This window comes from Carassius carassius, chromosome 13 (assembly GCF_963082965.1).
Source record: "Carassius carassius chromosome 13, fCarCar2.1, whole genome shotgun sequence".
NCBI classification, from domain to species: Eukaryota; Metazoa; Chordata; class Actinopteri; order Cypriniformes; family Cyprinidae; genus Carassius; species Carassius carassius.
Window position 1 is genome coordinate 9,198,029 of NC_081767.1, and position 227,327 is coordinate 9,425,355.

Consider the following 227,327-nt stretch of genomic DNA (forward strand, 5'->3'; position numbering starts at 1 on the left):
CTTGTCCATCTGAAAAGCATTTTCTAACATTAAAAACTGAAGTTGCCCCTTAAAAAGCACCCAGAAGTATGTCTGAATGAAAAAACCTCTTCAACATACAAAACATTCTGCACAGGCAAGAAATCAGCTCAGAGGGAGAGGCAGAGTTTTCCTTTTCTTAATGTTTTTGTAGGCATAACAATGTCGAGCTGAGGGGAGAAGGGGGAGGAGGGACACAGAAAGAGAGAGAGAGAGAGAGAGAGAGAGAGAGAGAGGGAGGGGAAGGAAGCAAACGAGAGGAGAAAGTGGAAGCAAGTGAGTGTCAGTGAAAAAAGGCAGTCTGACTGCACAGAAAAGGCGCTCTGCAAACAGTGTGCACTCATTGAGTCAGTTATATTCTAAACACGGAGAGCTGGTGCATTAAAGCTCAAGAAAACAGTTTTCAGTGCAGAGAGACAGCACAGAGACAGACAGAAACAGAGGAAGTAGTGAAAAGAGAAGAGGAGAAGAGTGGAGAGGTTTTTCGTGGAAAGATGGACTCAGATTCTGGGGAACAGAGTGAAGGAGAGATCTCTCCAGGTAACGGATCAGTCCTCTCATTCTCATTGTTTTTTTTGTTTTGTTTGTTTCTCAAACTCTATTCACAGCTGTCTGGCGGTGCAGGCGAGCACAGGCACGTGTGGCTACTTTTCTCATTAACACATTTAACATTCATCATCGTACTCATCTTCCTCGCCCGGCGTGACAGCCTGTGACCGGTTGCCCATCCGCCAAGTGCTTGTGGCATCTCTTCAGGGCTTTGTGTCTGAGGTTTTGCTCTCTGAGGAGAATCTGTGATATTTGAGCTGGCTGAATGCAAGGGCAGTGGAAACTGAACAGCCGCACTTTTTTTGGTTTATTGCTGGCAAGGTTCACAGACTTGAACTGCTTATGATACAAACTGGCTTACAAATCTGAAACAACCTTGTGGTCACGATAAATAATAAGTGTAATCTGAAGGAGCTGTAAAAAGACTTACAGGCAGATTCTCCTGCTGAGTATCTTCTAGAGTTTCAATAGAGACTGCAGCAACTGTGCTCAGAATTGCCAAGATAAAAACCCGATCCTTCCAACGCCAAATGATGTTAGTTATGCTATGTGTATATGTTCATGTAATAATGATAACAGCCTTTAAAGATACATAACTGAGAACTTTTAATCTTTACATTTGGCAGAACTATTCCTTTAACTGCAGGACTCCATTGCTGATGAAGCGTAAATGTGGTAGTGCAAGTTGTATGTGTAAGTCATTACATTGGTGGGGCGTCTGACAGACTGTCTCAGTTGTGTGGCCCTCTGAGGGAAAGCTTGAGTTCTTCAGCTACTGTGAGGTTTGGCCGAAGGTCTCCCTCAAAAGATTTCTGGAGTTGTGGACTGGAGAGGGAGATGCTCTTTCATGTTTCTGGTATTCCATTGACTGATCAAGTCTGCTGTTTATTTTCTCTCCATCTTGGCTGAATAATCCACCAGTTTCAGCCTCAGAAGACATGGCCACAGACCTCCCAAATCCACTTGCAAAAATGGCAAATTCTGATGGAAATTGACAGTTACATGCTGATTGGTTGGGCAACATAACTTGAGGGAACAAGGGCAAGCAGGTTTTTTCATATGCCTTCTTGGACTGGAAACCAGCAGCAGTAATTTATCAAATGATGGAGAAGACTGTTATAACCAAACACATATCCAGATGTCTAGTTGCAGTACAGTTAACTGCAATATTGGCATTTTAAATTGCAGTTTCATCTGTTCTGACGGCTATCTAATCACTGAGCTGTAAAGGTTAAACATGTTTTTATCCATTTGACAGACTGACCATCCATCTAAGGTGGGTTTTTTTTTGGTTGTGGCACGAGGTATTGAGATGGGCTCCTACATAGAAAAAGCAGTTTGGAGAATGGATGATTGGTTGAATGTGTTTAGATTTCTATCTGCACTGGAGGATACTCAGTTCAAGCTCTTATATCCCCCATATGGGACTACTAATGCATTGAGTTTATTATACAGGGCAAGACACTGTAGCGATGGAGTTGAGGAGGTGGAAAGATGCAGGAACAACTGACACTGTAATGTAAATGGCTGCTTGAATGCTCTGGTGGTTAATTAGAAGATTAGATGGGCCTACTCCTTGAATAAAAACTTAATTTAAGGTGCCTGGACTGCAGTGGTGGAGATATTCTTTACAGTCCCAGTAAAGTATTGCAGATAGCAGTACTCCGCTGCAGACTGGTTTGCCTTAGATTCATAAAGCATGAGGAGCAAGATTATCAGTGGAATAGCGGCCAGACATTTCCGTCCCACCCTACACACATATAGTACATTCTTTCTCACATGCACATGCTTTCCTCATGATCAGTAACTGCAGAGCTGATTAGAGAAACTACAATGCAAAGCCACATGTGACTCTGCAACATCTACAGCTCAGAGGGTATTTTATAAACCCTTAAAGGAGATCTCAGAATTGTAGAGCTGAACATGTTGTTTGAAAGAACAATGCTGGTCTGCTGCTTTACTTACACACTGCTTTTGTGTAAGGTGTGAAACAGGCATCAAAGAGATCTCAAATATGGTTTTCTTTTCTTTGGCTGGGCTATATACAGATGCATGTGATCTGTACTGCCTTACCTTGTGACTTGTAGTGTACTTCAAACATTTAAAGTATATTTTTAAAAGCTACTCGCAGATAATGTAATAATGAAATAAAAGGATACTTAAGTGTACTTAAAGAGATGTAGTTAAGTCATACTTAAGTGGGTCAGCAGTCTAAAGTACATGTAATAGTATGTAATTTAATTTTAAACTATAATGAATTTTAATTGATGTGAAATTAACACACAATAAGTAGCTGATGACATTACATGTAGTTTGCAGTTATGTATTTTTCAAGTATATTCTTTTTGTAATAATTACTCTTAAAAAAAAAAAGAGTTGATTAAAAACCCATGTCTGATTTTGGGCTTCAGGTACTCAGAAGAACAGATGTACTCAGGCTATTTGTGTTGAGTCTGCGTGTCAATAAATGTCAGTAGGTAATTAAAAACTGCAGACACTGTTTGGAATGTCTGTTTTTCCAAAACCCAGCAGTTTTCTGTGGATATTGCTGAAATGTTTTGCATTGGGTCAGGGTGTGTGTTTAAGTAATCAAAGGTCTTGATCTACTTCCTGGGACATGTGTCCACCCTTAGATTCTCTTTCTGGAGAAATGCAAAGGGTTAGCGTGGGTGTGGGTTTGTTGTGTCAGCAGGCTTTATTATTTATCTCTGAACCAATGCAGTCTGGCACATCGTCAACATCCACTTTCACAAATGAAACCTGTTAAATTGCAATACAAGTGGCTGAATGCCTTTTCCGGTGAACGTACCTCATTTGTCATTCACGCAAACAACTTTACAAAATATTTCAGTCATTCGCACTTTAACACTAAAATTCTGAGTATCACTGTGAATCATCTTTAAACGGGCTATAATTATAGTTACATAATAAAAATAAATTTTTTACAGTTGCCTGTTGACTAATTTCTTGCATCTGTTTAGTAACTTTCTATGAAGCCCACATTTATGAAACAGTATCCTTAAGGCATTATAATGAATGCATAGTGTATTATATAAAACCTGAATATGTTGTATCATCTCCTGGGTAATCATAACAACAATTTTAATGCATTATAATCAGTGTTGGGGGTAATGCATTACAAGTAACGTGAGTTACATAATTAGATTACTTTTTTTCAAGTAACTAGTAAAGTAACATATTACTCAAAAAAAGTATATTCAAAAAAGTAATGCCAGTTACTTTGTTTTCCCATTTATTGACTAAGAAGTCAACACAAATGTATCTAATCCAATTTTATTATCCAGTGTCTTTTTTAGGGCCTTTCGCACCACAGGAACCTTTTCATAGTATCAGAAATTATTGTGGAACTACCCACTTCTTGGCATTTTCGCACCGGAACTGGGTGCGATTTTAGTAACAGACTGCCCTTTAAAGCACCAAATTAACTCCTACTCTGGATTAGGGTCTGACCAGCACAACTAGTACTATCCATGACGTAAGTAGACATTGATTGGCCAGACCCATTAAAAAACGCCCTCACCTGCCATGATTTTAAATGCAGTGTAACATACAGATGCTTCTCAATAAATTAGAATGTCGAGGAAAAGTTCATTTATTTCAGTAATTCAACTCAAATTGTGAAACTAATGTATTAATTAAATTCAGTGCACACAGACTGAAGTAGTTTAAGTCTTTGGTACTATTAATTGTGATGATTTTGGCTCACATTTAACAAAAACCCACCAATTCTCAACAAATTAGAATACTTCATAAAACCAATAAAAAAAACATTTAGTGAATTGTTGGCCTTCTGGAAAGTATGTTAATTTACTGTACATGTACTCAAAACTTGGTAGGGGCTCCTTTTGCTTTAATTACTTTAATTACTTTTATTGCTTCAATTCGGTGTGGTATGGAGGTGATCAGTTTGTGGCACTGTTGAGGTGGTCTGGAAGCCCAGGTTTCTTTGACTGTGGCCTTCAGCTCATCTGCATTGTTTGGTCTCTTGTTTCTCATTTTCCTCTTGACAGTAGCCCATAGATTCCCTATGGGGTTCAGGTCTGGTGATTTTTTTGGCCAGTCAAGCACACCAACACCATGGTCATTTAACCAAGTTTTGGTGCTTTTGGCAGTGTGAGCAGGTGCCAAATCCTGCTGGAAAATGAAATCAGCATCTTCAAAAAGCTGGCAGAAGGAAGCATGAAGTGCTCCAAGATTTCTTGGTAAATGGTTGCAGTGATTTTGGTTTTCAAAAAGCTCAATGGACTAATACCGGCAGATGACATTGCACCCCAAATCATCACAGACTGTGGAAACTTAACACTGGACTTCAATCAACTTGGGCTATGAGCTTCTCCATCATTTCTACAGACTCAAGGACTTTGGTTTTCAAATGAAATACAAAACTTACTCTCATCTGAAAAAAGGAATTTGGACTAATGGCAACAGTCCAGTTCTTCTTCTCTTTAGCCCAGGTAAGATGCCTCTGAAGTTGTCTGTGGTACAGGAGTGCATTAACAAGAGGAATACGACAACTGTAGCCAAATTCCCATTCCTTGTGAAATTCTCTAAAATTCTTGAATCCAGTTTTGCTTGACAATCCTCATAAGGCTTCAGTTCTCTCGGTTGTTTGTGCATCTTTTTCTTCCACACTTTTTAGTTCCTCTTAGTTTTCTGTTAACATGCTTGGATACAGAACTCTGTGAACAGCCATCTTATTGGCAATTAATTTTTGTGACTTACTCTCCTTGTGAAGGATGTCAATGATTGTCTTCTGGACAACTGTCAGATCAGCAGTCTTCCCCATGATTGTGTAGCCTAGTGAACCAAACTGATAGACCATTTTGAAGACTCAGGAAACCTTTGTAGGTGTTTTGAGTTGATTAGCTGATTGGCATGTCACCATATTCTAATTTGTTGAGAATTGGTGGGGTTTTGTTTAATGTGAGCCAAAATCATCACAATTAAAAGAACCAAAGACTTAAATTCAATGCACACAGACTGAAGTAGTTTAATACATGAGTTTCACAATTTAAGTTGAATTACTGAAATGAACTTTTACTCTACATTCTAATTTATTGAGAAGCACCTGTACTGTAAACATTGTGTCAACTTATTTCGCAAGTATGATGAACAGAGATCGATGGATGGACACTGAAATGCAGGCACTTGTAGCAAATGTAGCACTGCCAGGTGTCGTTGGAGATTCTTAGTCCCCCTTTCCATTCTTTCAATCGCTTTATGTATACATCGACATTCCATGTCCATTATTGTAAAACCCGCGAGACAAAACAAAAACACAGCTCTGATCCTCCAATCTCCTGTTGTTAACGTTGTTTTACTTAGTTTTTTGTTGTTGAACGCCGCGCACAAATGACGTCGCTGTGAACCGGCTTACGTCAGTTCCTAGTACACACGGTCGGTGTGCAACCCTTTAAATGGTACTAGGAAATAGTTCGCGAAAATCATCCCAGTACTTTAGTACTGTACATTTAGATCTGGAACTAAAGCAGTGCGAAAGGCCCTTTTGCTGCTTTACCTTTGGTACCAGTACCTTTGATGATCCAGTTCAACCATACTAATAAGCAAAAATGACTTTAGATAAACTAACAATTGTGCTTCATTGTTTTGTTTTATTTTTTATTGCTGAAGAGTGTTGAACCTTCTTCTCCTGCGTTCTACTGTTCAGATGTGAATTTACTTTTCTTTCAGCCTGAGGTTTATTAATTTTACTTTTTGGTGTGAAAGGGCTTTTACATTTGCTATAAACAGAACTTCTTATATTAAAAACAGTCAAGCCCTGCTCATATTTATTCCCCAACACTGATTATAATATTTACTTATTTGTGGTTACAGCTTTTAAGATTTTGATGTTTATAAGTTAACACAATGCATCCTTTTAACTTACGATGGATTATATTTCCCATAGTTATAATGTATTCTATGTCTCATATCTCACTATTGTTAACTTATTACTTTACTTAAACCAGACAAAGACCACTTATAAATAATGACATCAACAATGATATCAACAATTATAATATTTTTTTTCTTTAACAGATGAATATCTAATATGGCACATTTGATTTTAACTATATTTATTGTAATATCAGTAATATAGGAAGATACTGTACAGATCTTAAATAAATAATAAATTATGACTTATAATCCATTAAGTGGATTTAACATGGTGTTTATTGTGTGTTATAAATAATCATACTCATAAAAGTAATGACCACAAATAAGTACGTTTTATAATGTATTATAATTGTTGTTATGATAATTTATTAGATTACTCTTATAATGTGTTATAAAAATGAGCTTCACAGAAAGTGTAACCCACAAGACTTGTTAGTTGTTAATTTATGTACAATATATATGCAGTATGATATCTAAAAGGTGTACTGTACATTAAGCTTGAACTGGAGGCAAAAGGAATATAATTTATTATTGAATTTACATATGGACCAGTGGGATTATTTTTTCAAATTATTACTCACACTAAATTAATGCTTTAAATCAACAGCCCAATTTATATAGTTCACTTTTAGCTGAGTTAAATCCAATTCAGAGGCATGTGATATCCAGCTGTTCTAAAATAACCATCTCAATCCACGAGACAGTATTTTTGATCTGTTTGTACTGATATCTGAACTATAGCACCACACAACCAACCAGCAGTTCATTATTACACAACCAACACACTGCATAGATAGACTGTGAAGCCACGTGTGGACCAAAACGAAGGCAAACCTCTTAGTGTCCTGCCAGAGGAAAAATCAGCCCCACCAAAGAGATAAAAGCAAACCAAGAGTGTGTGAGTGAATGTAAGATAGTTTTTTTCCTCCCTCAGCATGAAGAATGAGTGTGTAAATGAGAAAAATAACCATCTAAACACTATTCTAAGCTTTTCGGCAATTTTGAGAGAAACTGTGCTGAAATAGTGGAATATTTCTGATCCACATTTAACAAGAATCACATCAGTGAAATCAGACAAAAGTATGAGTGTCTATAATCGCTCCCTGAGGCATACCACAGCCATTTCTACTGCTCTCTACTATTAAACAGAGGAATGCACAGCAAAGCACTCTTAAATGAACTGCCTGGGGTCTGTGAGGGCTTTATTAGCCTCTGAATTTACAGTTTTGGCCAGCGTATTCTTATAATGACAATAATAACGAGATTAGTATTTCCAGAAGGAACAAGCTGTGCTCAAAAGGCAGCAAAAGAACAGTGCTAAAATTTGAGATAAGCTGAGGTGATCTGTGCATGCAAGTAGAATTCAGTATGCAAATATCTTCATAGACAGTGGTTATGTTTTGAATGCTGAACATGCTACCAGTGTAAGTCAATATGAGATTTGAATAAAAATTTCAATTTTATATTTCTTTGAAAACATACTATTCTTCATACTATTTATGTCTTCGTAGTATGCAGCATGTATACCAAAAACAAAATGGATACATAATGAAATACAACATATGCTCAAACATGCAAAAGTTTATTTTGGGGCTGTTTCTATGGTACTTGAAACTTCCAACAGCAGCTGCAGTGCAATTGGCTCTTTTACTTTGGAGGGACACTCACGCAAAAATTAAAATGTTCTTTTTAAGGAAAATAATCTGTGAGTAATGCAAGTGAACAGGACCTCAGAATATGACACTTCCAAAAACCACACAAAGTGAACATGACAGGAATATACATGATATTACAGTGGATGTATAATTTTTTTTTTTCCTGAAACAAAACGATAAGTGTGTGAGAAAAATTATAACATTTTAAACATATTTTAATGATGAACCATTGTTTCCAGCCAACTGTCATATGTGGGTTCATGAGTTCTCGCTTGGCATAAACATCAACACATGGTAAGGCATGAACTTAAGCATGTTCTGAAGCGACACGGATATTTTCAATGTACTGACATTAATAGTATAAAAAATAGTATGCGGTATATATTGCACCGCAGCCAGTATTCTGTTTCTTTGGGATCATATCCTCTTTTATTCTATGTGTGTTGGGGGGTCTATAATTTAAGGGTGTGTGTTGGTGTACATCTTTATGTCCTTTGGCTCCTGAGATGTTTTATGCATCCAAAATATTACAATCGAACACTCTGCCTCGATGTGACAGACAGAATTGTTCACGACAGCTCCATTTTCAAAATTAATTTTGCATAACTCATAGAATAAATGACTTTTATAATTATAAAAGCATCCATATGAAGAGATATGAGAGTGTGAGCCAAAAGTGAGACAGTAACCCTCACACAAACTCATCAGGGTTATGGGGAAGCTGGCAGGAGTGATTCAGACTGAGAGCTTTTCTGGACAGAAAGTCACCCACTGAGACTGAGGCTGAGACTGAGACTGTGGAGTGGGGTGGGCAGCTTCTATGCTAGTGACAAGAGTTGTCTCTGTATGTAGATGTGTGTTTTGTTTGCTTCTGACCCAGCTATACTTTTTTTTACATACACATATATATATATATATATATATATATATATATATATATATATATATATAGGTTTGGATTAGGGATTATCTGAAGTTACAAATTGATTGAAATTTTCTGGGAAATTAATGCTCAAGCCTTACATACTCTTTGTCTGTGGAACACAAAACAAGATATATTGAAGAATTCAAAGTGCATGAGATTTTGTCATCCTCTCCATCATTCACCAGTTGAAAGCTGCATAGTTTAAAGGCAGGGCCGTCAAACTTAATTCCTGGAGGGCCGGAGCCCTGCAGAGTTTAGATTCAACCCTAATTAAACACCTGATCCAGATAATCAAGTCCTTCGAGCTTATTTGAAAACTACACGGTACAGTATGTGTGTTGGAGCAGGGTTGGAACAAAACTCCGACTCCGGCCCTCCTGGAATTGAGTTTGACACCACTGGTTTAATGTATCGTTCATGTCACTGTCGTTCAAGTGCTGAATGAGTAACAAGCCAAAGTTTAATAGTTCATGCTTGGGGTTAGGGGTTTGTTCAGGGATGCAGACAGTAAACATTGGTATTGCTTGTGCGTCCACAAATTTATGGGCTTTAAGTATGTGGAATGTGCACAAAACACATGCGTTTGTTTTTTCGATCATGGTGGAGATGTTCCATTGACCTACAGTATTTTGTTTTTATACTGAGTTTGATCATTTAGAGAAGTGATTGTACACTTGTACGCTGCATGATTTCAGGTAGCATTAATATTCATAGCAAACAGGGTGCAGAATGAGATATACAGACATCCTTGTGAAAAGTAGTATAGCATACTTGCTATACTAGACAAATTAAAATGTATTATAAATTAAATTAATATTAAATGTAGTTAGCATGAGTGTTTTTTTTTCGACCCACTTAAGTATAACTTAAGCAATCTTTATATTATTGTATTATATGTCAATGTTACTTTTATTGTCATTTTAAATATAGTTTAAGTGTACTGGTGAATGTACCGACAATCATTTATGGTAAGCTGAAATATACTTTAATGTAATTTGTTTTGTAACTTGTATGTTATTTATTTAAATGTATGATGAGGTTGCAATTTCAAACATTTGAAATATATCAACTTTAAATATAATATTAAAGCTGCAGTCCATCTTTTTTTGGTTAAAAATTATCTGAAATCAATATTTGAGCAAGTACATAACCAGCCGGTGTTCAAAACTATCGCCTTACTTTAGCCCGATTTACAACGGTTAGCTTATAATAATGTTTTCTACTTGAGTGATTTGGGTAAGTTTTCGTGGGAAATTCGAGCATGGCACTGCATCTTTATGTCACATCTTTATGTCTGTAAACTTAAAGAAGTTGTCCCGGCTACAAGGCTATCACATGCAGATCCTGCAGGTGACGGATCATTTATAGCCTTTTCTCACAGCAGTTAGAATAATCATATCTATTATTTTGATGGTGGATTGTAATCCAGAAAAGATTATGTTTATGAAACACATCACAATAAGTGTAATTCTTTAAAGCATAACAAAAGTAAAATTCTATCGTAATTTAAAATGTCCATAAATCTTTTAATTTGACATTACTATATGCACTTTTCGAACTGTACTTATGTGTGTTAAGAAACATATCATGAATGTGTACTCTTAAGTGCTAAAACAGAACTGAAATAAAGCACAACTAAACTAAATATAAAATTTCCCTTTCAGTATAATATTTGTTGTTGACTCTACATTGTCAGTGCATCTTAACAGGGAAGTGTGATTTCTGACAGATCAGTTTATAACAAGCTTGCTTTACTTATCTAAGCATCATTTTCACTATAGATAATTTGGGTCCATCAGCACTGAAGCAGAAAGAGGAAAAACAATGGGTTGTGATAGCGAATTTGGGACACACAAATGTAAAGGTATCAAGCTTCATCTGGCATTTAAAAGATCTACTGGGAGTGACTTAAAAACTGTTACCTTCCATTTAAAAATCAACTGCCGGGTGCAAACCTCTTGCGGTTTCTGCTGAGTCTGGAAAATGCACATGTGTGCCAGACGAGAGGGAGAGTAACCCTGCCCTCAAAGGCTTCCTTTAATCCGCATAATCACCCCAGGCTGTTCTGGCTTCTCCTCTGGAGGAGGACACTTATATTTGACATTGGTTGGCCAGTCATCTTTCTTCTCGTGGTTTTCGTCCTTTGTTGTCCTTTTTTAGACTCACCAAAGTCTAAATAATCACAGAGCAGCTGCTCTCAGTGATATCACAAACAGCAGATGCACATTTAAATCTGTCATTATATCTGGAGCGCTGAGAATATTCAGAGCCATTATTAGATCTGATTTCATGCTAAGTGTCTGATTAGCTTCTCTCTGTCAGTCATTAGTTGAGCCCCTACCACTGGGCAAATAACATGGTCTTTTGAAACTGGCAATTATATGCAAGATATTAAAACCAGAATTACAATGATGAATGTAATTTTAAAAACTCACTGTGATTTCAGATATGACACTGAACACCCCCGCAGTGGGACATTTCTAGGGTCAGTTGATATTCTGGAATTAGTCCAGACATCTGTGGTGGTGTATGTTGCCATCCTTTGATGAATTATTGGAGTGTAATACACTGTAACACACATTAACAGTGAGGAGTCATTTTAAGCAGTCATTTTTTAACTCAATCTGAACTGTAATCGCTCTGATTCCTTCAACAAAAGTCAAGTTAGATTTTTCCATTGACTTCTGGACAATTGCAGAAAATAAACTCTGTGATCAAAAAAAGTTTATGAATCTTAAACATGTTGATCATCGTGAAAATCTTTATGAATTTCAAGGTGTGTGTGTGTGATTAACATTTTATGTAAAATATGTAGCATTGTTTCATGTGGACATAAACTTTCCACCGATTTCCAACTCGAACAATTTAGAGTTGGTATAGTTTGCAAGAGTGCAAGTATAAACACAATGACAACTCGTTAGTAGATGAGTTTTCCTGTTCATTATGTTTAATGATTAATATCCTCTACAATCTCTGTAGTCCCATTTAGTCACTTGTTAGTTTTTAAAGACACGTAAAAGGTTATAAACATCACAATGCATTTTTTTGTGGTAGAATAGAACCATAGTTTGAACTTGTGTTAAAGGATTAGTTCACTTTTAGAATAAAAATGTCCTTGACATGGGGGTGAGTAAATTATCAAGACATTTTCATTCTGGAAGTGAACTAATCCGCAGAGAACTTATTTCAGGAATTTGACTAAAACCCCATTCAAACACACACACACACACACACACACACACACACACACACACACACACACACACACACACACACACACACACTGACTTCTGGAAATTGGAAGCAGAAGTTTTTTACTTATTTCTGTGTTTTAGGACTTATTCCTGCAGCACACTATAGGGGGTTTGAAAAACATAATACATGGCACGACTCTCAGTCAACACTTTACCAGAAAATCATACCACAGGGCAACAGTCTATGTACAATTAAACACCGTGGACCAAATTAACAACCTCAGAGAGCAAAGGACAAAGGAACATCCATCTCTCTCAAACAAAACACATTTAACAAGCCTGACATCAAAGCTTTTAATAAACCAGTGTTATCACATGACCTACATTTAGTCAGTCAATCAGATGTATCTCTATTACCATGCAATAAATTCATTTAAAAAAAAAAACACTGTGGAGCAAAATCCAACATCTCACAGTGTTGACCTTTATTTTTTATCACACATTAAAAATACAAAGGCTAGTGCAAACCACACACACACTGAGAATAGTCCATATACCTTCTGCATTTTCAGACAAAGGGCAGTATGTGTCAGTCTGGACTGATATCAGATCAGATCACACTGAGATGTGTACTGATACTGACTCTGTTCTAAATTCTAATGAGCCGTCTCGCTGGCTACTGCCACTGGCTTTTTTCTTGCGGTCAAAAACAGCTCAAAAGGAGTGCATTGGAATGGAACAGAATGTAGGGTTAAGGATTTTTTATTTTTCTTTAAACAGCATTCATGTTGTTTTCATCTTGTTTGGATCAGTCTTTGCTTTAAAAGTGTGTTTGTGATGCCTGGACTCTAGGGTTTGGAACACAGCTAATGAGTTCAGGCTGCTAAATTTGAACTGTGTCGTCAGAGAAGAGCGTATTGATTCAGAATCAGTGTTTCCTGTTAGTGTGTATGTGTGGGCTGCAGATGATGAGAAACAATGAAAGCAGTTCATAGGTCGCACATAGAAAAACTTAACGATTTCTCTTGTTTCTAGCTCATTTTAGTGGATACACTGCCAGAGATCAGATGTTTTATACCCAGAGGAATGCTTTATTTCTTAGTCATTGGCATTGTGAAAAAGAAATACAATTTAAAAGTCCCTATTACAAGAACCTAGAACATATTAATTTCATGACTATAATTGATATGTAATTTCATCTATATAGTTAAATATATAAATAAAAGACATAAAGCTAAAGTGTACTGGCAGATGTACTGTACTAACAAGAATTTATGGCATACTACAATTATACTAAATATACTAAAATATACTAAATAATTGAATGTAATTTATATTTAAACTTGGGTGTCATGGATTAAATGTATTTGTAATTATAACATTGTTAATGATGGAGTTGCAATTAAGTACATAAGCAAAAAGCTCAAGACATTAAAATAAGTATACTGGACAACAAAAGATTAAAACAAGTACAATTGCAGTAAACTTATAATTTGATTTTTCTCCCAAAGTACAATTTTTTAAGCTGTCATGAAAGAGTACTTTATTTAAGTAAACTTAAGTGGCCTTTTATTTAACTTATATTATCTAAAACTGCTGTTTTTTAGACACTTTTAAGATCTGAAATGCACTACAAATGGCAATCAATCTGAGACATGGTTGGCTAAAACTAATCTCTTCTGAAGCTCTAAAAGAGGCAGATGTGAGATTTCTCAGGAGAAACTTCTAAGACGATATATAACAATATATTCATGATGATTATGATTGTAGCTTGTATTTTATTTGATCATTGAGGTTGTTTCATTGAACTAGTTTCACAATCCTTCCTTGTCTCATGACTAACATGATAGTGTCGAAACTATGAAGACTTCAGCAGCAAAAACGCTGTTGGAAAACATTATTTGTTAAATATAAATAGATTTTTTTTTATGCTTGGGTTAGACATTTTAAATCATATTTACTGTTTGTTTTGAATGATCTTCTTCTTTGAAAAAAAAAAATCACTCTTCTAAAAAATATTAGGATGAACTGTTTTAGCTGTATTGTCCATCCCTTCAGGAGATTCATTACTGTGTAAAACACTACTGAAACAAAAAGATCTTTGTTGTTTTTTTTATTTTCTTTCCTGCCTGATGTTCCCTCTTTTAATTTATGCATTTGTCTGTTGCGCTCTCCGTTTTTTCTTCAGAATTGTGCAAGAAGCTCTGACCTTTACATCAAATTGAAAACCTAAGCAGACTAGATCAGTCTTTCCAATGAATTTCACCTTCCATCATTGCTCACACTTTCCCTCTCCTCTCTTTTTCTTCTTCTTTTTTTGTTATTTTTTGTACATTTTACCCATTTTTGTTCCATGCGCGTTTCCTCTCTGTCTTTTTCCAGTATGGAAACAGTGAAGGCTCACAATGTTGTGCCAAGCATTCACTCGCAGTGAACCATCTCTGCTGTGCGTCTTTTGAAAGTTGACAGCTCCTCAAAGGAGTAAATGTCAAGGCAGAGTTGGTGCCGATCCCAGACGAGGAGGCCCACAGCTTTGCTGCCACCACACACTACTAATCACACCACACTTTATTACAGTGCTTGAAAGACCACAATATGTTGATATTCATCAAGCCTTCTGCTTAAGGTTTGTTCTTATGCCCTAAAAATTGATTATTAAACTTTTTAAGCCACTTAAACTCTATTCAAACTTCCTATTGTAGTTCATGCAATCTTAAAGGGGTAGTTCACCCAAAAATGGAAATTTGGTGTTAATACTTACCCTCAGGCCATTCAAGATGTAGGTGAGTTTTTTTCTTCAGTAAAACAGTATAGAAGATTTTCAGCATAATAAGAATAATAAAAAGTGTATCAATGGGGACTTGAAAATGTTATTTTGTACTTAAAAAGCTGTTACATAGACTAAAAGGGTTCAATTATTCTTCAAAATATCTTATTTTGTGTTCCAAAATAAGAATTTTTACTGCCACTTTTTAACAATTTAATACATCCTTGCTGAATATATATATATATACTGTATATAACCCACACAGTCCTTGCAAATGCAATCTGACTTCCAAATAATAACTCTTACATTCTACACGGGATTCCAGCTCCAGAAGTCAGATCATCACTTGCTGTATGTTTTTATCATTTATCGTTCATGTTGTGACGGCTGCTGGTTCAGAGTAGGAGAGATATAAGAGCGGAAGAAGCTGTTTTCATGTTGAATCTGTCCCTCGGGGACCTCACTGGAGAAGCTTTCAGAAATCAGAGTGTTCTCCTCAGAGGAAGACAGAAGAGGGAGAGATAAATAGAGACAAAGAGTGCAAAACGAGTGGGAAGGAGAGAGGTAGCCTATGGCAACATTAGTTTGAGATAGGAAAGTAAAGAGGAGTCTTGTCGTCCTCAGAAACAGGAATTCCCTCAGTGCAAATCTGTTTTCGGAAGGACAGAAAGATTTCATGTGTTCCTAACACATCTTTATTAGAGCTTATTTAATTATCAGTGTATGAGATTTATAAGGAGATGTTTTGCTGTCACTGAACACGTGGAGAAACATACTGTACTGTATAATCCGACTCAGAATTTAAATAAATGTTGGCCTGCTGTCAATCATCCAAACAATAATTTCAAGTGGTTAAACGAATGAGATGCATGTTTACTCCAGTACACTGAAGTCCAGCAGATGGGCAGCGTGTGAATAAACATCTCAAACATTCAGCTAGCTGCTTGTAACTCATGACCAGCAAGAAAAGTAAACCTGATTACTTTTTTATATCTGCATGAGTACACCAGGAAAAGACCTGAAGTAACTTACCGTAAAGCACTCCACTGTTTTTATGAGATAATGCATAACAAGAAGTTCCTCCTCCTAGAAAAACAATTCCACTTCAGAAAGAACAATTCATACTAACACAAAAAAAGATTTTAATGAAACTTCTGCTTTTATTTTAAACAGGAACGTTTAGTATGTTTGATCTAGTAATGTCCTGCCTTCAAAACAATTGTAATAAATGATACAAGAACAATACCTATTTCATTTTAAAAACATTAGCTGCCAGAAAAGAAAAGACAAATTCAGTGCTTTATAACATTACATGTTTTCAAAACTTTTTTGTTTTTATTTAGTTCCATAAGGTTTATGTATAATTAGGTATGATTTATAAAATGTGAAGAGCCCACTTTATGTATATTGTATTTTCCTAAGAAAATTAGTAGTTGTATAATATATTGTTCTTTACTCCCCAAATGTCAAGAAAGAAAGAAAGAAAGAAAGAAAGAAAGAAAGAAAGAAAGAGTAATGTGGGAGCCAATGAGACGTGCGGATCCATATGCGACCTTTTACTGGACAGAGACATGGTCATAACAGGTATGGGTCAAACACTGGTAAACAGGTATATAGGGGCAAGACACAAGAGTAATCCTAGGGCATGCTTGGGTCTTCGATGAGCTTACAATATCCAGAGGGATAAGCAAGAGGGGTAATCCAGTATCCAGAGCAAAAGGGTCAAAACACGAGTAACAATGCAAGGCAAGAAAAAGACTAAACTATAAAAACTAGAAACAGAGACAAGACTATGAAAACTAGAAATAGAGACAAGACTATGAAAACTAGAAACAATCATGGAAAGGCTTATGTATCGCAGCTATCGGCTAGGAGAAGGATATATGCAGAACAATACTCGGCAGTGTGTTAGGGAAAGTCCAATGCTTATAAAGCATGTCTGATGATTGTGCTGAGTGTGTGTGTGTGTGTGTGTGTGGGGGTGGGTGTGTGTGTGTGTGTGTGCGTGCGTGTGTGTGGATGTGTGTGATTGGTCTCAAGAGCATGGTGTAATTGTTATCAAGTGAATGTGATTGGTGCAATGGAGCATGGGAAATGTAGTCCAGGGTGTACTGTGTAGAGTGAAAGTTTGTGTGGTGAATTAACGGCAGTTCAAAGACTGGATCAGGACAGAAAGAAAGTTCAGACAGAAAAACACTTTGGCAAGGTTACTTGAGTTTATTGAACAATTTATCTTTGGTGGTATGGTTCCTTATGGGGGTTCTTGCTCCCAAAATAATTTACATTTATTCATTTAGCTGATGCTTTTATCCAAAGCGACTTACAATTGCTATATATGTCAGAGGTTGCACGCCTCTGGAGCAACTAGGGGTTAAGTGTCTTGCTCAGGGACACACTGGCGTTTCACAGTGGATTCGAACCCACAGTGGATTCGAACCTTGTAATTGAACATACAAGAGCTTTAAACATTAACCCCCCAGAACCATCAGCTTGGAAATACATGACAATTAAGACTCTTAATAATGTCTTTAAAGCAAACAGTGATAATCATGTAAATGTGGCAGCTGGACGTCTATCCTGTAGCCTGCTTATGAAGATGAGGGTCTCTCAGCAGTGAGGTCCATGCCCGCTAAGACTTGAAAGCCTTAGGGATGTCCCGTGTCTAATAGGAGAGTGGTAGTGATTGAAGCGATGACAGCTGACCGCATCAGCTGGTCGCAGCCTATTTCTCCATGGCCTCACTGAACTAACACTGCGCTCGATAAAGACAGACAGACAGATAGATAGATAGTCAAATTAAATCTCTAGCAAACACTCTAGTTTTATGGGTTTCTAAATCCCTAAATTCAGACATATATGAAATATTTAGCTTATATCTTTCCAAAATATTCTTAACTGCATAAATCCTAGTAGTATTTTGTAAGGCTCTTCTATATTTTTTTTACTGATACATTAGTTCCAATAGAATAAATAAAATAAAGGCCAAAAAAATGTTGCTGCAGGAAAATAGAGAAAACAAAGAGCATTTCTTATAACCTTATGGCTACATTGGTGTTTTCAAAATATCAACATATAAATATTTCCACAAAACTCATCAATGTTGATTTCCACTGAGCTAGAGTTTCTTAAAAGTAACATTACACTTTTTGGAACTGCGTTGAGAACAATAGCAAAGCCTCTTGGTTTAACTGGTAATAATTGGAATTTTTGAAGAAATTCAGTGTAGGGCAACAAATATCCAAATTCAAAGTCATCACTTGATTTTTCCTGGACTGACCTGAAATATAGTGAATATAGTAAAAAGAAAAACTATTTATTAATGTCAGATTTTACTGATTTTTTAAAATAAATAAACGTTACTGAATTAACACATTGACAAAAAGTTATTGAGATTTTGGTATTTCCCCATTAAATTACGAGTTATTGTACATTATTAATATATATATAAATATATATAAATATATCACTTTGACCCAGAATGCCAAGCAGTGGGTCTTATGGGACATATGTGTGTCCTCTTCATTTCTGACCACAGCAATCTACATTCATGTTTATAATAAATTAATGTCAAAACAAATCACCACCTGTACACACTCAACATTATCTGTTTATGTAAAATAGCAGATTTGTTTTTGTGTTATATGAAATAGTTGGGTTCTGGAGAAACGAGTGGAGGGGGTTTGAGAGGAGAGCAGGGGTCTGTGTTGTGTCTAGAGTCATGTGTTTTCAACACCTTTTTAATTAATTCTTTAGTGTTTGAAAAAAATCTCCGCTGACAGCTTCACATTCACACACACACACCCACACACAGAGGAGGGAAAAAATAGAGCTGAAGAAATCACACTTTAATATATTTGTACTGCATCTTATGCAACAGACAGCATATGAAAAACAGATACAGAGAGAGATGTATTGAGAGACAAAACCACTTACTGGCAATGATGGTTTTGTGAAAAAGTACACTTTAGCATACTTATAAAAAGTATTTATGATTTAAAGGAAAATACTGAAGTTCAAGCTGAATGTGATGTTTTCGAACACACTATTGCATGTTATTTACAATGAAATGAAAATGTATGATAGTTTAAATGTATATTAAATTGAACTTTCAAGTGCTTTTTTACAGTGACGCACTGCTGCCACACACATATTTTCTATCAGAAAATCTCTCTATTTCTTTTTTTTTTCCGTATTTCGATTTATTGTTAAATCAAACTTCAGTCATTCAAATAAAGAAATATAAAGCCGAGAGTTGATTATTCAAAAATAACTGATCTGATCGTAGCCTAAAGAAGTCATGGGTGCAGTTATTGGATAGCACTATATTGTAGATAGATTGGAGATTAATCCTAATAAACATACCACTACAATTAAAACCATTACATTAAAATACATTTAAAACAGTGTATTTAAATAATTTCAGCAGTGTGCAGATCCTCGTTTACGTCAGACTGTGGCAACAGCAGCACGGACAGTCGATTATCGCTCACATAATGTACCATCTATAATAATAGTTTTTATGACATAATATGTCATTATTACGAGAAAAAGATGTCATTTTAGCCAGAAAAAGATGTCGTTTTAACAACATAACTCGTTTTTATGAGAAAATATGTAATTTTAACAAGAAAATTTGTCGTCTTAACGAGAAAACATCTAATTTTTACGAGAAAATATGTTGTTTTAATGAGAAAATGTCGTCTTAACGAGAAACCATCTCGTTTTTACGAGAAAATATGTTGTTTTAACGAGAAAACATCTAGTTATTACGACATAATTGAATGGGGAAAAAAATATGTGTGTGGCAGCAATCCGTCACCGTACTTTTTGACCCACTTAAGTAAGACTTAAGTGATTTTTTTTCATAATTACTTCTATTGTTTTAAAATGTTTTTGTATTGTACAATTCTATAAGTATACTTTAATTTCATCCTGTAGATTTATAATATATTATAAACATTTAACACTACAGGTAAAATTATAATCAAATATGTCTTTAAAACATGAAATTTCTTATTAAAACATAATGATTTAAAATGTACTTTAAAGTAAAACTTAAATTGACAATTACAAAGTTTACGTTGGTTTTTATAATGCCATGTTGTGTAAAATGCTGCAAAACATGCGAGAGCAGTGGTCAGACATGTTCATCTAGTGCATGTTTACATAGAAAATCAAAAGCTCTCTGTATGGAGGACTGGATCCTGTGTAAAATCCAGAACAATACTGTCAGAGTGCACAAATAAAACAGATTCTGTTTTTAATTTTTCTTTAGAAATGTTCTGCTTGAAAGATTTGTTGCAATGGTGCAATGTGAGGGTTTGCAAAAGCATTGCTATGTGGTTGGTGTTTTATGAATGGTGGCTAATATACAGGTTACTAGGTAGTTGCTTAGTAGCTAAAGTTGAAGTGCCCCTATTATGCCTTTTTTTTCCCTCAAAATATGCATTTAATACCACCACATTTTCTAACGATTCTCAAATGATTTGTTTGAAGCATAGACCGTATAAAAACATGGACATAGTTTCCGTTATGTCAGCCGTAGGATTCTGAAGAGCATTGAAGCCCAAAGTGGGCAGAGACAGCCATTGATATCTTGGCAACACGTCACTCCCGGACAATCGAAAAAGGGGCAAAAAGGTGGGACGTGGGTGGAGCTGAGATGCCTGGTTGCTGAAACAACGCCTGCCTAGCTCGACAAGCAGGCAATCCACCTGTCACTCAAGTTCCCATGTCCTTAATTATGCAAAACTTTAAGGCTTAATATAATTTAAATGGATGAGGTATACAAAAAATTCACCCCCCACCCACTCCCATTGCCACAAAGGGCAAAATTAGCTATAGACCAGAACCACTTTTTGCACTAGGCTGTAAACACACACACACTTACATACATACATACATACATATATATATATATATATATATATATATATATATATATATATATATATATATATATATATATATATATATATATATATATATATATAATTTTTTTTTTCTGCTGTAAAGTTGGGCATTTTAATGTAGGGGTCTATGGGATTGACTTCTTTTGGAGCCAGTTTCTAGCTACCAGTAGATGAATTGCAGTTTAAGTCACTTCCATGTTGGTTTCAAGAGAGAGACCGGAAGGCTGCCGCTTGTTCGAAGCTGTTCTAAGATTCAGTCTTTCTAAACCCTTCCTTTCCATGAGCCTACTCTGCTCTTATTGGTCAGATGGCCCAGAAAAAAAAAAAAAATACTTTCACAGCATAGGACACAATATCTTCTAGAAATAAAGTTTAACCACACAAACAAGCTACACTATTTGAGAGCGGAGTCAAGTTGTTTGCGGCCACCAACATAGAACATAGGTGGACATTATGCAAATGTGTTATCCAATGACATGTAGCCTCTGACACAGAAGCGCTGTATTCAGAAATCTACTTTTTTTTATAGTTAACTACTTTAATGTCCAATTCTCACTATTAACTAGTTGCTTATTAGCATGTATATTACTAGCATTTGGCTGTTTATTAGTACTTATTAGGCACATATTAATGCCATTCTGCATGAGCATATTCTATATCCCTTAAAGGTGCCATCTTTCATATCTGGCAAAAAAATCAAGTCATACTCCACATTCCATACCAGATGGGGGCAGTATGCCTCAATAAAGTGAATTGGTCTACTCTAGAGTAACAAACGAGAAACGGCATAGTCTCTATGCTCCGCCCCTACCTTCACAACAACCCTAGAGCCATAGCTGAAGCCTATAAGAGATATAAGTTCTCAATTGCAGTCCTCGCGCCCCACTGCTCTGCACATTTTGAACGTTTCTCTTAGCGCTTCAGACATTTGTTCTATTCGAACATAAGTGCCCTGCGAAGTGGACATCACAGGATATTCAGCCATGATTCCAGTTCGAAGCGAACGTAGCTATATGTTCCAATCAAAGTGCATTGAAGTGTGCAAGACGTGAATTTAAATTGTATTGATTTACAGAGGTATATGATGTCACAGTTGTCCATGTTTAAAGACGCTGCACAGCACAAATCAGTGAATGAATGTTTCGATGTGAGGTAAACTTCAACAGATTTCCCCTGCTCAGGGAGTAGGGAGCAATGAACAATTGGAACACAGTTCATGCACGGAGTTCATTTCTAACGAGCTGATTATCTGAATCAGTTGTGTTAACAAAGAGAAACGTGCAAAATATGCAGAGCAGTGGGGCGCGAGGACTGGAATTGAGAACCGCTGAGGACGTTTTGCCTCCAGAGGAACGTTGGGTGATGTCAAGTGATTTTGAAACATGACATCTTCAAGCTACTCCCCTTCACCTTTACCAGTGAATATGTTCATAATTGTTTTGTTCATATTACATTGAGTTGTATATACACATTATTGGAATTAAATTAATTTGACAGCATTCTGTCAACATCATTGGTCAACATCAGACAGCTGATGTTGACCAAGCTAGCGCCAACCAATGTAACCAGAGCTGCCAACTCTCAAGCATTCACCGTGAGACACACACAATTGACTCTTTTCACATGCTTTCACGCCACACATCAATTTTCTCACGTACAGAAAAACCACGAAGCAAAGAGGACACGGAGACCAACAGACTAGACAAAGCAGGTTAGTTATGATATAAAAAAATGGGTGTTATAGCTAGCTAATTATCAAACGCAGCTACGGTTAGTCATCGCTAACATTAGCACGTTTATAGAACAGCCTTCAATACATTTCTATGTTATAACTTCCCGAAAAAAAATACACAAACATATAAAACAAACTTCTAGCGAAATACCAACAGCTTACTTACTAACTTACCAATCCAAAAGAAATGTTGCAAGTTCGGTGTCGAACCTCATTTCTTTCAGGTCCATCAGTTGTCTCCACCGATGGAAAGCAGTGCCGATGTTTACTCTGGTTCGACTCCTTTTCTTATCGGATTTGATTTGTGATTCCGAGCGCGGTTGTTTCCCTGTAGCAGGTGGTGGTCTCTTGCCAAGGGCTTTAGTCATCCTTCTGCTCTCTTCCCTGAACTGAAATGAAGTAGTGGGCTGTACTTTCCACATGATTGACATCAGGTTCAGGTACGCCCACAAGCCGTGCGAGTTATTCATGTATTGCAGGTTGGCTGGTGGTTATGTTGCCCGCATACCGCCTCCCATGGCCGAAACTGGTATTACGACACCTGTCGGGCCGGGGCTAGTAATGCTACTGCTAATTAAGGTTGATATCTCTGCAGCACTATAACTTGACATTTTTTTAATGACATCATCGCCCTTATTTCTTCTCATATTTTTGATGCGTGTAGGTCATTTTTTTTATATTTTTACCTCAATTTTTGCACATGGCACCATTAACCCGACCCAACACCTAAACTTAACAACTACCTCACTAACTATTAATAAGCAGCAAATTAGCAGTTTATTGATGGAAAATGTCTCAGGTTACACATGTAACCATTGTTCCTCGAGGTAACAAGACGCTGCATCGGAGGACGCTTTAGGAGCGCCCTTCAGTATGACTGGCTCTGAACCATGTGTGTAATCAGTCCAATGGATGGGCGAGACGTCATAGGCGGGTGATGTCAGAGACCAGGAAGCTTAAAAGCATGAGCTGCGAAGCCAGCATTTAGCCTACTGTCATTCAGCAAGCGCTCTTTTTGTGTGTCAGTTGCTATCCGTTTGCTATCCGTTAACAGTCCTCCCACTGATCAGAGTGGACCAGAATTAAACTCAGTGACACACCTCTGTCAGATCCCAGTGGATCTCTCTGATCACAGACCTATAGGGAGATTTAATTGTCCCAATAAAGTTGCATTCATTTAATAATATTTTTAAGTGTGATCATTTAAACACACTATGTTAATGCACACTGTTTTATAATGTACTACAGTACTGGAATATAAATATCTACCACCTAACTACAGTCGTGGCCAAAAGTTTTGAGAATTACATAAATATTGGAAATTGGAAAAGTTGCTGCTTAAGTTTTTATAATAGCAATTTGCATATACTCCAGAATGTTATGAAGAGTGATCAGATGAATTGCATAGTCCTTCTTTGCCATGAAAATTAACTTAATCCCAAAAAAACCTTTCCACTGCATTTCATTGCTGTCATTAAAGGACCTGCTGAGATCTTTTCAGTAATCGTCTTGTTAACTGAGAATGTTGACGAGCACAAGGCTTGAGATCATTATGTCAGGCTGATTGGGTTAGAATGGCAGACTTGACATGTTAAAAGGAGGGTGATGCTTGAAATCATTGTTCTTCCATTGTTAACCATGGTGACCTGCAAAGAAACGCGTGCAGCCATCATTGCGTTGCATAAAAATGGCTTCACAGGCAAGGATATTGTGGCTACTAAGATTGCACCTAAATCAACAATTTATAGGATCATCAAGAACTTCAAGGAAAGAGGTTCAATTCTTGTAAAGATGGCTTCAGGGCGTCCAAGAAAGTCCAGCAAGCGCCAGTATGGTCTCCTAAAGAGGATTCAGCTGCGGGATCGGAGTGCCACCAGTGCAGAGCTTGCTCAGGAATGGCAGCAGGCAGGTGTGAGCGCATCTGCACGCACAGTGAGGCCAAGACTTCTGGAAGATGGCCTGGTGTCAAGAAGGGCAGCAAAGAAGCCACTTCTCTCCAAAAAAAACATCAGGGACAGATTGATCTTCTGCAGAAAGTATAGTGAATGGACTGCTGAGGACTGGGGCAAAGTCATATTCTCTGATGAAGCCCCTTTCCGATTGTTTGGGGCATCTGGAAAAAGGCTTGTCCGGAGAAGAAAAGGTGAGCGCTACCATCAGTCCTGTGTCATGCCAACAGTAAAGCATCCTGACACCATTCATCTGTGGGGTTGCTTCTCATCCAAGGGAGTGGGCTCACTCACAATTCTGCCCAAAAACACAGCCATGAATAAAGAATGGTACCAAAACACCCTCCAACAGCAACTTCTTCCAACAATCCAACAACAGTTTGGTGAAGAACAATGCATTTTCCAGCACGATGGAGCACCGTGCCATAAGGCAAAAGTGATAACTAAGTGGCTCTGGGACCAGAATGTTGAAAAAATTTTGGGTCCATGGCCTGGAAACTCCCCAGATCTTAATCCCATTGAGAACTTTTGGTCAATCCTCAAGAGGCGGGTGGACAAACAAAAACCCACTAATTCTGACAAACTCCAAGAAGTGATTATGAAAGAATGGGTTGCTATCAGTCAGGATTTGGCCCAGAAGTTGATTGAGAGCATGCCCAGTCGAATTGCAGAGGTCCTGAAAAAGAAGGGCCAACACTGCAAATACTGACTCTTTGCATAAATGTCATGTAATTGTCGATAAAAGCCTTTGAAACGTATGAAGTGCTTGTAATTATATTTCAGTACATCACAGAAACAACTGAAACAAAGATCTAAAAGCAGTTTAGCAGCAAACTTTTTGAAAACTAATATTTATGTAATTCTCAAAACTTTTGGACACGACTGTACTATTTACATAATTATTATGAGTTCTGCTCAGCATGTAAAGTCCATTAATTAGTTGAGTTGAGTTCAATTGAGCAATATAGCATTGTTTACTAGTATGAATCATTAATTAACAATCCTTTGTAAAAAGAATGATTAGTACATTTTTTCTGAGGTAACAAACTCAGCAGCTGTGTTGAATTAATGTTTTGTCATGTGACAACACTTTAGCATACTACTCTGAAACATTTGTTGCTTATTGAATACTGTTTCACACACTATTCTTTAAAAAAATAGTAGGCAGTATACACTGTGTACTGGCCAGTAAGCAGTAAGCAAGTATGCCATTTCGAACACAGCTTATCATACTAAAGCATATGTAAAGTACTTGATTGTAATTTGAACTGTAGTGTGTTATTTGATATTGCATTTAACATTAATATATTTTTAAATGTACTAAAGTACAATTTCATCATTACAAATGTTTAATTGTTGCAAATTTTTGTCGCAGCAACAAGTTATCACATTCACATTTATCAACTGTCATTCTGACTGTTCAGGAGATATTCACCTCAAGAAATTACATGGATACGTTGAGTAAATGATGACAGTCATTTTTTGAGTTGAACCACTGTTTATTCCAATTTTAAGTATCAGCAGCTGTTAAACATCTTAAGTATATTTAAGTCCTTATTTATAAATTAATTGTGAATTTATAACTGAATTGTGGGTAGTGTGGGTGAGAATATAAACACTTACAAATGTAAACTGTAATAAAATCACTGGCAGAATATACTTTCCACACCAATATTAAATTAAACACAGCAAGATGTTTCATCTGATTAACATCCCCTCCCTCTGTGTGTTTACTGTACACACACACACACACATTTACTTAACTATCTATATGGGTACATTTTATAGACTTCTATTGCTTTTATAAATACTGTAACCTCACCCTAAAAAAAATGTAAAAAAATAAAATCCTTATGAATGCACTAAACACACACACTCATCCAAAGCTTGCATGTTGTCCAAAAAGGTTTAATTTAAACCAGCATTCTCTGACATTAGAGTATTTGGGTTTGGTGTCATGGGTAAACAAAAAGCAGGCTCGATGAATAGGGAAGTTCACTAATGATTAAATCCTGCTCCATGGTCAAGATAAACTTGGATCAATATTTGAATTATTATTATATTTTTTTACGTAATTTATTAAAATTTTTTTAAATTTATTTAATTTTTTACCAATCTCTACCTATTCCAAAAGTGCTACAGCTGTACAGACCTCAAAGATAAACAACACACACACAAATTTATCTAGCTGCAGACATACCATCAATATTATATATAGCCTATACTAACATACCTCTTCCTCTACCTCTTTTATATATATATATATTGTGACGAGCGTCCTAGGAGGAATCAGCGTCGCCCTGGCAACCAACGGCATACACCTGCACGTCCTCCTAGCGAGGCTCGGCCTCTCACCCGTCTGCACGGCCCAACAGTTCCACGAATGGGAATTCAAGCCCCATGTACCAGCCCGTGCCCAGGCAGCCGAGCTCAGTCGCATCGCTCAACACTGGCTGCTGGAAGGAAGCCCCACTGCAGCACAGGTAGTGGAGCGAGTGGTGGTCGATCGCCTCCTCTGCGTATTACCCCGCGCCCATCGGCGAGTGGTTGGAATGAGGAACCCTGCCAACACCCAGGAACTCGTGGAGGCGATCAGCTGGCGGATGCCGTCCATCACCGCGAGGCCGGGGACCGAGCGCCGCCGTTTCCCCGGAGGGTGGTCCAGGTGCGACGCCCGCTCGAAGGCGCACCCTGACTGGTCAGCAGGCCGACGGTTCCCCCACCGCGGGATGAGCCCATGCCCAGCGCTGAACCACCATCACCCCCGCGAGCATGGCTGGCAGGCTGCATCGTCCACCAGCACGTACCGTCGGGAGCCCCCGAAGCAGAGGTGACGGTGGAAGGGCCATGCTGGACTCAGGCAGTGCGGTCACCCTCATCCAGTCGTGGTTGTGCACCCCTCGAAGCGGCCAGAAAAGCTTCCTCCCAATTACCTGTGTACATGGAGACACTCGCCAAGTGCCAGCCCGAAGAATCACCATTTCGTCACCCCAAGGCGCCTGGCCGGTGGAGGTTGGCCTGGTGAAGGACCTGCCGGTGGCCGTACTGCTTAGGAGGGATTGGCCTGGCTTCGACAGACTGCTCACCGCCGCTACTCAGCCTGCCAGCCCCGAGGGGAACCGTCGAAGCTGGAGTCCGGCGCTGCTCGCCTCCGACAGTGGGAGAGAAGGTGAGTCCCCCTCCCAGTCTACTAACTTATTTTATGATGTGTACCAACAGGCTGCTGGAGGGGGCTTGTTCGCCAGGGAACAGCGGGAGGAAGACCGACTCAAGCACTGTTGGGCACAAGTGCGACTCGTGGATGGAAAGGACGTCCTCCCACGGCCCCACCCTCTCCCACATTTTGTCGTGGAGAAAGGCCTGCTGTTCTGTGTCGCCCAGCGGAGGGGGGAGGAGAAAAAGTTGCTAGTCGTGCCTCGAGCCAAGACCGAGACCATCCTGGAGCTGGCACATTCCCACCCCATGGCAGGTCACCTCGCGGCAGCCAACACCACCCAACCCATCCGCGACCGCTTCCACTGGCCGGGCCTGGAGGCCGAAGTAAAGCGGTTCTGCCAAGTCTGCCCGACTTGTCAGGCCACGTCGCCCAGGACCCCTCCCCCCAGCCCGCTCATCCCGCTGCCTATCATCGAGGTGCCCTTCGAGGGGATTGGAATGGACATAGTGGGGCCGTTGCTGAAGTCTGCCCGTGGGCATGAGCACATCCTGGTCATCATCGACTACGCAGCAACGTCACTACGACCGGGCAGCCCAACCACGTGAGTTCCAACCCGGAGACCGCGTCATGGTCCTGGTCCCCAGCTCCCCCTGCAAGTTCCTGGCCTCCTGGAAAGGGCCCTACTCGGTGGTGGAGAGGATTGGACCAGTCACATACCGGGTGAGACAGCCGGGATGGCAGCAGACGGAGCAACTCTATCACATAAACCTCCTGAAAAAGTGGGTGGGGTCCCGGGACAAAGTAGCTGCCCTGAGCCTCACTGAACCCGTGGTTTTGGATGTCAACCCCCATCTCTCGGCTGCCCAGCAGACAGAGCTGCAGCACCTGGTCAGTCAGTTCCAGGATGTGTTCTCCTCCCAGCCCGGGCAGACCAACGTGCTACAGCACGACATTAGGACACCCCCAGGAGTCGTCGTCAGGCAACGCCCCTACCGTGTCCCAGAAGCTCGTCGGCAGGCTATTGAGGAAGAGGTCCAACAAATGCTGAAGTTGGGGGTAATAGAGCCATCCCGGAGTCCGTGGTCCAGCCCCATTGTGATGGTCCCAAAGCCGGATGGCACCCTCCGCTTTTGTAATGACTTCCGCCGCCTGAACGAAGACTCGGAGTTCAACGGGTACCCCATGCCTCGGGTCGACGAACTGCTGGACCGCCTAGGAAGGGCCCGGTACATCAGTACCCTGGACCTCACCAAGGGCTATTGGCAGGTACTGCTCTCCGAGGCCGCCAAGCCGAAGACTGCCTTCTCAACCCCCAGTGGCCATTGGCAGTACCGGACCCTTCCCTTCGGTCTAAACCGGGGCCCCCGCGACGTTCCAGCGAATGATGGACATCCTCCTGCAGCCCCACCAGGTGTACGCGGCCGCCTACCTGGATGACGTCGTGATCCACTCCGAGGCATGGGAGGAACATCTGGATCATCTGCGGAAGGTGCTCTCGGAGCTCCGGCGGGCTGGACTCACCGCCAACCCCCGAAAATGCCACCTAGCCCTCTCTGAGGCCAAGTACGTGGGCTTCCAAGTTGGCCGAGGTCTCATCCGGCCACAGGAGAAAAAGATAAAGGCCATCCACTCCGCCCCGAGGCCCCGGACAAAGACCCAGGTACGAGCCTTCTTGGGGTTGGCGGGTTATTACCGATGTTTTATCCCCAACTTTTCCTCTTTAGCTGCCCCCCTGACAGACCTGACCAGGAAGGGGCAGCCGGAGAAAGTATGCTGGACACCATCGGCGGAAGAGGCCTTCGCCCAGGTCAAGACAGCGCTCACATCCGCACCTGTCCTTCGCGCTCCGGACTTCAGCTGCCCCTTCCTGTTGCAGACGGATGCCTCCCACACAGGACTGGGAGCAGTCCTATCCCAAATCCAGGAAGGCGAAGAGCATCCGGTCATCTACATCAGCAGGAAGCTGTCCCTGGCCGAGAGGAACAACGCCGTCATGGAGAAGGAGGCCCTGGCCATCAAGTGGGCAGTCCTGGAGCTGCGGTACTACCTCCTGCGACGCAAGTTCACCCTAGTAACCGACCACGCGCCCCTACAGTGGATGGCCCGCGCTAAGGACACCAATGCCAGGGTGACTCGCTGGTTCTTAGCGCTCCAGGACTTCCACTTTGAGGTGCGCCATCGGGCCGGGGCCGCAAATGCAGATGGCCTCTCACGAATCTGGACAGCCTATGCAGGTCTGTTGGGGGTCATTCCCCACCCTTCCCTAACTTCACCCCTACTTTCCACATTTTTTCGCAGGACCAGCACGACGCTTAGGGATGGGGGGGGGGGGATGGCGGGGTGACGAGTGTCCTAGGTGGAATCAGCGTCGCCCTGGCAACCAACGGCATACACCTGCTCGTCCTCACCCGCCGGCTGATCGGTCACAGCTGCATCTCATCAGATCACGCCTCTTAAGCAGCACATGCTGAGCAGACAAGACAGACACTTGTCTCGAGCCGAATGCACGCTGGACTAACCCTTTCTCTCATTTCTCTCCAGAAAGCAGCGAGTGACCGACAGCCCACCCATTTTGGAGCACTTTTGGACACCCACTTTCACTTGGATTGAGCACTGAAGAGCACCGTGACCACCAGCCTTCACGCACCGGCTTGCCATCCTGCACCTATCATTATTGTAAATAAAATCCACCCTCCGGGGCTTTTTATTGTTCACGAAGCCAAAACTTGTCGAGTGATTCTTCACCACATCACAATATATATATATATATATATATATATATATATATATATATATATATATATATATATATATATATATACAGTATATAGCGTTTAAGACATCCCAGAATGAAAATGACAGTTTTAGCAACAAATTTGCCTCCAAAGAATCAGTGCTGTACTATCAGTGCTATTGTTAACTATAAGGGTAAAACTATATTTTAAGAAATAAATAAATAAACAAATTAAACTAAATAAACTTGTTTCAGTTAAATGTCAAGTCAACATTTTTAAGTTGACATGCTAAAATTTGCTAAAATTAAAAGTATAAAATGAAAAAAAAATTAAAGCTAAAAAGGCTAATGAAAATAAAAACTAAAACGTTATTTAAATGCAATAGGAATACTAGTAAAATAACACTGCAAAGTATAGCTAAGTGGACACACACTTACTTTGGTATCACAGTATTAGTGGGGACAGTGTTAAATGAAATAAATGAAAATTCGGTTACACTTTATTTTAAGGTGCCCTTTAACACACTTTTACAGTTTAATTATACATTTAAGTACTGAGTAATATTAATTAACTACATGTTCTTACTATATGATTAGGGTTTGGCTTATGATTACATGCATGCAATTCTGAATAATTAATTGTTATTATAAAAGTAAATACATGTAACAAGAACACCTTAAATAAAGTTTTACAGAAAATGCTGTCATCCTTTACTCACTTTCATGTAATTCCAAACCTGTACAATACCTGTACCTGTACAATACAAGCTATATATATATATATATATATATATATATATATATATATATATACACACACACACAGTACAGACCAAAAGTTTGGACACACCTTCTCATTCAAAGAGTTTTCTTTATTTTCATGACTATGAAAATTGTAGAGTCACACTGAAGGCATCAAGGGCTATTTGACCAAGAAGGAGAGTGATGGGGTGCTGCGCCAGATGACCTGGCCTCCACAGTCACCGGACCTGAACCCAATCGAGATGGTTTAGGGGTGAGCTGGACCGCAGACAGAAGGTAAAAGGGCCCACAAGTGCTAAGCATCTCTCGGGGAACTCCTTCAAGACCGTTGGAAGACCATTTTCAGGTGACTACCTCTTGAAGCTCATCAAGAGAATGCCAAGAGTGTGCAAAGCAGTAATCAAAGCAAAAGGTGGCTACTTTGAAGAACCTAGAATGACATATTTTCAGTTGTTTCAAACTTTTTTGTTATGTATATAATTCAATATATAATTCCACATGTGTTAATTCATAGTTTTGATGCTTTCAGTGTGAATCTACAATTTTCATAGTCATGAAAATAAAAAAAACTCTTTGAATGAGAAGGTGTCCAAACTTTTGGTCTGTACTGTATATATATATATATATATATATAGTGGGTACGGAAAGTATTCAGACCCCCTTAAGTTAATTTTTTTCTTCATCAATGTACACAAAGCAGCCCATATTGGCAGAAAAACACAGAATTGTTGACATTTTTGCACATTTATTAAAAAAGAAAAACTGAAATATCACATGATCTGAAGTATTCAGACCCTTTGCTCAGTATTTAGTAGAAGCACCCTTTTTGTATTGGACAGGACTGTATTGGACAGGTGATGAGCAGTGCCTGGTTTTCTCCACACATACCGCTTAGAATTAAGGCCAAAAAGTTTTATCTTGGTCTCATCAGACCAGAGAATCCTTCAGGTGTTTTTTTAGCAAACTCCAGAGAGGCTTCCGTCGGGCCACTCTGCCATAAAGCCCCGACTGGTGGAGGGCTGCAGTGATGGTTGACATTCTACAACTTCTCCCACCTCCTGACTGCATCTCTGAAGCTCAGCCACAGTGATTTTTGGGTTCTTCTTTACCTCTCTCATCAAGGCTCTTCTCCCCCGATAGCTCAGTTTCGCCAGACGGCCAGCTCTTGGAAGGGTTCTGGTCATCCCAAACATCTTCCATTTAAGGATTATGGAGGCCACTGTGCTCTTAGGAACATTAAGTGCAGCAGAAATGTTTTTGTAACCTTGGCCAGATCTGTGCCTTGCCACATTTCTGTCTCTGAGCTCTTCAGGCAGTTCCTTTGACCTCATGATTATCATTTGCTCTGACATGCACTGTGAGCTGTAAGGTCTTATATAGACAGGTGTGTGGCTTTCCTAATCAAGTCCAATCAGTATAATCAAACAGCTGGACTCAAATGAAGGTGTAGAACCATCTAAAGGATGATCAGAATAAATGGACAGCACCAGAGTTAAATATATGAGTGTCACAGCAATGGGTCTGAATACTTAGTGATACTTAGTGACCATGTGATATTTCAGTTTTTCTTTTTTAATAAATCTGCAAAAATGTCAACCATTCTGTGTTTTTCTGTCAATATGGGGTGCTGTGCGTACATTAATGAGGAAAAAAAATCAACTTAAATGATTTTAGCAAATGGCTGAAATATTACAAAGAGTGAAACATTTAAGGGGGTCTGAATACTTTCCGTACCCACTGTATATACCACACTAAAATAAGTTTGTTTTCTAATAATACCAACTAAATTACATTTACAATATGATATTTTATGCTTTATTTTGCATGTTTCCTTCATCAGTCAATAAACTGACTACGCTGACAATGTTGATTAAATTTACATTGATTCTAGAGCAAGCCCTCCAGAGACACAAACACACTCACCATTCCCACCCCCTAAGAAACACACACACCAAAAATAACTCCAAATAATGTCTATTTGTGGTTCACACACACACTGTGACAAGCTTGTGTCAATCGCACACACAAACACACTCATTCCCCCCTGCAGCCATTTGTACCACTTCTCGAATCTGGAGCTGCGAGCTTGTCAGGTGATTTTAAGTGTGATGTTGTGACACCACAGTAGTCATTAGCAGTTCTCTTTCTGTGTCCCCATCATAAATGATTTGTATGACAGGAGGATTATGGGTAGTGGAATGCCCCAGGCTTATTGCTTGTCCACTGAGAAACACTGCAGTCTTTATTATCCAGATTATCAGTCTGAACTCATACCCACTGCAGATATGACACAAAAAAAATATCAAAATGTACCATGGTATTAGGGTTTCGACATGGTACCACAGTAGTGCAGTCTTTTTGGACTGGTATGGGATGATGTTTACATGGTAAAAAAAAAATAAGTACACTTTTAAAAAGAGTACTTATTATGCAATTAATATAATTTAAAATAACTGAATGTAATGTTTTTGGACAATTAATTGCATGTTAATAAATGAAAATGTTTTATAGTTTAAAATTAAATACAGTTAGCTGAACTTTAGAGTGCTTTTCTGATCCACTTAAGTATTATTAAAACAACTCAATTAAAGTACTTTAAAGTAAACTTTTAATTTGACATTAATTTGACAAAGTGCAATTAGTGTGTTAAGAAATTTTGGGCCTGTACACATACCTACACTTGCAATCTAAGTGCCCAAGACTGTCCCAAGTCTTGAAAACACAAAGCGCAGTGCCCTTTACGCACACTATAGCCACTAAATCCACCATCTCAAATACCGCTTCTAAGAGAGACTTTCTGTTGTCAAGTCAAGTCACTTTTATTTATGTAGAGCTTTATTCCATTGAAATGGTGTCAAAGAAGGTTTACAGTGTTAAACAGAAACATAGTGTCGATAATCAAAACAAAACTCAATTCTGCTGTAAAGCAGCTCTAAAAAGAGAACAATAGTAAACTGTCAGTTTCTCAGTTAAAGTCAGTTCATTGTTGATTCAATGATGTCATCAGTCAGTTCAGTTCAGTTCTCTTTCAATAGTGTCTGTGCAATTAAGTTGATAGAAATGCCAAAAATGAAGTGTCTTCAACTAAGCTGTCATGAGACTTTTTGCCAAGATCTTGTGGGTTGTCATAGAAACCTTTCTAGTGTAAGTTAATTAGAATAATAATTAGATATTACTTATAATTTGGTAGTGAAACATGAGGTGTTGCACAGTTTATTAATGCAAAGATGGTAAAAATGGAAAAGATGGCTGTGTATTTTGTACATTTACAACTGCCTTTTATCACTTTTATCTGCTTTTATTTAGAAGCACCATAACTTAAATTGTTATTAAATCGTGTCATAAGTTATAGGGAGTACTGAGCAGACATTTAGAAGTTTATTTTAAAGTACAAAATATTGAAAATCAAAATAGAGCTCTGTAAACACTTGCATTTTTACAACATATAATTGTGTCCTATCAGGTTATAAAAACTTCTACGCAGACTTGTGGTCTTCATGCTCAATTGAACACTTAAATACAGGAAATATATCATGTAAGCAGACAAATGGTCAAGTCCAAAGACTACAAGTGTGGGTATTTAAACAGGCCCTTTAAGTATCCTAAAATACACTTAAGTGGCCTTTATTTTATTAACAGTGTATTATCTGCAACTACTGTATTTTAAGAATATACATCTACGATTTGAAATACACTACAAGTGCACATTCAAAGCAATTAAGCACACTTCTTTTTCACAAGGGATTCCTTAAGTACCATGTAAATACCATATGAAATACCATGGTATATATCAAAGTGACATTGTATTACTATCTGATACCATAGTACTTTCATGATAAGCAGAGGCCACAAAAAATTCTATGCAAGTCTGGTAAAGAACTACCAAGCTACCAAATCAAAGTCTACAGTCAAAGAGTTGATACTTTAATGAAACAACTGAAATGTTCAGTAAGTTTCCTGACCTTTGAAAGCGCATCCTATGAGAAACAAAATCTCCCTCTAGGACCGGGATACCCTTCATGAAAGTATTTGACATGGCACAGAGCGGAAAATCTTGAAGGGAAAATAAAAATATTATGTTAATTATTTTTGTCTAAGAGTTTGTTTAATCGTTTGGCTCAAGTACTGTATATTTCAAAAAGTATTACATAAGCCATAAATCTCTTTGTGCAACATAAACATGTCTAGCATACAAAGAAAACTGTGTCCTGTATTTAAATCCAGTCCATCTCATTTTCCTACAGATGCTCATTTGAAGGTCAATATGCAAACACATGAACAAACAAAAGATTCATTGGCTGTCGCTTTTGCAAACATTTAATAAAAACAAATTTTTTGAAATGATAAAACTTGCTATAGTTCAAAACAAACAAAAACAAGACAAAACAGGTATTGGACAGGTATGATATTGAAAAAGAAGTGCACTTTTAAAAAGAGTACATATTATGGAAATAATGTAATCTAAAAGAATATACTTAAGTACATCTTCATTTGTCATTTCATAATTATTTATTATCTTGTCCTTTAAATATTGTTAAAGTGTACTGCTGAATGTACTGACCAGCATTTGTATGTTAAAATAATAATCAAGTACTTTACATATCAAAATCATACAGAATTATTAATTTTACTTCGTGTCAACCAGCATACACAGTGCAGCATCTGATCTCTGCACACCACAGCAACAGACTGAACACAGTAAACACAGTCTGGGGAGGACAGCAGAAAACAATGTGGCCAGAGGAGAATAAGACGGGAACACAGATAGTCAGAGGATTCGTTTGAATTGGTCGGATGTAAACAAATCAGTCTTAAGCAGGTTTTGCTTGGCGAGTATGTGGATGCCATGTAGGCTGCTGGAGCATTCCTTGTCCTCATTCTCCTCCTCCAGTTGTGTTCATGTGTTCCAAACAACAGATAGGGATAGCAGGAAACCAGTACCCTATTATGACAGCAAAATACACAGGCCACTTGTTAAGAGATAATATCTTTACTGCTATAATATCCAGTGTTGCTGGTGCCCGTGCTTTGGAAAAAAGTACATATAGAATTTGAACATCTGTCATATATTTAAGTTTTATATAGATATCTGCATCTTTTGGGTGTTCCCTTTTAAGGGGAAAATTCACTAAACACTTATCTCTGCATTTTATATCAAGGGTTCATTTCATAAAAGCATCGTTAGCCAATGCTAGTGTAGCAGGGTAAGGTATAGCCCAGGTATCATTGGTTGATTTCATGCCAGCCTGTGACCCTATCAGTGTTCCTACACCTTTGTCATTGGTTAAAATGGTTTAAATCCAATGAACCTATCAGTGTTGGAATTGATCCTATTAAAAAGGGAATGGTTTGATAACTCAAGATGCATCATCCTTGGTACTAGATCTTTGTGGAAAGTCATGGACAAAGGATAGGGTTTGTTGCATCTCCCTGTTGTGTTGTAGCAGGTAGGCCTTTTTCTGGTTAGTTTCCCAACTCTGACAAAGGATTTACTTTTTATAAAGGGGTTTTATAGTTGTCTTTTGGTCATTAGCACGCTAGCAGCCGTGGTCTTGTGTGGTAAGTGACCATGCGTTTTGCTACATTGTAATTCTCTCTCGGTATGTATGATGGGAGGTTGTCGTGTTTTATGAGTGTAATGTAGATCATCTTTGTGTTCTGTTTAGCAGGTGTAACTACACATCCAGGGGTTTCCAGTACCTTGGTTGAATATGAATGTACATCAGTATGACTGCACTGCTGCTTTGTTTTTAGTGTTTGTTGTGTAACTGTTTTACTCTTGTGATATGAATGTCTTAGTTTATACCAGTTAATTATGTGATTTATGAGTAGGAACTTTAAAAGTGGGGGTTTTATATTTTTAGTGTGTCCACTGTTTGGCCAATTGTATTGCTTTCACAATTATTGTGTGGTTTGGGGTATGGTGTGAGGTGATAATCCAATAGGCCCCCGCTGGTCATTTCTCTCTTTCTGGTCATTTTGTAACTGGTAGACTTGTGTATTAGGTTTGCTTTATATTGTATCCAAAACCCAATGTTTGAACCATTTCAATTGTATATAAATTGCAAATGTTTTATACGGTCTATGTCTCCATGCTCACCCTGGCTTTTGGCCACGAACCTGTGTGCACTTTTGTAGGGCTGTTATGTCCCGGTCTGTTCCGCGTGGCGTAGTAGACATGTAACTACTTTTGGCCAACCCCTTTTATTCACATAGCTTCCCTGTCAAACAAATATATGTATTGAAATATAGTATCTAAATATCAGGTCAGGAGTTCTGAAGCGCTCTCTCTCCCCCGATTGTTAAACCCGATTGTATTGCTTCCGCTAAAGAAAATAGTCCGCTCCGTCTCTACGGTTAGAATCCTGTGAGTCCATAGCAACGGCGCCCGGGGAGCAGTTGGGGGTTCGGTACCTTGCTCAAGGGCACCTAAGTCATGGTATTGAAGGTGGAGAGAGAACTGTACATGCACTCCCCCCACCCACAATTCCTGCCGGCCCGGGACTCGAACTCACAACCTTTCGATTGGGAGTCCAACTCTCTAACCATTAGGCCACGACTTCCCTATATATATATATATATACTTTTTTTGTTAAAAAAAAAAAAAAAAAACCTAATTATGAGAAGTGCCCTTTATTTCACTTGAGCCCCTGCCCCTCAAAACGTCTGTGCACGTCCCTGGTTAGAAGTATAGTTTCTTGTTACTATGACATGGGGACTTCAATTTATATATATTTTAGCTTGTCATTAGTGAAGTAGTCATCAGATGTCTTGGTCATTACAGCAGCAGTTTTACAGCAAATTATGTTGTGGAGAAAGCTGTTTACTATGGAAGCCTTTTTTCACCACTAGATAAAAAAAGATAATGGCGATTACCTTTATCTCACTATTGCAAGCTTACTACTTTCATTTCTGAATTTTTCACACTATTGCATAATATAAACTTACAATTGTGAATTATGAAGTCAGAATTGCAGTACAGTGTATATACACTCTAAATCCCAATTTTCATATGGTCAGGAGTGCATTTTCCCAAAGCATTGTAAATCAAATATAATCACAAGCAGGGGCGAATTATAGGGGGAAAGTTAGAACAATCCCCTAAAAATGTGTCTTTACTTTTTAATATATTTTAGTCTATATATTTTAGCGTATCATTGTTTCTGAATAGTGGGCATTGTGCATGAATGCATAAGAGAATCTCAGAATTGGGCATAAGAGGGAACCCCTGATGAATCAATTAACAAATAAAGCAAAATGACAAGGAAAACAAAACAAAATTGATTAATATTAAGTTATTACTCCACCACCTACATGTGACATCATTAACAACAAATTTATATTGTTGAACTACTGTGGTTCAAACGATGGAGTTTGTGACTAAGTTACTATGGTTTCAGGAAACAGACTAGTTGGTTAGTTCCTCCAATGTTGCATTGTAATAGTTAAGCAGCAAGCTACACTTACAGTGCACTCCTGGTCATGCTTCACTGAGGGTGTTTGGGTGCAGTTTCATGCTTACTTTTTCATACAAATAATAATTTGTAATTACAGTAAGCACATTTCCTCGCTTTTCACAAGTCAATATTTCATGGAGCAATTAATTTTGCATTGTCGATGGAAAGCAAATGATGAACATCAATAATTCAAGAGCGGTTTTTCATCAGATAATGAAGAAGACTGTCATATCCAATATCTTGATAGTCGACAGCATCCTCTCCAATTTAGCACTCAGAATTGGTCTGTGAAATGGAGAACTGTGACATGCTAACTATCTTCAGTGAACATTTATTTTGGAATTGTTTATGCCTTTACCTGTTTTGCATAATTGCTTCAGTAAATCTATGTTAAACCAACAGACAGTTAATGCACATAATTACTCTCAGTGACTGACCGAAAATTCATTATTACGTAGTGAACTCCTCTTGCACACCTCCAGAGTGCAGTTTTTTTTTTCTGTTTTCATCTGCATGACCCTTTAAAGCCCCTGATAACTTTATGGCCCAGAGAACAGAGAGAGCAGGAACCCCTGTGTAGTGGGTCAGTGTCTGGTTGGTCTGGCATTTGTTGATGCCACAGGTCGTGTCTGTCACTCACTGACTTTACATTATGACAGAGAGAGATGCCAAACAAAGCCTCGATTCACAACAACAAACATCAGCACTGACATAGATGCAGAAACAGTCAAATGCCTGTGTACTGCAAAACCAACTGCCAGGGGTGTCAGAGCCTGGCAGTTTAAAAATAGTTTAAGTTTACTAGTTTAAGAACTGGCTTTGGAAAACTCTGTGTTGGTTAATCTGCATATTCTGGCACCACAAAAAAAAAAGAAAGAAAGAAATACAATGGAAATTAAAGCTGCAAGCAGCGATAAACGGGCCCTCGCACCCGGGCTCACTGGCAGCGAGTGGCTTTAGTAAATAGGTGAACGGTGAGAAATATGCATTTAAACTCATAAATTTAAGTAGAATATATCAATGTTTATTCCATATATGTTCCAATCTTCCTGTTGCCAGCAGGTGGCGCTATCATTATAATGGAATATTGGTCTTCAGATGTGTTCAGGGCTGCACTCTTATCGAACATGTGAAGTTTGGGGAAGATCAAACATTTTATGCCTGAGTTACAACAACTTCTCTTGCTGTGGCGAGACATGAAATTTTGTCATTTTTGCCATGGACACGCTCTTTAACAAAAACTCAAGATTGCCACAATTTAACATTACACAGGCCTTTAGATTAGACTGACCACAAAAATACATTAATGTCAAAAAATCTCTAGGAGTAGTTTGTCTCAGCGTAAAATATGTCACTTCCTGTTGCCAGCAGGTGGCGCTATGACTATAATTGAATATGGGCATGTAGATCTGTTAAGGGCAGAAGTCTTATCTAACATGCGAAGTTTGGGGCAGATTGGACATTGTATGTCTGAGTTACAGCAACTTCATTTTTCATGGCGAAACATCAAAATTTGTCAGGCCGCCATGGAAACTCCCTTTAACGAAATCTCAAGATCTTCCCAATTTAACTTCGCAAAGGCCTTTAGATTTAACTGACCAAGTTTGATGTTGATTTGAATAAATCTCCAGGAGGAGTTCGTTAAAGTACAACCCCTGAAAATGCCAAAAACAACACCAATTTTGCAGAGAACATTCTAAATAACTGACTTCCTGTTTGGATTCGGATTTCGTACCAAGAGACTTTTTCGTAGATATTGGTGTGTTACATGTGTGTACCGATTTTTGTACATGTACGTGAAACATAGCTTGAGGCGCACTCCATTGAAAGTGTATATGCACTCAGTTGAAAGTGTATAGGTGGCGCTATCGAGCCATTTTGCCACACCCAATGGAATATTGGCCTTCAGATCTGTTCAGGCCAGGACCCTTATCACACATGTGAAGTTTGGGCAAGATCGGACATTTTATGCCTGAGTTATAACATCTTTTATTCCCATGGCGACACATCGAACTTCGTCACGGTGCCATGGACACGCCTTTTAACGCAAACTCAAGATCTTCACAACTAAACATCATACAGGTCTTTAGATTAGACTGACCACAAAAATAACATTGATGTCATAAAATTTCTAGGAGTAGTTTGTCGCAGTGTAAAATATTTCACTTCCTGTTACCAATAGGTGGCGCTATGACTATAACTGAATATTGGCATGTAGATCTGTTCAGGTCAAGAGTCTTATCCAACATGTGAAGTTTGGGGCAGATTGGACATTGTATGTCTGAGTTACAGCAACTTCCTTTTTCATGGCGAAACATCGAAATTTGTCAGGCCGCCATGGACACGCCCTTTAACGAAACCTCAAGTCCTTCGCAATTTAACATCACAAAGGGCTTTAGATTACACTGACCAAGTTTGGTGTTCATCTGAATAAATCTCTAGGAGGAGTTCGTTAAAGTACAACCCCTGAAAATGGCAAAAACAACACCAATTTTGCAGGGAAAATTCTAAATAATCGACTTCCTGTTGGGATTAGGATTTCGTACCAAGAGACTTTTTTGTAGGTATTGGTGTGTTACATGTGTGTACCAATTTTTGTACATGTACGTGAAACATAGATCGAGGCGCACTCCGTTGAAAGTGTATATGCACTCAGTTGAAAGTGTATAGGTGGCGCTATCGAGCCATTTTGCCACACCCGATGGAATATTGGCCTTCAGATCTGTTCAGGCCAGGACTTTTATCAAACATGTGAAGTTTGGGGAAGATCGGACATTTTATGCCTGAGTTATAACATCTTTTATTCCCATGGCGAGACTTTGAATTTTGTCACGGCGCCATGGACACGCCCCTTAACGAAAACTCAAGATCTTCACAATTTAACATTGCACAGGCCTTTAGATTAGACTGACCACAAAAAAGACATTGATGTCATAAAATTTCTAGGAGTAGTTAGTCGCAGTGTAAAATATGTCACTTCCTGTTGCCAATAGGTGGCGCTATGACTATAACTGAATATGGGCATGTCAATCTGTTCAGGTTCGGAGTCTCATCAAACATGTGAAGTTTGGGGCAGATTGGACATTGTATGTCTGAGTTATAGCAACTTCATTTTTCATGGCGAATCATCGAAATTCGCCAGGCCGCCACGGACACGCCCTTTAACGAAAACTCAAAATCTTCGCAATTTAACATCGCAAAGGCCTTTAGATTAGGCATACCAACTTTGGAGTTGATCTGAATTAATCTCTAGGAGGAGTTCGTTAAAATACAACGCATGGAAATGACAAAAATGACACAAAATTTGCTCATAAAATTAAAAATAACCGACTTCCTGTTGGGTTTCGGATTTTGCTCCAAGAGACTTTTTTGTAGGTATTGGAGAGATACATGTTTATACCAATTTTCATACATGTACGTGAAACGTAGCTCGAGGTGCACACCGTTGAACGTGTATAGGTGGAGCTGTGGAGCCATTTTGCCACACCCACTTCTGAAACCCATATCAGACGTAAATTTTCGCCAGCTCTGAGGTGTGTGCAAAGTTTCATGACTTTTCGAGCATGTTTAGGCTCTCAAAAATGCGATTCATCTTAGAGAAGAATAATAATAATAATAATAATAATAATAATTAAAGCTGCAAGCAGCGATGAACGGGCCCTCGCACCCGGGCTCACCGGCAGCGAGTGGCTTTAGTAAATAGGTGAACGGTGAGAAATATGCATTTAAACTCATAAATATAAGTGGAATATATCAAAGTTTATTCCATATATGTGCCAATCTTTCTGTTGCCAGCAGGTGGCGCTATCATTATAATGGAATATTGGCCTTCAGATGTGTTCAGGGCTGCACTCTTATCGAACATGTGAAGTTTGGGGAAGATCAAACATTTTATGCCTGAGTTACAACAACTTCTCTTGCTGTGGCGAGACATCAAATTTTGTCATTTTTGCCATGGACACGCTCTTTAACAAAAACTCAAGATTGCCACAATTTAACATTACACAGGCCTTTAGATTAGACTGACCACAAAAATACATTAATGTCAAAAAATCTCTAGGAGTAGTTTGTCTCAGCGTAAAATATGTCACTTCCTGTTGCCAGCAGGTGGCACTATGACTATTATTGAATATGGGCATGTAGATCTGTTAAGGGCAGAAGTCTTATCTAACATGCGAAGTTTGGGGCAGATTGGACATTGTATGTCTGAGTTACAGCAACTTCATTTTTCATGGCGAAACATCAAAATTTGTCAGGCCGCCATGGACACTCCCTTTAACGAAATCTCAAGATCTTCCCAATTTAACTTCGCAAAGGCCTTTAGATTTAACTGACCAAGTTTGATGTTGATTTGAATAAATCTCCAGGAGGAGTTCGTTAAAGTACAACCCCTGAAAATGCCAAAAACAACACCAATTTTGCAGAGAACATTCTAAATAACTGACTTCCTGTTTGGATTCGGATTTCGTACCAAGATACTTTTTCGTAGATATTGGTGTGTTACATGTGTGTACCGATTTTTGTACATGTACGTGAAACATAGCTTGAGGCGCACTCCGTTGAAAGTGTATATGCACTCAGTTGAAAGTGTATAGGTGGCGCTATCGAGCCATTTTGCCACACCTGATTGAATATTGGCCTTCAGATCTGTTCAGGCCAGGACTTTTATCAAACATGTGAAGTTTGGGGAAGATCGGACATTTTATGCCTGAGTTATAACATCTTTTATTCCCATGGCGAGACTTTGAATTTTGTCACGGCGCCATGGACACGCCCCTTAACGAAAACTCAAGATCTTCACAACTTAACATCGCACAGGCCTTTAGATAAGATTAGACTGACCACAAAAAAAGACATTGATGTCATAAAATTTCTATGAGTAGTTAGTCACAGTGTAAAATATGTCACTTCCTGTTGCCAATAGGTGGCGCTATGACTATAACTGAATATGGGCATGTCAATCTGTTCAGATTCGGAGTCTCATCAAACATGTAAAGTTTGGGGCAGATTGGACATTGTATGTCTGAGTTATAGCAACTTCATTTTTCATGGCGAATCATCGAAATTCGCCAGGCCGCCACGGACACGCCCTTTAATGAAAACTCAAAATCTTCGCAATTTAACATCGCAAAGGCCTTTAGATTAGGCATACCAACTTTGGTGTTGATCTGAATTAATCTCTAGGAGGAGTTCGTTAAAATACAACGCATGGAAATGACAAAAATGACACAAAATTTGCTCATAAAATTAAAAATAACCGACTTCCTGTTGGGTTTCGGATTTTGCTCCAGGAGACTTTTTTGTAGGTATTGGAGAGATACATGTGTATACCAATTTTCATACATGTACGTGAAACGTAGCTCGAGGCGCACACCGTTGAACGTGTATAGGTGGTGCTGTCGAGCCATTTTGCCACACCCATTTCTGAAACCCATATCAGACGTAAATTTTCGCCAGTTCTGAGGTGTGTGCAAAGTTTCATGACTTTTCGAGCATGTTTAGGCTCTCAAAAATGCGATTCATCTTAGAGAAGAATAATAATAATAATAATAATAATTAAAGCTGCAAGCAGCGATGAACGGGCCCTCGCACCCGGGCTCACCGGCAGCGAGTGGCTTTAGTAAATAGGTGAACGGTGAGAAATATGCATTTAAACTCATAAATATAAGTGGAATATATCAAAGTTTATTCCATATATGTGCCAATCTTTCTGTTGCCAGCAGGTGGCGTTATCATTATAATGGAATATTGGCCTTCAGATGTGTTCAGGGCTGCACTCTTATCGAACATGTGAAGTTTGGGGAAGATCAAACATTTTATGCCTGAGTTACAACAACTTCTCTTGCTGTGGCGAGACATCAAAGACATAGTCATTATGGACACGTTTTTTAACGAAAACTCAAGATCTTCACAACTAAACATCACACAGGTCTTTAGATTAGACTGACCACAAAAATAACATTGATGTCATAAAATTTCTAGGAGTAGTTAGTCGCAGTGTAAAATATTTCACTTCCTGTTGCCAATAGGTGGCGCTATGACTATAACTGAATATTGGCATGTAGATCTGTTCAGGTCAAGAGTCTTATCCAACATGTGAAGTTTGGGGCAGATTGGACATTGTATGTCTGAGTTACAGCAACTTCCTTTTTCATGGCGAAACATCGAAATTTGTCAGGCCGCCATGGACACGCCCTTTAACAAAAACTCAAGATCTTCACAATTTAACATTGCACAGGCCTTTAGATTATACTGACCATAAAAAAGACATTGATGTCAAAAAATTTCTAGGAGTAGTCTGTCGAAGTGTAAAATATGTCACTTCCTGTTGCCTATAGGTGGCGCTATGACTATAACTGAATATGGGCATGTAAATATGTTCAGGTCAGGAGTCTTATTAAACATGTGAAGTTTTGGGCACATTGGACATTGTATGTCTGAGTTATAGCAACTTCATTTCCATGACTTCACTAAGGGAAGTCGTGGCCTAATGGTTAGAGAGTCAGACTCCCAATCGAAAGGTTGTGGGTTCGAGTCCCGGGCCGGCAGGAATTGTGGGTGGGGGGAGTGCATGTACAGTTCTCTCTCCACCTTCAATACCACGACTTAGGTGCCCTTGAGCAAGGCATTGAACCCCCAACTGCTCCCCGGGCGCCGCAGCATAAATGGCTGCCCACTGCTCCGGGTGTGTGCTCACAGTGTGTGTGTGTGTGTGTGTGGTCACTGCTCTGTGTGTGTGCATTTCGGATGGGTTAAATGCAGAGCACAAATTCTGAGTATGGGTCACCATACTTGGCTGAATGTCACTTCACTTCACTTCACTTCACTTCACACTTCACTTTTTCATGGCGAATCATTGAAATTTGCCAAGCCGCCACGGACACGCCCTTTAACGAAAACTCAAAATCTTCGCAATTTAACATCGCAAAGGCCTTTAGATAAGGCATACCAAATTTGGTGTTGATCTGAATAAGTTTCTAGGAGGAGTTCGTTAAAATACAACTCATGGAATTGGCAAAAATGACACAAAATTTGCTTATAATATTAAAAATAATCGACTTCCTGTTGGGTTTAGAATTTTGCTCTAAGAGACTTTTTTGTAGGTATTGGAGAGTTACATGTGTATACCGATTTTCATACATGTACGTGAAACATAGCTCGAGGCGCACACCGTTGAACATGTATAGGTGGCGCTGTCGAGCCATTTTGCCACACCCACTTCTGAAACCCATATCAGATGTCCATTTTCGCCGGTTCTGAGGTGTGTGCAAAGTTTCATGACTTTTTGAGTATGTTTAGGCCCTCAAAAATCATTCTGGAGAATAATAATAATAATAATAATAATAATAATAAACGGAGCAATTCCAAGAGGGTCCTCACACCATCGGTGCTCGGGCCCTAATAATAATAATAATAAACGGAGCAATTCCAAGAGGGTCCTCACACCATCGGTGCTCGGGCCCTAATAATAAACGGAGCAATTCCAAGAGGGTCCTCACACCATCGGTGCTCGGGCCCTAATAATAATAATAATAATAATAAACGGAGCAATTCCAAGAGGGTCCTCACACCATCGGTGCTCGGGCCCTAATAATAATAATAATAATAAACAGAGAAATTCCAAGAGGGTCCTCACACCATCGGTGCTCGGGCCCTAAATATAGAAAGGCAAAACATGTTTTGTGCTGCCTGTTTGTACAGAACATCAAACACAGTGCCTTCAGTATAGTTTCAATTACAAACCAAAGATTTAAATGAGCAGGTTCTTTTAATTAATCATTTAAACAACTCACATATGAGTCACAGACAAAATCTGTATAAAATGGCTACTGAATTAACATTTGACTCAAACCACAGGCCATTACTTACAGTCATATGAGTGAAGTGATGTGTGGCCAAGTACAGTATGGCCCAGTGCATCATACCCATTTATTTCAAAAGGAACATATTTTATATAGCTATATAATATATACAGCTCATATGTCAGATACTCCTAAAAAAAAAGACCATTGTTTGGTTTTGATTATCATGTCCATCGCACTGAAATCATGCGTTTTAAAACCATATTAGTTTAAACTTCTGATATAGTTCTTTCTAAGCACACACACCCAAAGCACACACGCAGAAAGCATCTGTCACATGGCATGTGATTACTACATTAAATTATCTTCATGTCTTATTGCACTTAAACTGTCAAATACACAAAAGTTTGTTAAAAACAGATGAGTTACAAAAACAGTCTGTTATGTTTGTGAAGGTAAACAGCTGGGAAAGAAATCGCATGTTTAAATTAGATCTGTGTGGCAGCAGCGTAATATACAGTAAATAAATAAATCCACTGCTCTCTTGTCTCCTCTGAGACTGGGACTAATCTGTGCTCATCTGTGCAGCTAACATGAGAACAGTTAGCATGCTTTGCGTGAACTTTTGCCATGGAGCTAGAACTGGTACGCTGTTTTCACTTGCGAAAACAAGAATGGCGGTGCCGTGAGTGGAAACGTGCAGATTAAGAGGCAATAATATTATAATGAGATCCCTTTGTCACGCCACAAAGGGACCCACTGATTTATTTCAGATGCTTGCAGAAAAAGGCTTACCAAAACAAAGTTATAGCCCTTAAACCCAGAAAAATCTGATTTTCATTATATAAAACCTTAAAGTGATGCCAGCATTAGATGCCAACCAAGATCTCTTCACTAGAAACACAAATACGATCACTGCAATATGAATCTTTTGTTAATTTGCTACTTTTTATTCACAAAACAGCAATGCTTTTTATAGTCTGCATTTAAACAAAAGTCCATAGGTTATAATTATAATTACGTCATCAATCACATGGTGAAGCTGACTGGTTTCTTTTCATATCAGCAGCCAATGAGCTTGCTGCTCAACATTCAAATACTTGGCTCGCGTTTTATGTAGCAGTTGCAGAGCACTTCAGAACCCCTCCACCTTCCTCAACTCCACCTGTATAGATCTGCTACAGGGTAATTTGATGTATGTTTTATATGGGGTAATATCTTAAATGTTGAGCCTGTCCTCCAACAAAAAACGGCCATATAGGTTGTTTGTGCAAGCACCTTAATTACGAGCTATATTTAACTAATTTTACTAGGTGGCTTATTATCCGAATGACCAAAACTAACCCCACCCCTAAACCTACCCCTCACAGAAATCATGATAAATTATGATTTATAGAGCAAAAACATTTTATGAGCATGTGTGTTCTTTGGGATTGAACCAATGATCACATGATTACATATCATCATATAACGCAATACTCAAAACCCGAATTATAGCGTAAATAAAAGAGTACAAAACATTAATATGAAAACATCCTGTTGCCGATAGGGGCGCAAATGTAGTATACACTCTGTTGGGTCGTATTTCAGGGATTTGAACAAACGACCTATACGGACCATTGATCTATATATCACTGGATTGCTCATGGCAGTGAAGCCACCGGAAGTGTTAGATCTTACCAATCCCTACCGGAGTCACATGCAAACCACTGACCTAAAATCACCCAATTTGAAGCAAATCAGTCAAATGGGATTAGTTTTTATGTTATGTGTATGTAAATTCATTTTTACTTCAGATGTTATCTGTGCTGTTTATGGTCTTTTTGGGCAGGATAAATGATATATTTAAGTCGTTTAGGTGGGTATGTTTGCTGTGCACTGCTGACACAGATAACTGATCCAACACAAAATATAAGCTATTTCTTTATGTACGTAATTATTCAGGAATTATTAAACATGAACCTATTAATAGCAAGAAATTGATTTGAATATACAATGAATAAAACAATAGCCTCTGTTACTATATTGCTTTATACTGAACTGAAAAGCTTAACTTACCATCTTGAAACAAAGCTTTATGTCCATACTGTATGTAGTCAGTTATTTCTCTGAATAAATTATGATTATTGTCCTGATTGAGCAAAATCTATTTCAGACTCTCCAAGACTGCGCAAATATGTTTACTAGCCTTACTGTTTCCTTGTAGTTGTATGCTAAATTAATAATTTACTTAACCACCGTTTAAATCATTGCCTGCTTCAAAATGAATGCTGGTAACTAAATTGTTGTTGAAAAATTTGCAGTTAGCACCTACTGTATGAATAAAAACACAATAACAAAATTATATAAACAATGAATAATTGTACAAGGCATGTTTGAATTTGTTGTTCTGTAGCATATGCAGCAAAAATATCTAAGATAAATTGGTGGTTTATTCTTAAACCAATCAGTGAGCTCGAATAGTGGAAGCATAGTATCAGTTTAATATTTTTTTTTTGTTATTTAATTATATATATGAAATGGTGTTATTATGTTATGATTTAGACATTTTTACATATATGAACAATATTATTGTTTCTTTTAATAGTAATTGGCGGCCCACCTGCAATACCACGGCGGACCACAGGCCTAGGGTGTTTGCATTGTAGGAATGTACATACTGTAGATACTTCGGATTTTTAAAAAAGCTGACTTATTAGTTTATGTTTTCTCATTAAATTTGTACGATTTCCTATTAATTCAATGAAAAGTTTGGGAATACTACGGATTACCAATATGGTGGCGCGGCAGCTTCACTTTCATGACATCATGAGCAATCCAGTTGTCTATTATAGATCAGTGATATGGGTGTGTTGGTTGGAGGACAGGTTGTACATGTTATATGTGCAGCAGCAGTATTTCCTACTCAAGACCCTGACCCTTTAATCGATGATGCCAAAGTGCCCTTTTGGTCCGATCTAGGTGCCCTCGGACTGTTATTTCATACACTTCAATACACTTTTAAAATGTGCAGTTTGTAATAATGTAAAACTAAAAGTGTTTCCTTATAGTACTTTTTTTTTTAATCATTGTTTTAACAATCTTTTGCTCTTCTTTAAAGAAGTACATTTATTTTGATGTGTTAACCAACATACTAAAGCACGTCAAATACTTTATCATAATTTTAACTGCAGTGTGTTATTTGATATTACATTTAAAGATTGCATTTTAAATGTACTACATTTTTAATAAATGTGTGTAATTACAAACACAATTTCAATAGAAATGACATTAAACTATATTTTACTTTACAATAAATACTTGTCAATACATTCAACAGTACACTTTAACCATATTTCAAAAGCAATTATGAAATTATACATGGAGATGTACTTAATTTTGACACTCAAAATATCAACAAATTGTATTTAATATAACATTTATGAATTTAATACTAGCATTTATATAAATATAATATATAATAATATAAAATTAAACTATAATACATTTTCATTTAATTGTAAACTTAAAAGTATATTATTTCAGTACGATTTTTTATTTATTTATTTTTTTAAGTATGCTAGAGAATCAAGCCCGTGACCTCATTGTAGCTAGTGTCATGTACTACAAACTGAGCTACAGGAGCAGCAATTACATAAACCAGTTTGTCATTCAGAGTGAACATCATCATTCCTGTCAGAGACACTAGCTTAAGGTCATGCCTCCGAGATCAGATCGAGGTCACACTATCTCACCTGGCAGCTGGACGTGTGCACATAGAGCTCAACTTCTCTCTGGCTCTCTATACATGAAGTAAGAGAGACCGGAGCCCGGGTCGGGAGTTTGTGTGGCATTCAAGTGCCATTCTGTGGCATTCTCAAATTACGTATTTTCCAGACCGACCCGCTGACATATAACTGTGATTTGTGTGAGGCAGTAAACGAGAGCAACAGCTCGCTGCAGAGGAGTACAGGAAGAAATTTATTTGCTGGATTTGAATTTTTTTTATTTTTCTGTTAATCACGTCTGTAGTATGTAATTTGAACTAGGAGGTATCTAAATAAAATTTGCTCTCAGATTGCCCACGCCTCCTACAGATAAACATGACAAAATAATTCCCTCCTCCCTGTGCCATCTCACCAGCTCAGCCCAAGATAAACCCACATGCGCATCTCACAAAGCCCTGAGATATTGAACATCATGATGGACGTGATGGATGAACTCAAATGTAAAAGTCTATTATGGATGATGCAAAAATACAGCACAAAAGTACAAAAAGAGGAACATGGTTGGACGAAAAAACATTTCTGCAGCACACTATCATGAGTGCTCTTGAAAAAAACTTCTGCGAGGCATTTGAGTGTGTACTTCCTCAGAAATTAATGTGTTTAAAGTGTTTCCTGTACTGCTCTTCACCCCTGCTGGCTCTATATTGCAGGATTTTTAGCTTGTAGTCTGAACTGTATACAAATAAAATTAAACTGAATGGAAAAACACAACCTTAACAGTGTAGTCTGATTCACCAACAAATGACTTGTATGAGTTGGTTCTTTTAATAAAATGTTTGAATCAGTCAGAAAAAAATAATAATTCACTAAATTAACTGATTCTGTCAGAGTGGTTATTGTGTAAGCACAGTGAAATATTTTGTTTTTCAAAGTAAGCAAATGTTCTTAAAATTTTTTCACATTTAATAAATCATCAAGTTTCATATGGATTAAAATCCATATGGTGAAAGGGGGACAAAACTCTGTAGGAAACATTATTCATATTAGTTGTCAAGAAATCCAACATAAGGGTGCTTTCACATCTCTACCGAGGGCAAACAATTATACATTGTAGCATTTTTCAGCTTTTTTGGTTCCTTTTCACACCACACTGATTGCTTTGGTCCGAACCAGTTGAAACGAACCAAAATGCAGTCACATGACAACATCCACATCACTCATTGGCCATGACGTATTTCCTAAACTGCTTTTCGATTGGTCAGAATTTACGTGCGGGAAAATTCCAACATAAGAGGAAAAGCCAGCAAACAACACGGAGACAACACTGTCACTGTCTTGTATACACCACAATATGCAAACAAAACATTTCTATAATGAAGAGCGGATGCGGCTTGAAAACAACGTTCTATTGCCCTGCAAACGGCGAGCGGGCATCACTCGTAACTTCAAGCGGAGGTGTGCATTAATTCTTCTTAACTCTGACATGCTCATGGTCATCAGACCAAATTTCTATGAGGCTCCACACCTCCTCACTACTCCCAGTTTGTCCACGAGCTGCCATGCTAAAGTGCAAACTGTCAACAAACACTTCCTCATCCCATAATGCAAAGCGCAGCTGACTACAGCAGCTGGTTTAGTCCAAAAATGATCAGTACTTTTTGCAGTTGGGTCTGTTCGAGGTCGGATCATGTTCTCATCACAAATGAATCGCTCCAGAGTTCGTTTGAAAGCGTACCGAGACCACCTCTTCAAGCAGGTCACGGTACGCTTGTTTGGTACACCTTTGGTACGCACCTGAGTGCGATTGCTGCTTTCACACCTGCCCAAACGAACCGCACCAAAGGGGGAAACGAACTCTGGTACGATTCAACCAAACTAAACGAGGCAGGTGTGAAAGCACCCTTAGATTCATAAACTCTCCCAGAATGGAATCCATTTCTTTTCATTCTCCTGTTTTTTGCCCAAATCTTATTGAGTTACTGAATGTGCAGTTTCCACCGCTACAACACCAGATCAGAGAGACAGCAAACCTCAGCAGAATGAACACACTGAAAGCTCTTACACACCCAGAGGAACTCTGGGTACTGCCCACGGTGTGTCACACAGCATAGTCTCTCCAGTCTTACTATCAGCTTGTGCTAATAGTATCACTGTCCATTAGACACTGTATAAATCATTAGCAAATCAACAGCTTTGCTGCCATCTGTTTGTACACCATACAGTTATGGTGACACAATTACACTGGCTCAAAAAAATCCCTTTTTAAAAATGTAAATGTCATTGTATTACATAAAACCAGTTGCCTTGGTCAATGTGATACTAAACCTTTTCTAATTAGCTTTTATAACTGCACAACCTGATAAATAAATTATATTTCCAATAATTATACTTCCAATACCAACTTGCTAAGCCAGAAATTGTTTGCTTTTTTTTTTTATGTCACTAAGCACTGTAATTTTTCCATCTACTTTTCCATGCTTGTTTTGTAGTAAATCAAAAAAAAAAAAAAATCAATGCTACTATGTAAATCAATACTATGTTGCATCATTCAGATTTAAAATGAAAATAGTGAAGATGGACTGCAATACAGAACTCAACACTTTAAAGGAATGTATCAGTCTTTTAAAGGAGTCATACCCTCGTATTACCTTGGATACCTACTGCTGTATTATAGTCTTTCAGGCCCTTCTAAAAAAGAAAAGTGGAAAAAAAATAAACACAGAGCTCCTCAGACCCTTATTTCTGTAGGCATTATTGTCTCGCGAGATCTGATGCGATATTTTGGCTGTCGTGGACGGTCATTATAATAATGCAAATGAGGGGCGCGTTGATTGGTTGCAGGAAGGGGGGGGGGGGTTGACAACGCAGGTAACGCTTTAGCATATCATTACAAACTGACATCATGGTGCAAGTTGTGAATGAACGCGAACGGCCTCCCGGCCAGTGTATAAGTATGAGGCGCCGTTTAGGGCTTAAATCAAACTTCATTCACGCACACATATGAAACACGCTTGCATATATACTAAGTGGTCACACATACATGTATATGAACTCACGCACATAACGTTACTCATATGAGACACGAGCACAGCACACACACACAAATATAAGACGAGCACAGCACACACACACAAACTAGACGGCGCCTCATATATAAGCGTTAGGCAACAAATAAACAATAACCGAATTCATGATGATCTCAGTCATTTGTTTTTTGCAAAGTACGTTAGCAGCCATTCCCCATACCTCGAAGCTAATACTCCTGCCAGTGTTGTGCCTGAACGCGTTCATTGAACGATAATTCATGAACTCGTTCATATATTGGGCTAACATGAACTGAACGTACCGCATTACTGCCTGTTGAACGTTACTGTGAAGTCGTTCATTCTGGTGTCTGTGAACGCCACGCTCTCTCAGTTTAACCTCATTCAGTAGGATGCCAGATTTCTATAAAGCCTTCCAGGCGAAAACCCACCTAAAACCCACCGTAAACCGGCCTTAATATTTAGCGGAAAAACACCCAATCTGGCAACACCAGACTCTCTTGTTCAAACGCGTTCATCAAAATGAACAAATCTTTTTTCGAGTCATTTCGTTCACTTAAGGGGCTTTAAATGTTACTATTAACTGGCAAATTCCCCGAACACATCAACCTACGCAATCTGATCATATTCTGAATTAAGAAATCATTATAATGCAGTCAAAAGTCCGTTTTTGCAGTCAGTTTACAGGGAACATAAATAATTACTTCACCACGAGTCTTTCGTTTATTTGTCTAGTGACAGACAGGCAGTTAGATGCTGTTTGTTACACACAGTAGAGCAATAAAAACACAGTCTTACCGTTTCAATTGCAGGCAATTTTGTTGGAATGGCGCTTTTCCCGAGCTTCGATGCCAACTTCGCCTGATATTGCCCCAAATTTGTGAAGGATTTCGGCGTACAATGTTTAGCACAAACACGTAATGATAAGCCAGTGGGAAGGGTTGAAGGAACCGCGTCATTAAAAATGAATTTAATCCACTGGTCTCTGATAGGTAGGTCCGTTCTTGGTAGAGAAAACACATTTACATGTTGATTCTGGCAGTCAACCACAGAGCAACTCACGTGTGCACTAGTTCCAGCATCTTTCTCGACTGAATATGAGGGAGAGAGGGGAAGGGCGAGCTTCCTGCTGCGGTGTCCATATATGGTATATCCTGCCCCGTCTTGACGTCAAGACGGGGAAGAAATCAAAATCTCGTATTTGAGTGCGCGTGCACGTGGGCTATTTTACAAACCCTGAGGTAAACAAATGCTTCACTTTTAAATATCGGCTTCCCGGCCAGTGTATAATCGTTAGGCAATCATAACATACATTGATTCTCGTGGAAAAGTGCAAATTGTGGGTCATGACTCCTTTAAAAATGCTAGAACATTTCATTCAACAAGAACTGAATAGAGGTTATCACAAAAATACAGTTTCAGAAAAACATCCACAATACCTTAAGCAAAATATTTTGAAAGACAGATGGAATTTTTTATATTTGAAGCCTTTCAGCATGTTATCATATTGACAGAGATGTCTGTTGATACAAATGACCTGGTTACTCAAAACACTGCAGCCCATTTACAGAAAAATGTTCTATTGAAAATTGAACATTGCTGACATTCAAACTGACTTACGTGAGAGAGAGGAAAACAAATATTGGAGTGGCTAACTTTATGTTTTCTTTCTTTGTATAGGGCAAGAGAGCTTCAACTCCAAGAGTTTGGCCCTTCAGGCCCAAAAGAAGATCTTAAGTAAAATGGCCACCATGGCTGTGGCAAACCTTCTCACGGACGATACCAGCAGCGAGATTCTGGATGAACTCTACAAGGCCAGTCGTGAATACACCAAGAGCAAGAAAGAAGCCCACAAGATCATCAAAGACGTCATCAAGATCGCCCTGAAGATTGGCATTCTCTATCGAAACCACCAGTTCAGTCCTGATGAGATGGAGACCGTCGAGCGCTTCAAAAAGAAAATGAACCAGGCGGCCATGACAGTGGTGAGCTTTTACGAGGTGGAGTACACATTCGATCGTGGCATTCTTTCTGAGCTACTGATGGAATGTAGGGACCTTCTCCATGAGCTGGTGGAGCACCACTTGACCATGCGCTCCCACGCAAGGATCGACCACGTTTTCAACCATTTCGCAGATGTGGATTTCCTGACCCAGCTGTACGGCCAATCTGAAGAGTACAGACTTAACCTGAGGAAGATCTGCGATGGGGTAAACAAACTCCTTGATGAGGGCACACTTTAACATCCATTTCTCAGTTTGTTGGATGAGACTCCATCACGCTACTGGGATTTGAACTGCAGATTTTACGCAACTTGTGTTCTTTGTTTTTTGATTGAAATTTAAGCAGTCATGATAACTTGATGATGTGATTGTTACCCGACCTGTGGGGATCAGAGTATGTAGCGGCAACAATTTCAATTTTAAAGGCACAATACTAGAAGAATAGATTTAACTTTTCTTTTTTTTTAGACCCTACAATTAGATTATTCCAACTACAATTTAACTCACTTAAACGTCTGTGCAACGTCTTTCTACTCAGGCGAAGCTGAAGATTGTAGTTACTTCAGAAACAGAGAAAATATGCTGTAACTTTTCTGTTTTTAAGCTGATAAATCACGGGACAGCATTGACAATAATTCTCTGCACTCCTGAATGTTTATATGTGCTTACGATCTGTACGTTATGTGTGAGCTTGTGTGTTGTGTGTGCATGTTCAACTGTGTAGCAGCACATTAGTTTAGAGCGGAGATTAACTACCTGTACAATAAACAGTTTAAAACGTGAATTCAAACAATCAATATTGAGTATCCACATACTACAGACCAACAATGCCTGAGATATAACCTCCCGCACTCATCCATCGCCTTCATTATAACCTTCACCTTCCTTCTGATTTGAGTGATACATACATACAGGGACATCTATTTGACATCTGCAAGACATTTTTTTAAGAGCATTGGCTCATCTGCAATACATCTATACGACATTTCCTATCAGATGCCAAATTTACGTTTAGAAGATGTCTTTAAGATGTTTATGATTTAGAATGTATGTAAAACTGACATTTTAATGATGTCTAACAGATATTTGTACACAGCAGGTGCTTTCCAGATGACGCAATCTTTAACAGACATCTTTTAAACGTATGTGTGCTATCTGGGATATCTGTCAAGCTAGCTTATGATCTTTAAAGCATGAATTCTTCATAAAATGCAGTTATATTATGGCTTCTTGGCATTAAATGTGCTCTTGATGGATCAGTAGTTGAGCGCTATCATAGCGAGTGAAAACCACGATGCTCTGACTTTCATAAAATCCACTCCTTCAGTCAAAAATCCTGCTGCTCCACTCTTCACTCCGCTCACATACTCCGGTAGGGATGGTCAACCAAATGCAGATTAAAAATCGATATAAGTGGAGAACTCAGAATTGGTGTCCTGAAAACCTGTCCTTTGTGTGCAATTGCAGGAAAGTTTGAAATTACGAGCTCTACATGCACTGTATGAAAATTTATCTACCTATTCTTTGCAAATAGCCTAGCAATGCAACCCTAGCTTTCTTCTGTACATCCATAAGAAACAGTTAAGATGTCCATTTAATCTGTTTGAAAGTTAAAGGGACATAGTTCATCCCAAAATTAACATTCTGTCATCATTTACTCAATCTCATGATGTTCCAACCCTGCATGGCTTTATTTTTATTGTGGAACACCAATTAGATGTTTAGCATATTTTATCGAGGTGGTCTAACAAATTTGTAAACATAACAAAATTGGGTGCAAATATGAAAGATGCAAAAATCAATGTCATTTGGTTTTACTGATGGCAAACCAGACAGAATGTGTTCTCACAACACATCTGAATGTGAATCAGTGTGAATGTGAACTGCTTCAAATATCATTGTCTTTTTTAAAGCTTGACAGAGTCTGTCCCCATTCACATTTTTTGCACCACCTCTTGTATTCTTCTGAAGAATTAAAGTCATGCCGGTTTAGAATGAGATAAGGGCAAGTAAATGAAGATGAAAATGATATATTTTTGGATGAACTATCCCTAAAACATTGAGAGCTTAAAACAAATATTGTACAAACCTTTACTGAACAGAGCATACACCAAAAATTAAAACATAACTGAAGTGCAACAGAAAGATTGTAAATAAACTTTGGGGTTTTGGTCTTCTGTCTTTTTGCCTTTGTAATGACTGAGTGTTACAGCAGCTACCATGATCCTGTGCTAAGTTTTTCCAGATCCTGATGTTTCAGAATATGTACATGTATGTATACGTACATGCAGAAGAAAAATGTGACTATTCCATAAGCCTGTTCGGTAACCCTAGAGTGTAGCTCTATTATCTGTTATTAAACGATTCATATGAACTTCCTTGTGTCCTTTTGTCATTTCAGCTACTGTGATTGATCTGTGTTTGATTGGTCCACACTATTTAGCCAGTTAGGATCTCCAGCAAGTTAGAATAGTATGCTGTTTGTGTTCCATACAAAGCCAGATGTGGGATATTTCAACTAAAAAACATTCTGAATGCAAATAAAACATTCTGTTGCAATTTAGAAAGCAAATTTATTGTGATTTTCCAAGTGGGAAATTGGATGGGTGATTAAAATGGAATGCAACATTATTCTATTCAACATGTTTAATTAACTAGAATAACTTCACAGATATATCTCATGACCTTGGCTGTGTTCATATACCTGCTTTTGGGATTGACAACAGCATTTACTTGTAAGTGTGAGTATCAAAATATATTTGCATTAGAGGCTTGAACACTATGTATATGAATATGCTATTGTCTATTTGTGACTATCACCTGTAAACAAAGTGACAGGAACTAAGGTTGTATACTAAATTGTATCATCGACATTCAGAAGTACAACGTATTATGATCAATAACAATCTGCTTCTGCCATAATTCTTGACATAAGCCCTGTTTCCCGCTGATAATTATTACTTGTGCACTCAACTTGCAAATATGATCATTCTAACATGACGTGAATGCAGCTTTAGATGATGTGACTAATGGGAGTTCAGTTAAATCACTCTATTCAACCACAACTAAAGGCACATTTCATACAACACAAAGAAGTCTTTGAAAATATAAAGAAGATCCTTTTAAATTAGAGAAGAGGGCTCACCATTTACTTACCATGTCTGTCAGTTTTAAAACTTCCTTTTCTACTAACATAGAGTTTTAATTCCGCTTTTCTGAACACCAAAAGAAGAGAGCAGACTGTCATTTCAATGTATCTGAAAGATCATATTTAAAAAACATTAAGACGGAAATGAAATTCAAGACAAAGATGCTTTAATGGTATTACCTGCCATTCATCCACTTTTAAAAGTGACTTTTAAGCACTCACTGGTCAAAATTCCCTGTCATTGCTGTACGAGCCAAGGTCAAGGTTTGGCTTAGTTAACTTGATCCAGTTAGTCCCTGCTGGTAGATGTTGTAACTACATGATTAAAATACTGTATGTGGAGAAAAATCGTATTTTGATAGAATACTTCATGAAATACAGTCATATAGTCCTGGTTAACAGAGAAATTAGCTAAAAGCTTCGAGCTACACGACAATTAATACAACACTTTTACTTAAAAGTCACTAGCAATCACCATTGAGTTCTGACTGCAATCCAATGTAGATGTTGGTCAAATTATGAGATTTTAGCATCATTTTATGGGGAAGATACACAAGCCCATGAAGGAAAAGTTATGTAACTAGTAGTGTAACTAATTACTGTTTCCAAAAAGTAATAAGCAATAATATTACTTTTGAAAAGAGTAACTAGTAACAAGTAATAATTTAAATTGTTTGGATTAACGAGTCCAACACTGGGTGTAGCAATGTATGTTGGTAAAATATTGTTTAATGGTATAATCTAAATTGTTCTAAGAAATATCTCACTTTCACTAACTAGGAACCTAAATGTTATTTTGGTGTGGTTATAGTTTCAGTATTATAATTTTGTTCCATTTTGTTCTCCATCATAAAAATAAAAGAGCACTTTTTGAAACACTCACATCATTAGAAATATCAGCTCAAAAGAGCGATTCATTTGTGAATCATGACTTTGATCTTCTGACCGTTTGTCAAACTTGCTTTTGAAAAATGATTTTCTCTCCTGTCTAATCTATAGTTACTCTGAACATTCATAGTGTGGCTCTATATTTGACAATCTTTGAATAAAAGGAAAACTGCTCTATAATTACACCCATGACAGAAAGAGGGCCGGATGGAGAGTCGAACACTGGTTTTAATCTCTTTATAACACCCACCAACTAACGCTCACAGACCACCCACCTCTGCTCCATGACTCACTGAACATGCCAGCCACAGACTCAACCGCACATAAACTTACACACACACTTAGACAGACTCTCTTTGTTTACACAAAACATAACAGTGATTAAAATGTACAAACTGATTTTAGTATCCTAAAGGTGTTTTTGGAGAAAAGAATCACACTGTTAGATAAAATAACATAAGGGCCATCTTTAGAAATATCTTTATAAGGATTTATTTGTACATACAAAGCTGGTATTCACATACAAAGCAGTCAAAACACAACAAAAGTATCTGAACTTGAAAAAAAAAAGCAAATTAGTGGTGCAAAACTGTTCACCTGGAAAACAAATGTTGCTTAAAATATCCATACATCCAGCATAGAGTCAGAAACAGATGAACAGAAACAGAAGAAATGTTCTCTCTGCAGACATTATTTGATATAAGCAGACTTTAACATGACATAAACTTGTATGTTAAATAACTCATCTGAAATAAACAATCAGTGAAACTCCCGCTACAGATGGTTAACTTTACATTTTTTTCTTTTCTTTTTTTTTCTCCATTTTTCCTGCATTTATATTTTACTAACGATGTTGCGTGAGATTAGTTCTTTCATGATCTCATTGGTTCCTCCGAAGATGGGTTGAACTCTGGAGTCTGCAAAAGCCCTGAAAAACAGCACAAAAAGACATCATTCAGTCATTAAAATGTTTCTAATGCATTTTATTTATGAGTCAAGACTGAAAGTCTGGCTGGGTGAATCTCAAGAATGTTAAGGTCATATTTCACCTCAAAATTATATCACTGAAGCCTATTTTTAGGATCATTAAGATTTTTTACATACTGACATTTTTATGGCAAGCATATTTCCCCTCAGATTCTTATTATCATTAAGAAAAATATTCATTCTCATTACTGTAAAACATAAAAGGTACTTGGATTTTGGGGAGAAGATACGCTTCATTGTCATGAACGTAAAATACTTTTAATGGTCCAAAAAAACAGTTTGTTTAAATGAATGAATGAATGAATGAATGAATAAATGAATTAATTAATTAATTAATATATATATATATATATATATATATATATATATATATATATATATATATATATATATATATATATATATAAAATCTCATTTTGGGATGAGCTAACCTTTAAAGCTGTATTTATATTGCATTAAAACACCAGCAGATTTTTAAAGACTCTCATCATGTATGAATATTCCAGGAGGTTCTGAAAGAGGCATTTTACACCTACACAGGGTACATCTGCTGCCAACAAAATATACAAATGTATACCAACTAACAGACTGCCGTTATCAAGAGTGACTAATCAAATGACAATTCAAATGAACCCAGTTTTAGCTCCATTTAAAGAGTGTGAGAGATATTGTGGTGTTGCTGTGAAGAGCTGAGAGACACTCGCCCTCTTCTGGACAAAAGAATAACAGTCAAGGAAACAGAAGCAACATGTTCTCTTTACCAAATCGTCACATATTGGCCCTGTCTCACTTCGTGTGCACTTTCGATCATGAGCACTTCTGCTATGAAGCCGACTTCTACCCGACAGTCAAAACAGCATTACATCATGAAATTGTGGACTCAGAGAAAGACCATGAGGGTTCAGTATGCCATTTGGGACAGGGCCACTGACACTTGGTCAGGACCCCTTAGATACCCCTTTAGTGTCACTTACCAACATGCAGCGTACTCCGTTTGCGTCAAAAAAAAAAAAAAGTTTTAGCACTACAAACAAGTTGTGTTGCATTCCAAGTCTTCTGAAGCCATAAGATATCTTTATATGAGGAACAGAGTAAATCATAAGGTTTAAACCTGTTAGCCAGCACCCCCCACCAAACATAATTTTGGTGTCTTCGGAAAGAAGACCCTTTGGGCTTTACTTTTTATCAACCAGATTTGATAATGCTCGAAAATGTTAAAAGTTATAGACCCTGAAGTGCCTTGAACTTTTTTTTACCACACATACATTTTTTTATTAGATATAAAAATACATGAAATGAGTCCTGGAGCAATCTAGAAAAGTAATGGGTTGAAAGTCACATGTCTCATGATTTTCTATTTCAAATCTGAATAAGATATCATGAAAGATGAGACTCCTGTAAATATTTTTGAGACTATGTCTACACCCCCACCCCCCAAATATAAGAAAATATATTTCCCAATAGTATTGAAGGCTTCTACAAACTATTTAGTCAGTAAACATACCACTGCATAGTTTTTTCAATTAGAAAACACTAGACAGAAATTTTGACATCATATAAGTGATTTATTTGAGCATTAGAAAAATACAATAATAATAATTTGAGTAAGAACACTAAGAATAATAAGAAAAATAAAAGATTTAACTTTGTATGCCAATTACAGAAAATCCTGAGATTGCTAGAAATGCAGTATTTACAATGAATTACGATGCAAATAAGTGCTGATGTGCTGATGGCCACTTATACAGATGGTAATAACACAAATGTGCCATAGAGTAAATAATCCACTCTCTCTATTCATATAGACGCGTTCACTTTGATAGCCGTGATCATACAGTAATAGCGAGCTGATTTGGGCTGATTTGCACTCAAACAGATGGTAATCATGCAGATACATTCATATTCAACATAAAACACACTCTCACATATATAAAAACTGTTGAAAAATAAAACAAACAAAGAAAAAGGCGATCGCTATAAGTTCCGCCTCCATCAGCTGACAGGTGCGTCACAATCCGTCACGAGAGAGCGCCAGAATTCAAATAAACTATTTTCCGCTTTTCTCTCACTTTTTTCTTTGTGGATCGTCTCATTCTGTCTGAGACACTGTACGCTGCAAAACCATGCCGTTTTTTACGTTGAGGACGTCCGTGTTCTGGTGCAGGCTAACAGAAAAAGATCCCGCTCCCTTAAAGGGATAGTTCACCCAAAAATGAAAAATACCCCATGATTTACTCACCCTCAAGCCATTCTATATGTATAAGACTTTCTTTTTTTAAGAAGAATACAATTATTAGTTATATAAAAAAAATGTCCTGGCTCTTCCAAGATTTATAATAAATGGGAGTCAAGATTTTGTAGCCCAAAAAAGTGAATCCATCCATCATAAAAAAATACTCCACATGGCTCCGGGGGTTAATAAAGGCCTTCTGAAACAATATGGAATTACATTTGGTTCAATAAAAATGAACGTAACTTTATAAAACTGAATGTAACTTTTCCAGAAAATATAAAAAATATGCCATTACAAAAGAAGAAAAACATGAATGAAATGAAAAACATATGCTTCATTCTTTGTTAATGTTTTTCAAAGATTCGTTTTCGCTAATCGTGGATTCTGAATGTATTGCCACAGATTTCACTAACGTTTCGCAGTTTTTCGTTTGGTGTTTTGACAAACTTCTTGTGGGGGCGGGCTTAACAGTGATCTACTTTGATTGGATAGTGAGCTTTTGATGGACAGGTGCTCTCTGACTAGGAAATACCGACGTCACTCAGTGGCGCGCATCATGTCTCTTCGTTTTTGCAGACAAAGGCTGCAGACAGCACACTTTATTTGTTTTCTTTATTTAATAAATGCACAAAGTTTTGTTGTAATTATGTCTGTATACAAAAAAAGTAGACCGTTTACAGATTCGATTGATGTATTGCTCTCATCTGTACGATCAAAACTGAAAGTGTAATTTAAGTTCTTTTCAGGGTTATCAGGAGAAAATGACTCATAACGTGTATACGCGTTAATCGACTCGAAAGGGTTAACTGTTACTCACTTGGCTATCGGATACTCCCACATGTAGCCCCATCCACCATGAAGCTGCAGGCACTGAGTAGCAACTCTATTCTGTAAGTCTGTGGCCCTAAGGAAGGAAAAAGTCTGTCACACATAAATCTGGTATAACATTAATTGTGCAAAAATATGCAAGAAAAGTGGTACTTTCTATAGACTTCATTAGGCATGCAAAGCTTAACACGAAACTAATCCAAATGATAGCACTTTTTAAAATCTGTTATTCGCATTATGTCACAATCCGTCAGCATGAAATGGAAGTTGTGACTGAAATTACTTTTGTACTATAACGCATTTCTAAGTGAAACGACTTATTGAACAAAAATACATTATCAATTATGGTATCAATTAAACCACTTGCTTAGCAAAATTATGAATTATTTCAATAGTGTAAATGTAGTGTATAAAGTACATCTCACACAAAACTTCAAACTTTGTTTGTCACTTTCAAACAAAGCAGCTTTCTGTATCATCTGTGTTGGGAAATCTTTTGCCCTTAAGTGAAATTCCCAAACACAAAGATTCCTAATTAAATACTGGATTTTATGGGATTACATCTAGAAAGTGTGTTTTGCATGCACACAAACTGAGTTTTGTGAAGAAAATGTTTGTCTCACAAAGAAGAAAGTATTTAGAGGACACGAAAATCAATTTTGGGATTTGTGCAGACTTCTTTTAAGCATGCAACGTTTCACTAGCTTGATCACCTGAAGCCGCCCTCAGTGATCTCTAAACAGTAATGGCTCGCTTGCTCATGTACGTTACAATATGGCATAATTCCAGCCAATCAGAGACGAGGGATCTAAATTCTAATTGGCTGCCTTGACAACCAATCAAAAGATTCCTCGCATTACCACGACTGCAGAAGAGGAAAAATACAGTGCATGCAAATTATTACGCAAGTTAAAATTCTGATCATATTTTTTTTCCAAGCACATTTTACCAATTCCAAATGAAACGAAACTTAACTACTATTAATCTTGTATTTAATAATTTATAATTGATATATAATTATTCATGAAGACTGGAAGTGAAAAAGTCTTCTATTCAGGTGTGCATAATTATTAAACAGATTTTCTTTTACAGATAAAATGAGCCAAAAAAGATATTTAACTCAAGACTGAAAGTCAAAAAATATTAAATGCCCAGTACTAGAAATTGCAAAGTTAATCCATAACCATTGGACAGCAAAATGCTCAGTAGGTCAGCAGGGTCAGTCAAAACCTCATGAAGAAGAAATGATGCATGTTAAGTGCAAAAGAATTAGGAATTAAGGTGAAGATTAAGGTTTGAAATCACCAGGAACCATTTTAGTCTCCAGCTCCAAAATTTTCCAGAGCTGCAACCAACCTGAAGTCTTCAGAAGTAAATGGTGTTAGGTTCTCAGAAACTTAGGTTTAGGGATGCAACGATACCATTTTTTCAGAACCGATCCGATCCAATCAGATACCGAAAATTCTGAGAATGTGCCGATACCGATCCAGTCTGATACCAGCAAAGTTTTTTTTATTTTTTATTCAATATAGAACTTTTATACTTCTCTGTGTTGACCTGATCATCATTCTTTTGTGTTAATCACAATCTACTACATATACACAACTTCATTTTAATGAAAAATAACAAATGAAAAAATATATAATCATAAACGATTACAAAAATATTATTATAAACTACAACCCGAATTCCGGAAAAGTTGGGACGTTTTTTAAATTTTAATAAAATGAAAACTAAAGGAATTTCAAATCACATGAGCCAATATTTTATTCACAATAGAACATAGATAACGTAGCAAATGTTTAAACTGAGAAAGTTTACAATTTTATCCACTTAATTAGCTCATTTAAAATTTAATGCCTGCTACAGGTCTCAAAAAAGTTGGCACGGGGGCAACAAATGGCTAAAAAAGCAAGCAGTTTTGAAAAGATTCAGCTGGGAGAACATCTAGTGATTAATTAAGTTAATTGATATCAGGTCTGTAACATGATTAGCTATAAAAGCTTTGTCTTAGAGAAGCAGAGTCTCTCAGAAGTAAAGATGGGCAGAGGCTCTCCAATCTGTGAAAGACTGCGTAAAAAAATTGTGGAAAACTTTAAAAACAATGTTCCTCAACGTCAAATTGCAAAGGCTTTGCAAATCTTATCATCTACACTGCATAACATCTTCAAAAGATTCAGAGAAACTGGAGAAATCTCTGTGCGTAAGGGACAAGGCCGGAGACCTTTATTGGATGCCCGTGGTCTTCGGGCTCTCAGACGACACTGCATCACTCATCGGCATGATTGTTTCAATGACATTACTAAATGGGCCCAGGAATACTTTCAGAAACCACTGTCGGTAAACACAATCCGCCGTGCCATCAGCAGATGCCAACTAAAGCTCTATCATGCAAAAAGGAAGCCATATGTGAACATGGTCCAGAAGCGCCGTCGTGTCCTGTGGGCCAAGGCTCATTTAAAATGGACTATTTCAAAGTGGAATAGTGTTTTATGGTCAGACGAGTCCAAATTTGACATTCTTGTTGGAAATCACAGACGCCGTGTCCTCCGGGCTAAAGAGGAGGGAGACCTTCCAGCATGTTATCAGCGTTCAGTTCAAAAGCCAGCATCTCTGATGGTATGGGGGTGCATAAGTGCATACGGTATGGGCAGCTTGCATGTTTTGGAAGGCTCTGTGAATGCTGAAAGGTATATAAAGGTTTTAGAGCAACATATGCTTCCCTCCAAACAACGTCTATTTCAGGGAAGGCCTTGTTTATTTCAGCAGGACAATGCAAAACCACATACTGCAGCTATAACAACAGCATGGCTTCGTCGTAGAAGAGTCCGGGTGCTAACCTGGCCTGCCTGCAGTCCAGATCTTTCACCTATAGAGAACATTTGGCGCATCATTAAACGAAAAATACGTCAAAGACGACCACAAACTCTTCAGCAGCTGGAAATCTATATAAGGCAAGAATGGGACCAAATTCCAACAGCAAAACTCCAGCAACTCATAGCCTCAATGCCCAGACGTCTTCAAACTGTTTTGAAAAGAAAAGGAGATGCTACACCATGGTAAACATGCCCCGTCCCAACTATTTTGAGACCTGTAGCAGAAATCAAAATTGAAATGAGCTCATTTTGTGCATAAAATTGTAAACTTTCTCAGTTTAAACATTTGCTATGTTATCTATGTTCTATTGTGAATAAAATATTGGCTCATGTGATTTGAAAGTCTTTTAGTTTTCATTTTATTAAAATTTAAAAAACGTCCCAACTTTTCCGGAATTCGGGTTGTAGGTTGGTAGATAATTCAGCAGCAAAAGATACTCTAGATTCTAGAAAAATCACGGGAGCACAATAATTTTATCAAACCTATTAAAATATTTGATTTACAAATAAAAGTGAATAAGCCTAAAATCGGGTCAAATGTTACACATTGCTCTTTGTATTATTGTAAAATACATTATTGAAAAAAACAAGTATATACATTTATATAGAAATCTAAAATATGTTTCTTTTAAATCTATACCACAGTAATAAAGGCAGCAACATATCATAGATAGGACAGAAAAAGAAAGACTATTAATAATCTTTGATTTAGCAAAAAATATTATAATACTGAAGGCGCAAATATAGAGTGCCAGAGAGCGCATCCTGTGCGCAGAATGATGAGCTTGAAACAACACGGAGTCACAGTGCACAGACTGCACAGCCCTCCGAGTCCACATAGAAAGCTGCTTGGCTCGTGTACATCTTTAGTTCTGTCTTCACAGCAGTTCAGTCAGTGTACTTTTTAAGTAAATTAATTACTCCGTGATATTAGTTTATTTCGACTCAGTGGGAGTGTTGGCCATGTTAAAAAAGTAAATAAATTGTGGATTAATGCTTACTGGAGACGTGAACCGGTTCAAACGATTTAGTCCTAATCAAACTGGTCAAATCAAACGATTTGTTCGCGAACCAGACATCACTTGTACAAAGGGAAGAGATATTGATACTAGAGATGTTCCGATACCCTTTTTCTCTACCCGATACCGATTCCAATACCTTGGCTAGGGGTATCGGCAGATACCGAGTACTGATCCGATACCTGGGTGTATATACAGTACATCTGTATATACTACTAGCCCTGTGTAAATTGTAGAGCTGAAACAACTAATCGATTTAATCGATTAAAATCGATTATTAAAATAGTTGTCAACTAATTTAGTCATCGATTAGTTGCTAAATAACTTTTATTTGCCGTAAGCGGCTCATTTCGTGCATATTTCAAATCTGCGGTGACCAAAGTGTGGCAGTAATGAGCCACCGGAGGTTTTACTCAGCCAGTACAGCAGGAGAAGTAGCGAATAGCCAATAGCTGGCCTCGTTTTATGTCACGTGCTTCCCGAACAGCGTCTCTGCAGCATTCAGCTGGATGTGGGAGTATTTTACTTTAAGCATTCAAAAAAGAAGATTAACCTGTAAACTCTGCACTACTGAACTGTTTAAGGGGCCGTTCACGTATCGCGTCTTTTGCGCGCTCAAGTTCGTTATTTCCAATGTAGGTATGCGCGCTCATAATGGAAGCGACGCGCCCGTTTTTCCAGGCACGTCCGCACCGCATCGAGTTAAAAACATTTCAACTTTTCAGAGAGCCGCAAGCGCACCGCGGGTGCGATTTTTAGAGCTGCAAATCCATTTATCCTTTGCTGAAATTTCCGCGTTTTCAAGGAGAGAGCACGTCATGGTTGCTTAGCAAAGGCAGACGCTTCAGGGGCGCAAGAGCCCGATCGCTTTGGAAAGAAGGAGAAAGCGGTGCGCCTAGCGTTTTCCACGCGTTTCCCCTTTTCCCCTTTTTTAAGCGCGATTATGTGAACGGCCCCTAAGACTTTTATTTGTGCAGATTCTCCAGTACAATGTTGTTTGCAAATGTTTAGTCTTAAAAGCTAATAACTTTGCTCTTTAACAGTTAACATTTAAAGATTTACAAACATGTTCTGTGATCAGTTTGTCGTTTACCAGTTAATAATTCAGTCTTGCAGCCTAATTATGACTGAATGAGAGAGGTAAATGTTTAAAGATATTTGAAATGCATTTTTTTCTAAGTATTCACTGCTCTTTTTCACACAGCAGTTTTTTTGTGTGTCCAATTTTTTTTTTCTGATGGATTTTACTTTAAAATGTGAGTTCCATTCAGGTTTCATGCCATTGGCACTTTTTTCGAAGGATTGTTTACAATTTCACAGCAAAAGCTATAAAGCTGTTTCCCAGTAAATAATAAAATGCAATGTACTGCAATTTATTTCTGTTTTATCCTTCTTCTTCATGAAAATATGTTCTGAAAGATTCCTTAATAAGCTTTGTTCGGGATGTTAAACTACTTTAGGAGCTCTAAGGACTGCCATGGTGAAAACATTATTTGAAATCTCCTTGTGAAATTTGCTATGGGTCAGTGTTTTGATTGCAGAAGAGTTCGACAAAGTATTACTAGCACATAATAAAACAAAACTCCAGGTATATTTTTGATGAGGATATGACAATGCAAAATGGTTAAAATCTCTTAAAAATCTATGCTGAATGATAAAGACCCTTTATTAATAATTTACTTGGGGGGAAAAATGGGCAAAACTAAAATATAAGGACATAAACCGATTAATCGATTAATCGTAAAAATAATCGACAGATTAATCGATTATCAAAATAATCGTTAGTTGCAGCCCTAGTAAATTGCTAGAATTATTTTATGGTGTGCTTCAGACTTATCCCTTAATAAAACATAAACAAATACATGGTGAACTACTGTATTTATTACAGTATTTATATTATCTGACATGAATTTGACAGTAATATTATTTATTTTCTTAAGCGAAAAAGAACTTCAAATGCAGCCAAAAATCTAACACTGCAAACTAAAAAAGGTATTTTAGTTTTACAATATAACTGTATAAAAAACTGCAACAAATAAATCTAGGAATATAAAAAAATATATATTAATCAGATAATCTCTTTACAACAAAAGTCAAAAACAAGCAACCGTCTAGGCATAATTATTATTATAAATAGAGACGTATTATTATTACTACATAGAGACATAGCTAAATCTACTGTAGGCTACAACAGTAGCTTAATATATTGTCAATTTACTCACGTTAAACCGAACATTTATTTTGATGGGTTCCCATGAAGATCTTTGAGTGTCTGTGTTTATATGACAGTTTTCTCAAATGAAATGGTAAATTCTAATGAAGTGACGGTTTATGCGTTCGTGTCCTCATATAGTGACACACGGCAGAGACTACAAAACAGCGAGCTCCCGCGCATCTGTGCCCGTCATCCACAGAGATGTAAAATTTGCAGAAGTAATATTATAATACAATACAAGTAATATATAATACAAAACATGTAAAAACTTTTACATCCCGTGGCAAAACATAGAAACAAAATAGAGACATCATTAGCATAGCTGCTGATCCAACAAAGTAAAATTAGTTTAACCCAAGCTAATGAATAAGAATGCACATTTGATCAGATGCAACTACACTCACAATTTAAGAGATACATTATTCAAATGCTTGGCGAAAGAGATGCGTTTTTAATCTAGATTTAAACGGAGAGAGTGTGTCTGAACCCCAAACAGTATCAGGAAGGCTATTCCAGAGTTTGGGAGCCAAATGTGAGAAAGCTCTACCTCCTTTAGTGGACTTTTCTATCCTAGGAACTACCAAAAGTCCAGCGTTTTGTGACCTTAGGGAGCGTGATGGATTGTAACGTGGTAGAAGGCTAGTTAGGTACGCAGGAGCTAAACCATTTAGGGCCTTATAGGTAAGTAATGATAATTTGTAACTGATACGGAACTTAATAGGTAGCCAGTGCAGAGACTGTAAACTTGGGGTAATATGATCATATTTTCTTGACCTCGTAAGGACTCTAGCTGCTGCATTTTGGACTACCTGTAGCTTGTTTATTGAAGAAGCAGGACAACCACCTAGAAGTGCATTACAATAGTCCAGTCTAGAGGTCATAAATGCATGAACTAGCTTTTCTGCATCAGAAACAGATAACATGTTTTCGTAGCTTGGCAATGTTTCTAAGATGGAAGAATGCAGTTTTTTGTAACATGGGAAATATTGCTGTCTAATATAACACCCAGATTTCTGACTGTAGAGGAAGTAACAGTACATCCATCAAGTTGCAGATTGTAATCTACAAGATTCTGTGTAGTGTTTTTTGGTCCAATAATTAATATCTCTGTCTTATCAGAGTTTAATTGGAGAAAATGATTTGTCATCCAATCTTTTACATTTTTAACACACTGTTAGCAATTTAGAAGTTTCATCTGGTCTCGTTGAGATATATAGCTGAGTATCATCAGCATAACAGTGGAAGCTAATTCCGTATTTTCTAATAATATTACCAAGGGGCAACATGTATATTGAAAATAGAAGGGGACCTAGGACGGATCCTTCTGGCACTCCATATTTTACTGATGATAAATGAGATGACACCCCATTTAAGTAAACAAAATGGTAGCGATCGGACAGGTAGGATCTAAACCATCTTAGAGCCTGCCCTTGAATACCTGTATAGTTTTGTAATCTATCTATTAGTATGTCATGATCTACGGTGTCGAACGCAGCACTAAGATCAAGTAAGACTAGAAATGAGATGCAGCCTTGATCTGACGCAAGAAACAGGTCATTTGTAATTTTAACAAGTGCAGTTTCTGTGCTATGGTGGGGCCTGAAACCTGACTGAAATTCTTCATACAGATCATTTTTGTGCAGGAAGGTGCTCAATTGAGCAGACACAACTTTTTCTACAATTTTAGACATAAATGGAAGATTTGAAATAGGCCTATAATTTGCCAGTACACTAGGATCTAGTTTTGGTTTCTTAATAAGAGGCTTGATAACCGCCAGCTTGAATGGTTTTGGGACGTGACCTAAAGATAACGACGAGTTAATGATATTGAGAAGCGGTTCTTCGGCTACAGGTAACAACTCTTTCAGTAATTTAGTGGGTACAGGATCTAATAAACATGTTGTTGGTTTAGATACAGTGATAAGTTTATTTTATCTTCCAAAATCAGTAAGTTTTGGGAGTTCATTTTTAGTCCATCTCGAGATTTTACCTGTAGAAGAAAACCTGCTTAATAATTATGCATACCTGAATATAAGGCATTTTACACTTCCAGCCTTCATGAACAATTATGTATCAGTTGTAAGTGATTAAATACAAGATTAATAGTAGTTAATAAGATTGTTGTTTGGAATTGGTCAAATGTGCTTGGAAAAAAATATACCGTATTTTTCGGACTATAAGTCGCACATAAGTATAAGTCGCATCAGTCAAAAAATACATCATGACGAGGAAAAAAACATATATAAGTCGCACTGGACTATAAGTCGCATTTATTTAGAACCAAGAGAAAACATTACCGTCTACAGCCGCCAGAGGGCACTCTATGCTGCTCAGTGTAGGCTACAGTAGCACTTTGAGCGCCCTCTCGCGGCTGTAGACGGTAATGTTTTCTCTTGGTTCATTTCTCTCGGTTCATGTCTAATTAATTTTGATAAATAAGTCGCACCTGACTATAAGTAGCAGGACCAGCCAAACTATGATAAAAAAGTGCGACTTATAGTCCGGAAAATACAGTAATCAGAATATCAACCTGCATAATAATTATGCATGCACTGTATTTTGATCAGTAATGCAAGGAATGTTGTGATTGGTTGTCAAGGCACCCAATCAGAATTTAACAGCCTTGTCTCTGATTGGCTGGAATTATGGCATACTGTAACACTGGGTTGTGTTGAGCAAGCCAGCTGTCGGCCTTTAGAGAGCACTGAGGGTGGGCATCAAGGGAGCAAGCTAGTGAAACATTGCACGCACAAAAATAAGGTCTGCACACATCTGAAAAAGTATTTAAAATGCAAATTAGATTTTAGTGTGCTCAAAATACTTTTTTCTTTGCGAGACGAACATTTTCTCCACATAACTCAGATCGTGTGCATGCAAAATACACTTTTGTGTGCTCAAAATATGATCTTTCGAAAATAATTAATATCTAGCACATGAGCATAGAGAGAGTTGTGAGTGCACAGGATGCAGTTTTAGTGAGAGGAGACACATTTTAAGCGCGCACACTCTTCTCCGGATGAGAGCAGCGTGTATCTGAGCAAGCACGTCTGGTTTTGTGACAGAGCAAAGGAAATCTGCGTGGGAGCTAAGAGATTCGCGCTTGTGCATTACTTTAATGTGCTTTCGCGTTACAATAACTCGCTGCTGCTTCTGCACCACTTACAGATACTGTATACACACTGCAAACGGAGTATGTGTGAACCTCTATAATGTATAACAAATCTATTTCAACACCTGAGGCACCGCTAATGAGCTCTATGAACAATGCATGGCAAAAAAAAAGAAAAAACAGTCCCTGGACACGGGATTTATTCATTTATATTTTTTTGCCATAAGTCTATAAATTTTTTTACACCTTTACTATAGTGAATATTTTGACTTATGTCTTTTCTAGAGACGTTACAACTTTATGATAAAGCTCTAATTGGTTTTCTTTTGAAAATATGTTTCAAATTCATCCTGAATGCATTTAGAATATATGTGTGTGCCTAAACAGTTAACAATCTAGCTTCTGAGTACTAAATTATTAACTTAATAATAGTGGGGTCAGTAATTTTTTTGCAGTGGGCCACGCAAACATATGTGTTTGTTTGTGTGGGCCGTGAGTTGAAAAAGGTTGGGAACCACTGCTTTAGACTATGATTCCATCCAATCAGAGGATATCAAACGTCTAATATTTGAGCCGGTTTTAGAGCACATTTTGATTAATTTGTCATACAGTACGTCTCCTAACAACAAGGCGCATGTTTCTATGTGACTTTGTTGTGTTATGAACGACTTGAAAGTCTGGTAGCGTGTGATCCTCAGTCAGGATGACCAGTTTTTCTTTTGAAGTATTTACGAAGTCTACAAGTGTAGGATGCCTACTGATTTAAATATGGTTCAGATTTTGAAGAGTCTTGGATTCCGGCCTTTACTTGGATTCCAGCCTTTACTTGGGGAGTTTGATACATGCTCCAATCCACTGATTTGAAACTAAAGTTTTTGAAGCTTCATGAAGCAATGTTTTAAAAAGCACCCTTCACTAGTGTTCATTAGGTTTACTCATCAAGAGACTCACCAGTATTTGGCCATGGCCGCTGTGCTTAAGTCCAGATCTTTCTCATTGTGGAGCTGAAGGCAGCTGTCAATAAAAGCTCGACCTACACATATGTCTGTTTTCAACTCAGCCAGTTTGTGCTGCACCACCTGAAAGAGAGATGATCAGTTTTAGTTCTGATGTTAATGAGACTTTATTAGTGCAAACCTGATTTAGCCCTCACTAATTATACTCATCCATATGTATAAATTAACAGTGTAATGGAGCTTATTCAATTTATCTGAGCATTTGTCTCAAACTGCAGGAAGGATGGAGGGATACAATTACAAAGTGAGTGTGTGGCCGTGACCTTACGTGAGGTTAAAAGCACACTAAACAAATGAGGAAACTAATTGTGAGGATCTGGCAGAGAAACTTAATACAACTGAAAGGATTTTTTAAAGGGGTCATACCATGAAGAATCAAATTTTCTTTTCGTCTTTTATTTTTCATAAAAAAGGAAATAATGTTTCCATAGTTCTAAACCTTTTGCTCTGGCTGGTTGTGTGTAGAATCTGCAACTCTGCAGATCCCTCTGAAATGTATATATAAATATAGGATAATTTTTTTTTATTAATTTTTTTATTTAACATGACCCCTTTATATTTACCTGCAGGTCAGCGATGGTCCTGCCGAATGCCTTCCGCTGCATCACATAGTTCCTTGTCTCTTCAAACATAAACTCGCAGCTGGCAAGAGCCATGACTGCTATATAAAGGCGCTCCTGCAGAATGGCACAGAAAGAAAGAAACAAGCTGAAATCTCTCCCTATTCCTATTATAGTTGATTAGAATGTAGTTTGAGCCTATTTGTAGAGATTTTCAAATTCCCAGAATCTTAAACCCCTCATATTTTTATATCTTATACTGACAGTGCAATCCATGTACAAAAGATCTTCACAGACAGATGCAATATGGAGGGGGAATTGATTGGGTCCTATAGCAGGTTGTTAGAAAGACTGGGAGATTAACTCTATAATACAAATAATAATCATTTATGCTCAGTAAATTCTTCTAGAAAAGCAGCACTGTGCTTATAAACACTACTTTATCACTAATTACACTCTCATAACACGGAGGTAACTTCATGGATACATTCACACAACTACCACAAACAAACAAACCATTGTATCTGTTGCAATATTATCAAGAATACAAATAGGAATACTCAATAGAGAAAAGGAAAACTCTTATACCTGTGGCAGCTCAGTCATCATATAATAAAATCCTTTATTGACCTGACCCAACAAAGCTTCAGCGGGCAAACGCACATCCTCAAAAAACAGTTCAGCTGTATCCTGCACAGAAACAAAGAACTAAAACATTTCTAAACTAGACCTCTTTATTAATCTATAATAAACTTAAAAGTACATTTCATTCTTACATGTTTCAATAAATTTTAAGTGAACTCTTACACATATTGGCAACTGCATTTAAACCGAGGTTATGTATATGGAAAGCTTTAAGGGGAACCTGAGCTTTGAGTCCAAGCTTCTCCAGTTTGCGGCCTTTTTGGAAGCCCTTAGTGCCGCTGTCAACCAGGAACAGACTCATTCCATGAGCTGCTGTCTTTGCTTCACGGTTAGTCACAGCAACTACAATCACCATATCACTCATCCAGCCATTACTGATGAACACCTGAAAGAACGTGACAGAAGTACTGTAGAAGACAGTTATTTTTAAATTATGACAGTTTTTTTGTAAACACTGACTGAACATAAACATTATAACGACCTCAAGGAATATTATAAAATAAAAATTGCAGCTTATGACCCCTTTATATTTCAGTCTGTTTCTGATACGAAATGGAAGACTTGGAAAACAGTGTGGAATCGTGTGGACTAATTTATGATATTTATGGTGTTTTTTCTTGAAATGCAGCAGCATTTATTGCCATCTGTTTGGGTTATACAGAAAAGAAAAGCACAGAAATTCTGCTGAATATCAACTACATTACTGAACTTTAATTATGTAAAACAATTTGCTGGCTACTTTAAGGAGAAAAGAATGGATATTAGATCAAGTATCTGCAAGCAAAACAAGCACACTACATTTTTACCATTATGTTTGGAACATTTTAACTTGGTAGATGCAGATGCAGCCTCTCTTTTTAAAACTATTTTTTATTTTGTTTCCTGAAGACATCCTTGCTATAGTTCTCCACTCCCAACAGCTTGCTGTATTCTGCAGAACTTTTTAACACCGTAATTATAGACCAATTTCACTTTTTTTTTTTTTTTTTTTGAAAAACTTTTAATCAGCCAAGTACCTTATTAAATTCAAACGCTAAATTAGAGATACTTCAGTCAGGTCTTAGGTCACACCACAGCACAGAGGCACCCATTCTAAAATTAGTGATTGATAGCACAACAAATCATGATAGAAACAAACCTTCACTTCTGGTTCTACTTGATTTAATTTCTGCCTTTGGTTTACCACATTCTTTAAATGAACATATTGGAATTACCGGAATTGTTTTTTATCACTTTATCTCATATCTTTATGAAAGGGGTTTTGGTTTGTTTTTGTTTTTTTGTATCTATAAATGGCAACTCAGACACAAACTATGATGTGTCATGTGTTGTACCTCAAGGATAGCTTTTAAGACCATTACTTTTTAATTTGTATATGCTACTGATTGACTCACTTGCTAACTGTATTTTAGTATTCAGACAGACCATGGAATAATTGAAGAATATTGATAAAATTAGGCCATTTCTTTCTCTGAGCAGCACCGAGAGACTGATGCAAGTTTTTAAAACTAACTGGTTTGACTACTACTGTAATGCTCTCCTTTCTGGTCTACCAAAGAATACAATAAATCATCAACAATTAACTCAAAATTCTGCTGCATGAGGGCTAACTAAAACCAAAACGAGACCACACATTAGGTCTAAAAAACAAGATGGCCCCTCGGAACCTCTGGTTCCTCTCTTTTACTGTTCCACACAGTAGAATTAAAATCCTTTGTGATGTCCCATTCAGCCATTACGCTAAATGCAACTGTAACAACAAATGAAGACAGAGGTGCAGAAGATATTGAAATTTTTAAATGTAAATTAAAAATGATTTTAATTTGCATTAAAAGATATCAATATCTTCTGCATCTATCACTTTATATGTTGTTACAGTGGCATTAAGCAATTAAAAAATAATAATGTTTTAATTATATACACTTATTTAGTCTGGCTTTTATATTTATTACCATAATAAATTATTTCAGTTCTATCTAGCTTTATCAACATTTATAACATTTAAATTTTTTATTATAAACTATTTCTGTTATTTTCATTTCTTGTATTTTGTGTCACTCGATTGTTTGTGCTTGCAATGGATTTGTTTGAAAGGAGCTATATGAGTAGTTGCATCACAGAAGCCACTGTTCATACCTTGCTCCCATTAAGAATCCAGTCAGTGCCGTCTTTTTTTGCAAATGTCTTCACTCCTTGAAGGTCACTTCAGAGAGAATATTAAAGATGTGAACCAAGATGGCAAAGGGAACAAATGAATATATCACAATATGACTCTTAAAGCATTAAAATGTGATGCACCCTGGGAGTCAGTGTCTTTGTATCTTTAAAAGTATCATTTATTCTTTAAATGTCATGCCTGCACTGAAGCCCACCTGCCGGCTCCAGGTTCTGTCATAGCGATGGCCCCGATGCATTTCCCAGCAGTCATCTGTGGAATATAGTGCTCGATCTGAGCCTTAGAGCCATAGTGACTGATATAAGGCATTACAATCTCAGAATGGAGTGAAAACCCAGGACCACTGCAGTTACAGTACATTCTACAACACAAACAGAGCCAGAACACCGGCTACATTATACACACACAAACACACAAAGCCAAGGAAAACACCTAAAAGCATTCAAGGTTGTGCTCTATTCAAAACTGAAATGCATTTTAAATTCCAGTTCAATTCTAACACAAGATTCGAACCCAAAATTGGAATTCAAATTTGAAATTAAGGAAGTAGAATTACAACTGAATTTATAAAAAAAAACATATGCTGTAAGTTTACCATATTTTAATGTATTTCAAAGTGAAGTGCATTTTTAAAGGCACAATTTGCACAAAGTTTTTGCCATCAGTGGTAGCATTTTCAAAACAATAAGGAAGGCAAAGCTGAAAGACGTTATGAAGGAGAGTGGAATAATTTGAGATGTTGTTTTAACTATCCAGAGATGTCCGAATCATTTTCACGGATGGAATTATTTTTTTTATAACCTGTACCTTCCAGAGTTATTCAAGCAGCGAATAAATTATACAGAGAAAGTGAGCAAAGAACATTTACATTGACAAGGAACAGTAGATGACTCTCTTAAGCCTTGCGCAAGTTTAAGCACTTTAAAAAAAAAAACACTTATAATCAGTAAAGCTGTCTATACAACGTTTAATGGATGAATCTCCTACTTATGCGATTATGTGCATATTACATACATATGCACTTTGTTATTTATGAGAGAATTCGTGAGAGAGCTGAATTCTGAACAAGAAACTCCAGTGATTCAGCGATGATTCATCTGAGCACCTCTTTTTTCAAAAGACTCTTGTGTGATTGGTTAAAATGTGCAACACTGTAAAAACGTGGAAAAAGAATCATGATGCAACATTGAGCAGACAGCTAAATTTAATGCTGCAGCCGTAATGGATTTAGTTTAACTGTACAGCAGCATTTTTGTCCACGTGTGTTGCCATAGTTTCTACAAGCGGATATCATGTTATTGATAATATCAATATATCCAATATTAAAACTGGAATTTCTCTAGATTTACAAATCATTGTGAACTTTTGATATGACGCAAGTACACAACTGCATGAAATCACACTATGTAAGTGGTTTTATGGATATTTTATTGCGAAAATCTTACATATTGTGGTTTTAAATAATTGTTCAAAAACACATCAAACAGATGACGAGTTATTTCCAGAGACATCTGATGATATCAGTAATCAGTGATTAAAACATCACCTGTTAATTAATATAAATTTTTATTAATAATATTGAAATTATATTTATTTTTATATTTATTTGTATCTATTATTCATTGTTCTCTTTTATTATTACATTTAATATATTTTTATTTTACATTTTCAGAACAGAATATAGAGGACATTTTGTGGTGTTTGAGTTGTTTTGCGGTCGCAGAATTACAACTTGTTTTGATGACTGTGGTAATTATTTTGACAGGACTGAACATGAAACATGTCTAATCAGTCCAATCAATTTATTTTATATTGTTGTGTAACAATCCACAACAATATCCAATCCACTGTAGGGTCAGACAGGTAAGGGAGGAGGAACTGTGATAGACAGGTGACGGCAGGGCTACTCACTGCTCCTCCCACACTATAGCAGCAGAAAAAAGGTCCCCTCCGATTCCTCCATGCTCCTCGGGTGTATATATTCCTAGTAATCCATGTTCTCCAGCCTTTTCCCAAACCTCTCTGCTAACCTCTCCAGCCTTCTCCCACCTACAACCATACAGTATGTGCATAGACACATTTTCATTCAGTATCTATAATGTCATTCAGAATGAGAGAGCAATGAACCACACTGGTGACTTACTGAGCGTGATCTGGAACAACTTCCTCTTGAAAGAACCGGCGCACATTTTGACGGAACAGGTCATGCTCCTCTGAGAAGATCCGTCTGGTGCCGATGTCCATCAGAGTCTTGGCCATGGGTGTTTCAGGTCGAAAAGGTGCTGCTATTTCCACATGCTGGACCTGCCCATGCTGCATCCTAGGAATCAAAGTAACCCATTAAAATAGATTTGAGATTATTTTGTTCTTGATAATCGTAGAAAATGAACCGGAAAAAAATAATAGCATTGCTTATTTGGTCGATCTTATTAAGTTGCCTTACCATATGAAATAAAATGTTGCTTTATTTTAAAAGACAATAAAATGTTGCTTTATTTTAAAAGACAATATATAAAATGTCTCTAGAGGTACTTTTTTAGCTTTATTTTTACTCTAATGTATTAGTAACAACACCTAGCCTATCAGCCTTCTTATTAATTAACCTATAAATTGCTATTCATAGGTAAAAATGCATAATTTTTCCTTTATGAATGATTAATTAATGCATCAGAGAAATAAACTAATTAACTAAAACGGGAGCTACTAAAATGAACCATTTCTATGATGAAACAACTATGATAAAACATGGTAATGAAAACAATAAAGACAACACAAATGACACTCGCCTAGACACAGTGCCGCTGAACGCCTGTTTACTCCGCAAATAAACATTTTTTGTCGCAGGAGAAAAACTCCTTAGAGCCTTCAGTGCAAACATGCTGATGTGGACGTGATCAACTCAAACGCTGACAGGCGTCAACACATCAAAATAAGAGTTCGTTTTCTCTAACGTCGTCGATGTCAAGTTGACGTAAACGGAACCGACCTGACTGTGATGACGGACGTATCAACGGTCAGCATCGTAAATTAAAAAAAAAAATGTTTTTTATTTTGTATTATTCGTTTATGTATGTACATTTATAAGACTATACTTTTTATTATATTATCTTGGCATCAAAAATAAATAAATAAATAAATTTATAATATTTATTTATTTATTTAGAATTTTTAATAATGTCTATGGGAGTAACTGCCGTTCCCTTTCATAGGTCACTTCGATGCTGCGGTGACGTCACCACGTATGGGAACACCTTCGGTGTGACGAATGTCTGAAGCCCTATACCATCCCGCCAATCCTATTGGCCAAATAGCGCGTGGCACCGCCCATGCATGCGTACGCATATATATACCTGGTCCCGCGCGCCATTTACCTCAGATTGCATTCCTTCAGTACGAAGCGAATCTTCTGTGCCCTTTTGTCTCGCGTTCAATAGCGATCATCACGAGCAGTATTCTCCTCTCCGCGGACGCGATGAGTTTCAGGAAGTGCAAAGAGCCGTGTACCAGGTACATCATCAAGGGGGACACTCATGACAGGTGCGTAGTTTGCCTAGGCCTACACCACGCACAGACGGCGCTTAGTGGCCTTTCTTCATGCCCCCACTGCGATGGCCTGCGGCTCAGAGTGCTGCGCTCTAGGGTGGATGTGTTCTGCGATGTCGCTGTGTCTAACCCCCGCCACATCACTTCTGCGACTGCCGAGGCACCACACGAGGTGATAGCTTGGGGTGACACGTGTGACATGGATCTTGAGGACAGCTCAGCGCTGGAATTTTCTCCACATCGCTCGCTCTCCCCTACCCTAGTGCATAGAAAAACTCATGCCGAGCAAATTCAAGATGTTGACGGTAAAATCTATTTTGTCTCAGATTCAACCAAACGACTGGTTTGTCACGATCGATCTGAAGGATGCGTACTTTCATATTCAGATCATCAAGAGACACAGGAAGTTCCTCAGATTCGCTTTAGAGGGCAAAGCGTATCAGTACCGTGTTCTTCCCTTTGGCTTAGCGCTAGCTCCCCGTACTTTCTCAAAATGCATGGACGCAGCTCTGGCCCCGTTGCGGCTCCGGGGCGTCCGTGTGTTGAACTATTCGGACGATTGGCTGGTGTTAGCGCAATCGCAGACTCAAGCACACTCTCATCGGGACTTTGTGCTGAATCATTTACAGAGCCTGGGCTTACGCACGAATTTCCAGAAAAGTGTGTTAATCCCCTCTCAACGGATTACCTTTCTGGGAATAGAATTGGACTCTCACGCGATGACAGCAAAGCTTTCTCTCCCGCGCGCTTAGTCGATTGCATCATGCGTACAGCACTTCAGAGCGGGTCACACTAACAGTGAGATTGTGCCTCAGACTGTTAGGTCTAATGGCGGCGGCGCTTCCCGTAATTCATCTGGGTTTGCTTCACATGCGCCCGTTTCAGTGGTGGACGAAATGACGGAATATTTCACCCCGTTGTCTTCCGCATCGAACGATCTCGGTGACACGGAGGTGTGTGATGTTGTTAAAACGATGGATGTCAGCCGAATTTCTCCGCACCGGGCTTCGGCTGGGGATTTGTGCTTCCCGAGAGACTGTCACGACAGATGCGTCTTTGACCGGTTGGGGGGCTGTTTGTCAGGGGCGCCCAGCCCACGGAGTGTGGACAGCGGCACAACGCAGCTGGCACATAAACAAACTGGAATTACTGGCGGTCTTTCTGGCTCTCCGGTAATTTTCGAGTCTACTGATTGGCCGTCATGTGATTCTCAGAACGGACAACACAGCGGTCGTGTCTTATCTGAATCATCAGGGAGGATTGCGTTCTCGCCCCCTGTGCAGGCTGGCGAGACGTATTCTTCTCTGGTCTCAAAACCAATTTCTGTCGATCCGGGCTGTTCACATCCCCGGACGACTGAACTTCGGAGCGGATTTACTATCCAGACAGGCTTTGGAGCGGGGGGAATGGAGATTGCACCCTCAGACGGTGAATCACCTATGGCTGATTTTCAGGGAAGCGAAAGTGGATTTATTCGCGTCGAGCACGACTACGCATTGCCCGCTATGGTTCTCCCTATGCCCTCCATCACCCCTGGGTTTGGATGCGCTAGCTCACAGCTGGCCCAGGACCAGTTTGTATGCATTTCCCCCGGTTCGTCTGATCCCAGAAGTATTATTCAGAATACGGCGGGACAGAGTGGGACAGCTGCTGCTGGTGGCTCCGCGATGGCACACACAGCCGTGGTTTGCGGATCTGATCAATCTGTTAGTGGGCTCTCCGTGGGAGATTCCCCTCAGACAGGATTTGTTATCGCAAGCACAAGGACGGATTTGGCATGGCCTCTGAGCGGAGTGAGTTGATATGTCCTGGTCTTTCTGCTGAGACCACCGAGACTTTACTAAACTCTAGGGCAGCTTCTACGAGACGCCTATATGCTTTCAAGTGGAAACTGTTTATGACTTGGTGCAAAACTCATAATGTGGATCCAGTTTACTGCCCAGTGGCTTCAGTACTGGAGTTTCTTCAGGACCGTTTTTCGGATGGAGTGACACCAGCCACCCTGAAGGTTTATGTGGCAGCTATTTCAGCTTACCACGAGTATATAGGTGGTGTCTCAGTGGGTCGTCATCCACTGGTTTCTCGCTTCATACAGGGTGCGCGACGGCTGAGGCCTTTCCGCCCTGTGCGAGTTCCTGCATGGGATTTATCCATTGTGTTGCTTGGTTTGTCAGGGCATCCGTTTGAGCCCCTGGAAACTGTATCAGATAAAATCCTGACTCTGAAGACACTTCTTCTCATGGCTTTATCCTCCCTCAAAAGAGTTGGGGATTTGCAGGCTCTCTCTGTCTCACCCTCGTGCATGGAGTTTGCACCGGGCTCTGTGAAAGTGTTGTTGCGACCTAGGCCTAATTATGTTCCTAAGGTCGCATCTAATCCCTTTCGTTTTCAGCAGGTGGTCCTGGAGGCTTTTTCCCCTGCTGTGGCGGAGTCTGGGGATCTGAGTCTTTGCCCTGTGAGAGCATTAAAGACTTATGTGGATCGTACTGCCCCTTGGCGTAAGTCTGACCAGCTGTTTGTCTGTTTTGGACATAAGAATAAGGGCCATGCAGTCACAAAACAGCGCATGTCCCATTGGCTGGTGGAGGCTATTTTATTTGCCTATGAGGCGCGCGGGCTCGCTTCGCCCTAAGGAGTTAAAGGCCATTCCATGAGAGCAGTGGCTTCTTCTCAAGCCTTTTTCAGTGGATCCTCTATGGATGATATTTGTGCTACGGCAGGCTGGTCCTCACCGAGTACTTTTATCAGGACTTACAGCCTGGATGTGAGGATGGCTCCTGGCTACCGGGTTCTCTCCGCTTGAGCAGATGCTTCCTTGGATCCCAGCTATCAGGTACGTCAGGCGTTATGGTATAGCGTTCCCATACGTGGTGACCGCAGCATCGAAGTGACCTATGAAAGGGAACATCTTGGTTACGTATGTAACCTTGGTTCCCTGAATAGGGAACGAGATGCTGCGGTTCTGGCCGTGCCATACCTTGATAGCTTTCTTCTTCTCTTCACTCATGAAATCTGAGGTAAATGGCGCGCGGCACCAGGTATATATATGCGTACGCATGCATGGGCGGTGCCACGTGCTATTTGGCCAATAGGATTGGCGGGATGGTATAGGGCTTCAGACATTCGTCACACCTAAGGGGTTCCCATACGTGGTGACGTCACCGCAGCATCTCGTTCCCTATTCAGGGAACCAAGGTTACATACGTAACCGAGATGTTATCAGTTTCTCTCTCTCTCTCTCTCTTTCTTCTTCTTCTTCTTCTTCTTCTTTTTTTCTCTCTCAAAGTCATGAAAACACTATCATGGAGTCTTTCTTTTGCTATTTGTGCAATTGGGTTTACCAAACTATGACGACTTCTGCTGCTGAGAAACCCGGAAATGTGAAAAATGTCCATATGACTGTAATTAGCTAGAAATATTCTAAAATATTCTTAAAAATATAAAAAGTGAATTGGCCTTGATAGCAATTGTTTTTCATTAAAATCACTAAAATGCTTCTGTTACTAATGTAGCCTTGGTTCCCTGAGAGAATGAGTTTAGTGTCACTGAAGCTTTGGTCCTGTCCCAAATGGAACACTTCATGTGCACTTGAGGTCTTATGGACTTAAAATGGCTGTCACATGTGCATGTCCGTTAAGTCCAAAAGACCGTAGGGTGTCCCATTTGTCATTTTAGCGTTCAGAAGGGTGCTTGTGAGTGCCCCCTTGGCGGCCATTATGTGCGCTCAATCCGCACTTCTGCAGGGCCCGCACCAGGGAAATTTGCTTACTATGTTACTGAAGCCTGATTTGTTCACATTCATGTAGCTTTACGGATTACTGTTGCTTCAGTCTGCCAAAAGGGGAGGAGCCAACCTCAATATAATCAGCTCTGAGTCATTTCATCAGAATCTTTTGACTGAAGTGACAGTCATTGATTCGCGCACAGACTTATAGCACGGCAGCCTATACAAAGCCCATTCCCTTATCTCAGGGAACCGAGGTTACGTTATTAACCAAAGCATTCCCTTTCGAATGGTCTCTACCATTGTGTCACTGATGCTTTGCAGGGAATGGGCTTTGGTTAGAGAAATCCTATAGTGCCGAGCTATACGCTATGCAGAACGAAGCCACTCTGCGAGCCCAGCCCTGGAGCATCCATACTGAGGGCTTCTATAAGCAAGAGGCAATAATGAGACCCAAGCCATTCAGGCTGGGCACTACATAATAAGGATGTCCCAGGAATTTTTTTTTTTTTTTTTTGCCTCCGATCTGATCCAAGTCATTGAATATTGAGTATCTGCCAAAAAGAGTCCTGATCCGATACGTGTATATTCTAATAGGAATGTATGTTTGGTGCGCACTTCAAGTAAATAAATTTTATTAAAATTCAATTCAAAATTATTTCTATAGCGCTTTTCACGATACAAATCGTTGCAAAGTAACTTTAAAGAAAATTAAGTATCTACAATATATTTAGTAGTAACTTATCAGTGGTGACTATCAGTTCATGTACATATGGCACAAATGTATGGAAAAATCAAAGACATAATCAAACTCACGATAAACACTGTTAACAGCAATTATTATGTTACAATTAAGTTTATAGCAAAATTTGCACAAAAAAAAAATAAAAAAAGCACAATTGATTTGTTTAACTCAAGCTAAAGATTAATAATATTTATTTGATCAGATATAACTTTTGGTGTCTGTCATGGTTTACCCGGAGCAGTATTTTTTAGGACTTCTGCTAATATGACAGTTTACTTAAAGGAGCTATGTGGAGGTTTTACAAAAAAAAAATCTTTGAGATAGAGTTTTCATTTGTACATGTATGAGCCAACCATGATGTAAAAAAAAGAATGACACCTCGACTGTCCACCACGGTTGCCTCTATCAGCCTGTAGGCTCAATTGTGTGTGGAGGAGTCGGGCCCGAATTGGCGTGAAAATTCACAAAATGTGACGTCATGCGCGTTCTCGTCTACTTGGGCTTGCAACCATACCGCACGCCAGCCATTATAGTAAGCAGCATCAATAGTGTTTTCAAATGGACTCTGTGGATGGAAAGAAGCGACCAGCCTCCAGCACAATTCAGACAATTCAGAATTCAAGTGGTTCAAATGTCTGAGATCGAGAATAGGTCTGAGCCCGCCATCATTCTTGGTAATGAGGAAGTAGCAGCTGTAAAGCCTGACTAATTGTTTGCTAGAGCAATCATTTTCATGGCTCATGTTGCAAGCTATGTTTGCACTTCGGACCAGATAACATGAGCATTGTTGTCCCGTACCGAAGTTTGAAAAACACCTCTGAAACAAGGTGGACTGCAAGTGAACTGAAGTGAGTAGCCTCATTCTATGGTTTTTAGGATGGAGAGCAAACACAAGCTTTCTTTGATGGAGTTCTGGCCTCTGTGTGAACTGACACTCTCCTCTTCCTCTCTGCATATAGATCAAGACGGCTTCTGAGGCTCAGGGTCCAATGTCTCTCTGGGGCAGGGACCTTGACGCTTCAGAAATGTGTAGAGTTTCACTGTACGGGTGGTGCTGCTGAAGCAGAGGCTCGAACTAAAGCTGGGTCTGAGGCGGCACCGTCTCGGCAGGCTGCAGGGTGGATGGAGACTTCTGGCGATTTAAACTTGCTGCTGCACTGGATTGTTTTAGCAGGAAGTGACTCAATGGCTGTCATGACTTCTGTGCTACTGTAAACCACTCAGCAAACCCATTCACAGCAGGGGAAAACAGTGCAAACAGACTGGCAAGACGACCTTGTCAGTGTCACTGATCTCCACCAAATTGGTCATGGCCTTGCTGATCGCCTGTGCAGTGGCTTTAGTGGCATGCAGAGCCAGGTCAGTTGCTGTGCACACCTCTTCGAAGGCCTCAGAACCCTGGCTGGACTCGTCCATGGAGCAGAGAAGTTTCGCCTGGAAAACTTGAAGCACTGCCATCATATGAAGCGCTGAGGGGAGCCTGGCCAGTCACTGAATAAGCCCTGTTCGCAAGGGCTGAGATAGTCCTGCAGGGCTTAGATGGATAAGCTGCATGGGCCTTCTATCCCAGGGAGATGGAGAGCACAGATGCACAGCAACTGCCTCTTCCAGAGGGGGGAACTTGCCATAACCTCTTTCTTCAGTGCCATCAATAGTAGTGAGAGCGGAGGAAGTACAGGGATTAACACAGGACGCATAGGGGGCACGCCACGTCTTGGTGAGTTTCCACAGCCTTAGAAAAACACACTGCCCAAGCAGGCTGCCTCACTGCTGGGGCTCTTCTTTTTGCAGCGAGCAACAGGCTACTTCCTTCTTATTTCTTCAGCTCCTTGCAGAGTCAGCGAGGAAATGATCTTCATCGCTTAAGGAGAAAAATTCTGATGAAATGGTGCTCAGACTTATATAGAGGTCGACTCCTTCCCTTTTGGCAGGTTGAAGCGGCATTGCAAAGTTTCCCCAAAGTGTCAGTGACGAAACGGGAGAGACACTATTTTATATGTATTGGCACAAAAAAAAACATATTATATTATATGTTATATGTATATGTATTTTTTATATACCTTTTGCAGAATAGTGAATGATGAATTGTGTATTTATAGGGATACTCCACCCCAAAATGAAAATTTTGTCATTAAATACTTGCCCCCATGTTGTTCCAAACCCATAAAAACTTTGTTTGTCTTCGGGAACACAATTTAAGATATTTCGGATGAAAACCAGGAGGCTTGTGACTGTCCTATTGACTGCCAAGTAAATTGCACTATCAAGGTCCAGAAAAGCATTAAAGATATCGTCAGAATTCATCTGCCATGAGTGGTTCAATCTGAATTTTATGAAGTGACAAGAATACATTTTGTACATGAAGAAAACAAAAATAATGACTTTATTCAACGATTTCTCTCCTCTGTGTCTCTCCGCATCACTGTAGCACCATTTTGGAGAACATCCGCTGAACTCAAACTGATTACGCTCTTCTGTGTCAGCCGTGCTGCATGGATGCACTGTTTTCATTTAAATCAAACTGTAAATACACATAGTAAACGTATCCTTGTGTTGCGGCAGACACAGAATAGCGTACACCGTTTCAGTTCAGCGGATGTTGAAGTACAGTCTGTTCAATTTGTGGTCCTGTCTTCTAATCCTAGGACACATCTAATTTGTACAAGCTATGTTTTCCAGAGTTTCCTAACACCAAGATAATTGCCAAGATAAATTTCACATTAAGGTCACTTTTTTCTTTTCCCATCAGTTTGAAGCTTCCTCAAGAGCACTTCAGGTATTGCAACAAGGAATCATAGATGCAAAAATGTATGATGTGTCATAATCCCTGGGTTAGAACATCCACCTCTTTTTAATCACCCTCCATTCGCATAGAGAAATAAAACATTAGTGACCTCTATTGGACATAATAATAAACACATTAAAAATCCCTTATTTTTCTTTGTAACTACTTGTGAAATTTACTAGCAGTTTTATACACAAGATAATATATATATTTTTTGTATATTAGATTATACAAAAAAATATTGTGCTGGCATATTTGTGAATACCCTTGTGTTTTGTTTTATCAGTGATGCTTCTTTTCATTCTAAACTCACAGGCTTTAATGATTAGAAGCTGCATTACTTTAACAAAAAAAGCCTGGTCTTCCTAATGATGCAGAAACTGATGCATGCGTGTCACAGTCTGAGAGACTGATGCAGTGCACAACATGTGGAGCAGCGCTAATTAAGAATCTGAACAAAGAGCCTGTTGTGTTCAGACTCATAGAAGAACTGATTGACCTCTGTCCCACTTTCACACAGAGATAGACCTGTCTGCTCCAAACATACATGGAAAGAAGCATATCAGCATATACACTTAAAAGCTGATACCTTGATTAGCATAAATTAATATTATGAATGTATATGGAACATTGTATACTTTATAAAACCTTACTGCTCCAAGATCAATGAAAATCTGCTTTGACATGATTGTGGTGGGTGAAATTAATTAGAAACAGTACCCACAAACCCTGTCATTCCCTCAATGTACCAAGCAAACAGCTTTACTGGTCAAAGACAAATTTACCCTAAATGGTCAGATGACATAAAGCAAAAATTATTGGTTGAAAATAAAGGTTTTGAGGTCACATGTTACCTGACAGCCTGTATGCACTCACACAGGCAGCTGATGCATGTGACCTGCAGAGGCAATCATGAGCTGTTTAACACACTCCTCCTGCACAGAACACATTCACCACAAGCAACTCACAACCTCTCAAGATAATCTACATAAATCATGTCAAATAATAACAAAGACGGTAATATTAAATGATGCTTAACAGATATTTGGTCTATATATGTATAACATATTTAATATATCTTTATATTTTCACAATAAAGTCACATAAGCATGTACATCAACTTATGTAACGGAAATGTAATGGAAATGGAAAATGAAATTAATCATAAGATTTTTTTTTCTCTTTGTATTATTTCATCTAATTCATATTGCAATAGTATTTCTATTGTATTAACACGGGGACCTTGTCACAAGGTTTACAACTCTAGGTTTTTTATCAAAAGTCATCATCTAATCAAAAGTTTCCATCTAATCAAACAATTTTCTTTTTAATCTGTCTACTAGTGCTTTTATAAAATGCTCTCTAGTTTAAGACGTTCTTAAATTGGAATCATTTCAGTCAATTCTGTCCTTGAAACAAAAATTCTAATCATATTTTTCTAACAGTTTGTGGGTTAACAACTGAGTATACTGATCTGTAAACAGTTTTGTAGGAGGTTGGGGTGTTTTCGTCCATAAATGTCAAGTGAGGTTAGCATGTCACATTCTTATGGAGGTAAAGTTTTGTATTTTATTACAATACATTAAATACATTAAATACATTATCATGTATTTTACAAATAATTTATTGAATCTAAAATCTTGAATCTATCTATCTATCTATCTATCTATCTATCTATCTATCTATCTATCTATCTATCCATCTATCCATCCATCCCAACCGACGCATGTGTACCTCAAAGCATAATGGATTACCAAAACAAGTCAAACCTTTAATTTGCATTTCAGCCTGCAATGACAAAACTCGGTTCTCTTCAGAGTGTTGTCTTGTCTCTTATCTGCTCTTTATTGCGCTCATCGGTCGTTTACTGCCCCGCATCATGAATGAATGCGAGATGCGTGTGTGACGCAGGTGCTTCAGACTGACGCACATTGGCGGATATGACCGTGCCGTCCTCCTCCTCCTCCATCCATCCATGAGCTGCAGGAATCAGGGCCCGTTATACACAAGGAGCTCCCATCAGCTTATCCACTGTTAAATATAGCCAGCGACCTGGTTTCAGCACTGCAGGGACTCAACAGCTCCCGCAGAACTAAAGCCTCAGCGATTATAGAGGAGAGGCGCTGAGAGCACGCGGCATCCAGCCAACACCAGCGCGCTCCACGAAACCAACCCAACGGCGCCTTTATCTTCACAGAGGACAACAGAGAGAGAAAAAGAAAAAAAATCTCGAAAGTCCACGGCAGTTCGGACACCAGCTAAAGAATGGCGTCACAACGCGTAGGGTTTGTGGTTATCCTTGCTGTAATATCGCAGATCAGCGCGTTTCCCACACCTGCCGGACCCGACGGTGAGTTACTGAATAGCCAAAAAAGCCTGTAGTCCAATACATCGGTCCAATATATTCTAAAATATGGATTATTTGGTTTAGAAGATTAAGCTAATTGAATGGAGCAACAACAACAAAAAAGCACAACGTGAAAATTTGTTTTTAAATAAAGCTTCATATAGGCCTCGTAGATTATTATGTTGTTGTTGTTGATGATGTTTTCATCATTTATTGTATAGGAAGCTCTTGCCCCAGTTTTCAAAGGCCTGTAATCTTTTGTCCTGTAATCAGATTATTTGGTGGCAGCTTCTCTTGGACAGTTTGGACAGCAACTAAATGCATCAAAGATCTGAACAACCATAGACAGAGTGAAGAAAGTACATATTAATGACCTTGTGTAATGTACAGTGTCTTGGTTCCTTTAAAATTCTAGTAAAATTACTAATTATAATCATATACCGTGATGTGCATTATCCAAAATTGCATTTATGTTGTTACAATGTCTTTACATTATAGTTACAATGTAAAAACCCACCAATAGTAATCTGAGCCTGATACTGTACTGATACTTGTTTTTTTGTCATAGTGTTTTTGTCATCCGGTGTGAGTGTATTAAAGGGATAGTTCACCCAAAAATAAAAATTCTGTAATCATTTACTCAGTCTCATACTGTTCTAAATGGTATGACTTTCTTTCTTCTGTGGAACACAAAAATAAATTCTGTTTTTGGGTGAAGTGTCTCTTGAGGGACAGCAATTACTGATCTGCCATCAGTGATCTTTGCTTTTATTGAATGTGTGTATGTGTATGCGTGTTTCTTTCCTGGTCCAGATAAAAGCATGCATAACCGTGAGCTGACTGAGGAGAAGCCATTAGAACAGCAGGTGTGATTTCAGAAATATGAACTTCTTGTTAATCACTATGTTCTGTCAAAGACAGATTAATATACTTCATACCTCCATTTGTTTACTAGAAAACAAGACTACACGCTCAGAAAAAAAGGTACAAGAGCTGTAACTGGGGCAGTACCTTTTTAAAAGGTACAAATATGTACCATTAAGGTACTAATTTTAGTGTACATTTTGAAAGGATACCTCCCCAGTGACCACTTTTGTACCCTTGTTTCTGACTGTGTATAGACGATGTTTTATGTATTAAGTTCAAATAAATTTAAATTAAAAATCAAGCAAAAGTCAAGACTGTGTTTTTATTTTATTTTATTTTTTCCCCAACAGATTGCAGAAGCTGATAGCATCAGGAGGACAGGTGAGGTATAATCTTATGCTGACATAGCGCTACACAGTGATCAATAGCTCACAAATGTTTGCTGTTCATCCGTGCAGAACCCAAGCCAACGCCACCAGCTGAGGCAGAGTCAGACGCTGAGGATGATGATATCACTTTCCTTAAGTCTCTGGCTGAGAAGTCCAAAGAGTCAAACAATGAGACTCCTATCTCAGATTCTGTGGATGAGCGATACGGTACTGATGAGGCTGACAGTACCAAAAACAGAAGACTGGTTGATGACTATGACTCTACTAAGAATGGGATGGACTACAAATACCAAGGTAAAACCTACAATTAATATGCTAACAAAGACTTATTCAGAATAGCATACTGTAGTAGTATGTAGAATGTGCACCGGTGGCGAAGCTACTTGCCCTCCTGGGCCCACCTACCTTTGATACCTTCAAATGAAACCAGACCACCTGCCTTTGATGGATTTATAGATTGGAAACTTGTGAGCCAAGCGTGTTTAAAGCATCATTAGCACAGGTACAGTGTTTGATAGATGTGTCCTTTGTGGATAGATACTGTTCTTAACAACAATCTGCATATTTGCAGCCGCGCACATTTCTGTGGTCCTTAGTGTTATAATCAAGAAATACTTGATTATAAGATTATCTACGAAGCCCAGTTGTCTCAGACTGAGGTGATGCTTTATAATAAACTTCTTTTAGTTAACGTTAGTTAATATTAACAATTTGTTATAATATTTATTAATCTCTGTTTTATTAAACATTTGTTAATAAAAATACAACTGAATGTTGACAAATACAACTTTTAATTTTAATAATGTATTAGTAAATGTTGAAATTAATGTTAATCAGTGCTTTAGAAGCATTGTGTGTTGAACCTTTGTGCTGAATTTCTGTAGCCAATTTAATATGTAGTTTTCATATACGCTACACTTTGCCCACCCTGGTTTATTTAGGCGCACCCACCTAAACACCCTCCTCACCCCTGATGTGCGCTGTGTACACTATGTTGTTTGCACACAGATTTTCTTTGATTGTCAAAGAGCACACTCAGTGGAAAACAGTATCTCACAATGAAATGGTTCTTACACCTGGTTCATGCAGACTAACCAATTAACCAGTTAATATTCTATTTTGAGCATAGCTTTTGTCTTCTTGTCAAGAAAAAGTAAAACATCCATTTTTTTTGTTGTGACCTGTCAAAAGCCTAATTACCTTCCACTTTGAACATACTGATCCATCCATATATGACTCCATATATGTGATCCTAAATACAGGAACAGGTGGCAGACACCATAGGTTAATCAGAAGGATTTTGTAGAGCTAGAGAGAGAGAGAGAGAGAGAGAGAGAGAGAGAGAGAGAGAGAGAGAATCAGAGGATTATCCCTCGACAGGCGGCTATACTGGATGTTTTATAGCATTAAACCCCACAGTCTCCTACAACAGGGCAGTCAGACTAAACACCCACAATAAAAAACCCTATAACCTTATAATAGCACAATAGCAAAATGATCGATTAATTGATTGATTGATTAACTTTATGACCCTTACAATTAACCCTAACATTTGTTGTGCATTCTAAGCATATGTCCTATTTTATGATTAGATAACCAACAGTATTTGCATGTGAAATTACTATATTAACTAATAATGCATGCTGCATGGGTTAAATGTCGTTTTTTACATATATGTTGTTTTCCTTCAAACAACCTCCTTGCATTGCCACAATTGCACTGTGACTTATTGTGATTTGTGATTCATAAGAGAAATCACAAAACCATGAAAATCCTAAATTGAGCTGTGCAAATTAAGATCACGCTGCTCGTTTCTATCATTGGGATCCTTCCAAATGATCTGCAGAGTCATAGGTGCTACACGTGTTTCTGAACACAGAGGTGTTGCTGATGTGTACATGTGGGCAGTCATGTGTTTATTCATCTGTCCGGTGTCAGCTGTCCAAGGACAAGCAGTTTCTGCAGCTCAATTTAACTTGTGATTAAATAGTTACTTAATTGTGAACTTACAATATGACTACTTTAGGTCTTTTTTATGACAATGTCATGTCATAAAGGCACTCAGACTATCGAAGACCTCTCACTCTGTTTCTGTCAGAATAAGCGTCAGACATTTGATCAGTGTCACATTTCAGGCAGATGGTGAGTTTACTGGAAGCGATTAAGGCAGTGTAAGTCGATCTCTTGGGTAGATAATGGCAGATAACAGAGAGGGAGTTGTTTTTGTGTGCTTTCACTGGGTTACAGGAATTATAACAGACAGACAATAATTGCTGGCAGATTTCAGCGCCAACATTCAGATCTCTGTTTCACACATTCTCCTTCTACTCCTCTCGCTTTTTAAGAGCTTTGAGCTTGTAAATTTTCTGATAAAGTAATTTCAAGTACAACTCACTAGAAAATAAACTTATGGCAAAGAAAAAGACAACCTAAAGAGTGCTGGATGAGGTGGATATTTAGGCTACCTGCAATCCATAGAGTTTATCAACAATTAATTTTTGGGCTTCTTTAGTTTGGTCAGAACTGACCAGATTTTTGGCTCCATTGGAAAGGGATGGCACTTGATGAGGTTTGTCACATTAGCTATGTGAACACACACACACACACACACACACACACAAAAGTTAATAAAATCATGAACATGATTTGCATATGTTAAAGTGTCAAAAAATAAAAAAGTAACACTTGGTACCTTTGTGGTCAAAAATGACTGTGGAAAAAAAAAATAGCTCATAAAATTTTTATAAATGTTGCATAGTATCATAAAATCCCCTCAAAATTCTAAAAAAATATATATATATGTATATATATATATATGTATTACACTTATATTCCTGGCAAAAAAATAAATAAAATAAAAATAAAAATATAATTATTAATAATTATAATAACAAAAAGTTACATTTCAAGATCACAAAGGTTCCAAGTGTGGCCCAAAAAATAAATGAATATATATGATATGTTATGATATTATTTATATGATATTATTATTATTATTATAGTTGTGGTGTGGACATTCCTATTTTGATACAATTAGAACAATTATTAAAACTTTATACTTAATGTTATCGTCCTTGGTGTGAACTGCCCTTGATATTCAGTTTTGATATATTTGTTTAATTGGAGTGATGTGCGGTATTTTAATGTGTTCCTTTTCAGATGATCCTGAAAGTTTTCGGCAGCTGGATGGGACCCCGCTAACAGCTCATGACATCGTCCAGAAAATCGCCAACAAAATCTACGAAGAGGATGACCGGGGAGTGTTTGACAGAATTGTGTCTAAACTGCTCAAGTTGGGTCTAGTAAGAGATTCAAATTGTGGCGTGCGCAGTGATTCTGATATTGATGAGCCATGCAATACACATCATTCATAATGTATTCACTCCTCAAGGGAAATATATTCCAGTTTAACCAGCATAAATAGCATGGAGAATAGATAGTCATATAATAATCCCTTTGTGAATTGATTGTTCTAGCAGGCTTTCTCTTGTTTGTCCTTCAGATCACAGACAGTCAGGCAGAGACGCTGGAGTACGAGGTTGCTGAAGCCCTGCAGGATCTGATCACCAAAAATGCCAAAGATAACATAATTGGCGACCTCAGTATGGATTACCCTGGTAATGCAGAAAAGGATATACAGAACAGTATGGTAAGATTGTGTCACTGTGTGTTTGTTTGCTCCTACCAACTGCATATTTATCCACAGTTTCCAAAAAATTGGATTCTTCTCTTCAGGATGAGGAAGACAGGCCCAGTAGAGGATATGATGAGGATAAAGGTGATGACGATGAGGATGGTGGCAATGATAATAATGGTGATGAAGAGCAGGAGGAGGAGAGCAGAGATGATATAGTGAGGGCTGAAGACTCATGGGACGGCGTGAGCGATGGGAACGACAGAAACGAACTGAATCCAGAAGACGGACTGCAGGACCTTCAATTCTTCCCCAACTTTTACAGACTCCTTAAGAGTCTCGACTCAGGTAGACAACACACACAATATAACAAACAATACAACACAAAACATAACGCACTTATACAACATAATATAATCAAACACAAAGCATGATATAAATGCACAACATGCAGAGGATACTGTTCACCACAAACCACCCTTGTGAAAAATAAGTGAAATTAACTGGGTCAAATGTGCACTTGTAGTGTACTTAAAATCTAAAAAGTAAAATAACTTGCATAATAAACTCTAAACTTAATAAAAGGCCATTTAAGTGTACTTAAAGAGAGTAAACTTACATGACTGATTCTTAAAGGCCCACGTGTACTTCACACTTGATTATAATTTTAACTGTAGTGTGAAAATTTATATTACATTAGTAGTAAGTAAAAATGTTTTAAATGTAGTAAATCTTAATCATTATAAGTGCATAATAACAAATATATTTGAATACATGGTCACATTAGTTTAGGAACCAGTTCTCACTATAAACCAACTGTTATCTATGTCTTTTGTCTCAATAAACTCCTAATTTGATACTTGGGGTAGGATTAAGGGATCTATTACATTATAATATGCTTTATAAGTTATAATAAATAACCAAAATGCTAGGAAATTCCATGCTGATAAGCAACTTGTTAATAGTGAGAATTGCTCCTTTAAATGAAGTGTTACCAAATACATGATAGACAACTTTCAACAGAAAATAATATTTAATATTTAAAATCACCATAAATGCTTGCGAGTACATTTAGTAACACGATTTAAAAAATTTTCAAACAAAATAGAATAATTATTAAATTACAGATATTTTTGACCTGCTTAAATCGTAACATAAGTATAGTACAACACAACACAACACACACAGAAGCCACACAAACAATAATGTAACACACCTCATAGCACAACACAGCTCCTTCAGCTATAAGGTCTATAGAAACATCACCATCTGTTTAAACACATTTCCTGTGGTTTCTGCTGCCCTTATATTTGGCAAACACCACATTAATCCAGATTCAAATCTGGCCTCATTGCTTAATCTATCACATCCTTCTTCTCTGGCTTTACAGAGCGAGATAAAGAGGAGAGAGAAACACTGATCACCATCATGAAGACCTTGATTGACTTTGTGAAGATGATGGTCAAATATGAAAGCATCACACCTGAAGAAGGAGTGTCTTATCTGGGTAAGACCATTTTTCATTTGAATGTTCAAGGTTTCTGGTGTCAAAAACACACTAGTTTGTAGTGCAAATAGTTGCAATGTTTACTGTACTTATTATTCGAGTTATGCCTATGTGTGTTTACTGCACGTTATTCTTCTATTTATTTATCTGTGACGTGACGTGACATTCAGCCAAGTACGGTGTCCCATACTCAGAATTCATGCTCTGCATTTAACCCATCCGAAGTGCACACACACAGAGCAGTGAACACACACACCGTGAACACACACCCGGAGCAGTGGGCAGCCATTTATTCTGCGGCGCCCGGGGAGGAGTTTTTGGGGTTCGGTGCCTTGCTCAAGGACACTTCAGTCATGGTATAGCCGGCCCGAGACTCGAATCGACAGGTCAGGGTCAGGAGTCAAACTCTCTAACCACTAGGCCACGACTTCCCCTATGGCGGCTAATGAAACTGAAGTATTGCACATTCACAGGAAATAGCTTAAATCTATTTGTGTTAAACAGCAAATTTATTCTGATTGGTGGTTATTGTGTCACATTATAAAGATTATACTGATTGTTTCCTTTAAATAAAGGAGTCCAGCCTCCAATCATCTTGGTAATCTCTCTGAAAGAGACTGAACAGTTGAAGCAGAATTTTTCAGATGCAGTATCAGTGTCTGCACCATGTACATAACAGCATGGACATCACTTTATTTTAGAAAGTGCTGGGGACAGTGGTGGTAGAATCACTGTGTGTATTTGGCTGTTTATGACATGATGTAAAGGTGAAGGCTTTACTCATGAATATTAATTGCTACTGTTATTATTATTTTTATTTGGACCTATTCAAGAACTTTAGTACATCTTTACATGCAATTTCATAATTACTTCTGTTGTCTTTGAAATATGATTAAAATTTAAAAGTATTACACATTTGCACAAGGATTGCAGTATAGTACTTCAAATATAGTACATGAATTTTATATTGAGTAACACTACAGTTAAAATTATAATTAAGTACTTTACATATGCTTTAATATCTTAGACAACACATCAAAATAAGTCTACATTAAAGCATAACAAAAGATAACGAAAAACATGATGACTTCAAATGTATTTTAAAGTAAAGCATTTTAATTAGATGTTAACACAAAGTGGATTTTTTGGAAAATATAGCCATGAAACTGTACTTTCTTCAAGTACACTTAAGTGGACTTTTATTTAATTAATAATATATTATCTTAAGTTGTTGTTTTTTTACCATGCTTTTAAGATTTGAAGTTTAATGCTGAATTTTAATAATTGTTCAATATTATTTTTAGCACAAATAAGTTTTGTGAATAAAGCCTAAATGAACTGAAGAGAACTACAGCATAAAGTCCTACAGCAGTAAATAAGAGATCAAAGTAAAATCATTTTTGCATTCCCATGCTACAAAAGCAAAAGTGAATGCAAATGTCTGGTTAAACTTAGTTGCAGGTGCTTAGTGAATAAAGAAGGATTTTGCACAAAAATAATGTTCACAAAATTTTTGTTTATATTTCTTTAACTTTGCAATTATCAAAACCCTTTTAACTTTGTGTCACTAATCATCACTGATCAGTGCTATTTTACAGGGACATGAGCCATGTCCGTCTAATGCCCATATATGTTCAAGACATCTGCTCAAGCAAACAGCTTCCTGCTTCATTCATCCAGCGTTCTCTCCTTTGTTGCCTCTCTCTTTCATTCCGTGTAATTAATTCTGTCTGTTTCTCTAACGAGATGGTCACGGGCTTTATGATAGAACACAGATAACAATTTGGAATTCTCTACTGTGTAATAATGGGGTTACTCTGGAAACCTGTGCAACATGATGACAGAGCTGTAAAGATTAAATGGAATGGCAGGGTGTGTTGCCAGGAACAGCTGGTTATTTATCCGCTGTGGTTTAAACATGAGATGAAGCGCTTATCATTCTGCCCTAATATGTGCTTTTGTCATTGGCAAACAGCTCCAAGACACAAAAGTGTGTACACAACGGATAATGAGTACAGGGTGCATCCACATTTATATATGGGGTGCTGGAGAAAGCTTTATGTTGTCAAAGATAATTCTGATCAGTAAAAAAAAAGAAAGAAAGAAAGAAATACAAGAGTCATTGTAATGGGACACTTTGACCTCAGAAAGCGAAGATATTACTGTAGCCTTTCATTTTAAATAAATGAATAAAAATAAAAATTAGAATGTGGTCATGAAAAAAAATAATCCAAATTAGTGACATACTATATAGGCCTATATATATAATATATTACGTCTAATATTAAATTTATAACTTATAATTTATGGAGAAAGGGGAGTTTTTGAAAATGGAATATGTTGCTCTGTTTTCGCTGAATGATTTTCTTATTTTTGTCATTGGTTATTGCATTTTAAATAGCTTAAATATTGTAAATTAACATTATAAAGCTGATAATACTTTACAGTAAGGTTTCATTTGTTAACATTTGTTAGTATTAACTACAATTTAAATATTTTAAATGATTTGTTAATCTAATCTAATGTTAATATTAATTTCAACAATTACTAATATTAAAATCAAAACTTTCTTTAGTTAAAACTATTTTTTCTAATGATTGAATAGACCTGGGCTTCGTTTCTAGGTGACCATAGAGAACATTGGCAATCTGTCTAATACATCACTGAACTAATACTGAACAGCTGTGTCTTAAACTAACAATCAATAAATACTGTAGCAAATTTATACTAATGGGACCTTATTGTATAGTGTTAACAGAAAAATAGTCTCCCAAAGGCTTCTAATGCTTACATCATCATCAGTGTGTTTATAAATATTATGTTTTTCAAACAGAAAATCTGGATGCAATGATTGCCCAGCAGACCAAAAACAAGCTGGGCAAGTCTCTGGTTCCTCTCAGCATTACACCCCCTACAGGTAACCCAGACCCACCACACATTAACACTGCAGATTCTGCTCAGGAAGACTTTGGCATCACTATACTGTTTTTTCCTCATCATTGCTCCCTCGTTCCAGGAAAGGCATTGGAGGATGATGACAACACCAAAACAGAAGCTGCCAAAATGCAGAAGGAGCATGAGTCTCTGAAAGACTCGACCAAAGACATCCAGAGTGCTGCTGAAATCAGTGAGTAATACAAGGATCCTGAATCTTCTTCACGTTTATGGTTTCTGCTGGTGTAATTGAGCCGTTTAACTGAGTGTAGGTAGATACACTGATAAGCCTGTATCAAATACAGAAATCATCACTAATCTGAAACATGCAGTCAGACTGCAGTGTAGTGTAAGAGAGAGTCAGTCCCATAGAGAGCCTCTGCAGCAGCCGTAACACATCACACTCACCAAACAATGGAATAAATCAAATCACCAGGCCCTGTTCAGGGAGACTTTTATTGCTTCTTTGAAAAGCACTGAACATTACTGTTAAAAGCTGTTATAATCACTGTCGATTATTACCCAAGAAGTATTTAGAACACACCCATTATACATTAATGCTGCTTTCATGTTTGAATTGCCACAGTTATGAGATGACAATTCAGAACTTACGCACTTACGGAAATTATTTGTTACTATAGCAACGCTCATAACACCAGTTATGTACAGCTTGGTATTAATGGCTGAAAAAAAGAACACTTCCTAATCTAAAAAAAAATTATAATTCAACTTTTGCTAAATAGTGAGCATTGCATACAAGGTGTGTGTGTGTGTGTGTGTGTGTGTGTGTGTGTGTGTGTGTGTGTGTGTGTGTGTGTGTGTGTGTGTACTGTATATATAAACTATTATTAGTATTTTTTATTCAATAAGAAGAAGAAGAGAAAGAAAAGAAAATCCAACTATACATCCATCCATTCTCCAAACTGCTTGTCCTACTGTATATAAGGTTGTGCGGATGATGGAGCATAATAATAATAATAATATACAAAAAAAGAAGAAATACAAATAGATAGATTTAAACAAACAATCTATTTAAAAAAATCTATTAAAGTAGAAGACAAAGTAGAAAACAATTAAGAAGATGACGAAATATATATAGAAATGTGTTTAAACAAAAATATAGTATAATAATACTACTGTACATTCTCCAAACTAATTGTGCTATAGGGTCTTAGAGATGCTGGAGCCCAATAATAATACTACTAATAATAATATTATTGTCTGACAGGTCATCCTGGGAAGTCTGAGAGTTATCTGGAGGCAATCAGAAAGAACATTGAATGGCTGAAAAAACACAACAAGGAAAGCAACAAAGAAGGTAAATGTTCATCAAAAATAAAGCAGCACACCCGTTTCCTTTCAGTCGTGACTCTGTTATTTTACTGCTGGTGAACTGGAATGGATTATGAGCTCTAATCAGGATGAAGCCAGCAAGATGTGTGCTCTGCCTTTTATTATAGGTGGTTTTAATTAAACTGCATTAGCGCATCAATTTCTACATGGTGATTAGTGGTCACATTAGTGTTTACATAGGTCAGCATCATATGCATGACACAGTTTAAAGATGCTAAATTATATGTAGATCTATGCATGTTGCCACAATAAATGAACACCCATTTTACAGAATATGTGCTCCAAATGAATTGACAAGGTTGCTGCTAGATTTTGGAAATGACAGGTGACACAAGTATACCATCCTATACTGCTAGTAAACTCCAGCTGTCAAAGTGTTTATCCCTTACCCAAGGTTACACAGAGTTTCATGAAAACATGGAGAAGAACAGTCAAATTCAAGACTCTTAATTTCCTATTAAAGTAAGCGTGGGTGAGAGCGCTCATTAATAAGCTTCGGTTTGATGAGTTTGGCTGATACAGCAGTGCAAGTCTGCTGCGTTTCTGATAAAAGATCTGTGTGTTCCTCTCTGTACACCTGCCAGCATGAGACTGAGACTGTGTGTTCTTCAGGCATCATCTGCTCAGCTCAGAAAATGAGAGTGTGTTTTCAGATGAGAACTCTTGTTTTATTATTCATATTCAAAAGAGACTCATTAGAGGCAGCCTGTTATCGTCTAGATGAGTGAATCGTGTCCAGGTCATATTCATCACAAAGGATAGAAGAAAATATTTCGCATAAGCTTATTTTAGGACAATATTCAGTACTGTAATTGTTTTTGTTTTGATAAGAATAAATATAGCAAAATAAACAACTGTAAAAATGAATTTCCTCTTTGAGGACAAGCATCTATCTATCTATCTATCTATCTATCTATCTATCTATCTATCTATCTAGCTAACTATCTATCTATCTATCTATCTATCTATCTATCTATCTATCTATCTATCTATCGAATTCAATGATGTGTTAACAGTTTATTTATTAAGTTATTTTAAACATTATTTAATTTTATTTATTTATTGCATGGGATTCTGGAAAATAATTTGAAGATAGACATATGTGGGGGGGAAATGAGGAAGAATGTTTTGCTCACAAAAAAATCTGTGTCAGAGCATTTTGTTCAGTTCATTGAACTGATAAACTCAAACTATAAAGTGATAAGGAATTATAATGATTCATTTATAGTAGAGGTCAGCTAGGCAAAACATAACTTTACAGCTCTAAGCTTTGTTTAAGCTCTAATGTGTTATTTGAGCTGGAAATGTGTCTATATCATTCATTTTTAACCCAGAACCCAAATATATCTTACATTAAACAGAACAACTAAATTCAAAATATAGAAGCGCTAAGATTTGGTGCTGAAATTACATCAGCCATTACTCCAGTCTTCAGTGATCCTTCACAAATGATTTTAATATGCTGGTTTGCTGCTCAAGAAATATGATTATTATTATTGACAATGTTGAAAATAGTTGTGCCGCTTAATATTTTGGACTTACTGTCCAGTCTTATTCTGTTGTAATGGTCAATGTTCAGGAATAATCCACTGGTCTATACATTTTGCCAGAGCCCAAGCAAAAAAAAAAAAAAACATGCACCAACACATACTTTGCTGATAGCCAGCATTTTTTATTTCAACCCACAAAATGTACCCAAAACACTTTCACACACACACACACTCTGTGAGAAGCAGTCAATATGTATAATCTCTTTGTGAGAAGCAAGAAGATCATACACTAACGGGCATTTATGGGTGATCTTTGACATCCACTTATAATAAGAACATAATTTCTAGAAGGAAAACATAATCAGGCCATCATGTGGCTTGCCTCCCGCATTTCAGGCATTTGTTAAAATGATTCTAGGTTATAGCCTTCCATATAGCATGAAACACATTGTTTTAACCAGCATACTGATTTATATAACTCTTAACATTTAGGTTTTTAGACCTAAAGTGTTACCTGAACTAAAACTTACACCACACCACATTATTCTGTTAATATTTTTGTAGTTTAAACAAAGAACAATATTTTTATTTCCAAGACAAGAGTCCTGCAGAGTTGAACTTTTAAACTTGATAAGGCAAATATACATTTAAAGCACACATATAAAAAAAGATCAGGAAAAAATGTATATTTTTTTTGTGATGTCTCTCTGTTAAAAATGACATTTGAAAGATCAAACCATAATTTTTTAAGGGGGAAATACTGTAGCACAATTATTTATCTATTTATTTGTTCTATATTGTAGTTTTATATAAACTCCTTTATAGATTTATCAAATCTTTTTTTTTTTTTTGTAATTTTTATAGAATAATTTTAGTTATTTAAAACAACTAACACATTTCGTTTAAATAATTTCTCTCTGTTAAATTATTTTTATTTATTTTTTAAGCGTGATATAACTGTATATAACTGTAATATTACTTAAATAATTTCATTATTATAATACTTATTGCTACTTTTTATTTAATATCACTAGATAAAAGAAAAAAAAAGTGGTGTAAAATTGATTTAAATTCAGAAATTACTATTACATTTCAGTACTGATCAGTTCCTGTATCTTCTCTTGGTTTGTTAAGACTATGACCTCTCTAAGCTGAGGGACGTCATGGACCAGCAGGTGGACGCATACATCGACAAAGGCATCCTTGAGAAGGAGGACGGTGACGTCATCAAGAGAATCTACGGAAGCCTGTAGGAACCACACGTCCAGCTTCACATGTGACAGTTAGACTATCTACTAAATACTTGGACCGGGCATACTAACACAGATCCTAATGCTTTAGCTCTTCATAAATAAGATTTAGTCTGCAACTCAGACAGTATTTCTGCGGAATAATTCCCTCCAGAAGGCAATATCTTCTCTCAGTGCAGTCAGCAATAGAACACAATCTAGTTCTAGATAAGCCACAAATCACATGAGAAGTAAATGTTCTTACACATTAGAATAAAATAACACCACTGGCTACCTAGAAGAATGAAATTCAGTGGATTTTTTTTTGAGTATGACTAGAAAATCCAAAAGAAAATAGAAGCATTTGCACCTGTCTTTTGCAATAGACCTGTACAGCATCATATGGATATATCTGTATGTAACATTCATTTACATATGGTGTATATCATTTTGTCCTCGTTTTTGATGAAGCAGATAAAACTTTATTATTCTTTCTCAACCAACTAACCAAAAAAAATCAGTTTAACTGTCAGTGAATTGCTTTCCTCCTCTGTTGTTGTTTTGTCTCCCAGTCTGTAGGGGGCGGTAAATAATCTTTATATCTCTTTTCTCTCTTATATCTTAATTTTGGTTTTCTTGGTTTTGTTTCTCCACTATTTGACTCTGTATATTCCACATGCTATAGATTCGCAAAAATCTAATATTTTTAAATGTAAATATCGTGATTTTCCAAAAATCTATTAAACATTGCCTTTCTTTAATTACTTAACTTCTGTGGTTGTCATCTATTTTTTAGGTTTTGATCCTACTATAAACCAAATTAATGTTGAAAGAAAGAAAGAGTGATTTTGTATCTTTCAAAACTGATATCATTATGTGAATACACAAATATATAACAGGTCTTTTCAGATTAGTAGTTTCATTTATGGCTAATGATAAATCGTCACATTTATGATTTCTCAGGCCACTGCATTAGAAGCTAAAGCAATCAGGCTCTGAGAAATCAATATCAGTCACGAGGATTTGCTTCATTTTATATTTATTTTATATTCAACTTGCAGTTTGACATATTGTGCCTTGTCCCTGCAATCTGATATTGTTACTATCGGAGACCCAGGGAAACACAGGAGACAAGAGATCCAATCGCAGTGTGGGTTTTAATGGGAAATCCAAATCAGAAATCAACAAGCTGGGGTCAAAACCATAAATCCATCCAACAAATAAACAAACAGGGAAGGAACAGGAACTCGGAAGGCGAGGAAACTGGGTGACGGAAAGAAAGGACTCCATGAAGACAACAGAAAAAGACTGGTTAATATAGGCAGGGTAATGACTATCAAGTGAAGACACCTGAGTGCAATTAACAGGAGTGCAATTACTGTGATGAAGGGACAAGGCTTTGTGGGAATTGTAGTGCCTACGGTGATATGCCTATGGAGAAGTGAGACCACTAGTGGAGACTCGTGAAAGCGTGACAGATATATACTGTATAAAATAATGCAAATGTTGTGAAAATCACGTCAGTGCTAAAAAACATTAAGTCTTTTCAAAGTATGCACCATCAGTCACTATCAGAATTATTGTCAGGTGAGTGTTAACAGATATATATATATCTATATGTCCTCAAGTTTCATTAACTTTTGTTTATTTCTCAAAGGGCTGTTATAACAGATCTCTACTGCCTCGTTTTTTAGTTAAAGCTTCTGTGGTGAGATTCATCCTATAATAACCCCAGAACTTTGTTGCAGATCTTTAATCCACAAGACAAGAAGCTCTCAGTTTACAGAAGCATTTATTCTGCATAATCCAAATCAAACTGCACAGTAAAATATTTTTATTAAACCCAAACACACAAAAACACAACATTCACTCCAAAACAGCATAATTTATCCCTTTCAACCCCACAAAGCAAACAAAACAAAAAATGCAAAAAATTAAAATCAGAAGGCAGCCACACAGATTCTGTGATGTTTTATCTAATAAGTTGTGTCACTGGACAGACTGCAGAAACAGGGTTTCATATGAGCAGAGGTTACAATTTTCTGATGTACATGTGGACGGCTATTGCTCTTCCTAAAGAAGACAAACTCGGCTTTAGCTTCTTTACGGTTATGTGAAATGACTGTATGTGAAGGATCAATGATGCTAAAAATCAGAAATAAAATCTCTATAATACTGCTGAAGGCAGATGATGGACCTTCAGCACAAGAGTATGGCATGTGGTCCAGTGTTACAGTTTGAGTAACAGTAGTGTAAAAAGAAAAGGATGAAGATGATGATGGGTCGTTGTCAGCGCTGCAGGTGAACAGATGAAGAGTCCGTCAGATCTCCTGATATGATGAGGCTGGATTTGCTGGGTCATCTTCCTCTCTGAAATTAAACACACACGAATAATGTTTAAAAAAAAACTGCTGAATATATAGCAAATGTGACATTTTAATGAGGCTTCAATAAAATTAAATTAAATAAAAAAAACTAATTGATGTGTATTCTTTTTTTATACTTTTTTTATCTAATGAAATCAGATTTAAAAACACTGAACATTAGAAACAGCTCAATTTTCTTTGTATCTCGACTGCAATAAACATTGTGATTTGGGAAATAAAATGCAGGAATTGTTTTGTGCATTACTTGAAAAGCTCTTTCTGGAATTAAACACTGTAGAATTACTGAGGCCATTTTGTAGGTAAGTGAATCTGTACAGAATATCAAAATAGTAAATAAATTAAAAATTAAAAGGTTTCTTCTAAGCATTTTGTGTGTGTGTGTGTGTGTGTGTGAACCATCAATCTAGGACTGAAATACATAGGAAAACCTGGAAAATGTGGGTGTGGGTCATAGGTCACATTCCCACTATTTTTGAGCAGTTAGATATAATAATGATTTTGATTTCTTACATTTTAGAACAAGAAATATTACTTTTGTAATCCAACTTTCTCTACTGTACAATAGTATTTAATAAAATAATAATTGTATCTTATTTTTCATAACTATAAAATTACAATACATATATTTACAACTTAATTTATTCAATTTAATCTTAATTGCTTTCATTTTGAACCATTAAACCATTGCCCTTTTATTTTGTCTAAAAACCACAGAGAGACCTTCAAATCCCTTTGTTCGCAATAGATTTATAAATGACTCTCATACAAATGAAATGAGGGGCACACATTGTTCCCAAACACCTGTGGTAAAGAAGTAATAAGCATTTCACTCTGCCTGCACACATTTTTGACATTCAATAGCAGCCTCTCTGATTTCATAATCACACCATTACTTTCATTTTAACATTAATCATGCAGCTCTAGTTGTATTTTACATAGATTTCATTCTGTCCACTTTGCAGTCATGGGCTGTAACCCAGACCTCACTTAAGTGTGCAGTATGTATACTCTGAACCGTGTGCAAAAGTTCAGTTTTTGTATACATGGAGCACTTGTATGATTTGCTACGATTTGCCAAATAGAGCAGAATGCAGAAGAGTACACTCTTAGGAAAACGTCTCAAGGATGCCGGAAGTATATGGTACTGAGATGCAGTGTCTCATTGCCTTCGGGAAGCCATCGTTAAATGCGTAACCTGAGATGTTCCCCTTAAGGAACTTGAGCTGCGTCGAAGTGCTTTGGAAGCAAGAATGCCCACGCCGCCAGACTTGTGTGAAGGTCCGGGAAAATGGCAGGCTCCGGCATGGAGGTGGTGGCCTCGACTGCAGAAAGAGTTCATCTAGTTAACTTATCTTTGACTTTTTTTTTTCTATGCAATGGAAGTGAATGGGAACTGAAATTGTTTTCAGTTTCAGAATTGGTTACCAACATTCAAAACATCATCTTTTATGTTCCACTTAAGAAAGTCAGTCAAATAGGTTATAATATGGGGAAGTCGTGGCCTAGTGGTTAAAGAGTATGACTCCTAACCCTAGGGTTGTGGGTTCAAGTCCCGGGCCGGCAATATCACGACTTAGGTGCCCTTGAGCAAGGCACTGCTCCCTGGGCGTCGCAGCATAAAATGGCTGCCCACTGCTCCGTGTGTGTGTTCACTGCTGTGTGTGTGCACTTTGGATGGGTTAAATGCAGAGCACGAATTCTGAGTATGGGTCACCATACTTGGGTGAATGTCATGTCACTTTCGTCACTTTTTTTACTTTATGACATGAGGGTAAATAAATGGCTGAATTAAATTTTTTGGGTGGACTATCTGTTCAAAGAACCCTTGCAGGGTCAGTTGTCTCCTCCAAACAGGGAAACGTTCACTGATATTGCTGTGCAAACAAATGCATCAGGCTTTGATCTAGCCCTATTTGACTTCCTGTAATCCTCAAACAGGAAATTAGTTTAAATTGAAACCGGCATGTTCGCCAGTCAATAAATGTTTCCAAATTAAAGATTTTGGATTGACATTTCCTGGGAGTGTATGTGGAGAAAACAACAACTGCTGATCACCGCTGGCCATCGATCATTTCCATGACTCAGTCGCAGCATTGATATAACGAAAACATCACTTCTGTTTGCTCTGTGCATGTAAAGGATGCTGGCGTTTCAGTGTGAGCGTGTAGGTGAAGCATTATTAAGCGCATATGTACTGAGGGTTTGTCAGTTCCTTTCCAGAGCTTCATGATTTTTTACGCTGCTCGTATATCATACACAGACTGAGGGAACATTTCCATCAATCACTTTTCAATTATCAAACGAATGACGAGAGAACACATTACAGGAAATGAATTCCAGTAATGGTTCACCCAATTATCAAAATAATTGTCATAATTTAAATCATAACAGCAAAGGCAGCAAACCCAATTGGTGCCTGTGTGTCTCACGACAGAACGAGAAGCACTCAACACTAACTCAACTGCCAGGAATGCATGAGGAACCTCTAGAAGAAATAAACGCTGAAATTAAACAATGGTTTGGATACTGCAATTTTATTCTGCCCTTTTCAAAAGCTATTGTTCAAAAGATTTGGAATATAGTTCAAGACTCACATGGACGACTTATATGGTGCTTTTATGTCCTTTTTGACGATGATTTTGGGAAATGCAACCCTGACTGGTTTCACTCTGAGAAACATGTTAATTGTATGTTTGTCTAAGAATATATGACAAACAACTTTTGTTGCGCTAAAACTAGAGGGAGGACAACAAGGCCTCTCTCTAAACACTGCTGCTTTATCCACTAGATGTGCGCGCAAACAAACCTGGCTGACTGATTCATCTGAATCTAAAATTGCAGTATTTCAGATTGATGGATCTGATGGACAGATTTCTTTCTTACCACAGCAGTGGCTCCAAGATTCTGGCTGAAATGTGAATCCCGATTTTTCCCATGGGAATTGAGATCACGATTCTCTCACACGCTTCTAATTTTTTCAACCAAAATATTTATTGCACTCAAGTAAAAAAAAATAATTGACTTTCTGTTGTAGTAAAGTAATAAGTAATTGTAATACATTTTACACCCCTTAAAGTGAACAAATTAAAAGATGTAAGCTATTGAAAATAAAAAATTTAATGCTTACAATAAATAAAAATAACAATTACAAAAATCTGCATTATGATCGGCAGATACAGATCCTAATAATTAAAGTTTTATACAAGTGATATTCAAGCTCTCGGTTGACGATCACTGTTAACTTTTACAAATAAAATACCACGGATGTTGTCTTCGTTATATTTATCGACCAGCAACCTTAGTCATCACCTTAGTAACACTGAAGCTGATATCACTTGATAAAGATCTGCAGCACTGATTTAATGCATTGAACTGAATGCAGGCAAATACATGCATGTGAATCACCTTCATTTAGAAATGAGATTGCATTTATGTATGAATCGTTATTATTGTTATTTTTATTTTTCTTATCCTGCAGCCCTACACAGCAGGCCAGCAAACTTCATTTCTCAATCACCCTCTGCTCCAGTGAGCTTCCAAACTCGAGAGCATTTTCACAGGCGTACTGCTGACCAAAATGGTGCTCTGTATCATTTAAAAAATTAAAAAATCACATTATGATTCTATGTTTTGCCAATTTCTACGACAGCACTGCATGTAACCCTAACAGATCCCACAATGTATTGCGACAAACAAAATCATCTAAGATGTCCAACACATTTGGGAGGAATGCTAGAAATGTAATTAATTCATCACGTAAAGTAGGCTGACCATACTGCTCTTTTTCCCGGACATGTCCTGGCCAAGATTTATAAATTGCTTAAAATATTCAGGTTTTAGCTTTGTTAAAGCTGCACAGACCGATCGTTGATTGACATCAAAGTACCGTGAGCAGATGGCTCCTTATACTTTCAAATCACACGCGCTGTACTTTGATGTCATACACCGATCGGTCGAACACACCTGATGTGTGCACGCATTTGCATCGCTTTGACCATTCTCTGTAGATCCCACCTTCTCATGCACCACAATCGGACGATTATGTACAATGCCTGCTATTGTTATTGATCAAACTACTTTTCAATCATGAACATCAGCAAGTATGAAAACAGGAAAACAAAGCCAAAACCTGGATATTTAACTTTTCACCTCTATTTACTTTGTTAGCACACATTGCTAGCCAATTAATGTGAGCAAGATAATCCACTGTAAAAAACAAAAACAAAAAAAAACTTAGTTTAATCAAAATCTGAACATCTGATTTTTGTAAAATGTAAATATTTAATTACATAAATTACAACAGACTATTTTAACCAATATTTTCAAGTTGCATTTCTTTAGAATGATTATTGGGGTTTTAGAATTGATTATGTGGTACATGCTAACATCAAACTGAAATCTTTAGATGGGAAATTATCATTGGAGGTCCACTAGCATTCAAATGCTGATCCAAATCAGTTAACAAAAACCTCTGTTTTCTACTGTTTTCAATTTGAATATAATTTTAAATATGATTTACTCTTGTAATAGCAAAGCTGAATTTTCAGTAGCCATTACTCCATTCTTCGGTGACACATGATCAGATGACCTGAGCTTATCTGGTGCTCAAGAAACATTTCTTATTATTATGAATGCTGGAAAAAGTTGCGTTGCTTAACATTTTTCTGGTAACCAATGAATGATGATTATAATTGTCTTAACTTGGATTTTTTTGCAGTTTTCTAAGGTTTGGTACAGAGCTTCTGTTCATCGTTATTAAAGAGGTCAGTAGGATTATTAAAATAAAAGAGAAGATCATGCAGGTCAAAGGTTCATTTACCTCCCACAATCCTCTTTCAGTTTGCGGGCGGCTTGTTTGGACTGTTTGATTTGTAAGTCCAGCCGGTGTAAGTAGTCTTTAGCTGACAGCTCTTCTGCCTGCACGGGTCGGTTGTTGGGCTCCAGGGCGGCTGGTTCTGGCGGGGGTGATGGAGCATCCACGTCCTGACTCAAGCGCGGCGACTCCTGCGGCATGCTTCCCTCGCTGTCAGGCGACTCCAGAGACAGTCCGTTAAAGAGGGAACGTTTTTCTGACTTAACAGGAATATTAAGTGTGTTTCGCAGGAATATGCAGTCATTGCTGAACAGTTTATTGACTCTTTTAATTTGCTCCATCTGTGTAAATAAAGGACAAATATGAACATATGAAAACATCAAAAATTTACTTATTTTCAAGAAACATGAATATATCTAGTGTTTGCTTGATCTACATTACCAGTGTGTGTCTAATGTAACTAATCAAACTACATGAGCAAATATTTGTTTAGAGATCAAGAACTAGGTTATAATGAAATATTTGATTTCCTTAGATGACTCCAGACAATTCCATTTACAAATCCATTCGATCTCCAAATCTTTCTCAACACACTCAGTAATGGCTGGACGTTTGGTATTATGGATCAGGGAGTTAACATTTATCTTGAGTTTCATCATGTGTGCATCATAAGCAATCATATCTTATATTTGTACAAAGTCCCAAAATGGACATAATTGGTGTATTATAGTAAGTTGGCTAGACTGCTCAAAATGTGGATTATCAGTCACAGCATTTTTGGGCACCATATGTTTTTATCACATTAGCTTGTTCTGTATGTATTCAATCTGCCCTAAAATTCCTCTGATACCAAAAATCTCACTTGGTTTTGATCTGCACAGCCCATATTACAGCAATTCTTGCCATTATATGATATGGTCAATGATACTCACACTTCACACTTATGATGTTTAAAAAAGTTGATAACAGTTCTTAACTGATAACTGCCTTTTTTTTGTAGGGATGCACGATCATGATTTTTCACGGCCGATTCCGATACCGATTTTTTACAAGCAAACTGGCCGATACCGATATCGATTTTTTACAAGCAAACTGGCCGATTCCGATACCGATTTTTTACAAGCAAACTGGCCGATACCGATTTCCGATTTTTTTTATCTTTAAGCAACAAACAAGAAAAAAGGAAAGTGTGCATAAACAAGATGTTTATTTGGTTTTTAATAGGCCAAACTGGATTTGGCTATTGAAAACAATAACCGTAACCATCCGAAATTAACGTCAGTATCTGCACAGTAAGTAGCCTACAGTCGTGGCCAAAATTTTTACATAAATTACATAAATATTGGAAATGGGAAAAGTTGCTGCTTAAGTTTTTATAATAGCAATTTGCATATACTCCAGAATGTTATGAAGAGTGATCAGATAAATTGCATTGTCCTTCTTTGCCATGAAAATTAACTTAATCCCAAAAAAACCTTTCCATTGCATTTCATTGCTGTCATTAAAGGACCTGCTGAGATCATTTCAGTAATCGTCTTGTTAACTCAGGTGAGAATGTTGACGAGCACAAGGCTAGAGATCATTATGTCAGGCTGATTGGGTTAGAATGGCAGATTTGACATGTTAAAAGGAGGGTGATGCTTGAAATCATTGTTCTTCCATTGTTAACCATGGTCACCTGCAAATAAACGCGTGCAGCCATCACTGCGTTTCATAAAAATGGCTTCACAGGCAAGGATATTGTGGCTACTAAGATTGCACCTAAATCAACAATTTATAGGATCATCAAGAACTTCAAGGAAAGAGGTTCAATTCTTATAAGGCGTCCAATTCTTATAAGGCTCCAGGGCGTCCAAGAAAGTCCAGCAAGCGCCAGGATCGTCTCCTAAAGAGGATTCAGCTGCGGGATCGGAGTGCCACCAGTGCAGAGCTTGCTCAGGAATGGCAGCAGGCAGGTGTGAGCGCATCTGTACGCACAGTGAGGCGAAGACTTTTGGAAGATGGCCTGGTGTCAAGAAGGGCAGCAAAGAAGCCACTTCTCTCCAAAAAAAACATCAGGGACAGATTGATCATCTGCAGAAAGTATAGTAAATGGTCTGCTGAGAACTGGGGCAAAGTCATATTCTCTGATGAAGCCCCTTTCCGGTTGTTTGGGGCATCTGGAAAAAGGCTTGTCTGGAGAAGAAAAGGTGAGCGCTACCATCAGTCCTGTGTCATGCCAACAGTAAAGCATCCTGACACCATTCATGTGTGGGGTTGCTTCTCATCCAAGGGAGTGGGCTCACTCACAATTCTGCCCAAAAACACAGCCATGAATAAAGAATGGTACCAAAACACCCTCCAACAGCAACTTCTTCCAACAATCCAACAACAGTTTGGTGAAGAACAATGCATTTTCCAGCACGATGGAGCACCGTGCCATAAGGCAAAAGTAAATTGGTTAATTTGGTTTAAAATTTAAAAAAAGGTCTATACCAGTGAGACTAAATAAAAGTATGCTATATAAATACATTATTCCAAAAAGTTAAAATTGAATAATGTTTGTGCGAATAAAACAAAATGCTTAAAGTGTTTATTTCATCCAATTAAAAAAAATGATTCACATCTATATTTTTCTACTTGAGCCAATGGAAAATAAATAACTATGGTCTCAAGTTAAAAAATATAGATGTGAAAACACATTCAAATTCAGTCTATATAATTTTAAGGTAAAATAAAAATAATCATCCTATACAGAACTGACGTTAACTTCTGGCTTTTCAAACATGTATGCAAGTTCTACTTTACAAAAGACAAAAAAAAGTTTTGTCACAGTTTAGTCTGTTTCGTTTCTCATCCAACATGTGAGAAGTTGAGCTGAACATCCCTTCACTGTCTCCGCTTGTAGAGGGCGCGGACAGGTACAGATACGCTCGCGCAGCTTCAGTGAGCACTGATACACTTGAGCAATGAAGCACTTAAATCTTAAAAAATAAAAATAATCATCCTATACAGAACTGACGTTAACTTCTGGTTTTCAAACATGTAAGCAAGTTCTACTTTACTAAAGAAAAAAAAAAGTTTTGTCACAGTTTAGTCTGTTTCGTTTCTCATCCAACACGTGAGAAGTTGAGCTGAACATCCCTTCACTGTCTCCGCTTGTGGAGGGCGCGGACAGGTACAGATACGCTCGCGCAGCTTCAGTGAGCACGGTCTCTGGCGCTGGAAAGGGACTCTTATTTTGTGCAGTCGGCAGTTCGATTCCTGCTATCTGTGCCTCAGACGTGTAGCTCTGCTCTTCCAGTGCTGAACGGCTGCCGTGTCCTGCGCACAGGTTTCGAAATACTTCCACACAAATGACTACAATGTAGTCTGTGCACGCGGGCGCACTTCAGGGAAAATTGGCCAAAAAAAGACCAAAAACCGGTTCCGATTTATGGCCGGTCAACCGGTGCATCCCTACTTTTTTTTTATCTAAAAACTGTACAAAGTGCTTAGTAGGTTTTGGGACACAGCCTATGCAACAGATAATGATATTTTAATAATAATAATAAAAATAAAAAATGTTTCTTGACCAACAAATACCTTGATTTCTGAAGGAACACGTGACACTGAAAGCTGGAGTAATGGAGTTGTATGAGAGGAAAACACATTTTAAGTATATTCAAATAGAAAGCAATTCTTTCAAATTGTAGATTTACTGTTTTTAATGTATTTATTTTGAACAAATAAATCCAACCTTACTGACCAGAAGAGATTTATTTCAAAACCATTAAAACATCTTAAATGGTGATGTATATATTATAGGCTATACTTTATTTATAATACAGGTGCTGGTCATATAATTACAATATCATCAAAAAGATGATTTATTTCACTAATGCCATTCAAAAAGTTAAACTTGTATATTATATTTATTCATTACAAACAGACTGATATATTTCATATGTTTATCTCTTTTAATTTTGATGTTTATAACTGACAAAGGAAAATCCCAAATTCAGTATCTCAGAAAATTAGAATATTGTGAAAAGATTCGATATTGAAGACACCTGGTGCCACATTCTAATCAGTTAATTAACTCAAAACACCTGCAAAGCCTTTAAATGGTCTCTCAGTCTAGTTCTGTAGGCTACACAATCATGGGGAAGACTGCTGAATTGACAGTTGTCCAAAAGACGACCATTGACACCTTGCACAAGGAGGGCAAGACACAAAAGGTCATTGCAAAAGAGGCTGGCTGTTCACAGAGCTCTTTGTCCAAGCACATTAATATAGAGGCGAAGGGAAGGAAAAGATGTGGTAGAAAAAAGTGTACAAGCAATCGGAATAACCGCACCCTGGAGAGGATTGTGAAACAAAACCAATTCAAAAAATGTGGGGGAGATTCACAAAGAGTGGACTGCAGCTGGAGTCAGTGCTTCAAGAACCACTACACAAAGACATATGCAAGAAATGGGTTTCAGCTGTCGGATTCCTTGTGTCAAGCCACCCTTGAACAGCAGACAGCGTCAGAAGCATTTCGCTTCAAAAATGTAGCATTTCCTTTGGATATCAGGGTCCCAGAGTCTGGAGGAAGAGAGGAGAGGCACACAATCCACCTTTCTTGAGGTCCAATGTAAAGTTTCCACAGTCAGTGATGGTTTGGGGTGCCATGTCATCTGCTGGTGTTGGTCCACTGTGTTTTCTGAGTTCCAAGGTCAACACATATAAAAGGAAGTTTTAGAGCACTTAATGCTTCCTGCTGCTGACCAACTTTATGGAGATGCAGATTTCATATTCCAACAGGATTTGGCACCTGTACACAGTGCCAAAGCTTCCAGCACCTGGTTTAAGGACCATGGCATCCGTGTTCTTAATTGGCCAGCAAACTTGCCTGACCTTAACCCCATAGAAAATCTATGGGGTATTGGGAAGAGGAAGATGCGATATGCCAGACCCAACAACGACTCCATGTCACGCCGCATTGCTGCAGTAATTCAGGCAAAAGGAGCCCCAACTAAATATTGAGTGCTGTACATGCTCATACTTTTCATTGTTATACTTTTTAGTTGGACAAGATTTCTAAAAATCCTTTCTTTGTATTGTTTTTTTTGGGGGGGGGTTTATCCTTAGTTGTCAGTTAAAATTATCAAAATTAAAAGAAACAAATAATTGAAATATATCAGTCTGTGTGTAATGAATGAATATAATATACAAATGTAACTTTTTGAATTGAATTAATGAAATAAACTTTTTGATGATATTCTAATTATATGGCCAGCACCTGTATAAAGTTTAAAAGCATGTTTTAACCAATATATAACAGCTCACGTTAGCCCTTATTTAAAAAATGTTATTGAATGCCACATGACATTCATATGACATTTGATTGTGAAAGCCACGTTAATATAAATTAGGCTATATTTGAGTGTTGAATAAACTTGAATAAACAGAAATTAGCCATTAAAACCAACCGCAGCCACTCAGCAAACGAAAGGCATTCATATTCATTTTTTCTAGAAAAAGAAAAAGCATATCATGATTCATCGTGTCTAAATGCTTGTTTTCCTCGACAGCTGTGCTACAGAAAGCTGAGCGAACACTTATATAAAGAGTCGTTGCTATGGAAAACGATGCCAGTGTAGAGACGCTGGCCTGGGGATCTGATAGGATTTCTTTTAAGAGTTAACTAGGTTTTGAAACATGTCAAACAACGACAAAGGCCCCAAAAATGGGTGTTTATAATGTTGGGAAAAAAGATTGGCCAAATATGATGCCCAAAAGGCACGTGCAACAATGTTGAGCATGTGGAGAAATGACTAGGCCGTGGATTCTTGTATGCGTGTGTGATTATATTAATGTGTGGCTCATATTCTTACCGTAACACCATATTTGAGCGCTATACCCTGCAGTGTGTCCCCATCCGTTACACGGTGTTCTGTGTATTTCTCTCCTAACGGCGCAGTGACGCTCGCGGTGCTGCCGTACGAGCGCGTCTTTGTGCGGGCCAAACTCTGAAACAGTTCACTGTCCGACTCCGAAGCGCACCGGGATTTGGGGAATAGCGGCTGTCCGTACCGTCCGCCTCCTCCATCGTCCCGAAGCGGAGGCAGCACCGGAGAAAACTCCGCCATCTTCAATCCTTTATTATTAAAGCTGCCGTGACGCGCGCGCTTCACCACCAACACACTAATATTACTCACAGGGCATGTTTCCAGCGCGTTTTCAGCGGTAATATTTAAAGGAAGCGCGAAAGGTGAGTGATTTTTCCAGTCGCCATTGTCGTTACCGTGGGCCTGCCTGCGCGAGGAGCCGCGGTTCATTTAGTGAAACCTGACCTGCACGCGAGTGATCATGATGACGCTCCCATCTACAGTAGCTGCAAACTAGCGCGTCGCGTCTTTCAATGTTCCAAATGGAATGTGACGTCGCCAGACAGTCGACCAATCAAAGACTTTAAGCGAGCGTCGCGTCCCTCGCGGTGTAAATCCACAAACACAAGTCATACAGTGTCTCTTGTTCTAAATCTTTTAGAAAATATGTATTTATTTAATTTTTAATTTAAATAGTGTATATTTATAAACATCTATTATAAAAAGGAATACATTTAATAGGGATACTACTTGCCTAGGGAGACCTGCCTCCTCAAAACAGGAGTAAATCTAGCCGTCGAAAACGTTATAATTAAATATTTTACCAGTTTTAAAGCTGTTTCGTTTAGAATGTTGTGAGTTATTTGTTTAGAATCGCAGCTGTTCATTTGCGCAGACTGAAGAAATGTAACACTCTAATGTGACCAAACAAATTACACAACACTCTGAAATGCTTCCAGATATTGGATGAACTAAAGTATAAAAAATATATTTCTAGTTATTTAATTGAATGACAGTAGCCTACTGTACATACAGACAGTATTCCCTGAAATGATTCAATTAAGTTGGCTTCTATGTATCTAATCTTAAACATGGACATGAGGACACATCATATAATCCATTATTTGTATTTTATTTCGATTTTTTCACATGACCTGAATTTGAGAGAAAGTGAAAACAAGTTTCTACAAGTTTACTGGATTGTGGTTGCGCAGGTTCAGCTGTAGGCAAGAAAACAATCAGAAGGGAAACAGATTCAACCAACAGGGAGAAACCAAACCACTACATCATTTCACTTTTGACAGTGCTGTTATACATCTTTTCTGATTCCCATCAGTTTTCTATTGTTTTTGTCTGTAACATAGTTTGTGTGCATTAGGCACTTCTCACAATTGTGGCAATAGGCTTAATCCACTGCCCTGTTTTGTGCAATCTTTATGACTCCAGTTCAAATACATTTAAAAGTGTTAAACCTTCTGGTCAAAGTTTTAAGTCCACCTGTTTAACAAGAAGTGAAATACCACAAGTGACGTCAAGATTTGTATTTGGTAATACATAAGGAAAGTTCCTGTACCTCAACCGTCAGAGCATGCATTAAACAGGCAATTAAAAGTGATACTGATTCCTCAAGAAAACATTTGGGATCAGTATTTTTTTTATATATATATACTTTAATTCATCAAGGGTGCATTAGTTTAGAATAAGAGCATTAAAATCCTGAAGTAAATGATTTATGGATTCCATAAATATAAGCAGCACAACTATCTTCAACATTGCTAATAAGAAGAACTGTTTCTTGAGCACTGAATCATACGAGCATATAGACATTAGTCAGAGTAGCACCTATTTTACATTTTTAACAGGAATTGAGAAGAGGCTGTAACATTGAATTATTTTTGAAGGATCAAGGAAGCAGCCTTGGTGAGCATAAGTGAATTCTAACCAAATCTAATCAACTACAAACTTTTGAACAGTAGTGTAGGTGAAGAGATTCATTCCATTCAGACACAATATAGTATCAGTGAGGCCAGGTCTAGTTTTCTGTAGGCCAGACGAGTTCTTCGCTTTGGGCACAAAGGTATGGTTCAGAGGAGCACCCTCATCAAACTTCTGCAAGAAAGTCATTGTATGCCACATTATGTTCTCTCTGGAATTACTGGAATATCTAAACCTGTTAAGTTGAAGGGGGTGTTCACATATATTTGTCCAAATAGTGTACTGTTCACCTGTCCCCTACAGGAAAGAACAGGTACTACATACAAGTACAAGTGAACATGCATGGAAAAGTGTTCAGCAAGGATAAAAAAAAAAAAAAGGCATTCACCCCCCTAATAATACAATTCTGCATGTTTTTCACATTGCCTTTGTAACTAGTAATTTTCCCCGTTTGAATAAATGACATAATGTACTCTATATGACTTTAATGTCAATTCAGATTGCAGTCATTAGGAGCAGCAGGTGCTCTATGTTACCTAACACCCTCAGCAGACAGTAGACCTGCCGTTCTGCCTTACAGGCCTCCTGTAAATCTCATTACTGGATGACTGAATTCATCTGGATCATGTTTTGTTTATTTAAAGCCTAATGTTTCCATAATGTCATTAGTGGATACCACTTCATACACACATGCACTTATATCCTCTAATAGAATCGAGCTGAAGGGTGGCAGAGGGGTCACAGGGTCATGTATATTTTAACAGGGAAACCCAGGACATCATATGATATTCATTGAAACGGCTTGCAGTTGAGAAGAAATGGACAGATGCTCTAGTAAAGCAGGAACATGTCTTATAATAATGGTGGAGGACTTCTTAGGGAAAAAAAAGAATGCATTGCATGGATCTTTAGAGTGGCAAATTAACATTATTTAAGCTTTCACAATTCCAGATTATATAGCACAGTATTTATTATTAAAATTTAGGTTTATTTATTTATTTAGGTACATTAGGTACTCTAGATGTTCCAAATAACTAAGTATTTGGTTTATTAATCAGCTTTGCAGATGCTGTGTTCTGGGTGCTAGTGTGCAGACGCTAGTGTGTTGCTATGAGGTAGGGTGTTTACTCTGGTTAAACCAGTACTAACTGGATAGCAGCCTCAATCCATTTTCTCTTGATTATCATTTTATAGACAGAAAATAAAGTGGGACGCACAAAATTTATTTGACTTAAATCTGAAAGTGGCATTCAACAACAACAATAAAAAAAAAACGTGTTTAAGTTTCTACTGCATCGGTCTCTAAAATAATCAGCAGTGATTTATTTGATGTTTTTGATATTATCACACCTCATTAGCACACTACTCTCATTATAAATAGAAAATGTCTTCGCCCCCTTCGCTGACTTTGTCTCTAGATATGGCTTGGTTCCCTCCTTTCTATCGTTCGAAAGGAAAAACCATAAGTTCAACCAAAATAATAGCACACCTCTTCTCAACAAGCTGCACTGTTTGACAATTTTAATTCAGGTTTACTGGACGAGGACAAACTGTGTGAGAAACAGGTGATGAATACAAATGTCAAGGTCTGAGTGAACATAAGCAGACGGTGATGGAGGGGTCTGTTTTGGGTTCTGGATGTTCTTACGGCAGGCGTTCAAGGGCCCTGGAGGATTATTCACGGCATCTGTCCTTTCTCATGTGTTATAGCTAACGCAGATGCAACTTACACAAGCTCTATTCCATTTAGCATATAGTTAATCAAGTGTGAAAACATCATCTGTGTGCAATTAAACAAAGGAAAAAGGAGTGTGCTGTGTAGGCAGGGATTCATGTACAGGTCATCTCAAAATACACCGATGTAGACCATGGCCTTTAATCATTGGACAGTATAATGGAAATACTGAAGTTAGGCATGAGTCATGTCATTTTGTCTACTTTCATCCTCTCTTTTATTCCATTGATCATCTCTCCTATTTTTCTTGTCCCTCACATCAATTTTCATACAGTCATCTTCCACTTCAAACATCGAAGCTCCTGATCAAACACAGGAACGTTTCAGATAAAAAAAAAAAAAAGCTCTTTGTTTGCAATTATTTGTTAAAATCAGTGATCAAGAGACCCTGTATCAGTCAATACAATGTTTCAGTAAAGCTAAAACACATAATATTGTACCAGATATAACATAAAGCACCTGTTCATCCAAAGTATTAAACTGTTGTTTTTAGTTTTAGTTTTTATGTCATGTACAGTGATTCATTGTGGTTCATTGCTAGTCCACTAACTCAGAAAGTAAGTATGCACTAATGTGATTTATCTTGGAGCTGGTTTGGTTTGGTTCATAGCACAGAACTAATGGCACTGAACAAGGCACTGCTTTGTTAACTAGCACTTTTGTACCGATATTTAATCGGTACTTTTTTTTTTTTTTGCCATTTACAAAACAAACCCCATAATACTATCAGGTCTACGCTGACCTCTACTGGTCGCTGTCGTTACCACATGTAATTCATCTTTCTGTGTGTAGATGGCGCAAATGAACAGATAATGACCTTTTGTCTCGCTTCAGAGTGTGGGTTTTGACAACTATAAAAACACACTCACACATTGCAGGTTCGTTGTTTGTGCGCAACTATTTGTGTGGTTTCCATTTTCCATAAAACATAAAAACCCACTGTGTGTGTGTGTGTGTGTGTGTGTGTGTGTGTGTGTGTGTGTGTGTGTGTGTGTGTGTGTGCGTGCATGTGCGAGTGCATTTTGCACTCTTTGATATTTTATATTCTCACCCTTCATTTCTATGTGCAGGTTATATCTGCATCATTGTTGTCATCTGGATGTAAAATAGCAAATACTTTATAGATTTAAGCATTAAATCATTATTGCAGTGATTGATATGATTCTGGCATGTTGTAAGTTTGACAACAATCCTTTTAACCCTAAGTGATGCAGTGCATAACTTTTTATTTCTAAAAAAAATAATCATGTCAGATAACATACCTATGTACATATTCAAGAATGAAAATACTAAGCTGAAAATACTTTATTGTGGCTTTTTTTTCTCGACAATGTTATGCAAAGTCACAACATTTATTTCTATCAAGAGTTGCATTCATTTTTGGCCAAGATCTTGTATTGACAATGGAAGAGCCTAAACCACTCTGTCAAGTTGACTGCAGCCCGTCCCTAAGTCTTTCAATGAGGTTAAGGTCAGGACTCTGTGGTGGCCAATTCATACATCTAAATGATTCTTCATGTTCACTGAACCACTATTTCACAATTTGGACCCAATGAATCTTAGCATTGTCATCCTAAGATATGTACATGTTTACGAAATAAAAATATTTGCATTGCATTATCGGGTTAAAATAATTGTTGCAAAACATATAACACACCAGAAAGATACAGTATTAATCAATGCAATAACAATCCAATCCCAGACTCTTGTATTTGCTCATTTTAATAAAAATGGTAACTAATTTTATCTGTCAATGAATGGCATATTTGCCCTTTTTGGGAGACATTCTGACAGATCCTATTTTTGAGCACCCATGGGTTCTCTCTGTTGGGAAGGGGCTGCCACTGTGCTCCCTATGAAAACGGTCAGACACACATGCCCCTTGAAGAGAAGGGTTGGCCATATAGTTGATCCCTGTTGAAAATCAGTGGACATGGGTTATGATCCGGGGAACAATTGGGGACGAGTTTTCTTGGCATGGGTCAGCCACAGGTCCCATGGATGCTCTTTGTGGGGAATGATTGGGCACAGGTTCTCCTTGCAGAAAAAGGGCAGTCATAGGTGCTTCCTTTTGGCCAGAGGCACTAATTGTGTGAAACTGACATCCATGGGTTATTCCAGGCAACCCCAATTGGGTATAGCAGGCCGTGAAAACATCTGTTCCCTGTGGTGAATCTCTCCCTGAGGGAAACTGGTGACCACAAGTGATGCCTCTTAGTAAACGGCAACCATGGGAGAAGGTGATCCCTATGTGACACAGGTGTCTATGGATGATTCCTGTACAGAGGAACTGGTGCTCTCTGGGAAACTGGAGGCAATGGCCACTTTCTGTTTAAAAAGCATAAATGTATGGACACAGGTGTTCCTTTTGGGATGCTGGTGGGCACTGTTATATATATACAGTATATATATATTTATTTATTTAATTTGACTTGATTTCAGTTTTTCAGGAATTCTCCAGTCTGCGGGCCTCCAGGTCTTTCGATATGTGAACACACACACACACACACACACACACACAAACACACACACACACACACGTTTGTTTTTGTGAAAAATGGGGACATCCCATAGGCGTAATGGTTTTTATACGGTGCAAACTGTATATTCTATGGCCCTACACAAACCCTACACCTAACCCTAACCCTCACAGGGAACTTTGTGCATTTTTACTTTCTCAAAAAAAACTCATTCTGTATGATTTATAAGCGTTTTGAAAAATGGGGACATGGGTTATGTCCTCATAAGTCAACCTCTCCTTGTAATACCTGTGTCATACCCATGTCATTATACAGAGTTGTGTCCTGATATGTCACAAAATAAGCACACACACACACACTTTATCTCTGTTCAACTGGGTGACCTTTACCTCAGATCAGATCCTGATCTGCCACAGATCCATGTGCTAGATTTTCTTTCAGGATCCAGTAATGTTTTAAAAGTTCTGATTTAGTTGATAGATACTCACTGGTGCGGTCTGCTGAAGACTGTGGTTTCTCCTTGATTCCAAACCTTTATAGCCAAAATGAGCTCACAGGAAACCCCTCTGGTCATTTGGGACAAGTCTAATCAGAAGATGATGAATACATCTGGTGAAAATATATAAGCTCACTGACGTCAGCCCCTTTTCCATCCGTTTCTGACGCACACACACAATGAACTTCATGACTCATTTCCCATGTACTGTAGCAGCAGTGAGGTCTGTTGGGCTGGTGTTGGTTAAGGGTGAGATAAGCTCTGCTGGAGTTCAAGACAGCTGGAATGATGTAGTGTCAATTACATCACGCACCAGTCATTTCCAAAATAACCCCAGAAACTGGATCTGATTAAAATAAAAACTCACCTGCATATTTTTCTGCTTTTGTGTTTGAAAAAGGCTCTTAAATGTGGTTTCCCAGTCTAGAAGTGCCTGAATTGACCTTAATCTTCATTTTACAACTTTTATGAATCTATATTCATCTCTTTAGGCTGTACCAAAGTGTTGAAGTACATTCCTTAAAACTTCTGTTAGGCTTTAGTAAATATTACAGTACTGACTAGCATCTATGTTCACTAGTAAAATCAATTTTAGCATTATTTTTTATTCTTTATTTTTGACATTACAAATTATTAAATTGACAATAGTCATTGTTGAAATGATTACAATCATGGAATATTCATCGTTTCTAATAAATAGGCTAAATAGGCTAAGTACTAGTCTATGGCTGCTGTTTTTATTTTTCTTCTTTATTAAGTGCTTTATTTTGATTGTAGTTATTTTAAAATTATTCATTTTAGCTTTACATTTACAGACCCTTTAAGCATACTGCCAGTACTCTCAAAGGTCGCAGAGAAAATAGTTTTTGAACAGCTGACATCCCATCTTAACACCATTGAGTCTGGCTTACATTGTATGCAGTTTGGCTTTAGAGCAAATCACTCTACTGAAACAGCGACTTTACATTTATTAGAGCAAATAAAATCTAAAGTTGACAATGGAGGATTTGTTGGGGCTATATTCTTAGATCTACGTAAAGCCTTTGATACGCTCCTTTCCAAATTGTCTACATTTCAACTTTCATCTGAAACTTCAGAATGGATATCCTCATACTTGCATACATGTGTAAAAATCAAAGGAGTTATGTCTAGCAACTTGCATTATACAATGGGCGTACCCCAAGGATCAGTACTAGGTCCTTTACTATTTAGTTTATATATTAATGATCTCCCACAACAGTGTGAAGGGATTCAAGTACAAATGTATGCTGATGATACTGTGATTTTTACACATGTGAGAACAGCTGAATTAGCAGCTGAGAAGTTAAAATCTGCTACTGAAAGAGTTAGACAGTGGCTGGAACAATCATGTCTTAGCTTGAATATTAGCAAAACTAAAGGAATTTTTTTTCACAAAAACAAAAGTTAAATCTCCTGATGTTGACATATTTATTAATGGTGAAAAGATAGAAATAGTTAATGAATTAAATTATCTTGGTTTAATATTGGACTCTAATCTTAGTTTTAAAAAACATGTAAAGCAAATGGTGAGGAATATCAAATACAATATGGTAAACTTCAGACAAATTAGACATTGTCTTTCTTTTGATGTAGCTAAGGATCTGATGCATGCTACAATCTTCTCTCACGTCTTATTGTTTGACATGTTGGGGTCAAGCTGGTGAAACTGTTATTAAACCCTTGAAATCTCTAAATAAACAGAAGTTAAAAATCTTAGATAAAAAACCTAACCATTTTCATTCTTGTAGGATCATATAGACATATAATTTTTTAAACTTTGACAATTTTAGACTTTATTCAAGCATGTGTATGGTTCATAAAATTGTAAACGGTCTGGCTCCTTCTGTATTACGTGACTTTATTCATCTTCGCTGTGAAACTTTTGTGAGATCAACCAGACTATCGCATATGAGTAATTGTCTAGTTCCCTTTCGTCGTTCTGCATTTGGGCTTTCATCTTTTACAGTAAAAGCCACTAATCAGTGGAATGCCCTACCAGAGGACATGCATGAAATGTGCAATGCATGAAATGTGAATTTTATGTTAAAACTTGCGCATGGTCCCTTTATAAATAAATAAATAAATGAATGAATTTATGATTTGATAATTTTAGTTTTGATCAACCCCAGTTTGGAAAATCCTTAAATAGTGAATATTTCCATTTCACTCCATTAGTCCCCATTATATCAGCCATTTTGTGTTTACAAATATTGACTAACAAAATTAGTACTATAAAATTTTTCAGTGACTTCCAGTGTTATACTGTAGTTAATGTATGAGCATCTTATAAATACTATACTATTACTAAATACTATAACTAATTACGGTAGTGGCCATCTATTCCAGGTTCACAAGTCCTTATTGAATGTACAGTAGTATCTTTTAGGTTGTTAGTGACTACATCAGAGATATATTCAACAAAGTAGTGAAATTCACTCACTCACACACACACACACACACACACACACACAGTTGCAAAAATATAATTAACTTATATTAAACTGGTGAGCTTTATAATGCATATTTCTTGTTCAATTGTCAACTCTTTAGATCTCCCAGCAGGGTTAGAGAAAGAAGATGAACAGCCCAATCTGTAAAAACATACGTGTTATTGAGGACATCTGATACTTTACAGAGTTGTTTGTTATTAACAGTACATAATAAGCTTTCCTCTTCTGGAATCCAGACATGTAGTATCAACATACAAAACTGTGGCAACATAGGAGACATTTACAATACAAGATATTTATATGTATTTCTATATGTGAGTGGAATCTTCTGAAGAGGATTTGAGATGGATATTTCAAACAAACTCATGGTAATATTGCAGAGCATAACTTTCTTACAAGCACAAGCTTTTAGCAAAGCATGAACCTTTAACCCATAATCAAACAAAGGTGGAATGAAACATGAACCATAACCTGAAAAAAGAAAGGGGGGAAAATGGTTTTCATACAAACAATTCAGCATTTTTCACAAAGAAAAAAGAAAGACAAACATAAACTCAAATTCACTTGATACACAAGGCTCTTACAAAAAGGAACAAAACAATGAAACGCAATGTCAAGAAAAAGTTACACTTCAAAATTGGTCCAAGCTTTTGCATTTTATACAACATGTTCCCCTTTGAAATCCAGCTGTATAATCCATACCATCATGCTCAGACTGCTTAGTCCGAGATGCCATACTTTTGTGCAGAAGGTCCATTGGATAGCTTCACCACCTTCCTCAAAATCGTGCCAAAGCATATGTGCTCTACATTACATACCGCAATCAATGAACCTCGTAGGACATACAAGCTCACAGAAAATGGCAAGCGGTGTAAAGGTTAACTGGTTTAACAAAAGCATGTTATATCGCAAAAAGATACAGCTTTGCTTTACAATGCAAACATGCATGTGATCGCAAACATGCGTGTATGTTCGAGGCTCTGGCTGCACCAGGACTGTTAAATGCTTACAGAATTGGTTGCTGTTTAGGACAACATTTTTCTCATCCCTCTCGCTCTCATTCAACTAGTTCCCTAATTTCCTCTTTAGCACAGACCATGTGCTTCAAAAATGTTCTTCTAGATAAAGAGATCCTACATAAACTAAAGGAATAATCCACCACAACTTGAATGTTTTGTCATTTACTAACCCTCATGTTGTTCCAAACCCATATCTGATTAGTTTTTTTAAATGGGACAAAAAAGAAAAAGATAACTTTTGAAGAAACTTCATGCAGCTATTTTCCATATAAAATCTGTAGTAACTACATCTTGTCTAGGAATGACTAATATTATTGGACTGATAACGCAATCGGCGACAATGGCTTTAAATGTAAATATCAGCATTGGCCCGATATAAAAAATTATACAGATATGTCTTGTCTCAGGGTGTGCTAGTGATTAGATCACTTCAGCAGTGTGACTCATTCTTGAAGCAAATTTTTGCCTGGGGCAGCAGTGACTGCATCCCCCAGGTCCTAACGCCCTTTTGGTAAGGAGTTTTAATCTGTAGGGGGCACTATAGACATACTTCTAATTAAATTAAAAGTAAAATAGCCTACCCAAATAACATTTAGACTGTTTCGGATTAAATAAAGCAGTAATTAAGGTCATAAAATGAGTATGTTTTGATTTAAAGGTCAAAAGCTATAGCCTACATGAAAAAAAAAAAAAAATCAAACATGACACTTGCAAATTAATTTTATATATACTGATTTATTCATTAAAGTGTAATACGCTTTATTTTTTAAACAAATAATAAGCTTTAAAAGATTTTTTAAAGACCATCTATAAATGTTAAATCTTAAAATATTAGGGTTTAACACGGCATCTTTCTGGAAAAAAATGCAGCGATTGATATATAGTTTATTTAGGCTATAGTTATTTCCAAAGCTTCAATGTACTGTCAAAAAAACCTTCATTGTTGTTAAATTCTAACAAATACGTTTCTTTGAAAAATGAAAAATATTTCGTTTATAATTTGACCTGGTGTTCGTTCCAAACAAAAGGAAAAATATCGGTATCGGTCAAAATTAGTTGAAAAATATCGGCATATCGGATATTGGCAAATTCCAATATAGTTTTTTGTTTTTTCACGCCTTCAATGAGTGACTTAAATTTTGTTGTAACCCACATACAAAACGATCATAACTTCATAACACAAAACTAGGGGTTTGACAGCTGTGGTTACAATAAATTGTGTGAAAATACTTTTAAAAATTCACATTTTGTTTTATACACACATACACAAATAAATAAAAAATACCAGCATACACGTTTGGAAAACTTCAGGGCAAGTAATTAAGCAATTTGTTTTTAGGGTGAATTATTCCTTTAATAAACTCAAAAAAATAAATCCTAACCTGTCTTGTCTGACCTAATATTTAAGAGCATTAAATGTTAGTCTTTGGCATGGTATTAGAAATGTAATTTCAGATTTATCTACAGGAAAGAAACTAAATCTATAATTGAGAACTAAATTACATAAATGCTCACTTCCTGTGTTGAAAAAAAAGAAGAAAATATCCCTTAGTGCATTGCTCAGTGGAAATAAACCTTTACAGTTTTTAAGTCCTAAGTGAAAGTGGTCAACCTTTCACCATCATTTACACACCCAAGGTTGTAATTAGTGCTGATCTGACAACTGATGAAAATGGGGCACCGATCTTAAATTAGCACTGTAATTCCTCAGACACACAGTGTCAGGTGGTGTGTTTCGGAAATAGAGGTGAATTTTACAATACGAATAGTCACAATCAGCAGCAAAACCGACGAGAGAACATGTGATGAGGTGCAGTGTGGAAGCTGAGAGTTTTTGAGACGACCCAGCTGCCAAAAGACATCCACACACAACCCATGCCGATAGAACTACAGCCGCAGTGAACTAAAGCTAGTGAACTTTTTACAGTGAACTAAACCCATGCCGAAAGAACTAAAGCTAACAGTGAGAGTATAGATGTCTTTTATTAAGGAGTGTCTGTTACGATCAGCGCAACTTATTAACGCGGCTCTGTTCAAACCTGTGCTCCAAACCCAGACTCGACAAATCTAGATTTAGCTCACATTAAGCGGGGAACACAGCAGATCCAGTCCAGTTGAGTCTAGATTTGTTCAGAGTGAATGTGGGCAACAGGTTCTGATCCAGCCCATCCATGAAGAGATCACTATAGCTCTTGAGTGCATGTGTGTAACCGTTGCAACCTGTTTCGTTTCGTTTCAAAGAACTTGTTCAAAGAAAAGAGCAGAAAAGATTTTACACATGCAAAAAATGAACAAACAAAAAAACAGCTATAAAAACAACAACAACCAATAATAATAATAATACAGAGAAAGATTATTGAGTATTAACATTAGGGAGGCAAAGTATCCAGTTGTGTCCCTTCTTCAGGTGAAGTGGCTCCCTCAGAGGGTTTGGCACAAGAGTCCGATGAGCTTGAGAGAGAGAGAGAAGAGAAGAGAGAGAGAGAGAGAGGAGAATATGCTCTACACATCCTTCTCTACTCGCCTCCGCCGCACTGAAAGAGAAAACACAGATGTCTTAGTAATCGGATACATTGACAGCATTCATGTATTAAGCCACGAGAACCTTTAATGAGATCTGCTCATTTAAGATGCTTAATGAATTAGTGTGTTAGTCAATCCTTCATCCTGATACAAAGCTACACACAATTATTAAATTCAGTCAAAACTTGTTCTGTGTCACGAACAATCAGGTTACCCTGAACAAAAGGGTCTTCCCCCATTGTAACAGGTTTGCTATCAGTTTCCTGATTCTTTGACAGAATAAGCAGCAAAGTGGACCAGACTTTATGCCTTAAGTCAAAAGATAAGACTACTGCTCTGTGCTGAAGCATGTTAGTGTTTGTGTTCTAGTGTGTGATTTCCAGCAGTGGACTGTGCTTAGTTAATCAGTGTTGACTAGTTCACTTCTATATAAGGCCTTTAATTCACACCCTGTATAACCTGTCCAATGTACAGGTGAGGCAAACAAACAGTTCTAACAAAACTCACACGTCATCTTTCAAAATGTGCTGTTAGCAGTCATGCCAAGGGTTAAATGTCAAATCCATGCTCTCACACATAATACCTAAAGACACTGGAATAGAGCCTGACGCATGACCTCATCTCACACACGTGTAAAGCACACTGTGTGTGTGCTGTAACATAAGACTGGCGAACTGGAGACAGATCCAAACTTCATTGAAGAAACACAGAAAGGAAAAGAAAGTACCATGAATAAAATAACAGTATAAAAGACCTTATTCAACAGTTTTGTAGCAGTTTTCTTCTTTTTTCTGAAGTCCACTTATAATTTGAGTCAAGTGGACCAAGGTCATTATTTTTACCTTCCATCTGAACCTAATAATAAAATTGTTGTTTGCTACTATACCTTTATCAGGGTTCCTACACATTTTCCATTTCAAAATTCCATACTTTTCCAGACTCAAATTTCCAAACCTCTCTGTAGATTTTCAGATCATATTTAACATAAATAGTTCATAGAGCATTATTTTTAGTTTCAGTTATTTTTTCAGATTTTTTCTTCATACACTTTCTCAAAGTGACAACATACAGAGTCCCTTATTTAAAAATAAAAAATACAGACTTTAACATGCAAATAGGAAATTCTTTTTGTGTCTTCGAGAAACTATTCACACGAGCATGGGAATGTTTTGCATGCTTAATATGCATTACAATTTCTAGTTTTATATAACCTTAATTTCTTTGTGCACCACTGCCATCTTACTATGAATAAAACGAGAGCATGGATGCGCATGAATTAACAGAGATCCACCTGCTCAAAATTTTGCTTTTATTATGGTAGTACCACTAATATCAAGGCCTAATGTCCAATTTAACACATCCTCTGTGGTCGTGGACACGAAACTTTCACCAAGTTCAAGCGTCTATAAAAAAGACTGGTACCGTAAAAAAAAAAGTGTTTAAGATTTGGCTTTCATTGGGGCAGTATGTCATATTTCAAGGCCTTAGGTCTCTTTAATGCATATTCTGTGGCGACCAAGAAACCACACTGTGAAATGGGCTGAAGGCACAACAGGTGGCTCAGTGTGCATTGTTCTAATTGCTAAATTGATTTCTTGTGCCCTCATTAAAGTCTGTATATTTTTTTATTTTTGCAAATCCCCTCGAGTTATGTAATACGGTGCAAAGAATATAGTGAAAAAAAATATATATACCTCTAGGGATGGGCGATTTGGCAAAAAAAAACTTTATAACTTGATTTTTTTTCAGAACATTTGACTGAATTTCCAAATTTTGGACTAGTCACCTTGAAAATGTAACTACAACATGATTCAAGTAACTTTTTCTTTACCAACCCTCTAGTTAAAGAAAATTTTATTCCAAGCTCACCACACATTCAAGGAACAAAAACGAAGACCGGAAAGTAACAAAATTTCGACAGGAACAGAACCAGAAACATAAACGAAATAAAATTATATAGTTCGGAACAGAATCGAAAATTTGAAATGGCCATTAACCGGTTAATAAAGTTATTTTATCGTTTTATTTAATATTTTAAATTTGCTGTCAACAAATCACGAATTCCAGAAGTACGGCATATGTCCGCTCAGCTGTGAACTCATCATAGGTAAGTCGCAATGAACTGCCCTTAGAGTTTATCTGAGGATAGTGTGAGATGAATTCAACAGATCACACACCTGCAGCGCTTCTGTAAATGGAGAAAACAAAAAAACGAACCGCCTATAGGCTTACATAAAAAGGAATATAGGCATATACACTAAATATATTTCACTTAAATAATATTGACAGATTAACCAAACAAAAGAAAACATTTTCTAAATTATGGTTCATTGTGACACGTTCCAAAGTTTTCAGTAAGGAAAACGAAACAGCAGAGTAATTTTCTTTATTTTGCAAAAACTTTACAGTTTGAATTATTTTGCACGACTTGACAGATTTGAATAATGTCTTGTTTCTGTATAACCAACCAGCTTTGGTATGACCTTACACGCACACACAAAATTTTGCTATATTGAAGCCTGTTCATTATCAAAAGAAAATACAGTTAAACAAACAAATAAAAAGTTACACTGCTCTGTTGTACAAACTTTTTGTTGCATTTAGCGTGACCACTGTGCTGATAAAACCGATGTGAAGGATGAGGTTTTATGTCGATAAGAGTACAAACACTATATTAAAAATTAGATTTTAGCATCCAGATACGTCAGGAATATGGAAACATTTGGATTCATGCGAATGAGAGAGGTAGGCCTCACCTTAATTTGTTTTTGGATTGATGTTTTTATAGCCTAAACTTTAGAGGATTTGTTTTGGAGAGAAACTAATAACCGTTTTTATAATGTTTGTAAACATTTTGCTTTAGACTACAGGCATTTTAGCCTTCATTATTTCGGAAAGTAATAGGGCTAATAAAATGCGACGTGAGCCGCAACTTAAGTGTTTTTTTTTTTCACTCTCAAAACGCAATCTTATACAAGTGTTTTTTTTTAACAATGCAGCAAACATTTGAAAATATCTTTAAAATACTTTGATGTTTTTAAAATGTTGATCGATTTTTTTTTTTTTTTTTACTAGCTTACATTTGGCCAAAAAGATGATGCTGTATTGGCTGTGACTAAGCGCAGCAGCAACGTTAGATCACAAATTTTTCGTTTTCTTTATGAGTAAAGAAAACTCTGTACTTTATTATTATTAATATTAGGCAAATTATAGGCAAATATAAATATAAAAATATCGATTCTGCTCAGAGTGAACAACTGAATTTTTTTTCTGTTTTCAAGCCCTGCGTTAAACACGTTAAAAGATGCATGAACTACAACTGCATATTGTACAAACCTGTCTTATACATATTATGTGTTCAGAAATAATACGAGAAAAATCTCAAAAGTCAAGGTAATTCAAATTCAAAATGACTGAAGGTATAACTATAACTAACTATAAATAACTATACATTTTCTGTAAAAACAATGAACAGCAACTTTCAGCTTGATGTCACCATGATGCAAAAATGAAATATCAGACATACAGTAGTAGTTCAATTGCACTGCTTTTCCACAGTTTTTTCCATGTAAACATGGACATGTTTGACTGTTGCGCTCGTGTCTCTTGCAGCGTCTCATGGACGAAACAGCATTCTAAAAACACTGCACTCGAGTTAAAGGAAGTTTAACCCGCATCTTCTTGCGTTTTTTCCTATTCCACTGCCGTCAACACAAAAGCGTATTCTGTGTGAATGACGTTTAGTGCTATATTTATGGTCCTTCACAAAGTGCGTCGCACTTGAGCTGTTAATCACGTGTGCTGACATGCAATTGGATCATTCCTGTCTTTTTACTGTGAACACTAGCATATTGTCAAAGTGTCTAATTCTAACACTTGCTAATATTTCTATTCAAAATTCTAAAAAATACAATTGCGGCAAAACATTAAATTCAAATTAATCAATAAAATCGGGGAAATCGCCCAGCCCTACTTCTAACCTGAATTTTGCATAATGAAAAATTGCACCTTGAATTCATTCAGTCATATTTGGCGATCACAAAACCACTGCCATGCAACCTTACTTCTTGTAAGATATATTTATTTTTATTAAATTCTGAATTTATTATAAAAAAAATAATAATAGGGGCAAAAGTCTGGAAACACAAATAGTTTTCAATACCCTGCTTTCTTTTTTCTATACTATTTGTGAAAATGTACAGTTTGTACGTGACCAGTTTTTCATTCTAGGGCTACAGCAGATTCTGTGGGTGGAGTTCTAAGGAAGCAGCACAGCTTTACAGAATGGCAAATGTCCAAAAATGAATCTGTGCGAGCCTGTTTCTGTTAATCAGATCATATGTGCATTAGGTCGTGTTCTCACCCAGGTCGTTGTTTTTTGTGATCGCTGCAGCAGCACGGGATCTGGGACCCTGTTGGGTGAAGTGGTACCCAAACTTCACGATGCTTGTATTCTGCTCCAGCATCTTAGCAATCTCCATCTCTGTTGACGTACCGAGCTGCTGCCGCTGAGAGCAGAGAGGACACACATCAGAACCGTCTCTTTAACACATGCTTACATAAGCCCACACACACAGACATTTTACTATGAGTAACATTAGAATTCAGTTTGCATGGTGCTTATAAATACCAGGGTTTTAACAAATTTCAACGAATTTAGTATCCAGACCTGTGCTGAAATTTACAGATGAATCATAATTAATTATACCTACATTGATCAAATAACTGAATTAAGGCCCATTATGCAGTGGCCGACTAATCCATTAATCTTTCTGTATTATTTATTCTAATTGCAGTGTAAATGCATTCATGCTAGCTCTGAAAAGTCTGTAAATATACCTCAATGCCACTTCAGATGCAGCTTTTGAAAAAAAAAAACAATGTTATGACCATATTGTAGGCTAAAAGTTTGTGTAATAAATTATGTTGAATCAAAATATTTCTTTATTATTGTCATTTTATAATGTATTTTAACACGACATTGACTATCATTTTGGGGTAGTTTCTCAGGCCAAATTGATGTGCATTTAATTTGTGATTAATCAATCAGTACATTATGTAATAATTAGATTAAAATTGTAATCGCTTGAGAGCCCTAGTAATTACATGTTAAGGTGACGCTATATATTCATTCATTTTGCTGGAATTTAAATTCCCCTGCTCTAAACACTTTGTATATTGCTCTTATCGCTTCAGACGTTTCAGATGTTTTCGCTTTTCAGAACGATGAGCCTTGTAGAAAAAACGATGGGTTTCAGAAAGGCGGAGGAGAAGAAACACAATTTTTTTTAACCTTAAACACAGAAACACATTTCATTACACCAAATACACAAAATAATTTTCTTTTTAGCAGCATCATATGACCCCATTAAATGCTTTTAAAATTATTTTTGTTCGCTCATCAAGAATGCGTTTATTTGGTCGTATTTTCATATATTTTAAAATGTTATTTATTTTGGTGATGACCAAACTGAATTTTCAGCAGCCATTACACCAATCAGTCTTCAATGGAATATAATCCTTCAGAAATATACAGACATTTGGTGCTTAGGAAATAGTTATTATTATTATAAAAAACACATTTTTGTGGAAACCCTTTTTTGTGTGTGTGACTTTTTTTTAGGATTCGCATTGAAAAAAGGACAGCATTTGTTTGAAATAAGTATTTTGTAACAATATGTAAAGGTCACTTTTTTATTTATTTATCAATTTCATGCATTCCAGCTAAATAAAATTATTTACTTTTTTTTTTTTTTAAAGTCCAAGTTGACTGTATAAGCCACATTTCATGAAGCTGTTAAAAAAATGCACAAAAATGCACAGCGTCACATTTCTAAATTAATGTGGCAAGTTGATCTGCAACAACCTGCTGGTTTTAAAAGAACATGTGGTAGAAGTTGTGTGCTGTACCTGGTTGTCAATCTTGATCTCTGTGAGCGCATCATTGTCCCGCAGAGCTTCTACCAGAGCCTGAACTCCTGTGCCAGTGATAAAATTAGACTCCAGATTCAAACTTTTTAGCGTCTTATTCTCTCGTAGCATGTCTGAGAAGGCCTGCAGTGAACACAGAGAAACACACAAAGCTTTAACATAGTGTCAAAAGAGCCACATCTCTTCCATATGTATCTTAGCATTTGCGCTTCAAGCCAACTTTCATTTTAGTGAAGATGGACAACCTACTTGACACAGACAAATCACCAGTAACCTGTTACAAGTAAAGACACTATCATCTACTATTTAGAGTGGAATGCATTTAAAACTACATATATCTTCAGAGGTTTAACAAATGCTGCTTATCTGAAACCACCAGCAATGATAGAAAACCAGCAGACATTCGGTTTGGAAAGAACACTGAATGTTTTTTTTTTGACACGAAAAATTACAAATGCATCCCTTAAGGCAGCATTTGTTCAATCTGAACCCAGAACACATGGACATCTGAAATGAATCATGTCACTCACCACGGCAACAGGGTCATTGCTCCTGGTGGCAGCCAGACTGAACTTCTTCACATGAGTGTTTCTCTCCATGGCTTTTGCAAAGTCCTTTAGAGTCGGGATTGGAATGTTCTGGAAGAAAAGAGAAGGGAAACATTAAAATGAACATAAAAAATGTTGTTGGACAATTAAACAGCTTCTGTATGTCACTAAACTCATTGTCATGGCCTTCATTCTGAGATTTTATAACATTCTCTCCATTTTTTATGAATTTGGAGTCGACGAGTGTCATAGGTCATATGTACATTTACATATATTCATTTAGCAGACGCTTCTAGCCAAAGTGATATACAAATGAGGATATTGAAAGCAATCAAAATCAACAAGAGGGCTGGAACACAATATTCGATTATTCAAATATTTGTTTGGTAAATTTACATTCGATTATCAATTTTGAGATTCAAATTATTATTATTTTTTTTCTCAAACACCTAGCATCCCCCACGAAACGGTTCTCATTCGCCCTTGAATATGAATCGCCCATGAGTGAATGTCATGATTCAGTTCATCTAGAAGAGAAGACAAATATGCCGAAGACCTCAGCTTGTGTGGGAGCACTTTAGGTTGAGTAAGGACAAGACAAAGGCAGTGTGCCAAATATGCAACTTGAAACTGGCCTAGTTTGAAAAATCACCTGAGTTCTGGAAGTAGTAAGCCTGTAGTATATTGTTAATGTAAAAAAAAAAAAAAAAAAAAAACCTGCAGCTTTTATCCGCCATGTTACTCAGTAATTTTACACATAATCAAACCGTGAACTTAATTTGCTAGGAAAATACATGCAAATATGGCAGTCATAAAAAAACCATATTGTAGCCCAGCCTAATAGTAATTGGTCTATATTAAAAGTATGTGTGTTTTGTATCACTAGTGCAGTGTCCATTCTCAGAGCATATAAGCCCTGCCCGCATGAGGCATCCCTCTTCTGGCTCGCGCTTTTCTGTAGATTATTAAAAGTTTATTCATTCTAAATGTGTGGCAAGTCCATATTGCACCAAAATACACACTACACTCCCTTGAGTTCACAGCAACACTCTCCATGTGTGAAGTTGACTGGATGACTGGTTCTTGACATAATAAAAATGAAAACAGACAAGACACACAGAGATTCCTGCCTTTATTACACTGTGTACACCAGACGCAACTGTTGTCGTGACGCCCTGCGCCGCAAAAGCTAAAGTCTGTCTACACCGACACACGTCAAACCATTGAAATTCATTTGAAATTTGTCAGTACGTCATAAATTGAATGCAGCAACGGTTTACTGTCAGGAATTTGACAGCAGCATGCGCTGCATCCAGTGTAGACAACATAATAGGTTCGACTGTATTTTGTCTCGCCATGCAGCTCGTGTCCGATGTAGACACAGTGCTAGAGAGAAGAACGTTCAGCCCCCTTCCTCCAAAGCTTCGAATATTCGGTGTTGATTACTACCGAAGCTTCGAAGATCAAAAAATGGTATTCAGACCAGCCCTACAAGAGAGCAAAATCTCAGCTTAATGCAATACACATGGCAAGGTTTTTTTATTAAATGGAATTGAAATAGAATAGAGCAAGCTAGTGTTAGAGGCCTTTTCATTGTATAATAAATAAAAAGCAAACAAATAGATAGAACACAAAAAGATTAGAGAAGCTGTTTTTTTTTTTTTTTTTTTTTTTTTTTTAAATAATAGAATCATATGAATTTATATAATGAAATAACATAGATCCCAGCGAAAGCCAAAAACAGATTTCCGAAATAATCCATAATTTGAAAGTTAAAAAGTAAAACTGGTGGGTTAGGAGGTATCAGGATAAATATATTTATTGTAGTTCTAGTTTGTGTGTCTGTTTATGGAATAGTAATTTCATAACAAATATTTAAAAGATTTTTAGAATATTTTAGGCAGCTAAAATGTTTTTTTTTTTTTTAATGCCCATTATTCCTAGTTCGATTTCCAAAATTACGTAAAACATTCTGTCATTTAACATGTATTTTTAAATATTTAAAATAACGAAAGTGTCTGCGACCACTAGTGAAAACGTTTGCATGTTTCACAAAATCACCTTAATTTGAATGTTGTAATATTTGCTGTGTCCACCTTTCACTGAGCTGAACAAAACCCAATATTCATGTTCTACAACATAATTTGACAATGCTTCATAGAGCATCCTGTGCTTTAGTGCAACCAAGAAAATCAGGCCATCTGTACAAAGGAGCCACATGATCAATGTAACTAATATAATAAGTGAAACAGACATAATTTAAATATATATATATATATATATATATATATATATATATATATATATATATATATATATATATATAATTGAGTTTTTTTTTTCAAAATGTAAAAAAATAAAAAATATTGTGTATTTCCAGTCCTAAATTTTTTTTTTAATCCAGATTGTCAAATACCTCCAAATGCAGTTGTTTAGAATAACTGTATTTGGTAATATTTTGTTGGCAATATGAAATTAATAATCATCATAAATAAAGATTACTTAAGCTCAAGATCACTTTTTCTTTGACCATTTAACATAGGGTTTGAGTGTACTAAACTGAATCTCTTTACCTTTATGTTGTTGAGATTGATTTCAGTCAGCGAGGAATCATTGGACTTTATCCGCTGCAGAGTTTCCTCCACGTTTGTAGGGTTTGGTGGCTCATCGAAAACTGGCTTTACCTTTTCTCCTTTAATAACATCTATGTCAGACACAACATTCACAAAGAAATGAGCTTCCACTGTGTCATGAATGCATGAGAGGAAAACTCATTTACAGTATAAATTTATATTCTGAGACTATTTTAATAAGGAATTGAAAAGACAACACAAGTTACACAACTATAACATCTGCTGAAAGATGAAATCAACTCACCGTTATAACCATCTGTACAGGTGCCGTCATAACTCTGCGAGCTCATCACTAGTGTGGTCACTCCAAGAATAGCTGGACAACACAATACAGAACTGTTATAATATACACAATGATGTATTAAAAAGCACCCACGATTAGGGTGAAGACATCATAAGGTATAAAGTGCAATAATTCACAGTGCATTTTAAAAAAGTGCTGTTTAAAGCTTATGTGCAGCTTTTCACTATATAGTTATGGGGGTTATACATTCACATTCCTGTGTTTTGGCACAGCTGACCAAAAAACACATTCAGCACATGAAATGAATAAAGTGTATCAGGGTTATAATGAATCATGCAGTGATGGAAACCAGCCAGGGACAATCTCTTAAAGCAGCGTGCTGAAAGAGGCTGTTTAGAGAGAAACAGGACATGTTTGCTGTTTTATTCTGGAGCTGTGATGGATGCAGTGTGGGCGTTCAGACCCCCAGAGTCAAGAAGGGAAAAATTATAGCAGAGAGAGTAATAGAAAACACTAGAACAATAGATAGCACAGAACTGTTCATTCAGGCTTAGAACAATAAAAACGAATCCTAGTGATTTTGGCATTCTCTCTGTCTCTTGTTGATCTCCTATTACCACTCTGTTTGTGAGTTTCTCTAGCTGTTTTTACCTGCCAAGTCATGCAGTTCTGTGTCAGTAGCGCTAGAAAGTGCCTCTTCCAATTCCGGGTCAAGGGTCGTGGCTTGCTCCTGATGGATCTCCATTGGTTTCTGCTTGGGAATCCATGCCTTTCCTGTAGAACGAAAAGACAAAAAGACAGATGAAAAATCAAAAATCAGTAGCAAACGACATAGCTTGTTGCTTGGCTGAAATGATGGATCCTGATTAAATGACTCTGCATAAATGGTGAGTTAACAAATGGCAATAAACATTATTAAGGTATTTGTTTCTTTAAGGAAACATGTATGATTAGATTAAGGTTTTCATGACTTTAAAAATAACATTGTCTCTCAATTAATACAATTTAAAAAAAAATGCCATTTAAAAGATTTTCAGAAAGTTTTGCATCTTGTATATCAGGACGTAGTGAGGTATTTTGACACATTTTTTCAAACTGTTAGACTCTCTTTTGCCATCTTCAACACAAATATATTTAACCTACAAGATTTAACCTAGACTATTATTCAAAAGTTTCAGGTCAGTAAATTTTTTTTTTTAAATATGCTTTTGAAAAGTCTCTTATGCTCACCAAGGATGCATTTATTTGATGAAAAATACTGAAAAAAAGTCAATATAACTCATTCCAGTGACAGCAAACCTGAATTTTCAGCAACCATTACTCCAGTCTTCAGTGTAACATATTCCTTCAGAAATCATTCTAATATGCTGAACCGATGCTCAAGAAACACGTACTATTAGTATTAATATTGAAAACAGTTGTACTGCTTAATGTTTTTATGAGAACTGTGAAGTTCCTTGAATGAATAGAAAGTTCAATACAACAGAATTTATTAAAAAAAATAAAATGTATAATGTAAAATCCTTGATCAGTTTAATCTATCCTTGCTAAATAAAAATAATAAAAAACATGTAGAAGTGTCACTGCAAGAATGAATAAACCAAAATGTAACCAAAATAAAAGCCTGATTGTTCTTTTCTGCCCAGCCAAATTTTGAAAAGTGAATGGTCCTTCACTGTGAACGGTCAACAGACTACACTGCTGCTGAAGACCTCAGCATAGAGAGAGGGCTAGTGGTCAGACATGATGTCCAAACTGTATGAATGGCTGGTGTTTATGAACTTGACAAACAGATAATGTGCATAGCAGGCCCAACCGCTCATTGTTGACCTCTTCTAGACTTCAATGCTATCGGACTCTGTGACGCTGATAAAGAGGTTGGTAATATGATGCTGGTCTTATGACGAGCTCATTCTCTCTGGACAGTCAACAACACACTCTACAGCTTTATTCAGGACATGTGACTGCTGATCTCTCATACTGAGTTGGTCTGAAGGAACTCATGCTGGATATTGAGAGACATTTAAAGATGAACATTCTGTCATCACTCAGCCTCATGTTGTTCCAAACTAACTGATTTTGAATACTAACTTTAAAAGACAGGCCTATGAAGGTTGTTAATCAATCGTAAATGCTTTTGTTGAACCTGAAAGTGCACATTATTTTAAATTACTTTTTAACATAGAAATTCCTGGTGAAAACTACATTACCCGTGATTTTGTACAATCAGACAAATTGCAAGTAAACCTTGCCAAAATAACACTCTGGAATAAAAAACAACAACCTTTACGTACACAGTCTTGTACCTTTGTTTTGGTCAAATTTTTGTGATTAAATTTTGAAAGAAACGTCAGTTTAGAGACTCTCTCCGCTGATGTCACACACGATTAGTTTGTCTTTTCTTAATCCTGCTTTATTAAACAGGATTCAGTAACTGTGAAACACTCCCACTGTAATGAGTAAAAGAAAAGCAAAAGAGGCAGTGTGTTATGGCAATTTTACCACTTTTTGTTAGGCACAACTTAAGTTATTGTTTAGTTTATAACCTGCCACACTAGAGTTCCTCACTGAGGCTCAGGTTCTAAGACCTTTCTCACTGATCTGGACGCAAGAAGAGGCTTTGTGTTTGAGGTGTGGCTGAATTCCAAACACATGTTATCAGCACAAAAAATAAATGTGAACCAGGAAGAAAGAAAGAAAATACACACAAAAAACACTGTTGGCAGAAAACTATTTGCAGAGCCAAAACCACTTATGAGATAATTATAATTTAAATCCACAACACAATTGTTTTAAACTTCAATTTGGGGGTTGTTCTATTTCCACAATGACAGAAACTGAACAGAAATCGGATTCTGAAGGGCAGATATGACCAGAGTGTTTCTGTGCTGGATCTGAAGGGAGAGCTGAGACCTCACACTGAGAAAAGAGGGAACGCTTTATTTAAGCCCTTTATTTAGTGGATGTTTTCTGTTCTGTTCAAACCACTTTTGTACAGAGAAAAGCCTGCATCACAAAACCAGTCAGAACTAGAAGAGAGGAGCTTGGCCCATTACAGTGTGTCTCTTGGGCTTTCTTCTCAGGCTGTCATAGCCAGCCGCACTCTAAAGGCCCTCAGCAGCTGAGCAGCAAATAGAGGAAATCAAAGAGAAGACACATGGGCATCAACAAATCCATGGAGTCAAGTATTCCATCGCACTCACATTATAACAGTTCTGGCCACTGAGGTGTGTCAAATGCCTCAGCAACAAACTCTCATTGTGGCATGTGAACCCGCCCTGACTGTATTACTGTAGAAACAAAGTATAAATAAAGAGATATGCAGCACTTGACAGAGATGCATATCTCTCAAATTCTCTCTGTCACTAAGGGCCATTTAGACTTCATCCCAGAGGAATTCCAGCACTTCCTGTTTCCCGATTTGTTCTCAGAAGTTGAGAATAAACAAATGTTCTCAAAGCCTAGCCTTGCTAATCCTAAACCAGAAGTTGTGAAATCACTTGAGAGTCAGTAATTATTACATTTACGAAATGTTATGCATCTACAAAGAAAAACAAGAAAAAGCCATCCTCAAACAGGGCACACATTTTTTTATTAATAAACGGCGTTCAAAGGTTTAAGGTCTGTGTAAGATTTGCACCAAGGCTGCAATTTGTTGATGAAAAATACAGTAAAAATAATAATATTGTGAATATCATTTAAAATCTAATATTTTCTTGTGATGGCGAGGCTGAATTTTCAGCAGCCATTACTCTTCAGTGTCACACGATCCTTCTAAAATCTAAAATTCTAATATGCTAATTCATTGCTCAAGAACATTTCTATTAATTATCAATACTAAAAACAGTTGGGAAAGTCTTAACAGTCACTTTTGATTAATTTAATGCATCCTTTCTAAGCAAAATTAGCTCTAAACTACTGTTGTGTTTCTACTGTACACAGAGAGGCTTGAGTTATGATGAGACATTAGCATTCAGTGACCTAAAGAACATTACACAATGCAAATGAACCGCGACTAATAGAACAAGGGTGTGTGAGAAAGACAATTGTGTGCATGTCTGTGATTTTTACAAATCTGAGCTACAACTAAATGAATATAAATCCATTACTTATAAGCCACTTTTCCAGGGTATCTGCAAGATTTGTTAAATCTAATTTTAAAATCAAATTTAAAAAGACTTTAAGGCCTTTTTAAGACCTGCACAAATAAAATTAATACGATTTGAGTGGGGTAGGGCAATTTGGCTGTATAAAAATGCAATATGTGAGCACAGTTGCATTGCTGCCTATGCAGGGTGAGCTCTCAGATTTAAACAAAAATATCTTAATTTGTAAAGACAGAATAAAATTTTTTGGGTAAACTAGTCATTTAAATTAAGGGCCCGTGGAAACCCTGTTTTTTTTCCACCATCAGAAAACAAACCAATCTCTAATAGAGCTGAAAAATAACTTTTTGTAATCGTGACGTTCTGAACCAAGCTCAACCAAGTGGAAATATAACTGTAACCATTCCTTACCATTGTTAGAACTGGAAAAGAGGCTACTGTCATTACCTATGCAGACACTACTGTTCACACTAATGCTAAAACCGAGTTTATTAATCCATTACAAGCTAATGTATGCTGAGTGTGAGAAATCCTAATTCCGTTTGAGATAATGGACGAGACGAGAAGCTTACAACCAGGAGAGAAACTTTAGACATACTCTAAAGACACTCTTTAGATGTCTTTCTGTAGAGTTTCACTTTCCTAACAGTCCAAAAAATGCCTGGAAACATTCATAAAGCTACATTTTCTAAAATCAATAAGTGAGAATGACCGCATGCAACAAATAGCATCTATATGGAGTCTTTTATTTGGAAATGAGTGCTCACTTCAATCAATCAGCAAAAACATACCTATGCGAGTCATAGGTTACTACTGACCAGACAGGTACGATTTACTTGTTTACCAAGTTAAGTGGGTTTTTCTGCTGGAATACTTATTTTCTGTGGAAAATTTTTCCTATTTGTTGACAGAATCAGAAGGAATATCAATTCACAAACAAAATACACACAGCAACACCATTCAGAGGCCATTAACACAGGTGTTCTACATTTTTTTTAATAAACCTATTAACAATAACAAAGGTTAAACTAAATAGCCATATTAACATACATCTATGAGGAAACTGCCTAGAAGGATTAATAACACATAACTGTAACGTGACATACATTGTCATTTATTTGAATAATCCAAATATTGTACTCACTTAATTTGGTTATTATTAGTTCGCCATTACACTATTAAGCTTTTCATATTAATCACACCTCTCATGTGTCATTTATAACTGCTGAATTGAATTTATCTTACAAGTCGATGACGTCATCAGCCCACATCTCACCCCAGTCATACACAGCTACATCACGTAACGGCAACAAAAACATGAACAAACACTGAACGATTGTCTTTTTAGTCAGATTTAGCTAACTTTATGTTTAAATTTCAGTCCACAAACTACATCCAAATAAAGGCCTGTTCAGTGCTTGGCAGGAAAATTTGGTTTGATGCACACACACAGAGCTAAGCTTTCAGCATTACTGTCAGACAGTGTAGCCCCTTTCACACAGAGATTCCGGATAATACACTGATAATGTGTCCCGGCAATTCTTCCCGGATCGTTCGATTTTGGTTCAGTTACACTACCAGTTATTTCCTGGAATCTGTGCATGCGTTCACACACAACCTGTAAAGGTCTCGTAATGGCATGTGATATCAGGATGTGATGTGTAATATACAACTCATGCTAGGCACATTAACTTTCACTTAAACTGGCGAACGATCTCAGCTTCAGCACAGATAGTGAGGAACTCCCTGATCTTTGCTTCATTACAGTTTGCACATATTTTTTAATCGCAAACATTGATCTGCCTTCACGATAACGTGCGTCATCACTACAACAGCTTTACGTCGTTGGTTCTGGCTTTTGTTCACACAGAGCTCGTTCCGGGACTCAACCCGGCAATGTGACTAGGTCCCCAATCCGGGATCTATCCCGGAATCAATCCCGGGAAGTGTTTGCTTTCACACAGAAGGCAATTTGTCAATTTTCCGGCAAATTCCCGGGACCAATGTGCAGTGTGTAAGGGGCTTATCATTGTCCCCTCTCCACAAATAAGCTGGTGTGTGGTGGGCACACTATGGCTGGCGTCACATCATCCAGGTGGATGCTGCACACTGGGGGTGGTTGAGGAGATCCCCCTTCACAGTGTAAAGTGCTATATAAATGTAATTAATTATTTGTATTATTATTATCATTATTATTCATCAGACTCGCCAGAGTATTCACACTGGAAGTGTATGTACAGCGTCACAGTGGCGAGTCGCTGTGATCTTTGATCCAAAGTACAGCAAAAACAATAAAATTTTTAAATATTTTTTACTATTTAAAATAACTGCTTTCTATTTGAATATATTTTAAATGTAATTTATTCCTGTGATCAAAGCTGAATTTTCAGCATCATTACTCCAGTCTTCAGTGTCACATGATCATTTTAATATGGCAATTAGCTGATTATCAATTTTTAAAACGGTTGAGTTTTTTTTTTTTTCAGGATTCTTTGATGAATAGAAAGATCCAAAGATAAGCATTTATCTGAAAAAATATATAATAATAATAATAAACATTTTTTGTAACATTATACACTATTCCATTCAATAGCTTGGAGTCACTATTTCTTTCTTTGTTTTATTTTTTAAAGAGATTATAGAAATTAATACTGTCATTTAGCAAGGATGCTTTAAGTTGATCAAAAGTGATGAGAAGTCATTTATAAATGTTACAAAAGATTTCTATTTCAGATAAATACTGTTCTTCTGAACTCCCTATTCATCAAAGAAACCTGAAAAAATTCTACTCGGCTGTTTTCAACAATGTTTTTTCAGCAGCATAACAGAATATTCAAATGATTTCTGAAGGATCATGTGAATGGAGTAATGACGCTAAAAATATCTTTAAAATCACTCATTTTAGCTAATTGTTAAGTAAGAATATTATGTTTATTAGGTATGATGGTGTTAATTCAATTCAAATGTGTTTGTTTAGTGCATTTCACTGTAAATATACTTTCGAACCTAATTATTTGTTCGTGTAGGCTAGAGAAAAAAATTAAAAGGTGTGTTTCTAACCAAACCGTAGGTGAACACGCTGAGCATTCATAATATTTTCTCTAATTTCTGTATTTTCAGTTTCTGTAACTGAAGAACTGAAAATAAATAAAAGGCGTAAGTTTGCCACGTCAATCATAAGTGAACACGAGTGCAATACCTACAGAATACATTACTCAAAGAAGCGGTCAATGCGTTTTCTACAAATTTCTTATGTATATACTCCATTGTAACTTAAGATCCTGAGCAAGATTAATTGTTCATTAAGAGTTTGATCAAATGTTTTAAGTTATAATATGCTTATCTATGTAGACGTGTTTTCAGTGGCAGCGACATGATGGTTATGGGGACCCACCGACGGATAAAGAAATCAAACTGAATAATTAAAAACAAGTAGGTTTAAATGGGCAAATCTTCTATACATATTTTTGAATTTTCATTTTTTTCCCGACAAACTCCAATTCATGTTAAAAAACACTAGACATGCTTATTCTGTGCATTTTTAGCACTTTTTTGTGTGAAACAATTTATTTTGTCCATCGAAAGTGTGCTTTCACTTTAATTGAGCGTCAGCAGCGCAGCCAAAATAGACTCTGTGCCAAACCCCCCGCTACACTGCTGCTCATGCGACACTCCTGCTAGTGTGAATGCACTCATTGATTAACATACATGCCAAAAAAAATATGCGCTGCTCTCGCTTGCAGTGTGAAACAGACGTCACTCACACACACAGCAGGAGGATGTGAAAGGCTCACACCAACCCTGAGCAGTGAGTGACAATTATGAGAAAACTCTGAAAACTTCCGAAAACCAGAGATGGTCCTCACTGCAGAACAGAAGATCCAGGGGGCGAGGTTGGATCCAGATCCAACTCCTCCCACCTCACATATCCCTAAACCTACCCATCTCCACCCTCTGATCACTGAACCTACAAGTAGCATTTTACTATCTATCCCATGAGGCCATAGAAGACGAGTGGCAGTGAAGCAGTAGGTCACATGACAATAACAACATGACGTATGCAGTAAGTCCAGATTACCTTCATTCCATGTTGAACAAAGTTTGCAAAGTAGGTACTTATTCAAAACAAGAACCCTCAGAGAACATGCAACTTAGGATGCAGGCAATGTGTCTGCTGATAAAGGTTCACCCAAAAAATAAATAAGTGTCATTTATTTACTCAGCAAACCTGCATGACTTGTTCTTTTCCATATAAACGAAAAAGTACAGTGACGTATACGTTCAAGCTGCAAAAAGACGTAAAGAACCATAAATGTGTCTTAACAAGAGCCTCCAGGAAGGTTAGCAAAAATAAGTGTAAAGCTGTTCTACAACAGGAATGGATGTCAAAAGAGAAGAGGCTTCACGCTGTATAAATCACTTTTGTGAGGAAACAACTTATCACTTAATGAATCGACATGTCGGCTAATCTTCAAAATGTTTGCCATTAAACATTCATTTAGGATTTATCTCTTTTTGAAGTTAACAATGAACAAAATGTATTTTATAAGAGAAATCACTGACAATTTTGTGACGACTATGGCATGTCTCATTCATTTCTACGGTATCCATAAACAGTGATTGACTGGCATACAACTGCCGGCAATTCAATGATGTCAAGGCTATTATGTGATTGGTTATCAAGGCACATGTGATCCAAGCTGACCTTTGATCTTTCTCCAGTGGTAGAGCTGCAGAGGTTGGCATCTCCACAAAAAAAGAAGAACATGACCGTTTAAAATTAAGTCTGCTTCATTTTAAGGCAGCTCCTAGGCAATCCTTTCTTTATTTGTAAAAATAACAACCATCTACTGTACTATAACTATTAAACTTCCTGTGTGTTCCTGTAAGGAAATTAAGTCATAAGGGTCTGAAATAACACGGGGATGAGTAAGTGACATGTTTTTCCATATTTGTGTGAACAATAGTATTGCATTTACTGTACTTGAGCCTACTGTTTGACCTTTAATCAAATTGATTTTTCTAAACTGTACTGTACTACTCTACTTCTGTACTCTAAGAAACTCAACTGAAAGGTTAACGTAGCTAACTTCAATACCTGGACCTTTTAAGCCTCCTTCCATTCCATCCCATCAGAATGAGAGATGAGATTTGTTTAGTGCTGTTTCTGTTCATGTTTACTGCTGTGTCAAATATCAGAGAGTATATATATATATATAAAATATCATCCTTGTACCTTTCTTCTCTCCGGAGAAGGGGACGTAATCTTCTCTGTCTTTATAGTCCATAGCCTCCTTCTCCAGATACTGCAGCAGTTTTTCGCGGTTAAAAGGACCTGTGGCTGCTTTTGCGGTATGGTCCTTCTGCCTGAGGCCAGCTGGCAGCAAAGCATTCTGGAAAATGGATTCAGAACAGATGTGGTAGCAGTTATACTATGGAAATTTTATAACTCATATTTCATGCCAAGTTACACCCAATTCATTGCTTAAATTTTTAAGTAAATAATAACTATTATTTACATGTGCTTGGTAATGATGTGAACCTGATGACTAAATGTTAAAATTGTGTTGTTTTCTACATTTTTGCTTAATAAGAAAAGCAGATATTTTTGCTAAAGAGGAAGCTCTTGTGTTTGGGAGCAAACTTGAGCTCTGTTTACTCATAAACAAACCAACACAGAGTTGTTTATGAGAGGTAATAACAGAACCTCCTCAAGGCAGATTTGGAAATGGCCATTTTCAACAGTTCAGCAAAACAAGCGATTTTCCTTTACCAACACTCAAAATTACATATGACCACACCCATCATCACAATGACAACATTGTGAATTACATCATCACTTGGCTATCAGTGAATTACTGGAACGACATGGCGATTGTTTGCTTCTGGTTTTTGTAAGCCTTTTTCGCAATACAGGCAACTTATTATTAATTACATATTTTTCATTTTGAATCTTTAGGACTGATTTTCCACACATTTATTTTGCATGTGCTTAAAGGTATAATTCTTAGCCTTTCCACACAAAGTCAATAGCCACCACAACTGTTACCAGCATTCTTCAAAATATTTTCTTTTTTGTTCCACAGAAGAAAGTAAGTCATACAGATTTTTTTATTTTGGGGTAAACAAACTCTATATTATCTGATCCCTTCCTTCTAATGGTGTGATCAAGTGTGATCTGGTAAATCTCCATCATGCGAGTAAACTGTGAGTTTACAATTTCTCACCTCGGGGTCGATCTCTTCTAGAGCACTCTCCAGTTGCTTGAGCTCCTCCTCTGACAGCTTGTCCAGAATCTCATCCTCATCGATCTCCTTATACTTCTCTAGATCTTTCTTAAACGGAAGAGCCATGGTTCACACCGTCCGTCAGAGAGAGACTGCAGTCCAGTTTAAGTGCCTGTACATAGAAAAATTCATTCAGTGCCTTAGGTAAATGCGAAAGGGTAATTTTGGTCAAAAATATATACACGTGACGCATATACAACACTTGTCAGTAGCAAACTTCAGTACCTGTGTTACCTGCTACCTAAGTCTGCAGGACTGCGGTGTTGCAGTAAAGTGGAGTACAATATTTTTGTTTTTGTAAAAATGTTTCGTGCTCAAAGACTAGTGTGACCATAGCATGGGGCTAAACTTGGACGTGATCATGCATACAGTCCTGTTCTGTTAAGACCAATGAGTTAACAAAAAAATAAAATAAAAATGATAGGGCTAAATGAAAATGCAGATGTACTCTATATTTTCCAATAGCAAGTACAAACACTTACAGAATAACATTACATAACTAACTTGACAAACACAAGCTGATTTTTCCACTAATCAATGAGAGAGAGTCCTCTGTTTGATATCGGACAGATGTTCCCCCTTCATGATCTTTAACCTTAGACTGGAACTTGATTTTGCAACATCTCATTCCCATCTGGAAATACCCTGACCTTTGAACTTCACTCCCCTGCAGAACTGCACCAATCCCAAATTCCACAGCTAATTCATCAAGCTGCAGTGTTTCAGTAAATATATGATTCATAATCATCACTGTTATACTCCTGAGTGCAACACTTCACCCTCTCACTGTCGCTGCAGTAAGTGTACTGTATATCGCTTCTAATGATGTGCAAAACTACATATTTTCTAAATCCACTAGTTAGTGTGTTGTCTGAAGGACTAGCAAGCCTGTGTTTACTGTAATAACACTGGTTAGGGTCAGGTCAATCACACACAGATTAGACATTCACATACTCAAAAACAGCTAGACAGTCACAGAACACAAGAAGTCTTGATTTTTGGGTTGCGAATTGTGACTTTTGAGTTGGGGTTTTATACAGGGAAGCCTAAATCAAGCCCTTCCAGCTCAAGTCAGCCAACAGACCCATAAAACAAACCCAAAAATACTCAGGAAAAGCTGATGTCATTTATTTGCCAATTCATGAACAAACCATAACTAGGCAACCAAAAATAGTGCATATTAAAGACAAATTAAATTTGTCTTTATAGACAAATTAGATGTTGCCAAAGAATGTAATGACAATCCCTGGGAAATACCACAACACAAGATCATAGTTTATTCACAGCAGCACCTTCAATTAAAGCAATTCTTTGTTTTTCGATTATTGCTCATTTACTTGAGCCATTCTGACTGACTAATCACAGTAAACACAGCAGTCAATGTTTAGAGTTTATAGTAAATGTGAAGGCGAAGAAAAGCACTAAATTGGACTGTTGCATGAGAATAAAATACTGTATTATTGTTGGAGGGAGTTCTTTTTCATTGGTGCTTGTTCCAAGGCCCGAGAGAGAACTCAAGCTGCACACCGATTGATCAGCAAAATAGCAGTTTATTTCATGGAGAGTTTTAAATGCAGTGCTCTGAATATCGAGACAGACTTAATAACAAATCAAAGCGATGGCTAGGAAAATTAGACTTTCACTAAGACTAAGAAAAATCCATGGTAAATCCAGTAAAATGCCATTGGGCTTCTCAGCAGGATTGGTGTCAGCTTAACTCTCAGTCTTAAGGTGAGGTTTATAAGACCCTCATTGGGGTAAAGAACCATAATGTTCCCATTAACTTCCAATTTAACAAGCCAAAGCTGTATTTAGAAAGTTATGAACTAGCAGCAGATTTGATGGACTCCATACTCACAATGTTTGTTACTGTAGAAGACAAAGGAACAGTTAAACCAGTAGAAGACAGGGTTAAAGTGGCTTACGAGTTAAATGGTGCTAAAACTGGAACAAATTCAGTAGCTCTTCTGATTCTGGGCTGGCCCTTAGATCAAACTTGCAACCAGCCAAGATCCTTAACCACAAGACTCTTTCCTTTTCCTGAAAACGTCCCAATACAAAACAACTCAAAATTATGAGTTGCATGTTTCAAAGGATCCCAAAAATGACTCCCTTTTAAGAGATTTCCCACTTTAAATGGATGAAGCGTATTGTTCTATACAGGGAAGCTATAAAAACTAAGTAGTCCTTGCGAATGTACTCGTATATAATGTTGGGGATCTGAACAAAGTCCTAGCCCTAAATACTGCAGCAAAGTTTAGTAATCAATACCTGCTGGTGTCTTGTTTTTTTTCCCCTTGTGGACTATGATAAAACCATATATTTTTAGAGGTGCTGGGGAGGGATCATCGGACAATCTAAAAAAAACAACCACTACAAGGTAGCATCAAGGCTTTTGAACTATTTATGCTCTCTAGAATATGTAAAATAGTTATGTTAGTTATTCTTTGTAGCTGTCTGTCAGACAAACCTCATCAACACCTCTAAATCTGACAGACAGACAAAATACAGTAAAAGCCAGTACTTTAGTGTTGGGCGATATGGTCATTTTTCAAATCGTCATATCGTCAGCCCATGAGATCGACGATACACAATTTTATTGTATATGGGTGGAGCAAGAGAGAGACGCTTTGTTCTTGTCATAGCATAACTATTTGGTGTTTTAAACCACGCAGGTGTGCGAGAGAGAGCCTATGGAGTCACCAATAATCTAAAAATATATACTTTCAAACATACTGATAAACTAACGTTAAATATAAAATTACTCTATTTAAAACAGCTAGTTCATATATAGTCGGACGCAACTGTCATATCGACACACACCGCCACAGAAACAAGAATGAGATGCGTTCTAACATAACTGCGGCATTAAACTCAGTTAGTGAGGGGTCGTTTAAAATATTGCACATATATAGGCCGTTCAAGTGCAATTGTATATACTTGTATATATATACGTATACTTGTTAAAGTGCAATGAAATGCCTTATATCTGCAGACGAGGTACGTCTGTTTGTGGATGGAGACTTTGTAACAGCCAAAACTATGTATTTTGCATGCATCACATTATAGTGCAGTGTGCATGAAAATAATAACAAGGCGGAAGAGCGAACTTATCATCCATAGTGTTTCTCAAGTCCTTCTACGTCATCACCACATAGTGTGTTTTATAAGTTAAGTGATCTGTCTTTAAGAGAAGGACTACATGAGAACCACTATGGATCATAAGTTCGCTCTTCCGCCTTGTTATTATTTTGTCTTTATTTGTAATGGCAAGAAAGAGTTAATCTCTCATGTGTGTGTGTGTGTGTGTGTGTGTGTGTAATGCAGTGCTGAAGTGAAACAGCTGGACAGTTTGATAGCCGAATTATAATAGGCCGCCTAATAAAAATAATAATAGTTATTATTTATTATATAATAGGAGAATGAGCCTGATATCATCTTGACTATCGACAGAGACATCTGCTATCATCGATATCTCTTACTATCGTCAATTACACGATACTATCGGCACAACCCTACAGTACTTTTCAAACAGCTAGAATAGATTTTTAATTATAGCCTAACATGACATACACTACCGTTCAAATTTTTTTTTCAAACTGAAAAACTTTTGAAAAATGAATATTAAACACATTGTTATATATTCCTATAATGGCATAGCTGTATTTGGGTTTTTTTAACTCAAGTTTTCAGTGTCACTTTATATGATGGTCATTTCTTATTAGTACAAATGCTACATTTGTGTAATATTATGTATTAACTGTCACTTTTGACAATTTAATGCATCCCTGCTGATTTAAATTATACATTCAGCAAAGAATTATATATATATTGTTTATATATAAGTCTATACGTTATAGACTTACTGTTATCATTATTGGTAACTCAAATAAATTAAAAATATGAAATGTGAGGAGATCTACTTCATTAAACTAGAAAATAAAAAAGAGCTAAAATTAGCTGGTGTGACAACAATGAGAATCTTTTCTTCAGTTCTTTCTCATCCACCACTTCCTCTGAGAGACAGAGACCGTGGCTTATGGAACCCAGATGGAGGGTGGGTTTCAAATGTTTATTGAGTTAGAGGTACATCAAGCAACCATTACTGGAGACAAGTGCTCTTTAAAGTGACATTTCAGGAAGGGAAAAACTCATTTCACAAATCTCAAACCTTCAGGTGTTGTTTTTAGACAAACTAGGGAGAACACAGATCTTTCACACTGTTGCTGTGCTACATCTCATGTCTGATCTAATCTATTTTAAAATATGACCTCAGTTGTGCATTGTGAAAAGAGCTACAGAAATAAAACTGAATTGAGCCGAATTTATGTACCAGTCTGTGATAGATAGATAGATAGATAGATAGATAGATAGATAGATAGATAGATAGATAGATAGATAGATCTCTATACTGCGTTATACTATATTGTGCATTAAATCCCAAGAGTAAGTTATGTAAAGCCACGCAGAGTCACGCCCCGAGAGGAGACCACACCCGTTATAACAATAACTTACTCACAGCTACGGCCGATGTGCGCGAGACAGCATAATAATCATAACAGTTAGGATTATTATTACAACTGACTTTAAAAATACAACTGACCTGAGGTTTCTATTCGCATCAGCACCAGCGCGCATGCTCTAATAAAGGGTAACTTAGCGTCTGCAATGCTTCTAAATTGATCTCCATGAAGAATTTACATTCAACTAAATAGATGTATAAATGTAAAAAAGAAAATCATACACAATCATAACGATATGGCCAATAATACAAAACTTCATTTGCACACAGCGCATTTTTAACGATCAAAATGTCCAATCCAAGTCGTAAATAATGTATTAACACACACTGTGAGATTTAGTCCAACTATATTACTGTAATTCAGCTATGACTGAATCAAACGTCTGTGTAGTTTTGACAGTAACGCTGCATGAATGATTTAACGTTACTATGATGAACGTCCATATCACATCAGAATCAGAAAAGCAGGTGTTAATAAGTTTTAATCATGTTTCTGATTTAATGTATAAATGAATATATATAATAGACTAGGTGTGTCATAATTCTGAGATAATTTGATATTTTTGATAATTGTAATATCGTAAACTGTTGGCCCATCTGCTCACGCTCACACGGATATCAGCGCTCGAGCGCTTAGCCAGCTAACTTAACCCTGAACTACACAAACCTGTACATTTATGACCTCTTTCTTAATATTAACCTCACACTGACAGAGGACGAAATATATTTCTTACCTGAGTGAAATTCCTGCAAGCGCTTTACCCTTTATTGACCTATTCCTGGTCGGAAAGCAAAAAAAAAAAAAACCCACACCCGTCTTCACTGTCTCAGTCCAAGGGCGGTAACACAGGAAACCAAACACTAGAAATGCCCCGATGATTGACATCCAAAACAGCCAATCACAATAGAAGGACACGCCCCAATTCCCGCCTACTTGAAACATACAACCAATCAGAGAATGTGAAGTTTTAGGTACAAAGAAACATGGGATATGAAGTCCACAGGCGGAGTCTTTGTTTTTCGCGCTGTTGTGTAATTTTTTACATTTAATTATTTATTGATAATTGAGTATCTGATTGTCTTATATTCATCGGTTTATTTGAATTATTACATTTTCTTAATTGTTTTTGGTCAATAAGTAAATTATAAGGGAACAATTAGAAAGCATATTGTTATTAAATGAGAATTTCTCAGGTGTGCTCACTTTCAGATAGGCTATTCGTTTTGAGTATTTTAGTGAGTGGTAATTTCCCTTGAAACATCCTAATAATTCCTTAAGGATCAGAAAGCAACAGGATACTTGTGGAGACCTGCAGTGAAACTGGTCAGATCAGTGCACACACGGCTGAATGACGTGTTACCCACATCACATTCACCAGAAATAAAATACCCAGAGGGAGGGATGAGATGTTTCAAAGTATTTTTAAAGAGAAACCCTCTAATAGACTCAGCAAAGACCTTTGCTTCATTTAAAGAACTGCATTTATAAGAGAATATCAGTGGCATGTACTTTGAGTGTTTGAAGACATTATGTCAGAGAGATAAACAATACTCACCAAAGTCCCTTTAAGGTATTATATAGTCTTTGTACTCACTCACTAACTAACTAAACAAATAAATAAATAAATTACTCCATATCCAGCCCTTACCTTTTCACTCTCATTAGAAAACTAAGTTTCAATAACCAATGCATCTGTCTTCCACACAGTTACAGCCCTCCTCATATCTTTGCACCTCTGCTGTTGTCTATACACTGTTAACTATTTTCTTGTACTTTTACAGTCCAGTACTGGCAGCACGGTTGCCAGCAAGTTACTGTATTTTGATTTACAGTAATTATACTGTAATTCAATTTACAATACTCAAGGTATTTTACTGTATTTTTACAGCATTTTCTCATTTTAGTCTGCTTCTGCTTTAATTAATAATAAAGTATTGTACTGTAATATTTATATTGATTCATTACTGCTAAATATTATTATAATTTTCAAAATAATTACTAATAATGTTAATATAGTAGTAGCAGCAGTAGTACTGAATGTACATTGGCAATAGAAAAGAATCACCCCCTTTAGGATAATCATATTTCCATTATTAATCATTATTACATTATCATTATTTACAAGCTTATTTAGTGAAACTTATAACAATCAAGTGAAAGATAAAACACCAACATGTTAAAAAAAAAAAATAATCAATAAATGAATAAATAGAAAACCAGAAACACTGAGTTGGATCACCCCACTCCTAAAAGTGGCTTGTAAACTCAATCATTTGTAGCTAATCAACTTCTCAGTGGCACACAAAGCCATCTGACTTTCAACTGTGATCAGCTATAGTTATTTTAAAATACTTCAGCATAAAAATAGCTTTCCTGGAGCATTTTAGTTCATGGTAGTGCAATGAAGCAAACAATCAACTATGGGTGGCATTGTCAAAAGATATCTGGGATAAAGTTGTGGACAGGCACAAGTCAGAAAATGGACACAAATAATATATATATATATATATATATAAATTCAAAGGCGCTATCAATGCCTAAGCACAGTGAATTCTATTATTAAGAAGTGGAAGGTATTTGGTACAGCACAGACCCTCCCTGGATCAGAAGTCACTTTAATCTGGATGAAAGAGATGGGAGGAAACTGGTCATAGAGGCGACCAAGAGGTCCATACAGCAACTCTGAAGCAGTTGCAGGAATTCATGATGAAATGGTAATTGCAGTTTCAGGCTGAAAAGCAACAAAATGTGATTATTTTAAAATGATAATTCTGGTATCACTACTTTAGCTTGTTAACATTCTTCTAAACCTGAATGTCTTTCTTTCCTCTGTGGAACATAAAATAAACTTTTTAATAAAGACTTCACACTTTGGGATAATACTCTGTGCTCCAGCAAAAGGAAAATCATCACAAAACTGCACAAAATTGGTTAATCAGACGTGTACTGTATTATAAGTCTTCTAAAGCTTTATAATATTTTTGTTGTGATGAACAAGGCAAGATTAAAGTTGTAAATCACTGATAAACAGGTGTCAACTAAGTATAAATCAAAAATGGCATGTAGCCCTACCTCCTTTATCTTGTAGCCTCCCCAACATCATGACTATGACCATTAACCAGAGTTGATTTGGGTGTGTCATTCGATAATTTGGGAATGTTTTATTTCGGTCTGTTTGTCACACAAAGTGATTGTATGCCTTAAAAATAATAATAATTATTATATATATATATATATATATATATATATATATATATATATATATATATATATATATATATATATATATATATATATATATATATAAATTTGCATTATAGAAGAAAGTTAAATAGGTAAATACCATACAAAATGATGTTGAATTAATGAAAATCTTGAGGTGAGATGTTAACAGTTATATGCAGGAGAACAGGTACTATGTTTATTATTTATTGGAATGCTGTTATTTTTAGTTTTTGAACCATTTCATACTCCTGGTTTAAGGGAAAAAGTATAATGTTTGTCTTATTAAACTAAAATGGGTGGAAAACACGTCTTTGGCAGGAAAATAAATGACCTGTAGGTCTACTTTGGTTTCTTGTTCTTTTTAGTTATTTTCATATAAAACCAATGTATTTATTTCACTCCTCCTCTGACTGTAGCCGCCTGCTCTCGTCTGCTTTGGTATCTCAAACGAGCCTTCAGGCAAGAGGCTTTTGTCTTTCTGCAACATCTCCAGGGCTTTTACTTTATCATTATATCACCAGAAGGACTTTTGTTTTATAAAGTCTTACAGACGCTTTCAGTTTGTAAACCTTCACCCGGATGTTGATGTTTTTATTTATAGGCGTGGAGAATGGCTGACATGGAAGAGCTGTTCGGTAGTGATGGCGAAAGTGACAATGAGCAACGAGGTGCTTTAGATTTGCATTTTTGCATTAATGAATGAAAATGTGTTTCGTGTATGTGTTAACGGTATGTTTCTATGAGCTGAGCTCTCATTTAGCGATATGTGCAGTTGTGAGACGATCAGTCTTTGCGCTACACTCACCCCCCCCCCCCCCCCGTCACATTTTATTAATATGATCAGATTATGCTAATATATTACGCTATATTAATCACAATTACAATTATTTGATCTGTTTTATTCAAAATTGTAGATAGATTTATATAAAATATTTATAATACATGTTTTATTATAATTTATTTCTTTATAATAAATTATTTATTTTTTTATAATATTTTTTAAAATTTATTTTATATTTTATACATTTATTTTTAAATCCATACGTTTGAATTAGATTTTTTTTTTTTTTTGGACATCAGTAACGTCAGTTATACAACTGTGCAAGTTTTAACAAACCTGTAAAGTTTAATTAAAGATTAATAGTAGTCCAGAAATAATAAATAGTAAAAAATAGTATGGTTTATTGAACTTCTAGACAGAATATATATATTTAAAGAGTAACTAAACCCTAAACCAACTTTTTTTAGTTAATGATCTATAAGAATGGGGCTTTATTAGTGCTGTTCATTGATTCGAGTAACTTTTTTGACATTTGAGTATAAAGTGTTTTAATTCTACAATATATGGTGTAAAAACGTGTGAGTGCTGCCCTCTTCAGGTTGAACGGTGGCTACTGCAGTTGATTTTTCCTATTGGATGTTGCGGTGGCAAGTGACGTAAGCGTGGCAGGTGAAGTAAGCAGTTTCCAGCTCACCACGCCCCTTGGTACGAGCTACCACGCCCTTGGCAGTATAAAACCATCAAAATCACTGTAGTGAGTCAGGAGCTGGAATTGCGAGTATTGGTAACGACCAGAATAGACTATTATAGCATCTATTTAGCATAGCAATTATATAGTTATTTAGATCTTCAAGTTAGCATAGATTTATCTGTATTTAGTACAGGGGTCAGGATGGTACGGAGGTGTGTTGCTGGTTGTGACAGCACTGCTGGACTGCATAGTTTTCCAGCAGACTTTAAAATTAAGCGCCAGTGGTTGCATGCATTTGGCCTGGAAGACCACAAGTTCCCGCCTAGAGCTCGAGTGTGCAAACTGCGTTTTACACGGGATTGCTTCTCCAACGCAATGGAGGTGGAAATGGGCTTCTCCACACAGCTCGCGCTGAAAAGCGACGCGGTGCGGGAGGTAAGACTGCAGTTTGAGCCAGCGGCTCGAATTGATATGAACAGACACCTCGACACCCTCCACTTCAGGTAAAAGTGGGGGAGAAAAGTCCTCTACTTCAAATGATCGCTGTGTTGCAAAGCTACTTGCGTCATTACAGTCACTCTCCATTTTAGCGTCTCTGACAGCAGCTGTCAATCAATCCGTCACTGCGAGTCTCAGGATCACGCCGCACTCGCTCAGCCCCGCCCTAGGTTCGTCCCCTCTATCTCCGCTGTGATCTGCCCACTTTTCAGCATTTTTCAAATATTGTCAGTGGGTGGAGTCAGGCTCTGAGCAGGGGTTTAGTTACACTTAAAAAAAATTTTTTTTTTTGGTGTATCATATTTGATACATTTATTTTTTGTGGCACACATAGCATGATACAGGAAAATATGGAGCATACTTGAGGAGGGGAAAAAAGCAGGCCTAAATGATTCAGACGCACAAGCTGATCAAAAATAAATAGGGTATGATATGATAGTAGGCTTTATAGGGTTAATTCAAGGTAAAACACTATAACTAATTGTGTAATGTATATGATTAATTCCTCATCATGCAGCTCTGCTTTATTTGGCATTTGAAATGTTTCTGGACTGTTTTATGGTCTGTGTTTCATGTGTAATGAAGTTAAACTCAAGAATACTTTCAGTTTGGATAAAAGCATATGATAAAATAAGTTAGTAGATGAATGCATGTGTTGATGTGTTTATTCCAGATTCCGGCTCTGGTTCTGCCTCTGATTCGGAGCATGAGAGACCCAGATCTGCCAGCAACGCCTCTGGCAGCGAGAGTGACCGAGATCATGACGAAGATGAGGATGAAGATGGGGGAAAGCCAAGCAATAAAGAGCTGTTTGGAGACGACAGTGAAGACGAGCGCGGGAGCCACCACAGCGGCAGCCAGTCAGAACGATCCGGCAACCAATCAGAGCCGAGTATGCACTCGGACAACGAACACAGCGGTTCAGAGGGGCATCACAAGGAGGACGATGATGACGATGAGAGGGGCCACAGATCAGATGTGGAGAGTCCACTCTCAGGAGCAGGAAGCCACAGGTCTGACAGAGGAAGTGAAAGTCCAGGGTCAGACGTGGGCAGCCCACGCTCAGAAGCAGGAAGTGGGCATTCAGATCCCGGCACTCCTCATCCCAGCACACCTCATTCAGACGGAGACGGGTCAGGGAAAGAAGTCCATTCCGGAGATGAGAAGTGGGGTGGAAAAAGTTACCAGTCAGAGGACGAGGACAAACAGCAGAACTCCGATGAGGAGCGGGATCATTCTGACAATGAAGGGGGGAGACAAAAATCAGGTGAGGTGGATTGGAATGGTCTAATTTGCTGTTATTGACATCCGTCTGGGTTCGGTGTGTGTCTTTAACAACCCCCTTGTCCAAATACTCACACTTATGGACTTGACCACTTGGCTTAGTGTATCCCATCATGCATTTTTACAACAATATAAGTGTGTCCCAACTACAGGACCAAATACAGGAAATATATCATAAGTAGTCAGTGCAAAGATTGCAAGTGCGGGTATTTGGACAAGGGGCTTCTATGCAAGTTTCCATGCATACACACTAATTTGCACATGAAATCTGGGTATGAACATTTTTATGAACAAATCACTGTTCATCAGTAAGTTTAATTATAAAATTGGTTGTAAATTTATGAAAAATCGAATGCTTTGGGTGGCCTAATAAACATTTTTACTATTTAATCTTAAATAGAACAAAACTAAGAAGAAATTCATGCGTGTAATCATGCGTGGACATTTTTCAGTGAGAAGTTCTCTTGTGCGAAGAAATACGATTAATCTCCACAAACATTAGTGAATGAAACCCAGTGTGTTTGTGGCAAAAATAAAGAACACCTTCTCAGGTGACATCTGAAAAGTTGATATCAGATAAAAACAGATCTCTAACTTGTTTATTCTAACAAATCCTTGTGTTTGTGGTCATTTATTTCAGAGTCAATGAAGGGCAGTGACAGCGAGGAGGAATTCACTCGCAAGAAAAAGAAAAGGATAGCTTCAGACTCCGACTCCGATTCGGACCCTGAAACATCAGGTGAGTGACAGACGCTTGCAATGATGAAACACACTGTCAAACACACATCAGCTCTGTTAAACTCAGTTTGTGTGTGTAGGTAAGAAGCCTGCAGCAAATGATCTGTTCGGGGAAGCAGATGATATTTCATCAGACAGCGATGCAGAGAAGCCTCCTACACCTGGGCAACCAATGGTGAGACATTTGCACACACAACCTCAGAATTTAAATGTTCTCAATGCTGAGCCGAGCCATCTTTCTTTTTATTCTGTCTTGAAATATGATTAAACTCAGGTTTTCATTATTGCACCATGGGTTATGCTTGGTATTATTATTACCAATCTGGACGTGCCAGCAAAAGAGACTGCTATCTGAACAGGAAAAAAATCTGATCAGGCCACAGATGACTTGTCCATTAGGATAAGTAATATCTATTAGGTCATGATTATTTAACACAGTTAGAGGTGGGCTATATGATCAACAACATCTCATTTCATGATATGAATAAAGAACTAAAACGATATCAGTGACTTTTCACAAGTTTAAAAAGTCCTCAAACAATCACTTAAGACAATAATGTCAGGCAAACAGTAGCCTATACAACAGACATTAAAGAAGTAAAAAAGAACACTGCTTAGTCTTCACTGTATAAATTAAATAAAGATTCACCTTATTAAAGCTACAAAAGTTATTCAGTCTTTGTTTGATTAACTTTAAAGCCACAAACAGCAGCAGGTGTATATTAAACTGCTTTTATTTAACTAAATGCATGTATCCAATATGCTGATACACATCCAATTTAATGTTAACCGTTTATGTTCAGGAATATTTGCCAGGACGGGCATATTTTGTTTATATTTGGCTGTTTAGGCACGTGACCGTGTACTTGCTTGTTTGTGTTCCGCTCTATTTAGGAGTGTGCACAGAAAGCTGCCTGGGAAACGTGTCTCTTTCGTGACTTAATGCTTGTTTTAGTAGCTGTTTATTATCAAATGTCCTGCAGTTGACTGCATTTTACGAAGACACTCACAGATTTAGCTGATTTGGAGATTAAGTTTGGGCTTTCAGGGAGGAATGAAAGTGTGCCACTGTGAAGGAAAGGAAGGTGTGCGACACTCAATGCGGCACAATAATCGCTTTACCTCGTTTTTCTTATTTTCATAATTGTTGAAGGTCAAATTCAGAACCGAAAATAACATTTGATTAATCAAATAGTCCTAATATCCATCTTCTAATATTTGGTTTATCGAGTCTTTTGTGCTTAACATTTTGTGATAATTGTTTCAAATAATATTCTCTGTTGTTTTGCATTTTTAAACATAATTTACAATAAAGCATTCAAAAAAATAAATATTTCCAGCTCAAAAATGTATATTTTTATGTATATGCCATTACTGTGATACAAGATTACTTCTACCATTAAAAGATTTTTGTCATATTGCTCACTTCTGATGTTAAGACGCTCTCCATGATCGGTTGGCTTATAAAAGGGCGCTATAAAATTTAAGACATTATACACTACTTCCTCAGGGATGCAAACTTTTTGCTGTTTTTAGCTCAAAATAATATTCGAAATGATCTTAAAACTTGTGAGGAGTCATAGGTAATAATATGAGAATCAAATAAACAAAACGAAGCTTTCGCAGCTTCATTTACACACGAGCAGCTCATGATCCAGCATTTTCATTTTCTTGGTTTATAGTAAATGCTGCTCCACACAAACTTTATCTTTTCATTAGTTTGTGTCACTTACAATTGCCTTTGAGAATGCAACTAAGCAAAGAAACAATTACAGCCATGAATATTGTAATTTTACTGTTCTCCAAAATAAAATTATTATTGTTTTTTTATTTTACAGCATGATAGGATTATTACTTTAGTAAACTATTTTATATTTTTATTTATATGAAAAATTAAGTGATAATAATAATAATAATTACATTGTGATCATTGCCACCTTTTTTCACCCCTGGTGAGGTTGCTAGCCCCCCTGTTTCTGTCTCCCAAAACTGTCCTAATTTTGATTTCTAAGAATTAGAATGACAATTTGAACCCTTTCTAACACCTGACTGATCTGAACAAACAGGATGCTGAGGACGGTCTGGAGGGAGATCAGCCCGAAGAGGAGCCGGTTCCAGAGACGAGGATTGAGGTGGAGATTCCTAAAGTCAGCACAGATCTGGGCAGTGAGCTCTACTTCGTCAAATTACCCAACTTTCTCAGTGTGGAGCCCAGGTGTGTGAATGTGTCCTGGAGAACTGAAGGAGTTGTTTAATGCTCCATCTAAACTGTCTGTCTCCTTTCCTGCTGTCTCTTCACAGGCCGTTTGACCCTCAGTACTACGAGGATGAGTTTGAGGATGAGGAGATGTTGGATGAGGAAGGACGGACCCGTTTAAAGCTGAAGGTGGAAAACACCATCAGGTGGCGCACTCGGCGCGATGAGGAAGGCAGTGAAATCAAGGAGAGCAACGCTCGAATCGTTAAATGGTCAGATGGCAGGTGAGGATACGCATGCAGATTTAAGTGTTGAATAATTGCTCAGAAGAATTTCAGCAGGTGCTGCGTAATGTTCTTGTGGGATAATTATGCAAAGATCTGGAAATCAGCATTGCACTCATTCTGCAGCATGTCTCTGCATCTGGGGAATGAAGTGTTTGACGTGTATAAAGCTCCACTGCAGGGTGACCACAACCACCTGTTCATCCGCCAGGGCACAGGACTGCAGGGTCAGGCTGTGTTCAAGACCAAACTCACCTTCAGGTGTGTCTCTCTCACACACACACACACACACACACACACACACATTTTATTTAGTTATATAAACAGTGACATTGCATAGACTTCTATGGTTTTTATGTACAGCTAGTTATACATACCTAACCCTAACAGAAGAGAGTCTGCATTTAAATATATATATATATATATATATATTAGGGGTGTAACGGTTCACAAAATTCACGGTTCGGTTCGATACAATACACTGGTGTCACGGTTCGGTTCGGTACGGTTCGGTATGTTTTAAGATACAGCAAAAAGAAAAAATTGGCAGATAAATTTCCTTGATTTTTAAAAAATGTTTTATTTATTAAAACTAACAAAGTATGTTTTTTTTTACATTGAACAATGATGGAGCTATTCTTTACCCATCTTCTATGGTGTTTTCTTAGCAGCATACTGTATAAAACAAAAACAGCTCCTTATAAAAAAAATGAAAATGTTATATTAGTTATGAACAAATACAAAGATGTAACTTTTTATATGGAACTCTATAACTCTTTATATTGAGTGTGTTTTTACTCAACTGGTTCTCTATAGGGCTTATGTTTTTTGGAAAAAAGCAGGAATTACGGTCTGTCTGAAATGGGCTCGTGAAGGAATATTGTAACGGGGGTCAATTAGCCTACATTAAGCATGTTCTTAAAACCTAGGTGCTCGCTCACTCAGTAGCTACGCGCTGAAGGCTCGTTGCAAAATGGCAAATGCGTTTAACAGACCAGAAATAGAAGATCCTCCAATAACCAACAGGTCTGGTGTTTGGGTGCACTTTGGATTCCCTGTAAGCTATAATGGTGATGATAGAATGAATGGTAAATAGTAAGGTCTCATATCCACGGCTATAACGTAAATGTAAATGAGTTGACATGTTTCAAGTATTCCCGCTGGTGTTTTTTTTTTTTTTTTTTTTTGTATTCCCGCTGGTGTAGGCTACCCTAGATGCGACATATCGTTGTTTTTTTTATCCACCACTCTCTTGCCATCACCATTATAGCTTACAGGGAATCCAAAGTGCACCCAAACACCAGACCTGTTGGTTATTGGAGGATCTTCTATTTCTGGTCTGTTAAACGCATTGGCCATTTTACAACGAGCCTTCAGCGCGTACTGAGTGAGCAAGCACCTGACTGAGTAGCCTAACATAAACATATAAGTTGGTGTTTTTTTCTTCTTCGGGGGTGTCAGGGGCATTGCCTGTTACGTCGTTTGGGTTATTGGGCTACCTTGTTGAACGCATATCATTATATTTCACAATTTTTTTTATTTTCCAAATATAATTAATTAGTCCAACGAACCGTTCGGTCCATAACACGTACCGAACCGAAAGCCTCGTACCGAACGGTTCAATACGAATACGCGTATCGTTACACCCCTAATATATATATATATATATATATATATATATATATATATATATATATATATATATATATATATATATATATATATATATATAAATAATAATAATAAAAACAAAATGGATCTTTAACTCACTTAAACTCATTTCTGGCTGCAAATTTGTTTAAAAAACCATATGGTCACATAGGTGCACACACCAGCTCTGCATTAAAAAAAATAAATTAATAATAATGATTAAAAACTTTAACTCACTTCTGGCTGCAAATTTTTTTAAGCATTGAATAGTAGTGATATTTCACTGGTTGAACGCTAGGTGACACTAGGGGGCAAATTTAATAAGCAATTGCTTGCAAAAATAATGCAAGGCATCTTGATTCTGAATTTTTATATATATTGCACGACTACTGATTTCAGCTAATCGATTTCTTATTTAAAAAATACTTGAGTTACTCGACTACTCGTGGTTAATTCTACTGTAAATGAAAAGACATTAAATAGTTCTTATCAATAAACGCTTATTAATTCATAGCCAAATGCAGCAATTATGTAAATTGTCAAAACTTTATATTTATGACATTACATATTTCAATGTTCATGTAACAGCCAGTATTTGTATCTGTAACAACCACAAAATTATTTGTATCTGCAATCGGATAAAACCAGGTGGAACGTCGTATAGTTACTTGATAACACTGTTATGAGTACCCCCCCCCCCCCCAGTTATCACTGAACAAGTATGCCGTATTTAACTAAAATAATTGTTAATTTCTAAAATAATATATCTATCGTGCAAGCAGAGAGATGTCATGACAAACATTTAGTGATCATTTGAGCACGAATGAATTAATTCAATGTGCACATTTTCATTATGCAGAAATCTTTAAGCAAATCTCCTTTTTTTTTTTTTTTCACGACAAATGTGCATGTGCCATGCAAACGAGCAAAATATATAGATGCAAACATGTAAGCCAAGTAGAAAATGTATCCGTATCTGAGTTGATTAATAGCCTACACTTGAGAGAGAACTGGTTCAGCTTTTGAGAAACTGAGACACGCAACGTGGCTGAGCATCCATTCATTCATATCATATCGTATATACATATAAAAGAACGTGTATGATGTATTATTATAGGTGATATTAGTCTTGCCAAGTTCTGATTTCTGAGAGATGCACAGAGAGACAACAGCTGTGTTTGATTTGCGCTCTTTTCACTCATAAAGTTTACATTCATCCACTTCACACTCGTGACTTTAGAGGTCTGTGTATAATGTTGCGCTGATCAACTGACTCAACTGTTATCTAGCGAACACCAGAGTGTGCCAGCCTCAGCCGAATATTTAGGCAGAATTATTCCTTGTCCATTATTCGTTTTTGAAGCCATTATCTGTGCCATTCCAAATAAGGTATTCGGCCCCTTATTACACCCCTAATTATTACATTACATATTTACATTTTTACATGCAACATAGATAAAGGCATAGAAAGTAACAGCTACATGCAATATTGTAGTCCTAAAAATCACGTCGAACTTGCAAACTCTGTGCATGCATTATGGTTAATACTAGTGGTTGAAGTAATCGATCACCCGACTAGTCTATGCAAGTCCTAATTAGGGATGTTGATTAATTGACGATCGATTAATTGTCGATAAGAGATGTAATTGATTAAAGCTATCGATGGTCGATTAAACAATGTCATTTTGGGGTCCCAATATAAAAGTACATAAAAATAGATACAATAAAGAGTCCTTCAACATGGAAAGCAATGGAAATTTAGTAATGAAGTCATGTTTAATTATAACTCTCGTAAAGGATTGTTTCATATCGGGCACTGCGCTTTGACGGGGCTGTGGGACACGAGCAGGACAGAGCCCATCTCTTCTCATAAAGGGAACATATTAATAAGTCGTGGGGGCGAATTTTTAATTCGTGGCCATGAAATCTTTCCTTTCGCCCGCATGTCATGTCGGTCTTTTTTTGTTGTTGTTTTTTTTACACAAAAGTAAGAGATTCAAAGCCATGAATTAAAGTGAATGGCAAGAAAGTAAACCTTTGAAATTAGACGGTGAGACGTGAGGATTTGGGAAAAGAAACCACAAATATATTCCATTTCACTGACCACAAGACACACCCCCACCAGAATGAAATGCCAAACCTGACAAAATTAGAAATAAATAAATGTGTAAATGAATATACCAAAATGTAATTGTGCAAAAATAAATAAATGAATATACAAAGTAAAAAAAAAATAAAATAAAACGGAAATTAATAATTATTTAAACTTTTATTTCATGTATATATTGATACTTTTATTTATTTGCACATTTAGGTATTTATTTTATATTTATTTATTTCCACTTTTATTTCTACATTTTGACATTCCATACACGTGCCACAGTTACATTAGGGATCTTTTAATTTTAAATGACAATAATGTCAATTGCAAACATTGTGATCGAGTTTTCAAATACAACAACGAGCACCATGAAATCGTTTAAAAAGGCGTATTCATTGGTCTCCGTGACAGGATATGAAACAGCCATCAATGTAAAATCATCCCAAATGGTACTACGGTTTGCTCTCTTCATTTTATCAAATGATTGTAATCACATCTGTTCATTTTACAAACCTACTACAAGCCTTTTATTTAGACTAAAACCCTCTTCATCTCTTTCCATTAAAAGAGATCCATAATACCTCCATGTGGTGTATAGAAATTTATTATTTTAAAGAAATATTGTGGGTTCAAACAAGTTTATTATGATTATATTTAAATTGGTAAAGATTAGGCCATAAAGGCTTCCAAATTATGAAAATTTGAATGACACAAAGTCTACAAAAATCTTAATACCAAAAAAGTTTTATCATGTTTTATCATGACTGGAACACTGCATTGACCAATCGGCATCCAGATCCTCAATTTACATTTTGGTTTAGCTCTGGATTATTTTGTTAAATCAGCAGTTGATGTTGCACAGCCACTAATCCACCAGCAGGGGTCTCTCAGGATTGTTAAATAACATTGACATGACTGCTTTGACATGCTTTGAGTTTTTAGCAAGATTTTATGTTTAAATTTTAGGCCTTGTGTATGTATAAGGGAAAGTGCATTTCCAAGTTTTTAAATATTTGTAATCTTTTTTTTTGAAGCGTGACAGATTTTAAAAGGACACCTGTTCCATAATGTTTCTCTGTTAATGTGCATTTGCAATAATTCTAAAATGTTGTTCAATGTGGTTTTATATTATTATTATATGTGTGTGCCTTTGCAGACCTCACTCCACAGACAGCGCCACACACAGGAAGATGACCCTCTCTCTCGCTGACCGCTGCTCAAAGACACAGAAGATCCGAATTCTGCCCATGGCCGGCAGAGACCCAGAATCCCAGAGAAATGAGATGATAAAGGTAAAAAAATTTCACTCAGCAAAGAGATCTGAGTTTAGCCCAAGACTGAAGGAAAGTTCAGCAGGATTCAGATCAATGCAGAAATGCAGTGTGTTTTCAGAGGGAGGTTATATCATCACTTAAATCCTCTTATTCCTGAAAACCTGGAAACTAGGTCATAAAGCTGTCCTGCTAGGGAGTTAACCAAAATCTTTTGGAACTTAAAGGACAACATTACACATAGTGAATAAGCTTTTGCAATTTCATTTTACAATATCTCATCATATAAATCTGATAGCTTTGGGAAGCGGTTCCCAAACTGTTGTGCGCAGACTGACAGTCAGGGATGTGCGAGAGAATGATTTTGATGATCTGTGTGGAAACATGCAGGTCCATCCATCTCATTAAAAAAGGGTAGTAAGCAATATTAGTTTTTTATTTATTACTGAAATTATGATGATTTCTGATACAGTTGTAACAAATTAAAACTCCATAATCATCGGGGAAGAAGGAGGCGGGAACCGGCGGACAATCAAATAAAAACTTTAATAACAAAATAAACACAAAACAGCGCAACAGCCCCTGCGGACAACTGTCGTGCACAAATAAAAAGCAAACACAAACTAAAACCCAGGCCTGGTCCTCTCTCATCCTTCACTGTTGTCGCTCCAGTTTTATATCCTTCCATCTCCTCCGTGGGACTCGAGACCGGTGGGTCGAACAGGTGTCGTTCATCTCCAATCACTCCACCGGCCTCGCTCCTGTTCCCACGATCATACACCAATAGAGATTCAACATCCCAGGCAAAAAATAAAACAAACAGCAAAAACACACACAGCAATGACAGTGACAGACGGCAAGCCACACACAATGGAGCCATCTTGGAACTCAATTATATGAGTCAATAAGTCAGTGGTACATTCCTAAAGACAGTCACTTTGTTCATTCTTGAATAATTTGAATAATTTCTGAATAATTTGAATGACTCACTCATTAAGACACTTTCTGCAACCTATTGGTGGTTAACTTTCATATTTTAAAGTAGCTTATCTTTGCACTTTTTCTAATTTTTTTATATTTGCATATATATAAAAAACCTGGTTTAAAACACCAAACTCATAACATTATTTATGTTGTAATTTTGCAGTGTAAATGGACTCATGCTACAGTTTAGCTTGATTAAACTGTGAAAAAAGCATAACTTTAGCTGCTTCTGTTTCTTCTGCAGTGGAAAGATCGGTTTTGTTCATAGTGTTTCATTAGATTGGTAACAGCCCTATAGTGTCTTATTATATTAAAGGGGTAGTTCACCCAAAAATGAAAATGTTATGTTTATTTGCTTACCCCCAGGGAATCCAAGATGACTTTGTTTCTTCAGTAGAACACAAACTGAGATTTTTAACTCAAACCGTTGCAGTCTGTCAGTCATATGGAAGTGAATGGGAATCACGGCTTTGAGAGTCAAAAAAACATACACAAATAAAACCAAATTAAACCTTGCGACTCATTACGATACATTGATGTGTAAATACACAAAACGAACGGTCTGTGCAAGAAATATAACATTATTTATATACAACCCGAATTCCGGAAAAGTTGGGACGTTTTTTAAATTTTAATAAAATGAAAACTAAAAGACTTTCAAATCACATGAGCCAATATTTTATTCACAATAGAACATAGATAATGTAGCAAATGTTTAAACTGAGAAAGTTTACAATTTTATGCACAAAATGAGCTCATTTCAATTTTGATTTCTGCTACAGGTCTCAAAATAGTTGGGACGGGGCATGTTTACCATGGTGTAGCATCTCCTTTTCTTTTCAAAACAATTTGAAGACGTCTGGGCATTGAGGCTATGAGTTGCTGGAGTTTTGCTGTTGGAATTTGGTCCCATTCTTGTCTTATATAGATTTCCAGCTGCTGAAGAGTTCGTGGTCGTCTTTGACGTATTTTTCGTTTAATGATGCGCCAAATGTTCTCTATAGGTGAAAGATCTGGACTGCAGGCAGGCCAGGTTAGCACCCGGACTCTTCTACGATGAAGCCATGCTGTTGTTATAGCTGCAGTATGTGGTTTTGCATTGTCCTGCTGAAATAAACAAGGCCTTCCCTGAAATAGACGTTGTTTGGAGGGAAGCATATGTTGCTCTAAAACCTTTATATACCTTTCAGCATTCACAGAGCCTTCCAAAACATGCAAGCTGCCCATACCGTATGCACTTATGCACCCCCATACCATCAGAGATGCTGGCTTTTGAACTGAACGCTGAAAACATGCTGGAAGGTCTCCCTCCTCTTTAGCCCGAAGGACACGGCGTCCGTGATTTCCAACAAGAATGTCAAATTTGGACTCGTCTGACCATAAAACACTATTCCACTTTGAAATAGTCCATTTTAAATGAGCCTTGGCCCACAGGACACGACGGCGCTTCTGGACCATGTTCACATATGGCTTCCTTTTTGCATGATAGAGCTTTAGTTGGCATCTGCTGATGGCACGGCGGATTGTGTTTACCGACAGTGGTTTCTGAAAGTATTCCTGGGCCCATTTAGTAATGTCATTGACACAATCATGCCGATGAGTGATGCAGTGTCGTCTGAGAGCCCGAAGACCACGGGCATCCAATAAAGGTCTCCGGCCTTGTCCCTTACGCACAGAGATTTCTCCAGTTTCTCTGAATCTTTTGATGATGTTATGCACTGTAGATGATGAGATTTGCAAAGCCTTTGCAATTTGACGTTGAGGAACATTGTTTTTAAAGTTTTCCACAATTTTTTTACGCAGTCTTTCACAGATTGGAGAGCCTCTGCCCATCTTTACTTCTGAGAGACTCTGCTTCTCTAAGACAAAGCTTTTATAGCTAATCATGTTACAGACCTGATATCAATTAACTTAATTAAACACTAGATGTTCTCCCAGCTGAATCTTTTCAAAACTGCTTGCTTTTTTAGCCATTTGTTGCCCCTGTGCCAACTTTTTTGAGACCTGTAGCAGGCATTACATTTTAAACGAGCTAATTAAGTGGATAAAAGTGTAAAATTTCTCAGTTTAAACATTTGCTACGTTATCTATGTTCTATTGTGAATAAAATATTGGCTCATGTGATTTGAAATTCCTTTAGTTTTCATTTTATTAAAATTTAAAAAACGTCCCAACTTTTCCGGAATTCGGGTTGTATAATTTTTTTACCTTTGATTTTCATCACAATGTCTGAACTGTCCTGAGCACGTTCTTCAGCCTGGGCGTGACTTGTCATCTTCTTCTTGCTTTACGGCGGATCGCATGCTTATAAGTGCATTACCGCCACCTATCTCTCAAATGAAACATTGACACTCCTAACTGAGATTGTAGATAGTGTCAATGTCACGTTTCCTTGGCTTACACACACACACACACACACACACACATACACAGTAGATCTTGGCAGCAGTGGGTTACACGTGTATGATTTGATTTTGTCCAACACCTAAAGTGGAGTACTGTAAATGTTTTTATCGATTTCCTTTCTCTCATTTATCTACCTCTGACCAGAAGTCTAATGTCCAAAGAGCCAGATTTCACATCAGATGGACAACAATAAGTCAGTCCTAAAGATCCAGACACCATTAGACAGCCTTGCTGGAGTTAATGTGGTGACAGTGTTCTGGATAATTTCTCTTGTTAATGAAGAGCTATAAAAGTATTTCACAAGTTTTATTGAAAGTGGTTTACACAGATAATTCATTCATAATTAGCATTTATGTCATCTGAAACTGGTTTATGACTTAGTTGGGCCTGAATTACACTGTGTATATACACTACTGAACAAATGTTGGTGTCAGTTTATAATTATTGTATTCAACAAGAACGCATTGAATAGAGCAAAACGTACAGTGTAAATATGGGTGCGCGATAAATATTGTCCGATAATTAATCCGCATCTCATCAGTAAAGCCGGTTATGAAGTTTGCAGACGACACTACAGTCATCGGCCTCATCCAGGACGGTGACGAGTCTGCTTACAGACAGGAGGTTGAGCAGCTGGCTGTCTGGTGCAGTCTTAACAACCTGGAGCTGAACACGCTCAAAACAGTGGAGATGACTGTGGACTTTAGGAGAAACCCCCCTGCACTTTCCCCACTCACCATCATGAACAGCACTGTGACTGCAGTGGAGTCATTCAGATTCCTGGGAACCACCATCTCTCAGGACCTGAAGTGGGACAATCACATTGGCTCCATTGTGAAAAAAGCCCAACAAAGGTTGTACTTCCTTCGCCAGCTGAGGAAGTTTAACCTGCCACAGGAGCTGCTGAAACAGTTCTACTCAGCCGTCATTGAGTCAGTCCTGTGTACTTCAATTACTGTCTGGTTTGGTTCAGCTACAAAATCAGATATCAGAAGACTACAGAGAACTGTTCGGACTGCTGAAAGGATTATTGGTGCTCCCCTGCCCACCCTCCAAGAACTGTACACATCCAGAGTGAGGAAAAGGACTCAGAAAATCACTCTGGATCCCTCACATCCAAGTCACCCCATCTTTGAACTTTTGCCATCTGGCCGCAAATACAAGAACAGCAAGGCACAAGAATAGTTTCTTCCCCCAGGCAATCTACCTCATGAACAGTTAAATGTTTCCCACTTAAACTTATGCAAAAATGTGCAATATCCTTATATTTATTTGTTACCCCTCCATCCTAGAACATTCCTGCATCTCACTCAATCCTATTCCATTATCATGTATAGCACAATTGTTTATATACTTATTTATTTGCCAATTTGTAAATCTCCTGTAAATTTTTTTTTTTTTTTTTTTTTTTTTTTTTTTTTGTCTGTGTGTTGTCGTCTCTGTTTACTGGAAGCTTATGTCACTAAAACAAATTCCTTGTATGCGCAAGCATACTTGGCAATAAAGCTCTTTCTGATTCTGATTCTGATTATTCTGATATTTATTGCGCACCCCTAAGTGTAAACTGATTTTGTTACACACAATTTCTATTTTGAATAAATGTTCATTTTAACTTTCTATTTAAATGTATTACAGTTTTTCACAAAAAAATATTAAGCCGCACAAATGTCTTGAGTGACAAATCAGCATATAATGATTTCTGAAGGATCATTTGGCATTAAAGACTGGAGTAATGATGCTGAAATTTCAGCTTTATCCTTCCCAGGAATACATTTTTCTTTAAAATATATTCAAAATAGAGAAGTGTGTGTGTGTGTATTCACAATATATCTGTTTAGTATCTGACAAACCCTGGCAATCTCTAAAATGGTTACATAAAAAAACAAATCCTTATCCTGATTATCATGATTGACTGGAGAGATCATGGGAAAGTCATGAAAAATCATTGGTGAAAAGTGTGGGAACCCTTGATTAAAATTTAATATACAAAATTATGTGTTCAATCCAATAAGGTTTAGTTCTTAAATCCTTTTTCATCAGTCAGATAAAATGCATAATTTTTTTTCCTCCACATTGACTGATAAACTAGGATGTTAATTCAGCGTAATCCTGCAGTGGCATCAGATGTTTTTGTGTGTGTGTGCAGAAAGAAGAGGAGCGGTTACGTGCATCAATCCGTCGTGAATCTCAGCAGAGGCGCATGAGAGAGAAACAGCATCAGCGAGGTCTGAATGCCGGGTACCTGGAGCCAGATCGCTATGATGAGGATGAAGAGGGTGAAGAATCCATCAGCCTGGCTGCCATCAAGAGCAAATATAAGGGTGGAGGTCTGAGGGGTAGGTGACATAAAAAGCACATGTACTCCTGGGGTGTTATGAATACACTGCCCCGAAGTATTCCGATTCTATGTGTAGAAGATCAATGCAAAGACCATTTTACAAATCCCACTTAGCATACCTTTTTCAAATGTGAAATAAAATTGTATGTACATGAAATAAACCCAGCTGGCTATATTTCTTTTTATTATGGTTAAGTTCTGTGTATCATCTTTAATGCACTTGAAGTGTACCACATTCAAGCAGCGCTAAAAAAATAACCTTGTTCAACTTGCTCTTAATATAAACCGTTCACTAGTTTCCCTTATTGATAGTATAAGAGTGGACATGATTGATTGGCTTTTTGAGATAAATGGAATGTTACATGAGATATTGTTTACAGACTGTCTTTCTGATTGAAACACTCAGCAGTTAGATGAAACATGGTGCATTTCACTTGTTCTTTCAACATCCCTTCTGATGTTCGTTCAGGTGCTAGAGCATTCCATCATGTCAATTAAATGGCGACAAAATGATGGTTTTTGTTTGAATTTTGATTAAATTTTGACTTTGTTTCACATCAAAAGTAACAAAGCACAAAGCTTATTGCGATTATTGGACTGTAGGCATAATACAAATGTTTAGTGAAGTTTTATTGAATTGTCAATTAAAAAGCGTAGACTAATTAACATAGACGATTAAAATAGAGAAATGGATATTGTCAACCCAGCCTAAACAGTGTCTAAACATCTAACAAAATAGATACTGACACAGTCAAAATATAAACATTTTAAGTTGCAGATATTTGTGCATCACTAATAGTTTCCGTATGTATTCATGCAGACACATCGTACCCCTAAACTTATTATTTATTTTTTTGAGGAACACCCGTTACACAAACATGAAATCAAATCCAGTTGCATCTGCACCAATAGCTGTAGTGTGAAAATGGAAGTAGGTCAGTTGAAATGGCCTCTGAACTGCAGAGGGGTGCTGTGTCTATCGTCTATACAGTATTGTATTCCCTCGCTCCCCTGTGGGTCAGTGTTTCTGCACAACAGATTCTTTGAGTTAGTTTGAGACCTGCTGCGATCAGCTAGAACATTGTGCACTGCAACAACAGCTTGTGTTCCCAAAACAGCATGTCTCACGCACACGCTTTCTCACTGACAGTAACAGTACAGCCGTTAGCCGATTACCTGTCGGCTCCTTAATACTGCATTATGTCGGAGTCCGACTGAGATTTGGATTAGTTTGTTCAGTTTGATTTGTTTGTGCCAATAGGAGGTATTTACTGAAAGAACATCTCTCTGGAATGCTTGAAAATCAGTCTTGAATTCTGAGCTGTGCTTAATTGCTTTTGTTTGTTTGTGGGTCATAGAGGAGCGAGCCAGGATCTATTCTTCAGACAGCGATGAAGGTTCTGATGAAGACAAGGCCCAGCGGTTGATGAAGGCTAAGAGACTGGACAGTGATGAGGTGAAACTTTCAGCCCAAAGGGACAGTTTATTGACAAATAAAAAGCTTCAGAAATGGAATGGTTATAACGTCTCAATCATGAGCACAACAGTGACTGCCCAGTTTTTCATCAGTTTAGGTTACAGATGTATATTTCCCATTCATTTTTATCAGTTAAAGCAATCTGAGCCTTGAACCAAACTAAACTGCTTTAAATTGCATGTTGTTCCAAACCCATAAGACTTCCTCTTCAGTTCCTCTTCAAAACACAAATTAAGATATTTTTTAGTATTCTTTCATCATTTTTGTCCATCCATTAAAGTCCACACAACCAAAAATTTTAAAAGGTCATTATAAAAGTAAACCACCATGCTTCTTTGATGTATGAATCTCAGTGGTACTTGAATTTCTGTTTGATCATTATTTATATAAAAGCCTAAACTAAAATGAAGGTGGATAAACCAGTTTTGGTTGAACTACAGTATACTTTGAAGATTAATCACATTTCTGTTTTAATATTTTTATTTTAGTAACAGCAACTTTGTTCTGATTGATAAATTTTGCTTAAGGATTGTACATAGTAAAGTATTTTCTAAAATTAATTCCTGTAGGGAGAAAATTTATTTGTTCTTCTTAAATTTTAAAGGGATAGTTCACCCAAATATTAAAATTGTGATTAATAACTCACCCTAATGTTGTTCCAAACCCGTTAGACCTCCGTTTATCTTCGGAACACAGTTTAAGATATTTTAGATTTAGTCCGGGAGCTCTCAGTCCCTCCATTGAAGCTGTGTGAACGGTATACTGTACATGTCCAGAAAGGTAAGAAAAACATCATCAAAGTAGTCCATGTGACATCAGAAGGTCAGTTAGAATTTTGTGAAGCATCGAAAATACATTTTGGTCCAAAAATAACAAAAACTACGACTTTATTCAGCATTGTGTTCTCTTCGTGTCTGTTGTGAGAGAGTTCAAAACACAGCAGTTTGTGATATCCGGTTCGCGAACGAATCATTCGATGTAACCAGATCTTTTTGAACCAGTTCACCAAATCGAACTGAATCGTTTTAAACTGTTCGCGTCACCAATACGCATTAATCCACAAATGACTTAAGCTGTTAACTTTTTTAATGTGGCTGACACTCCCTCTGAGTTAAAACAAACCAATATCCCGGAGTAATGCATGCACTCAAACAGTACACTGACTGAACTGCTGTGAAGAGAGAACTGAAGATGAACACCAAGCCGAGCCAGATAACGAACAACAGACTGACTCGTTCACGAGTCAAGAACCGGTTGCATCAGTTTTCGGATCACCAGTACTTATTTCGGACAGTTCGATTCAATAAACCGGTTGAAGAAAACGGTTCACCGGTTCTTTTGCGCTCAACGTAATGGCGTCATTTGCGATGATTGCCCTTGATTCAAGCCTTCGGTTTACCTGGGCTCATAACATTAGCACAGAATCAGTTCAGAATCAATCACCAAAAGAATCAGTTCGGTTCAGATGCTCTGTCTGTCGGTCTGCTTCACGCTGAATCACACATGCGCAGTATCATCAGCTCCTAGGTTCTCGAATCGGACGTGTCTGACAGAACCGGTTCTTGACTCGTGAACGAGTCAGTCTGTTGTTCGTTATCTGGCTCGGCTCGGTGTTCATCTTCAGTTCTGTTTTCACAGCAGTTCAGTGTACTTTTTGAGTAAATGAATTACTGCGGGATATTGGATCTTTGAACTCCGAGGGAGTGTCAGCCACATTTAAAAAGTTAACAGCTTAAGTAATTTGTGGATTAATGCGTATTGGAGACGCGAACAGTTTCAAAAGATTCAGTTCGATTTGGTGAACTGGTTCAAAAAGATCCGGTTACATCGAATGATTCGTTCGCGAACCGGATATCACAAACTGCTTTGTTTTGATCTCTCTCACAACAGACACGAAGAGAACACAATGCTGAATAAATTCATAGTTTTTGCTATTTTTGGACCAAAATGTATTTTCGATGCTTCAAAAAATTCTAACTGACCCTCTGATGTCACATGGACTACTTTGATGATGTTTTTCTTACCTTCCTGGACATGTACAGTATACCGTACACAGCTTCAATGGAGGGACTGAGAGCTCCCGGACTAAATCTAAAATATCTTAAACTGTGTTCCGAAGATAAACGGAGGTCTAACGGGTTTGGAATGACATAATTTTGCTATTTGGGTGAACTATCCCTTTAATAGACTAGCTAATCATAACAGAGGTAATTTACATATAGAAGTCTTAAAGATACAGTAGCAAAAACAGTTGGTTTAATTCTAATGCTCTGAGAGGTGAGAAAGGTCAAGAAAAGATAAATGCTGAATTACTTTGTTCTAAAGGCACACCGAGTCTGAAATATTTATATGCGGATTCCGTTTTTTCGTATTCACCATCCTTTCTTATCAAAATGCATGCTACAAAATGTGGAAAAAAATCCAACCTGATCCGAATTTTTCTTTTGACGGACGAAAGTTTCTGAGGCAGTGTGTTAACATGATTGACACAACATGAGGACGGTTTATTTTTTAACGTGCAAAAATTCCTGGTGAAATTTTCGGACTCAATGTGCAAAGACCTTAAGACAACTTAACATAAATGGACTTTAGAGGATTAAAATTAATTTTGGAAAATAATATTTAACCTTTCTTTCAGGAGGGAGAGAACTCCGGAAAGCGGAAGGCAGAGGAAGATGAGGAATCCGCTGCCAAGAAACCCAAAAAATATGTCATCAGTGACGAAGAGGAAGAGGAGGAGGAAGACGAGTGAATTGTTTTTTTTTATTATTTTGTGATTGGATAATCACAATAAACTAGGTGGTTAATCCAGAAAAACAAGTCTGCAGTTATTTGTTTGTATATTTTATAAAGACTGAAGATGTTCATCATTACAACGCACCAATAAACAGCACAAGCTTGATGTGGCCTGGTTTATTAACTGAAAGATTGTTCATTAATAATAAATTCACTTATAGGTCTATATAATGTGTGTATGTATATGTGTAGAAATTATTTTTAAAATCTAAGAAAGTTCTGGTAATACAAGATGACTACATGGGGTAGGGTTAGGTTTCGGGGTAGGTTCAGGGTTACTACCTAGTTATTACATACTTATTGTAATTACTATAATAAGTACATAGTATGTACACGAGGAACAGGATTGTAAAATAAAGTGCTACCCATACTTTTTATTTACGTCATTTGTAAAATGATCAATCTAATTATAACCTGTAATTTATGAAGGTGGTGGGTGAGAGGACATCCATCACAGGTGCAGTTTTATTATTGAAATGGAGAGTGTCTGTTTGTGTTGTTGTGAATTTTCTTAGCTGCGCCTGCTGAATCTTCCGGCGAGAGAGATTTGAAAGGTGGTTTATGCACAGATCTCGCCCCATGGCCTCAGAATGACGCACACATACACACACTTGTACTTCCTGGAAGGTAATACAGGCTTACTCTGCATTAGTTCTCTTTTATTACTGCAGATTTTCAGATCTGTCAGGTCACCTCTCTTTAGTGCAGCTGCATTTAACCAGCTTGCTGTGTTTGGCTTTTTTCCTCTTTCTTTTGATTGTGTTTGCTGACAGTATCAGTATTATTATTTCCCATATTTAGCATTACAGAACATACTTTATTAGAATTCAGACACATACACCTTAACAATGTGCTTACAGAATGCAAAATCTGTCAAGAAAGTGCTCAGCATATTTTCACTCGTTAAGGGTTGCGGTTTTTTTTTTGTCATTTTATGGGGTCTTGAAAATAGACTTCAAAATAGATTTAATTTTCCTTATGTAAAAACATTTTAATACATGAAACCCTTAAAGGGCTCATATGATGCAATTTAACATTTTCAGTTTTACAAGCTCTTGGTGCATAAAGATCTGTAAAGTTGCAAAGACTAAAGTCTCAAATCCAAAGAGATATTCTTTAGTGAAAGTGACATGACATTCAGCCAAGTATGGTGACCCATACTCAGAATTTGTGCTCTGCATTTAACCCATCCGAAATGCACACACACAGAGCAGTGAACACACACACACACTGTGAGCACACACCCGGAGCAGTGGGCAGCCATTTATGCTGTGGCGCCCGGGGAGCAGTTGGGGGTTCGATGCCTTGCTCAAGGGCACCTAAGTCGTGGTATTGAAGGTGGAGAGAGAACTGTACATGCACTCCCCCCACCCACAATTCCTGCCGGCCCGGGACTCGAACTCACAACCTTTCGATTGGGAGTCCGACTCTCTAACCATTAGGCCACGACTTCCCTTCGTGGCCTAAAAGTTAAGAGTCATCCACTCCTACCTATAACGGCTTGTTCTAACATGCCCCCAACATGTCCACGTCATGATGTGGGAAGATTTGCATAACACAAAGAAAGAATGTGTAACTTTTATTCTCATTGTTGCCACCACTGCCATGTTGTGGAGACGCTGTGTGTTTTGTTGTGAAAGCGAAGCTACTTTGTTTGTCCTTTCAAAAGAGGGCACAACTAGAAATCAGTGGTTAAGTTGCGTCTACAACACTGTTCAAGAACAGTTCAACCCAAATATTTACAGAGAACGAGGACTGTTTTCCTGAACCAGTAACCTACATTGCGTCTGTTTCTATAAAGTGGGACAATTCCAACTTTGCAGGACGTTCTGGCGCTTCTGACTCACAGCCTGTAAGTACGTTTTTTTGTATTTAAATAATTTGCCAGTGATGATTCAAACATGAGTTTTGTGGAGTGTAGAGTAATGGTTTTTGTTTGTCGTTTCTCAAATTACAAATGCAGACATGGTTTTATGTTTACCCAGCACGATATGATACGCAACGTGTAAAAAGACAGTACAAGTCATTATAATCAGTAAATATGTCCCCACCGGATGCAAGAAATGCCTCGTTTATGATGGGTTTTATTGTTGTTGTCGTGCCAGAAGCCCACATCACTGTATGTAAGGGTATAGATATAAACGTAAGGTGTGTAACATTTCCATAGCATACTCGAAGTATTCGGCCAGTCACAATGAACTAGATAGCTGACCAATCAGCATATTTCTTGCTTTTCAGAACGATGAGCTTTATAAAAATCGACAATTTTCAGAAAGGTGGGGCATAGAGGAGCAGCAGCAGTAATGTACAGTATGTGGAAAATAATGTGTTTTTTTTTTCCTTGAACCGCAAAAACACATTGCATTACACCAAATGCACAAAATAATGTTCTTTTTAGCAACATCATATGACCCCTTTAGCCTGATGGAGGATGCGCTCAGTCGTTCAGGCAGTGTCTCGCTCTCTGCGCGCATGCTGTTATGTTTATCAAGGTTGTCAGCTGTGAATCCAGTGGAGAGAAATCCCCACACAGCTTACTGCAACCTGGCATTCAGATCTACCTCCATTTTGTTAGCAACACCCCAATTTCAAACGATCCAATCAGTTCCCAAAGGACGAAATCAAGTCCCGCCCGCCCATTTCAGATGGCATTTCATTTGGATAGATGTCACAGTAAAGAAAAAAAGATAATCGCTACTTCCGTTTCATGGTGACTTTAATCACGAATAAATTATAAACTGTGTCTTACAAGATAACCTATGATTCAGGTCGTCCAGTGTTTAATGACTCATGATTAAATATTTCAAGCGTGGAAAGCCCTTTTCTGTTAAATGTATTTCAAAGGTTTAAGAATTGGATTCTAAGCCTTAAATAATTTATTTTAAACAATACACGTGTAGTACTTTTGTGGCTCTCTGTGTCTTTTGTTTCATTATTATGTTCCTTGAGAATCACGGTTTCATTTCTGCAAAGACAAAAAAGAGGAGAAAGGCAAAATTATCACCAGAGCAATGAGGAAATGACCCATAGTCATGAAATAAACAAATATAGAGAAAAATATAATGTATAACTTCACAAAGATAAAGGAAATCCGTTTGCATACAGATTAAATGCTAACACTTGCTGCATGCCTGCAGACAAAAAATTTGAATTTTTTTTATGTATTTTTACAATACACAATACATTACACAATACTATGCTTGTGCTTGTTCTGCAGGTTTCTCATAGTCACAGTAAAGAGACTATGATCAGGATTATCAAATACTGACAGTTTCTGCTCTGTTGTGTTTGTGTATGTACTAGATTTATCAATCTCTGAGAACCAGTTTTTCTTCTGCTTTGTGTATTTCTTGTCATAATGACATGGGATGGTGACAGATCTTCCAGTCTTCACATAAAGCAACTGAAAGCATGAACAGCTGAGCATAAAGTCTGCCATCGCAAAATTCTAAACAGGAACTATTATAAATGAAGACATCAATACAAGTACTGTACTCTCACCTAAAATGAGCCAAAACCAGACTGAAATGTAGAATGTGTTTGCCTTCACATATGCGGCCATTGTGTTTCTCTTCCTGTATTTTGAGTTGTTCTGTTCTTGAGTATTTTGACTTCCCTCTTCCGATAATACTGTTCAACCGAATAAAAGCTGTCACTGGAGCAGGACTTTTCAAGTTTATATATAGCATTTAGAAACTGTTATGTTCACTTTAGGTACTACCACCCCACCACCACTTCAAGAAACTTTTGATATATATATAGCATAAATATACAAACCCGATTCCAAAAAGGTTGGGACACTGTACAAATTGTGAGTAAAGAAGGAATGGAATAATTCACAAATCTCATAAACTTATATTTTATTTACAATAGAATATAGATAACAAATCAAATGTTGAAAGTGAGACATTTTGAAATGTCATGCCAAATATTGGCTCTTTTTGGATTTCATGAGAGCTACACATTCCAAAAAAGTTGGGACAGGTAGCAATAAGAGGCCGGAAAAGTAAAACTGGAACAATCTCTGTGAGTAACAGTCAAGGCCGGAAAACCATACTGGAAGCCCGTAATCTTCGGGCCCTTAGACGGCACTGCATCACATACAGGAACGCTACTGTAATGGAAATCACTACATGGGCTCAGGAATACTTCCAGAAAACATTGTCGTGATCACAATCCACCGTGCCATTTAAAATGGACTGTGGCAAAGTGGAAAACCGTTCTGTGGTCAGACGAATCACAATTTGAAGTTCCTTTTGGAAAACTGGGATGCCATGTCATCCGGACTAAAGAGGACAAGGACAACCCAAGTTGTTATCAGCGCTCCGTTCAGAAGCCTGCATCTCTGATGGTTTGGGGTTGCATGAGTGCATGTGGCATGGGCAGCTTACACATCTGAAAAGGCACCGTCAATGCTAAAAGGTATATCCAAGTTCTAGAACATACTGTATGCTGCCATCCAGACGTCATCTCTTTCAGGGAAGACCTTGCATATTCCAACATGACAATGCCAGACCACATACTGCATCAATTACAAAATCATGGCTGCGTAGAAGGATCTGGGTACTGTAATGGCCAGCCTGCAGTCCAGATCTTTCATCCATAGAAAACATTTGGTGCATCATAAAGAGGAAGATGCGACAAAGAAGACCTAAGACAGTTGAGCAACTAGAAGCTTGTATTAGACAAGAATGGGACCACATTCCTTTTCCTAAACTTGAGCAACTTGTCTCCTCAGTCCCCAGACGTTTGCAGACTGTTATAAAAAGATGAGGGGATGCCACACCGTGGTAAACATGGCCTTGTCCCAACTTTTTTGAGATGTGTTGATGCCATGAAATTTAAACTCAACTTATTTTCCTCTTAACCTGGTACATTTTCTCAGTTTAAACATTTGAACATTTAAACATAATTATTCTGGCTAAAGAAATCTACATAAAACCTCTATGCACATCTTTGTTTCCCACAAGCAAAAGCAATATAAAACATCGCTCTTACCTTTGTTTTCTCTGATGCAGTAGAGACTTCGGTATTTCTTCCAACCAGAGTCCAGTTCAGCACCGTTGAGTCTTTGCCGCTGTGGAGCTTCGTAATACAGGATTAGGAACAAACTAAAATAACTTTACTCATAATAAATTACTCCCGTTTGTAGCAACCTTTATTAGAACACATATGAATAACTGCTGATTTATTCTTTCATTAAAGCAAATTAATCTATCTCTAGCTTTAATCTTAAACCGTTACAACATCTTAACCCTTGTGCATTGTTCAAATTCACTACCCTTTTGTTATGTTCGGGATGAAAACATCCACTCAATTAAACTGCTGTAAAAATGTGTCTGATTCATATTTTTTCTCAATTTTTTTTAAGAGTTAATGGTCCCACCTAGTGATCAACTGTAAAAAATAACAAATGTTACCTCTTCCCAACAGGGAATAACCACCCACAATCAACAATCTCACACACACACAAACACTACAATCTGCTGTTATACTCCATATAACTCCATATACAAGCCAGAAACTAAGCCTTTTTTTGCACAGGCCTATCTAAAGGGTTAATGGTCCCACCTAGTGATCAACTGTAAAAAAGTTACCTCTTCCCAAAAGGGAAAACCACAAACAATCAAGAATGCATGATTATATGGTGTCATGGCCTTGCAATCAAAAAATGTCATTATAATGGAAGTCAATGGGGCAAAAACAGCCACCAACAACAAATGAGGGAGAAAAAATTTAAATCTAATGCTGCACAAAATCTAATGCTGTTCCCAAATCAGTGACATCATTTATGAACTTGGTAATTAAAGAGTTAAAATCTTGGATTTTTTTTAAACATTTGGTAGTTTTGATCAGGACTGAGGTTGATTAATAGATTTATGCAAAAAAAATATTTATTTGATACATTTTTACAGCAGTTTAATTTAGTGGATGTTTTCATCCACGAACATAACGAAAGGGTAGTGAATTTGCCCAGAGTGTACCGTTGAGTTTTTTGAAAGATTTCAAAGAATTTTCCCAAAATATGGGTCAAAATAAAATTTGTCACCAAAAATCATTCCATTAGCTCAAACACAGAGAAAGTTGTGGCCAAAACAAAACTCAACTTTACCCCCCAGTGGAAGAAAACGTCCCCAACAACGCATGAGGGTTAAAGGCATAGGCTAAGCAAATAACTATTTCTAAACTGCATAGCATCATTTCTTTTATCATAGGATAAAACATATCACTGTACAGCATTAAGAAAGTAAGTCCATACTGCAACTTAGTTGCAAAATGCACTTCCTTGCACAATCATCATCCAGCTAGCAAAAAAAAAAAAAGCATACGCTTTTCTGGTTTTGCAACAGAAGTTTGCAATCTCAAAGCTTTGATATCATATGCAAGAGTCTGCAACTCCAAATTAAAGTTAACCAATTCAATAATTTCTTTCAGCATCTTTTCATCTTCTTGTTCATGTCTTCTTGTTTTTGCATACGTTGAATTCTTCTTCTTATAGTGTTCCTGTAGCTAAATTGGTATAGCACTGCACTATCAAGCGCAAGGTTGGGGGTTCGATTCCCCGGGAACACATGATAGGTAAAAATTGATAGCCTGAATGCACTGTAAGTCACTTTGGATAAAAGCGTCTGCTAAATGCATAAATTTAATTCAATTCAATTCAATTCAATTCAATTCAATTTAATTTAATTTAATTTAATTTAATTTAATTTAATTTAATTTAATTTAATTTAATTTAATTTAATTTAATTTAATTTAATTTATCCTAAAAACAATTTCCTGCTGCTCCATCAGTTGATCTTCTTTTCTGTTTTTCTCAAAGTTTGTCTTTCTTCTTTTGTCGTTTGACTTTCTAGCTTCAGCTCTTTTTTGAATCCCTTCTAAGGAGGTCATCCAAATCAATCTTTAATTTACCTGGTTCATTATTACAGTTACCCACTGACAAACGATTGTGAATATTGTAAGTGGGAAATCTCATTTCTAAATCGGTCCAACAAACCTGACTATATATATATATATATATATATATATATATATATATATATATATATATACAATACAGACCAAAAGTTTGGACACACCTTCTCATTCAAAGAGTTTTCTTTATTTTCATGACTATGAAAATTGTAGAGTCACACTGAAGGCATCAAGGGCTATTTGACCAAGAAGGAGAGTGATGGGGTGCTGCGCCAGATGACCTGGCCTCCACAGTCACCGGACCTGAACCCAATCGAGATGGTTTAGGGGTGAGCTGGACCGCAGACAGAAGGCAAAAGTGCCAACAAGTGTTAAGCATCTCTCGGTGAACTCCTTCAAGACTGTTGGAAGACCATTTCAGGTGACTACCTCTTGAAGCTCATCAAGAAAATGCCAAGAGTGTGCAAAGCAGTAATCAAAGCAAAAGGTGGCTACTTTGAAGAACCTAGAATATGACATACTTTCAGTTGTTTCACACTTTTTTGTTATGTATATAATTCCATATATAATTCCACATGTGTTAATTCATAGTTTTGATGCCTTCAGTGTGAATCTACAATTTTCATAGTCATGAAAATAAAGAAAAATCTTTGAATGAGAAGGTGTGTCCAAACTTTTGGTCTGTACTGTATATATATATAGAGAGATTTTTTTTTTCGAATTCTCTTCTGCTCACCATTTATTTGCATTTATTTGATCCAAAATACAGCAAAAGCAGTAATATTGTGAAATATTTTTACTTTTTAAATTAGCTGTTTTCTATTTGTATTCTGTCTCTATCCATTAAATTAAAGACCCTTCATTTCTTTGTAAGTGGGCAAGCTTACAAAATCAGCAGGGGATCAAATAAATATTTTCCACAGTGTACTGAATAGGTACACAATAATTACAAAAAGTTACCCTGTAAATTCTGTTTACTTGTGCAGTATGTTGTGGGTATCTAAAGCATTGCCCACATTTTCTTAAGGACATTGATTGTTATTTATTCTTAATCTTATATGTTCCCTCTCTGTCTCCAACAGAAGGTTCCCAAGGTGATTTAGAAGTGGTGCTTGTGTAAATGACTTGCTATCCATTCCACAACACTTTCCTCTGTTCATCAGCACACAGAGGAATCCCCTTTTCATTTTCAGTTTGCCTCAGGGTTGTACTGGCTCTAGTTATGAAATCAAATAAACACACACAGTCACGCACTGCGGCTGTCACACACACTCATGTCCTTCTTCATCTGTAAATATGCAAACAAACATTCCTCACAGATGCTGACGTAAAACGTTTTGTGTTGTACAGGTGTGTCTCATGGATGTACAATCTATACAATCACACACAATACAGCCTGAGTCATATGCTTCACAGACAATTATCATTTTAAAAATGCAGAACATGCAGTAGTAGTCTATTTATGTTAGGTTCTACTCCAAAATGTGGCTGATAATGGTGTGAAATGACTGTATGTACATGATGTGGAAAGGTGTGGAGAGTCTGTGTGATTTATTACCTCCCTGGATGACAGTAGCAGTGAGTCTCTATCTCTCTCTCTCTTTCTCTGCAGTAGTGTTATGTAATGTTGTAGCAGTGCTGGTAGGACATGGACACAGATGGGGAGGGGGGTTCAGACCTCTGCAGCATCTACTCTCTGTCTCTACCCCCCATCTCTTGGCCCACTATAGCTCTTGTGGACAGTGCTGCAGTTGCTGGCTATTTTCAGAATGGAATAGTTTACTGCATACTGTGTAGTATACTGTATACTGCCTACTAAATTGTAATAAATAAAATGAATAACTACTGTCTGAGAAAGAATGAATTATGTGAAGGATAATGTCAGATGGTTAGGTAATGAGAAATATTTTATCACCAAATTTGTTTTCATTTATGACTTAATGGACATGAATGACTAATTTGAGTTCACATAGTTTTAGTATGTGTGAAGAAAGATACGGCAGAGTGATACATGAGACATCTTGTGCAGCTATGCAGGACAAACAGTTTAGTGATCATTCTAAAAAGATTTGACCACAGAAATGACACCATTGACCAATCAGAATCAAGTATTTCAGAGGATGATTATTTTGGATTTCAGTATTTAACTGACTATTATTAGTTTCTCAAAGGCCTCAATAAACTTCACTCATAAGATAAAACAGAAACGACAATCTGTATGCGATGACACCCTTTCCAAATATCCAAAACATCTAATGTAAACAGAGCATTACGGAAAAATGTTCACATTGAAAATATATTTCTGAAAATATATAAACTGAAAATGTATTTGGTTTAAATTTTCAAATGCCAAAATGTACTTGAAAGGGCAAGAGAATACATTTCTAATATTAAAATACATTTAGCAAATACAAAATGTATTTATTAATATATCTTAGACAATAAATATATATTTACAAATGGCAAAACAATATAATAATAATAATAAATCATAATTATCTGAAATGAATTAAATGTATATCTATGTAAATATTTGTACACCCCATAATAAAATAAGGCCAAAATAAACAGTATTATTCTTTTCACTTCCATTTTCTGATTATTTTGAGTTCTCCACTGCTCAAGGCTTGCTGGTATTGTCAAATTGTGTGTGTGTTTTATTTCCATACACTTTGCTGATTTTGTGAAGTTGCACTAGAACAACCATTTAATCTATAATGGAAATATATTTTTGACCATTTTAATATATACACACACACACACATATATATACATATATATATATATATATATATATATATATATAATCTGTATCAATGACATTGTGCTTTAAACCAACATTTTTGTTTAAAAAAGCATGTTAGCATTGTTTTAAACAGCATGTTTGTTAAACAATATCTAGTAAATTATTTATTATTTTACTTTGCAGGATGTGTAATGCACAGTAAAACATTAGGAACATTTCTGATGACAGGTCCAACCAAAAGACTGGCCCAGAAGAACAGGGACATCTGGTCACAACTAACCATAAATGTTCTCATTTATATAAACATCTGATGCAAGACTGAAAAAATAAATAAATAAATAAAAGAAATAATTTGAAATGACCATCTTTGCTCATGGGTCCTAAATTAACTAACCATCTGAACTGAATACCTTGTGACTAATCACTGAAGAGCTGCAGGAAAATGAGTGGCTGATGGAATACAAGAACACACACAATTGCAAACCCTGCACTTGTGGCTATCCTGAGCTGTGGCGTCAAAGACAACAGACAAGGGAAATATAAATATCACATGTAAGACTCCAAAAACAAACTAAGGCTGACTCGTGTGGTCCAATCAGACAACCTACTGTAGGTCAAACTGCTCTATAAGTTAATGCTGGTTCTGATGGAATACACAGTGCATTACAACTAGTTGCATATGGGGCTGCAGACCAGTCAGGGTGCCCTTGCTGACCCCTCTTCACCCACCTGAATGCAGAGGTGGGTAGTAACAAGTTACATTTACTTGGTTACATTTACTTGAGTAATTTTTGGGGGTAACTAATACTTTTCGGAGTATATTTAAAGATGGGTAATTTTACTCTTACTTGAGTCAATTTTTTGGGAAAAATCTGTACTTTTACTTCGTTACTGTGGGCGATTCTTCGTTACTGTGGGCGTTACTTCGTTACTCCTCTCGCTACTTTAATGCAAATGTTATAAATGCTTCAGTTTATTCCAAACGTGCCGTCTACCTTTCTCTGGACTGAGCGATGCCCATTCGCGAATGATTCATTCTTTTGAGTCAATTCTGTTCAAAGGCTTGAATTGGCAAACGAGTGAATTGGTTCATGAATCAATTTGAATGATTCGTAAAGTTCCCTGCCGCACGCGCTGAGCGTCTGAAGCGTATGAAGCGGTTCACTGAGAGTTGTAACGTTTAAGAACATCAGCAGCGTTGAAAACGGGGCTATGGGACTGCACTGAATTGAAAGCAAATCTGCAAAGGCTATTATTTGCTTGCGATGGAGATCTTATTAGATGAACAACACGTGTGCTGTCTACTGTTTAACAGGTAATAACTTGGGCTACATTCGATTACAGTACACGATACCACTGTGACATTGGTTTGTTGTATGTGTGTGGCTTATAACAGAGGGGAGTCAAGTTGAATGCAGCTTCCAAAAGACAAAAAAACAGCCGATTAAGATTTTATTAATTTTAATACAATCACACCGGTGCGAGTTCGTTCAGCAAGTCATATCATCAGCTGCTTAATTCAGATCTGTGATCGCTTGCTGGCGCTGAGCCAGAGGTAGCTGCGTTTTTACAGCGCTGCGCATTATAACCAATCACACACGATTCTGTTGAGCTTTTGAATGCAATGGCCAATCAGAGGCGTTCAGATGAGTCATCGCTTAAATGCCGGTGCTTCCTTCACTCGCTCCTGACTGAATACCTCTGAATTCTCTCGTCAGAAACAACAAAGTGCAGATGTGTGTACGAATCTATAATTAAGATATTGATTTCACAGTGTTAACAGGTTCAGTGATTTTAATGGGAGTTTCTGAGAGTGATTGAACTCTAGACTGTCAGTGAAAATTATCTGTAATAAAGTAAATGTTATTTGCTCTCTTTCTGAACAATGAAAGAATATTAGCAATTCGTATATCACATAACTTTCAATGTTAAATTCACATTTAATATAAAGTCAGTCTTATTAAAAATATGTTATGGCATGGCACCTATATCTGTTACTTAAGTAAACAGGGTTTTATAATAAATTACATAAATTGGAGTAAATGCTGATGAAATATATACATTTATAAACACACACATACATTAAATACATTTTATCTATATATCTAAATAAAAATAGGCTCAGTATATATGACCCAAAGTAACTAGTAACTAACTACTTGAGTAGATTTTTTATCCGATACTCTTTTACTCTTACTCAAGTAACTATTCAGACTAGTACTTTTACTTTTACTTGAGTAAATATTTCTAGAAGTACTTTTACTTTTACTTGAGTACAGTTTTTGGGTACTCTACCCACCTCTGCCTGAATGTGCCAACAGTGGGCACATGAGCATCAGAACTAAACCAGCAATGAAAGATGGTAGCCTGGTCTGATGAATCACGTTTTCTTTTACATCTGGTGGATGGCTGGGTACATGGGAAGAAGGCAAGCCGGCAGAGGCAGTGATGCTTTGGGCAATGTTCTCCCATCCATGTGGATGTTACTTTGACATGTACCACCCATCTAAGCATTGTTGCAGACCATGTACACCCTTTCATAGAAACGGTACTCCCTGATAGCTGTGACCTCTTTCAGCAGGATTATGCGCCGTTCCAAAAAGCAAAAAGTTTGAGGTGTTGACATGGCTTTCAAATTCCCCAGATCTCAATCCAATCGAGCATCTGTGGGATGTGCTGAACAAACAAGCCTGATTCATGGAGGCCCCAACTCACAATTTACTGGATTTAAAGGATCTGCTGCTAACATCTTGGTGCCAAATACCACAGCACACCTTCAGTGGAGTCCATGTCTCGATGGGTCAGGGCTGTTTTGGCAGTTTTTCAAAATATTGCACAACACTAGGTTGGTGGTCATAATGTTATGCCTGATCGATATATATATATATATATATATATATATATATATACTATTGAAAACATCTGAATGATGCTATCTTGCTTAGTAACTGACTGTATTGCATGACTGTAGCTTTCGGCCAGGAGAAGATGTCATCAGGTGGCGTCCAACTTTTACGGGGTGTTTCGACCCTGAACCACAACACCCTCCAGTTGGCGGGTCGGCAGTGGTGGCCAGTCACTGCCCTCCTCCTCCTGGCCCCCAGCTCAACTCCTCCCTCCTACTCCAGAGCCAACAAGACGCTCTTTCTGCTGCCTCACCCAACCTACGGACAGCTGCCTTCCTCTCCCTTCCTGCTAAACCCAAAGCAGTGAGTGTCTTCCACACAGACTGTGCCGGGAAACCCCTACACCCGACCTCAACCGGGAATAGCCAGGTCTGCCACCCTTTGGCCCTGCACTGCTCAACAAGGTCCTGATACTTTGTGGCTTTCCGCTCATGGGCCTCCTCACACCCGTCTTCCCACGGGACCGTCAGTTCGATCAAGATTATCTTCCTTGCCTCCTCAGACCATAAGACCATGTCTGGCCTCAGCAGCGTTTGCACAACCTGGGGGAAGACTAGTTTCTTTCCCAGGTCCACCACCATCTCCCAGGATTGTGCTGCTTGCAAGAGGCTATTTTTGATCTTCTTGGGGGCTGCTGGTTTCTCCCCTTCTCTGATGAACTGAATGCATGTCCTCGGCCTTGTCTGGCGCTTTTTCTGCCTCTCCCGCTCCAAGATGTCAGCCAGTGCAAAGAGAACCTTGTCATGGCGCCACCTGTATCTTCCTTGGCTAAGGGCTGTTTTGCATCCTGCCAGTATGTGCGCCATTGTTCCCCTCCCTCCGCATAGCCTACACGATGGGTCCTCCCTCATACCCCATCTGTGGAGGTTTGTTGGTGATGGAAGGGTGTCGTAAACTGAACGGAGCAGGAAGGAGATGCGAAAGGGCTCCAGTCTCCAGATCTCAGGCCATGTGATCTTCCGCTTCGGCAGGTCCCACTTCGTCCAGGCACCTTGTACTCCAAGTTCGACGGCCCTAGACATGCGCCTTTCTTCCTCCAGGTGTCGGACCTCGGCTTGAATCATGTCCCTCCTCTGCCTTGGGTCTGCTTTTCCCCACTGCTGAAAGTATATAGTAAGTATATATATATAAATAATGTCAGAATATATGGCTGCTTTAATGTATGCTTTAATAGCATTAGCATACTACTATAGCCATTACTGCCATACAAAGATGACATACTGGAGTAGTAAGCTAGTATGCTACTCTGAATTCAGCGAATGAGTCTGCAGAGACTGGGAGACCCCTGGATCGCTCACTTGCTAAATTTGACTCAAGGCTAGTGCAGGATATACACATAACCTCAATCCATTGTGAATTTTTTTGCAATTATTTCAGGGTGACAATTTTTTTAACTAAAAGCACAAAAATATTTTAATCACTTAAAAACTAAAAACTTTTTAATTTTACGTTTTTGGAGATCATTTTTACAACACTGTTGTCTATATGATAAAAAACACAAAGGTAAAAAAATTCAGGTTGTAGTATGTTGTTTTCATGTAAACATACCCTTAATCTTTTATTATTATTATTATTATTATTATTATTATTTCAGCTAGTTGTCAAGGCAGAATTTCTCATTTTTGTTTAGTTTAAGTTGAAATACTCAAATTACTAAAACTTAATAAAACGTCTCGGGTTACGCATTTAACCATGGTTCCCGGCGAGGGAACGAGACGCTACTTCCTCTAACGCTGCCACCATTACTGAAGCACGTGTGGAAAAAATGCTGATATTTGTCCACATGGTCTGTGACGTTATTATTTGTATGCCTGTCTATACCTGTGTCACTAGAAATTTTTACTTTAACTAAATCAAATGAATCCACAATCCACTTGTAATGGAACTGGGAGCATTTAAGGAACTTAAATCAACTCTTTAAAATGCTTAAGGTGGGCTTGCTTATACAGTGTGACTTGATGAATTACTGCTGCCACAGTCACTAGTAAATGTACACAAACATCACTTAATTAAAATAATATTTACCTGCTGCTTTCTGTGGGTGGTAATGAAAGTTATTTGAGGCAGGCAAATTGTCTTGACTACAATCTATATTAAGTCTATAATTTGAATCCTATAAAAAAGAATGACTTAATATGCCCAATGTAGTGCTAACAGTTTATGACTTGGTAAAGTTTTGCTGTGGGTGGTTTGTGAATTAGACAGAGGTTTCTGGTTAAAATACAGACTAAAGTGTCTCAATTGTGTAATGATTTCAGCCCTGAATGTATTCTCAGGCCTATAATTTGGCCCACAGACTAATTAGTGCTTGAACTTAATGAACTCAGACTGAACTGTTCATATATTGATTTTACAGTTTCCCAGCTGATTCTCTAATCCTCAAGTCATTTTGATTGATTTATTGGACAAACTAATTTCAGGAGATAAAAGGCCATTACATTGCTTTTGAGTATACAGTTAAATGTATTTATGTACAGTTATGTATTTTTCTTTTTTTCTTTTAATTAACATAATTGGACCTGGTCCCTTGTATCATGGTGGCCATTAGAGCTACCCATACCAGTCATTTGCAGTAGTTCTCTGCTGCCAGGCTTTCTTGGAGTCATATGAGCTCGTTATAGATGCACAAGTGTTCCTCATCCATCTTGTTTTCCATATGTTTGCCCTCAAGCTTCTGTGGAAAGTATAATCATGCGAAACCTGGAAACATATCAGTGTGATGGGTTTTTCTGCTGCATTCTGTTCAAAGTTGGATATGGAATATTCCTATTTCATATCTCCTTCTGACTATAAAAACATTCCATTAACTGACATGATGAAACAAAATCACCATTCTGCTTTTAGCTTTGTAGCAATCAAACTACAGCAATATATTGATATATTATTCAAATAAATGAAATCATTATGTTTACCGTAATAACATTTTGTCGAGCTTTGTCATGCTTTATTTTGATGTTGAAAAAGCACTCGTAAAGTATTTGATTATAATTTTAACTCTAGTGTTCTTATATTACAGTACATTTGTAGCAAATTGCAACTATATAGAAATATATTTAAATACGTGACAAACAAGTTTCAACAGAAGTGTCATTAAAGTATATTTTAGCTTACAATACCCTACCCATATTAGACAAAAGTTATGAAATTACATATAAAGATGCACTTACAAGTTCTACATAAGTCAGTAAAAAAGTAACTACTCTTAAGTAACTACTAATTAGTACTAATTAATACTAATTATAAATTAAAACTATAATACATTTTCTTATAATTGTAAATAGGCAATAAAATGAGACATTACATTCAGTTCAATCGAAGTATATATATGTGTGTGTGTGTGTGTGTGTGTGTGTGTGTGTGTTTCTATTATTTCCAAGTACCCTTATGCAAAATTCACAAGGGAATCTATTGCCTGTTGATGTATTTTGGACCCAAAATGTTATATCAGGATCTTCAATTACTGTTGATAAGTGTTTATTCCAGACAAGTGCAAGATAAGAGACTGTGTTGCTTTTGTTTGATTGCACTTTCTCCACTCTTAAAACTCTGTGCAACCTCTAACCTTATTAAAATAACTATTATCTTATCAATTTCCTCCCGTCTTTATGCCTTTCGGGTCTGGCTGTAAAAGGTCTACCAATCCCAGCAATAAAGCCATTTTCATAAAGTCCCACACCATTTGGCTTAAGCTTGCTGCTTCTAAAGTTGCTGGTTGATAGCAAGGTAATTTGGCAGAGTTCAGAGGCTTACTATCCAAGGACAGCATCATCTAATGTGCGTCAGAGCCTGCACAGAGCCAAATACTTTATTAGACTGACTTATCAGACGATAGCTTTACCTGGTCGTCACACTTGTGCTGCGTCCCAATTCACTTTCTTATACTATGCCCTAAAAGTATGTATTCTTTTTGTGAAGAAAAAGGACATACTTTTGAGTATATAGCGGAATATGGAAGTTTTGGGACATATTACTACATCATAGTTGTGTCTTTAAAGGACACTCTGTTACTCTGTTAGTGTATTAATTGTCCAATTAGGTCAGATGAATTTCTCTGCCATTCATATTTTTTACTAGCCACTGTAAAATATGGTTTAAAAAAATATTCCTATGACAACAGTAACAAAAACCTTAACATGTTGTAAAGCGCAAAAGTTTATTTATAAATTTTTTCTCTGTGATTTAATGTAAATAATATAACAAAAGTGTGTCACTATATACACTGTAAATAAAAGCTATGCACCTTCGATGCGCACTTTTGCTGAGTCCACACTGTGGCAAGCTCTGCAACGCCACAAAAGTGTGGACAGAGAAAGACCGCAAGGGTTTAGGTATTTGGGACAAGGCCGCAGACAAAAAGCTGTTGTACAGATAAATTAAATCCAACAGCTGTTGCAAATAAAATGAAAATGAAACGAAAAGTCTTGAATGCAGCTTTAAATTTAGATCTGCTCAATATTGCAGCACAATTATTTTTCTGTGCTTTAACCAAGTGTGCTGCACAAGCGCTGAAAAGTGATGCCAAGTCATTTTGATCACCCCCAGGTGGTGGGATGCAGAAGTGGAGAAGTGGATAAGCATCATCCATCTTTTTTTACAGTCTATGGTTTTTATGGTTATTATGCATTTTAACCAATCACACACATGAGTCTGTTGCACTTATGCATGCAATGGCCGATCAGAGGCGTTCAGAGGAGTCATCGCTGAAACACCAGAGTTTAGATCAGTGTGCACTTAATTCTGCTCTCTCATGAATTCTCTCATCATAAATAAAGTGCAGATGTAAGAAGGAGCAGTGCCATAGCCAGGGTTTTAAAAAATTACAGAGTTTCCTAATACAAGAATTAAGCATTAGCGTTAGTTCTGACAGGTCATGTGAATCAAGCTTGCATTCTCAGCTGATCATATTTACCTATAGGAATACGACATATATCGCAGCATTCCTATATAAGCTCTATTCAGTAGTATTCAGCAGCTTTTTAGCTCGCTCAGGAGCAGATTACCCTCCTCCATCCCCAGCTCCTCCTTTCGCCACAGTCAGGACTTGGCTTTCTGATATTCCTTGCAAATAAGACTCCTTTATATTGAATAAAGTGTTACACTTAAATATCATTAAGTACATTAATGATATCTGCCATGTTCTGTTCTGTTTACCCTAGGTTGGGTATTATTGCCACTCTCCCTGCTCATTCATGACAGGCTGCATGGATGGGCAGGGAGTTTTTGCCCAGAACAGAACCATACCGCCAAACCAAAGTCCATGCTAAGTATCTATCATTTTGACGATAGTTGTCCTGACAGAACTGATTTATTAATGATTTTATTAAACAAGGCAACCAGGAAAGCTAAGTAATTAAGTTTAATAAATTCACATCCATTCATTATTAATCATGTGCCTTATATGAAAATGGCTTCATTTTGTTTTAATGAATCACATCAATTAAAAATAGCAAAATTAGAAAATTTTATTATTCTGCATTGCTGATTATTTGTCAGTCCTTTAACATTTCTTTTGTAAAGCAGCTGTCAGATATGAAATGTTTGTCTACTTACATTCCACACTTTATAGCCACTAACTGAAGCATCGCATTGAAATTCACGCTGTGCAGCTTCTGTAAACATAAAGCCTGCCAACTTTGATTTGATTGTTCATCTCAAATATTTTTTGACATTGATGAGTGGTGACAGTGACAGAAGGCTGAGGCAGCTCAGATGAGGAGGCTTAAGTGTAATCATTGGTGCTGTGCAATATCTTTGCAGCATGAAGCAAGAGTTAATAGCCTACTATAGGCAATTATTTCAATTATTTCCGAGTACATCTTGGAAAAATACAGATGTCCGGACCTCAGTGACCTCAATGCTGGCTACGAGCATGAGTAGGAGATTCATTCATCAAACATTGTACAGACAGCATTACTGATTATAAGGGTAGGTTTTTTAAAAGTGCTTAAACTCACTCTAGATTTAAATCAGTAAAACATTTACATTCCTTGACATGTAAATGTTCTTTGCTCATTTTCTCTGTATAATCTTTTCACTGTTTGAATAACTTTGGATGGTTCAGGTAATAAAATTAATTAATTACATCTTTGAACGTGATTCTGACATCTCTGCATGGTGAAAACAACATCTCCCATCGTTTCATTCTCCTTCATAGCGTCATCAAGTGTCGCTTTTGTTATCGTTTTGAAATGCAACCTCTTGTGGCGAAAACTTAAATATTGTACCTTTAACATAAATTAGCACAACCAATCAAAGCACACGGACTGACAAGAGAAGCACATGGCAAGAACATGAAACACTGGCTAATTATAAAAATAAAAGACATGAAAACCAAAAACAGACGTGACAGAGGTTTTTATTCACACACATCACTTACATCAGACTGTCAGTCTTACAATTTAATTTAAGCCATCTTATATTGATCTACTTGAAATTTACTTATCCCTTTAAGCCACCTCTCAGAATATCTTTTTTTGTGTGTGTTTCACTGGCATAAGGTCAAGCCAGGGGTGGATCATGAAAACTATTTATGGGGTGCCATGAGGACAATGAGAAGCGGCAACACCAAAGCAACTGTCCATGCATAGAACTTGTGGAATCATGGCCTGACTTACTCATTCATGTTCATAAACCTGTGATGCAGCTGCATTTACAAAGATGAACCAGTGTAATCATCTTAACTTTAAAACTTCAGGAACTCGAGCTGTGTCAACCGCTTTGGGGAAACGCCTTTGGCAAGATCGACTCTGAATATCATGTGCAATCTGTCCAATGGAAGGGCATGACATCACTGGCGGGGTGACATAGCGATCACGAAGTTATAAAGGCAAGTGCCGCACAGCTGGCTTCAGCTTCTTGTCTTTCATCAAGCGCTCTGTGTGTGCATGTCTAAAGTCTGTCTTGTGAATCTTATTTACTGTTGTCTGTCCATTATATTTACATTTACATTTATTCATTTAGCTGACGCTTTTATCCAAAGCGACTTACAATTGCTACATATGTCAGAGGTCACACGCCTCTGGAGCAACTAGGGGTTAAGTGTCTTGCTCAGGGACACATTGGTGTCTAACAGTGGATTCGAACCCGGGTCTCTCACACCTAAGGTGGGTGTCTTATCCACTGCGCTAACATTATACAATAATATGCCTAAAAGTAAAGCATCTTAACTTTAAAACTTCAGGAACTCGAGCTGTGTCGACCGCTTTGGGGAAACGCCTTTGGCAAGATCGACTCTGAATATCATGTGCAATCTGTCCAATGGAAGGGCATGACATCACTGGCGGGGTGACATAGCGATCACGAAGTTATGAAGGCACGTGCCGCGCAGCTGGCTTCAGCTTCTTGTCTTTCATCAAGCGCTCTGTGTGTGCATGTCTAAAGTCTGTCTTGTGAATCTTATTTACTGTTGTCTGTCCATTATATTTACATTTACATTTATTCATTTAGCTGACGCTTTTATCCAAAGCGACTTACAATTGCTACATATGTCAGAGGTCACACGCCTCTGGAGCAACTAGGGGTTAAGTGTCTTGCTCAGGGACACATTGGTGTCTAACAGTGGATTCGAACCCGGGTCTCTCACACCTAAGGTGGGTGTCTTATCCACTGCGCTAACATTATACAATAATATGCCTAAAAGTAAAGCAAAGACTCAACAGTTGACGGGCAATTCTGGATCGAGTTATAGATTGTGTGTTCCTCCCTGCCTGCGCTACATCACGGGTGGGGATACACACAGTCTATGCGTGGTTTGCCTGGGATCAAAGCACGCTGAGTCGGCTCTCGACCGCATTGTGAACGATTGGCGATCTGGCGCCCAAACCCTGGGTTCGGAAGCACGCTCATCGATTTCTTCCCCCCAGGGCGAGGGGTTGGCACTCAACCTCTCTTCGTCTGATGAGGTGGATGTGGAGACTATTAGTAGGGATTTGCCACCCCTATCGCCATAGTATGAGGAGCTATTGGATGTGGTTACTAGTGCAGTAGATAAATTAAAAATCGATTGGCCTGCCGAGAAACAATCTGAGCTGCAGAAGAGCAAGCTAGACAAATGCTTTCCGCGGCCGAGGCAACCAGCTCCATCCCGGAGCCTTCCATTTTTTCCCGATCTCCATGAAGAAACGGACCACTGATGTCTTTGTGGCTGACCCTGTCTCAGATAAGAGAACGGGACAGGGTCTGGCTCCTGGACGCCCCGCTTCAGCCTTCTGGCCTGTTTGTCGACACAGTCAACACTGTCATCAACAGGTTCAAGGAGGTGCGCAAACAGGCGGCGGCGTTCCAGAGTTTCCTGGGAGCTCTTTGTCACTGTGTAACGCTAGCGACAGATGCATCCCTCACCGGTTGGGGTGCGGTCATGAGTGGCCACCCTGCCCGCGGTCTGTGGAGCAGTCGCCATCTAACATGGTATATTAATTGTCTAGAAATGCTAGCTGTGTATCGAGCATGGAGATACTTCCTCCTAGACCTGAGAGGCCACCATGTGTTGGTGCTTACCGACAACACATCAATGGTCTCTTATATCAATCCCAGGGTGGTCTGCGTTTACGCCCCTTGTACAAGTTGGCACACCAGATCCTCCTGTGGTCCCAGGGCAAACTCCTCTCGTTAAGAGCAGTATATATTCCTGGGAGACTGAATGTGGGAGCAGACATGCTGTCAAGACGGGCCGAGGCCAGGGAAATGGATGCTTTACCCCGAGGTGGTGGAGCAGATATGGCAAATATTATAAAAAAATAATATAAAAAAAGCCCAGGTGGACTTATTTGCGACTCAGGAGACATCGCAATGTCTCCTCTGGTTCTCTCTAGTTCATCCAGCTCCTCTGGGACTGGACGCTATTGTACAGACCTGGCCGAGGCTTCGTCTGTATGCCTTTCTCCCCATCGCTCTGCTCCCGGGAGTTCTGGTGAGAGTAGGACAGGGTCCGTCTTTTGTTAGTAGCCCCGTTCTGGCTGGGCTGAGTATGGTTCGCAAATCTGATCTCTCTCCTCGACGGCTCTCCATTGGAGATTCCGATCAGGACAGATCTACTCTCTCAGGTGCAGGGCAAAATAAATCACCCTCGCCCGGAGTTGTGGAAGTTGTGGGTGTGGCCCCTATGGGGGCACAGTACATAGCTTCCGGTCTCTCAACCGATGTTGTTGAGACCCTCCTCCAATCCAGAGCTCCCTCTACGAGGAAACTGTATGCCCTGAGATGGAAACTCTTCAACTCATGGTGCAGAGACCGCCAGCTTTACCCAGTTAACTGCCCAGTTGGTACAGTTCTTGAGTTTCTCCAAGCTAGGCTCTCTGCGGGGTTAACCCACTCTACCTTAAAGGTGTACGTGGCGGCCATTGCTGATTTCCATGTCCCATTCAATGGTCAGTCAGTGGGTAGACACCCCCTAGTTACACGTTTCTTCCACAGTGCGCTGAGGCTGAGGCCTCCAGTATGGTCCCGTGTTCCCCCCTGGGACTTGGTTGTGGTTTTAGAGGCTCTTTGTAAAGCTCCATTTGAGCCAATACATGATATCTCAAATAGACATCTGACCCTTAAGACTGCCCTATTACTGGCTATCACCTCTCTAAAGAGAGTTGGAGATCTTTAGGCTCTCTCTGTGGCCCCTACCTACTTAGACTTTGCCCTGGTATGGCCAAAGTATTCTTATACCCTCGAGCGGATTATGTTCATAAAGTTCCCTCTGTTACGCCACAACCCATAGTACTGCAGGCCTTCTGCCCTCCTCCCTTTCGGGAGCCAGACCAGGAAAAGCTAAATTGTTTGTGTCGCATACATCCACAGAGCTGCCCTGTGGAGCAAATCAGACCAATTGCTTGTTTGCTATGGTCCTCCTAAAAAGGGTTTTCCTGCCTCTAAGCAGACCCTAAGTCATTGGATAGTCGAGGCTATCATCGTATCCTATAAGTCCTCTGGTCTTCCCCTTCCTTTGGGAGTCATGGCTCACTCCACTCGGGGTATGTCGGCCTCTAAGGCCTTCTTAGCAGGTGTGTCCCTCTTGGACATCTGCAACGCTGCGGGATGGTCCACGCCCTCTACATTTACCAGATTCTACAATCTAGATATGTGAGCCGCCCCTGGCTCTTCGGTCCTCTCGCCTTAGCTGTGCTCTTCGGATACACACTAGGCAGGGGTTTGTAAGTCTGGCAGTGTGTGCACATCGTTCTCCAAAGCGTCGATGCAGCTCGAGTTCCTGAAGATGAACGTCTCAAGGTTACGAATGTAACCCTAGTTCCTCGAAGGAGCGAGACGCTGCATCATATCGCCATACTCCCGGCACCCCTGCCGGCGCTTGCTTCCCTACTCGAAGCTGAAGCCAGCTGCGTGGAACATGACTTTATAGCTTCCTGGTCGCTACGTCACCCCGCCCGTGACGTCACGCCCTTCCATTGGACAGATTGCACATGATATTCAGGGTCGATCTTGCCAAAGGCGTTTCCCCAAAGCGTTCGACGCAGCGTCTCGTTCCTTCGAGGAACTAGGGTTACATTCGTAAACTTGAAACGTTTTTCATGCACCGGACTATTTTGGAAATTTGGGCTATTTGGCTTCTCAGAACTTGTTGTTTAAGGCTAATACAAACACAACATCCAAAATATACTGGATAGGTCACTCAAAAATGAAAATTACCCCATGATTCACTCACCCTTAAGTAAATGACTTTCTTCTTTCAGACAAATGCAATCGGAGTTATATTTAAAAAAAGGTCCTGGCTCTTCCAAGCTTTATGGCAGTGGAAGATTTCAGTGGATTTCAATATAAGCCAAGAGGAGACTGGTTGTCCTTTGATGTAAACAAAACTTGGTTCTCGCATATATAACAGTTAACGGAATCTAGAGATTGCAGTTTATAAAGTTTTAAACATGGATATTTAAAAAAATAGATATGAATATCTTACACAAATGCATCTCTTCACTTCAGAGAGACCTTCATTAACCCCCCTAGGAACTGTGTGGAGTACTTTTTATGATGGATGGATGCACCTTTTTTGGACTTCAAAATCTCGACCAAAATCTTGCCATTATAAATCTTGAAAGAACCAGGACATTTTTAAATATTACTCCAATTGTATTAATCTAAAAGTAGAAATTAATATGTAGATTGTTTGATTGTGACTAAATCATGGGGTAATTTTCATTTCATTTTTTTCAAGTAGCAAAAATACACAAAACTTACATTTTCTTTAACTAAAATATATTCAAGAAAATACTTGCTTTAATATATCTTATTTATGTTTTTTGCTCTCTTAAGTAAAAAAAAAATGTTTCAGAATATGCTGACAAACATTCGCAGGGTAGTTCATAACCTGATCTGAGGAATCTAAGAATTCATTAATTTGAATCAAACAGCAAAAGACAAATATCAGCACTCTTTCACTTTATCCCTTGCTCTGTCTCTCTCAAACTAGTGTCCAACTGGGAGATTAGGTAACAGGAGAAACATAGAGAGATGTTCAAATGTCATCTCAAATAAGAACATAACAATGTTACAGATGTCTGTGATGAGCCATAATGTGTTTTTACACCCATATCTTAATCAGTCTGCATCATAATCATGCATATTAATTTAAATGAAATAGGGTCATTTATGACGCATTTAGTAGCTGTGTGTGTCCTTGTAGAGGCTGAAGTTCCTGATTTTCTCAGATGTGGTAGAAGCTCTCTTTTTGTACAGAGAGCACGAGTCAGGCATATTTCTACTGATGCAAACCAAGGACTCGAGAATTTGACAACTGTAAATGACTGATGCACAAAGCCTTAGCTTTTTCTGTTTCCCTTTCATTTTAGTTAATTCATGTTTTTATAATTTTTTTTGCTCTTTTATTCTGTTTCCTGTGTATGTTTGTGTTAATACCTGGCTTTCAAATAAAACCCACTCACTTGAGACAGCATACCTCAGATAATTCAATTTTAAGAAAATATGATAATAAACATATGAGATATTTTGAAATTTTCTGACTGCAGACTTTGGAACCTTAATAAATTTGAACACAGTTTAAGATGTTGATATTCCTTAGAAAATTTCATAGGATTGTGTACAACGAATCTTGAAGATGAATCATTTGGACATTTGTAAGACAATGAGTAACACAGTTAAAGTTTTTTCGGAGTAAACAAAAGTTATGCATTATGCATTAGTTACCCATTCAGAATTATATAATACAGGACCAAGATTCACAAACACCTGAAATTGTAATCAATTCTTCCCCTAAAGAACAATTGCTTTAATTGTTACTCACTTTAGAGAGTTAGTGAGAGAAGCAGCTATGTTCAATTTGTGAATAAATCATTCATTCTTTTTATTCAAATCTTTTCTGAGAGATCTGGCATGAATTTGGTCTGATTGATTCTTCACAGAAGTATTCATCCAGTTTTCAAGTTCATTAAACTATTCTTTGACTGGAAACAACATAACCACCATATTTTCTTCTGAACTCTATGCAACTCAACCCAGTAACTTTCTAAAGTATCGCATCAGACAGTGGACTATAGATCCCCCGAGGAACAGTTGCACTCATTCTCTACAATAGGAGAGGAAGAATTGTATAAACTTATTAAATCATCTAAACCAACAACATGCATGTCATAGATCCTCTTCTGACTATTATTAATTCATCATTGTCATTAGGATATGTCCCCAAAACCTTCAAACTGGCTGTTATTAAGCCTCTCATTAAAAAAGCACAACTAGCCCAAAGAACCAGTTAATTACAGACCGATCTTGAATCTTCCTTTTCTGTCCAAGATACTAGAAAAGGTAGTATCCTCATAAATATATTCCTTCTTAGAGAAAACTTGTATTTGTGAGGATTTCCAGTCTGGATTTAGAACCTATCGTAGTACTGAGACTGCTCTCCTTAGAGTTTCAAATGACCTGCTCTTATCATCTGATCGTGGTGGTATCTCTCTATTAGTGCTATTGGATCTTAGTGCTGCGTTTGACACTATTGACCACAACATTCTCTTGAATTGACTAGAAAACTTTGCTGGCATTAATGGAAGTGCATTAGCACTGACCGCCATCAGTTCGTTGCAGTGAATGAAGAAGTATCATATCGATCACAAGTGCAATATGGAGTACCTCAAGGCTCAGTACTAAGGCTGTTACTTTTCACGCTTTAAATGTTACCCTTGGGAGATATCATCAGGAAGCACGGTGTTAGTTTTCACTGTTATGCTGATGACACTCAGCTCTATATTTGTTTGCGGCCCGGAGAAACATACCAATTTGAAAAAAATAATGGAATGCATAGTTAAGAACCTGGATGAAGAGTAATTTATTACTGCTTAATTCTGAAAAAAAAAACAGGTGTTATTTATAGGACCTAAAAACTCTGCATGTAATAACCTAGAATGCTGTCTATTTATGACCTCAAGGTTAGATTATTGTAATGCCTTATTGGGTGGTTGTTGTGCATGCTTAATAAACAAACTCCAGCTAGTCCAAAATGCAGCAGCTAGAGTTATGTTTTTATCTCCTTAGCTAGGCATACACCTAACATATCAATTATACAATTATTATCTCAGTTCTTTTCACTCATCCTAAGGTTCATCAGATCTTGATTCAACTGAATCTGGTTCCTTTTAAGAATTTAATCCCTATCCCTCATACTAGAGATGGTGATCGAACATTTGGGATAGGAAGAGTGGGCACATACAACCTGCCCACTAGTTGCCAACTACCTACAGAGATTATTCAGTGGATATGAAGGGGGAGATATGGCCAAATGACTGGAATGTCCAAACTAATCAAGGCCACACAAGCATGCTGATCCATCGGTTACTTGGTTAAAAGTGCATCAATGTCAATGAACAGTGGTCAGTTTTTTAGTTTTCAGAATGAGAGATCCACTGAATCTTGTAGAGTTCAGTAAAGCAAAGATGATTCATCCCAATAGTGCTATTTATTTCTGTCTCTGGAGGGCCATGACTCTAATTAAACACATTCACAACAGTTAACCAATTCCTTTAGGATTAATTCATTATTACATGTAGTTGTGTTTAAAATAAGTTATAACTTTATTCTGCATATTGTGGCCCTTCAGCAACATTTCTGGAGTAACCATATGATAATCCCAAATGAAATACTTAAGTGTCAGACCACTTCATTTGTGTCCTAGATCCTAAGTTATGGTTTATATATACAATCTGCTAATAGTGAAACATCTTGGCACCAATTGACTTGAGATGGATGGAATCAAAACGGTGCTGTGCAAGATGGTGTTTGAGGATGACATGGGATCTCATGTGGTCTAAATTTAGGGATCAGAGAGGTACATCAGGCACAAACTGGATACATTTCTTTCAAGCTGTTGCCCAGAACACAGCTTTGGGCTGTCTAGAGCATCTTAAAAAAAAAAAAGCATGGGACTATCTCATGAAACACATGCTTCAAGCAGTAATTAGATTAGCCATTGTAAATCTTGAGGTAATTACAGCTGGGAATGAGTTTCACAGCTCTTGATCAACTTCTGTTGCCATTGCCCCAAAGGCAGCAGTTTCTGATTTTGTGGCATTTTTTAAAATTACGAGTAAATGAGCTCAATGAGCAAATGATTCATTGTCGAGTCCATCACATTCCTTTATAAAATGGACATCATCATTAGACCCTATCAATCATATTCACCCCAAAAAAGAAAAAAGAAAAATCATTAAATATCTTGAAAGGTACATAAACTTTAGAAGTGGTTTTCCATGCCCCCCAAAAATCAGCCAACCATTCTGCAGACCAACACTTCAGAGACCTGGATGGAGTCTTTTATCAGGACCCTCAAGGAAAAATAATTTTTTTAGTCTTCATCAGGCAAAAGCATAACTTGTGGCAGGGTGTTGTTACAGTATGTAGCCACTGAGAAGGAGATACCAGCAATGAAGCAGGTGGTCCTGGATCGGTCCACAGCAGTATCAGTTAGGTTGCAGTTTCATGCTGGTGATAGACCATGTGGTCCTACAATGGAAAACCAAAGCCAAAGACACTAACTTGATAACGTGGTGGCTTCAATAACTACTACTTTACTGTTTAGTTGTGAGGACAGTTAAGACAAAGTGGATGAACTCTAACTCAGGTTTTCCAAATGGTCTGCTCTTCTAAATTGAACACTCTGCTAAAACTACTTCGTACTTTTGGAGAATTTAACTGTGACTGAACCATTTATGTGTCTGCTGTGTTTTAAACGTCTGTTAGGATTGCATTTAAATGCAGTTCTCTAAGAAAAGACTCTACAACAGGCAAAATGTTTGACTTATATCAGGTATAACTGTGTTCATTAAAATTTTATGAAGTTAGATTTAATCTAAAATATTGGATGTCCTAATATGCCAAATGCTGTTACCCGAATTAACCCTTTATCCTCAATGCTCTTTGACTCTTGCCATTTAAGTTTCACACCATCTGCCATTTAGCCAATCCCTTTTACCTCTCTCTCTCTCTCTCTCTCTCTCTCTCTCTGTCTGTCCTTATGGAGCACCCTTCCAAGCAAACACCAGACCAGCTATAAAAAGAACCAGGCTTTTGAAGGCTTCATTTTCTCTCTGTGTCTCTCTGCTTTCCTTTGTCAATGTGATGTTGCTTCATAGATAGCAGGTGGAATAAATAGCTATCTTTCATCCCCCACTATTGAGTTTTCCACCACAAATGGATCACACTGCTCCTAAATGGTACAATATATGTCTGTGACCTGTTAACTTATGCATGTCAGAGGAAGCATTAACATCTATAACTGTTTCAGATTGAGGCACAGCCAGTGTAGAATATCTTATGAATTTTTGTGGATTCTGCACTGTATCAATTAGGCTAATATTCCATTCGGAACATCCATAACATTTACTTGGACTGAATAGATTTTTCAAAACCAACCTTAGGTCCTGTCGCACTGCCGGAGCCTTTTCATAGTACCAGTAACTAAATGTGGAAATACCCACTTTTGAGCGTTTTCGCACTGCCGGAACTAGGTGCGATTTTAGTACTGGACTGCCTTTTTCGACAACCAAATTAGCTCCTACTCTGGAGCAGGGTCTAACCAGCACAAATGGTACTACTCGTGACGTAAGTATACATTGATTGGCCAGACGTGTTTGAAAACGCCCTCACCTGCCATGATTTAAAATGACGTGTAAACACTGTAAACATTGACTTAATTTATTTCACACGTATGATAAACAGCTATACTGTAGATGGACGGACGCTGAAGTGCAGGCACTTAGCAAATGTAGCACTGTCAGTTGTCGTTGGAGATCCTTAGTCCTCCTTTCCGTTCTTTCAATCGCTTTATGTATACGTCGACATTCCATTTCCATTATTGTGAAACCCACGAGACACAACAAAAACATAGCTCTGATCACAGTGTCCTCCGTCCTCCTGATGTTAATGTTGTACTTCTATGGTTATTGAATGCCGTGCACAAATGACATTGCTGTTGACCGGCATATGTCACGTTTTAGTACACACTGTCCGTGTTAATGCAACCCTTTAAATAGTACTTGGAAATAGTTCACGCAAAATCATCCCAGTACTTTTGTACTATACATTTAGTTCTGGAACTAAAGTGGTGCGAAAGGCCCCATTGTGTAATTTTGAAGAAAGTTCTCAGTGGGTGGCTGAGTGGCTGTCAAAAGATAAGTAAGAATATTTTATTCTTAAGAAGTAAGAGTTTTTATATTGTTAGCAATATTTCAAGGTGAACATTTATTAGATTGAAGCAACTTACATTTACTTGATTACTCATGTTAAAATGCAAGTATCAAATATGATGCAACAGACTTTTGAAGAATGCTTATTTGTACATTTCTCAATCATTATTGTATTGCATTGCGTATGTTTTGCCCCCATAATTAAAATACAAATATAGAACTGCCTCTGAAACAACTTTCCTGTACGTCTGACATCAAAAAGTTGTTTTATCCAGCCCCTCCCCTTTTTAAAAGCCCATCAATTCCTCATGAACATTCCACCTTACTTTTTTTTTCTTATTGCAATGCTGTTTCACTTAAAGTACTGTATTGTATGTAACGTTACTGAAGTATAATGGGTTGTGAATGCAATTTCATGTTGGCTTTAAAAAAACACTCCAAACATCATGCAACAACATCCTGCATGCAACTTGTCAGGGATCGGGAAGACCCGGTCCCAGCCAATCATCAGCGCTCACACTCCCCTGAATACTAATCACCAGCACCTGATCTCCATTACCCCGGCACTATAAGACACTCACAGAAACTTCAGAACAGAACTTCAGTTCACCATCAAGCCTCCAACAGGAATCGACCTCACGATCTTGTCTCCTACTCACCGCATCTTCTCGACAAAGCACCGGCCGTAACGTATACTCACATTTGGCAGCTCTTGTCTCCAGAACTCTCGTGGCACTATCAATGATCTGAATTCTCCTACGTACCTCGATACCTCCTGAGTGCCCATGTGATTCTCGGACATTGTTATCCCACTGCAACGAAAAGAGACAAGTATTGATATTTACATATTGTGTGGCTTTGACGTCCCGACACATAACGACTCACCTGGCTTTCACAGAAGCGGAATTCCCCGGCTTCCACGAACACGAACTCCACAGACCACGCTCCAAGATTTCCCTTACTCACCTCTCACGAACTTTACAAAATAAAACACTGTGTTGAATTCACTAACCTCAGCCTCCATGTGATATCCTAACAGAAGGCTTGACCAACACTGATGGATTCAACACCACCCGAGGACGGCACTTCCGTAAACCCCGCTCCCACACTGGTGTATATCGAAAACACGATCACTCAACCAGCGCCCTTCTCAGGCAGGGAGGAGGACTGCAATGGAATTCTGTTACAATGCTCTCTCGCTCTGGAACAACATGCACATCAGTACCCCACGGATCGATCCAAAATATCCTCTATAATACAACAGTTATCCAGGGCTGCGCTGAGGTGGGCAGAAGCACTCTGGTTCCAGGAAACAGTGGTCACTTCGTCATTTCATAGTTTTATTAATCATTTTAAAGAGGAATACTCTCGGAATACTCTCTAGAATTTAAGACCCTGGCTGCGGCGAGCCATATATAATGATAATATGGGGTTAGAAAAATTCATGCAACAACCCCAGCGAATTCACCATAGATCCAAGTCATGTTATCAAGACACACCTGCCCCAGCTCCAGTTAACCATCAGCCCGCGCCAGAAAAAATTCCTGAATCACAGCCAGAACGGATGCAAGTGGAAACCAAGAGACTGACTCCTACTGAACGAATTCGCCAAAGAGAGAACAAACTATGCCTTTATTGTGGGAATGAAAATCATTTCATACGCACTTGCCCATCTCGTCCCCCCGTCTAATGATGAGTTCAGTCCTTCCAAAACCCTCTGTGTCCTCCCCATTAACTATCAGTGTGACTTTTAAAATTAGAGATATCATCGTTTCAGCCACTGCCATCTTGGACTCCGGATCAGCCAGCAACTTCATCTCAGGAAAAGTCGCCGAAACCCATGCTCTCCGAACGACCAGAACTCAGAAACAATACTCCATCTACGCAGTGACAGGCGAGATGATCAATCAAGGGTATGTGACCTCCCAAATCGCACCTGTCACCCTCAGTATACAGAATGCTCATCACGAGTCTTTCACTCCATTCGTCCTTGAAAAATATTATATTATTATATTATTAATTTTATTCTAGGGCGTCCGTGGCTGATACAACACCAACCCTCACTAGAATGGGCCACAGGAGAGATTATAAATTGGGGCTGTGATTGCAGTAAAACAAATCATGTATCTCATCCCAGTGATAAGCCAAATTCCATGATCATTAATTCTACGTCTATTGAAAGTCCAAAGGAAAATTTGTCCACTAGTGTTCCTTCATGCTATGCTTCCTGTTCTGATGTGTTTAACCCAATCGCAGCAGCCAAGTTACCCCCGCATCGACCTTGGGATTGTGCTATAGACCTTATACCTGGAGAGCCCATCCCTAAGGGTAGAATATACTCCCTGTCCATTCCAGAACAAACGGCGATGCGTGAGTATGTTGACGAAACCTTGAAACCGGGATATATTAGACCATCTACCTCACCAGCGGCAGCCAGCTTCTTCTTTGTCTCCAAGAAGGATGGTGGATTGCGACCTTGCATTGACTACAGGGCATTAAATAAGATCACTGTGAAATTCAGTTACCCACTACCCTTGATTCCATCCTCCCTGGAACAACTCTGTGACGCTCCCATCTTCACTAAATTAAATCTCAGAAGTGCATATAATCTGATCAGAATCCGAGAGGGAGATGAATGGAAAACAGCTTTCATCACGCCTGCCAGGCACTACGAATACCTAGTGATGCCATATGGTCTTGTTAATGTCCCTTCTGTTTTCCAGAGCTTTATGGATGAGGTCCTTCAAGAGTTCCTGAACCGATTTGCTCTCGTTTACATCGACGACATACTCATCTACTCCCGCAATGAAGAGGAACATCAACAGCACGTAACCCATGTACTGCAGCAACTCCAAAAATATTCCCTGTTTGTGAAAGCAGAAAAATGTATCTTTCACCAGACCTCCGTAGAATTTCTAGGAAATCAGATCAGTGCTAGAGGGGTTAAGATGGATGACCGTAAGACAGAAGCTATCACTTCCTGGCCTACACTCAAGTCTGTAAAGGAACTCCAGATATTTTTAGGTTTCGCAAACTTCTATCGACGGTTCATCAACCAATATAATATCATCATCACCCCATTAACCTCCCTATTGAAAGGTAAGCCCAAGACACTCCAGTGGACTCCGGAAGCAGAACAGGCCTTCCAATCGCTAAAGACCGCCTTCACAAGAGCCCCCTCACTACAGCACCCAGACCCGGAGAAAAAGTTCATTGTGGAGGTGGATGCTTCCACCACGGGGGTAGGAGCCATCCTATCCCAGTACTCTGAGCAAGCTAAGAAACCAATGCCCTGTGCTTTCTTTTCCAGAAAACTATCGTCCGCTGAAAGAAACTATGATATATCGGCTACCGGGAATTATTGGCAGTGAAGCTGGCCCTCGAGGAATGGAGGCACTGGCTAGAGGGAGCCCAGCAACCTTTCGTTGTACTCACGAATCACAAGAACCTGCAGTATGTAAAGGAAGCTAAAAGACTTAACCCTCGCCAAGTCAGGTGGGCACTATTCTTCACCCGTTTCCATTTCCTCATATCCTACCGCCCCTGGTCCCACATTAGAGTAGACTTTGTTACTGACCTCCCAGCATCTGACGGTAACACTTGTGTCCTTGTAGCCATTGATAGATTCTCCAAGGCATTTAAACTCATTCCATTAAAGTCCTCCCCACAGCTTTTGAGACTGCCGAACTTTTATTCAATTATGTATTCCGTAATTTTGGTATTCCCGAAGATATTTTTTCTGACAGGGCACCTCAATTCATTTCAAGGGTCCGTCAGTCTAACGTCCGGTTACCATCCTCAAGCCAACGGGCAAACCGAATGCAAGATCCAGGATATCAGCCATTTCCTCAGGACCTTCTTCCACCGGAAAAAGAACTTGTAGAACAGGTATTTAGTCTGGGCTGAATATGCCCAAAATTCCCTCTGACAAACATCAACTAATCTCAACCCATTTCAATGCATTCTTGGCTACCAACCACCTCTGTTCCCCTGGTCGGGAGAACCTTCGAATGTTCTGGCTGTCAATGACTGGTTCTGTGACAGTGAGCGGGTTTGGAACCAAGCCCACCGTCACCTTCAGCAAACGGTCAATCGCCAGCAACATTTTGCTGACACCCACCGTAAGGAAACCCCTGTCTTCCAACCCGGCCAGTTAGTATGGCTGTCCACACAGGACATCAGATTATGACAACCATGCAAAAAACTAAGCCCAAGATACATCGGACCATTCCCAATAGAACAGCAAATTAACCCGGTCACCTACTGACTCCAGCTTCCTGCCCAGTACCGCATCCACCCTACCTTTCACGTCTCCCTGTTGAAACCCCATCACTTACCTGTTTCTGTTCCCTCTGCAGACCCGGTCCCTGATGATGAACCCCCATTGCCACCCATCAACGCGTAGCCTATCTAAATGGTTAAGGAGATCCTAGACTCCCGGCATCGTGGAGGACGGTTAGAGTACTTAATAGACTGGGAAGATTACGGACCAGAAGAGAGGTGTTGGGTGCCTCGCCAAGATATCCTTGATCCAAGTCTGCTTACTGAGTTTCATGCCCAGCATCCTGAGAAACCCGCTCCACGACCTCGAGGTAGACCCCCACAACGCCGGAGAGTAAGGCCCGTTAGTGCGGACCCTTTGAGGGGGGGGTAGTGTCAGGGATCGGGCAGACCCGGTCCCAGCCAATCATCAGCGCTAACACTCCCCTGAATACTAATCACCAGCACCTGATCTCCATTACCCCGGCACTATAAGACACCCACAGAAACTTCAGTTCACCGTCAAGCCTCCAACAGGAATCAACCACACGATCTTGTCTCCTACTCACCGCATCTTCTCAACAAAGCACCAGCCGTAACGTATACTCACATTTGGCAGTTAACCTGTGTGTCTTTGTTCTCCTGTCTCCAGAACTCTCGTGGCACTATCAATGATCTGAATTCTCCTACGTACCTCGATACCTGAGTGCCCATGTGATTCTCGGACATTGTTCTCCCACTGCAATGAAAAGAGACAAGTATTGATATTCACGTATTGTGTGGCTTTGACGTCCCGACACATAACAAACTCACCTGGCTTTCACAGAAGCGGAATTCCCTGGCTTCCACAAACACGAACTCCACAGACCCTGCACCAAGATTTCCCTTACTCACCTCTCACGAACTTTACAAAATAAAACACTGTGTTGAATTCACTAACCTCAGCCTCCGTGTGATATCCTGACACAACTGAAGTGTGCATTGGTTTTATTTATGTAAAAGATTAGAGTGTTTCTCAAGTGGGTGAGAAAAATCTTGCATTGCTCCCCATGGATGTATCCGAGACAGAGACAGACAGAGGTAGACAAATGAACATAGAGTGTCTCAGGGTACCGCAGAGGCCCCTGTGTATAGAACACCTGATCAGTATGTTTACACGATTTTCAAGCTCCAATACCAAGGTTAAATTAGTAATCAGAGTATTCCCTTTTGAATGGTCTCTTCCATTGTGTTGCGAGCCCAGGAAGGCCTCTACTGAGGGATCCTGTATGCGTGAACTAATAACCGTTTAGGCTCAGGACTACAACACAAAACCTTATCCACTTACAGAGGGGATTAGGTAAACTTAAGCAGACAAAATCTGTGCCTGCAAGGCAGGGAAGTACAAATGATAAAACCTGGTGAAGGTAGACAATGATGACCAGCTGTTGGCTGTACAGATATCACCGATAGAAATCCCACTGGATCAAGCCCAGGAGGAGGCTATTCCCCTGGTGGAGTGGGCCCTCATTCCTATAGGACACTGTACTCTGTACACTGACTGCGATAGCTGCCTCATACTTTGAGTATGGAAGGGGTGCGCCCCTTGTCCAGGAACTCTTGTAGAAAGCTTAGCACATAGGACATGTCTCAAGAGGACAGGTTCTCGTACCATGCTGCACACCAGTCAGAAAAGACTGACCATTTAAGATCGTAGAGGCATCTCGTAGATTGGGCTCTAGCCTCCAAAATAGAATTATGCATTTCACATTGTGACTATCACTAACCCCATTAGACTGGATCTCATTAGCTATGGCCTACTTGGCTTTCCATTTGAATGAAATGTCCAAACATCCAAACCAGCCTGCGATCTTTTCCAGACCTCATAGCCTACAACACTTTTCCAGTGTTCCTTGTTTGTCATCTTGAGAATAAACTTTAAATGCTTAAAAAGCAACCTGCAAACACCAAGTGATATCCTTTGATTGTCTGCCTCTCTTTTCCTCTACTATCATACATCCAAAATCTACAGGAGTGATCCCATGAGATTTTAAAATAGGACACATAACCAAACAGCCTCCTTTAATGAAGAAAAAAAAACAAAAGAAAAACACTTGCTGCACTTTTGTGTCCAGAGCTTAGCAATATTCTTGTCAACAAATGTCAGCCTTTCTTACATGTAACAATATGTGTGTATTGCAAAATCAGAAGGTTATTATGCCCATAATAAAATTTTAGATGGCATGCTGTACAACAATATAAAACCATCAGTCAAACAATAGCACAACATCCTTTAAAGATTCCTAGAATTGTGCTTCAGACGACGCCATCACACCCAGATGTCTAAAATTTTGTGATGATTAACAAGAGTTATGCAGTTATGAGTGTTGTTGGTGAAAGGAACCTCTGAGAGAGGTCACCTAACAACCCAGTCCTGGTTGTTTCTTATGTGTGATTACAAACTGTTTGAATTGGGAAATTTTATTCCAGGTTATTACATAAACACTTATGAGAGAACAATGTCTGTATCTGACATACACTGTTACATCACATACAAAACAATTGACCTCAGATCATCTGGAGTGACACAATCAGCTTATACTTGCATTTTCATGTTAAACGCATAGGAAAACAATTTAATTTGTCTTCAATTCCATTCATACAATATTTTACATAAAAATTGTTGGGTGTAGTAAGAAAAAAAAAGAAATTGAAACTTTTATTTAGTATAGATGAATATGTTAGATGGACATAGATTAATTTAGTTGTACTATTACAGCAATAAATTACATTTGAAAATATATTAAAATAGAAAACAGTAATTTTACATTTTAATAATATTTCACTATATTGAAAAAAAAGTATGAGAGTATGAAAATACATTTTTATGGCCGGTAAGATAAATTTATGATAATTTCAACCCACTATTGAAAGGTTAGTATCTTGGTTACATGGGTTCAGGTTTCTGTTGATCATTTGATGGACGTGACCAGAGCAGGATGAAGTCTAATTCATGAACAGCTAAGAAATAGATTGCCTTCCATGTCCTGTTTACCCATTATTGATCAGTTCATTTATGACAGTAATGGCACAGGCCCCATAGCCGAGAGCAAGAGAGAGATGCAGTTTATGTCAGGGGTGGATGTTATTGTGTAATCTAGCATAGTAGTCAGGATTATTGTAACTTTGAGCTAGTCATGAATATATATTGCAAATGATCAAGGGGCACAAGAAAAATCTCAGACCTGGCCCTGTGGCTTTCTCGCTTCTCAAGAAGGCCAGCATCAATCACATAATCTCAGGTCTTTAATTGTGCTCTAGCCTCTGGTCCAAGGTGCGTAAACCACTGTAGCATATTGTAATCTATTAACTATGCACATCATAACATTTTAGGCATGTAGGCAACCATATTATGAAATAAAATATCTTAATGAGACTGAATTTGTATTTAACCCCATCACGTTTAATAAAAAATTAGTTTAAATATAACACTGCATTTCCACGGTTATTCAAACAATGAACAAATTATGCCAGCAAAAAACCCCCCAGTTAATTTGTTCCCACGGCTATGTATACACATCCAAAAATGTCTTGGCCAGGTTTAAATTTAAAAGGTACATCAAATAATAGACAAAAGGTCTGCACACTGTTTTTCTCCCTTTATAAAAAAAAAAAAAAAAAAAAAAAAGTAAAAAAAAATTCAAATAACAACGTTTATTTTTTTCAGATAACAAAGACCTTCGTTAGGCAAATGCCTAATATTTGTGGGTGTCTTTGCAGGCTGTGGCTGTTATAATTAGAATGAAATTAAGTAACTATAAATTACTATCCTGTAATTTATTAGCTTTTCCTGCTTTATGTCAATCTGAATGCTATATTCAGAGGAAAAAAAATCACAACTTTAATAACACTTTAGTTTAGGGACCAATTCTCAATATTAACAAGTTGCTTATTAGCATGCATATCACTTGCATATTAGCTGTTTATTGGTGCTTATAAAGCATGATACTTCTGCATGACCGTATTCTACATCCCTTAAAGGGGTCATATGATGCTTTTTTAAAGATCATTATTTAGTGTATTTGGTGTAACAGAATATGTTGACATGCTTTAATGTTCAAAAAACACATTATTTTTCAAATACTGTACATTTATTGTAGGTCCTCTATGCCCCGCCTCTCTCAAACACATAATTTTCTACCAAGTCCCTCCTTTCAACAAGCTCAGTCTGCTCTGATTGGCCAACTGACCCAGTGCATTGTGATTGTCTGATCACCGCAAGCACTCGTTGGAAATGTAACGCCTCTTTCCATAATCGCAAGCTTCATCATTCAAAATAAATGTAAAGACCCTTAATAAAGTCCTTAGTTGTCCCATCAGTTCACGAGTTCACGTTTACAATTAATTAGCTGAAGTATGGTAATGCATATTTGCTGTGCTGTATGGGGAAGGGCTCCGAGCTCGGGAATGGCCCGAACCTAGAGTACACAAGATCTCCCTGACATGACTGCTTCAACACTAACTGCAGTTACTGAAACCACGTCTTCTTTCTTTGTGTGAACATTTGGGCGGCATTATGCAAACATTTCCACATAGTGATGTAGACGTGGGGGCGTGTTTGAATGAGTCATTTATGGGGGCGTGGCAGAGTCTTAACTTTGATAAAGAATATCTCTTTGAATTTGAGACTTTAGTCTTTGCAACTTTACAGATCTTCTTCATGCACCAATAGCTTGTAACACTCCAAAGAGAAAGAAAAAATGGAAATCGCATCTTATGACCCCTTTAATCCTACACCATACCCAACCTTAACAACTACCTTACTATCTATTAAAAAGTGGCAGAAGTTGTAGTAAATACTTAATAAAATGTTTGTCCATACTTCTGCTCTGTGAAAGCATCATTCAAACACTTGATAACAAAATTATTTAGTTTGGCCAAGACATGTCAATGCTTCTAGGAAAACATCTTAACAGATTTTAAGATGTGAACTTGCAATGTTTCTAGAATGTTTCTATAATTACAGTCAAAGAGCAAAAGCTCAGATCACTACATGAAGTAAAATGAAACAGCAGAAAACAAAAAGCAAATGACCTACTAAACCTGTTTGTTATGTGTAAAAGAACTTCCAGTAGGAGCTTCAGGAGAACATAAAAGTGTCATAAAGTCACGAAGAAGAAGAAGAAGAAACAAAGGAAAAATGATAGAGAAAGAATGAACTCTAGTAATTATTTTAGGTTTCTGAACCCCAAAAGGCTGAAACTGAGAAAATAGCCAAGCACAACAGGTAAATGTGACTGACACACACATATTCAGACACATGCTGTGAAATCTCAGCTCACTTCATTTCCAAAACTGGTCAAAGTTCATTCGTTCCTGTGAATGAAGCTTTCTTACTTTTACAAATTTCTTGTCTAAGTGCTTTTTTTTTTACTATTTATTACAGGTGACGTAAATGGCAGGTACTCTCAGCAAGTAGGTGAGATTAAACAACATATGCAAAACTGAATTTCAAAAGCTGAGGGAAACACCAAGAAAACAATAGATCAAGTCACTACTAAAACAAGGCCTTTTGCATTATCATTACAAGTAGTCAGCCGAGACTGACATTTACATTTTTACATTTACACCTGATATTAACCTGCACGTTAGAGATTTTTGCACTTATGGTCTTTTCTCAATTTTACATTTAGACAAAGCTGTCAATTTTAAAGTCTTGTTTTTATATAACATTGTGTTTTGCAAACTTGATGCAATACTAGTTGTTGCTGCAACTTCATGTGCATTGAGATACAATTGTTCTTGTGTGAGTCAGCGTGAGTGAGACCTGGAGGTGAGGTAAGTGAATTTGACTCGTGGCAAAGTCGGGGTTAAGTCATGTGGTATAATCTAGTCAAGACAATAAGTTGGCTGTCTCGACTGACTACTTGTAATGATAATGCAAAAGGCCTTGTTTTAGTAGTGACTTGATATAGTGTTTTTTTGTTCTATTTTTAAAAGTTTGTTCCCTCAGTGACAACATGTTTAAAGGCAGGATAAGCGATTTTTCAAAAACGCTTTGGAAAACTGAATCGGGCCAAATAGCAAAACAAACTTGTAGCCAATCAGACAAAAGGGGCGTGTCTACTCATGATGCGGGGGAGAGAGCATTCAGTCTACAGGACAGACATTAGCTGAGACGAGCAACAGAAAGATAGAGATAGCGAATAAAAAAACAAAATAGGAAAGCGTCTACGGAACAAAAGAAGGCTTAAGGTAGGACCCTTGTAAATGTAGGACCCATGTAAATGTCAGTGGAGAGAACTGGAGAGAACTCAAGGAGCGGAAGGCCTATGATCGGACACTGAGGCTGCTTTGTTTCTTCTCAATATGTGAGTAACACCGTGTGTACATGAGATGCGTGGCGCACTGCAACAGCTAAAGTCTGTCTACACTGGACGCGACAAAATGACCGTTGAAAATCATTTGAAATTTGTGTCAGTACGTCAAAAATAAAATGCAGCAGCAGTTTTCTGTCAGGGATTTGTCGTGTTGTACTGTGCCACATATATATATATATATATATATATATATATATATGGTGTACTTTACTTTTTTATTCTTTATACTGTGGAGATAATGGCACTTGGTTTAATGTGGTTCATAAAGGTTGATAATATAGGGCATATACATATTAATTAATCTTTTCTTAGACTAGATCTGCTATTGCTGCTGTTCAAGAGCAATTATGGACTTAGTACTGCAAATAGTTACACAGACACTTTGCTGTGAGCATGTAAGATATGCTGCTGCTGCATGAATATGTCAGGGTTCTGCTCTGACAGCCCTGTTGTCTGTGTTCCATGTTTCTATGCATGTTTGTGTTTCAGCACATGGCTATGTCTGTTTGTGTTGGCCATGTGCTCCCTGGCCTTGCCTCCTTGTGTCACGATCGGTGTTACAGAGAACACAGGAGAGAGAACCAAGTGCGGGTATGATATTTATTCAAAGGGTAATCCAGAGGGGTAAACAGTCCAGGCAGGGTCAAAACCAGAATATCCAAACATACAAGACACGAAGGCAAGGCAAGGCAAGGCAAGGCAAGGCATGGCAAGATGACAGACATGAAATAACCTCAACATTAAACAAGGACTCCGTGACTAAGACTCAGACAGACCAGGTATAAATACACAAAAGGATGATGGGGAAACAGGAGACAGGTGGGGAACAATCAATTAACTAAACAAGGAGGAAGGTGACCAAATAAGGAGACAGGAAGTGATAAATGATAAACACTGTGGGAACTGAGGACACCTAGTGGAAACCCAGGGAACACAACCCAGACACTGTGACAGTACCCCCTTTCTAAGGAGCGGCTCCCAGACGCTCCAAGACAGACACAAAACAGAGACCAGGAGGGAGGCGGACAGGTGGAGGCTCAGGGGGAGGGACGGAGGGCCAGACTAACAGAAAGGAACAGGGACCGACATTAACACAAAAACAAAAGGAAAAAAAAACAACATGAAGCCCCCCAGGGCGGAGCAGAAGACCACCACACCCTTGTGGTCAAGGCCAGAGTCCTCCAGGGCAGAGCGGAAGACCACCACGTCCGTGTAGTCAGGGCAAACGCCCCCCAGGGCGGAACGGAAGACCACCACGTCCGTGTGGTCAGAGCGGAAGCCCCCCAGGGCGGAGCAGAAGACCACCACGTCCGTGTGGTCAGAGCGGAAGCCCCCCAGGGTGGAGCAGAAGACCACCACGTCCGTGTGGTCAGAGCGGAAGCCCCCCAGGGCGGAGCAGAAGACCACCACGTCCGTGTGGTCAGAGCGGAAGCCCCCCAGGGCGGAGCAGAAGACCACCACACCCTTGTGGTCAAGGCCAGAGTCCTCCAGGGTGGAGCAGATGACCACCACGCCCCTGTGGTCGATGCCGGAGTCCAACAGGGCGGAGCAGCAGACCACCCAGTGACTTGACTTGACTCTGAAAGTTCAACGGTGACTGGCCCTGACTCCGGAAGGTCATCGGTGACTGGCCCTGACTCCGGAAGGTCATCGGTGACTGGCCCTGACTCCGGAAGGTCATCGGTGACTGGCCCTGACTCCGGAGGACCAGCGGTGACTGGCCCTGACTCCGGAGGACCAGCGGTGACTGGCCCTGACTCCGGAGGACCAGCGGTGACTGGCCCTGACTCCGGAGGACCAGCGGTGACTGGCCCTGACTCCGGAGGACCAGCGGTGACTGGCCCTGACTCCGGAGGACCAGCGGTGACTAGCCCTGACTCCGGAGGACCAGCGGTGACTAGCCCTGACTCCGGAGGACCAGCGGTGACTAGCCCTGACTCTGGAGAGGTCACTGGCACCTGACTCGACTCTGGAGAGTTCACTGGCCCCTGACTCGCCTCTGGAGGGTCAACTGGAACCTGACTCGACTCTGGACTGCCTGTGGAGACTTGAGACGCCTCGGCTTCGGGCACCGCCTCCGGAACAGCATCGGGCACCGCCTCGGCATCAGGCACCGCCTCGGCCTCCGGAACAGCATCGGGCACCGCCTCGGCCTCCGGAACAGCATCGGGCACCGCCTCGGCCTCCGGAACAGCATCTGGCACCGCCTCGGCATCGGGCACCGCCTCGGCCTCCGGAACAGCATCGTGCACCGCCTCGGCCTCCGGAACAGCATCGGGCACCGCCTCGGCCTCCGGAACAGCATCGGGCACCGCCTCGGCCTCCGGAACAGCATCGGGCACCGCCTCGGCCTCCGGAACAGCATCGGGCACTGCCTCGGGAACGTCCTCTGGGCTTTGAGGAACGGTAGACGCCTGTCTCCTCCTCCTCCGCCCTCTATTTTGGCGAGTCGGTGACACCTTGTCTGGAGACTCAGGCGTTGAGTCGGCCATCTTGTGCTGTGGTTGCAAGCTGGCGGCCATCTTGTGCTGTGGCGCTGGGCTGGCGGCCATCTTGTGCTGTGGCGCTGGGCTGGCAGCCATCTTGTGCTGTGGCGCTGGGCTGGCGGCCATCTTGTGCTGTGGCGCTGGGCTGGCGGCCATCTTGTGCTGTGGCTCTGGGCTGGCAGCCATCTTGTGCTGTGGCTCTGGGCTGGCAGCCATCTTGTGCTGTGGCGCTGGCTCAGCAGCCATGATGTCAACCGTCTTGGGAATCTCTAGGATCTTGGACAGCGTAGCGAAATAGTCCAAGAATGAGTCAGCGGCCCTCTTGGGCGTTGGCGCTGAGCTGGCGGCCATCTTGCACCGTGGCGCTGGACTCGTGATTGCCTTGGGTTGTGGTGCTGTGTTGGCGTCCATCCTGCCTCGTGGCGCTGGACTAGCGGCCATCATGGGCAGTGACGCCACTGTGGCGGACGTGCGCTTCCTCTCTCCTCTCCGTCCGCCATGGTGAGACGGTGGCTCTAATCCATCCCACACGAGCCCTGGGTCGAAGGGCGGCCCTGGTTGAGAGCGGTGCTGAGTATCCTCTCGACCCCTCCCTCCTCGGCGACCTCCTCTGGTTCCCCGGAAAACCACCAGGCGAGTTCCTTCAAATCCACTCCTCTCCCGCACTGTGGCTGGGGAGGAGACATAAGCCGACATACCGCTGGCTCTTGCAGTGACGGAGTCCTTCTGTCACGATCGGTGTTACAGAGAACACAGGAGAGAGAACCAAGTGCGGGTATGATATTTATTCAAAGGGTAATCCAGAGGGGTAAACAGTCCAGGCAGGGTCAAAACCAGAATATCCAAACATACAAGACACGAAGGCAAGGCAAGGCAAGGCAAGGCAAGGCAAGGCAAGGCAAGGCAAGGCAAGATGACAGACATGAAATAACCTCAACATTAAACAAGGACTCCGTGACTAAGACTCAGACAGACCAGGTATAAATACACAAAAGGATGATGGGGAAACAGGAGACAGGTGGGGAACAATCAATTAACTAAACAAGGAGGAAGGTGACCAAATAAGGAGACAGGAAGTGATAAATGATAAACACTGTGGGAACTGAGGACACCTAGTGGAAACCCAGGGAACACAACCCAGACACTGTGACACCTTGATTTCTTTTACCACGCATAAATTAAATCTAGTATCTGTTTGTTTGTTTTTTAACTCTGCCTTGGTTCTTAGACTGTTATTTCATGGCCAAAGTTCATTTTTGAGCATATAATATATAAATATAAAAATTATGAAAAAAAAAAAATATTAATAATAATAATAATAAAATCAATGCTAAAACATTATAATGTTGTATAATGTAAAGGAAATGGTGCTGAGGTTCTCTTTGTTTGATCCACATACTGAAGCAGTCACATGGTTTTCAGGCGAATGAAGTTTCGGATGTCATAGATCACGTGCTTTTCTCAAAACAAATCAAGCTTCAATACAGTGCTTCAATGTAAAATGTGTTGTTGTTTTTTATACAAGCTCGAAGCTTCTGTGTTGAACATAACATTTTTTATTTTTTTTTACTCTTCGGTCAGTTTTTGGTTATAGTTCTGAGTTTTTCTGTTGTCTTCTTATTTTAGTTAAGCCTATTCTCTTATAATTTATTTGTTTATTTATTTTTTTTAGTTTCTTTGTTTACTTCTGTGCCTTTTCCCCCGTCATATCTCTCTTTGTGTTTGCTTTTGTTCTGTTGTGTGTTCTAGCATCCCCACCTGTCCTGTTGGAGACAAGCTGTTTGTTGGTCCGGTTCTAGCAAATTGTCTTGTTGGTCCAAACCTCGTCAAGTCCTCATGTCTGGTCCTTCCTTTGTAAAGTCTTCCTCTAGTCCTGACCTCATCTCACCTCTCTGCCTGGTCCTTGCAGACCCTGACTCAACCACAGAATAGTTGTACATATATCCCGGAGCACATCTAGACAGGTGGAGCTGGGGATGTGGAAGTTTTTATGCTCTGATAGCACACTGCAGGACAGACTTACAATGAACCCTGAAACAGGCTATTGAAAATGAGCAAACAATCTCACTGGTTTGCAGAATCAACAGAGACCAGTCAGATTGTACTGTGTAGTAAATTGTGTGATTGCTGGAAGATTTAATGTAATGGACCTATCAGCCTGCTCCATCTATAGTTTCATGACTGAACTAGATTAATCTAGTCTAATCTAGTGCTGACCTTCATTAATCAATGAAAACCATATCCAGTAGTTCTTAAATACTTTTAACATTTAGAAGAAGAAGAAAAAATCACAAAGTATATTTTGATTGGAGCAGTTTGGAGTAGAAAGCATGGAAATCAGTGGCGTAGCCACGGGTGTGCCAGGGTGTGCCTGTGCCACCCACACCTAAAAATAGATGCAGAATTATTTTTTATAGTCCCAATAAAAATGTTTACTAAACTTGGGCTATTGTTGTTTACTTAGAATATATATATATATATATATTTAAATCAACCCTTTCACGCGTAAATTACAAATATTTTTAACTGACCCCTTGTTTCCATGGCGACGCGTCATGATTGTCACGTGACACACCGCAGCCACTAACAGATGTATCGGTATTCGTTTTATTTCATTTTTCATTTTTTATTAAAATAAATACACAAACTTGCTTACCGTGTCAACTATCTGATATTCCGATTCTTCGTTTAAAAACCTTTATAAATTATCTTGATCTATAACGAGATGAGCGCTGCAGTTCAGAGTCCTGTCAGCCGGATTTAACTTAACGTACAGCACTTGAATTCCCCAGTTACTCCTGAAATACATAAAAGTAAGTGGGTGTTGAACTGGACGAAGAATAGAGTAAACTTCATTGTTCTGCTATGTGTGTCTGATATATGAATAAACACGCCGGCAAATTACATTTGATTAGATAGTTTTTGCTGCTTCCATAGACATCAGTGTGTATTTTACAAACTACCAATGTATTGTTTTACTAGTGATTATGTATATTTAAATGTATGAAACCTAAAATAAACATTATGTGGTTGAAAACACTGCATATTAATTGTGATATATGACAAGCGCTGAGCGCGTCCGTCTCTGGCTCAGCACCAGCCAATGCGCGAAAACTGTTTGAATCTGGCAGTTCTGTGATTCCACTGAACATTCTAAATCATACTCTCAGGGGAACAGAAATAAGAATCCAATATATGGTGCAATAATGCTAAAAATGTTAAAATGTAATTTACATTTTCAATTATTTTTGTTAAAATATATCTGCCGACATTTGGACCGCCAACCAATCAGCAAACAGCAGCTGACTGTGACCCCAGCAGACTTTGATATAAACAGATCATTTTTGATTGCACATTGCTAGCTAGCAATATGTCGCAGAGCTCCTTTCTTAATTTTTTTTAGCAAAAAACCTCGGCTTGATGGACAGCCGGACACAAGGCCTAACGTTACACCTGATGAGGATGTTTCTCCCTCCCCGGGCCCAACATCAACAGACAGTGTTGCCAGATTGGAAATGTCCAAGTATCGTACCAGAAGTTCAAAATGATCGTATATGGAAGAAAATTATTACATTTAACAATTAACTACATTTTGACACGACCTGCAAATTACCACTAGGAGTATGGTTGGATGGAAGCAGTGCGACAAAAATACTATCCCATAATTTTGCACAGTAATTTGACAATAAATGTGGCACACCCAGAGTCTCTTTTCTGGCTACGCTACTGCTGGAAATGAATGAGTTTTGTAAAGCTCACTGCTGTATTTGGAACAGGATATAGTATTTGAAATTTAATTTGACACATATGTATAGACTACATGAAACAAAACGAACCCTGACCATAACCTAGCCCTCACTGACCTAAATGTTTAGAGACATCCCATAAGTTTTAAATATTAAATAGCTGCCAAAGTCACTAGATTCAACCTGTTCATCCCAACCACAGCAACTCTGAACATATTTGCATTCATTTAAGCATTGGTCCGTTAGCTTTGTTTTGTATTTAAGCACAAAAGACCATTACAAAAGCATGACAAAACAGAACACACTGTTCAAGGCCCATTTCTACATGCCACTTATTGGTTTAATCTATTACTGCCTTGCTTGTTCCCATCTGCCTTGGGTAATGTGGCATAAAGAATCCAAATCCATACAACTTATTGACACTCCATGGCTCTAAATACCAGGCTATGACCCAGTAACATATTGTTCAGGGCAGTAAAACATTCCTTTAATGGATGGCAGACCGATGCGATGGCAGTGTTAAAAGCACACCCCACTAGGCTCATTCCAATCTGTGCTGTTCTGAAAACACCTAAGGCAATGTTATGCATTAGCTAAATTAAAAGTTTTGTTCATGTATAACTACTGGACATGTTAAGAACAGATTAGGTTGAACTAAAATAAGTTTACCAATTCGGTTTTCCCAGAGGACATTTTTCTTATTCAAATGTTCTTTCTCATAACTCAAGGGATATGGGGTATGTTTGATAAGTAAGTGTAAACAACAATAAAATTAATATGGACATCAGAGGTTTAGATCATTTGGTCATAAACAAATTTAATGAGGAAGGTTTGACTTCATATTAAGATCTCTGACTGTTGATGGCAGAGTTTTGGATTTTTGCAACTCTGGGCATAGTTAGAGACATCGAGATTTCTTTTCAAACTTTAAAGGAGACATTTGAAAAGCCAAACCAATTTGCTCTCCATTTTACCTCCTTGCCATCTAGAAGGAACGGTTAGATACTAAAAATATGAAATTTCTGAGAGAGAGAGAGAGAGAGAGAGAGAGAGAGAGAGAAATTACATAAAATCTTAGTTTTAGAAATAGTTGATCAATATTCATTCAAGCCCTCAGCCAGCAAACCACTCTAGGTAATGAATATTATTTAAGTTTGTTTCCCTACAGTGTGTATCTGATTGTATTGTCAGTAAAATGTATCTAAAAAATGAAGGACATATCATGGAAGATTGTTAAAAGAGCAGTGGTGTTCTGCCAGTGATAAAGAGAAAGAATTATGTAACCGGCCCATCAGCAGGCGCTTTGGTGCAGTTACCACAGCTATGCTGCAAGCATCACCCGCATTTATATGTAGACACACTTCACGCTCAAATAGAGAGACATGCTCTTGAAGCTCATACTTCTGAACAAAACAACACACAAAAACTTCCATTTATATCTAACAGACTTTAAGACAAAATGCATATACAAAGTTAGTCATGTGATCTGTTTCACACCATTAAACATTTGGGTGTACTGGTGTACAAACTGATTTCGAGCACTCTGCAGTCAGGTAAAGCCATTTTATGTGGAGGTAATGATTATCTAGATGTGTGTGCTGACAGAAGGCAATAGAGTCGCATGTTTAGAGGTCTTTCTCTCTTCTCAGAGCATCATGTGTCCTTAATCTACGCATGAAGAAGTTTTATAAGTCCTCATCCTATGAGGAAGCAACTGTCAAACCACTTTGATGAACTGATAGTCTTCAAAATATCTAAAATCATTCAAATTCATAAATGAGGTCTGATTTAATTGTAATTGATGATGTCCAATATTTAACACTTTTATAATAATTAATTACTTTTGTTAGGGATGTACCAATTAGTGTCTTAATTATTACGGAAATGGTTTTCTTTAAAATGGCCAGAATGAGGCATAACAATAAACATTTCGTATTGGTTGATATAGCGTTATTGCTAGATTTGGCAGAAAGAGCGCCGCACCAAAGATGTATTTTTAGAGACAACAAAAATAACGACTTTATTCAATAATTATCTTTGTTTCCACATGTATTTAGCTTTGATTTGAAGGAAAAGAGCGCATCCTTGTGGCGCGGAGGACACAGAAGAGCATACGCAGCACGGTGATATGGAGTGACACAGAGGAGACCGTTGACAAAGGAATTATTGAATAAAGTCGTTATTTTTATTTTCCTCGCTTACAAAAAGTGTTCCCATCTCTTCATATAACCCAGATTGCACATCTGATGGCAGGTGGACTTTTTCTGATGATGACTTTCATAACTTTTATGGATCTTGACACAGTCTTTGCGACAGTCTCAAGCCTCCAGGTTTTCATTCAAAATATCTTAAATTGTGTTCTGAAGATTAACTGAGCTTTTACGGGTTTAAAACAACATGGAGGTAAGTGATTAATGAAAACATTTTCATTTTGGGATGGAGTAACCCTTTAATAGCCCATTGCCTGACAGTGATTCAACATGCTTAATCGCCCAAACAGCCGCCAACGGGGTTCGACTAGTGCGGAACACACCTGAAAAACTTGGCTGACAGATGCTCAATGATGACCAAACTTGGGCCACAATCACAATCTTTAGTATCAATTTTGCAGTCCAAAACATGTCCAACTAAACCCTAGAATAAAATGCTAGCTAGACCAAAAAATGTTCAAACACTAAAAAGAAAAGTATCTAAAACGCTGGTCAGAATCAACAGCTCAAGAAGAAGACCAGAATGTTATCTCATGTTATCTAATGTCATCTGGTATCATAAACTAAAAAAAGTCTTGATCATAGAGACTCTTAACTGTGTTAATGTTACTAATTCTTTGGCAATGTACAGTGTTTTACCATGCCATAAAAGTTATTTGAATCTTGAAAATAGCTTAGGACTAAAAATAAAAATCATGTAATTTTATTTATTATATTTCCCTTATCGGTCACATTGAAAAGAGTGAGGTTCAATTAAAATGATTACAGCCATGAAGCAGATTTGGTTCATAAGTGTATGTGCTGTAGAGGCTAAGCTAGCTTATGGTGTGTCAGCATCACATGGCA

General features: G+C 38.0%; 6 protein-coding genes across 9 annotated transcripts; 3 read left to right on the forward strand and 3 right to left on the reverse strand.

Moving 5' to 3' along the window:
- The first annotated feature begins 255 nt into the window (after positions 1 to 255).
- Positions 256 to 56,369, forward strand: LOC132155587 (tumor necrosis factor alpha-induced protein 8-like protein 3). Of its 2 annotated transcripts, XR_009437291.1 has the most exons (3): positions 256 to 558; positions 54,964 to 55,842; positions 55,891 to 56,369. XR_009437291.1 is itself a non-coding variant. In XM_059564343.1 (2 exons), exons 1-2 carry the CDS (start codon positions 513 to 515, stop codon positions 55,524 to 55,526), a joined length of 609 nt encoding a protein of 202 aa, XP_059420326.1. In that variant the 5' UTR covers positions 256 to 512; the 3' UTR covers positions 55,527 to 56,369. The 2 variants fall into 2 exon arrangements, 1 of the variants encoding a protein (XP_059420326.1); XM_059564343.1 differs by having other exon boundaries at positions 54,964 to 56,369.
- A 3,447-nt stretch (positions 56,370 to 59,816) lies between these two features.
- LOC132155944 (long-chain specific acyl-CoA dehydrogenase, mitochondrial-like) lies at positions 59,817 to 89,573 on the reverse strand. Of its 3 annotated transcripts, none has more exons than XM_059564731.1 (11): positions 89,553 to 89,573; positions 79,130 to 79,306; positions 78,898 to 79,035; positions 77,183 to 77,347; positions 76,947 to 77,013; positions 75,031 to 75,195; positions 74,754 to 74,855; positions 74,169 to 74,282; positions 73,541 to 73,668; positions 63,360 to 63,446; positions 59,817 to 60,250 (listed from the first exon to the last, which is right to left on the reverse strand). In XM_059564731.1, the coding sequence occupies exons 2-11, from the start codon at positions 79,303 to 79,305 to the stop codon at positions 60,157 to 60,159; spliced, it is 1,236 nt and encodes a 411-aa protein (XP_059420714.1). In that variant the 5' UTR covers position 79,306; positions 89,553 to 89,573; the 3' UTR covers positions 59,817 to 60,156. The 3 variants fall into 3 exon arrangements, with proteins under 3 accessions (XP_059420714.1, XP_059420716.1, XP_059420715.1); XM_059564733.1 differs by lacking the exon at positions 89,553 to 89,573 and adding an exon at positions 79,773 to 79,864; XM_059564732.1 differs by lacking the exon at positions 89,553 to 89,573 and having other exon boundaries at positions 79,174 to 79,306.
- A 161-nt stretch (positions 89,574 to 89,734) lies between these two features.
- On the forward strand, positions 89,735 to 103,871 carry LOC132155943 (secretogranin-3-like). Its single transcript, XM_059564730.1, has 12 exons — positions 89,735 to 90,133; positions 90,944 to 90,996; positions 91,348 to 91,378; positions 91,456 to 91,680; positions 94,546 to 94,688; positions 94,889 to 95,035; positions 95,122 to 95,368; positions 96,411 to 96,527; positions 99,361 to 99,444; positions 99,544 to 99,654; positions 100,690 to 100,779; positions 103,439 to 103,871. Exons 1-12 carry the CDS (start codon positions 90,049 to 90,051, stop codon positions 103,555 to 103,557), a joined length of 1,452 nt encoding a protein of 483 aa, XP_059420713.1. The 5' UTR covers positions 89,735 to 90,048; the 3' UTR covers positions 103,558 to 103,871.
- A 1,435-nt stretch (positions 103,872 to 105,306) lies between these two features.
- Positions 105,307 to 117,103, reverse strand: LOC132155945 (lysM and putative peptidoglycan-binding domain-containing protein 2-like). The gene is made up of 3 exons (XM_059564734.1): positions 116,574 to 117,103; positions 110,740 to 111,074; positions 105,307 to 105,903 (listed from the first exon to the last, which is right to left on the reverse strand). The coding sequence occupies exons 1-3, from the start codon at positions 117,015 to 117,017 to the stop codon at positions 105,855 to 105,857; spliced, it is 828 nt and encodes a 275-aa protein (XP_059420717.1). The 5' UTR covers positions 117,018 to 117,103; the 3' UTR covers positions 105,307 to 105,854.
- Positions 117,104 to 128,667: 11,564 nt separating this feature from the next.
- Positions 128,668 to 154,368, reverse strand: LOC132155947 (tropomodulin-2-like). Its single transcript, XM_059564735.1, has 10 exons — positions 154,232 to 154,368; positions 148,916 to 149,087; positions 147,925 to 148,081; positions 139,234 to 139,356; positions 138,583 to 138,654; positions 138,279 to 138,409; positions 135,688 to 135,795; positions 135,137 to 135,280; positions 133,590 to 133,734; positions 128,668 to 129,237 (listed from the first exon to the last, which is right to left on the reverse strand). The coding sequence occupies exons 2-10, from the start codon at positions 149,039 to 149,041 to the stop codon at positions 129,206 to 129,208; spliced, it is 1,038 nt and encodes a 345-aa protein (XP_059420718.1). The 5' UTR covers positions 149,042 to 149,087; positions 154,232 to 154,368; the 3' UTR covers positions 128,668 to 129,205.
- A 2,924-nt stretch (positions 154,369 to 157,292) lies between these two features.
- Positions 157,293 to 178,181, forward strand: LOC132155948 (RNA polymerase-associated protein LEO1-like). The gene is made up of 11 exons (XM_059564736.1): positions 157,293 to 157,391; positions 159,367 to 159,960; positions 160,618 to 160,716; positions 160,796 to 160,890; positions 162,782 to 162,930; positions 163,017 to 163,196; positions 163,323 to 163,457; positions 168,104 to 168,239; positions 173,755 to 173,944; positions 175,305 to 175,402; positions 178,062 to 178,181. Exons 1-11 carry the CDS (start codon positions 157,334 to 157,336, stop codon positions 178,173 to 178,175), a joined length of 1,848 nt encoding a protein of 615 aa, XP_059420719.1. The 5' UTR covers positions 157,293 to 157,333; the 3' UTR covers positions 178,176 to 178,181.
- The last annotated feature ends 49,146 nt before the right edge of the window (positions 178,182 to 227,327 follow it).

Bases quoted from the DNA above. Each gene is read 5' to 3' on its own strand.
- LOC132155587 (XM_059564343.1), top strand. From the start codon at position 513: ATGGACTCAGATTCTGGGGAACAGAGTGAAGGAGAGATCTCTCCAG. The intron at 559-54,963 runs GTAACGGATCAG...TTCTTTGTATAG, and splicing joins TGAAGGAGAGATCTCTCCAG to GGCAAGAGAGCTTCAACTCC.
- LOC132155948 (XM_059564736.1), top strand. From the start codon at position 157,334: ATGGCTGACATGGAAGAGCTGTTCGGTAGTGATGGCGAAAGTGACAAT. The intron at 168,240-173,754 runs GTAAAAAAATTT...GTGTGTGTGCAG, and splicing joins AGAGAAATGAGATGATAAAG to AAAGAAGAGGAGCGGTTACG. The intron at 175,403-178,061 runs GTGAAACTTTCA...CCTTTCTTTCAG, and splicing joins AGAGACTGGACAGTGATGAG to GAGGGAGAGAACTCCGGAAA.
- LOC132155947 (XM_059564735.1), bottom strand. From the start codon at position 149,041: ATGGCTCTTCCGTTTAAGAAAGATCTAGAGAAGTATAAGGAGATCGAT. The intron at 139,357-147,924 runs GTACAAGGATGA...TTCGTTCTACAG, and splicing joins CTTCTCCGGAGAGAAGAAAG to GAAAGGCATGGATTCCCAAG. The intron at 129,238-133,589 runs GTGAGAACACGA...TTTCTCTTTCAG, and splicing joins CACAAAAAACAACGACCTGG to TGCGGCGGAGGCGAGTAGAG.
- LOC132155944 (XM_059564733.1), bottom strand. From the start codon at position 79,864: ATGTTTGCACTGAAGGCTCTAAGGAGTTTTTCTCCTGCGACAAAAAAT. The intron at 77,348-78,897 runs GTGAGTAGCCCT...TTTGTGTTGTAG, and splicing joins GCTATAGTGTGGGAGGAGCA to AATGTACTGTAACTGCAGTG. The intron at 75,196-76,946 runs GTATGAACAGTG...ACGTTCTTTCAG, and splicing joins GGATTCTTAATGGGAGCAAG to GTGTTCATCAGTAATGGCTG.
- LOC132155943 (XM_059564730.1), top strand. From the start codon at position 90,049: ATGGCGTCACAACGCGTAGGGTTTGTGGTTATCCTTGCTGTAATATCG. The intron at 94,689-94,888 runs GTAAGAGATTCA...TTTGTCCTTCAG, and splicing joins AACTGCTCAAGTTGGGTCTA to ATCACAGACAGTCAGGCAGA. The intron at 95,369-96,410 runs GTAGACAACACA...CTGGCTTTACAG, and splicing joins CCTTAAGAGTCTCGACTCAG to AGCGAGATAAAGAGGAGAGA.
- LOC132155945 (XM_059564734.1), bottom strand. From the start codon at position 117,017: ATGAACCGCGGCTCCTCGCGCAGGCAGGCCCACGGTAACGACAATGGC. The intron at 111,075-116,573 runs GTAAGAATATGA...TTATTTACACAG, and splicing joins CGCTCAAATATGGTGTTACG to ATGGAGCAAATTAAAAGAGT. The intron at 105,904-110,739 runs GTAAATGAACCT...GTTTAATTTCAG, and splicing joins CTGAAAGAGGATTGTGGGAG to AGAGGAAGATGACCCAGCAA.